The sequence below is a fragment of the Anopheles arabiensis genome, chromosome 2 (assembly GCF_016920715.1).
Source record: "Anopheles arabiensis isolate DONGOLA chromosome 2, AaraD3, whole genome shotgun sequence".
Lineage (NCBI taxonomy): Eukaryota > Metazoa > Arthropoda > Insecta > Diptera > Culicidae > Anopheles > Anopheles arabiensis.
The window spans coordinates 38,853,560-39,139,249 of record NC_053517.1 but is presented as its reverse complement, the minus strand read 5'-3'; the positions used below and the strand labels follow the sequence as shown (position 1 = coordinate 39,139,249).

The 285,690-nt window shown below is 43.1% G+C and overlaps 4 protein-coding genes across 12 annotated transcripts; 2 read left to right on the top strand and 2 right to left on the bottom strand.

Moving 5' to 3' along the window:
- Window positions 1–755: 755 nt before the first annotated feature.
- LOC120893402 (retinal homeobox protein Rx) lies at window positions 756–19,662 on the bottom strand. Of its 2 annotated transcripts, XM_040295252.1 has the most exons (5): window positions 18,408–19,662; window positions 17,906–18,332; window positions 13,358–13,493; window positions 12,768–13,255; window positions 756–7,577 (listed from the first exon to the last, which is right to left on the bottom strand). In XM_040295252.1, exons 1-5 carry the CDS (start codon window positions 18,862–18,864, stop codon window positions 7,259–7,261), a joined length of 1,827 nt encoding a protein of 608 aa, XP_040151186.1. In that variant the 5' UTR covers window positions 18,865–19,662; the 3' UTR covers window positions 756–7,258. The 2 variants fall into 2 exon arrangements, with proteins under 2 accessions (XP_040151186.1, XP_040151185.1); XM_040295251.1 differs by having other exon boundaries at window positions 17,906–19,662.
- A 40,317-nt stretch (window positions 19,663–59,979) lies between these two features.
- Window positions 59,980–86,917, top strand: LOC120894437 (mite allergen Der f 7-like). 2 transcript variants are annotated; one of them, XM_040297011.1, is made up of 5 exons: window positions 59,980–59,997; window positions 76,482–76,611; window positions 76,719–76,871; window positions 81,104–81,255; window positions 86,524–86,917. In XM_040297011.1, the coding sequence occupies exons 2-5, from the start codon at window positions 76,498–76,500 to the stop codon at window positions 86,756–86,758; spliced, it is 654 nt and encodes a 217-aa protein (XP_040152945.1). In that variant the 5' UTR covers window positions 59,980–59,997; window positions 76,482–76,497; the 3' UTR covers window positions 86,759–86,917. The 2 variants fall into 2 exon arrangements, with proteins under 2 accessions (XP_040152945.1, XP_040152944.1); XM_040297010.1 differs by lacking the exon at window positions 59,980–59,997 and adding an exon at window positions 74,970–75,153.
- A 725-nt stretch (window positions 86,918–87,642) lies between these two features.
- Window positions 87,643–181,403, bottom strand: LOC120894553 (protein eva-1-like). 4 transcript variants are annotated; one of them, XM_040297206.1, is made up of 12 exons: window positions 181,211–181,403; window positions 179,078–179,218; window positions 162,206–163,601; window positions 136,657–136,779; window positions 133,368–133,486; window positions 102,444–102,582; window positions 101,113–101,262; window positions 100,331–100,474; window positions 99,744–100,031; window positions 93,266–93,516; window positions 92,859–93,045; window positions 87,643–90,779 (listed from the first exon to the last, which is right to left on the bottom strand). In XM_040297206.1, the coding sequence occupies exons 3-12, from the start codon at window positions 162,402–162,404 to the stop codon at window positions 90,583–90,585; spliced, it is 1,797 nt and encodes a 598-aa protein (XP_040153140.1). In that variant the 5' UTR covers window positions 162,405–163,601; window positions 179,078–179,218; window positions 181,211–181,403; the 3' UTR covers window positions 87,643–90,582. The 4 variants fall into 4 exon arrangements, with proteins under 4 accessions (XP_040153140.1, XP_040153141.1, XP_040153142.1 ...); XM_040297207.1 differs by having other exon boundaries at window positions 179,078–179,180; XM_040297208.1 differs by lacking the exon at window positions 179,078–179,218 and having other exon boundaries at window positions 162,206–163,304; window positions 163,446–163,601.
- Window positions 181,404–234,156: 52,753 nt separating this feature from the next.
- Window positions 234,157–247,651, top strand: LOC120895951. 4 transcript variants are annotated; one of them, XM_040299709.1, is made up of 10 exons: window positions 234,157–234,295; window positions 235,336–235,569; window positions 242,036–242,155; window positions 242,327–242,556; window positions 242,796–242,934; window positions 243,166–243,315; window positions 243,489–243,632; window positions 243,776–244,006; window positions 244,163–244,452; window positions 245,888–247,651. In XM_040299709.1, the coding sequence occupies exons 2-10, from the start codon at window positions 235,497–235,499 to the stop codon at window positions 246,626–246,628; spliced, it is 2,118 nt and encodes a 705-aa protein (XP_040155643.1). In that variant the 5' UTR covers window positions 234,157–234,295; window positions 235,336–235,496; the 3' UTR covers window positions 246,629–247,651. The 4 variants fall into 4 exon arrangements, with proteins under 4 accessions (XP_040155643.1, XP_040155642.1, XP_040155641.1 ...); XM_040299708.1 differs by having other exon boundaries at window positions 235,302–235,569; XM_040299707.1 differs by having other exon boundaries at window positions 234,922–235,569.
- The last annotated feature ends 38,039 nt before the right edge of the window (window positions 247,652–285,690 follow it).

The window sequence follows — 285,690 nt, the reverse complement described above, 5'->3', positions numbered from 1 at the left end:
GCCTTAATCATAATAGATGCATCACTTAATAACATAATTAGGAATACATGAGTTTTTTAGTTCAGTGACTAAGAACTGTTATGCTTATTATATGAAACTGTTAACAAACACCCATAATATGAAACTATCGCGAAATAAGATCGATTTACCATACTGTGGTTAGTTGACGTGAACGATTGAATCGCGATTCACGCTCAGTTCATGTTAATGAAAGAACCGGTAAATTCACGTTCATGGTAATGAATCGAATTGCCCAACCCTACATACATCGCAGCGGAAAGCTATTTTGATAAATTGCTGCAAAGTTTGCAACGGCCACTGCCTGCCACCATAGCAATAGAAACGATTTCATAAAGACGAGTGTGTCGAGAGGTTTCGTGGAAAACAATGCGAAACTCGGTGTATGTTTCGCATGTAGGGTTGCTCCTAAAACCTACTCATAGTTAATATGATCCTTTTATTTCTTTGCAAACATGTAATGTGCGTAGGAGTGAATTTGGAGTACAGTGGTTCACGGAACTGGTGGCATAGCTACGTAAAATCATTTTTTCATCGATGCACTGTTTTTTTATAGGATTTGATCGATAAGTTGCTTGGAAATCGTATATGTGTTAAAAATAATACATAATGGGACTTTTTGGGATTCTATCCAGTTCTTGGTAGTAATCATTCCAACATTTCATATTTTCGGAAACAATCGATTCGCTTGTCCTATCCTTACAAACAATTAATTGTTGACGTTATTAATGTACAAATATTATGTAACGGTATTGAGTATTTTTATTTGCCTGTTCTTGCTTAACATACTTTTAAACCATACGCGAACATTTTTCTATAATGCAACTTGATAATATGTCTTACAATTCGCTACCTTAGCCCCTACCCTTAACACACTATCAGAACGTAATATAATGTTAAATCTAAACGTATGGCACGCACGCTTCCCTCCTTGCCAGGCTATGTACAATCGGCAAATCTACCTAATGGCACATGAAATCTTACAAAACACATTGACCGCCAAACTTTTGATTCTGTTGCTCGAAGCGCAGTGATTGAGCAAAGCTCCTGCAGCAGCAATGGAGCCGCAATGTTTCTGCTTTATTAAACCGACCCCGATCACACGATAATGGCTCGTTGCTCGTGCAAATGTGATAATTGTGGTGAAATGGAATGTAGCTGGAGCATGTTGAGCATGAAATCTGTTTTGAATTCCAACCAGCCTGCCTGCCTGCCGGCCTGCCTATCCACCGATCTCGATTGTAATTTAGCTATGGTACAGCTGTCGAAACAGCGTGGCAGGTTGTGGGCGGCTGCTCCTGGGAGTACGCCAACCGAGGCAGCACACGACACGTGTTGTGGCATTTATTTACATATAAACTAGATTTAAATAAGATTCGGGCAGATAGGCAGTCGGGCGGAAGACTGTGGGGAAGGAAGTAACGCTAGTTTTCCACCGCACAGTACTGGAAACTAGTAACGTTTGGCGGCGTTGCACGGGAGCGTTAGCGAATGGGAAGACTAGAAAGAAAAACAGCCCCTCCCAAGCTCGGAAAACCGGTGAGCTTTTCTTCTAGCGAATGCAAATGATTAGCACTCGCATGGGAGACTGCATGTCAGTTTAGTGTGTGTGTGTATGTGTTTTTTTTTTCCTGCTTTTTGCTATGTTACATCTCGATTTGCTCCACTGAACTGATGTTGCTGTTGCTATTTTGGGATGATCTTTTACTACCACCACACAACAAACTGTTCCATTCGTGTGCGAACAGGAAATTCAATTTACATTGCTTAAGACACTTCATTTTGACTGTTTTGTACTTGTTGGGTGTGTGTGTCATTGTGTTTTTGCTAATGGCTTCATTTTGCTTCTGCACAAAGATTGGAATGTTGTATCTTCTGGAACGTTCCTCAACGACTTGCCAAACAGCATTTACATTCAAATTACATCCTACACACTCGGAAGGCACTTATGGAGCGTTGGACGAAGCGTCTATGTACACGCAGTGGCACACCCTGTAATCGCTTCATGCTTGCGAGACGACACAACAAAAACTTTTCAATCGATCCTGTACAACCCGATCAACATACAGCAATGGCATTTGGTAAAGATTAACGAACTGAGCTCCGGTAACGAGCATCAGGAATCGTAACTACGAAACCTATCCACAACACGCTCCTCACAACTCGTCCTTTGCCACCTTTTTACGATGACTTGCTTTTGAAACTATGTCAACTATCAACACTTTAGAAGGGCCCAGAGCCCTGATTCCTTATGCCGCTGCCTGGAGCTGGAGTGTTATGCCGTTTGGGACACACACACAGCACAGTGTCTTACAGTGTGCCGAGCACTTTATCCCTGCCATTTGCCATTGGTGTAGCTTCCCTAACCAGTTGTGTTATTTTGGAGGGGCGAATGAGAGACATGCTTACGCTGGAAGAGCATTGTGATGTTTGCTGCTTAATAGTATTCAATAATCAACTGGGAACTACCATCACGGTTGACGGCAAACGGCACTACTTAATAGGAACTTAAGGATTAAGGATACACACGCAATGTTGCGCAATGCAATCGTTGCATCTGGAGCACTTTTGGTTTTCCCTTTTCACTCGTTTGCATACCCGATGGTGTGCATCGTTTTTCTTTTCTTTTTGTACATCAATTTATGATCGCTTGCCGTACGGGCGGTAGGAAAAAGGCGTGCGGGAATCGATTCTATCCATTTTTGAACTGCTCGAACAACTGCTTTCGCCGTGCGCTGGGATGCCTGAGCAGGGCGAGAGATCGTAGCATCTCATAGTTTCCATTTTCCTCTCCTGGCGGATCAATAAATATATCCTCATGCCCTACACACAGACACGTCTACCGTATCCGGTAGCAAATAAATATGGCTTACATATTACACACGCCGCGCGCACAGATCACGGATGTTCGCGAACGAAGGGTTTATCTATGCTACATACTACGCTGGTTTTGTTTTCCTTCCCTATCTTTCACTCATATCTCTTGTGTATTGATATTGCGTGCGTGGTTTTTTTTTCATTCTGTTTCGGGTGTATCGTATTGCTACGCTATGTTGCATTTTATGTGTTTTAATGATACAGAGAGCAAACAATAAGGGTTCACAACCATCGTTTTTTTTAGCGGACAAAAGGTAGATGATCTCAATGGAAGGAAAAAAGGAGGAATGGGGAGGAAAGAAGAGTTTTATGACGGGAGCGTTTTGCTGATGGACGGGCGTTAGTGGCCAACTAATCGGAGCAGCTTTGAAGCAGCTTTTATTTGCACTGCTTTTCCACCTACTTACACCGGAACTGAACTGAACAGGCAGCAAAAGCTTTCGATCGATACATGGTCTTCCACTGGTCAAAGTTTTGATATGTTTAGATTGTGTATATACCAATGTGTGTGTGTGTGTGTGTGTGTGTGTGTGTGTGTGTGTGTGTGTGGTTTTGGTTCGTCCCACTCTAGAAACTCTGGTCGAAATTTATTCTGCCTGCAAAAATCTGGCACCATTTTCCAATGCATCATGTGCTTCCGGGAGTTCGAACGAAAATGTCTTCGGGTGGTGGTCAGAAAACCGAACCGACAAGCAAATGGATGCTTTCTCACTGAAGTGACGCACGGGAGCGTAGGTACGCTTCGGTCCCGTTTGTCCATTAGCAGGGTCCCGCCTGTTGCTGCCAAGGTTGAAGTGTTTGTTGTCTTTTCGTTCCATTTGAGGCAGGGAAAACTTTGCCTCATAAACTTTGTTTACTTAACATTCACCAGGGCGGGAAAAGTTGAACCAGCGCACAAAACAACAAACAGTGCTACCCACGGGAAGGTTTTTTCTCTTCTTCTTCTTCCTTCCAGTGCATGGAAATTAGGGAAACGTCTTACACGGTTATTCAAATGCGTTGCTCATTTCCGTTCCATTTTCTCGATTGGTATAACCTTAAGTTCAAAGGTGGTCCTGAGGGTTTTTTTTTTAAATATTGTTTTTGTCACCATACCCCAAGGACGGATCCTGAAGAGAAGTTTCTATCAAATGGAATATTAATTACCGTGATGTGAACCTCTGCCACGAAGTGCAGGGCTGCAGACGTAGTCACAAGTGCTTTAGGCACTGTGAGTGTTATTTGGTTGCCAATTGACTTCCGCAACACCCAATTCCCAGGAAGCCTATGTGCCCTTTTACGTTAATGGAATAAGGTTTGAGCAACAGTTTGCTCGTGTACGTGTCGATTTGGTATACGAAAGTTACACTCTCACGTCGAAGAGTGCACCATCGTGCAGAATAAAAAAAAAAAAAACAAGTACAAAATCACCTAATGGACAACGTCACATAGATTGAAACGCTCGGCGAAACGTTCGTTGTTTGATGTTTTAAAATAAACATACGATCGATGAATTTCCGTGAAACAGACGGACAGGTTGGACGGGTTCCGGATCCCTGTCTTTCGCTCCACAACCCGTTCGATCAACCATCCATCCATCCGGAAGAAGATATGTCGGGTTTGAATTTTCATGCCGACTGAATGGCCCAAAACAAAAAAAGACTAAAAAGAAACGCCCCACTAAGAGATAAGGACGGCGTCAGCCGAACCGAAAGGCGAGCAAAGAAACGAAATGGGATACGACAAAAAAAAAACCCCAAAAACGGAACTCTCTGTGTGCGTACGATGTTATGCTGAAATGCGCTTCAATGGCACGACACGGACACGTACCACCGGATGGCCCCGAGCAACCATGAATAGAACGTCCAAAATCAGATGACCGGAAGATGGGAAGAGCAGGAGCCCTCGCCCCCATTTCGAACAAATAGACGGCCCAGGTGAAAAAGCCCTCTACCACCAACGCCACAGCAAACGCACTGTTTCGAGCTGGTTGATTGATTTGGGCAAGATTGAAAGCATGAAACGGGAATCGGTCGAACGCAACCGCACAATGCGAACATGCGATGGGGCAAATGAAAACTTTAGAGCATACACACAAAAGAGAACTACATGCCTTGTGAATCCAACACGGACCCAAAAAAACCAGGAAAGGCAACACGCGGGCACGAAGAGCTTTCGGCGTAGGTAATCTCATCCCAACCACGGGAAATGCCCGTTTGGTTTGCTTCGTGGCGTGGTTTCGCTTTAAACCATCCTTATCCTAAAACCCCCTGGATTGTTTCGATTTCTTTGCCGAACAAACCTTTGCCGGCACTGGCACCGTGGAAAGGGAGAAAAGTTGGACTTTCCGTGCTGTTATGTGCCCAGCTGGAGGGAACGTTTCCCCTTACCGTTGTGCGTATTTTTTCACCGTTCGCACTTTTTAACCAAATTTAATTTATTTCTATTTTTATTTGGCTCCCTTCCCCCAACACCTCCCCCACTGACTACTTCTACTTTTCCTTCAGGTATTTGTTCATTTTTTCATGCCCTTCCCGTAGGATAGCTCATCACCCTTATCAATCGGGGTGGGCCCCTGGCCCGAGATGTGGTCGTTTTATGTGGTCATGGACCGTTACCGAAATTATCGATCGACGGACGGGGAAGTGTTCGATCAAATCGAGCCGCGTGCGCACCCGTGTGTGTGTGTGTGTGTGTGTGTGGTGGGAAAAGGGACCGAACCAATGGTAGCCACGGTCTCCCAGAGGGTCCCCCGTCCTGTATGTGTGTGGTGGCCAAAGTTTGGTCAGGAAAAGTCAGAACCACGCGCGCGTGCACACACACACACCGGGTGGTGTCGATAAATCAGAACAGCAACACGGCGGGAGAGAAACTCGAACTCGGACACTGGGAACAGGGAAAGGCGGACGGTTCCCATTGGTTTATTTATTAGTCCAGTGGAGCGGAACCTAACGGAACGCAGTGAAAAACAACACCAGCACACAAAAAAAAAATAGCGTCAGTTGGGAGAAGCACTGTGGGAGCTTTCACTTTTTAGAGGCATTTTGGGTTTGGCGGTACCCTTCAACTGCCGTTCGATTGTGGCCATGATGCCAAGCACTTGTTGTACGGTGTGTTGCCTCCATACACACACACACATACACTTTTTGCACTACTACTGCTTTTTGAGGAAAAACTTGAAAAACGCCTTCAAAGTGTTTCCCCCCTGTTGCTGCTACACGCTTGCCTTAAGTTGGGTGCGAATCGTTTTAGCGGTCTTGATTTGATTAGCCTTCAGGAAAAACCGAATAAAGCGGTTTTCTTCCTTCTTCCCACCTCCAGAGCGTGGCTTTTCTTGCAAAATTAAACCAATCGGTTTGACCTTCCGGAATGCAACAGTTCGTGTTCGAGCGGTTGGGATATTGTTTATAGCAAAACGCCTTCAACGCCCTAACCCTTGGACATTCAAGCGCAAACGTCGAAACAGTTCCATATCGATTTCAAGCTTGATAGAAATGTGTTTGCATGTTTGTCTTGAACTAACCGTTTGCTTGCACTGTCTAATGGTACTTTGCCCGCTTGATATTTCCCACGATGTCAACAGTAAGCTCGGTAATGTGTGTTTCCCGACTTGGGTAGAGAAAGTTGTTTGTTGCGCTTCAAAAAAAACCAAACACAAACCGAAAGCAAAATAAAACGTTGGAAACTCAAAGGTAAATATACTGACACACACACGCACACCCATTTGAATACAAAAGTCAACCAGTTACTTTAGAGCTGCCGGTAAATGGGAAAAGTTTGTTTAGCACTTTGCATTGTTTAACACACAACTTCTCCCAGGAGCTCAAGGGTTTACCATGGGCATGGATTGGTAAAAGTATGTGTGTATGTGTCTGTGTGCACGTGTTTTAAAGTATTTTTGTTTTCGATTGTACCACTCGTCACCCTATTACAGGGATCTCGACAACGGCTCTCGAAACTCACCACTCAGCACTCAGCCCAAATGCTGAATAATGAATTAGAAACTGTGGTTACGATGTGTGTGTATGTGTGTTGGGCCATCAGCAAGGGGCTCCATCAGCAACAAAAAAAAAAAAAACCCCAAAGAACAGCACAAATTCTTGATTGCTGCTGAGGCTTCAGTGCGAACGATGAAACCAATCACAGTCCCAAAACGTCCTTCGATGATGAAGCAATCACGATCATCTGTGCTGGATGAAAACGGTGGCAGTAAGGAAATAAGGAACGGTAACGGGACGATAGCATCAAGATGATGGCCGAGAATACTATCCGAAATGATTGCGGAACTGTTCGTACCGGGTACGATGGTACGGCGGCTGTCTCGGCGGATTGGCGGACAGCAGTGCAGCCGATGACGTTTGCGAACCCTTTCTGATGCTCTCGATCAGGGCAAAAAAGATGGAAGTACATAGCTGTGGGTGACATTCTCCTCCGCCTTTACCATACCGAGCGAGTCGGGATCGTCCACACCGACCGGTTGACATTGGCCGGGTTGCGTTTGCTGCTGCTGCTGTTGCTGCTGCTGGGAAGACGGCGGTGGTTGCGTTTGCTGCGAAGGTTGCGGCGGTCCGTAGTGTGCTTTCATGGACGGATCGTCCAGCTGGTGGCAGTTGCCGTACTTGCCGGGATCCGTATCGGGATAGTGATGCACGTCGACACCGTGGATGTACTTCGTGTCGTCGACGTACTTTCCATTCGTGAGCCTAATTGGTGATGCCGAGAACGGCGGAAGCGGGAGAGAAAAGAAGGTGAAAAAGAAAGGGAAGTGATTTATTATGGTTTAGTAACGGTGTGGTAACATCAAACGGAAACGAGAAACGGTTGCAAACAGTGGTCGCGTTCGCAGCGATTGGCAAACACAGGAAAGGTGGAGCCGCCTGGTGGATGGTTGACTCGGGTGGAAATAAATTAAACCCGTTTCCACAAGGGGAAACGCATAGGACATGTGTGCCACGCTTCAAGGTTATTGGTTACTGTGTGTCTGTATTTCGCTCTAATTGTTAAGAAGGCATGACGAAGAAGGATGAAACTCTGAGTAATAAGGAAGACATTGGGCGTTGAAAACGACAGTATCTACCACCCAACCTGGCTGAACAACGATACTGTGACTTGTTTTTATATTCCTAATCATTGCTTTCCTGGCTAATCAATTCACCTTCGGGTTCAACTAACTAATTAATGCTATGGAATGGCTAATCTGTGGTTTATGTTTAAACATTATAAGTAGTTGTTACCTCTGCAATCTGTATACTGTTTCCCTACCATTTCAGCTAGACCCTATTAACTCCATCCCTTCTTCCTCCTCCTCTATTTCTTCGAAGTCGCAACTATGCTTATTAGGCTGTTTAATTACATTCATTATCATCCAAACACTCTCATTTCTGTGTATTACACCTTCCACATAATCAATTGCAAAAATAAAGATGGATGTTATACACACTCGAAAACAGTGTAAACTCTTCTATATTTTTTATTTCCACTAAAACACTTTAGTTCTGCGAATCAAAGAGCCTCTATCGGTTGTTTCTAGTTTCGTGGAAACAATCATATCATTTGCTTTATGAAACGTAATAAAATCCCACCGTTTTATTTATATCGTCAATCCGGTTCAATCGATGAGACCAAAATCGATTGAATCAATATTGGGTTATTGGATTTATTTCGAATTTAATTTTAGCAAACAACTGTCCATTCGTTTATCATTTCTGATTGCAATGGAAAAATCTTTCATACAGTAAAACGGAATCAATCCCTTTCAAAGATCATTTTTTTCCAGCAACAGTTTTATTCACTTTGAATTGTATGGGTTACAGATGATTAACCATTTTTAAAGTGGCTGCATCTGTGTGATACCTTTGTTTCTTTGTATTGCAGTTCATAAAACAAGAACAAAAAAAAATGATGCAGACATGTACATCCATTAAATTAATTATCACATTTTAGTTTATTTCCATGAAATCCTCATCCATTTCATAGATCATGCTTGTTAATCCAACGTACGTAACTCAGACAAGTTGATGAGTGTGATGTGTTAAATAATAACAAGTTGAACTCAGTGTTTGTAACTTTAAGGAATTTTACAGTACAGTTCTTTTAGTACCGCGAATGGTGGCATCCAAAGATCTAACTTTTCCTGATGCACTTGAATTGAATGGTTTCAATGTAATGTTTACTTCTTTCTTTCTCTGATTATTAAAATAAAAGAAAAAGAAGTGAACCATTAACTGACAAAAGCTCGGATGGAAATGGTTTCGAAGCGATAACTTTAACGATTTAATCAAAAAGTTACATTTTCATTCAATAGTTTGCTTTTGTTCATTTACAAGTGATAAAACTCGCAACGGCCACAGCACACTGTCTACCAATAGCGCATAAATCAACAAAACTTTCCAAAGCGTTAGTGATCGAAAAAGAAAGCTGTCAAGAGAGACCGTGGTACCGTTCACGTACAGCAACAGCTTGCCACTAGCCAGTCACCGCCAGGTAGTTGGGAGATCCATACCGGAAATGGTAGAACATTTTTAATTATCCTCCATCACGACTATTCCGCCACGACGCGATAAAATTACGCCCACTTCAGGGCCAAATAGTCAAGCCGCCAAACAGTCTGGCAGCAACTGGATGCATTTACAACCGAAACCTTACCCGTCCATGGGGTTAAGTGGGGATTCATTTGCTCGCAAACAGTGCGACACCACAGCGAAGGCGCAAGGTGTGGATGCAGCACTATCCCCTTGCCCCAACCACCCAAACCAATTCCCCTTTCCCCATTATTGCCGTGCTCATCGGAAGCGTGAACTTTGGAAATGGATCGTCGCTTTACAGCTCGTTTGCAGCAGAGTTTCCGTAACTCTATCAACGCGCGCGCGAGCAACAAATGCTGCGAAACAACTGGGAAGCCTGTGCCCGTGCACGTTTCCTCGTGGGCTCTCCTAGCACGTCGCTTTGCACACGTTTGCGTCAAGTTGCAGAAACTTGCAACTTTTGTGCAAAAGAAGTCCCCGACTCCATTGCACCCTTCATGCCGCTTCTGCGCGAGTTGCAGCTGGCAGGGCAGGGCGAAAGATCACGTGTAATAAAAACGAGACAACTGCCTCACACTGGATGGATGCAGCCGGGAACATCGGTGAGCTACGGCCCGTTCCACTCGCGCCCAGAAACGGAACGATGTTTGAAATGCAAACAAAGTTTCCAAGAGTTTCGAAGTGCTGTTGCCCAACGCTACCTTGAACAATCGAATGGGCAGTGAGGCGAGATGAGGCAAACAGTTTGTTGGGGCACTTGGGAGACCCGGTGTTTGGAAGAAAGAAATTTGCCCACCCATCATGTCCGCTTAGTTTTTCGGCTTCCGTGCAAATGCGTATCCAGCACGGGAGGGTTTTGTTTCCCAGACGGAACAAATGCCGGCGCTGGACGTTTCGAAGGGTTTGTGAGTTTGTGTGTATGGGTGTGCGACTCTGCTCGCCACTAGTTTTGGAGCACGTGAAATCGAAGTGCAAGATGGATGAGCATAACTTTAAGCGGAATGTGAAAGGTGGGCGCGGAAGCTTTTGAAGCGCGTCGGGAAAAGTCTTCAACAATTTATCGATAGCCTGCCCATCGACCATAGAAAGCACCGTTTGCCGGCAGTGTTGGTGTTGGAGGTGCTCGTGTAAAATGAGAAAATAAACTAGAAAACACACCAACTGGTAGCATGGTATCGATTATGGGGGAAAAGTTTTTGCACCCGCTGCACAACTGCTCACCAGCATCGAGTGCGGTGCGCGGTGTCTCAAGCAATATGGTGGAGTGGCTGGGACAAGTTCCCTGTACGCCACGTATAGTACGAACTACAAATACTTATGAGTTCGACAAGAGATAAATGGATGCAGTGAGTTTGGTGCGTTTTTATCTGCTTTTTGTTGTTGTTGTGGCTGCTTCCTTGCCTTCAAACTTTACTCTGAGTATATGTGTGCGTGTGTGTGTTTCTCAAAGAACCAAATTCCCTCGTAAAGTGTGTGTGTGTGTGTGTGTTTCGATCAGTTTTCGATTAAGTTTACATTTTGATTGTCTTTTGCTGCACTTTAGTGTAAACAATTTCTTCGCCTCGTTGGTCACTTTGAGGCGTTATGTGCAATCCTGGCGTTGTCCGGTGCAGGACGCCTCATAAACTCGCATGCTGGATGCACGGTACGAACCCAGCTGCAGGAACGTCAATTGCAATCATGGGACCATGTTGTATGTGTGTGCATGTGTATTTGTGTAAATAGGATCGAAAACGAACCAACGAGCGTCGATGTTTGAGGGCTGCGAGGAATGTGTGCAAAAGGATAGGAAGCGGACAACTTCAAAAGCGCTGTGTGCGTTTTGTAAAGGTTTTCGTACCTTTTTGTAATGTAGAATAGTTTTTATCGTACGGATCGTAAATTTGGATGGTTTGCATGCAATTTTGGCTTTGATGCTGGCTGTTCTGTGTTTGAACAGTTCAAAATATCTTTCAGCTACTCATTTTGGGCGTTGTGGGATTGCAATTATTTGAATTGGAATTCATTTTTCAAAGAATATAGAATTGCCATTAAAAAGTTCACATGTTCACATTCATTTTAATAATGCAGTTCCTGGTATTGTTTTATCTACAACGCACTGTTTTTGTGGTATAGGGTTTTTTTTACCCACAACATGAATGTTACATTTAATAAACAAATAGCATTTTCTATAAAATTAAATTCTCTTCGTGGTCCCAATTCCCGAAAATTGTACGAAAATAGCAGAGCAAAAATGCAAATTTAAGGGCAAAGTTAATGCAAAAGTGCATTAACTGAAGTAAATTCTTATGAAATAGCTACCATCGGAATTCAATCAATCAAAATCATCTCAGGGCCTATTAAGCTATACTTCGTATTTTATTCATACGGTAAAACTTGCCAATCAAACAAATTATAAAGATCACAACTCACTTCCATTCGCTCAGCAGAACTAGAATAGGCAAACGATTGAATTTTCCTTTCCAAGCTGTCGCTTATCACTGGCTTCACAAGCAGTAGTTAGTGAGTAGCATTGTGTTATTTAGATTTCATTTGATTTCATTTAGCGGTCAAACGTATCGGCTCGAAAATTCTACTTTACACATTGCGCAATAACCACAATCCGCACGAGCCCACTCGCTCGCTCGAACAATGCAGTTCGTAAATGCACTTTTCTGCTTACAATGTTTGTGAGGCTCAAGAACGGGGATGTTGCTAATGGTAATACAAAACGTATGTACGTGTACTCTACAATTTCTATTACAGTTTCTTTAAACATTTCCTAAACATTTGTGCATCTACATGAACATCGATGGGTGCCCGGGCTGCGTTTCATTGGGCGAACGAAGGGCCGTCTCGTATTTCCAGTAAAGTGCCCCGTTTGTGTGTGTGTGCGTGTGGAATTTCCATCAAACGGGTTAAAATACGGCGAAATTTGATTTGTTATATGAAAGTCAGCTTGTGGTAGGTTAGTTTTGTGCGATGCGCAAATACTCTCGGGCTGGCACTGGAGAATGCGAATGAAACCATTTCCGTGCCACAAACGCAAACTCCATTAGTCGCACAAATGCGTGCGCGTGGAAATGACACGACGCGGAGAGGAAACGGTGCCCGGCCCCGGTGCGCTCCATTGTGACCCATTTTCCGGGCATCAATTTCCCGCTCCCACTGGCACCCCTTCTGCTACGTCCGGAAGGAACTGCTCGAACCGAGTCACTCTCAATCGAACGCCTCGCAAACTTGATGGGTGGTCGCCCGTTTGCCGGCACTTCTGTCACACTGGATTGTCTCTAAACCTCCGTAAATAATCGCACGAATTGTTTCATTTCCGTCCCGTCACAATCCTCCGCGTTCCCCCTTTTTTCCCACCATGCCCCCTTGCGTACTTACCCGTCGGGCAGGCCGGCCGTACAGTGCGTCTCAAACTTATCGTCCATCGTCGTCGGCGCGTAGTGGTCCGCCGGTTTGTGATGGTTGTGGTGCGCATGGTGGTGATGATGGTGGCCACCGTGATGCTGTTGATGCTGATGGCCGCCCGACTCATCGCCCGGGTCGCCCGGTCGCGACGGGCTACCGTAGTCGTAGTGCTGCCGCACCGGGAACATGTGACTCTCGGGCATGTAAGTACCGTATTGGGTGCTGAACGACCCGTACGGGCTGACGGCCGGCGACAGCAGGTTGATGTGCGGCCCGAGCTCGTACGGTGCCTGGTAGGTGGACCAGCTGTCAACGCTCCCGGGTGGCGTCACGGTGGCGGTCTGCGGGAACTGGCTGAACGACGTCCCGATCGGGCCGTTCATCGGGGCCGACGGGCTGTTGTTGCCGAGGTAGGCCGACTTCCGGGGCGGTTCTCGTTTGCGCCATTTCGCTCGTCGATTCTGAACGGAGGGAGGGATGGGAAATGAGGCAGCATATGAGTGATAGCCTACTGAGACGCGGGTAATGTGGGTGGCCGGAATGGCCAGGTGGCCGACGATTACCTGAAACCAAACTTGCACGCGTGACTCGCTGAGGTTGAGCTTCAGGGCCAGTTCTTCTCGTGCGAACACATCCGGATAGGGCGCCCGCTCGAAGGCATGCTCCAGCTCCTCGAGCTGATACGCGGTGAAGGTCGTCCTGCAACAAGATACCGAGGTAGGGAAAGAGGGAGAAAAAGCTGTGAGAAGAAGATAATAGTAGCGCAACGGATGCACTATTGTGCTGTGGAGGTCAAAATAATGAAACGGCGAGTAGTCGATGTGTTCCTGTTTGGTTGAGCTGAAATGAAGAAACCCAGCATAATCCTGTACGCAATATAGTATGCCGTCTCGTTGGTCGGGTCTTTAGTAAAACTTTTCCCCCTTATACAGAGCCATAAGCTTTTCGATTGCAGCACTAGAACAACGGTCATGTTGTAGTGCCGTGTGTTTGTTGGACAATGGGTCTTCTCTGTCTGCATTGCCCTTGCACTCAATGTCCGATAGGGTACGAAACAGAGCTTAAAAGTGCTGCTCCTGGTACCAGTGAAGTCCTACGGAATGCAGTCGGTAGGATACTAATGGTTCTTCCCATTGTTTGGTGCCTGACAATGCACGCACGGTCGCATCAGAAATGATATTCAACTCCTTTCTAATTGCATTTCGGCCGCACCACAGTCTGTGTCCTCTGAGTTTTGTTCACCGCTAGTAGACCCTAGTATCGAAGAATATGGATTTTCGCCGAAAGAATATGTCTTTCTCCGGTGTGGGTCATTTGCGAAAGCACACATACACAAATGGGCAGTGCCATCCCTGCTGCTGTCTTCAGCAACTTTTGCTCTGAATTGCATTTGTTGCAACAATATCGTTGTATAGGACCCTCTCCTCCTGTCCTTTGCTCTTCCCTTTTCGACTGCTTGAGGAAGTTCCGGAACGGAAGGATTTTCCATTCCACTGTTCCCCACAACACCACTACCTACCACATCGGTACGGCTAATGAATACAAATGTTTTCGTACGTAAGACTTTGGGCAAAAGACGATGGTGGAATAGAAAACGGAGCAGATGGAGCAAAACGAATTCTGACTCAGAATTAGTGCTGTGTGAACGTTAATGGTGTGTTGGTGGTACTGGCGTCTCTTTTCTACCCGGACGCACGCACTGACCAAAACGAACGGCGTTTGTTTTATGTGGCCACTGCAGGGAACACGGATTTTGTGCCATTTTCTCCCGGTCCAGGTTCCAGGGGTTTGGTTAGCATTGCGGCGGCCGGAAGGTGTGTATGAAATTTTTATTGTCCAATGCACTACCCCAGCTCAACCGTAGTGGCCGTAGCTTGGCACGTCTCGCACACTTCTCCATGCTGCTTCGGTGATAGTGCTCCGGGGAGCTGGTAGGATGTCCAGTGCTGCACAGGGAGAATGCTTCTACTAATGCTACCTTTAATTAGATTGACCCCGGGTGTCTGATGTACGACCCTTTTCGGGGAAGTACGGGATGGCAGCTTAAGAGACTTGCTCGGCAGTGTGTTTAGCTCTTTACGAGTTGCCGCTGCCTCCTTGGGCCGGCCGAAAGCATCGCTCGCCAAGCAAGGCGTACTAGATCGGAGCAAGGAAAATTTCATAAACACTATTAGGATCGATTGTAGTGGCTTGATTTTGAGTCCATTGTTAATTGGAGGGATTGTTTGCCAGGCGATTCCATATGCTATCCAAGATCGTGAGTGTGTGTGTGTGTATGCGTGTGTGGTTTCGTATTGTGATACGACAGTTTGAAAATATGGTTCCTAAATTCTTGGAACGTTCTTTAGAGTTTTGAGCTCAATCTTCTATGGAGCTTTTTTGCGGACAATTACCTTTCATTAGCCCGCACGGAGAGGGATTACAAATTGGGCACTGGACAAAACAGCATAGCAATGGATCCTTTATTTGGATTCGATTAGTAACGTTGTGGTGCAGTTGCATCGGTTGCAATTGAGCTAACGACAACCGAGCGAATGTAATTCTTTCCCTTGATGTGTATTTATGGTGCACTTGCAAAGCCTGACTTACTGGATTATCTCAGAATTTGAGCATTGCAGCAGCGGTTTGAGGTTGGGAAATCCTACAAAACCCTTCGCCCTTTCTTTTATTCCTTCCCCGATCACAAACACACACAAAAAATCGTTTACCTTTGTGAACGTTTGTTTGCGTAGCAAATGCTTTCGGTGAACTTCCTTCGATCCCCGAAAAGCAACATGTTCAAACCGTGCTTGGGTGTACGAGATGGACTAGACGTACGACGAAACATGGGGATCGCTGCAAAGATTGATCAGAATAAATAAATCTGACCCTTCACCGGTGCGAGCACGCTTTTGCCATTGCCATCGTCGTCGTCGTTGTCGTCGTTGTCGTCGTCGTCATCGTCGTCATCATTCTTCGGCTTGAAGCTACAACATTCTTTCGCATATATCGAAAGGTGACTCGGGAAAGGTACGGGTTTTGATTCAAAGCACAGTGGAAATCCTCACCTTTCCCCCTTCTCGCATCCAACACACGTCCTGACATTCCAGCATTTTCGGGCAACCAACCCGAACGGATAAATAACTTACACTTAATCAAGGTTCAGCCAAATGTGGCAAGGTGTGCCGACGGGAGTGGTCCGCACCCTCTCTCCGACCGACCGGTTGTAAGGATGTTTTCCCCCGTTTTTCTTCTTTTCCGCAGCTTTTTTTTCGTTCCCGCACGGCCATGAGAAAGGTCATGCCTTGAAGCTGCGGAATTCGATCGGCAAAAACCGTCGAGCGGGTGGTGAGTAGGAAGAGAAAGCTAAACAAGGATGGGGTTACATTCTCGGGTAGTGTGTCTACATACAAACACACACACCGGTGTGCGGTAGTAGATGGTCCTTCGAGGGCCGAACGTAAATGGTTTAGCTTGCAGAAAAATGGGATATCGGACGAATTACTTCATTGTAAGATGATGATTACAAGGTTGTTGTACTGCGTTGGGTTGGGTTGGGAATACAATGCGATTCAGCTTTGGGGGGGGGGGGGGGTTCGATGGGTTTTGTGGGTTTTTTCGGGTCCAATCACACACACACAGACACACAAACAGCCACACAGTGTACACTCACAAGTGTATATTTAAAAGAGCGGTCAATTTAATCTGATAACAGTGAGAAAATAAAGAAAGGCTTACAATGGGGCGCTAACATGGGTCGTTGCGGTTAGAGGTGAGTGATGGGGTTCTAAAAATTGAAGCAAAGAGATTGTACAAATTTGTTACCTAGGATACCGATAGTGAAAGTGTCGGATGAGGGGTACGAAAAGGCATATCGTACGTTTGTTTTGTTAGTTGGCATCGTAACTTGGTAAAGAATACCATTTGTCTGCGTCTTGAATTTGCAGTAATGTCTATCATATCAACCGTAATTCCGATGGTATGTTGATGTAAGCAGCCATTTATTTCAATGACACTGGGAGGGAAAACTCTCTATAAATGACCGTTGCAGTGATCCTTTATGGCCAACAATTTAAATTTCATCCAAAAAAGCAAACCAAACAATCGGTTTCATCGATGCTATTAAAAAGCGACCAAGGGTTCACCAGCCTCAGAAAGGATCGCATATCATTGCATGTTAATGTGCAGAAATGATAAATCACAATGCGATGAGCGTGTTCGCTGTCCGGCTCAAAACCGGGGACGGAATCAGTGTAGCAAAATGGAAGGCGGCCATATACCATACCATACCGCTCCACTCGCAAAACAGTCGGTCTGCTGCTGTGCGTCAATACGGCCTGATGGAATGTCGGCTTGGTTCGATCCGACTCCCAGACTCCCGGATGGGGCTTTGTATCGAGTTTAAACAATTTGGCCTTGTTTTTGGGAGTTTGTTTTTTCGTCTTCTTTTTTGGTGGGATAAAAAAGAGCTTTACGCCCTTTTTGCGTACGAACCATTTTTCGAATTTATGAGCTTATTCACCCACGCACACACAGCCACAAACAGACACACACGTGAGCGAAAAACGAGATCCAAAATACACAAACAATGGGGTGCATTTGAATGATTTTTGCCCAGTCATTGAAAATCGTTTTAAGCCCGACGTCTGACGATGACGAATGTCGATAAACGTTGCCCGAGCATACCCCAAGGGTACATTTGCCGCTGGATGGGGTAATAGGGAGGCGCTTTTCTGTCTTTCGCCATTTTCCAAATTGATGTCCAGTGAAGGAAAGGATGGAGGGAATCAACTATAACCCCACTAATTGAGGTACATCGCAACAAATAAAAAAAAAAGACATACATTGAAATACAATATTCTGACAGTATTGTATTGAAATGTTGCTAACGGCCAAACTGCATGAAATATTTCCTGTATTTCCTGTCCGTGTATAGTATTTCAATCAAAGTTTTGCAAATATGTGTCGATCTTTTTCACCTTTTCATGCATATTAAAGGTGAATCGGTAGCAATGAAATACACGTTTACAATTAAACTTCCAAAGTGTTGGTGGTTGTCGTTTCGTCGTTTCGTCGTTTGTTCTAGCATTTGCTCCCAATTTCACCTGCCACACCGTGACCAATTTGCTTACCTTGTTTTCTTCTTCTTGATGCCATTCGGGTCCGTTTTCTTTTTATCATTTTTCTTCCCATTTCCCGCACCGTCCATTGGGGTGGTAGTGGTCGGTGTCGACGATCCGGATGCACCGTTCATGTCGTCGGCTTTCCGCGGCTTTCCCTGGCTTGCCATGCCGACGGGCATGCCGTTGGGCTGGCCGGTGTTGCTACTCATCATCGATGCGTCCACCATGCCGGACGAACCGGTGCCCGGTGGCGGTGGCCCACCCGACGGTCCCTGCTGCTGCTGCTGCTGCGGTGGTCCCGGGTGCTGGAACATCGCTATCGTGGTCTCGTAGTCGAGCTTCGCCCCGCTACCGCCACCGTAATCGATGGATTTCGGTCCGTTCGGCGAGGACGAGGAGGAGGTGGAATAGTCCAACCGGCCGTTACCGTTGTAATCTAGGGTTTTAACGAACTCTATTTTATTCAGATTATCGTGGGCGATGGGCAGGGCGGTGTAATATTCCAGCTTACAGTTGACGTATTCGAGCGACTTGTTGCCTCCCGGCACCGGGTGTCCACCGAGGCCGTGCTGTTGCTGCTGGTGCGTCCCGTTCGGGGGTGAGTAGGAGGGACCGTCCAGCTTGCCGTTCGCCAGATGGTGATACTCCACCTTGCTGAGGTTCGTGTAGTCGATGGTTTTGTAGCTCGGCGAACCGGACACGGCCAGGATGCTGTTCACCTCGGGCAGCCGTTGATGACCGCCGTTACCGTTGGCGCTTCCGCCTGCACTGCCTGCGCTGCCACCGCCATCGTGGGTCGGTGAGTGACCGATGCCCATCATCACCTGCAGATTACCGTGGCCGGACGCCGCAACGACCGAGCTCGGCGATGGTCCGGCATGGATCGGTTTGGTGGCGCCGGCAAGCGTACCGAGCGTGTCGCTCGTAAAGTCACCGAATATCTGGTCGTCGAAGGTAGACGGTTCCATGGTAGCCGACGGGATTGCTTCCCGGGAGCGGTGGAAAGCTACCGAGTGAAATATTGACGCTCGATTTCAATTAACCTCGCTCGCGGTCAGCGGGGATAGTAGATTGGATCACACTTCGCCACAGTCGCGTGGACTGCCAGCAGCAAGTCCATAAATAAACCGCAATGAATTGGATAAACTTGGCTCACCCGGGGCCACAACCGAACGGGGATGGCTTCGTGGCCGTCAAGTGGAAGGATTAAAGGAAACGCACTGATTTAATCAATACATACACACGTACACACACACACATCAACTCAAACCTACACAAGCGCCCGAACTTACACAAACACAGACATCCAAACACTGGAGAAAGTGTAACTGCACTTGATAAGTTGCACCGTAACTGTGTAACTGCACCGTTTAGGGCACTACGAGAGGTGTTGGCAATAGCATCACGAATTCACACGATTTCTCAAAACAGACCACAGATTCAATCAATCTAGTGCTAAAAGAGACCTTTGGGGTATCACACAGGATAGATCACACACGCACTGCGATCAATCGGGACACTCTGAGTTTTGTCAATATTATTTGAAGCACAGGAATAGCTCTTCTGTGTAACACTTCAGAGCCATATCTTCCCCTTTGCAACCACCTATATCCACACTGTGGGTGCCTTCGGTGGTCACCAGGATCACTCGTTTGTACCAGGCACGACGAGGCGAGTGTGGTTTCCTCCTGCTAACGATGCTGCAGAAGGACGAATGCTGGAGAAACGGCGCGGCCACGGCTACGCTGCGTGCGTGTATCGGCCGGGTCGGATGCAAAATTATCAATGAATTAAATATTGCGCTTCATCAGCTTTTTATACTCAATTAAGATCAATCAAGCAGACTCCGCCCTGCCGCATGACGTCCGATCGAGCGGCCATCTTTTCTTGCACCATTTCCACCCCGGTTTCTACAGAACGAAGCGCGCGCGCGTATGTATGCGTTGTGTTTGTTTTGATGCTGCACACTCTCCCTCTCGCTTCAGCGTGCGGATAACAGGGGCGGAGCTATACACGCACACACGCACACACACACATACACGCAGAGCACGCTGAAGTTGCTGCGCAAGATGCTGGTAGCGCTGAGTCACTTGCGTTTGTTGAGTCGTTGAGGATTAACAAAAAATCCGATACCCAAAACCAGAGAGGATAAGACCGCAGGACCCTTGGTGCACTCGATGCGGACGATGCAACAGCAGCACACATAAGGGTCACGTGTGCGTCCGTGTTGTTCAGAGGCAAAGGCGCGAAGAAAACCGTACAAGGGGGAAAATCCATCTCCCGGGGACGGTCTGCGAGAAGCTACGCACCGTTGAACATTCCGCCGTTTCCATGTGCCATGTGGTGTAATGTGTGTTTGACGCTCTTGCCGTGTAGGGCCGGGAACGGGCGTCTTGCGCGCCCTGCTTAGCCCCTGTTAATGCCGTTCCTGCCGAACCGGGACACGGCGCACGTACCGCGGTGTGTGAGCGCAAAAGATACGGGCCATCGTCAGCAGGCAGCGATGATGCCGGTAGGGAATGTGAACCCGCGCGTAAGGCACGCCGGGCTCGTGACCCAGCCGGGTGACTTATTGGGAACGGGACTGTGCAAAGGGTACCGATCCCTCCCTCGGTGGCTCGTGGTTGACTTTTCCCACAGACACGCGACGAGCGATCGAGTTGGGGTGGTTTTTTCTTCGCTTCTCTCGATCGCATTTTCCCGTGCGACCAAAGAAGCGGGATGTGCGATAAAGTGCGGGGCTCAGGTTTTCTTTGCCCGGCACGGAGGCTAGTTTTGCATTTTGTGCGGGTGAATTTAGTGCTGTAAGATTTTGGGTTCCGTGTCGAGCGGAGAAGGTGGGCATGTGGATGCAGTGAAGTGCCCGTGGGCCGGCAACAGGCTGACCGATGGTGGTGGTTTGTTGGACTGGGAGCGGTTTATTGACCGGAACCGCTAGAGTGTGAATAAACGAACCGTAAGCGGGAGCTAGATTCATTCATTCGGAAGTAATGATGCTGCTTGGAAGTATGTTGTATGTTTCGTTTGTGCGTGGCTTTTGATTTTTGGCTGCTTTGTTGAGATCAACAGGCGACAGCCTGGTCGCGTCGATTAGCTCGTTTTAAGATTCATTTTTAATTTCTCCTTAGCATCCAAGAGTGAGCTTCCGTTTCGTTGTTAGATGATATCCTATAACTAAGATGAAAACAGACTAGCTGAAATTGAGCTGCAGGTTTTTGCTTTTGTTTTCTATTTTTGCCTCATACCCTACGTTATTGCTTTGCGTGCAACGGATAAGTCCAATCTGGCATTTATAGCCTCCTCTTGAGCAAGGTGAGACTCCTTGGAAGAGACCAGCAACTAATATTTTGACAGTACTGACAATCCGGCAGCAGTCCAAAAAATCATCAAAAGGACAGGTGGCCGCGTCTTGAATTGGGAGGATAGAGCTACAAGCCAGACGGTCAAGTAGTATCTGGGCAATATGGATATCGTTTTCCAGAAGTGTCTGTTACCATCGCTCGTGTCGGAGCAGTGGACATTTTCCAAGAAAAAGCCACATTGGATAGTGTTGTAGAAAAAAAAACACGGTCTCATAGAAGCTGAACGCAGTGCTTCAGATAAATAAAAGTACCTACACAAGTCATCTATTGGACGCGCACGGTGTAGTTAACGTTCCAGGAATGCAGTGCAATAATTTCGCAATCAAAGTGATTGTGTAGCTTGCGACCAAGGCTACGCAAGAACTTGCAACTTGAAAAGAAAGCTATTTTCATCAACTTAAATCATTGAATTTTATGTAGACCTTTTTTGTGTTAAATCCGTTAATGCGGGATTTTGTAGTTTGTTCTGTCATTCGTCATTCTGTTTCGGTTAAATTAGATTTAATTTTAATGGTAAATTAAAAACTTTTTTAGTTTGGGTCTTTCTATTAAAAAGGGACGGTCTAAACGGTCCAGGTCGAAATAATAAATATTAAATTACATCCTGCTAGTCAACATTACGAAGAATAGAAAGCAAACTTTTTTGTGTTTTGCTCTTAACAGGTTGATTCACTTAGAGGGAAATGCAACGGATAACCAATCATTGAAGATCCAATGCAGATAAACGTGGCTGTTTGCGGTGTCTTGCTGTACTGCAAAAGCGAAATAGCAAACCTTTTTAATAACTGTGCTTCGTCCGCAGGTTCGTAATATCATGTTGGTGGGGTATCGATGTTCTGATTGGATAGCCTTACAATTGCAATTGACATAAATAATAAATAATAATGTTCAGATTTTACCCGCCAAATGTGAGTAGGTTGAAAGATAAAACAATCCCATGTCAGTTGAAATTGGTTTAGCTGGTTATGGATGCCTAGTTCACTAGCACGCAGCCAAAATATAAGATCAAATATAAGGATGGAGCCGTTTTTATAATCATTTTAACTTGTTACACCAGCGTCTAGTTTCAGAAGTTTTCGTTTGAATATCCTAGAAGATAGTCAACCCACGCGAAATGGATCAGACGCTTTTAACAATCCAAGCTTTCCGATGGGGTTTTCCGCAAAATCGTACGCTTAGCTTTAGCTGAGTGCCCCAAACTTGGTGTATTGTTTGTTCGCCCATATTTAAATAGACAGACGAACGTGTACTTCTGGGAAGTCGCTAAGAACGGCAGGTTTACGAGGGTTTAATTTTAGAGCTCATCCATGGCTGTGGCGCTTCCGCTCGATCACGGCGAAACATTAACCTTTTCCAGTTTGACAGGTAACTAATGTATGGAACCGTGTTTGCCGTGTTGTTTGTTTTGCAAAACTCTGCTCATTTCCCGTAAGCCCCCCGAAGAATGAGCTCGGTTTGTTTGGGTTTTTTGTTTCACTCGTATCACTCCCTATGCGTTTGCACTCAATTCTGTTCGAATCCATTCCATTCTGGGAAGGAAAGCTCATTACCCGAGCTTGAATGATTTACTGGCTCAAGGATTTATGTTCTCGACATGTGAAGCGCGCCCTATCACGTGGAAGCTGCTATGCAAAGAGATGGCACAAAATGATCGCACCTCTACGCAAGGAGCGCTGATAGCCTGGCGTTTCCCGCAGGTACCGGCGCGTGCATGTGTAAATTTGAGAAGATTTCGGTTTTGAGTGGTTTTTGTGAGGAAAAATAAACAATCGATTACCGAACGGTTCATTTGCTGTCGCCGCACCCGTTCGGGTGGTTTCGGGCGAAAGACGCGATGCCAAGACTGGTGGCATCACACGATAAAGTACAAACAATTATGTGGCTTACCAGAAGCCTTAAGGGGGCTTCTCTTATTGCTGCGCTGTGCAGGGCGTCAGTGTTTGTACGGGTGGTGGGAGTTGTGGATCGCGACACCCTAAACGTGCCTTTACTGATGGAAAGTGCATAAATTTCCCCTTCGCCAAGCTTGCCCGCGAGCGCGAGACCGCTTTTCTGCGTCCCTACCACCACCCCATCTGCGTTGGAACGGATGGGAGTGTACGTAAATTTTCGGTTTCGCTTGCGCCGGCATAAATTAAGGCACTGGTTTGCCCTGTTAGCTGTCACCTCACTCCCTCCCTCCCGCACACGGCCAGGATAGCCTCGCTTCTTGTGCCACCTCGAAAAGGATAGCCGTGGGGATGATAAACACTTTCCCGTACCGTACCGCTTCGGGGACCGGGAGTGGGGAGGTCTAACCCGGGAGAGAGTTGGATCCAATTCCGATCCAAGGATCAGCCCCCGGTCGGCGGGCCAAGCATTACGAGGAAAACAAAACAAAAAAGAGGCACATGAAAATCAATAAAACCGGCAATAAAATCAGACATATATTTATTTCCAAACCAAAGTGGGATTATTTGCTTGCCCGGGTGGATGATTTCGGGAGCTACTCGCGAATCCTGTGCACGAAAGCAATTTGTCCGTCCGTTCTAGGCTTGGTGGGCGGGCGGCATAGTGGCAAAAGGCAAAACACTGGCGGTGTGTATGGGAATATGGTTCTCGATTACTGTGAGCCGCGGATCCCTCCGGTTCGCTCGGTTCTGGGTCCTCTCCGGTTCGTCGTTTCTTTGCCAGCGTGCATTTCCCTGCGGGGATGCCATCGTCTTCCACCAACACCATCAACGGGGCCCCCTTCGGCTCCAGGGGAGGGGGGGTGCGAGGTCACGTGTGTCACTCTGGGGTGGTGTGCGAATTTAGCAGCTTGTACTAGGAGCAGCCGGCTTATGGCCGTGAGCTTCTCGGATGGTATCGTGCACCAAAAACCCCGGGCACAGAGATCATCATCAGCGCAGAATGATTTTCGACGAGGCGAAACGAAGCAGCACGATTTACTGCACTGCCCGTGGTGGGGAATAGCTGTTAAAGGAGTGTGCGCCCGCGCGCGTAGGCGAGCGGGATGATAAATACAATGTTATTGTTTGCTCGCACTGACAGTGCCGTTTGTTAGCTAAGTGCACGAGCGTGTTTCCCGGTATGTTTTGTACACACTAACAAACACACATACACATACGCTGGCACCGGGGCGATGCCAGAAGACGGAGCGTGACTTAATTGGTGCGGCGTGCGGGAGATTTTGGACCGGCAGTCTTTCGGGCCGATGGAGAACGGTCGGGTGAACTTCCGCCATCGGGATGGGAAGGATTATTGTACGGAGAATCAGTAGCAAGATTTAAACTCCAGCGCTTGATTTGTGCATGTTTGTTAGTTTACAAACATTTATGTTTTTTGTGTGTGGATGGATGGGTCATAGTTCAACTGGACGTACAGGAGGAGCAAATTAAATACTGTATTACATCTTATTCAGTCAGGGAGGTAGTCAGTCAGCGTTCCTTTAAAATGTAGTGAAATTCATTAGGGTTTTTCTTTTCATAAATAAGTGCGTGTTATTATTTTAGTAAAGTCTAGTAATTATCAGTGTTATTTTTACATAAGTTAAACGTTAAAACATACAATATTCGCGGATTTGATAGCCGTAGGTCGTGCTTAAACGGATCGTCACGGAATAGGGGTAGTTCGAAGAAGAGTACTGACCGTACGACTAATCACTTTTAAAAAGTTGTTCAATTTTCGGAGGTACTTTGGAAGTTTTAAGACCATACCGATGAGATGAGGGAATTTTGACGCTTCTTCAAATATCTAGAATAGTCTACCGACAGTGTTGTCAAGCATACGATAAGATGAACTGCACTGACTGACTGAATCTCAACTGACAGCTGACTGAAGTAATTCTGATTTTGGATTTCGTATGCTTGTCACTTTTTTAAACGGATATAACTGACGAAAAAGTATGTTATTTACTGGTCGTATAAATTACAGAGTTTTTTTTTTATTTTATTTCGCAAGCGTAGCAACATTTAACGCAACCGCAGCAATTGACAGGACAACGGCATCAGTTGTTTACGGAACGTCATCATGCTTAAAGCAACCTTCGCACTTGATATCACAAGCACAAGTACACAAGTGCACAAGTACACAAGTGCGGTAGTTTATTAAGCTTTGACAGAAAGATCTGTCTTATGATAATGGGACGTTTAATTATAAAAAAATAATTAGTACCCTTACAACATCCGTTCTAGATTTATTTTACATTGTAAGATGTACACACTCTTCAGCTCTTCTTCTTCTCTGGCTCAACAACTGATGTCGGTCAAGGCCTGCCACACTCTTCAGCTATGTTCATTAAAAAAATCAGACCGATATCTTGAAAACCCTTGGAAAACCAAGCATTAATGTAAGAAAAGGTATGAAATTAATGCGGTCCACCGGTCTTCGTTTGACGGTCTTCGTTTCATAACAAAATGACCACGTAGCGTTCCAATATTGACCAGTATGGTTCTGGATGCATTTGATATCAGTTTTTATTGATTAATAGACTATTTTTAGTGGTCAAATATGTATTACATAACCTAGATCAAGCCTTCTTCGGTCCGAATCAGTCAAATGAGTTATTTGGACAGGGTAATTTTATTATTAATCATTTTAAAGTTTTTAATTCTTTTACCAGCATCAGGAATGAAGTAGTGATGAAAATCAGTTTTCCGTTTTTAATTTGTTCTACATAATACCTTAATAAAAAAGTAAAAAAAGGAAACAATGAAATTAAAGGACATATAATTATGCGGTGTACATTTATTATTCGGCTTTTTATTCAAAAAGATTAAATGTTACTCCAATGAGTTCTAAACTAAAACTAAACTCTCACATTAATTCTACCTCGGTTGGCGGTGTATGTTTGTGGGAGCTGTCTGCGTCCGGCTGGTGTCCGATGTCGCGCGACCGTGCTGTCTGCGTTGTCGGCCCGGCTGGTGTCCGATGATGCGCGCCCGTGGGAACTAGAAGAGATGGAATGTGCCGCGCTGCAACATGGTAAAGCATTGTGTCGTGCCACGTGATGGTGTCCAATGCCACATAACTCCTCCAGGGGGTGAAAAAAAGCGTGTCCTCATGCGTTTAAACTGTCTTCAAGATTATTTTCTCTACGATGGTTTCGTGACGACTTCTGTGAGCGAGATTTCCTCTTTTCTATCTGATTTGATATGGCTGAGATGAAACGACTAAAGTAAAAATAGACAAATATGATAATGGCAATAGATACTGTAGTGGACACTCCCAGTCCAGTTAATAAGCTCCAATTCCAAGTAATATTTTTATATTGTTGCAAGTAGATGTGTTCGATGTGTTTGCGATTCGTCAATGTTCTATCATCCAGGGAGGCTAAAGGAGTTTCGACAACTTTTCGATGAATTGCGATGTTGAATACTGTCCCATATACAGCTGGACTCTTGACATGGATTTCTTCTGATGTGAAGCTTTTGTTTCTGAATTGTATGGTGCAATTAGAAAAAGTTAATAAGAAGTTTCCATTCAAATGTCGATCGTTCGGTCCACAATTGGATGTTACCAAATGATCTTTTGCGTTTTCAATAAGAAGTTGATTATCACCTATCATTTTAGCTGTTGTTTCGTTTTCCGGAACTACTACACAATGGCTCTCTTTCCCCATTACTAAAGGAGCGATGCAGTTATCAAAAAAATCCATGATATCAGAATACTTTTGTACGTATTTCTCTGGATTCTTTGTTGTATATAGTTTCTTTTCTGTTTCACGAGTTGCCTTGGATAGTCTTTGATTAACGAGTTATTGTGATTCAGTGCTAGTAGTTCTATTACTTTTGACTCCTCCTTTTGCAACTCTGGCACTTTAAGTATGTAGAGCAGTTTGTTGTTGTTGACTGCTATTTTAGGTGTGACATAAGAAATGATCTCGTCAGGAATATCGCTTTTAACTCCTTGGTCTTCTAATAGCTGTTGTATAATAGCAATTTCGCGTGGTGATAGAAGTTTGCTGCTTGTAATAGACATTTTGGATAACGATATCGCTTCTTGTATATCTTCTAATATCTTGTTAATTGTATCTATATTGATAATTGCCGTCAGCATGTCTAATTCATTAAGAAGAATGTCGTTTCTATTTTCAATCATCTGCTTCATTTCGTTGGTGAGGTTTTTAATTTTCATTCCAAGATTTTCATTTACTAGGAATTGCTGATTATTACTCTCTATCAAATCGTTCATTGTACTGTTGATGATTTGCAGGTCATGTGCATCCGGGCTTCCTCCAATCCATTTCCAAACCGAGCCTATAGCTTCTACGCTTCTTATCAAACGCTTCCTTGGTCTTATGAGATTAAAATTAGAATATAAGTTTCTAACCTTATGCTTCGCAATTATTGATAGAGAACTATTGGTTGGGCGAAAAGCTACTTGAGTTAATAGGTGCATTGTATTTTCAATTTCTGTTATGTTTACCTCATGTATTATATTGATATTACCGATTTGAATTTTGCAATTATGTTTCTCTAGAATTAAAATTGGTTGATCAATCAAACTAGTTATTTTTAATTCTTGGGCTTTAATATGAGCTATCATTAGAATGACCATCAACATAACTATTCTGACGACGTCTTGTCGTGCAGCAGAAAAAAATTTAAATTCAAAATTATTCATTTTTCAATTAATGATTTAATTTGCTATTTCCTGTGATTCCTTCGATGAGTCATACCACTGCGATCCTTTTTTTTTCTTCTTTAGTTTTTTTTTTTTTTGCTAAAAAGAGAATTAAAAAAATAAAAAATTGTGCTCAGCCAGTCGTCTGTTCTTTTTTTTCTTTTTTTCTTTTTTATGAGACGTCAAATCCTGTAAATATATAAAAAATATTAGTTTCATGTACAATTATGTTCTTATGCGTTTTATTTTATTTTTATTGCGTTTGACATTTCTTGGTCCAATTTGAATGGTTTTTTCATTATTAACCAAACATTTTGATTTTGAAAAGCGTGGATCTAGCTTTTTTCTAGTGTTTTTCTTTATATAAACATCATGTCCTTCATTTACAGCAGGTGCAATTTCTTTTTTGTCGTTATTTTTTTTCATTCTATTTGCAACTAGCTGAAGGTTCTTTTTTACATTTTTGAAAATTTTGTCGGCGTTATCGGCTATTTCTGGTGGGTTTATCGTATACCCTGGATTAAAAATAATTTCATTAGGGGTATAAGTGGTGACTGAATGAACAGTATCGTTGTACATTGAGTTCGCTATTTGCACTATTTCAGGAGATGAGTTATTGATGAATTTGTGTTTGTTAGTATTATAAATTTCAATGATAGTACTATGAGTTTTTTCTATTTGGCCATTTGACTCTGATGAGGAAGCGAATTCTATTACGGTTCCGAAATTAGCTAAAAAGTCTTGGAACTGAATGCTAGTAAAAGCTGCTTCATGGTCGCAAATGATTTTTCTTGGTGGTCTAAATGTTCTGAAATACTGTGAAAGGGCATTCCGTATATCTATCATGTTTCTAGATTTAATTTCTATAAGTTGAAGGTGCTTCGAAAATGCACAAATTAAAGAAAGGTAGTAGTGTCTATCCATGCCGAAAATATCCATATGGACTCTGTAAAAGGGACCATTTTCTATTGGCCTTGGTGAAATTTTTATATTATATGGTTTTCGTTCGTATTTGTGTTGAGTACAAATTGTACATGAATTAATTAATTGCCTGATTCGTTTGATCATGTTTGGGAAAAAGTAAGATCGTTTAATCTGACTTTCGACTTCGGTTATGCCTCTATGGGCTCTATCATGTTCTTTTCTTATGATAATGTCTTGCATTGTTTCGGAAGTTACGTCTTCAACCATATTTTGTGTAATAATGAAATGGCAGTTTGTGTTGCAGAAGCATTCTCTGTAAACTTCTTGAATTAAATTAAGTAAGCATTCTGGAGCTAACACAGCATTTTGCTTTCCATTCGAATGATCTTTCAAAAATGTTGTAACTTTTCTATTATCAAACGAAGTGGAGCAAATAGTTGTTCGCTTATAGTTTGGAAAAATTTGTTCCGTGATAACGGAGTCGGAGTCCGTTACTTTAAAAATGATTTGATTTCTGTAACTATTAATAGCTCTTTCTGTAAAATGCATATAATAGTCATCGGATGTGTTTGCTGAATGTGCTGTTTCGGAAGAAGATGAACTGATATTATTTTCCACAGATACTTGATCAACAGAAACAACATTTTCTAGTTGATTGTTGTTAACTTCGACTTTTCTACTAAGTGCGTCTGCCACAACATTTGTCTTTCCTGTCTTATAGATTACGTCGTAGTCGTAATTTTCTAAGTCTAATCGCCAACGTATCAATTTAGCGTTCTTATTTGAGTTTTTAATGTAAATAAGGGGTTTATGATCGGTAACCAAAGTGAATTTGTTACCATACAGGTACGGTTTAAACTTGGTTACTGCCCATATGATGGCTAGTGCCTCTTTTTCTGTTGTGGAGTAATTTGACTCTGTTTTGTTTAGAGTACGGCTTGCGAAAGCTATGGGTTTTTCTGTTTTATCGATTACTTGTGATAAAACGGCGCCTAGGGCATAATTGCTGGCGTCAGTTGTTAATATAAAAGGAAGTTCAAAGTCAGGATAAGATAAGATTTGATCTGAAACTATTATATTTTTTAAATGTTTAAAGGCTTCCTGATATTCTTGATCATTAAGGTTTACTTTTTCATCCTTCTGTAACAATTTGGTGAGGGGTTTTGTTAATTTTGAGTAATCTTTAATAAAACGTCTATAATACCCTACGAGTCCTAAGAACTGTTTTATTTCTTTTTGATTGGATGGAAGTTTCCATTCTTGAATTTTTCTTATTTTTTCTGGATCAGGTTTGATTCCGTCAGGGGCAATAATGTGTCCAAGAAATTCCGTTTCTCTGCGAAGAAATTCACATTTGTCTAATTGTATTTTAAGATTGAAATCACTTAACCTCTTAAGGATTTTTGAAACATTGTTGAGGTGATCTTGAAGATTATTACCAATTATAATTATATCATCAAGATACACATAGCAAATTGATCCAATATAGTTTGATAAAACATTATTCATCGCACGCTGGAATGTCGCTGGGGCATTTTTCAGGCCAAACGGCATTCTCGTAAATTCAAAATGCCCTAAAGCTGTTGAAAACGCTGTCTTTTTTTTGATCGTCGGGGTCCATTTCGATTTGATGAAAACCTGATTTTAAATCTAAGGTGGTAAAATATGCTGATTTGCCAAGGTTATCTAATATTTCTTCTATTTGTGGGATGGGAAATTTATCGTTAATAGTTTTGTCATTGATCTTACGATAGTCAATAACAACGCGCACTTTGCGTTTTCCTGATGCGTCTATCTTTTTTGGAACAACCCAAACTGGCGATGAGTAAGGGCTAATTGAATGTTGTATGATTCCGTTGTCGAACAGTTCCTTGATTTGCTCTTCCACATCTTTTTTAAAAACGTGTGGATACCTATATGATTTTGTGTAAACAGGGTTCTCGTCTGTTGTTAAGATTTTATGTTTTATTAAAGATGTAGATGTAAGTTTCTCTCCAGCCCTAAGTAAAACTGTTTTATTTGCAAGTATTGTTTTAAATAATTCATCCCTCTCTAGTATTGACAAATGATCTGTGCGGATTATTTCGCTAAGCACTTCATTTGTAACGCTACAATCTGGATGTAATGGGATTGGGGAAATTGTTTCAAAATTATTTACTATTATGTTTAATTTTCCTTTGACATCAGGTATTGTTTTTTCTGTGCTTAAAATTTTTGCTGTCGTTTTATTGTTATTAGCTCTATATAAACCTGGCTCAATAACAACTCCTTTACAAAGTTTTTGAAACGTTGGTACGAACCAATCGCCATTAACGGATGTTTCCATTTCTAAGTTGTGCGAATATAATTGTTTATCGGGAAAATATTTTTCATATTTGAGTTTCATGTTTCCGATTTCAAATGTTTCTTCTTTAAAATTTATTATTGCTTGGTTTTTAGCCATTAGTTCGGAACCAATGAGTGCGTCGAAAAAATTATGAAATTTTAACTCATAATAGGTTTGATTTGGAAAATTATCGCCGAGTAAATTAACACGTCCTTTCTCCGTAACGTGCTTACATCCAGCGGTGTTTTTTATTTTGGTTTCCTTTACCTTTCTTGTTTGTGGGAGAATGCCCGGCCGTATTATATTTTTATTTGCTCCAGTATCGATCAAAATGTTTGTGGGATAAGTTTGAGTATTTGATATAATATAAGGCAAGTAATTTATGTGTTTTTGTTTTCTGGATGAATTAAGCAAAAATTTATGTCTAATTCATCCTCAGACTCAGATTCTTCGTTATCGGAGGGTTTTGTTATTTCAGCATTAAACAGCTGTTTCTTATTTAAAGTAAGTCGACTTTTGGTAGAACCTATTTCCATCGGTTCGGGTGGCAGATTCGTGTCAACTGGCTTACGAGGTTTGTAATCCTGTTGCTGAGGCTGTGTGATTTTTGTATTGTTAAATTTCCTTTCTGTTTGTTTTTTATTATTTCCTTGCCCTGCGGTATGTGAGTTGCCTAAGTATTGTTTTGATTGTGTTAATTGAATATGGGTAAGGTTTCTGTTAGATTCATTTGATGTAAATTTACATATAAATGCATACGCATTTTCGATTGATTTGGGTTCAGCAGCTTGTACATACCCAAAATAGGGTTTCTGCAGCCCACTGACGTATGCAGCTAGACTATATTCGTCTATAAAGTCGTTTATGGCATCCCAATGAAGATTGTACTTAGGATTTTGTTTTGCCAACGATTTTATATTGTGAACCAGTTCCTTAGTTTTCTGATAATGCGTGTTTGCGTTACCATCCATTTTGTTATGCCAGAGTTGGCAGTTATACGTGGAAAGATCTTGTTTATCTCCTAGAGATGTTATCAAAATTTCTTTCACTTCACTGAACGTTTTTGGGTTGCCGTTTGTACAAATTACATCTTTAGCATGCCCCTCTATTTTGTTTATAACAGCTGTCACATAAATTTCAAATATTTGTGGTGACACGAGGTTTTCGAATAAACGAAGAGTTTTTTCTGCTGTTTCTATCCAACTTGCGAGTTGCTTTTTATTGCCATTAAATATGGGCAGCATTTTTATGGGATCAGGGATACGGAACGGATCACCTGATATTGTCACTTCACGAGGAATAGGATCACTTCGTTGGTGTGCTATTCCCTGGTTTCCATTTGTGCTTTGCCATTGCAACTCCTGCTGCGTTAATCTTGCACTTAGGTTTTCGATGGCTTGTATCATACGAGCCATCTGATCATTACCACTCTCTTGAGTAGTTTGAGCTTGAGGTTCCATGTTTAGGTGCTCAAGTGATAACTGCAAATTTGCAATTGGTATGTGCGAATATTCCTCAGATACCGTACTTTCTTCTGATTCGGAACTTGTTTCAGATGTAAAAATCCTTTCCTGAATCAGCTGTTGGGCCTTTTTGAAAGCGTTGTTCTTGATTTTTGGCATAAAGAAAGCCAATCCTAAAGCTCTATCTGGTAGTGGCTCTAGGTACGTGAATGAAAAGAAATTTATAAAACTAGTGTGATGCGTCTATCTGATAGTGCGCACTCACATTAATTTTAAATTCTTTCACCCCCGATTTCTTGTGTTATTATTTAGGTAGTTTTACTGAACACGATTTCACGCACAGAAACTCAACACTAAATACTCACACGGTTTATGTTGAAGTCGTGTTTGGGCGAAGGCCAAGAAAACAATGACGGTGCTCCGTGTGCGTCTTAGCGGGGGGATCCTCAACTCCTCAGCGACGTTGCCGTCCTTGGTGCTTGTGGATGCTCGATGCTCGTAGATCACGATGCACTTTGCGGGATCACTGTTGTACTGTGTTATTAGTTCAGTACTTTCCACTGTTTCTCACTATGACGTCACTTTTCTTTAGTGCCTACCCGGCTGCGCCAATTATGCGGTGTACATTTATTATTCGGCTTTTTATTCAAAAAGATTAAATGTTACTCCAATGAGTTCTAAACTAAAACTAAACTCTCACATTAATTCTACCTCGGTTGGCGGTGTATGTTTGTGGGAGCTGTCTGCGTCCGGCTGGTGTCCGATGTCGCGCGACCGTGCTGTCTGCGTTGTCGGCCCGGCTGGTGTCCGATGATGCGCGCCCGTGGGAACTAGAAGAGATGGAATGTGCCGCGCTGCAACATGGTAAAGCATTGTGTCGTGCCACGTGATGGTGTCCAATGCCACATAACTATATGTCAATAGAACATTATAGAGAAGTTTTCAAAACAATATTATTTTTTATTGTCAAATTATTATCAAAAAGATATCGGACTGATTTTTTGCATGAACATAGCTGAAGAGTGTGCTCAAAGACGTGTGAAGAAAGTTTTCTGATAAGTCGCCAAAAGAACTATCCAGTCAGCCTCAAATTCAGAAGATAGGTAAAAATTTGAGGTGTCCGACTTTAGGTGGCCGCTACTGTATAAAGCAAGTATAGCATGCTTGTTCAGAATAAAGACATCGCTCGATCAGTTCATCTCCTTCACTATACAGTAGATACTAGAATAATTTAACTTTTGTTGAAATCATTTGCGCTTCATGCATCGTATCCAGCTGTAAGAAAACTTAAATCTGGTAAAATTTCCAATTTAAAGTATCGTTCTATCTGCTAAAGCAAAGCCTACAGCCATCTGAAAAAAACTTTGAACAAGGTTGAAATTACAGTGGAGCGCCGTTTATCCGGGTACCTTTTATCCGGTTTTCCGTTTATCCGTGCTGTTGAGAAATGACAGTTCAATACAAAAGTGATATTGCGTTATGAGGAGGGTATTTGAAAAAGCGGTTATAAGAGCACATAGTCATAACAAAAAACACTATAATTAATGGCAAATTTTAAATATTCTCTTTGTAAAAACATGAAGTCAATTAAAACTGAGTTATTTTTATCAAAAAATAAGATAAATTTCCAAAACATAACCAAAAATTGGTGATAAAATACATCATTTGACTCATTATCCGTGATATTCGCTTATCCGGGCAAGGTCAAGTCCCGAGAAGCCCGGATAAACGGCGCTCCACTGTATTCAAACAAAACCTACGCGAAACGAAAAAAAAAAACACACGCAAAACTTTCTCAAAACCTATGAAATATTTTTCTATCATTACGCGCTTCCCTTTCCTCTTTCTTTAAAAGAGGAGAGAGAGCAAAAAAGTACCCAAACGATGAACGAAACGCTTTTTCTATATTTTTGTCGTTGTTGCAATTTCGGCATTTCGTACAAGTGGAACAAGTGGTTGCTTCGGTTGCCCCGACACGTTATCTTGGCAACGGAACTGTTGAAAGAGCAATTCAGCAGCAGCAGCAGCAAAGTGCCCGTTGGGAGTTTTTGTTATGTTTGATTGCTTCAAATCGAGCACCGGCGACGGACCACGACCGAGGACCGGACAACAATGGGACAGCACGCAGATAAGGAGTGCTGCCTTTCGCCCGATCCCCGTGCCGATGTTACCTGTGTTTGATCCTTTTGGCTTGTCAACCTGTCGGAATCAGACATTAGGTTAGATGGGCAGTTGAAACAGCGGAAATGGGAAAATAAATTAAGAGAAAAGCAACAGAAAACACAAGCGCGTGTGACGCCGGCAGGGGAAAAGTTTATTTTTTTTCCACCAGAATTATTGTCAACGTTAGTGTGTCGTTTTTTTCTATACTGCTTTTCTTTCTCATGTTGTCGTTATTGTCCTGGGCGACCATCAATGATGGTGAACAGTTCACAGTATACGATTTTGTGAATTTGGCAAACGGGCAAAAGTTGGGGAGTATTCTGAGAAATGGGAAATAATTTTTAGAATGCCCCGAACACGAGGTAAATTAATTGTTTAGCAGAAATCACATTAATTTGTCCGCAAACCGTATCTGTCGATCCGTACCTTTGCTGCTCGTCACTTTTATCAGCAAGTGTTGTGTCACGTGTTCTCGCAACTACGTAATAATGCGATCAAGAATGTTCATATCGATCATCACCGTCACCGCCATCGAGCGTGGGAAACCCATCATTTCATCACGTGCCAACATCTCGGATGATTAGTGAAATTGGCCACGATGGAATGTCCCTCGATTAGTTTGAAGAATGTGACGCTGCTGACGCGCCGTGCGAATAATAGTACTTCTGCCGGCGTTGAATTATGAACGCACTCAATCACGGGCGAAATTATTTGTCACGGGAAAATTACTCACCCATCGCCGGACCCCTCCGGCATCCCCATTCTTCCACTCCTCTCCTCCCCTAGCCAGCTTGCTCGGGGTGTCCGATCAGATAAGGCAGGCACACCACCGAACCGGATAAGGTGTTATTATTATTTCCTCACCTCGGTCTTTCGCGCCTTCGTTAACGGAAATTTGTGTGTGTGCGTATGTGTGATGAGGAGCAGGGAGAGGTTGAGCTTTTTTGTCTTCCCCACCAGTGTGCTTCGTGGCGTGCTTATATTGGATTTCTTTATTTGATTAATATGTGATATGTCTGCGCCACGGTTACAGCTTCTGCATCCGGAACGAATCGCCCGTTGCTGACGGACTGTGCCGTCGCACGGAAAGCTTTCGGCTGTTATTAATTGTTTTTCCCGCATACCCTAGCGTCCTGCAGCATGGGCGGTCGCTTTCCACCACACTTTCTCTCTCTCTCTCGTCTCGAATGTTGCTTTTCTTCGTAGTGAAGTCGTTTTCGGGCTTGCCAAAAGAGAGAATGTTCCGTGCTAGGTGCTAGGCGAGGGCAGAAAATGATATATCAACAAAATACCTACGGATTCCTTTAGGGCAGCGATGCTGATCCACGAATGCTCGTTCTTCATGTATCAGCCCCTGCGTGCGCTTTCCATCGTGTGGTAACGAGATATGTGGATTTATATTCGCCATCCTTGCATCGTTTACTCTTTACTCGAGAAAAATAAATGAAGCATTCCTCGCCGCAGGTCTGATGGAGTTTCCTAAGAACAATTGTTCTTCGTTTGGATTTGCGGAATGGATTTCGTTTTAAGTGAGAATGTTTAGTTTCTGTTTAATAGTTTACTCGATCGATGGAAAAGGTGGAGGTGTAAATACTCGTTTGTTATTGTGACTAAGAAAGCTCGAACTATTTGCTATTATCTATTTATTTTAATTTGATAATATGTATTATGAGCATTGTTGTACTAAATACCTTTTTTGGGGTTTCACCCGGATTTTATCGTTTTCGTTTTTCCCCGGTAAATATAGAGTATTTTAGTTTGAATGGAATTTTCAATTAATTTTTGTAGATTAAATGAAAAATCTGTTTAAAAAGTTTATTAAAAAAATGCATATATACGAAGTTTAGGCAAATACATAGTACCTATACCTACATTTACGTTTAATTCTATTTATAACGAGGCAATGAATCAACACCTTATTCTTCCAATTCTTCGTCCAATCAGATTTCGGTTTGTTCTCGATCTGTTCAATGTTTTCAAAAGGACGAACTGATTATTTATAAGGTTTTCAACATTTTCAATCATAAAGAGCACTTACTTACTTCTCAAATTGACAACTCTAAGATTTTTATGGGTTCTAAGGAAGTTGGTATCGTGGTACAGTCGTCAACTCGTACGACTTAACAGCATGCCCGTCATGGGTTCAAGCCCCAAAAAGATCTTGGCTCAAATTCCCGGGAAATACCGTTTTTACCGGTAAAATACTCGTGTTTTTTTCCCTTAATTGAAAATTCTCGTTTTGGTACATCCCTGATTATGAGTTCTTTTGTTCCATGTGTCAGGCTGTTGGTGCGAAGGACATAACGTAGTTGATAAAAGTAGCTGTTTAACGTATCTTGGAACATAAAGCTAAATTAGAATATACTTTATGCACCTAATGCTGGGATATTTTGACGACGTTTTTAGTAAGTAAAAACAAAATAATTGCTACCGATATTTAGAACGTGCCGATAAAATTACTAAACCAAGTCGCTAAAGACAAGCGACACAAGTATTGCTTAAGATGATGAATCGAGCCACACTTAACGGGATACAACTCGAACAAGATCGTACAAATCTCATCAAGAAAGCACTTGAAGCTAGCACTTTGTATTTGCCTTGATCTCAACAGATTTGCAATACGCTTGAATAATTCCTTCCTACCACACCGCGTCTATCTCTTGCCAGCGTTCCTGTAAGCTTCGCTGGAGGTTTTGTTTCCATGTCGCTCCAGAGCACATTAAACAAACCGGCCCGTACTTTGGAGGTGCATCGTGTGCAACCGTGTGGCTGACTGTCTGCCTACATTACACGCGTGTGGTTTTCTGCACCGGGACCAGCCCCAAAACAGCGTCGATGGTTTCGCATTTCCATCCGCTCGGCTGGGATTAATTCGTGATAGCGAGAGATAATTACTTCCTAGCGGTGCGGGACTTTCCAAAGGGGAAATGGAAAGACGTACCACCGAACGCAACCTGTGTCTGTGCGGAAACGGCACGGGTTTAGCGCGCTGGGCTGAATAGTGTGCACACGCCAAACACATCGCATCGGGTGCAGTGGATTAGATTTAACCAATAATTCGACCTCAATCGACTTCCCACGAGGAGTTGGGGGTTTGTCAAACACGATGTTTCGTATATTTGTGTTATTATCTCATCATCGTTAACAGCACCATCGTCATCATCATCAGCAGCATCATCATGCCTTGGCTCGTGATTACTACTAAGCCTGTTCTTTCGCTCTACAGGCTTCTACACTGTGGCAGCCGTCTTTGTCATCGCCTTCATTGGCATCTTCATTTGCAGGGCTCGTTAGGTCGGCATTAAAGAGCTACTAAGCCACCATAAAGTGTGTACAAAGCTGGCTGCTGTCAGGCAGAGCCGCTCTCTCGAACCACCACCACCACGGGCAGTGGAGTGGTAGCGAATGTAAAGATAGAAATTTAATAGTGCTAAAAGGTGAGTTTAAGAGGCGCCTGCACACCGGTGCTTCCGGCCCGCATCGAACCGTGTCCTCGTGCGGCGTTGGTAGCACCTTTTTAGAAGGGCGGGTTAACTAGTAAGCAATCGTTTTGAATGGAGGGAAGATATCGCATTCGCAAGTCCCACCGGAAGTGAAAGTAGATGCGGAAGTCAAACAAAATGAAGAGTGACGTAAACACTGTGCTTTTTTTGTGTTGCTTTCGAACGAAAAAAAAAGAAAAACCTCGCTCGCTCTGTATCCTTTTAGAGTGTGACTCCAATTCTGGGGCTTAGGGCACGGACGGGCTTGGTGCAGGTGAATGAGTGTGTATGATAAAATGTGAGTGTATGAAGTTGTGTACCTTGCAATCAGCACTGACGATGGTCGTGAAAGGGTAGCGGGAACAAGTACTGAAAACTGAAAGCAGAAGCATCAGCAGCAGCAGCAGCCGGGCTGCCGTAAATCGGACAGGAGCTTCCAGAACCATGTGCGTGGCGTCAGAAGCGAAAACGAAGCGAAACGAGCACGAACGAGCGAGGTGATTCTCGGGGCTGGTGCAAAAAGTTGTTTGTTGAGTAAATTTTCACAACTCTCAACGCCATTTTCATGCCACTCTCGTGACCCCCGCGCGCCCATCCTACGCCCGACTAAACCCGATCCCGTTTAGAGGGGCGATGAAGTCAATGGCAGTAGTAGCAGGGACTGTTGGCCATCTGGTGGCATCGAAAACCGTTCAACCATCGCCTCCCCAGCCAACGGACCGTGGATTCGTAGTGTGTTTGTTAAAGCTTTCCACCTACGATGGAAAGCGGAAGCCGGAAACGGTGTTCGGGAGTGCTGGCAGGAGCGGTTTTTTCGCTCTCACCCCCGGCTTTCTTTCTGTTTGCTGGTTGTCGTTGTTGTTGAGCTGCTCTTTTTTCTCCCCTATCCCGCTTGGAAGCTTTCGGCCGCTGTGGTCGCGGTTTTTGCGCGGACAGGGTGAAAAAAGCCAAGCGAAATAAAACTGCCAAACGGCATGAAATGGTGGCTTCGTGCAGTTTGTAGAGCGTGACAGGTTCTGCGCCGGCCTTCAGAATACAGAATTTTGGCTCCCCGTGTGACTCGCGCCTTTGCGCGCGGCGGGAGTGTTGTGGATGGGGCTCAGCTGTTTTTTTTTTATACTTTGCTGGTGGATTGGTCCATTACTTTTTTTTTTATCGACCACCTGAACGGTGGTGCCTGGCCGAGCTCGCTGATGAATTTGTCATGTTTATTGTGGTTGATTTTTGCGTGGCACATCATGACGCGATTAGGAGGAAAATGGTCCTGCAAGTGGTGGGGGTTTATGGTTTATGGGTGCGAACTGTTCGTTCCAGTAACAGCTATAACTAGCCTACCAATGGTTTCATGTTGGATCGAGGTACTGGCTACTGGTTGACCATAATAGGGCAAGGGAGGAAGTTTGTTTGGACGACAAATATTGTAAGCTTTACACTTGTTGTTTAGTGGAGAGATTTTCACTGCTTTTATTGCCAATATTGACATGCAAACATGAAGGACTACGGTATAGAGCCGATATCCGTAAATTGATTTTTTTTTACATAAATGTCAGACATGCAAAAGCTGAATTGAAATACTATACTCTAACCTGTCTTGCTGGATGAATAGATTTGACTGAAGGCATCGTAAGAAGTTGTTGTGGCATGTTATGAAATCCACCAGTCATCAACATATCTTCAACAAAGCAACATTGTAGCGTGTCGATGTAACAGGTAATAACTATCATGATCATTACATGGTTTTGGCTCAATGCTGTCAGTGCTCACTTTACCTGTTTGCTAACATGACACACGACGCTAAGCTATCGCTCGCTGTGTAATCAGATATATTCACATGGGAAAACTTTTACCGAACTAAACCAGACATAGACACCTTTCAATTTACCGACAAGCAAACGCTCCGCTGAAACTGGTTCAAACTTTTCAATAGCGTGATTTTTTTCCCTCAGTTTCGTATGTTCTAAAGCGAGCAAGCCTGGGAGATTATTTTGGCTCAGTTGGCGCTGGTTGCAGAACTGCAGAAAAAAAGAAAAAAGAAGCAAAAAGTACGAAAGCAGAAATTTGGAGAAAGGATTCATCAAACAGCTCACCAGATGGGGATCCAGACTTTGGAGAGGCAGGGTTTGTCCTACCCGAAAGTTTCGAAAATGTTTACGAAGAAAAACTCGATACCACTGTTGATCTTTTGTAGTAAGTTTAACGAACGCGCAGCTGAAATGACTGAAAACTTCAGGCAACAACCTACACCCCGCGAAGGAAAGTGTGTATCCGGGGCCGGATGTATGCTGGATTGGTGAATTACTTGTGTGTGGCACAGTTTATATTTCCGGCCAGTGCCATCAATTGGGAGCCTCTCCAGCCCTCAGCATCGCCATCTTGATTCCAAGATTTCCGTTGCCCTTGGCAAACTTCATCTTGCGCTTCTTGTTGAAACAAATTCGTCTTGGATGAGTGTAAATGCGCCGAGAATATGACTGTGCTTTTTCTTGTCAATTTTGCTGACATAAGAACGTGTGTGTGTTTTGTGAATATTCTGGGACCATGAGGACGGTTGGGTTCCGGCGTGGCAGTTCCGGTAGTGACGGCGGCTGACCTATCGTTGATTGGTGGCGCACTTTAGATTGATGTCCGTGGACGTGGATGGGCTCACCCTTTACGAGCTCATTTGCTTTCGGCCTGCACATATGTCAGTTTAATGAGTGTGTCTGCGTCGGTTTTCGGGTGTGAGCTCATCCTTCAAAACTGCTTCTCAGCGGAAGCGATGGGTTATGGATTGTCTGTTTTCAGCCCACTCCATACTTCCTTTGCAATTTCATCGTTTGCATGCTAGCGTCCTTTCTCCGCGCTCCGTGCTACCCGGATGTGGAAAGCAGATGTCGTACGTAACCCCTCTTTCCCTTTCGCACGTTCACACACACACACGTGGGCAGGAACTGTCCGTGGCGTCAGACATCGCGTGCTCACCAGCGGGTGTGTGTGTGCATGGGCCAAGATACGAGTGATGAAATTATACTCACCATGATTCATTCATGTGCCATCAATTAAATTACCGCTGGACGAGCCGTGCGGAAGGCGGCCACCACGACCACCAAGCAGACGGAATTTGCTCGCGGAAATGCTCCAACGCGCTGTCACCCTTCCACCCTCTCACCCTCTCTCTCTCGCCTGTAAAACCTTTCCAAAACCAAACCCGTTCTGTGTGGGCGGTATTGGGGGCAGCAATTTCACCCCGAGGATGCTTTCCTTGTGTAAATGAATGAGTGTGCGCCGCGTGTATGCGTTAATCGCTTGATTTAAATTTAATCTAAAACACGCGCACATCACACAGAACGCGTGTCTGTGTGTATGTGTGTGTGTGTGTGTGTGTGTGTAAGTTTGTATGTGCGGTCATTCGGGTTTTGTCAGCAATGTTACGCTGCCGGGAAAGGATGCGGATGGTTCCGGGATGCGCGATGACGGTGCTGGCAGCACCCTGCGGCGGTTAACGACCTTCAGTTATCCCTTTATCTTTACCGGAACGAGCCACCGTGCCCCGGGAAGTGTGGTATCATTAAAATATAATTAATAGTTTTGGAAGATTTACCGGCTAGCGAGGACAGCGCCCGCCGGCTTACCTGTGTGCGGGGAGCGTTTCGGGTTCTGTCCGGTAGGAGCACGCTCTGGCAGATTGTGCATGTGTGCGAAGATAATGAAATGGCGCAAAGTTAGGGGAAATATTGGGGCGGGGCAGGGCTTCAATGTACCAACGGTGGATCATTTTTAATTTCTATAGCTTCACGGTAGAGTTGACCTATTGAAAATGTTGGGCAAAGAATTTTGGTGTGTTTTAATTTATTACAGCTAATATTTATTGCACTTAAAGCCATGCGGGAATGACGATTATCTGCATTGTTTGTTTGAACAGCTTTAGCGAAGCTCGCAACGTTTAAATTTACTTAAATTCAGGTCATTATGTCTTTGCGTGATAGATTTGCCATTTACTCAACAGCTCGTGAGCTTAAGTATATTAACAAAACACGCAACAAACCTTGCCCAATCTTCGAATTGTTAACACTTTGTTGCCTATACGGCAAAACCATTTTCCCACTTCCGGCATGATTTGCAACACGTTTTCTTTCCTGCTAAACCACTCACTCATGTCGTGCAAAGATTTTTTTTGTATTTGTTTCCTACGATGGATCGACTTTTGCCCCCCGTACTAGCACAACCAAACCCTTACCAAAAGGTTAATGCAGCGCCACGAGAGCGAGAGAAAGTGAAGCAAAATAAAAATGCTGAGCCACCATACCAGCGGTCCTGCTAATGTCCTTCCGTTCTTCATGCCTTCACTGGGTGCAGCTTATGTGTGCCGGGCCGAGGTTGTCAGGGGCGGGTAATCAGTTAATTTGCTAATCATTTATTGAAGGTTCACACCATTTATAATGCCACCTTTGGGCTACACTCGTTCCACGTACGCACTGCCGGGGTCAAGCCCAATGTTCGGAGCGCTACAGCTGAGACACCCTGCTCTCTCCTTCCCTCCCGGTGTAACTAATGTTATCTGATCGATCTGGTACGGCGAGCGCTAGGGCCGGGGCATGGTGGTGATGCTCACGGTGAAGAAGTGTTTTATCGCTTCAGAACGATCTCCAGCAAACCGAGCAAAGGCAGTAGGGAGAATTTGGCAGACGGCAGCATACCAGTATGATGGTTCGGCTATCCCTCTCGCTCTCCCTGCTTTCACCGTACCGTGCTGCGTGATCTGTGATGCACAGTGAATGGAAAAGTCGAACATCAGTGCCTTCGAATGATTATGCTTCGGAACTCTAAGTAGCAAGATTAGACCTGCTCATGAGCTGGTGCTCATGGTGGTGGTGGTGGTGGATTTATTCACTTCATATTTCAAACTGTCTCCGTCGTACCGTCGGCAGATTTGCATGCTGTGCTACTCCGTCCCATGGTATCGCACTTTCCAACGGGAGGGCGTTGCTCGGGATTTGGCAATATTTTAGTCGGAAGCGCTCGTTCCATCAACGTTTGCAAGTGTTTTCATTTGCTGCGTGTAGTACGATACGGGAGGGGTTGGTTGAGGGAATGCAGGGGCCACTGAAGGCGTGCGGCATGCTGTGCCGCATCCTTAAACTGTTCGCGAAAGCATCGGGGATCGGTATCAAATTGGTCGTGCAAGAAGACGTGCGTGCAGTGTGAGCGAAGGGCAGAAGACATAAATTATTTGCTGACTCAATGACCGGGACCAGCATGGGAAAATGGTACACGGGCCCCGGGTATCGTTGAAAATGAACGTCGTGCCCAATGCGAGCAGAATGTTTGCTGTGAGAGGGATAAGGGGACGCTGGATTCTGTACGGGAAACATAGATTGTTTGCGTTCCAGTGCCATGCTGGTGGTAGGACCGTGCAGTGGGTTTAATTCTACGCACGATTATCGTTCTGCAGCTCTGGGAGAGCGTAGTTGTTAAATAGTTCGCCTCTAGTTTTGCTTTTTGGATGTTAGTTTGTTAAGAGATTTGGGTGAAAAATAAGAAAATAACGCACACCGTTAATTTGACCCGAGCAGAGTGTATGAGATGTCCGATAACTCCAATTTGCACACTTAAAAAATTGATCCAGAATACATAGCTGAACCTGAAGATGAATATATACATAGTAGTCTTGGGCATGATTCTGATCTTGTTCTAGTCTTGTGCCTGATCATGGATTCATTTTGGTCGTATAACTATTCTTGAACCAAATCTTGTGTTTGGAACTGAAACTGACTCTATACCGATCCTGAAACTAGTCGTAAACCATACTGGTCGTGGAATTGATTCTAAACCAAGACGTTTCTTGCTACTGTAATGGATAAATTCTGACTGTAGCATTACGTTCAAATGGAATGGAATGTCTTTCAATGAATAATTATCATTGTATCTTGCAAACGTTGCATGAGGCAAATGCAACCAATTACCTGGAAACCGTTACATATTTACAATAGCCTGTATCTATAACCATTCTCCGACGTATTAATCTGTTTGTACGCCACATCGAATCCACGCTTGCTTCGGGAATAAAACATGCATTGTTTGCGCTGTGCTTCCAAACCATTTATCTTTTTAACTCCCAACATCGAACGGGGCGATATTTTCGGCGTTAGTAATTAGAGCTTTCGACAGATAATTGCATGTGTTGCTAGCAGGCAACACGCCTACGCAGCACTTCGTATCGTGGTGCGTAAACGGTACCGGTTTCGTACCGGAGTATCGCCATTTCACCATGCAATTTAACCTTATTTACCAGGCGGGGGGGAGGTGATGCATGATATCGGTCTATAAATAGCACCGCCCTGGGAGCCTCTTTTATCCTTTAAAGGCAATTAATATTCCCTCACGGTTGCTGTTGCGTGGTGCGTAAGTACGTACCCGGTACATCGGACGCTCACCTATCTTTCCGATGCGTTAAACTTCATTAGAAGCCAGCCAGTTTGATGCATGCGCTGTGTTGTGGAAAATGGGTTCGGGTGGATACGTACAGTGGAGTTCTCTGTCCCTTTTGTTGCTTTGTTACCCCCACGATACTGTTTTGCGGCACTGGCTTTGGCGCACAGTGATGGTCAAAAATTTCTTATTAGTGTTTTCAATTAATTGCTTTGATTAATTTCATTAGCGCTCGGGCGCGTGCTCTCTTACTATATATATGTGTGTCTCTTTCCCGCAGTCTCTCATACACTCAGAGCCAGCCTTCTCGGACCGATCGGGAGCAATGGAGATGATACAATCTGTTCAATTTGTGTCTATTAATTCGATTCAGACTTATTTTACAATCTGTCTTAATAAAGGAAAAGGGGCGTGATTTTTTTTGCGCAACTAAGCTGCGGTGATTTGAGAAAGTTTTCGGTTTGTGCAGGACAAGTGCTATTAACTGTTTTTTTTTACAGTTTTTGGGCATAAGTGGTTTCCTTATACATTAGAATTGCAATTTAAGCTAGTTGGTAGATTGTTTATAGTTAATATATGTTGATTGCTGTTCAAAATGCAACTCTGTTTAGAAGAAAAAAAGTTATTTGCTTTAAACAATTACAACAAGTATTTATATTTTCACATTATGTACACCCACAGTGCCAGTTGCTAAAGCATAAGTAAATATGCTTGTTTGTATGTATCACCCCTCAAAGGATACCTTGCGTATTATTTTTGTGCTTGTAGTCAGCACAGCTTAAAAGCAGAACCCCTCTTGGCAGAAATCAAGCTCGTGCTCAGGTACTGGTAGCACTTAACCGGCAACCCTTCACCAACGCATGAGTTGCAACCGTATCTACTCGGCCGAATACAACGCTTACATTGGTGGAAGTTCTTGGGAACAGCAGGGAATCAGCAGCATTGCAGTTCCGTATTTCACGCTTACTGCTGAAGTACTGCATGCGTTGGTGATACTGAGGGCCGGCACTATAACACTACCCCGTACTAAAAGTGCGTTTGTTGCCAGGTGGGAAAGCTTCATCCTACCGATATAGTGCGTGTCGGCCCACTAGACACACACGGCAATGGCACACTAAAGCACGGAGTAAGCGAGCACAGCCCTTGCGTGTGGCGCTCATCCATCTCGAAAATTTACACCCTGCTTGTCTTGTGTTGTTTTTTCCCTCGACCAAATAAGGGAAAAGCCCGTTCAACCTCAAAAAGAGAGGGGATAATAGTTCAAAAGGTTTGTTGGAATTTGCATTTCGTTAGCATACTTTTGCACAGCTCGTTTGTATCGTTCTTACCCTTTTCTGTCCTGCGAATGCGATTCCCTTATGCTTTTGAGCAATATCTTGGCGCTGAAGCTGCAGAAAAAACTCGGTTCCTTTTGGAGCAAAATGCTGGTGAGGTGTGGATAGCTGGATACAAACGGGAAATAGAAGCATGAAGGAATGTTTTTTAAACGACGGTTCATTTCTGCATCGCTTCCAGCAGTTGCCACTACTGTATCCGGTTTCGTTATGAAGAATCGATACCGACGGGGAGTATGATGATGATCGACCGTACAAGCATTCATTATAGGTCTACATCTGAAAATAGCGACCGTGTTTGGTGAGGCTTGCCGAGGGGAAGTGGAATAACGTGTATCCTACCAGCACTATCAGCAGTTTGTAAACGTATTCGCTTATGTGTGAGTGTGTGTGTGTGATAGTATTCGGTATACAGAGCAATCGGAGCCTCAACAAACAACGTTTTTCCAATATGATGGAATCAGAAAGCAGATCATCTCTGGCCTACTGGTTTTGTGTTCAAGTGTGCGTTTATCCATATGTTTAGTGCTTCGGAATTTCCATGCGAGTTTCCATCGCTTTGTGTCTCGCTAAGGCAAATCCCCTTTTGGGAGACGTTTTTTGTGAAGAAAAAAAAAGGGTTAACTGGAGGTCGTACCGACCACCACTCGAGCTAAGAACGTCCGAAATGATGTCGAGCGGTATCTGTGATCAGAGTGGACAACATGCCGATCCCTTTTGTCGGTGGTAGTAACCCATTGATTTTGTCGGTGCAAAACGTCGCTTATTGACAGCGTGAGACGCAATGGGGCACGGGGGCAAGGAACTCAATTTTCATGCGGTCACTTGCCGGCACCGATGCGTTTACCGACTCCGGAAGCTCCTGAGAAGGCGTGTGCTTTGCTTGTTTTTTTTTTTTTGGCACTTCGGCAAGCTACCCCGGTTGGTATTGGTAGGTCAAATTTCAAAGGATACAGTATTGCATATTTTAGTAAAGTTTATCATTTCTTTCTTGTGTCGCTTCCCACACTTTGTTACACTTATGGAAATCTGATGCGTGTGATGGCACCCTTCGGGGACCCCGGGTTGGGCGATTATGTTTGTTTTTCGCATCAGCCCAAAGCCTTAGTTAACGAGTGTCCTGAGAATGATGGGTTTGGCACAGGCGGATGGGATGAGAATTTGCATGATTTTTTGCCGCCTTAAGCACAAGGGACTAGGCGTTTGTGCACATTAGTGTGTTTTTTCACCCTTCCTCAACTGGGTAATGCTTATTGGGTTACTGGTCCGATGACAGTTTAACGCTCACGCTTTGAGCCGATACGCAGAGTAAATATGTCCGGTGCGTTGCACGGCTCTTAGCCAATCCGAAGGTTCCGGGGGACCGTTTCGGGGAAGGCGTAATTAAAACCAAAGTGTACAAAAATCAAACCAACAAAACCGCAAAGCTGACCAAGCTAATAAGAGCACGGTGCCGAAGTTTATAATTGCTCGACGCTTGTCACGTTTTCAGGCACGGGAGGGTGAGACGGTTTGGTCAGTATACATCAGTTAGTTGGCTGCTGATGGCGATGGTCGAAATCGGTAAAAATGGGGTTTAAAAAAAAAAGGACTGCAAACAGTCTAAGTATTTTATTGAAGTATCTTGCATGGTGTTTACCTAGGATCAAGCTTAGAAGCTGCAGAAGGGTGTAGGATGATGCGGTGGTGTAGGGAAAGATAAAAGAGTTTGTAATTTATTGAGTTTGTTGAGGGCCGTCGAATGTTGAAGGGGTTTTTTGCTGAAAGGATATTAAAGCTGTATTAAAATGAGGGTAATGAGGAAATTGTAAACAGGCAAATGCGTTAATTGTTCTTTTCCGTTTTTGTGTTTTGCTGACGATGAAGACAATAAAAGAGATTGTAAAATTGTACAACAAATCTAATTTTACTTCAGTGCAAATTTCGATGAGCTGCGATATTTCATTCAGTTCTATGTAGAACTGGGCCCGCATGCACAGGCCATAGCAATTTAATCCAGCTTAAAAAGCTGTGGGATTTAAGTTTTGTTTGAATTGACTATAATATTATGTTCGGAATATGGCATCATTGTGTTTCAGAGAGGTCCAATTTTGCACGACAACGATGCTACAATTGGGCAGAAACACGCTCAAAAGAATCCTTGATGATTTATTGCTGTGCATTTGACATTTGTGCATTTGTTTTATTTTTCCCAAGTAGTTGGATCTGAAGCGTACACAAGGTAATAGGGCGTTCATAGAATTAGTTGTCTTTCTGATTATAAGTATCTATATAAGCATAGGCACAGATTTTGGCTTATGACACGTGTAGCTCGACATTTTCAGAAGCTTCTTGATTTGTTGAAAAATTTATTCAGGATCTTTTTCCTTGTAGGGGAAGGTAGGTTAAGGGAAATGGTAAAAATCTAGTGATTATTAAGTGCAACGACCATGAAAATGTGCATACATTATCTTACACTCATGTTTTATCAGAAAATGTGTTGAAATTTTTAAGTTTCCATCGATTTTTGCGTTTTTTTCATGAAAGAAAAACATGTTTTTTTTCGTGCAGTTTTGAAATGTTCGGGTAAGACGGACACCTGATATGGGAAAGATGGACACCATGAAGGGTAAGATGGACACCTGTAGAAAAGGTTAGAAAGTGAAGAGTTTTACAGTATTTTAACAAATTCTATCGCTTTCCACGTCCTGGTCCTGGTATAAACCAATTCTTGGCCTATTGCAACGGCGATTCATTCAGCCATGAATTTAGGAATTGTAAACGGCGCTTGTAATATATCGTAGAATGCAGCATCTAAAGCATTATTGACATATCGCGCAGCTAACGTTGCTCCAGCTTACAGAACAACAGTCTAGAACTTCCTTTTAGGAAATTACTCCGCAAAAAGTCCACGACCTCAGTATTCATGAGGAATTTGTTAATAGTTTAATCCATTTTCCACCATGGTAAAATTCAACATTTGATTTTTGAAATTCCATAGAATTTCTCATATATTCCTGAACAATGTCGTATAAATGCCTCATCTTTTTATTGTTTAAAGTTGTCCAAGTCGTGAGAAGATATTGGATTTCGTGAAGCGCCTCATTAGCGTCGAGCGAGTAATAGCATAACGAAGGGCTACTATTTTGACCGGTGTTTCATTTCTCACTTATTTCAATACTTTCTCTAATTGCTGATTGATTTATAGCTTCGGAATACCCGTATTCAAGGTATTTGAAGAAATCTATTCATCACCAATTGATATGAGAAGTAAAATAAATCAATAAATTCGGTGTCCATCTTTCCCTACGACAAAGTGTCCGTCTTTCCCGCTTTGGTGTCAGGATCTTTAAACCACCAGAAAACAAGATTTTGTGTTGCTTCCATTCTAGTTCTTTCGCCAGTTTTTTCATTAATGATCACGACAACCCATTCATGAAATAAAACTCCCGGAAATATAAACAATACAAGTTGTAGAGCTTAAGATCGGCAGTAGTCAAATTAGATCCACAAGGGTGCACATGATTGAAAATTTGTTTTGTTCGTGGATTTAACCAATTTTGCATATATTATGCCAAAAATGTTCTCAAATGTGTTGTTTTATGAGAAGTGTCCATCTTACCCGCAGTGTCCGTCTTTACCTACCTTCCCCTATAGACCGCTCACGATACAGTTATGCTGACATGGCCAGGAAGCAAAGCGTTCTCTAAGTTGATGCTCGGTTTTATCCTGGTGCTAATTGTGCTAAAATTGTGCTTGCTCGCAAACTGGATAGTTCAAATAGTTCGATAAATAAAACAATGATATGAATTGTTTGTTAGTTTTTGCAGTTTTGTTGACAGCAACAGTGCAGAAATACAACTTATAACAAAGTATTTGAGTTTTTTTTAAAATGTAAAACCGAAATAGTTCGTGCTACGTCTACACCTGCGGAGTGTGTAAACACTCCGATTTGAAAATGAATAATATTCGTCGGATGTGTAAACTTGTAAGTTCGTTCGGTAAGAAGGGACTACAATACATTTTATAAAAGACAAAAAAATTGAGCCTGGAAGCTTCAAGAACCTTGACGCTTCGACAAATAACATGCACGAGTCGTAGACATAGTTATCATCATAATATCTCAAATGACCTTTTGGATTTTAAATAAAGCATCGAACGTTTTGTATGAATACATGAAATAATGATCGTTTTTGATATATCTTGAAGCCAATTTTTTAAACACTGGAAGGCATACATCTAATTGTTTCCACTTTTTATATTGTTTTTATGACGACTTTAATTCGACTCGTTGCATCAACGCTGAAATCTAATTTTAATAAAGAACATTCTTCTTTGCAAACCATTTTCAAATTGCAGTCACCTTTTCCCCAATATTCTCGGTAAACTTTATATTATCAATTGTTTCCAATGTCACTCGTATTTTGGGAGTCGAACGAAAGAGTTTAGATTGCTGACGTTGTAACACAAACAGTATTGTAATTATCTAAAAGAAAATCAGATTTCCATGTGCTTACGTTGCATTTCAAACTATAAACAAATATATACTCATTTTCCGTGCGTCGTGCTGGATGTGCCACGTAGACCATAATTTAAGAATTAAAAGCATGAATCATTGAATCATTGTACCATGAACCATTGGCTTTAAATTTAATTGTATTCATGGAATTGTCTGTTGATGCTTCTCATTAATCTCTCCACACATTATTCAACAATTATCCGCACAACTATAACTGTGGCTAATTAGTCTCATTATTTTTAAAATATGTTCAATGATTTTCATCAGTATTTTACTTAGATTTGTTTGGTACGCCATTCTCATGCATTTTTAAAAAAGTAAATTCTTGTATTATTTGTTTCAGTAAATTCTTGAATTAATTAACATATGATTAAATTGCTCTGTATTAAGGCCAGTTGAAATATTTCTTATTAACAATAATTGTTGAACCGCTATTAAAATTAAAGTTTATTTCTCCACAAAAGTGTAATTTGTGTTATATGGATGCTTAAAAAATGTTTGTCATATGTAATGCTGTTGTACTTAAAACCCCGTTTTGGCAAGATTTTAATATCAGCTGTAAAATTGGCCCTACTTAAGAAAAAAATATCGTTATCCATTGTATCTGCTGCTTGCATGCACCCCCCCCCCCCCCAAAAAAAAAAACATCAAAAAGACGTATAAATTAATCCCGCACGGATCATGTCAGCCGGTGGTACCATAAATGAAGCCATGTTTCTACTTAATTAACGATCGCACAAAACCTTGTCGATTGCGCGTAAATTAAAACATATTCTTTGCTCCCAACTGGGGGCGGCAACGAGATGCAGCAATTTATTTATGCAAAAAGCACTACAGCCACGGGTGGAAAGTATGAAACGGGACGAGTTTTGGCGAGGAGTAAGTAACATGTAAACAAAACAAAAAAAAAAAATACCTGTGCCATATCAACTCGTCGCTTGCCTCGTTTTAATGCGACCAACGCTTACTTAGTTACGTGGCATACGAACGAGTCCTGGCAGCGGGCATGCTACGGGTGTTTGCGGTTCCAAGGCTCCTGGTAGCGCAAGTGCCGTTCCCGACGCATCTTTCTGGCACTCCCGTCACCCGTTGGACGGTTTTATTTCTTCATTCCATGGTGCACGGTGAAGCGAAATAGAACCGTAAAAAAGCTGTATTCGCTCGCGTCGTATGATGCCAACCCGTTTGACATTGGTCGATCGTAGAATCATAAACGATGATTGCAGACAAACAGCGCAACGTGTGAGCGAAGGACACACCGGCACAGTGCGAGCGGCACAGATAAACACATCAAGAATTAACAAACAACCAAAAAAAAAAGCAAACGCTCATGAGTTAACTGCACCGTCACAAAGACGGATGGCGGCGCACGACGGGTGTTGGGGATGTTGTTTTCTCACCATAATGCAGAGAAGCGGTAGCAGAGGAGATCGTTATTGTTTGCCAGCATATCCGCCAGCACCTTCGCCTACCAAACCCATCCTGCTTAGATCCCCAGCCACATCCCTTTGTCGAGAGTTGTTCGTTTATTTCCTGCTAAAAATACATAAATCCACCTAAATGCTGAACAAAAGCGTATGCAAAGCGCACCATCAACTGCGATGGCCGGGGCGAGCGTCGAGATCGGCATCAGAAATCGGACCAAATGACGCTAAAGGAAACAGAAAACCAAAACCATCAAAACATCAAACGAAGCAAGTGAGTGTGGCGGGAGTCGCTGGTGCGCGCGGGTAAGGCGCGAAGGGAAACGGAATACTTAAAACGCTGCTATGAGCCGTTCTTGCCGGCTTGAAAATATCCCACCACAAACCGGGCCCACCATCCCACAGGGCCACCGAAACGCAGGGCGGGAAAAAGTAGAAGCGTCACGCCGAATCGCGCACATGACGCGATCGCGGCAGCACAATGGAGGAATGGTATTATAATATTTCATCATTTATATATCATTATATATGTGCCCATCATCATAAAAAAGCGGGTTAGCGCTGTCCCCTTCACCACCCAACGGGCTGGGCGACACATAATGATATGCTGTGCTCCGCTCGGTGCTGTGCGCCGCGCCCGATCGTTCAACACGCGGCCATCTCCCGGCTACTACTCTCGTGCGCGCCAAATGGTGGCCATCTTAGCGACCCCGACAGGCCATGAGGTCAGCCTGCCCCATTGCCGTCGCCATGTTGTGGGGTGGTTTATGTGATTCCTCCATTTCCCTTCTCCAATGTTGGCTGCACCTTGCTGCTGCTGCAGCCGGTCCGACCCGGGTGCTTCAACCTGTCACTCAGTCACTGTTCCCGCTGCTGTCCGGGTTTGCTTGCATCAAAAACCGTAGCCATTTTGCCCCACCCGTCGGGAAGCGCGAGGGTGATTTATTTTCTTGCCGTTTCATCTCACCCCATTCAGTGGCATGTTTGTGTGTGTGTGTGTGTATGTAGAGTTTTTTTTTCGTTCGACGAACCACGCCTCGATCCAGTCGAAACTGCCGAACGTTGGACGGTACGGATCGAATCCGTTCGCTTGCGATCGCAGCACGGCCCTAGCGACGTGATGAACCGTTTGTGGGTCCCTCGTGTTTTAGCTTCATTTTCGTTTCTTTCGCTTCCCGTTTTTTTTTTGCTGCTAAGAAGCGTGTACTTTTCCGGCCCCCGCCGCACAAAGCAAGAGGAGGGCTCGAGCGAGGGTTTTTGTTGTTTGTCGACAGGCGTCGAGCACCGCCAGGGCCCGCTGTGTCCGAATGCCGAATTTGAGCGCGATGCGTTCCGATGGCGGGCAGCGACAACAATGCGCGACTGTCAACCGTAATGTCGCTGACATACCCGCAGTGGGCCTATTAAATAATTAAGCTCAATTGAAATCAATTAGGGAAGGCTTCGAGCGTCGTGTTCGTCGTTCGTCGTTCACTGTCACGCCGCAGGTTCCCGAAGTCCGACCGTGCCGACGCGCCGAAAACGGCGGGTGGGCCGCTCCGGCTCAGCGCTTGTTGTCCCCGCGCGTTGTTTTATGGCGTACGCCGCGTACGCAGTGGTTCTGGGCCCCCGAAGCGCTCGATGCCGAAACATCCTTCAGCGGCGTCGGTGGGATCACGTTGCGCACCGGCGGGGGCTAGGGGTGGGCGGCCGTTGGGACAAATAGTTTCACATGTCTTCGGAAACACACTGCGATGGTGAAACACGACAATGGTTACGGGTCAGCTGACTTTGGTGGAGATAGGTTTTTTTACCCTCTCTTGTTGGTGCCGGGGTGGATGCGGAAGTGCAGGGGCACTGGTGGAACGGGGTGAAAAGAATTACTCCTGTCAAGCGGTCGTGTTTCTGCGCGTGTGTGTGAATGGAGCGGTATGGTGTAAAGGGTGTAGTGAAATGGATGGACTCTTCAGAAGAGTTCAACGTTCAGCGCTAGTTCCATGGCTGGTTCCTGCTACAATCCGCTTGTGATGCTCCACGAGAGAATAAATCGGCACAGTTTGTGTAGGAAGGGTGAGGAAACTTATGCACTTGTTGTTGAAGGTTGAGTTTCGATGTGATTTGTATGTATTATAATGAAACAAGAAAATTCAATAAACTAAATAACAACATATGTGTTTTCAAATATAAACAAATTAATGTTGAAGTAAATTAATTATGAATGGTTTGCAAGTAAAGTGAATCATGGCGACCATAACACTAGCCATTATTACTTCTGTAGTAGATGGACTCATTAAGGCTATTAAAGAATAATGCAGTCACAATTCAAAGTGTCTAACTAAACATGGATTGTGGCCAACTGATTAATGTTGTTGTTTTAATTTTTGAGAATTTTTCAATATCTGATTTATTTCATTAAACACTTAGGGCATAGCTGAATTGTACATCAACTATCAAAAATTACCTAGAACGTGTTTCAACTATTGAAAAGTAAAGCATTCGGCTATTGTAGAGCAGAAATAAAAACATCAGAAGCAAATGAAGCCATCAGTCCGAGTCTTTATAAAATGATACAAGTTCTTTGAATTTAAATGTAATGAATTTGATTATAAATAACACATTTCGTCTTTACAGTCGATACGAAAAAGAGGTCATAGTCAGACTCTTAGTAAAATGCACAAAATACGGAAAACATTCTTTACTACAAAAAAAAAAAAAACAAAGTTTAGTTTATTGTTGACATATGCTACCTTTTAACTATAAATATTGTATCAATAAGGATGCTTTAAATTAGTGAGTATTAGGTTGTGCGTGCTCAAGTGGGCCCAAACTATGATATCTACAATTAAAATATATTATTTGTACAGTAGAATGAAGCTTCCATAACGTTCCGTCGTTTCTGCACGATTGTTACGCAATAGAAGGGGTGTTTGTGATAATACTAAACTTTATAGAATAAAATATAGCATCTCAATGTGTGAAATATATTCACTAAAGTGCTGGATTGTGATATTTGTTGAGTATAAATTTGATGAGAAGCGTGCACCTTAATCGCCGGTTTGCTTGCAACTGTTTATTCGTTTGTTCCATAGTTTATTACATAAATCACTACAAAGTTCATTCGTGTAGTTCGAGCAGTTCATGTCATGCAGTCCAAATTAGTCAAATAGTTGCTATATGCTGTAGTTTAGTTCCTTCTATTTCAGAGTGTTTTGTCATTTGAAATCACAATAGAAATATTAACTGTATAAACCCAAAATCCAACACAATGTTCCTATTCATATCAGATTTTATGTTGTGCAATTTGACAATTGGCGGTGCAATTCTCACTAACAAAGTAATAGCTCCGGAAGATGCATCTATCATTTGGCGCAAATGATTCAAGCTGATTTTTGATAAATGAATTTTTACTATATTAGTCATGAAGCTTATGTTAATTAAATGTAATGAAGAATTTGTATAAAGTGCTGAATTTCACTTAAATACATTTTTCGTTAAATCTTTGCAAATATAACAAAAGTCAAAGTTGAGTAAAATTATGCTATAACTACCTTGATAGTGAGTCCGTTGAGGTATCTATCAGAATGGCAAAGGCATACCTCTGTTATGTTGGTACATTTAATCCTTTTTGTGGAATTATAGATAGGTGATTACAGCGTGAGGCAATGCAGCTGAGCTTAGAATCTAATGAACCAACGTATTTGATCCTAATCTCTACTCTTGATAATATCTTCCTATCGTTTTGCATATGTTGTTTCAACTTGTTGTTTCTATAGCGTTGCATCTCAATCCTATTGGGGTTGTATTCTATGCTGTATTACTGTCGTCTGTCTTTTGTATTCGGCTGTCCAACTCCGATACAGTACATGGAACGGAGAAAAAAACGCAAACGGTAAACTTATAGAGCTTTGACGAATACGACAGGGCATATGAAGCATTCTGAGCTAATATCACGCCTCACCACATCTTTGCTCACTCCGACCGGTTGCAAAACGCCATTTTCTCTGGATATCCCATTGTGCGTCCATTACATTGGTTTCTTCCCAGGGACCGACCGACTGGAGTGTGCTACTTCACTGCTTGATGAACACAACACCCTATGACCATGATTGTAGGCTTACGTTTCGTTCACTGTCGCTCTATTGTGTCATTGCATTTTTAGACTACTAGCCGCTCGGGTCGCGGCATGTATTCGACTCTCCCACTGTATCTTTCAGCCGCTTCCACGCCGTGAAACGTCCATTCGGAATGGCCTGCATTACTGCTGCGGGCCGTTGTGGACCATTAAAATCTTCCATCATTCACAGTCGGTGTCCATGATTGCCCTACGCCGACGTCGCACAGGCCCGGTGCTTCGGTGGTAAGCGGCGAAGAAGCATTGCCAGTCCGTGTCCGGACGGACTAGATGGACGACATCTTACTTGCGTACTCGACCAACAGCGATCCATCGCTCCGGCTGAGGTGGAGGGAGCGGTGACGATTGAGCTCGGTATAATAGATCTTTCCAAATAAATTAGGAACATTTTCTCCATCGTCCAGGCGCACACCCGGTGGCTAGCACTGGAGTAGTCCTGCTGTGGCTAACAAAACGGCCCCCGGGTAGGCCCTTGCTGTCTCCCAGAGGTCGTCCAACATTTGGGGGAGAAAAAACAATCTGACCACACCGCTATTGTCTTCCCGGGCAAGTCGGCAGTTGGTTTATTTTTTTGTCTATTTCAGCCCTGCGAACTTCATCGCAGCTGTCGGTTTAGTGAGACTGGCAGTTCGACGGTTCCGAGGGCCCCGGACTCACTGGTGGGTAAATTTCTTTTTGATTTTATTTCACGGTTTTCGCTACCGCACTCACCAGCAGTCGAAACGATGTCCTGTGTGGGTGTGAGTTTGTGTGTGTATGTGTTCATCAGAAGCGGTGAAAGAAACACCGACAATTAGTAGTGCCTAGTTGCCAGCATGGATTGCCCATAAATATCGCATATTTCACTTCCTTCTCCCGGCGATGTCCCGGGCAACTAGCGCAGCGCAGCGAATGGAAAAATGTGTACGTACACACATATACTTACATACGACCGCAGGGAGATACAACGTTGACAGTAATGGATGTAATTCATCACATTACGCGCTCGAGGTAGCGTGCGAATGCTTCTATGAATTACGTACGTATGATGGTAGTATACATTTTAGTGACTGTATGGTATGGGAGTTAATTTTTGCTTGTTTTATATGGTAAGGAAAGTTCTATCAATTGCAAAAATTTTATTTTTAATGAGAAATGAAAAGTTTATCTGTGTTGAGCATATATTTATGTTGTGAATTTCATAATGCAGACATCTCGTTTTCCAATGTATTTTTTACAGATGTTAAATGAGATTATGTTTACATACGCTAGGTATACCATTATCTAGCATTGAAATTCTTTTCAGTTATCCCTTTCATGTATGAAATATATTTAAACAGTGAGATTTTATGCATGAATAGAAAATGCAATCAAACAGAAGTGAAACGCAAAACCGATATTTGATGGTACATAATGAATAAAGATCAACATTTTCAACTAAATCAATTTAGTTGTTTGTGAGCATGTTTTCAGTAAATCGAAAACCTCATGCTAATAGCTGGTCAGAGTCAGATGAAAACCGCAGCTCGCTCATAGTGGCAAACGTCAGGCCATGGTCAGCAACCATGGGGCTGTGGGCATTTCAATTGCAAAACGATTGCACGGGGTGACACGATGTGTACGCAATTAAATTCTTCCCTTTATTGGATTATGACGTGTTGCCGGGTTGCGGGTTGAGTTAATCAGCTCAAACAGAATAACAAAAACAAATCGGTTTCCATTCGGAACCGATCGGAAGCATGCACCGCCAAAACAAAACTAATAAAACGTTGCTAAAAGATCGCCATTTGGCACGGGCAGGAAAAGCGTTTGAGTGGTGCAACTAAAGAGCGGTGCGCCAGATGAAGCGGAACTCTGCTCCCTGTGCGAACCATTCGAAGGGAAGGAAACGTAAACTGAAAGCGCAACAACAGCGATTCATAAATATTGTTCCACCAATTGGCACTCATAAACATGTCCGCGGTTTGGTACAATTGAGCCTGATTCACCCGAAATGGATTTTCGAACTCGTAATTAAATAGCTGATTGCTCTTTGCATCGGGTGTTTCCCGGTGCATCGGCAGACGTGGACGCCACGATTGAGGCTAACCGCAAAAATCATCAACACCAAAAGGTGTGTGTGTGTGTGCGCGCTGTGGAAAGCTGTGTGTGAGGGTGTGTGGCAGTTTTATCCATTGTACGGCGACACAGTTAAGCCGAACGGTTGTCGATAAATACCAGCGACACGTCCGGGGGGTTTTGCGGGAGCTTGTGTAAAGCTGGCCACCGGTGCATAAAATATGTTGCTGCAGGACTAGGGCCGCCCTATCGTCATTGTTGTCCTGTTGCACGTTTGGGTTAAGCAAAACAAAGCGCAAACAACAACCGTAGCCGAGCGTGTCCGGTGCAGCAGTGTGGCGAATTGTTTGTTCGGTGATGCTACGGTTTTACTTTTGTACATTGCCAAATGTGCTGCTGACCCGTGGTCCATTTGGTGGCTGTGATTGCGTTTAGATGGGAGCAGGGCTGGGAGCGAGCGAAATGCCGGAAAATCGTGCAACCAAATCGAACCATAAAAGGGCTGCTCAAGCTCTTCAATCGAACGATGAATCGAAATAAATCGAGCTGAATGGTTTGGCATTATGATGATAATGGTAATAATGATAATGGTCAGGTTAGAGTTGATGACAATCCGTTGCTGGTGCGTGTGTGTGTGTTAGTGCTTGTGTGAATAAATGCGTGCAGTGAGTGTGTTTGCAAAACCTCCCTGTTTGTCACAAGTGGCGTTAGTTGCTTTTACATTTGAGCATAGAATTGAATTAATGCTGTATATACTGATGGGGAATGAAAACAATAGATCAATGGTGTGTATCGATGAATGAGGGAATTGTACAACATTCAATGATTGAGGATATGGGTGATGATGTCAGTTGTATGGTTTCATGTCACATATGACAATGGAACAAATATAATGGCATTATTTTCATGGTGACGTGATCTTTGCCTTACAAATTCATTTCAAAGAGATGTTGTTTGCTGATAATTATGATAAATGTTTCTAAAGCTAATTATGATTTTCGTTCTAAACTGCAAACATATTTTTCATTTGCTTTTTTGTAGTTTTCAATTGCTTCCAAAACTTTCTACCAATATATAGCTTCAAATGGTTGAAAATGATTATAATTTTATTAAAATCGAGAAATGTACCTATATTAAAATATATTTCCCTTTCTAGATAAGTTTTATTTGCTAACTGACTCCTTGATATTTATGTGAGTATTTGTAAGAATTAAAAAAAATCTGAATCACGATATATTCCTTTAATACTAGGGACATGTTTTACATTTTTGTTTGTTACTGTTTTAATTTCTTTTTGAAGTTGCTATAGGTTCCTTAACGCGACGGAAACTCTCTATTTGACTATGTGTCCCCAATAGCTTGATCTCTTCTTACGGACCATAGCTAATTGATTCCAGCTATCTGTTTTCACCACAGAAGGTTGAAAACGTATCAATATAAGTTGTTAAATTTTAATTCCATTCAATACGGATAGGAATTTGACATGTTCGTTTCTGAAGTTCAAACTAGTGATGTGTAATCAGAGCCGTCTCCGGCTCTGAAAAACTGAAGTTGACTCTAAATTAACAATTAGTAAGCAACTGAAGTTGATTCTAAATAATTTACAAGACATATGACTCTAGACTGTCGAAGTCTGTAAAAGAAAGAGTAAGCCTCTGAATATGCTGTTTCAAGTAAGTGTATGAACAACATAGGAGGATACATCCCCTCTCGTCAAATAGAAGAAGAAAAAGACTCTAAATTAAACCCGGATTTGACTACGCAATTTCAAACAAATCCGTACTAATCAGGACCAATATGAATGAAACTCCACTCCCCGGACTCCCTCGAAATTATCCGGACTTCCTTGAAGAACCCATACGACTCCGTTCGAGATTCCATTGGTCTGGGCTAACGAGCTGGATTTAACACAAATAACTTTTTTGAGTCGAAACTAGCTATGTGGCAGAAGTTAGTTTTTAAGGTAAGTTATTCAATACAGTTTAATTTTATAAGTATTATTAAAGTTCTAGCATCTTCCATGAAGCCGTTTCACCCGGAGCCTTTTGAATACAAATGTTCTCAATCGCAGGTATTCAGAGTTGTCGTTCGGAGTTATCTGGAATTATTCAGAGTTATCCAAAGTCGATCGAAGCAATTCAGATTCAGGTTCAGGTTCATTCAGATTCTGAATATTCTCGGAAACGTGTTAAAAAAAAACATAAAATTATGACAATAATGATCTCTTATGATTAAGATACAGCACTGTAAAAAGCATTGTTCAAATTAAAAACATTAATAGCATGTAAAATCTGAACAGTAACACTGTTGTGCACCTATTTTGCATCTTCATAAGTATACGTAGAAATCAATCTGATTCGATTTGAAACAACTTCTTTGATTGATCTAACACATAAACAAAGTGGTGAAATTGTCTTATCCAAATGATTGAGATTGAATCTGTCTTTGGGTAATACCTGATCAGCTGAAACCACAGTTGTCGTGCACAGCAGATTGCGCCCATGGCACACAGCGTCCATCTTTGAGATTGCGCTCGAAATGGGATTTTCCAAACACGGGCACACTGCACGAACTCGATGACGGTGCAACATTAGACAGTTATTTATCATGCTTCATGCTCCACGCCATCGCTTTATCTGCAAGCAATTTTCCTTAATCAACATTTCCTTCTCCACGGAATCGGAATCAGATGAAAGCCATGTTCTGCATTTTTGCAACCATTTTCAGCCACCGCACCAAGCTGGCCTGCACGTCTAGCTTGCCGTTCGTACAATCGTGCTTAAGCAGCACACTTTACCATCCCCCCCTACCCATCACAAAAGCACCAAGGTCACCGACCATACCTGACCGTATGGGAAGTGGCGTAGGGAGGATTGCCGTTTGTAATGGCAAGCCTGTTCGGGTGGCCTTCGCCCCAAAACAAAACTAAAACATTCACCTGGCAAAGGCAAAGCGGCAGCAGTGATGTTGTGGCGGCTGGGAAATAAATCTTTGAAGCAACGTATCAAAACGTGATACAAATAAATGATTTCCTTCTCATACCCGCCGGTACGGTTTTGCAGCACAGGAAGCACAGGAAACCGCTCCGGATGCCCTGGTGAGGTGTATCAGCCGGAGTAGTCGCACCGTAGTGCGGACAGCTTGCTGCCATCATCGTTTCCCGACTTTCCGTGTGTTTTCCCGGTGAATAAATGAACACAGAGCAGCACAAACGAGACGAACACATCTTGATTTCTTTCGATCGTTCGTTTCTCTTTTTCACCGGTCTGGTGGGGGTTTTGGTCGGTTCGGAGGGAAAGTTTTGCTTCGAGCAGGTTGCCTCACTTTGCTGTCGAGCCAGTCTGGTCGTCCGTTCGGGTGTCTTCCTGGGAAGATGTTCCCAGTCTGAGATATGGAAAATAGCAGGTGAGCTGCATCTTACCCCTTAGGAAGCATTCTTTGCGCACCGGGGTCGTATTTATACGCAGTGTCTTGCTTTTTCCCCTAGCTGCCGGAGCAGCACTGTGGGGCCACCATTCGTTGGCCGGACGATCCAACACAAAACAGTGCTCGGAAATGCAAAATGCATCGGAAATTGCAATTGAAGTTCAATGGTGCGTAGTCTGCCCCGGGAGCGCTAGAAGTTTATCATTTCTTATGATAAAGGACACCATTTCCGGTGGAGCAATCACGGTCCATACACACAATCCGAATGTCATCCCGAGCTTACCGTGCGCCAGCGAGCGACAGTGCTTTGTGCCGTTTGCACCAAACCGTTTGCAGCCAGCCTGCCACTAGCGCGCGGATGTGCGGTAGTGGCGGTTGTGTGAACCAATAGGGAAGAAAGTGATGGATTTTTTTGTTGTATTCCCGCTACTGTGGTGCTGTGCTGACGCTAACGAGGCTGCACTGAATGGATCGTCTTGTGTTCCGTGAACTTTGCAGCTATTTCAATAACTGCAGGCAGATTGCGAAGCTTCATCTTGTCTTATCGTGAAGTAAATGAACTTTCCGGGGGAAATACAGCCACTGATACACGCTGAGAGGATAATCGAGACCATTTCTCTTGCCTTTTTATAATGTCAGAGGAATGGAAATAAATGTGCTGTGCGTGGCACAAGCAGAAAACGTTTTAATAATGATTCATTTTGTTTAATTGTGGCAAACCATCACAGCAAAAAGCTTTATGGCAGCATTATCAATACCTTTATATACATTAAAATGTAGCGATAGTGAAACTTCAATTTTAAAAATTCCAGTAGACAAAGATGATCCACGAACAGATAACTCAATACGATACCATGGATCGAAATAATCAATCGTTTCGGCTGTGGGGCATTTTTCACCCCTCCGCCAACAAGGAAAACTTTTCTTTGATTCGAAACAAACCTCATCCATTCTTATAGCCTCTCGCTCGGACGGGCGAGGTAATAGAACGGTCAAGCAAATGAACCGTATCGTCGAGCGCTCGTCAGTTTCTTCTTTTCCTCCCGGATAGTTGAAGCGTTTGCTTGCGCAGCTAATGATGCTCAACAAAATTTCATCCATTCGCTGACTTTTCCCGCCCCACAATTTCTCATCCGCTTTCGCCTGCCCAAGCCAACGGGCCAAAGCTTTCGATCATCGCCTGCATCATCAGCATCATCATCATCATCAGCTTCGGCTTTCGGAGCATGGTCCAGAGGCGTGCTTTTAAGTTTTTCGTTTACCATCACTCTATCTTACTGGGAACCGTTGTACCGTGCTCCCCCGCTACACATTTCCGAAAGACTTTCATGTTGTGGGGGTAAAACTTTCTTCCATTCCCTGCTTCTATCGGGAAGATTTTACTGGCAGCACCGCTTACTAGCGGTGCGACTCCACTTCGCTGTGCCGCTGTGCGTTCCATCTTACCAATGATTTAACAAAGCACTAAATGCTCAAAGATGATGCTCTCCTTTTAGGCAAAAAAAGTCCCGGCAAAGGGGCGCAATGAGACGACCGAATGCCTTACCCGTAAGAATGAGAAGTTCCTTAGGGCTGGGCTATTTTTGCCAACGGCATCGTCGCGGTCGTCCTGTGCGCGGTCCGGTGCAAAGTTCGACGTAGTGCGATGAATCCTGCCGGCTGGAATTGTCTGTGAGAGACCTGTGGTGGGGTAAAAAATTGAAGAACTATTTTATGGCCGAAGTATCATGCTGTGGCACTGAGGAACGAGGTCACTATCACGCTCTTTAGCAGCAGCAGCAGCAGCAGTAGCGCATGAGTAGGGCAATCGCGAGCTGGGTGTAGAAATTGGCTCCATCCACCATCAACCGGCAGGACCAGGATTCGAGCTGTTCTGGTTGTGGTGGTGTAGCGTGTTTATATCTTACACTCGAGAGCTGGCATACAGTCTCGGTATGGTTAGCGATGGTGCAGCGAAACACGGGTGGATTCTGTTGGGGCAATTATAATAAAAGTGAAATATATACGTTGGTGCTGCGGGACGCTTGAATATGCTGGCTGAACCTCCCCCGACTGTGTACCAAAAATCAGTCGGAGCAGATCCTTTTTTTTACCTTCTTCTCCTCCAACTTACCAGCGTGTATGCGTCATGTTCGGTGTGGTGTGCTTGTAGATTGGAAGTTTTCAATTGCACTACGCTCTGATGCGTTCTCCGGGACTGCAGCGGTGCAATGAGATGCACATTCATCATAAAGTATTCATGTTTATCGAGCACTCTTTCGATGCTGTGTGAGTGGTTTTTTTCTTTCTTGTTTTTTGTGTGTGCTCTTTGCTTCATTTTTGACTCGTTTTTCGTAAGGATTTTCTACGCAAATTCACGCCCTCCTAAAATGAAGGCCAAGAAGTTGGTTCATAAATCAAACCGTGCACTGAAGATGAGAAGATTGCATTGGGTTGTGTTCGCTGTACCGCTGGACTGTGACACAGTTAGGAGGATGTACGTTTGCAAGTTTTGTCGGATAAATCATCACACGGCCGGATGGTTTGATGTAGGTTTTGGGACAACTGTGTGCCGCGACGAGTGCATCAGTCACAGGGTTAGTTTAGTTTAAGTTGCACCACTGTGCATCTGATACACATCGCATCAAGATAAGTTGACTTAGTTTACTCTGTCGACGATGGGAGTTAACGATGGAAGCTTTATGGTAAATACAAACATTACGCTTGAGAATAAATAGGAAAATTCGATGAACTTGTCCTTGCAAAAAAATCAAACTACTGTTTGAGCAAATTGAATAGCAAATGTAGTCAAGATTGAAACAAAAAACAAGCTTTACAGTTGAGTTGCTGTACGGGAAATGCAGAAAAGATACACAGCACGCTAGACAGCATAGATGTTTCTGATGTAAAAATGAATCATCATCATGGATGATGTATTCACGCTGAAGCTCAACCGCCATCACTGACAGATGCTACGCTGCAAATAATTTACACGCTAACGGATGTGCTGAAAAGTATTGATCGAGCTTCACTAGTGGCGTGTGGCGTTAAACTAATTAGTTTTACATAGTAACGAGTTCCGAAGCAAATAACACTGTGTATCGGTGTGTGTGTGTTGTAGCAAGTGTTCCCTTCGACTGCAGTGCAATGTTTTCTCTCTTTTCCTGCATTCGTTAGAACAGTGTGAATTATTATATTACACGGTTTCATCATGGAGTTATAATTGTTTCATAGCTTTTTACCGAAAATAAAACAATCTGTCGGTATGAGTTTTTGACTACAGTGCCAACAAGCAAAATAATCGCAGAAAATATTCATAAACAGTAAATATTCATCTTGACATTTGAAATATGTTTTTATTTAAGTTGTTTTTAAATCTTGTTGTCAGTTCAGAGTTCTCCTTGGGTTAATGGGCATAAAAGAAAGCGTAGAGTTAATTTTACTAAACAATATTCTGGAAATGTTCCCGAACTAGGGTCTATGGTTGGATAACCTCTATGTGGCCTACCCCCACACATCCATTCTTTTGAACATTGACTTAAGGAGCTATGGAATTCTCTGTGCAACGCAATGGGGGAAAAGCTGTAAAAGGTTGAAATAACTGTTCTCCTAGTTTCCAATCCTGAAGGATATGCTTTACAGGCTAATGGAATTGCATTCGTTTCTATATAGTCTAATATATTGTCTTTATTTATCTTTATTAAAACTATGTTTTGTGCATAATTTATATTTAGCCAGTTTTGAACATAATCTATTGTAGCTTGTTTGGCAATGGACGCATTACATTTTGGGAACGTAGGTTTAATTTAGCCAAATAATTAAATGTATAAACTATTTTAAAATTGTTCTTACACCTAATACAAAGCTCTGACGAAATGAAGCTGAGACGAGCTGCATCAACTATTCTCTTTTTAATATCGCAACCTGTTGTCTGCCTACGATGTTGCTGTTAGCCACATTTGCAACCATCAAGCAACCGAAACACAATTTAATGTGCTTGATATTACCTTAGCCATCCCAGCTCACCGTGCGCAGTGCATCCGTCTAAAGTCTAGACCGATTAATTATATTTTAATTATCGTCGGCAAATAGCCTCATGCCGAAAATGGCACCTCAGCACTGCCAAGATCTGCCCAAGGTTTCGCTTCCAGGTAAGCGAGAGGAAAACTTTGCCAAACCAGTTCGCAAACACTAACCTTGTTTGCCACCGACCAAACTCCAAAACCCAAAACCAAAGCAAACCAGCACAGTAAGGGAAGCGATGGGGAGCGATGGGGCGAGTGAAAAGTTGTGCGATATTTATTTTGATAATTTTCACGTTTTTGCAAGCGGTTTTCGCGCACTGGTTCGGTTGGCTAACTTCCCGGCTAGCCGACAAGCTCGGTATAATTAATGCACTGCGCTAGTCGAGTTATTGCTCGCGCGAATTTTGCGAGAAAGTCCAAGAAGCAGAAACTTTGCTGCAGCTCGCCAAGAAGCTCGCCCACTTGCTGCCGTGCCGTTCGTCTTTGTACCATGGTGACCGTAATTTTGTCATTAAATCTGCAGCGCTAGCTCCCTGGTCACGACATCGACGGATAAGTTCCTGTCGTCCTGTGTTCCGAACGATCGGGTACGTTCGGGGTTAGACTTCCCGCTCGTTCGACTAATGGGGTGTTGCTGCTGGTTTCCACGCAAAAGTCAAAATTGGCGAAGCGCTTTCGTCAGTGCTCGTCACTTGCCAGCCAGTCCATCTACCTGTTCCGGCTAAACCGAACCCAAAAGCAACCCAGAAAGCACCTGTCAGCACGTAAGCTTCGTTTCTGTTTCCGTGCTGTCGTGGGCTGGGCGCTGATTTGTCACCATACGTGTGTGTGTGTGTGTGCACGCGAGGGGCGTTTTTTGTCCACTTCCGGCACTGAACTGTCGCGTCCTTTTAGTCACGGCGAGGCAGTGATGGGATGCTGATGATGCTGATGGCAAGTCGATTCGGCGCCAACGATGATGCTGTCATGCATGCGACGATGCACCGGAGGCGATAGCGACGTACCGGAACGACGTATCTCCCGTGCTGCCAGGCTGCCGTGCTGGGTGCAAAGCGCTTCCCTGGCCCATGTGTGCATTTCCATAAATTTAAAGTTGTTGAATAAACCAAATCCGATGCACGTTCCAACGGAGCGCACCGGAACGGTCCGTGGCCTGGTTGTGTGTATGCAAAGTATCGTGAGTGTGTGTGTGTATGTATTTTTTTCTATCTCTCTTCTTCCCCCATTCGGCGCCATTTTGAGTACGGTTAGAAGTATTGTCGTGTTATCTAGCGAACGCGCGTGCACTCACATTCTGGAAGGCCACTGGGTGGCCAAGGACCCGGATAGTGGAAGACGCGGGGACAATCTGCAATCGCGCGAGGTAACTCCCGAATGGCGCGTTGGACATGGAACGTGGGAATAGAACTTCCCGCGACGCAGCACATATCAAAGCAATGTCGGCAAGCATGTGCCGGGTGGTGCTGGGCCGTGTGTGGATCCACACATCCGTGCGCGCATACACACACACACTCTCGAGTAATGATGCGATGATGGTAGCGAATGTATTGCCATCGGGTTGACGGTTGGATCCGCTGCTGGAAGGTGCCACTACGCCTCCGCCAGCACTGCTGCCGCTGATGATGATGATAGATGATATACGAGTTGATTTGTTTATTCGGTTCTGTGCTTTTTAGGGACGTTTCCTATTTCCCGTACGGGGTGGACTCAGTGGCACAGACATAACACACACACACACACACGCGGAAGCCAAACGGTTTTTCCAGCAACCTTGAGTATGGTGCACGTTACGGGTTTCGGCTAGCAGAGGGAAGAGTGAGGGCGGAAATCGGTGGGAGGGCTGTTTGCGTGTTGGCACACTGTTGATGCTTGTTGGCTTGCTAATGTTCTTTGCTTGCTTTGCTGTCTTCGGGCTGTCGGCTAACGCCTTCCCTTCTCGTTGACACTATCGTGGCAATATTTTTCGTTGGAAATTTCAGTAAGCTGAATGATTAGCGCCGAAGCGATGATGATTTACGGGACTGTCGCGATTGATGTTGTAACGCAGTTACATGTTTGCCAATGCTGCCGGGTAGGTTCAATGGCATGGAGTTTATCGCAATGAGTTTTTAAATTATTTCACTTACCTGTTTTGTGTATTATTATGTTTGCGATCAAGAGGTGGTTTGTGATGAAACATTTTAAATTAATTTAGCGTACCGTTGTGATTGAAATTGTAGTCACTTGAAGCATATTTTGCCTTTGATGTTATAGAATAAAATTATGTTAGCATGACAAATGAATTTACCAATAGAAACTTTGGAAAATAATGAGGTTGTTTAGAGTATAGAGTAAATTTGTAGAGTGTAGAGTAAATTTTGTCTATCGTTGAAATTTCGTCAACACGATTGACGATTGACATATTTTTTATTTTCAAATAATTTGTTTATAGTCTTTTTTCTAAAACGATAGCATGGTGAGCTTATCGTTTGTCGGGTTGCTACTGTTTCCTCTTGTTTTTCAATGTGCATTTTGGTAGGTAGTATCGTACTTCGGATCATTGATCCTCCCCGCTCGGTCATGAAAGCATTTTTCACTTCTTGCTTCAAATATCGTTGTTTTAAGTCATCACTATGTATCAATTTATGTGTTTATTATTATTATTTAATTAGGACGGCTCGGCTATATTATTGTAACAAACAGTTTTATTTAAATATGAAAACGTATTATATGAAAATTATGACTTTTTGTTTTTGGAATGTACAAGGTAAAATATTTGCTTGAAATTTCAGTCAAAATTACATGGGTGGTATTGTGTGAAAAGTTTAGTAGAATATTATACGTTTCACGTTGATAGATTTTTTTTGATTACATGTAACCTAATGTACCTATTCTGGATACAAGTGAGTTTATGATAAACTTTGATTGGAGTTGGTTTGTAGCTATAACTATGAGTGCCGCCGGTGGAGTACTGCCAAAATATTTTTAAATAATTTGGAATCTTGGAACAAGACAAATAAGACAATTGGCACTTCTATTCATTAAAGTTTACCAAGAAAATAATGATAATATTAACCAATAAAAATATCAGAATTTTAAGTTGTCTGTCATGCAAATCAGCACGGTACTAACGGTAATTTTCCCGAGAAATACAAATAATGCGTGGCGGTGACATTTTTAGCTTGAATTTTCGCGTACCTCGAATATCTCGTTTTTAGACACATATTATATGTGTTCTTTTATTATATTAAGTTGTTTTATGCACTTAATTACATGTTGAATTCAAATCGTACAGCGAATTCGATTATTTTTGTCGTTTTAGTAATTTAAAACATTCAACAATAATGTCTATTTTTTGCATTTTATTTACAAATTGCATATTAACTGGAAAATTAAAAATTCGTGTAACTCGAGTGCCATGTAACTGTTCTGCCGTGGGAACTGTAATTATTTGACTGTATTTTGAAGGATGCTTGTTATCAATTACAACAAATACACCAAACGAAGTTCGACTGTACCACACCATTCGTGTTCAAAAAGCTTGCCAGTTCTTCATTCCCCAATCGCTTTAATGTTTTTGTTAAGTTGAATTGAAACTCATCGCAAAAAAGCAGACATAAAATGAAGAGATACTTCCACGAATGCACACAACTATAAACTTATACTCAGTAAATCACTCTTGCATGCACTATCTGGAGTTATGAAGCGAAATGGAAGGATAAAGCTGCAACCGTACGAAGAATGGAGAACGCTACAGCAAAGTAATAAAATGAAATCGATGGTGCATGTTACACGTTGACCGCCATATTCCACTAAAAGCGTCTCAGTATTCCACCCCACCCCGTCGGGGTTTGCCGCTGAGTAAGGTGGATGATGTCGTGTTGAGATTGTCATGGTTTGTCGGTAGTAAAGTCCGTAGATCCGGGGAACAGGATGGGTCCGGTCCGGTAGGGTCAAACAGCAGTAAACAAAAACAGCTTCAAGAAAAACGATTTCGAAACCGATTCCTCTCCCACCCTTTCTTACCGCTCTTCATGAGGGACGTTTCTAGTGTTCCTGTGTGGATGTGTGTGTGTGCACCCGTCGCATCAGCCAAACGCTTGTATGACCACACATCCGCGTGTGTTTACGTAAGGGCCACTGTGTTGCTTCGGCCTGCGTACCCGCAAAGCATGCGGGACTTCAATTAATCTTAATCAATTTTAATTGATTGCATCTGTGTTGGTGAAGGCAACGGAGCACCGTGCACCGGGACAAGCACAGCGCGTGGTTTTGAATACCGGAGCGGTCGGGATTTTTTACGGTCATCGTTCAAACGGCCGGACGGACAACGTTCGCATCCGCTATTGTCGTGCTGTTGTTGCTGCTTCTGTTGATGCTGTTCTGCTCTTATGTCGTCTGCTTTGGACGACGAAGTTTGGACGATGGCTAACGGCCGACGGTTAAGGCTTGCAGTATTGTTTTTTCTGCTCCTCCGATTGCATCCATTACCTTACTCGGGAGTGAAAGGGTCCGTATAAAGTACCATCATATTTGAGCAGTACTCTGTAAAGTCTAGCATGGATGCAGCTACGAAACATGGAACAGTACAATGCAAGGAATGAAAGACACATCTTCTTGTGGTGCTATATTGACGTATATGCATTATACTTTCATCTCGATTTCGTATGGCATTGCTTAATGGGTCATGGTGTGAGGATGGACTTCTGGAAGGATTAGCTCTTTTATTTATCGTTTGTAGTTTTTCTATTTTGAAATCGTAAATCTGGTGACATAATTGAATAATAATTTAGTTGAGAATCGGTGTTATCATTAAATTGTGAATGAAATATTTAGATGCCGTCGGAAAAATGACATTTCTTGGTTTCAAATTCATTCACAAATTCATTTTCTTGGTCGGAAATGGTTTTTAAAATGCAACAAAATGTAATGGAATTTATCGTATGTAGAATTGTAATGCAAGTCGGTCTCATGGAACAGTCGTCAACTCGTACGACTTAACAACATGCCCACCATGGGTTCAAGCCCCAACTAGACCGTGCCGCCATATTGTAGGACTGTCTATTCTGCTATGGGGGGTAATGTAAAAGTCACTCAAAGCCAACCCCACAAGTCACACTTGACCGACAACGGTTGTTGAGCCAAAAGAAGAAAGAAGAAGAATTGTAATGCAGTACAGATTCAAAAAAAACCTTTAATAATCGAATGATCAATACAATAAAATAGCAATCCGACGGAGAAAAAAAGTATGTTTTCGATTTTGTATGCTGATTAATTATTTTTCATACATTTTCTCTAAAACGAGTTTTAGAAGACATTCCACATCATAATCATAAATTCAACAAAACTTGGTTATCACTATAATCAAACTCACCAAATCAAACCATGTCAAAGAAAACGAGTACGAACGATTAACTGCTTCTATTTGATTCAATGTAGAAGGTTATACAATTCAGTAAACATTGATAAAGGCACGTACAGCTTTTATAACATATTTTAAAAAGACTAGTGTTAATTATTATTAACGGTCGATTAGCTGGCACAGTGTTATATCTTGTGATTCCCGAAAGAGGACGACACAGACAGTGTTTAGTGTGCTCAACGTCTACCACTGATCGGGTTGAGCATTCCCGAAGGATCCTGATCTAGGCTAAGCGAAAGATGCAAGGTCACTCTTTCGTCAAAGCCCACGACAAGTGACGGATTTTTTAGCGTCTCTAACGAAACAATAAATAATAAGGCAGCTTAAAAAACGCTTCTTTTAACTTAAAAAATATTTACCAACTGGCGAAAGAATGAGTCCTGTTGTAGTGTGCAACATCTAGTCTATTTGTGTTTATATTTTTTGGGTAATAGTGTTTACAGAAAAATATTAACGATCGCATATGCTTACAAGCGTTTTGATTTAAGGAAAGGTTTGTTACGAAATCACTAGAAAAATACTCGATTCGATATATTTGGAATTTGCTTCGTGTTTTTTCCGTCTTTTTCACAATTTTTCGTAATGTTATACTGAAATATTACTCATCCTTTTAAAAGAATTTGTATATTAGCCCTTCTTATTATTACGAACCCCTTATCAAACACCTTCCGATAGATTACTTTCGCGAAAGTAATTGTGGCCGCTTTACTGAACATTAATTTAAGCACTGGCCGTTTTCAAGCCAACGCTAACCGTCTGTTTGAGGCTTTCCTTTCGCGTGCTCCTTGCGTTTTGAAGAAACGTTCGCGTACACTGGCGCCCGGCCCGGCAGTTATGGCAACCGTCAGCAAAACGGATCCCTCTCGTTTTCCGCTCCCCAAACCCTTGGTCGGCCGGACGGGTGAAGAATTATGATTATTATCACTTTGGGCAATGATTATAGAGTACAAAGTCGTATCGTAAAGCATCGATTTGCAGCCAATGCGCCATTAGGGGAAGCCTTTTATTTTAGCTCCATTAGCGAACAGGTTCGGGGCGAGGAAGTGGCTTTGATCTCGATAGCCATTTTCCGTGCGGAGGGTTTGGAAGAGAAAAAAAACCGGTACGGGGAGAACGGAATGGACAAGGGGCAAGAATTTTTGCCAAAAGGGTTCTCTGAACGGTAATCAAGCAGGATGTTAGACATACCGCCCAGGGGCACCACTCCCTAGCGTGTTCAGTGGGTTCACTATTCATCCATTCGTCGATGTTATTTTTTTGGAAAAAGCGAGAAAAAAAGCAAACGGAACACGTAAGGATAAAAATACACTACATTAGCTCGGACAGGTTTGCCGCCGGAGCTCCGGTCTAGGTTCATTGGCTCGGGACGAAATTTAATCACGGCTCGGTGGTAATTCTTTTTATTAATGCATTGCCCGTGCCCTTGGTCGTCGGAAGCCAAAGTTTCCGATCCAAACGATATGCAGACAATTTCGGTATCGTATCGACCAGCAACACGGACGGTACACGTTCGAGGGATCATGGGGGACCAAAAAACAAAAAAAAAAAACAGGAAAAAGTGGGAAAAACAAAAAAGTTGCCTACGTACGCTAGATCAAATCGCAGCGAGTATATGGCACCGGTGTTACTGAACATACAATTTACGTTCATTGAATTACGTTTGTGTGGGTCCTTGGTCAGGGCACTCGGAATGTATCGACGAAACCAAAAAGAAAACAGGCGAACCAAAGCGAAGCAGCATACGATCGTGTTTAAAATTTTGCATTTTGCACGGTTGACACAGTGCGGTGCAATATGCAGTGCTACAAAATACAAACCGTCGCCACATAAATACTCCAGCTCGAGAGTGACTCCACCAGCCAAACGGTGGCAAACTTTGTGTAGCTGCGTCGGACTGTTTCTTGCAACAGCAGCTCAGCCCAGTGTGCGGGCTGGCTGGAAGTGCCGCTCGAAAACTCCCACCATTAATAAAGATTAGAAAGTAAATTTATTATCATTTTTATCAGTTTACCTATATTAAATTCTCCGACCCGTGTCAACGGCTCTCGGTTGCTGCAGGCTTCTCCGTACGGCGTAACTACGGCGACGCAGCTGAGAGAGAGAGCGCTCCAGAAGAAGCTTCAGCCGCGAACCGAGAAGGTGGCCGAAATCCTTCGAGATGAGCCTTTGGCTGGTGGGAAGGACACTCTGTGCCGACGGTGCGCGGCATTGTACCGACCAGCCCATGGAGCCCATGAAAGTGGGTTAGTTTTAGGGACAAAAACTTTTCACCGGCACAAAAAAGCATACCATCGTTTGTAAGGCAAAAAAAGTAAAAGGCGAGGAAAAACTAATACAACTAACAACTTTCGTTTGGCGCGACGTCCTTCCAAAATGCCGTGGATATTGAACCTGACCTGTCCACCCTGCCGGCACTGCACCACTCACAATGAGGCGAGAAGCGGGATGTATATCCTCCATGTGTCTCCTGTGTACAGCTACAGCAGCCCTGCTGTAGAAGGATCATCGCCACCGTGTGCAAGCTGTGCTCGGGTGCACGAGATAGGTAAAGCTACCGATTTTATAATGACACACCGGCAAAGGAAGCTCGCGCGCGTCCTTGGGGAAGTTTAGCGAGATGCTGGCTTGGGAATTGTTAGGGTCGGTCGATGAAAAACCGGGTCAGAGCAGAGCAGACGGCTGAAGGTGAAATGGCGGGGACGGGTGTTATTTTTAATATTCATAATTTGTGTTAATGGCATCAGCGCGAAGGCCGGTCACGGAAAATATTGCTAAGCCAGGCTAGACACTGTTTGTCCCCCTGTATCTCTGTGTGTGTGTGTGTTGGTCTGTTTTGTCGCTTTTTTCCATGCTCTTATCATCATCAGTTCGTGTCGACATTGCTTTGAAGGACCTGGTAAGACTGGTCGCGTAACATTTAAGCTATCTGAATGGGAGTTTGGATGTTTCTCATTTAACCCACCCAACCCACGGAACCAGTTGGTACGCAAAAGTGAAGAGCAATTTCATAGCACGCCTTCAGGCCCGGGGGGGGGGAGGATTGGCGCACTATGACCACGGTGATGAAGTACTTACTCATAATGGATGCCCATTTTGCCCCTATCGCTCAATTGTGAGGTTTGGTTGGGAGAGCAACACCTTGGGACTTGGTTTTTTCCGTGCCTTGCCGAATCTTGCAGGACAATAAAACTTTTCCAATCACCACCGGCCAGTCAACCGGATTACCGGGGAGCACTCTCTTCATTGAGGGAACGGTCGGTAAGCGCGGTGTGAAAAGTTTTCCGGTCAACGATCGTTTCCGATGAAATTGCTTGAAAGTTTCTTTCGACCGGGCCAGGGAACGGCTTGCGACGACCGAATGAAAGATTGGCCCGCCGAGGTGGCTCGTGCGCGTTGTGACGCGCCAATGACAACCGACAACCGACCTATGCTTATCGGGACGGCTGGCAGGCAATCTAGTGAGCTTAGCCATCGATTAAGCAGACACGGTAGGTAGGCGTACGATCTTATCGCTCGCCGCTCAGACCGGCTGTAGGAACGGCACGGGCGGTAAACAGTATCTTCGATTCGAACGTGTCACGGTAGCAATATCGTCTAGCATAAAGTGTACAATTTATAATCTCGGAAGGCTCATGCCAGGGCGCTGCCTCCTACGACGGGCCCTCGCTCCAATTTCGACCCTGTGTTGTTTTGATTCGTACGCTTCACATGCTCAATCGCTAGTCTAATCACATATCATTCCGAGCGACGAGGCACTGTGGGCGTGCGGGAACGAAGGGAAGCATGGTAGGAAATTTGCCCCAAGCGGCCAATCGTTTTGCAAAACGATTCCAATGCCTAGACAACGGGCTAGAGCACACACTCATACACACACGCGTGAGCACACATGTTGGTATGTTGGAAGCATGGGGAATGGAGGGTTAATCTTATCGCCCATTTCTGCAACCAACTGAGGGTTACCGTTGTTTTGTGTTGTTTGTTTTCTTTCTTTTTGAAGCCTTATCATATTAATCGAACGTTCCTGTATTTTGTGCACCTGGTCGAATGGATTTGGGGGAAGGCGAAAAGATTTTCGGTATAAATAACAGGTCGAGCGTCTGGGAAGGGTTTCAGTAGTTTGACAAGAGTTTGTCCAGAGTGTGTTTGTGTGTGTGCGTTGATTCAAATTGAACTAGAAGGAGCAGAACGCCCAAAGCTTTAAAATGCGTATCCTTTCACTGGTGGCTTTCGGGCTCGTCTGTGCCCTAGCATCGGTTGGTGGTTACGAGACGGAGGTTGAAGATGAAGTGTAAGTGAAGCTGGTTGTGTGGTTTAAAAGTGATCAATTTAAAGGTTCTATCTCAATTCAGAATTAAAAAGTTATGCTTTTCGATAAAATTTCAATAATTTGAAATGGTGCTAGTTCACTATTTGAGAAAAATAAAATCAAATTGCTTCGTCTAATCGGCGCTAACTCATTCAGTGATTGGGCTGAGTGAAACTTGGGTAGGGTTTTTGTTCTCCGTTTCGATTCACTCGTCGCGCGAGGAGGGAGTTAATACAATAATAATATAACCTTTTTCACTTTATCTTTCGTTTAAAGTAGTAGTTTCCTAAATGGAAATGAATTTTGTTCTTTTGCTCACCTTTTGTCATTATTTCTTTATGGAGCTGTTTATTTTCTAAAAATTAAGAGATTGTCAAAGAATTGATACATAGTAATCATTGCATTTGATACTGATATTTTTCTACAATAAATTGCGTTTTTGTAAATTCAGTCTTTGATATTTGCATAAGCGTGTAGAATTGGGAAATAGTTTAGCATGAAAAAGCATGAATCCTCTATTTTAAGCCTTTGTTTTTAATCATGCAGCATTGAAACAACACTGGCGTTACACGTTTGACACGAGCCCATGGGTACCCTTTGAACGACGTACTTAGATAAATTAAAAGCGATAAGATTAGACCAACGATCCTTTGTTATGGGGATATCAGTTGGAATGGGAGCAGAGGATGGATTAAAATGTTCACACCTGGTTGAACGTAGGTGTAATAAGTAATGAATTTTCTGGTCCCCTTTTGGATGCAGCAAATGTGTAGCATTTCAATCGGGATTACAAGTTTTCAAAAGAGTTCGTAGATCCACACATGAATGAATGAGAAATTCTATTTTTACATGTCATTCATTCCGTAAATAATATCATTGAAAAGATTCACAATGGCTGCAATAATACATAAAAAATCAATATGAAAAAAATGTTTGAAACAATACTTTTTAGTTGCTTAAATATTATATAAAAAAACTACTAATTTGAAATAGTTGTGTACTTATGTCGTGCAACTTAATGGCATTATTTCATGAAAAATTAAGAGTAGTTATTTTTACAACAACTTATCAATTATGGAATATTTAATTTTAATTCACAAATGTTGTTGAAAGAAATGTTTGAAATCATAAAGGGTAGCTTTTATCGGTTTTTGTTACCTAAATAATAGCGAGATTATTTCAGAAATTTTCTCTTCAGAATTTCAGAATTCTCTTATCATTACCATACTGAGAATCCATCTTCCCGGGCTGCGAATGTATCTGAGCTAATGTTGCTGTCAGTATTATACGGTATTCCTCCTCGTTTCCAGGCAACGCAACACCGCTATGTCGGCGAACATGAACAACTACATCGACGTGGTGATGATTCAAGTTGGACCGTGGATGAACACGCATCTGGTTCCCATGGCGCTGCCCGATGTGGTCGAAGGATTTGAGCATGTACGTATAAATTGAAAAAGAATTGCCCTGTGCTTTAGTTTTGGCTGTTTCCGTGAATTTTTTTGCTTGCTGCTTCGATAACACGTTCACCTTCTGTTCCCGTGTAGCGCCCAATCCTGATCACCTACCATGGCGAGCTGGCACTTACAAACGGCGTGTTCCACACCATCCACAGTGTGGGCCGCAATGGAAATGCCATGATGCACTACGACCGTCAGTTGCTACGCGTCGCCGTCGGAGCCAACATTCGACAGCTCGGTGTAAGTATGGCGAGGAATGTGTACTGGTGGAATGTGCAACGAGGAAGAATTGTTCACCAGAATTTGGTTAACGTCTGGGTTGGTAGTTGGGTCCGCTTCTTGGAAAGTCGCTCGGTAGGGCGTTGAATCAGTACAAAGTACATGAGGGCTGAAGAAAAATGTGTATGGTTGTTTGAACCAGGCATGTAGCTCGGAAATAGTATGTGCACATGTATGTTAAATGCGTATGTGCTGACCAGGTTAGGTAAGTTACCATATTTAATTTTCTTGGTACACTTGTGCAAAACTAAGTTAAAAGTCAAATCGTTTATACTTTTTTGATTATCTGCTATTGATTACTACCTAACGAAGGGTCACGTAAATTATGTTTGAACTAGGTTTTTTTTGTCGAACATATTTTTGTTTCACTTCGGATTTTTTTTTTTTCACGAGGAGTATTTTTTTCCGTGCGACGTGAACAATAATTTTATCAATCACTCAACTCGCTCTGGCTGAAATGAAAAAAAAAACAGTTTTCACAGCATAACCGTATAATCATAATAACGATTCTGTGCGTAACGCAATGATTGATACATTTCTGAGAATGATTTTGATTGATAAAAATATGTTGAGTGATTGATAAAATATTGATGAAACAATGCATAACAATAGCAGTATACTTAATTCTGGAAGGGAAAAGTTTACTTGGCCTAGATTTTCCGTTCAACTGGATATGCAAATGTTGGATTCAAAAATATCTTAATTATTTTTTTAAGGAATGAACTGCTGATTTGCCAACCATGCCTATAACGTGCCTGTTTTTGTTTTGTTTTTTTGCTTTGTTTTTAATGATAATATGGTGATAAATACCAAAATATAGTTAAATAGGACTAAAATGCAATTACTCTAAGTATATCGTTCAAATTGAATAATATTTGTGTTAAAATGTCGTAATCAGTGATAGCGATAATAACGAATGGCTTATCTCATTAATCCTAAGGAATTCCGAAAGTTTGAACACATATCAGAAAATAATGGATTTGTTTTTGTCCAATTGAACTGCACCATTTAACGATCTTGAGTAAATCTATAGTAAAAATCTTAACAGGATAAACGTTTTTATTACTTCTAATTAGCGGTTTGAGACGTATTTTAGAGCACTTAAACCACTCTTGTCTACCAGCACTTTAAGGAAGTGTACTCTGTTATAAAACGAAACGAAACGGAAACAATAATTCGGCCAATTCCTATACATTTCAAACGAAAGTGATTTAAGTCGGGTTATGTCGGCCAAGACTCTTGTAGTCTTTACTTCTAATGGCCTTGGCTATTTGTGGCACAGCCGGTTTATTTATGTGACACTATTGGATCATCCCTATATCATTCATTGGAGTAGTCTTACTAAGTTGGGAAGGGCATGTTGTTTTGTCGCATGTTAAGTCATCTACCATGTTAAGACTCTCCCAGGGGTCGAAAGTTTAATGATTCATGGTTGAAGATGTTAAGATGAAATAATTTGATTAACGAATGATTAGATTTTTTTATAGATTTTTCATAAGCTAGCAGTTATTCTTTTATTCTTGCTAAAGTGTTCTCAGCAAGGTTTGATTGATGAATTGGAACGAATAGCAGAAAACCTTCAATCCCACTGCTTTGCAACGAAAATATTTGTATGATAATACTGCAAGTAATAGTATGATAATCTCACGTCAAACAATACAAACCACAGGCAACCGGTATTGCAGTGAGGCGTAAAATAAGATTCAATATCGTCAACTCGCCGCCGACGTGGTCGTCAAGATGTACCAACGGTGTGCCTCGTTAAACAGGTCCTCCCGTGGTGTGCTAGCGAAATGAATTATTCAAAAAGCAAGAAATTATTCTTAAGCCCCCAGAGGAGGCTAGTGCGGGTGTGCATTGACGACGCCACGCCACCAGGACCGCCCTAGACTATACCCAAGGTGGTGGAGCTTCCACTCATCCTCAATACCCGTCGTTTGGCAAGGGTTTTTGCAAGAGACTCCTGTGCGTGGCGAGGGTTAGTGCAAGATCTGGATCGGTAAAGCTTTTCGCTGTATGGAATAAATGGAAGCATCCACCGGAAGAAGGTGTATATGCGAGTGTGATTTATTCAACGAGTAGCAGCAGCACCAGCACCTAGCTCGCGGGAACATGGAACGAGTGACTCGTTAGAAGGGTACTCGCCTCGGGACTGAGAAATTGAGTCACCTGCACCGTGACACAACAGTTCGTCAAATGCGAATGAGACGAGACTTGCTATTTCCTTGTGCCAGATTCGTGGAAAATTCTTGCGGATAACGGGTTCGGGTCTTTATTGCTTGGCGATAGGAGCGAGCTTTTATGTTGAAGCTGCAACCATAGCACGGTACCACTCGCCCTCCCCGGTGTGTTTGTGTGTGGTTCGCCGGAAGAGGAAGCTGAAGAATTTATATGTTTTTCTTATTTTCTCTGCACCGAACTCGGGCTTTCCTACATGCGGCGTGTGCCGTGTCTGGTGGGAATTTCCCCACTACCTCGCGTTGGCTCCCACTGTGTTGCGTTGGCTGGAAAATGAATTTGTCTAAATTTATCATTCTAACGACTTTCCCACAAGACACAAACACATTGACGTGCGTGCGTTCAGGTGAGTATCGCAGATGTGGTGCGTGCTGATACCGTCCTCAAAGTACCTCCCGCTCCATGCTCTTCGGTGTCATGTCGGGGGAGGTGTAAAAGTGCGTTAAAGTACACCGCACGGAGGAAATTACGCACAGTGGGTTTGTTTTCCTTCTCTATTTTTTTAAATGAAAGTCCCCGTAAAGTGATGGCAAGTTTCCCCACACCGCGAAAAAGAGAAGGACCGAAAGCGGAGAACCTTACCGTGCCGAAGTTTCTCCGTGCCGAAAGCCTGCTACTACTAGACGCGGTACCGTTTTACCACATTCGTCGTCTTGTGATTAAACAATGCTTGAAAATTTATTACCTCGGATATGCGATACCGAGAAACGAGTCACATTTAATTTGCTTTTCATCGCACGCGTGTGTGAGTGTGACTTTTTTTTTTGGGTGTTGGCTGTTGTTGTTGCCGTTTCTTTGCCTTTGAGGAAAGCCTTCCATTGCCGCGACGGAACCGGTTGATGCGGTGGTGTGCTCCGGTATGGCCTACGGCGTTGTAAGAAAGCGGGGGGAAAATAGGGGATTGTAAAAGAAACAACAGTACGGGCAGAGAGAGAGAGAGATTGAGAGAGAGAGAGAGAGAGAGAGAGAGAGAGAGAGAGAGATAAAACACGAGGGAAAGATGTTGTAAAAGGTGTCGAAAGTTGAGCAAGTCGGCAGGTGGAGAACGCAAACCAAAACGCCATTAAAACCTGATCCGGGCAAAACTGGCTGATTGTGCTAGAGGGAGGTGGAATGTTGAGACACGTGTTGGGGCAAGGTGTACCCGAAATCTTCTCCATGCTCCTTGCCACTTTTTTGCTGGTAGGAGGTGTTTCTACACCCATGCCGAGGTGTTGGCGAAAGGTGAGTGGATTATATTTTTTCCGTAAAGATACGGTTGACGCCCCGGCCGAATGGACAGATGTGGTTACGCGCCTGGTGCCGAAGAGTGGCGCACCGACGTTGGCTTATGCCCTCCAACACTCCCCCTTGGTCGCTTATCCTCTGCGCATGCAAAGGGTGCCAGCTTTCCGTGTTTATTACGCCACAGGTTTTGAGAAGCAGCAACCGGACGACGGGGTAGGGCTTTCCTTCCCAACTTGTGCCAAACACTTTCAGGGCAATTATTGTTGTTGTTTGTGGGTTGGTGTTGTCGATTAAAGAGCGAATTGCAAGGTAAGGGTGGGGAAGTTTTGTTTATTCTTTCCCAAACGCCCACATTCTCCTTCGAGTGCGATGGCATGCAAGGGAAGAGCTGATTGTATGTGTGTGTATGTATGAGGGTGGGGGGAGATTGGAGGCAGGAATAACAAAAACGTGAATCCTACCAAGGTGTGTGCTCTTAACGCGAGTTTTTCTCCGATCGCTGCAAGTTTCGCCGAAAGGGAACGACCTGGGTTGACAGGGGAAAGGGAAAATCTTCTCGGTAGAGATTTGCTGGTGCTTCGGTGGAAGAAATTATTTTGCCCACTTTCGGAAAGTTTTGGACCACCATCTACCCTCGTGTGCACACCCAAACACCACCCATCGTATGCGACTACTTCATCTCCTTGCTTCTGCTTTGTTTTTCACTCCCCTCCCGTACTGGCTGCCAGTTCACCTACGACTACTCCGCACACATCATGGACCTGGGACCGACCGGTTTCGTCGACGTCGATGTAGCGACGATGACTTTCACCAGCGAGTTCATCATCGACTTGACGGATTTCTACATCTGGATGCAGGACTTCCGCCTAACCAACATGGGGTAAGTGTTCGCCCTGTTTGTTGTATCGTTTCTTTGGCTTTTTTTTTCGTTTTTTCCGCCCTTTCAGCACACTCATCTCTTTGATCACGTTTCACGTTTCTCATAACATTACGACGGGGGTTCCTTTCTCGTCTATCATCCTTTCCGTGGAATGGCTGTACCTTCGAGTCGAGAACGATCGGAGCGGTGTGTGAGTTATTTGATCGGCAAAGTTGCAGCAAAACATTTAATTATTAGCGGAGAAGTTTATTTTGAGTTACTTGGAAATGTATAAGTGTAGGTGTATGCGTCTATGTGAATGTGTGTTTTCTTCTTACATTTGTAAAGTGATTCACTCTGGAAACTTTTAAATTAACTGGCACTGAAACACGGCTGAACGAGTTACTTTTTATTTACAGTATGATTGAATAACATTGAGTGCTGTTTTATGGAAGCGATGATACTCGTAAAATTTAAATATGTGTATGTGGGCTTCTAGAACAGGCGTCTTACAACCTTCAGCCCAAGCAATCAATTTCACTCTAACTTTTATTTGCACCGATACATTTCATACATTTATTGTTTTCAATCGTGCGTTACACTGTTTGAGCCAATATCAATTTGTGAGTGAAATGAGTGTCTTGGTTTCCAATATTTGGCTCACCGGATATTGTCACCGTCACCGAATCAATAGTGCTCGTTCAACTTCGGCATGTGCGTGCGTGTGTGCCATGTGTGGCAAAAGCTCCCGGCAACGGGTTGTTCACGTTTCCATACAGTTTGATGGAAAGTGTCTCGAGTGCAATTTTGTTTTGCCTGTTGAAACTGTTAAGCTGTTTCTTACATCCAACGTACTCGCTCTTCCGTTTGCGTATTGAGTTTTGGTTCACGGGGAGGGAAGCGGGAGGAAAATGGGAGTGACAGAAAATGGATGTTTTTTAACGACGCAATCTAACGCGCCGGGTGAAATCCGGACGGTAGACTTGATTTGCCTCGAGCCAAACACTCAAGCCATACGATACGGGTGGTAGATTACCGAAGGAAACCCCCCCCCAGTTAGGACGGAGACGGCAGATGCTGTTACCGGGCTCCAGTAAAACCTGGACCTGGTTGTTCTACCATTACACTCATTGTCTTTTGGCTGAGCGTGAAAGAAAGGGAAACAAACATATCGTTCTCCGGAGCGGAAGCGATTTCTTTTCCCCAGAATCCCGGAATCGTGTGAATTTCATTTTCCCGAACAGCTAACGTAACAATCATCGTTTCCTCCTGATTGGACATCATTCAATCGTGAAATTGTCACTACGCTTTGCTGCTGCGTTGAAGCTAATTTCAAACAACGGCCGGATGGCCAGGGATGAGATGAAAGTAGCAGTAGCACATAACAGGGGGTCAGGTTTTTATTTGCCGATCCCTATCGGCTACTGATTCTTCCCGTGCAGCTCGGTAGTTCATTGCGCTAAAGCTCCACCCGGTGCTGCACGCTGGTGGTGGTGGTGGGAAAATAATTTAATATTAAAATTCGCCTGCTTTATTTACTGGGCGATCATTTAATCCCACTGGAAAAAGCGTCGAGTTAAAGTGGCAGCACAGAGCAGGGACCTCTGTGCCTGTTTGGCTGCGCATAATGGAACCTGCCAGCGTGTAGTATCGCCCCTTCCGATCGCTTCCGGGGCAGTGATTGTGTCACCAATGGGAAAACTTCCGGGAAACAGAATGAATAAACAAGCATAAAACTGTTAAGATAAGCAACGCAAATGTGCACAGAGCCACCCATTGGCGCGCGCACACACACACACACACGGGCTATATACAGAGCGATGACAGTGGAATCATGCGGAACCGTGGTTCCTAATGTTCGCTGTACACCGCGGTGCCTTTGTCGCCCTCGCGTGGCTTTGTGGGCTGCAATCGAATTAGTAAGATTTTTATTTCATCCACTTTTTGTGCTCGTTTGTGATATCAATCTCACTCCCGGGACGGGTCCGTGTGGTGTGGCCGTGGCCTTTTCAGCGCGAACAATAACACGCGCCCGTTCGCTGCATTGTTTGGTGCGAACGAGGAGCGCGAATCCTTTGGGCAAATAGACATTGGCAGGAATGGCCGCCGTAACCCCGAGCCGGTACATGTGTATGGGGGTCATTATCGGGAATGTTTTGTATGCATAGCATGGCTGCCATACAATTTTATTTCCTCCCTAGTTACCCGAGTGATGAGCGCCATTGCCACGTATGCTCAGCGTTTTAAATGCCAACAAATTGATTAATCCCCTACAATGCGTTCCATTGTGATTGCAACGCATTACGCTGCAGGGCAGATGGAAGGGGCAAGTTTTATGATTGAATTAATTGGCTACGTGGGTTGCCACCGGTTGAAACCAATTATTGTACTTTAATTACTTTGGCAACTCACAGGTGAGAACGTGCTGTGGCGAAATGGTTTCAAATCAAGTTGCTGATATAGATTAAAAGAGAAAAACTTAAAGAAGTGTTTAAACTATAATACTTAACAAAAAAGGGAGTGTTGACTCGAAAATTGTTAACTAATTATTTATGTTGTTTTAGAGCTTATAAAAGCTAATAACAGAATTATGTTAAAAGTAACATATTAATTTATGTAGTGCTCAGGCAATACAGTCAGTCATGCCAGTTGATCTGTTGATCTTCTATATGGGCCTAGATCTGTTTTTTGAATAATCACATTTTTACGTACGAAATATGAATAAGAAGTTTGTATTAATAGTTTTTTTATATGAGCTTTTTAGTATTTTCAACTTTAGCATAGTATGTCGAATAAGAAAACTTGCAACTGACAAATTGCGATTTTTTATTTTGTCTTTTACAAGATTCAATTTACATTACAAAAAAACATGATTTCAAATAGCCATTTAAAAAATCTTGTATAATGAACAAAAAATCAGGATTTTTGATCATCACATTAAATAATAAAAAAATATAGTCAAAACATAACAGCCTTAGAGAAAAAATGAGCATTGATGCCTTAAAAAAATAAAATATGAACTCAAAGACTGCTATCATTCGAAGAAGGTATAATAAGAAATTAGCTGTAAAAACTTTAGAACTTTAAAGATTATTTAGACTCTTTAGATAACATTCTGAATACATTCAGAGCATGAGTTAATGTTGCATATTTCGTGCATGCATGTTAATTGTATGCCATTTAACATCATGTTCAGCAATAAAGTGTTTTTTTTTTTCGATTTATTTATCTCGCATTTAAGAAAAACGCTTTTACCAAGAGCCGAACAAAGGCTCATGAACAAAACCACGCCATCGCATCGATCGCCCGACAGTGATGAGTGTAAACTTTGATTGTTTAATTTTGTTCGTACAACCGCATCCATAATTCACGCCCCTGTCAATAATGATCCCGGACCCGGGCTGCTGCCGGCTGATCCTGTGGCCAATTGCTTTGGACAGTCATTATGAGCGGCATCATAAAATATTAAGCGTGGGATAACATATTTATAGCGGCCACAGACAGCCACATATGTCACCGAGCTCGGTAAAAAGCGGTCAGTTGATCTGGTCCTGCCTGTTAAAGCCATCCAAGCTCGCTAACGAGAGGCCGCTTTAATCGCCGTACGAAAACCCCGGACCGGGCGTGTGAGGTGGAGGGATGCCGATGCTTGCAAATAATGTACGGACACAGACACAATGCGCCACACTTGACACTGGCAGTGCGGGCACAATCACACAAAGCCGAGTGGTTGTTGTGCTTCTGAACGGGCTTTAGCATGCTGTTAACCTGATTGAATGGGCATAATTGAAGTGAAACCCTCTTTTTTGTAGCACTTAAGTGATCGCACCGCAACGAGAATCGGAACAACATAAAGCAACTTTTCTAGACAAACCACTGCAATGGTTTCAAAACGTTATGTTTCATAAACTAACCGCTCAAGTGCGATCGTGTTTATTGCGTGTTAAATGGAGATTTATTTAAAGTGCGCTTAAACGTAGCTGGCACTTCCCCAGTCACGGTTCCCAGTGGAGGAACTGTTCCCATTTTGGTTATCTGTATGTGTGTGTGTGTGTGTTTTTTTGTCGCTCGCTTAACTGACGTTCAAGATCGAGATAAAAAAGTTTTCCAGCCAAAACTGCACCGTTCAGCACGTGTTAGTTTGGTAGCGGGAGAGACCGGAAGTTACTGCGTCCGAGCGCTGGAAGAGAGGGGGGGGGGAGGCTGCTGCTGGTTTGGGTGGCATAAAAAACTGTGCCCCCCAAAACTCGTTCGCCTTGCAAAAGTTTCCGTATTATCGACAGGCGGAATCTCGCAAGTGATGGAAGTGCCCATTGCTGGACAAACGTGATCTTTAGCCACTCCGGTCGGACTGGATATTATCGGGGAAGTTTATTTTATTGTTCGTTTTATTTACTTTTCATTGGCATCGGTGGAAGGTGGCAGGGAATACGGAAGTGAAGCTGCTTGTCGCTTTTAGTGTGGGAAAATATTCTACCGATCACGGAATGTGTTGTTCGATGTGTTGTGGTGGTAAAAATAATACCACTCACTCATACATACATACATACACGTATACAAACAAAAAACAAACACACACATACATGCATCTCTTATCCTCTTTTGCGAGCATGTACAACAGTACAAATACGGGCACGAAGTGATGTCGATTTTTTCGTCATAAATTTTTATCCTTTCCTCGCTGCGGGCCAGAAGTGCTGTGCTGTCGTACGTAGGGCAGATTGAAAAGCTCTGCTTGGTTGGAATTCGAGCAATTCGTTCGATAGTGTTCGTCTAGGGGCACGTCTGTCAATCAGTGGACGAGGAAGCATTCCGCGCGTACGGGGTTCGTTCCCAACGAGTGATAAAACTGCCGGGGCCAAATAGCAAATGGGTAGCATAAAGGACAAATCATCGTCGCAATCGCCATCGTCATCTTTTCGTCTTCACCTTTACCGCAGTACATCATTCGGGCCAGATCGGTCCGTCAAATTGCAAACGGTTTCGCCCAGCTTGTCGCCGTTGATCCCTGTTGAGGGCGTGTTTTGGCGGGCCTCGAGCTGTAGCGTTTCCGTTTGCTGTACCAAAAGCTTTCCAAAAGCTTGACGTTTGGATTAAAACAAAATGCTCCACAAATGGGTTGTCGCTGCCGTTGGTTCGCAGCTAGCTATTTCCAGCTCCATCCATTCATTCGTGTCACTGTTTCGACACTGACAGTGTGATTACTTCAGCTTGTCATCGATTATTGGGCGACCGACCTACCTGCCGAAAGGAGCTAACACTGTTCTGTTACGATGCGTTCCATTGCAGCAACCTAAACATTCGCTTCCGCGGTAACATTCTCGTCGACTGGATGGCCAACATTTTTGTCAACATCATCACGACCGTTTTCCGCAACACGATCACGAACGTGGTGTCGAACGGTATTCACGACTTTATTCAGGCAACGCTGGACGAGATGAATGGACGGCTGCGTGGTCGCGCAATGACCGAGCAGGAAGCGGCTGTGCTGATTGAAAATCTGAAGAAAATGCTTACCAACTAGAATCGTACCGGGGAGGGGAAAGGGAACGTGTCGCTTCTATGCACGTCAGTTGCTTCGTGGTACATTTCGGGTTGGTTAAATGAATGGTTGAGATGAATGTTTGTGTTTTTATTTTCTTGTTAATAAAATTGTTGCAGTAGTACTTATGCTTCCCCCGTACGTTGCCAATGTATAGTTTCCGTAGACATGTGAAAGGTAAGTATGGTTTATTTTTATTGGGGAGGTGTTATGAATTAAAAAAAAATTGTCTGAAGTTTTTATAATTAGACCAAATTTGAATCAGCTAGAAGGGCAGAGTTTGTGTTACACTTATTTCGTTTTAATAGCAAAGGCAGAGTTAGAGCCTTTGATGCCCTTTGCTAAGCGCCTAAAGGTATGCAAGATTGTGTTACTCATTTGTGTTTCCTTAACATTTGTTGTTCTAAAACCTTTGAAATATTCTAAAAATTGTAATGTTACAATGAATTGATTAAAAAAAAATGTATGGATACACCGCTTCGTCTCACGCTGCATACGCTAGAAACCGTTGTAATGATATGTACTGGAATCGTTTGGCACTCTTTTGAACATTAGACCGTTGGAAAATATCTCATAAGAATTTAAATATAGTTTGACAACGGATCACAATGTGCGTATACATTAAAATATTAACAAACACAGTGAATATGACAGTCAGAGCTTGTGCAAGTAATTCGAACGTATTGCCCCCTGGAGGTTATGCAATGCAGTGCTAGCTTTTGATAGATCTAAAGGTGCTGTTAGAACTGCATTGGATCCGTTTGGCAGACGATGTACCTTTCGAACTTACCTTTTCTGAAGCAAAACACGTCGTATTGATGATCATTGTTCTGTCATCTCATAGTAAGCTCACAGTGCAACGAACATTTATTATTAAAATACTTTATTTACAGGTTTGGTTTTGATTTTTCAGCTTCCCTCCGTAGGTGTAAGATGCAGTAATGTGGAAGGTGTTTGCTTTCCGGTTTATCGTCAATATTGTATAAAAAGGAAATAGAATATACTTTCGGTAAATAAATAAACTTAACTGCAATTTTTCTACCGTGACACTTTCATTCCGACCATGATTTCTTTTCATTTGCTCTCTTACTTACAAATGTTTTCCTAAGATTTGTTTTTTTTTTCTCTCTATTCATTTTTAAATTTAAATTTACGTTCCTATCTTCCCACCTGCTTTGTATTCGCAAATCCGAACTATAGTTTACAGGAAAATACATACAGACAGGCTATTCACGACACGTTCTGTTCGACAGTGCAATCAGCTCCTTAGAAATCTCTGCCATTTGTGTTTAGGACAAACGTTCTTGCGTAATAATGTTGGTACCTCATCTTTGGCAAAGGGAAACGGGTTCGAATTTACTGCTCAAGCGGCACTCTTTTGCTATCAATCCTTTCAGAACATAAAATTTGTGTACACTGTCATAAATGGAAAAGAAAATACGTCCACTTTACAAATGTTTTCCCCAACATGAGAGGTTTTGCTTTCCAATTTGCATGTTTCACGCGAGAAAGTGAAACCTTTCGATTGAAGTTTGTTGTTACGAGCAAAACGCGTTTCCCATCGCGCCGTTTGCGTGGTTTTCATTTTGCTTTACCCTGATTACCATTTCGAAATGGACCCATTTGCTGGATCAGCATTGCAACGAGGGCGTATCGGTTCGGTTTTTGCGTGACAGACAGCTGTCAGACGAGTCGTTTCGGGATTCACTTTTGGCAGGTTGGATGGCAAGAATGAGTTTGGCATGTGTGCCGCAACGATGCTCGCAACACTGTGTACCGCTCAGCCATGGTCCAATCGGTAGCAGTGCTGGAGTTGTCTCAACACAGTTGAAGTGGTCTGGACTGCTGGGTGCTTTTTTTTTGGTTGATCACGCAGTACAGATTACACTAATGATGATTTGACGCTACCTGTGATGTCAACCTATCTGTTACACTTACCTTACAGAATGTGTGCCAAAGGAGTAATAGTTTTTCAGCAAAAAATAAGGGTTTCAAAAACAAATCTCTTGGTAAACGTTTCCTGAATAACCTCCCCGACGGTGTCCACAAGCAAACCACCAGCTACCATTGGCTGCGAGTGCTCGATGAATTTTCCTACAAATTTCAACTACAACCCCTACACTCCTTCACGCTTCGCATCATTACTTGATTCACTTATCATACATAAATACACCCACCAATAGTCGCAACATTTATACAGTTCTGTCATTAAGATTCGTGCAGCAAACGGGCAACACACAACGGCTTGTTTGCTGACGAAGTGCCATCGACATCGTTCCACTTGGCTTCCTTGCCGCTGTCGAACCCTGTCGTCGCTTATTGGATTGAAATTAACAATTTCAAATTGCACACAAACGATTGTTTTCCTTACACGCACACACACACACAAACATTTACACGTTGTACGTGTCGCGTGCGTGTGTACTTCCTCTGGGTCACTGGTCACTTAAAACGGGTTTCAATTATTGCCTTCTGCTCGATGCACCAGGGGTCACCATTTGGCATGCTGACCATCGCACCTTTTTCCATTAGTGGTTTGTAAGAACTATTTTAATACATTTCCTTTCGCTCCTCCCCTCACACCGTCCACTGGATGGTTCGTTTCATTCGCGCTAATTACGTCCTACGAACTAGAGTTGTTTTTCCCTTTTTAGTTACAGTTTGGCTTACGATAAAATTCGAACAATGACAATACAACAAAACTGCACCACCGCACACTGTAACGCATGGCGCGGGCTCTGCAGTAGCATGTTGTGCTGTACCATCTTTAACCTACTCTAGTGGGAGGTGACCCCTCTGCCAACCTGTGAGACAAAAAAACAGACACACACGCGCGCGCACACACACACCCGCAGCTTATCCCACTAAAGCTTCCTCACGGTACAGCTTCCAAAGACCGCGCGGCTCATGATGACGCTTTCTTCACGCCGGGCGCCATGCCCCCCTTTCGCGCAGGTACGCAATGACCCGTCACATCTCGTGATGCAAACACACACACACACACACATACACCCACCAAACAGTGGAACCAGTCTTGTTTTGGACAAACGATAAGCTCCCGGTTGTTGACGGTTGCTCGCAAATGCTAAGCGTCATCCCCTGCAGGATCATGCCCCGCGCCAACCACCTAGCAATGTCTCACTCGTTAGATTGTGTTTGACTGTGGCGGACTGTGTTTTGCCGTGCCCGTCCACGGATTAGTCCGGCAATGTTCCGGTCGTGCGCGACACATTTCATTTGCGCTCGAAACGTGTGCCGCCGGTCAAGAAGGTTTTGCCGTTATTTTTTTTTTTCTTGTTTTGTGTGCTTGCTTGGTTGGTGCGAGCGAACGAAGTTTAATTAGCTTTCGCAAACTTGTCTCACAGATACACCAGATCTTTGTCCAGCGCGCTCGTCCCACCGACCGGTGGACGGTGGAGCGGTAGTGTGGCGGCGGCGGCGGCGGCGGTGGTAGTGGTGGTGGTGGTGGTGTGATGCTTCCTTAGCAGGATTATGCTGTAGTTCTAGAAACAGTACGTTCGATTCGGTGGACACATGACGATGGTGTCCTCCAGTTCGCTGATCGTTGGTTCCTTGTTTTTTAGGATGGATTGCGGGTGTGGTGGTGGTTGCTTATGATGCTGCTGCTGCTGCTGCTGCTGCTGCTGCTGCCCCGGATGGGTCGAGGAGGAGGAGCAGATTGAGGAGGCGGATGATAACTGCTGGGACGGGTGTTGCTGCTGTTGCGCGACGCCGTGGCTCTGCCCCGTGCCGGTTCCTGGCGGACCAGACGTGGCGATAAGCGCCGGCTGCGAAGGAACCGGATGTCATCCGTAGTAGTACTGCGCGTTGGTCGCTCCTCTACTGAGGCTGCGGGGTGTGTTCCCATCGTGATCGCTCGACAGGCGGCGTAGCGTTTGCGTGCCAATTACCGAGCCGCCGAGGAAGCCGGGCGGAAGCTGTTGCGATGGCTGGTGCGGCCTCGGCAGGGTCGTCATGGCTGCCAGTGGCGTCCTTATCGTACCTGTTTCCAGTGGAGAAAGGGGAATTTAGTTGCACTCGGGGGTAGAAACAGAAGGAAAGCAGAAGGAAACAAAAGCGAACAATCTCGTGAAGGTAAAAAAGGTACACATTATTTCCACCATCTTCAAAATCGATTGTTTCCCCATTTGTAGCCTGTCAGTGTGCTTAGCTCTTTAAACCCCGGTTTGCTTTTTGTGCACACCCTTTTGCGTCCTCCATTTTTTTTTATGGGGAATGTTTTATTTTGCAGCCAACATTCCAGCGTTTCCAAATTCCCAACCCTTTTTAAACCAACATTCTTCGGGAATTTCGGGAGACAGAAAATCCCCGAAGGCAAGGATGTGCTGGAGCCTGGAGCATGCTCGTAAACTGTCATACCTATTCACCTTTCGGGAAAGGCAGCCAGCCCGCTAATGCCAAGCCCTTGTGCATCGAGCATGAATTTTTAGCTAATTAAAGCATCACGCCCCAAACACCCGATGTTTGTTTCAGTGTTGTCACACACACAACAACAAAAAAACAGGAAAGGGAGCATTTTCCTCCAAAACGACTTCCACGTTGCTGATCTAATTAAACAGCTATGCTCGCTAAACAGGAAAAAAGTACGTCGCCAAAAGTGCTCGCAAAGAGTCGACAACACAAACACGGCACTGCAAAACAATGCTTAGCAGCTCCGCAGCCGCTCGAGGCGCACCGACGGGGTGAGAATGAATTAAAATATTATTCTAAGCGAGCGATGAAAAATTAAAGTCAAAGACAGCCCACCCGTCCAGGGCCACCGAAGAGCGGTCAAAAGTGGTGTGTCGGTGCGTGTGGGCGTGTATGTTTACCGGTAGCACACAGAAAAAAGGAAAGCAAGAAGGTAAAATTAGTATTACAAGCATCGTAACACCGGCAGCGAAGGTCTTTAAAGTATGTTTGAGTAGCGTGGGAGCGAGTTTTATTGTTGGCGTTGAAAGGTCGGTCCACACCGGTCGACCCAACCAAGAAAAGCTGGTTGGGCCAGGGTAAGCTTACTCAAGGCGGCTTTCGGTGCCCATTTTCCGGCCGTGTAGGTTAGCAAAATTGTTAAACACCACTTTTGGCTGTGCTCGAGTTAAAGTCGAACTTTGAAGGGTTGGAGGGTGCATTAAGTGTGCTTGTAGCAGAAAATGATGTACATAATTTATCGACAGCCGTAGGCAAATGCGTTACAACGTTGCGTTACACCGGTTGTGTAGTGGTTGTTGTGTTAGTTTTAATCGGATGAGCGGTGTAGTCGGATGTAACTTTGTTAAACATGGTCCAAGGTATAGTTGAGTATTGTGCGAGAATGTTGGCTTAGTGCTAGAGAGATGAACTAGCTCAATGCTTCTTAACACACCTGAGGGGTGGAAAAGGGCAGATCGACATCGATGTAACATGTCGATGTTTTAGAATCAATGAATGGTACCTTTTCTTCAAGCTTTACAATTTACACATTGATTGTTGGTTAGCTTTTTATTGGAAGTTAAAGATATATGCTCTTTTCAACAGTTCCGTACGGTTCGGTGATTAAATATGATATTTAAATTGTTTTGAAGAGAGATGCAAAGGATACATATTTTAATGATTTTTTTATTCAGGTGGAACGGCCGTAATGCTATATTTTAATGATAAAAGAAATGATAATCTTAGAAGAAGTGTAAACAAAAGTGATAGTAATGTAAAAGCATTCGAGTAAAATGTCTTGATTAGGCTCTAACCAAGGAAAAATACGCCTGTATGATTCAAATACGCCTCTTTTATGATTGCAATTCAATTAAAAATCATTTTCTAAGCATTCAAGCTTCACGTAATATTTGCCAGGATCTTCAGAAATGAACCATTTTGCTATTAAAACCGAATCAACGTGGATCGCATGTGTAAAAAGCAAAACCTTCAAACCATTTCCCCAACAAGCCCACCAACACAACCATCATCAAAGTAAATGAAATGCATGTCAATTGCTAAAACAAACCCACCCGCTGTAACCCACGCACATGCCCCCAGCAACCCAGCAATGGGGCAATGGGGCAATGCTGGAATGGTAAATGGCTATTGCCGGAACAAACGCACTCACCTATGCTGGAGCCCAGCTGTGACGGCATGATGTTGATGGGCCCGCCGAGATACCCGGGCGACTGGGAGGTGCTCATGATCGTGCCCATCGAGCACGGCGGCACCAGCATCGTGGTGGACGTGTGGGAAATGTTCGACGGTCCGAGATTGCCGTACGGGCCGGGCGACGGCGTGTACGGTCCGTAGCTCTGCCGGGTGGCAATGCAGTCGTTCCGTGTCCGTGTGGGCGCGTTGGTCGTCGGGCGGCAATCGTTGAACAGGCGGCCGGTACAGGCAGCCGGAAGCGTAAGCGCATGCAGCGAACATGTGAACGGTAGACAGGTTTGATTAGACTATGGCAACCTTGACGGTGCCACACAACAGCTGATTCGTAAAGTGTGGTGGCACCACGCACCACATCGTACTTACATCGCTTCGCGAAACGCTCGGCACCGGGAGCGGCGTCTGCAGATCGATATCGGCATCGATTTCCGATATGTCGTCGGTGAAACCGTTCGGCAGCGTCGTTTCGCCGGTGTTGGAAGTTTGGAATTTATCGTCCCCGTCCTTCGCTGTGCGGCGCCGCTGCACCACCAGCCGGCCGATCACGATCGACACGCAGAGCAGGATGGCGACGGTGACGGCCACGATAAGGTAAAGGTAGAATTTTTCCTGGTTTTCTGTTTTTCCGGCGTGCGGCGTGCGTTGCGGCGGATGCGGGTTGCGCCCGATTGTCGTCAATATTTTACGTCCCGAGCAAGCACAGATGCCACCCACCGCCACGGTGAAGTACAGCGGAACAAATGGTACCGATAGGAAAGGTGGAAAGAAATAAATAATACACAACAGTTAGTGTGAGTTTTCATGGAAGCCGCGGTAGCTGGAGAAAGTGGAAAAGTTGTTAATGGAACTGAAAAGGAACTTTTGGACTGAAATGTTTTCGAATGAGACATCTTCTAAATAGCTTAAATGTAAAATAAAATCAACCTTAGATGAATCTCACATCACGCGCACATCGAACATCAAAACGCTCCCTTTTTCCGATCAACTCTTACATTTCCATCGTCTGCTGATGGAAATAAATAGCAATAGAATGTTTATGACTGGTCGTATTTCCTTTTTGAAATCGTTTATCGTACGCACATGAACAGGCGGATGAAGCAAAGTTATCGCTAACGCACTCAACCATTTAATCAAATAAACTGCCCCAGCCGCCGCCATCGTTCGCTGGTTGCGCTGTTGTGTACAGGTGTTTTATTACAACGGTTGATTAATGTCGGGAAGCAGTGCAAAAGGGATGTTTCACGAGGTACGATTTTTCCACTACTTTCCCGCCGGAAATGTTTTCCATTTTCTGCAGTATAAATAGTGCTCCATAATGGCTTCTCGTTCCTTAATTAATTTTCAGCATCACAAGTCATACAAGTGCTTAGAGGTATGAGCTTCATTTTATCATATGTTTGTAGATTGAAGATTGAATCCCTTTGAACAACATTTAGCAAAACGAGTTTACATCCACATCTCCCATACGTTTAAAGGTTTAATTTTCTACAATTTTAAGAAAGCATTCGGAACTGTATCTGAAATGTGCTTTAAAGTCGTCACGAAATGATTCCGTGCACAAACACACCGTCGCTTGGCTGTAGAAATTCAATCTTATCAGCAAGTACTTACGCTCCACAAATAGACGAATCTCCCACCAAGCAAACAAAAGCGGATAATCGTTTCGATCGCTGTTGGACGGCTTCGGCTCAATGTGGCGTGGGCTATCGCCGTCGTCGGCCACACCAAAGCCTCCGTTGCTAGCCTCGTTTCGCTCGGCCACACCGGGATGCTGCCTGGCGCCCGGCAGCGTCCCCACAGGACCAGTGGACGAAGGCGACGATGGTGGTTTGGAAAAGACGACTAATTTCTTATCCGTTCGAACCCGAAACGTCGAACTCGGTTCATTATGTGTTTCGGGGAAAGCGATGGGATTTCGTTGATTGGCACGGTTTCGCCCCTGGTCAGCCGTCCCGTTGCTGGGAGCGACTTCGATCGATCGTCCTTCTTGCAGATGCATGCAGGGGATATGTTGATGTTACAAAATGGTAAGAAGGCTATAATTCTACCGTCAACATACGGGTGCGTGCGTGATTTTAGGTGTGTCCGTTCCATCGAGTGTGTGAGGATAGGTTTGATGAGCGAGCAAGCGCGCGCGAGCGCACGTATTTCATTTTCGCTGTGAATTGCGTGCCAGAGCATAATATAGTACGGTGAAACAAATAAGCAGCAGATTGTGTGTTTGTGTGTAAATGTGTGAGGTGCAGATTCAATTTACTACTGATTTCCCTCCATACTAGGAAATTCGGATGTACTTGCTGTTAGAAGCGACACTGCAGGAAGGTGTATAATATAAGCAAATGTTTACAACACGCCGTAGCAAATTCCCCGAATTGATCCCACTAAGGTGTTCAATCCGTTCAGTTTCAATGATCCAAAACGTGACGAGAATAAAAGTGAGCAGACTTTGTGAGAAAGTAGAACAATTTCACATTGATGCACACTCCTGGCGGGTGCGGTTGGCGAAAAACAAGTGAGGTGGAAATTTTTAATTAATCTCCTCGCCTTAATTGCATCATGCAACCGAACGAGTTTGTGAAACCGAGCTGCAAAAAAAAAAGTTGCCAAGCTGCCCCAACCTTCAGCCAACACCTCGTATATGCTGTGCTTTTTGTGTTGTATGTCTTTTTGCGCAAGCTCTTTCGCTGGCTGCTTCAAGACAGACTTCATTCCAGTGCGTTTCGTTGTTTCTTTCCCCCGGTTGTTTCCGGGAATAGGCAAAACGGAGAAACAACTTCACACCGTGGCTGATTATTTTCGGTGAAACTGGATCTCGAGCAAGCGCCAGGTACGGGCGTTGCTGTGGGCAGGCAAAACACTTAGTAGAATACATAACGGCATTACGTAACCTGTCACGTAGTACATCTTCAAATTAGCCTGGATTTTCCTCTCCGAAAGAAGATCCTCCCGGACGGCAGTGTGCGGTAGGGTCGAGCGCGCAACCGATGCCCGAGCACTAATTGGTTTATGCTCTCGCTGGGCACGGTCGGTTTTGGAAGCATGTTAATTTACTGCGACGGTATGCAGCCTGTCGGGGACGGGTTAAGTGAGCGGAAAAAGTACAAACACTGAAGAATACGGGACCGCGTTCGCGGTGCGAGTACGTGCGGAGCGGGAAGAGTGCCAGAGTGTGTTGGTTGGCCATCTGGTTGGAGTAGTAGTAACGGCCGCACGTGGTGAGGGTTCTTACTTCGAGGGCTCTTGATGCGAAGTTGACCGGCAGTATTGTTGCTGGTCAGCCGTAGTACGTGACTCAGTGCTGAATGAGTGTATAGAACGGGGCAAAGGTAGAAAAACGGCATTCCCAACAAGCTGGATCGGGCTTTTTGTTTTTTATCTATTTATTGCATACACGATTCAGTGAAACGATGTTTTGTGCACTATATATTCTAGATAAAGGAATGTAATATTATGGAATTGTTAAATATGTTGGATGGTCCCTGGCTGCCTCCCATCCATGTAGACACTCGATCTGCAGGTCTTGCTTCACCTGATCCAGCCATCGAGCTCGCTGTGCTTCACTGCGCCTTATGCTGAATTGGGGATCGTTGTCGAACATCTTCTTGGCGGGGCATGAGTCTGTCATCCTCATGGGATGCCTCAGACATCGTATCCTGTCAGGCTTAGAAAACCGTCAGGATGCTCAATTCGCTGTACAGCTTAGCAGGCTCATAGTTCATCTATTTCCTTCGAACTCCATGGTCGAACACACCCTCAAAGATGCTCAAACACTCCCAATTTGAGGCCAATTCCAACGTTTTCATCTTGGAATGTTCCAAGACTCGTGTCCATTAAAGCCCTCCGGGCGAATCAATGTGCGATATATCTCTCATTTCGTGCGGTCACGAAGACTTCTGCATCTTAGCCAAGTGAATATCAACATTTATTCACATATTACCATATTTGCTTTCAATGCTTCAATTTACCGCTGTATCTAATGTCTATCAAACAGCTTGTATCCATTGACATACATGATTGACGTTGCCGAGTGTTGTGCTAATGACATATAGCCTACAGCCAAACTAAGCTTTATGAACGGAAACAAAAAAATCTTATTGGTATCATACCGCACTTCTAGCTTAAGTGCTTTTCAAATAGTCAAATGATTGATTTGTTCTGGCAGTTGGACATTTTGCATCAGGTACCATAAATACCATGGTATTGATGTTTTATTGACGTAGTGGTTGGTAGCTTCCACTGTAAGATTTTCATTTCATAAACAGTTTTCATCATATATGTTCTGCAAAACATCAACCCTTATTGGTTTCTTATAGCTTTTATGTACTCAGTACTTCACTGCGCATGCTTCTTGTAATTTTAAGGAGCTTAATTGATTACTTCCGTCGACTGTTTTCCAACTGTCTTAAATTACTTTTTCATTGAACAGTGCAGCCTCTTTTCTTGTTCTGCTTCCCTGAGCAGTCATTAATCGTTTCACGGTGCCGCTGTGTAGCAAAGACACCTCTCCACCCCCCCAAGTAAAAGAAGCTATTAATCTCAGCTTTTTCCGGAGCAATTGAGCAGATGGTTTTACTAACAGCTTCACCACTGCTCGGATAATGTATGTATCATTAGCTCCATTTGCCGCTGTGGGAAGGTGACTTATGCTTTCGCCAATAGTACGCTTTCCAGCTTCCCAGTCGGCCGCAAAGAAGAAATGGCTGGCTGGCTCTTGCGCTTCAACTACACTCTCGGCTAGCAGTTGCACGGCCGGTGGGGAATTTTAAAGCAAATGTCAAACACCGGTCACTGGCATCATTGTCACACAGGCACACAGGATGGTGGTACGAGGGTAGTAGAGTTGATTGTACTGGGAATGGGCATTCGCTTACTTTCTCTCCCTTTCTCTCTCTCTCTCCGTCAGCCGTATGGTACATCCCGACAATGTGGCCAGCCGTTCCCTCTGGCTCATGTCGTTTTTTTTGTTGTTTTGTGCATCCCTAACAGTCGCCAGCATCAGCGGGTGCGGGAATTAAATACAAACTTGCCTACGAAAATGGCCGAGGACGAGAGCTCAATGAATGTGTGGGGGAGATAGCCACACTGGCCCATTGCAGGAAGCTGGCAGGATAAATGGTTTTCCGGCCGCCTGTTTTCAGTCCCAAACCAGCCCCGGCACTGCCGCTTTGGCCGGGGTCTACTGCATGCATTTTTTTCTTCTTCTGCTTGTTATTCTGTGCTTTGTTTGCCACCGGCAACACACACTGGTGCGGGGTGGCACAGGATGAGACAATTTATTTTGGCCACCGGCTACAGCAGCGGCAGCACCAGCGACTTTAACGGCTTGCTGGGGAATTTGCTGCACCTAGCGGAATGGTTATTTTTCAGCTGTATAATAGCCTGCCCGAACTGTTGTGGTTGTTGCTTGACAGTTGCTATGTGCATGTGTGTCTGTGTAGCGGCACTGTGCTTGTTTGGCCCATTTTCTAAGCTTCCTGTTTGGCGTCCCGAGCCGAGAACAACGTTCGCTCGTTTGCTTGCAGTGGACAGCATTAATGCAATCGGGCCAGCGGGTGGTGGGTTTCTGCCCGTTTCCCACGCCCCAGTCCAACTCAATCACTGTATTGTTGCTAGTATTGGCTTCACTCAAAGATCTACATTCGAGATTTCTTTGCCGTGGGCAATACAATGACGAAAGCGAACGGTGGAAACTGGAAGTAATTCAGAAGAAACACTTTCAAGAGGTGTTCTCCGCACGGCAACTATTCTAGCGAAGAAGTCGTGTAGCGTTTAGGGTGAAGTACAGTGGGAAAAACTATATTATCGTCAGCCAGGCTGGCTCGGTCACAGGCTTCGGGAATCACTGCAGTCTCTCAATTGAAAATGCAATTGCAGCCATGGTTCGTGGTGGGTGTTGGTCAACTACGGACGCTAACAGGCTAACCGGTGCAATTGTGCGGTGAGACCAATCCCTTTGCGAAATAAGCCACCCGTAATAAGGCCGTAATACAAGGCGCAAAAATTTAAATTTAATTCAAAAATAAGATTCCACAAATCAGGTTGCGTCTCTAACACAGATTTAGAATTATAACGAATGTATTCAAATGCTCATGGAGACGCCTGGTGTTTTGTGCGAAGCAAGTGGCGCTCACGTTTCATCTTCAGTGCAAGAAGCGATAATAGAATTTTACTTAAATAAAAGCGTGGAAAAAGCTTTACACCAATCTTATTAAGAAGCGTGATAAAATAATAAGTGTCAAATAAACTGCCATCTTCGAAGAATGCGATATATACAGGGAATGCAATTAGATTCCATAAAAAACATAGCGTTTCCGAGAATTGTTTACTTCAATGCGCACGTCATACGCGTTTCGAATCGCTTTTACGTCATTTGAAGAGTGGGTCTACTGCGAATGATTTTCCAGAGCTTGTTTTGTGAGTGCTGTAACGACAGCTGTGCCTCGAGAGATGAGTTTTATTTTTATCTTAGGCAAATGCAATAAATTTAACGTATTTTCTGTTTGAAATTGAATATCCTAAAACAAATGAAAAAACAATATTCTTTATTTAAATGACGAACTGGTCTCAACATCATCACTGCTTCCTCTAGAGGCTTTGATTGTAAGCTATTTAAATTCAAAATAAAATTGTACTTTCCGGAAATGTGTAGCGATTTTCGCCATAGTGTATTATACAATTTTATGCAAATGAGTAGAAACATAGCGTGAAATCACATTTCAGTGCAATGCACATTTTAAACACAGCAGTCGGTGGAACAGCCAATGGCTCCAATTCGTTCGACGATGGTACAAAACTCCACCGTCACCGTCAAAGCGCATCGACAGCCTAAACCCCTTCCACTTACCTCCGAACGAAAAGTCACTATCGTCCATAATGTCGTGGATGGAGCGGGGCGGTGAAGCGGGCGTACTGCTGCTGCTCGATGTGCCGACGTAGCCGGGCACATCGGAAACGCGACCATTCGTTGGGCCACCCTGCAGCTTCGGTGCCGGTCCGGGCGGTGCCGCGTCCGACTCGCGGAAAAACTGATCCTCATCGTACAGCTCGTCCTGGTCCTGCTCGAGGTCACTCTGCAGCGGTTCGTCCGGTTCCGGTGCAGCCTCGAAGCGATCCTTCAGCACCTTCCTAGGCACTGTGTATGCGGTACCGAGAATAAACGAACGATAAGTGCACCGTGCATGATCGTATGTCTGTGTGTGTGTGTGTGTGTGTGTGTGTGTGTGTGTGTGTGTGTGTGTGTGTGTGTGTGTGTGTTATGTTTCATTTAATCGTACTGTGCGATTGCAACTGCTCTCGGTTTTTGGCAGGGGAAACTGTATGAAGTTTCATCAGCTAGTTTTAGCACCATCATCCACCCTCACCCCCAATAAAACCGGAGCAGTGCAACGAATCAACCATCTGGTGCTGACCGTATCCAGTGTTAATACTAACCGCATGTGTAAACAACTTTTAAATACATCCTCGAGTCGGGCCGGCACGGTTTGCCGAATGTGGTACTGTCCGCCGAGAGTGTGCACTTCCGCCGTCCGTGACACTTTTGCATCACCGTTTCCGTGGCGTACGAGGCGAGACAATCTGCAGATAGGGAAGGGAACGAAAGCGTTAGGACAGACAGCGAGAAAGCGAACGATCGAGTTAAGGAAACGGTTGGCTAGGCCGCCATTTTATGGCTATTCCGCTGGGATGTGTTACCGCTACCCGAAACACAGTTGCACATTTATTGTATCGGATTGCGGGAAACCAGCTCGATGCGTCCCATGTACCTTCCACCACCATTTGGTTTCTATGTTTTTTTTTCTTCTGTTTCGCTCTTCTCGAAAGCAGATAACGATGGAAGTACCTGACCGGAGGCTATCGAGTACACGGTAGTGTCGGTGGCAGCAGTGTTTCGTTTCCGATTAGCTTTGGTGTGAAAACGGTCTCCAGGGGGAAAAGGTTTCCCAGAGTCTTGTTTTATACCGGTTTGAGCTTGGTTTGTGAAAAACAGGTTTGGGACCCTTTTTGGCTGTCGGCCGCTGTAATGCGGCTGCCTTTATCCGGGTGGCATCCGTTTTCGGGCGGCAAACCCCCCCCCACACACCTCGAACGCCGCCCACGCTAGATTAGTGTGCGGGAATCTTGCACAATGTTTCGACTTTTGAAATAGGACACCGGAAAAAGTGAGTTTCGTTGCTGGTGTCCAGAGTGCCCACCAGTGGTGAGGCGATACTTACTTTCCTCCTTTACACCCTGCGGCTGCGCGCACTGAAGACTCTCGTACTCGGTTCGGCCGTAGTTTGCGCTGTAGATTGCTATCCGGGAGTATGGGTTGCAAATTAATTGAATTACATCGTTTTCGCAAGCGATTTTGCTCCGGAACTCGTCTGTAATTGAAGACGTGAGGATGTGGTTAGCGTGTAGTGTGCGAACAGTGCAAACGCACCGAAAAAAAGAAGAGGAAAAGTACAATGGCGAAAGGTTCCCGTGGTGCGAGTGTGTGAGTATGAGCAAGCGAGTGAAGCACTAATTAGGTGGCAGCGCTTGGAGAATGATTTTCCATTGTGCACGGGAATTAATTAATTGATTCGTCAAATTTACGGTGCTGTGGGTTTTTCTGGGAAAAGTAGAATGTTTTTGTCCTAATGAGCAAGCTTTTGAATTCCTCAGAAATAGTGAACAGTAATTTAACTATGGTTGTAAATCAGATCGATATATATAGTTTTCGATACATCAGCTGGAAGCAATATATCGAAACACAATAATTAATTGTTCAGCTCGTTTAAATCACATGATGTTTGTGGTAGTGATAATAAACTTTAAGCTTTACTTTGGGCTAAAATGAGGCTTCCACTAATTATTTATTCACATGCTTCAGCATACAAGCTTCCATCTGCAATCCATCCAGACTATAATCCTATTACCACCGCACCATTCTTGGAGACATAGTTGCGGCCAAACGATGGACTACACGCTCCATTTTACAGTGGAGGTGTAATTATTTAAATTCTCAATGGGCCACGCCCCATGACTGGTGGTGACGGGCTTTCGCATGAATTTTGCATCAGCTGGCTGCAGCCCGACCCGTGGTGCGGTGAAGAAGGAACATCCCATTTCTGTGCCGGAGACATTTATGAGCCCGACCTGATGACAACTGATAAGAGCATCTTGCTCCAGTTTTGGAAGGAGTTCCAAACGTACGATGAACGGTCGCGGCAAAAGCAATTAATGGTGGCAAGTTCAGCGAAGCAAAAGGCGCACGACATATGAGCTGGTGACAAGTACCGAGCACCCAAGGTGGTCGGTGTTGATGTTGGTCAGCATAAATCTGATCGGCGTTCCATTGTGCTTGAGCAGTTTGTAACAGTGGTAAGATTGTGCCTGAAGGGCCAGCACGATTTGACCTAAATATCTGACTCCCGTTCTTACCCACACACACACAGACACACACACACACCGTGAACGGGGCGCGCCGTCATCCGGCATCATCCCCCTTTGGCATGCCGTCCAGATTTTATCGTGTGTGAAATTTATTGAGCAAACGATGGCGCAAAATAGGTGTACTTACACGGTCGGCACTTGTAGGCCACCTCGACGAACTTCCGCTGGCCCGGGCACGGATCGCCGCCGAACGTTTTGGGCGAGGCGAGAAACTTGCAGTGGCGCTTCTTTTGGCACGCTTCCACGACGGTCTGAAGCAGCGAGTACTGTAATGAGTGGAAAGGAAATAGAATTAATGTGGGACGAACGGCGCACTGTTTGTGTGAAAGCAAATGGAACGGTTGGTTCTTTTTTTTTCTTCGCATTTCTGGTATTGCGTTCAAGAGAGCACAATTCGGATGCATTAGTTGCAGCACGGCGCAACGCCAAACATGGTGCGAGCAGAAAGCAGCAACGACGCAGTACTAACGACTGCTACTCTCGTTGCGGTTATTTCGAAATTGAAATTTATGTCACATTAAATCTGCCATTGCTTATGAGGTTCCTTTTTCTGTGCGCTGCGCATCGGCGAAGTTACCTTTTCTTTCATTTTGAGTTATCGTTTCGGTTCACAGCACATTAGCCTGTGTTGCAAATTGTTTTAAAGCTGCAACGAGAAGTGAGGTCGAACTGGATCGGTCGAATCTCATAAAATACCCTCAGGTGATATTGTCATCCGGGTCATTGGGCTGGTCTGGTGGTACAGTCGTCAACTCGTACGACTTAACAGCATGCCCGTCATGGGTTCAAGCCTCGAATAGACCGTGCTCTCATACGTAGGACTGACTATCCTGCTATGGTAACAATAAGTCACTGAAAGCCAACCTCACGTCACTAGTGGGTACAAAGGCAGGCCTTGACCGACATCGGTTGTTGTGCCAAAGAAGAAGATGTTGTCATCGTTTGGTACATTATGCTAAATGCATTTCAGTTGAACGGATCGTAAGAAAGAAAAATCAAGTTGAATGAGCTGTATTTTATTTTTTATTTTTTTATTTTATGTTATTTTATTTATTTTATATATTTATTTCATAGGTTAACAAAATTGAAACGATCATAACTCTGACATCTTAATTACCAATGATGGCTGCCCTGTAAACAGCTCAGTCAGTTTTCTTTGGCGGGATATACAGTAGGTATATGATTAGCATCTGATCGCATAGCTCAGTTGCAAAGATTTGCCTCAATGATATCTTTACACAAAAAACAGCATCTGTCGCTGGAAGAACCAATCATTGTATAGCAGTTTTCGAGCAGCTATCTAAGTGGGTATAATATACAGGTGGGCTTATCGCAAGGTGTATGAATTTAGAAGGCTAGAATAATCTAGACTGAAAATTGCAGGCTAGTTTTATGTGTGATTTTGTATGGAGTGTTTAGATGATTTAAACCTCCAACTGTCAAACTCCATACAAAAAACTGACTAGAATCGTGAAAGGCCTCCACATTGGTTTTCTTATGTACACTGCTTAGCTGGTAAATTCAAAAGCGATTGAAGTTTTATCAGTCAAATATGCCACTAAGAGATTTAACTGAACATTCATTTGAGGGAACAATAGAATCGAATGTAGAAAGCATTGAAAACATGTTGATTGACCGCAGTCTGACCATCCTTGACTTAGTATGAGTTATATTACGAATTGTCTATTGAATCATACATTAACCTATCAAAACATATGTTTATAGTCTTTCTATCCATGTCTGAAAAAATAGACTTTCTCGAGTGCTGTTTTTTACAAAGACGCACATAGACCAAAAAACCGTTACAGATTGGAAAACTTCGTTGGTTCTGTTTTGTGTTTTTTTTTGTTGCTTTTTCTGATGAACTGATGTCCAAATGCTTTGCATGACTACATCTTCTTTCCATTCAGTACTAAGTGCAATATAAGATTTTGTTAATTTGTTTTGAGTGTATTAAAAAACAGTCAAAAATGGTGGTTAGGTTCCTTGATAAAAATGGGAAAATATTTTTTATCACTAACAAGAACTTTTGTTATGTTTTGTCAGGACCTTCTTGAAAAACTTGACATGAAATGGCTACGAAACAAGTATTTTGGACGCCTTTCTATTGTGAGCTAAATATAAATGTGTTAAAGAAAGTTCTTTTTTTCGTTTGACTAAACATGCTACTTACAAAGCTTTGCGTTGTTCAACACTGGAATGTTATTAACACTGCCTCGGCAATCAACCATTTTCGAAACTGGTATGCAACCTTATGTTCATCTTCGTACAGCATTGTTGTGGTGCGGAGCGTAATTTGGTCGCAGCTTTTGGTCGCACCTTGGGAGAGGGAGGCTCGCGCGACAACGATTTCACATGACACAATTTCCGTTGACTCACGTACAGCCCAAACAGCATGTTTTCGGTATGTTTTGTTTGCCAGTGCTTTGCCCGCCGCCATGGCTTTACGGTTTCGTCATTTGTCGCTACAATAAACCTCACACGATCACGTTTTCCGCCAACAACGCGGGCAATGCCGTGTGGCGGTGACGATGTTGTTTGCACCGGTTCTGGAGGGTTCCCCTCTGCCTTCCTGCCGGACGTGGTCGCTGCTGAAGCTAGTGTTTGGATTTGCAAATCACCCACACACCACTCGGTACATTCCGCAAGGTATATCCTGGAGCAAGTCGGCCCTACTTCTTTGGCATGCGAAAACGGTTTCTCTAGCAGCCTGCCGACACGGAAACAACCAAACGGCAATTTAAAGTAACATCTTGGGCTCTGAGCCTGCCCGACTTTGTGCGAAAAAGTAGAGCAACCAACAATTATTTGGCAATAAACAACATGGCCGTGTGTGCGGAGCGCAGTTGCTTTCAATCGCAACGGCAACTTAAGCGGGGAATGATGATGCGGCAGCACCGGCAGCACAGGGTCCTGTACGTTACGTTAGCGAATCGAGCGAACGCTGCCACCCCGAGCTGTTCCATTGCCACGGCGGATTATCCGTGCCACTTGCTGTGCTCTTTTCCGCCGACCATCGCCGACCCAGCTGTTGACAAGATAGTACTAATTGAGATAAATGTTTTCTCCAGGCGTTAAACGAAATGTTACGGTGTGCAGTCGGCGTGGTACGAATGAAACCATAATTCTACTAGACGCAACGGCCTAGGCCACCATTACAGCAAGCGTTTTGGTTTGGCCGGAATGCTGCAAGCTAATGTTCGGCCCGCTTTCTTTACTTGGTATCAACGGCGATACTAGCTATTGCGAGAGGAAATAATGCGAAAGGATAATAATGCTTTAGGATGAACTTTTCGCAGAATGTGCTACAACATTGGGCATGATGAAGGTTACTGGTATTGCCGACGAAAAAAAAAACATGCAGAGGATAAACTGTTTGCTGAATAGAACTGTATAATTAACTGTGACAGTCTCAATCTTCTTTGCATGATATACAGCTGATTTCGGAGAACAAACTTGACGAGCAACGATGTTGTACAACCATTAATCCAAACATGTCGTAATGAGTTATGTCCGGCACATGTTTCTTTATTTTAATTTAAACTGAGTAGCAAAACAAAGAGCAAAGTATTTGCCTATTGGCAGTAGCAATTTTCTTAAGTCTGTCTGTTGTTGTGATCCTGTTACGATTCCGACTTTAGCTCGACTCGGACTTCACAGGACACAACACACTGAGTCGTTCTAAGACCTACTCCACCGAGGCCTGGATGTTGTAGACCACTTGAACGGATTGCCACCTCCAGTGATACTTTCTGTCCGATCGATTCCATGGATTAATGATAATTCTCATGATCCTGAAGCAGTGACGATTCACTAGTCGTGTTGTTCATTTGATTAAAATTTTAAAAGACCATCCCTCGTAGTCTGATTAAGCTTTTACCGAAATAATCTTATATCTTGCTTGTGTAATGAAGCTAAAATGATACACTTGCTGCCAATTCATGGTGTCTACAAAGTAATAGTAAATTAACGAGTGTGCATAACTCAAATTTTGAACAGCAGTGCAAAGCTAACACTACAGATTATATGGCACTAACACAGCAATTATGATTTGTAATGTTTTCAACTGAAGCCGTGGACCACTATCTGAAATCAATGCTATTCTCACTTTTGGACTCCACTTTTGTATAAGACATTATTTCGACGACTTTTTACTTGTCAAGCCAGCTGTCAGACAGAACGGATTTGTCGAGGTTTTCCAACCGCGAGCCAAATGATGCTTTAGCTGATTGTGGTTGCAAAGAATCTACTGGATTACACACAAATTAGATGGATAAAAGTTGTGCCCGTACGTCGGTGAACAGTTGAAAAATTGTACTCAATTAATTCGTGCAAATGATTAATAATTTCTTTGAACAAAACAAATGAGCATAATGTTTTCAATGCCGAAACGAAGCGAATGTTTAACGATGTTTCGCGCGCTTCCCACTGGCAGCTTTAATGACTATGATGGAAAAAGATTATCGCTTACGTGTGGGTCGCGGCACGGCGCAGCAGTGGAATGGAAGCAAGCGTCTTTGCACCAGCCGCCTGCCATTTGCTAAAGAATGTGTGGCAAGCTTTCGCTACATTTGACTACGTTTCACCACATCAACACTCCGGTTCGGTGTTCTGTGTCGTGTGTTTGCTTTGTTTGATTTTGCTACAACAAAGTAGAAATGGTTTCGGAAGAAACCGGAAACCTGTTACGCTGGAGAGCGCTTCATAAATTAACGAAAATGACAAACGGGAGCAAAGCGAGCAGCATCCAGGAGGGGAGACGTTGGTGTCGCTCGGCTTTGAATGTGTTATGCAAACCGAAAAGCAGCTGGGGATGAGGAACGACTCTGCCAGCCAGCCAGCCAGCCATGTGCTGCAAGGAGAGAAGGAATCAAATTATGTTGGCACCACCGAGCGACCGACCGAATGCTTCAACTGGAGCGCAAGAATTGGAGCAGCGCCTCGCTAGTACAAACGACACAGCCTGGAGAATGGAAAGCCAAATTCCTAGAAGGGCGGTTGAATGAATGGCACACCACACTGTCTCATCTTCTCGCTCACCGGCGGCGTTCGCGTTGGGAACGCTCACACTTGCGCACGGTTCGGCAGATCGAAATTGTCCAATTTGGTATTCATCAAAGTCGAACATCACGACCCACTGTCCTGTCCGCAAGTGCCGGGAAAGTGGTTGATCGTATGTCTTCTTTTTTCGTCTCCCACTGTCCGTAGAAATCATCACCTAGCCGTGGCATCGTAGCCGAACATTTATCCGATTAAAATGCGCTTTCTCGAGTTTGTGCAGTGTGTGTGTGTGCGCGGTGTCCCATCCGTGCGATGCGAAGCTTTGCAAGTGAAAAGCAAAATTTGATGCAATGAAAACGAATACGGAGGAAATAAAAAACGAAAACAAAAAAAAAACAGATGAAAATAAAAAAAAGAACGCGATCGAACTGGGCTGCGATGACGCATGCGAGAGAAAAGTAAGCGACTGGTACATCGTTATACCGGCCCCGGAACGGGAAATGATGGCACAACTCGACGTGGCGGAGTGGAATTGGATGGTGTGAAGCACGGTTGGATTTTTCTTCCAGCATTCCCAGCGATGCAAGCTTCTCATATATCGCACAAAACTGCCAGCGCAACGGGAGTTTGGGGTGGTGCAAAACTGGGATCTAATGCGATGATTGTGAGTCAAACGAATCGGTCGCCGGCACGTCCGAAGAACACAATCTTGTCATAAATCGGACACTTCCGTTTCGCCGGCAACCGATCCGTCGGCGTGTGTGTGTGTGTGCACGCGATAGGACGGATTTTTTTACGAGACCCGGGTAAAACGAACACGATAATAAAATCCTTGCACCCTGTTTTTTTTTTTTTGGAGACCATATTGGACATAGCTTTTGCCAGAAAGCTTGCCCAGGATGCTCACGAAATCGTACCAAGTTGCTGAGGGAGCAAAGCGTTTCCACGAAGATCGTCAAATAAAAACGGAACGTGAGGGCGAGGAAAAAATTGAATAATTTCCATAGAATGCAATGATGCATCTGGTGTATGTGTGACTGTGTGTGTGCGTGGGTGAGCTTATCGTTCTTGATTCCTATTACACTCTCTCTGTTTCTCCCATACACTCTCTGTTTCTCCCTCTCTCTCTCTCTCTCTTTCTCTCTCTCATCACTCTTTCTCTCGCTCTCTCTGCTTCTTCTGATTCTATCTGAGCTTCCCAGGGGTGCCACTTGCGCGGATGGATAAATGCTGAATCGTGACGATAATTTGATTTGGATTATTGGATTGAAGTTGATTTAATAATATTATGTACGGATGACGCCATGGTGGATTCTCGCCCCCCCCCCCAGCCTCTTCCTTTCCTATCCTGCTTCGTATTCCTGCAGCAAGTGTGATATTTTGTGTGACGTGCTTAGAAGTTTTGTCTGTTCCATTTCACATCGGTGTTTTTTTGGGGAGCGCTCTGTCGGTTTGCGAAATAGCACGAGCTTTCGGACGGATAGAATTTTGCAACTAAATTCAATTCGATTCGACAGCTTGCCGCGCGCAATGTTTTTCGTGTGGACCTACACTCGTCGCTTGTTGATCTTTTCCACTCGAGGGGTGGGGGGAGGTGAGCTGAGGGTGTGATTCAACAATCTTGTACCGTTTGAATACTAGCCATGATTGGGTGACGATAGTTGATGCAAGTGTGCTTTCTTTGTGGACACAAATTGTGTGCCGCTTTATGCAGAAACACAACAAATCGATTGACGCGCTGGATGTTGAACACTGGAAGTTTGTTAATTATGGGCCTACTATCTGAATACGCTGTAGTTCAGGGAATCGTTAAGATTGAATGCAAAAGTATACTTCACATGAAAAACACTTTAGGGATGCTTTTCATGCTTCCCTGGATGCACGATCGAAACGCAATAGGGTCAAATTTGTGGCTACCGCAAGCAGCTTACAGCGCACACCTGGGAAAGCTCAGTATCGACGAAACCCATGGCAAGTTGTTTCTCGCTTCGATCGATTGTATCGCAAGTACCAAAGTCCGAAGTAGTTTTCCCGCAAAGCGTGCTGCACTTGGCCCCAAGTGTTGGCACAATTTCCTTCCCTCCGCGCTGCAACCTTGGTAGTGCCGCTTAGTAAAGCATTTTGCATGTGAAGCACAAAACTGTTACAGGATTGAGTCATAATCCCTCGTCCTAAATCTGCTTCCTGGTTGGATTACGATGCTTAGCAGTTACGAATTTATGTGCGCACTTTTCCATCGATATTTCACTGCCTGGCGTTTCCCCGGCAGCCGGTATACCGGTGTGTTAGTGTGTGTTTGTGTGAGTTAGTGTTTGTGATGGACCGCTGCAGGGGTATGGCGATGGGAAAAATAAATTGAAATATCGAAACTCTGCTTAGTATCACTGGCATCGCGGGCGCTGGATCTACCGGGCGTGTACCGTCGATCAATCGTAACCGATTGGGAGAAAATGGGTAAACTGAATTTACGCTCCAGCCCTCGCAGTGTGTGTGTGTGTAAGATGGATAGGAACTGATGCAGTGTGGAAGAACGGTTGATAAAAGTGTTGCATATTTATGGTTTACGGAGCTCGGGTATGGTTTTTTCTGTACCTCCCGTAACCGAAAGAAACGATTTTGATGTTGGTTGCCGCGACGGCTTGAATGCGTTACGCTTTTTTGACGGTTTCTTTGCAACCCAAGCACACACACCACACACACGCTCACCATGGGCAGCCAACAATCTCGACGGATTGGTGGTTGTGGCAGTGGCAAAACAGATATCCTGCACGGGTTTTATCCGCTTTTTGCAAACAGGATCAACATAAATTTTGTGCAAACCTAGAATCGGACCGTTTGCAGGCGCAGCTCGGTGCGCCGTGACGGTGGTACGCATGCAAAAATGTAAGATATTTGTTGAATTTGTTGAATGGGTACGGTACCGCTTTTCAGCGCCAGCTTCTTGGAAGAGTTGAACTGTGGCGAAGGATTTATATGAGGTCCGCGCGCGTGATCTGCTATAAAAGAAGCCTGTCTCGTAATAAATGTGTAAAGGGGGTGGAAAAAAAAGATGAATAAAGCTCCGTTCCATCGTTCGGTGAAGGCAGCATAGCGTTCTAGAAAGTGGCTCAATGTATTCGGTAAAAAGGTAACGATGTAATATATTGTAAATAGGTCATCATTTCGTCAGAAACAGTCGAGATGTGGAGGTTTTTTTGTTCTTTTTGTATCGGCCTTGTTATGATGTTTGGTAATCTTTTTTTGTTGTTTTACATTATGCATCTTTGAAAAATCTCTTTTGCGTAATCTAAATGATGCTGGGGAAAAACGTGCTTAAAGCTATACGCAATCACACAAAAAGTCTCACTTGTTGAGTGTGGCATGTTAGAATGTGTATTTAAAGTAAAAATAAATTTTATTTTCTACTCTATTTGTTTTTAATAATTATTATATTATCTTCAAAGCAGTATACATAATCAATTTGACGAAAATTACAAATTCAGCTTAAACATTCGAATAGACTATCATGAAACTGTTATTCCAGCAATGAACAAATTCTTTAAAAATACTATCATAAGTAAAAGCTCTTGTTAAATGTTAATAAATAAACATAGCTTATAAATGCTTATAGAAACTCATTCACAATATGTCCAAAAACGATGTCCTACTTTGAAATAAGTCTCCTGAACACATCAGTTCATGTAAACACATCGCAAAAACATTCAATAATTTAAACAAAATTCACACTTTCATCTTTTGTCTGGATATGCTTTAAATGCTTTCGACGCTATCTTGCAAAGACCATTTTCTCTTACCACCTACACCTGCCCAACCGTACACTACAACCACTTACTGCAAAGCTCCATATGCAGAGCACGTTGCGCCCATTAAAGGTGTGAGGTAGCTTCGTTTTAGTATACATATTTCGCTCATCCCGCGAAAACAACCGCGGCTGGTGGCTTTGAGCAAACGATGCGAATTGCATTAGCAAAACTAGCGCTGGAGAAGTACAAAAGCAAACGGCTTACGTTAGCAAATCCTTACCGAAATAAAGCATAAAATTTTAATACACAGATTTAGACGACCTTCTTCACGCCGGGTGGTTTGATTCGGTTTATCTGCTACAGCGTATGTTGTGTGTATGTGTGGCCATGTGGTTAAAAAATAAAGATTTTCAAAATGAAAATGGAAAGAGTTGCGCCTTGTCCGGGGATGGGCTTTAGTTAGTCTGGTAAGGACAATACGGTGTGATAACAGTTTGCTGCTAGTGCGTGCAATCTGTACCGAGATGTACGCGTGTGCAAAACTGCCAGCCGGTATCTTTCAATAGCTATATTTACTTTGCAGGTAACCACATTTCATGCACCGCGCAGAGATTTCACCAGAATCGTTCAAGCGCTGCAGCCCCTCCTGTGGTATTTTACGCAAGACCAGCACTGTGGGGTGTTTTCATCCCGGGGACGTTGCATTGTACGTAAACATTTCACAAACCCCTTAGCCCGGAAGGAAGGCGCTCGGTTTGTGCTTTTGGTTCGTGCGTTCGTGCCACCGGCGGGCATTCATCTTTGCGACGGAGCCGCCCTTTGGTGACGGTGAAGTAGCTGTGTCTGCGCTATTCTCTGTTACAGTTCAAGTCCAGCACCAACACAGTACGCCCACCGTGCGGATTCGCGAATGGAAGCTTTGTTACAGCACCGGAAGCGACTGGCTCAAACCCTTTCTGTCCAGGTAGCGCAGGCAAGCACAGCACAGCAAAGGCAAAGGAAGATAACATAAATAAAAAAAAAAACTGCCAGCCACTCCAGGACGGTTCTGGTGGTTGAAGCTGTCGTCTTTCGATTGTCAATACAGTTTGGCTACTGTAGCGTATGTTTGTGTGTATGTGCTAGCATCCCTGTGTTTAAAGGAAAACTGCTCCAACGCCGTAAGACGAACTCTTCTCGCCAGCGCTTTCATTCAGTTACTTTTTGCATTCGTTCTACTGGCCTGGGTTGTCCTGCAGTTGGACGGACTGTAATAAACAAATCGATAAGAGAAGGATGCTACCGAGCTAGACACAAGCCCTAGTCGAGCGATTGTGGAAAGGTCAACCAACAGTAGCAATAGTTCGTTTGAAGGGATGTCGCTCGAACCGAAAGGAAGCTGCAAAGCAGTTCAAACAGTTTGCCACGGTTTACCGTTGACCCCGGGCATGACAAGCACCGCTACCTCTACCGTCACCCTCACTTTGACACCAAACCACCACGCGACAAATCCGGTTCGCGGTGACTTTATCTAAACCTGCTTCCCGGGTAAAAAGTTATGACATTGCAACAAAGCTAGCTGGAAGAAAGAAAGAGAAAAAAAATCCGTCCAGCTACAGAAATGTGTTGCTAAGATGCCAGGAACGTGCACTTTGTATGGCATCCGTGCTGGCTTGTGTGTATGAGCTCGTTCCATTGCTGTGTTCCGGTACATGCACGGTACCGTACGGGGGAACCATTCACTTCCGGAACTGCAAGTGTTTCAATTCTCTACACGATGTAGTGTTCAACTGTAACTACACAGTTTCGTTTTATTTCTATTTCTTTCTCTTTCTCTCTCTCTCTGTCTCTCTCCCTCTCTCTCGCTCTCTCTATCTCACTCTCTATAGCATATACACACGCAAACACTTGTCTCCTCGTTTTCTGGTATATTTAAAAAGGACGACACACACACACACTTACCAAACACCGTCGTTGAAAATGGTTTCGAAAGGAATAAAAAGGATTTGAAACATTAGCTTTTATGCACCCGTACAGAGTCATTCAATTTTCCACCTCGGCTGCTTGGGTCCGGATGTGGTTAGTTGATTTCGGGACCATTTTCCTTTCCGCTTTCAATTTTGCATCGTACGGGGAAAGTGGTGTGCAGCCAGTAGGTAGTAATGTCGTCGAATGGCGATTATGTAAGGATAGTCACGGCGCACCACTCAAGACGTGGCAGGAAGCAAATGCCGGAGCGAAAAAGACAAACATGAAACTGCTAAGAAAATCGAAACCACCACTTAACCGGAGGCACACTACACAATTTGACCTTGCCATAAACAGCGCGTTGATGGAAAATAACAGTTTAGTTCAGCCCAAATTTACTGCTGCAACCGCTTACACAGTGGTGGTGGTTGACAGTTGAACGGCGCCCTTTTGTACCGCGTTGGAAATTCCAATTTTCCACCCGCCGCTATATGGTTAATTTTTCAATCAGCTGCTGATGAATAGACTATGCTTAAGCGAAGCAAATTATCCGACAGCATCCCGAACTCGGGTGAATGGTGGACGATTTATGCATACGAATTTCCATTAATTGCGCTACGATGTGCAGCGCCAAACGAGCATTATCATTAAGACGCGATACCGGGGATAGGACCGTGCTGTACCGAATGCAATTTCATTCAAAACACTCAACATTCGCGTAACCTCTATTAGAATCGCATTACGGATGCAAATTGAATTTTGTGCTGTAGGTGAGAGTAGTTTCCGTATCCGGAGGGAGGGAAAGGGAGTCGTTTGAATTCGTGCAAATTAGAAGAAACTCAATTGCGTTCGATAAGATGTTAATGTTCGTGTAAAGTAATTCCAGTCTGATATTTTTATTCATTGGATCTTTTGCTACATGATTGTAGTAGCAAAAGTGTAGAGGAAGTATTTGCCGTGGGTTCAAAATCATTTGATTTGTGAGACTTTCTATTTCTGGAACAGAACTTTTTGAAATACATATGGTTTTATGGTAACATATCTGGGTTATCAACGAAGCTGAACAATACATGAAGTAGTGTTTGTGGCATTTGTATTTCCTTAGTGATACTTTTAATTACGCAATTCCATTTTTCGGTATTTGATGTAGTATTCAGTTTATATCATGTTTATATCTCTTTCACTCATGGGTTTATATTGCCAGATACTAGATGTTTTGAACACACTTAGATACCTTATCAAATAAACCTAAAGATAAAAACTATATTTCTTTTACTCCCCGTTTCGGTCTAGCTCTTAACTCAAACTTGTTCGTCTCAGACACTCCAACTGTTACGATTGAATTTACACAACACTAGTGTCAAATAATACTTTATAATAAGAAGTATAACTTGCATATTGTGTAAGTTTCTTCTTTTACTATTTAATTTGGCCAGGTTACAGGGCAGCGTTAATAAATTTCAAAGATCCCCTTTACTTTTAAGAATACGCCAAAATTATTGCCCTCGAAACCTTATTAAAATTACATACTTATGACGATTTTTTAAGAGACCAAACATTAAAACAAAACCTATACTGGTCCTGACACCATACATTACATATTATGGATCAAGAACTGCACATGCCATAATGCTGGACCTGTATCTGATTCTGAATCTATACCGGACCTGGAACCGATTATAAACCCATAAAGGTCCTGGAACCAATACTGGTCAAAGCAATCCAACAACTGATCATGAACCCAAACCGACCATGGCTCTAATCTTGATCACATACCGGTCTTGTAATCAATCATGAACTCATACTGGTTCTGAAACCTATCATGAACACTCACCGGTCCTGGAACCAATCATGAACCCACAAACCTGGGTTGAAGTCCCCGGTCCTCAAACCTTTCATGAAGCCATACTTGTCCTTGAACCAGTCATGTACCCATATCGGTCCTGCAACCTGTAATGAACCCACATTTGTCATGGAACCTATCATAAACCCTTGAAGGTGCTCGAACCCGTCATGAACCCCTCCCGGTCATGGAACTGATGCTTAACCCATACCGAGCCCGGAACTTATACTAAACTCATACCTGACCTGAAACCGCTCATGAATCCATGCCGGTCCTGGAACTGATAGTAAACCCAAACTCGACCTGGAACTGATACTGAACCAATATCGGTCTTGTAACCGATCATGAAACCATACCGATCCAGAAAAAACTACAGATTTCATATATTTCCTTGAACAGTACTTATAACTGTTCCGTATTCGGATTCATAACTATATTTGAACCGATACAATTTCATTTTCAGTCGACAAACCAGACTCGGTAGTAAATGTGTAGCGTAAGAATAATTTAGGAACTACGGGTACGAAATAGCGTAGGAAATTTAGTAGAATTTGTATAGTGATTTGCCTTGAGTTCTAGAATGACCCACCAATATTTTCGTGGCATTTTCATTACAATGTGAATTATATTAAAGTATACGACAAGCTCATGAAACTATTTCAGTATGAAATAATATAGAATATAGTTCATACATGTAAAATTATCCTAAACTGTACCATAACCCCGATGTATCCAGCCCAATATGAGTATCGCCTACGCATGAAGCTTTATTGTAAACTTTCCGCAATTTTTCGCAATTGAACTGAATTGAGTTGGCACCAGGTCAAAAAAATTCTGCATTATTTCACACAAACTCACACGAGCAAAAGCCATTGTTGCGACAAGTTTCTCTCATAAACCCAATTTATTGTAAAACTCAAGCGTGTTATAAAATGAATTTAACTGTTTACTGGATGGTAGAGATGACGGAGTGTTTCATTCGTGCATCTGTCGGTAACCTTGTATTGTCAGTCAGCTTCAAGTGAGTGTGTGTGTATGTGTAGCGAGCGTTAAATCGAAACGTTCATCTTCTTCCACGTCAAGCTGCTGTGCCATGCTGTGGTGGGTTACAGTTTTCCCCTTTTTCCAGCCCGCCCCGGTTTTACTCGAGCAACTCGGGCTCGACGCGCACGGCGATGACGACACGTTGACGAAATTTAGTAATACTCTCTTAAGGCAGCGAAACCCGGCCCAGCTTCTTCGCCCGTCCATCATCGTCCGTCGGACCGATCCAACGGGCGGGCCGCCAACCGCCGAGGTTTGACAATCAGTCACCGGGAGTCGAAAGAAGGACGACCGCTCTCATGTGGCCCGTATCAAATTGTGCGAACCCGGTGCTTTGAAGTGAGACAAAAGGCAGCAGGACGGCACTCGACGGAGCAGGTAAGCGAAGCGAAGAGAGGTCCTTAAATTTAACAACCTTTCGAGATTCGCGATCCCTCCCGTCCGCTGGGCTGGGTCCTTTTTCTTTCGGGCGCAACCCGATTTGAGCCGCGTACGAGCACATTAATCTTCTTCAGCGTGGCCATCGTTACCGAGGAAAACAGGGGAGGGGGCTGCAGCAGCGTGTAGAGTATGTAGCTGACACAGGTTTCACTGCAATCCCTCGTTACATCGTGCATTCGGGTTGCCACGGGTCTCGGAGAAAAGCTACCTCCGCACCCATCAGCGTCACAGTTCTTGTGTTCCGTTTCAACGATCCTTGACTGATGTCCTTTTTTCAAGGGGTCCCAGTAGGGTCGGACGCCCGGTGACAGGCGGTGGGTGTAGGGAACGAAACCTGGCTGAGAGAAATGTAAAACTCGCATTCGGTGAAAGAAAAGCCCGGGTGCAAGTTAAGAAACAGGTCGCCTTTTAGTGGTGCCCGAAAAGTACCCCAAAAGGGAAAGATAAAAGTGTCACATTTGCTGATAGTTACATAATTCATGGCGTATGGTATGGGGGGTGGTCCTCGCCAAAGCTCACTTTTTAAGCATTTATATATGTGTGTGTACGTGCGTGTGTGTGTAAAGTTGTTAGTAAATCTCCGGAATTGGTTCAGTTGACATCGTCCCATTTCATTTCTTTCACATTTCGTTGCACGCCCATCATGCCTCGCTCGCTTCGTCAGGAGGTTGAAGGTTTCGTATCGATTTTGTGACAGTTCCAAGAAAGCCAATGCCAAATTGTACCTGCGAATGTTTCATTTCGGCCCACTATCTTTCTTGTCAAGCCACTTAGTAACGAAGAATTCGCAAGAAATGGGGATAAAATTGTTTAATAAGAAATAATGATTTGTTTGACAAAATTTCGAAGAAAATGTCACTCTCTTTAGTTATAAAATTTAACTTAATAAAACAAGTCATAATAAAAGACTATGGTAAGGGCTTGACCTATGATATTTGTGCCAAATAAGTACAAATTTGATATTTTCGTTTTGATGATATTTGTGCAATTGTAATTTATAATAATAAACGTCCGGTAGCTTGAAGCGTTGGATCGTTAGTAATCCAATGACCTTCAATTAACTCTGATTAAATAGCTGTATTATTTTCAATCATGACACTAAAATAAACGTTTTGCAGGATTGTTTTGAACAGTATTTCACTCAAAATATAATAAATTAGATGAACTAAGGACGCCATAGTGACTTATGTTCAGCAAGACTAAATGTCGCTCCGCAAAGCGCTACTACAAAGTGTGCTGATGCACTGGTAACACGTGTAACACGACCAAAACGTCTACCGGCAAATAGTATGCAGCACATTTTTCAAAATTACACCATTTTCAAGTTAACACTCTAACACCACTACTGTTGCCGGTGTAATCTGTGCATCGTAAATCTACAGCAGCATTTCAACGCCTTCTTGGAAGTCAAATGCTGGCAGACTTGGAAGTGGAACCGGAACCGGAAAAACAAAGTGACCGAGGGCAGAGAAAATATTTTGCCCAACTGTAGTCGACAAACTCGAGCGGCAGCCCGGATCCACACAATGCACCGGCACTGGACAAATGTGGAGTTTTATTGGTAGGAATACATTCATCTAACAAACCGCGCTCACTTCTTCTAGGTCGGCACAAGCGGCTGCCTGGGAAGCAAGCTGGCGTCATTCGCTACCCGTTGAGTGTGCACGTGTGTGTGTGTGTGTGTGTGTGTGTGTGTGAAAAACACTAAACAGTCATTTATATGCATGAAATATGTAGCATTGTCGTATAAAAATGTAGAAAAAATATCTTCACCATCGTAAAACCGCCTTCTCTGCAAGGCGATGTACTTGCTTACAAAGCCCTCATTCACAACCCACACACATACACACACATGCACACACTCACACACTTCATAGTACACATACATACGCTCACATAAATTGCATACAGCAGCAGCTCTACCATACGGAAAAGCCACTCCTCTTCCCTTACGCTTTGAAAACCGCGCAAGTGCCGTTGGAAAGGCTTTCCCTTCTAATATTGCTCTACTCCTGGTGGGACAATTTCCAGCGCCACCAACCAACGCGCTAGCAAAAGCCTCCCCAAAATACGCATGGAAATGAAGATGACATAAAATTGCACGTTAAGTTAGGGAGTGTGTATCTCACAACAGATCGACGAAACCAACAACATCCCCGGGTCCCCGTATGGAGAATCCGGCTGTGATGGGCGATGACGGCTCGAAAGTACCAAATTCTTCAGTCCTTCGGTAAAGGGTGTTTGGTTTATTTTCTCTTTTCGTTTTTTTCTTTCACTTGAACCGATCTTACTTTGCTGTACATTCTTTTTGCCCTCATCCTCCGTTCAGCCGGAGCTAGTTCATTAGATGTACCACCAATGCAGAGCGAATGGTTGGGCGCAAAACGAGGAAAGCTATTTGGCTGCACAATAAAATCGACATTAGAATAAACCGAAGCACAGCGGTGGTGCCAGCAGCAGCAGCTATAGAAAGCACTGCCTTTATGTATTACAATACGGGTGGTATTGCTATTTTTTGCGCAGGCTTTTCTTTCTGCCACTGCTGTGAATCGCATATGGCGAGGAACGCACAGCAAATGAAAAGAAGCTCGGTAAGAAACGCACACCATTCATGGCGCATGGGTCAGTTTTTTTTTTCTCGCATGTCTGTCCATCTCCGGTGCGAACAGTTGGCAGCCTTTCAAGCGTCACGTCACTTACAAGTGATATCGTTGGTCATTTTGAAATATCTTTTCAGCATTCATTATATTACGTTGCTTCTTGCTTGTTCGCCCCGATCTCGCCCCAGCATGAAGCCAAACAGCTCCCCAGCAGATAGGCAGCTAGGGGCATGATACAAACAAAAAGTGCCCCGTAATGCGGTGGTCAGTTTGAAGAGGGTACGCTGGGCCTGGGATATCGGGTTTGTGAGGCTCTAAAAACGGAAGAAGAAAAAAAAAGTACAACAACTTGACGCTGGGGAGCCGAGCCGTGGGTCAGTTTTATGGACTCTTCGACTGTATTATTTGCGCTTGAATAAAACATCGGCGTAAAGCTGCAGCGCTGCGGTAGTATTTTTGGCAGCGCTTACCGGGTGAATTGTTCAATCGAATTTCATTTCCGCCCAATTGGGATTGTATTGCGAAGAAGAATGGGACGGTATAATGATACGTCAAGTCAATGATGAGTTCCTTGTAAATATGACAACTTGAAGGGTGTAAATAAAGCGGAAGATTATGGGGAGGCTCTTACCGTTAGGTCCGGGGGCAGTGCACGTTAACCCATTAGAGCTCATGGTATGTTTCGTATAAAAAATCACTCAGTCTACAAATCTGAGTTCCTATCGCAGTAAAATGACATTTGATGAGTAGATATTTGATACGATATTATTTTAGAGTTAAATAATACTTCGATGTATTTTATGTTGTACATATTGTACAAAAGTATTTCGAGGTTATTGTGTTCAAACTTACATCCTCTCAGCGACTACAATGTAAACGGTAGGGCAGTCCTCTTACACTGTAGCTTTAAAATGTATCTAAAAAATATAAAAGTATCAGTGGTAAGAAAAGCTGCCCCAAACATTGTGAACGTTTTTTTTAAATCCTGCTCCACAAATCACCGATTACAAATCAACGGCAAAACTTGTTGATCGAAAAAAAATCAAACGACCATCTTCAAAATGAGACAACCCCAAATTTGAAGGCAATGCAAGAAAGTGTTTGGTATTTTTTCCGTCTAGCTACAAAACAGACAATAAAAGCTTACGATGGTTCATTGCTCCTGCTCAGCAAATATGCGTCCTACGGGGGCCCTTGCATCGTCTTTCCTCAAAAAAAGCTAACACAGGGGAGCGAATGAACGAGAAGAAGTAAAAATAAAACGCTCTGTCCGGTACACATGTACCGTGAGCGAATGGTCGAGGTGTGCAGTAGTTTGTTTGCGTTATTCAAAAAGCTGTTTGTTTGTCTGTTTGTTTGATTCTTTCTTTTTTTATTCACTCTTTGTGCTTTGGAAGGGCGAAAAGCTTTCGCCTTGAGTGCAATCAAGCGCTGCATGGAACGGCATGAAACCGAGTGCCCGAATGGAAACGGTACGATGAAAAATTCAATATTCTCACTTGCTTCACACGCCCAGCGGTCGCGTTATGCCACATCGGGTTTTGTTGAAGCTGACAGAGTGAGATATGCCGGCATGGTTCGGACAGGCGGAGGTGATTGTAATTTTCGTGTTGCGGTAGGGCTGGGTGAGCAGGAGAGAGCGGAATGGCAACGGCAACGGGAACAATATAATAATGTAAGTTTTTGCTGTGTGCTGTGTGGGGCCAGAAGTGAGGGAGTGAAAAGCGTGGGAAAAGCTTCCACGATGGTATAATATTGCTTCCGTTTGGAAGGAGTACCGAAAGAAGAAGAAGGAAAAAAACACACAGAAGGTTTATACATTTTTTGCATTTACATTTCTATTTCCGTCATCCCGGTGGTTGATATGTTGGTTAATGGTGATGACGGTTTTATTTTTAATTTCTGAAAAGTGAAGCTTGTTTTTTTGAAGCTTTAATCCTCAGGAGAACGCAAGGACGCAGATAATTACAATTGCAGCATAATTTTATATAATGTATTTGTTTTTGTTTGTGTGTTGGTAGTGAGCTGGACAAAAATGGTGTTGATTTGTTTTTTTTTTCTCTCACAAAAATAAAGAAAAAACTGTTATTATACAACACACCAGCAACACAAAGCATTCGACTTCACACATACAAACAGCAAGGGGGGCAAAACAACTGTTGTTTTACGTGCATTCCATTCACAAAGCTTCGGACAGAGCTAAAAACACCGACAGAGAATAGCGAACGCTGGTGAATGGGACGGTTTGTGCTTTTGTTAGCCAGTATCGTTCTACTTTTCACGTGTGTGGACGTGTTTTCACCCTGCTCGCTCCCTGCTTCCAAGGACGCACGATCGTCCGTCTTGCGATTCGTCAGCAATCAGTACGAATGAGATGTTGTTCTCCGATGCAGCGTGGTATGTGCGTTGCAAAGCCGGCATCGTCTGTAAAAACACGCTCCTATCGCAATGTGCAGCGTGCAATCATCTTACCCCGAACCACGCGAGATTAATCGAGATGCAAGATACAGCAGCAGAGGCCGGAAAAAATAAACTTTCATCCTCCCGCACTCGGTGGGCACGTGTAGAAAGTGAATGGTACGGTACACAACGCTTTCCCGACTTTGACATCCCAGGCGATACTTTTTAATGCACACAGAAGTAGAGAAGCACAGAAACCAACGAAACTGGCAGGCACAATATACTAGAAGGCACTACAGTCGTCAGGAAGCTTGCGTGCCTGCATACGGAAGCAGGCGTACGGGGACAGAATACGTAGAGCGTATTTGTGTGTCATCTGCGCTGGTTTGGTAATCGCTGGCACAGGAAGACCGCTCCAGGGAGATAGATTGTGCGATAGTGTGTAGGTTGGCGACACGGCAGCCTGCATCGGTTCGGCGGGGAAGTGGGCCGCTAGAGTGACAGCAGGGGTAGTTGAACGGTGGTGAAGCAAATTTAGAAATCGCTTCACTTTACCGACCGTCGAACGAACGAAGGATTCCTACACCCCCGGGGTTGGGTGGCCGGGGCGTTAATACCGAAAAGGATTCTAATTTAATCAGAGTAATGAATTCCATTTTTGTGCCGTGCCATTTTTCTAGCCCCGTGGTTGAAACCCACCCGACAACGACGACGACGACGATGCTCGGGCGCATAGTCGTGGAAGATAGCTCCCGGTGGTTTCTACCGGAGCTCGAGAGCACAAACGTTTAATTAACATTATTGCGCCCCGGTGTTATTTTCCGAACTGCGCGCAACGGAATGAGCTGTTTATACGGGAATGGATTTTCTATGAGTGGGAAGGGTGTGGCGCGTTGGCGGTGGGTGGACGGCCACACCGAGTGGATGCAATGGCTCGAACTAGTTTTGCCAAGTGTGCCGAGAGTGGAAAATGATGGTAAACGACGCTTTTGCCCCTCGGGAGAGCGAAGCGACAGAGTTAGAAAAGGAGAAGGAAAGAGAAGGAAAGAGAAAGATGCACGGGAGCGAACGGTTTGGGGCTGTCTTGCCTTTGATAGCTTGTGGCTTTTACCGGTATGTGAAGGCCGGATTTTCCGGGTGAAATTCCTTTGCGCGGGAGGACGGAGAATTTCCGCGCTTCTGTGGCCTACTTCGCTTCCCCGCGCCGGCGGCTGGTGGACTGCTACCTCCGGCTTATCGCTTGCACCGGTGGGATTGTGCTTTTACCGCTCCCGTTTTGTGCCAAAGTATTCCGGTGTTTGCGGATGAGTGTGAAGGTGAAATTAAAGCAAATGTGAAATAAAGACAGTGAGAAAGACAGAGAGGGCGAAAATAATCGCCTTTGCCAGCGTCCACAACTGAAATGAAAGTAATGCTCGGTGACGCAAAATGTGGAAGGTATGTGGAGGAAAAAAGTTTTCCCTGGTTGGCCTCGAGTTTCAATTCCACCGCGATCGGTGAATGCGGCCACCGGCACACGGCAACGCGGTCTTCTCGAGTGCGGTCAATTTTGCTCCGAGAGATGATAATCAATTTTCTAATTTACAATCAATAAACTGCCGAGCGTGGGCGCATGAAGTGGAGTTTAAATGAGCGTGCGGCTGCTGTTGCGGCGGCTGTCCGTGCAGGAAAGGGGCAGGAGCACTGTTATTAAATATTTTCGGCTCGGGGAAATAGCTAATTTCGTTAATCAGGTGAGCTTAGATTTGATCAGAGTTCATTATTAGATTGGGCAAAAATAGCACCGCCCGTGCAAGGGGTGCAGATGCTTTTGGTTTAATTACAGATATTGCACGAAGCTGCACCCGGCTATCTTACACAAACATACACAGCATAGATATAAGATATGATGTTTTATTTTGATCTTTTCAAAAATTTTTTTTCCGCAACTGTGAAAGTGATTCCCACTTTGAATGGTAAAGTACACTTGGTGCAGAACACAGGGAATCAAGTGGTCTTAGTTTCATTACGCGGGAAATTTGCGCACTCGCCAGATTGTCGATGAAGTGGTAGTTTGAAATATTAATTCCTCCTCCGATCCACCTTCACCCGGATCTAGCGTTTCTCAAGCACCACGTACCAGCGGGTGCAACACTTCAAAGTATCAATGATGGTTCCGAGCTTCGGTTCGCACACTTCAAAAAGAATAATCTCCACTTGTTCGTGCTTCTGCGTTTTTTGCCAACTGACACTTGACGAAGGTGCTTGGGTAGCGCAGCGCTCAATCTCACGAAAGCTCACGTTCAACGACCCGTTGGATTCGGATGGTGGGCACCATTCAGTCACGCAAATTTCGAACCGTTCGGCTACAAGTGACTTTAATGACTTTGGCTGGCGGGACTCATTAGGGGAAATAATTACTTTAATAGATTGAAAAGGTAATTGACTTAAAATTATCAGCCAGACACGCTCGATGTAAGCGAGCGTGTTTGAGGAGAGCGTACACTTGGTTACACTGTCACCCAGGGGGTGGTTATTTTGATGTTAGATATTGACGAGATATTGCAGAACTAATTTATATTTACTTTAAGTACCTCCTTGCTGTATTGCTTTTCTACATACAAGGAGTAGATTACGTTTTAAACGATGACCCTATATAGTTTATTTTTTTATTATTCAGAAAGAACGGCTTCGGCCGTATTGCTAACCCTATATAGTTTTATGTAAACAAACTCTTAATTAGTTGTCAAACAAAGTTAGTTACCATTAAACTACTGTTATTATTTAATCATTTTTGTATTAGTCATGGTTTTCATCTGATGCATCTTCCTGTTTTGAACGACTACAAAGCGCTAGGAGACAGGATGAGCAAGCAAAATAAATGGTACTCAACGGAGTAGCCCGCGGATGGGCTACTTGCTACAGTCATGAAATTATAGATCACATGGTCAGGTGCAAAATGATGTTCGCTTCGAAAGCGGACCGAAAAGGACGGCAAAACAGTATGTACACTGTTTTCTGGCTGTCATAAAATGCTTTCGATTTTATGTTGCCTTACCTGTTGCGTTGATGCGATTTCTAAATGTGTTAATCGTGAACGATTGTTGTGAATTCAGTGCAGTTTTTTGTAGAATATTAAATACATTACAAAAAAATATTAAGAAGCATTTTATTAGAACAAAACTTTATGATATATGCACACCTCGATGGAGCTTAATATGTTTTTTTCCAGTGCGTTTTGACAAGAAAGTTTAATATTTATCACCAATTTTTACTTGATCAACATTTTCATGTCGATAAATTTAGCAAAATTCCCTGCCTGTAGGTAAAAGTTTTGATGCATTACACCAAACGACCAATTTTTCATTTGAAAATTGTGCCGTCCTTCCGGTGACTTTTCGTTTCATCGGTCGAGTGGTGGTGCTGGTTCTAAACGTGCTTGGTCAGCAAGGGTCGCTGCTGGCGAGTGAGTGAGTGACTCGGCAAACGACAGGCTATAAATTTATTAATTGAATTGAGGTACCCGTTGTGGTTATTAATATTTTATAGTTCATTTAAAATGCTCTGCAGTATATTTCCAGCGCCAACCAAACCGCAACACGAGAGCTTATGAATTTTCGCCAGATGGGAGGGTCGGACGGGATTGGGACGGGGCTTGGAACAAGGTTACAGTTTGTGATGCTTGTCTAGGCGTAAGGGCGCTGTGTTTGACGCTGGGTGGAGCAATTACGCCACGACCAGTGAACAAGTTTAGTTTTGCTTAATTGAACAGCTGGTGGTACAATTTGTGTTAAATTTCGGTTGTTTTGTACAATGCAACAGGAGCTTCATTATTATTGCTTAATTTTATTGATTTAACAAATAATTTCTAAGGGATAATAATCATCAGAAGTGCGTATTTTCTATGAACAAACAATGGATCATGTGTGTATAACTGTATATGTATATGTGTGACTCCTTTTCTTACAACATTCGTCCGTCTTGAATGATATGCGTGATGAAACGTCTCGCAGCGATAATGTGGGCTGCATGTGCATGACTAACAACATGTCACTTTTTACAGCATTTTACGATGTGAAATGTCCTTTCGTTTATGAACCGACCTATCATGATGCGTCGTAAAAGGAGCGGTGCAAAACTTGATCAAAGTTTCAGTGACCCGGTGGGATGGTTGCGCATAAATGGTACGGCGGAGTGAGGGAATGAGAAACAGCGAAAGAGCGCGAGGGGAGCGAAAGAGAAGAACGCAACCGAGACAGAAAGGGTGTTGGAAAAGTGTTGGACGAGTCATATCGTCAAGGGTATAAGTAATTTAGGGAGATTTTTACTGATATTCTTGGGGATTGCGTGTGTAGCGAGTTCTACGCTCGTTTGTGACCCTTGCCTCGGGTATATGTGTTGTCATGTGTATGTGTGTGTTAGTTTGTGTGTGTTTCCATTTTGCCCGTTTTATGGCGTTGACTGTTGTTTGACGGAGGACGATAAACAAAACCATCTGGCTGTAAAACACTAAATGAAAATCTGTTCGGTGTGATTGCCAGAGATTATTTAATTTACCGTAGTGCAAAGGGGTGCGCGCGAAGGGACATGCAGTGGCACTGAAGAAATTATTCATTTTGATGGTGCTGAAAGCTTTAATGTAGAGCATTTAAATTTTCTCAAGACGTATTTTGAAGTAAATCATTAAAGCCATTCATTCAAAGCTACGTTCATCGTGGCGTATCTTTTGTTTAAGCCTTTTAAATCGATTTTATGATAAATTATGTTAAATTTTTATGTTTAATAATAAAATTATAATTCAAACGATTTCATGTCGAGTAAATTATTTGCTCCATCTTCAATGAGGAGGTTTACTTACGCAAACTTACTATATTTTCAAAATGCACGTAAAATATGAGTTCAATTTGTTTCATAGTACAGAGCCAATAATATGATTTAAGAACAATTGCTTTTGTAATAAAGCATACTCTCAGTAACATACGACACACATTGACCTATTCATTTTACATGGCAACGGAGCAGACTGGAATCATATTGAGGTAGCTACTGCTGGAGCATAAAAAAATGACTTTCACATCCATTTCTAGCGCACGCTGGCAGCCTGAGATGGCTAGGATGAAGAAATGAAAGAAATTTCCTCGATTAGACGCGCACTGCTGCTGACAGATGTTCTCAATTTCAGAAGTTATCACGGCTCGATCGATTTGCTAGCCGCTGGAACTGGAGAGAGAAAATAAATTGTCCTGGCACGACTGACACGTGGCAGCGCTGTCTCCTGGGACGGAGCAAAATTGCCTCAGTAGCGAACTTTAAACGTTTGTCGTTAAGCCAGTGTACGAAAATTATGTGGCTGAATTGAACTCATGCCATTGGCTATTTCTCATCGTCAAGCTAGCTGAATTGCTTTTTAGTGAAGGGATTTCATTCGGAAAATGTTCAACAGGAATCGTGTTGCCATTGTTGATGGAACCGTTGAAATGTTTGCAATTCAACATTATTTTTTTTAAATGAAAACCATAAAGCAAATATGTAATACCTTTAAGTAGATGAAACGGCTTTTATCTATTTCGATAGAACACTAGCTGACCCGACAAACTGAGTTATTCCGAAAAAACGAAAATATTCCATTATTGCTTTTTTACTCGGGATATTTGTATCGTGCCCGTATCCCCTTAGGATCCGATCATCGAGTGTAAACCCCCAGCCACCTTACACCAAGTGTCAAAGTGCTGTATACAACACAAAACAATCCTGCTCTTAGTATGGGAGTTAGAAAATCATTGTTAAAATAATTTTAGTGTAATATTTGAACGATTTTTAAGTCTTAAAACCTATTCTCATACCACCATAAGGTGTGTGCAAAGTTTCGTTGAAAATGATCCAGCCGTTTCGGAGGTTGCTCGCAACAAACACCGTGACACGAGATTTTTATATATATAGATTAAAACTGCAAGAATCGCTGACGTTTTTGAAAAAAAAAAAATACGAAAAATTCAAACCGCAACATCTATTTGCAACGTAATCGTTCTGTTTTGAGTAGATGAAAACTCAGAAAAACATACTTAATTTTTTTGTCCAGTTCGTTTATTCCACATTTGTGACAACGTTCGATTGTAGCAGCTGTACTCAGAACAGGAACACGAACGATTTTTTAGTTTTTGTCATACTTTCAAATGTCACGTAATAACTATTGCAAAAATGGTGAATGGAATAGAATAGAAAAAACAACTCGGTAAAAGTCATTTATCAAAGGCGTGGATGCAAAATGTTCATTCGTTCGGAATCAGCATACTTCATAAAAGAGGAGTGCTGAAATAAAAACTATTTTACTATACGAGTCGGTAAAAGGTTTGAATTCATGTTTCTTTTATGATGTGATTTTTTTTTTCAAATCGTTAGTCTTCATCTGTACGAATTGGTGACAGACTGGATCTATAGATAAAACATGCAGCTGATTTATTTTTCATGTTTCCGTTTTATGACTATTTGTTATCAAAACTTTGTATATGTTATAACTGTTGTTGTATGAGAACAGCTTTGTACTGATTCTGTGAGATTAAAAAAAAATTCAAGAACTTCAAGAACAAAAAAACTATTACTGTAATGGAGAAGCCTGGTGTTTCAACCGCAATTATTTGTATGGAGACGCCTAGTTATTTACATCATAACATAGATGTTTCTATACTTTTACAGTTTTAACAATCGCTGCGTCGCACATTTCCACAAGACGATAATTTTCTCACGCTTCGGTTTTGTATCTGTTACTCAGTGATTTACTGCAGAACGAATGAGGGAGTAAATAATGAACAAGAACGGTATATGGTACAGCGCTTGCTGTAATGAAACAAACGAGCAAAAACAATTGTCTTGTCGCCCGCTTGCTGCCTTTGTGCATACTCACTTATTGTACATCACACTGGGTTAAAAGTGTGACTAACTTATTTTAATTCGACTTTTTTTCTAATAATGAAAAAGTTTCATCATTGAATGGTTTCGATCAGATATAACAGATTTAACAGATATGACGAATTCGTTCCTTTATTTTTAAATTGCACGATGAACCTTTTAAATGGTGTAAAATTATTATATTAATTATTTAAAGGTAAGGTAGGAGGTTTGAAATAAATTCATGTTATTTAAAATCAGTAAAAACAATCTTGACACCTTTAACTGAATGCTCCAAAATATTATAAATAATGCAAATAGTACTTCTGAAGTACTTCCAATACTCAAGTTACAGTAATTTTCTTACTGTAAACTAAAAATTCAATATAATTGTAATGAAATATTTTATTAATTTTTACAAAATTCAACAATACAAGTACAAGCCAATATGATTTTGGTTTTTTTTATCATTTTTACATTTTGTATCAAATTAGGGACAATCTATTGAAATGCACTGAAAGTTGAGGCTTATGTTCAACAACACAAACGTAATAATAATACAACAAACACTGTAGACCTTATTGTGGCAAGGAAAATCCAATAGACTAATGAAATATTAAAGTAAAGTTTGTTATCTATGCTGATTACAATAACAGCAAGTATAATGTAGTTTGCTGATCTGCCCTCCCTTTTTCTACCGCATGATAAAATATTAATTTATGCAATGTCTGCTAGTTATTCACTTTGGCAATAAAACGCACCCCAACATAAGGAACACAGCATATTAATAATCTTCATCTCCAACTATATGCTCTACTAGACTTGCCGTGTCAAATACACACACTACCTGCTATGAGCCCCAAGAGAAGAAAACCTTCTTGCAACATTTTTGGGACTGGTGTGACGGTGGTAGTAAATTTTAGTGTCCATAGTAATAACCAGCTTCGGCAACAGTGGCAGCACAACACTACGCACCATAGCAAACATACTTTCCACACCTGTGAACCCAAATGCAAACCACTCGTAGCATCGTGTGTACAGGTGAAAATAATGCCTTCCATCCATAGCACGCGTTCTGGGCAGCGCATGACAGCAGTCATTCGTCATTGGCGGTCTGGCAAAAAGGGACGCAAACGATACTTAAGTATCTCATGGCCCTAATGAAATGATGAAAATTTGCGGCGAGCTAGCCACCATTGAGCATTGCGGTACGCTGGAAAAAAGGTCACCATAAACATGGGTGACACACCTGTTGTTTTGTTTTAATTTCCCGTAGCTTAAACGGAGAAATACTTAACAAAGTAGAAGCAAATGAAATTCTTCTATGCTGAAGCATCGGCGCAAGAAGAGCAGGACCGGAATAAATGTCATCTGGTTTTCCTGTTAGCTCCTTTCGCAAGTAAAAGCTTGCGAGGAGTAGTCGTGACGGCTCACTGTCACACGGTTGGTCACGCAGATTGTTATTACGTTTCGGATCCGGCGGTACTTTGCAGCTGAGATCCATTACACCGGTCCCGGGGTGGATCAGAAGTCCCGGTTCCGGTGACCGCACTTCTTGAGCTATAAAATCTAGCAAAGTTTATTTCAGGCGAAAAGTTTTGCTCTGGTTTGGACGACAGCGCCACTTCTAGTTGGCTATTATCGTCCGCACTGCCCTCGAGCGTAATAATAGGATTATACACAGCCCTGCAGACGCCATCAGCAAAAGCCAGGACGGGTATGACTCTCGCTTAGCAGAAGATGCGGATTTCACTGCTGTTTTCTTCCGTCTTTTGTGTGCCGTTCCTCAATGGGGACGGGTATGGCTGTTTGGAAGAAAGATTCCTTTCCTGCCGGAGTGAAGTACGGGAAAAACCACAAATCCGGACGCGGTATTGGGCGGATACACCGACGTCGACGACGACGTCGCCACTAGCAAGAGTGAGCTAATGTTTCAGAAAAGGATTATGACAGCTTTCGTCCACTTGGATGCCGCTTTGCAACCAGCACTTTACAGAGCATGTCTTGAGGTCCGAAGTGTCGATTCGTTGCTAGATGGCAGAGTCTTTTTGTAGCTCTTAGGATAGTACTATAATTCAGTAGGACACGGTACGGATATGAGGGAGTGTGAGAGACACGGAGAGATTGTTTCATATCGTTAGAGGCAGAGTTAAAGCATTGGATAGTCCATTTACGTATGTTTCTTTTGGATGATGAAGCTTTACATTTCTAGGATGAGAGTGGGTTATTTTATTAAAGCTAATTCTATATTGTGATAAAAACAGATCAGTAACAGACACTGCCAGCATCACTTAATGAATGAGTTGTACCAGTTTCGGGAATCAGTAATGCTCAAAGGAATTTACGCAAAATTATTGTCCGTCTCCAATTCATGAAATTAGCATACCATAGTTATTCCGATATGGATCTTTTAAGACTTTTGGAACGTGTTCGGAAGTATAAAAAATGCTACATCGCAAATGCAATCTCAGGGTACGAAAACAATGTCGGAAAACTAACAACTACGGACATGTTATGTTCGGGGTTAAAGCTCTTTCAAGCATGTTTCGGATAGTGCTTGCTCATTCATGGCCGTAGCTGTATTTTGGTACATGCACATAGAAGCAATGAAGAAAGTAGAGAATGCACTGTTAAAACACAAATTAGAATCACACTTGTTCGTCTAAAAGCAAACACACATAGCTGTGTGAGAACGATTGTCTACATTTAGGCGCAAAAGAATTTCTTGCAGCAAAACTTTCGTCCGCCTGTTGGCCTACTGCATGCAAAGTCTAGCGTCAACGTTGTATTGATGCATCCTTCTCAAGCGTTGCTAAAACTACACAAGCATGCGTCCGTGTGTATGTGTGTGTGTGTGTGTGTGTCCGGGTGTGCTAGTGTATGCTAGTGTGCTGGCGTACATGCTAACCATGTCGCCTCCAAACGACGTCGTCTAACGTAAGCACATTATCATGTACGCAGAGCAAGATGACGATGATGAATGCTGATAGAACGCTGTGAACACGCCAAAGCACTAATCCTCCCAGAGACATCCTTTTTGGGGCGGAGAAGGCTGCTGCCACTCCGCAGATAGTATCCAGTGGGGAAATCCCGCAGATAATGAAGCGACCGGTCGTAGGTGCGGCTGTGACAAAGATGCTTTATTTTATCATGCATTACCCAGGGTGATTAAAGCACAACATCCGGGCGCTGGTATGATGTATCAATCTGAGGGTGTTAGGCGTGCTATCTGCGAGAAGGATATTAGCCCCGAACATGGAAACCATTGCCACTAGCTTTTGGTTGGGGGAGGTCGAGAATCATCCTATTTCTCGGATCGTGTTGTAAGGTTGCAAGAGCTGATGTTTGATTAAGTACGAAATAAGAGCATGTTGTTGGTGTTGTCGCTAGTGTAGTTGCTTCTTTAACAACTTGAACAACATTACTCCAAAGCTTGGTAGTTTATGAATATTGTTGGCTAATGGAAATAAAGTCCCAAAAATGGATATCAATTTCGATAAAATATATTGAGCTCCCTTCTAATGTTCTGCTTGAATGGCTTTGTTTATTAAAAACAACAATAAAACATGATATTAGCTCACCGTAAAACAGCAAACTGGCGATATTAAAAAACACCCCCTACCCCTCCGGATCATAAAGTTTACATTTCATAAAAAAGCCATCGTCATAATTAATTCGCCGCAAACGCATCTAACCGTATCTTGGGTGCTTTTATTACTTCCTTAGTGAGCAATTCTTCGCCTCTGCCACTGGCCACCCAGCGCGTGCGCCAGTGATCAGCGCGCCGAAAAAAAAAAAAAAAAAAAAAAGACGATCCAACAAAGCGACCGGTTCGGGCCAACAGCTTCCATGTGCCGCAAACAGGAATAAAAGTTTGCCCGCGCCACACTCATTAAAAAACAATTCACTAAGAAGTGAAACCCATTATCGAATATTAGCGCAAAAGCAGTGGCAACATAATTCATTGCGCTCGCTGCGACAGATTGGCACAAAAAGTGAGCCCAATAATAAAAATGGGACCCGCGCGTATACAAAAAAAAAACTTGCACTTACAATCTTGCACAACAACCGGCCCCGGCACCGGGACAGAGAAAGCGAAGGCACGGCCGCTGCGGAACTTAACCACAGTTAGATGAGTTTGCCGTCTTTCTCCCCTCTGCGATTGGGAGGGCGCTGGCTTGAGGTGGAGATAAAAAAAAGAACTTGATCGCTCGGGGGGAAAGCAGAATGGGAATGTTTGTGTTTGCAAGAGCGAAGAGGAGCCTTTCTGTTCGCTTTACTTTTTACAGAGGTGATAGCAGCGCTGGTCCGTCCCGACGGAGTGGGAGTACGCTGCTGTCGCCAAGGTTCAACGAGGTCAAAATAAATTAAATTTCATCCGAAAAGTGCTTCTTGTTGCGGTATAATTTGCCAAACGCACGAAGATTGAAGAAGCAAAACGCAATTTGTCCATTATCTGCTCGTTCGGATCGGAAATGCTTATCATGGTGGAAAAATTCGCTCCCCTTAACCCGCAGCTTCGGCTTGGTTTGCGGCGCGTCAACAGGACGCCACACAGGACGCACCCACACATACGCGCGAATCCGTTTGCGGAACCTGGACCTGCAAAGCGCCCGAGCGCGGCAGTAGAATAAATTATGCATTCTGACATTGGCAGTGTTTGCTAATTAGCATAAATTATGATTTATCGCGCTCCGTGTTAATTGCCTTCATTTACGACGGATTGGTGCTGGGATTCTTTTTCCTGCGAGATTTCTGCATCCACGCCCGTGTTGTGGTCACCGGGCGCGGCAGTATAGAATGGGCGAGTGAATTTGTTTACTTGCTGAGGGAAGGCATCTGTTTGCATTTTTTTCTGTGTTCCGTTTTGTGAGTGTCTTTTTTTATTCTCACCAACAACAATTTGGTTTGAGAGCGGGAACAAACAATAGCGAAGGTGGCGCCAGTGTCGGTGGTTTTATTCATCTTTTCACTTACTAGCGGTCAAAGTTTTACCCTGACCACACCACACTGGACACCACTGTCCACTATTCCTGCGCAGTACGGTTTACGGGCACTGCTACAATGCTTTCATGTTTCATTTCTTTCACCTTACGCGTCGCCAGCATAATATGGTATGAATAGTATCAGCAGAGAAAAGTGTTTGAAAACAATCCGTTCCCACTTACCTGCAAGGCGTTTGGCCAGGTGCAGCTTTCCGGTGCCTTTATCTCTATTTCCGTCCCCGGTATGCTGATATCGAGCGCATCTTCCGTGCTTGCCGGGCACAAGTTTCGTTCGTTTGCATCTGTGAAAAAGGGCAGATGTTTAAATGTGTTAAAAGGAATCTTTTGAAGCTATTATCAATAGGTTTCTGTATTTGCATGTACGCTTTCAAACAGTGCATTATAAGGAGATGCATTTAAACACTACCCTCGATGCATCTCATTTACGCAACAAAAACGCGGTACGTGCGTACATCCATCAACCATCACCACCTGCCGATCATTTAAAAGCCCAACAAAAACCCGCACGATACACTGAAAGATAAACTGTACACTGTAATGAAACGCTCTGTCGAATTGAATTATTTACTAATTGGATTACACGAGCATAATATTTGCCTCGGGTTGAACAACAGCACACGGGGCATAACAGTGCGAGACAAAACAAACAATAACGAACGAGAACGGTGGCCCATTCGATACGAGAGGAGAGGCTGCGGCAGACTGAGGCCGATCGAAAAAACCACAAAATTTCCCCGAGCAATACCATAAAGCTGGGTAATATTTTATGTGCGTAGCCATGCAATATATGTGAGAATGTGAGCGTACGCGCGCTCGTGTGTGTGTGAGTAGAACCTGCTGGCTGTAGCGCTAAAAGAATCACGGAGCATTAAAAGAAAAAAAAAAGAATAAATAAAACACGCCAGCAAAAGCCATGCCAGCGCGTTTGCTTTCCGGACCGCTGCATCGTTGCTTTATGGCCATAATTTGTTAATGCTTCTCAATTAGTTTCCGCACGTACGGTTTCCGGATCGGTTTTCGATTCCGTGCCGTCGGCTGGGGCTTTGACGCTGATGCCGCCGCCGCCGCCAACGACGACGAACCGGCCGAAGGAAATCTACGGCCTCAAGGAGAAAAACACCACCGCCCGGATAGAGCAGTGCCCTAACCGCAACGGCAGGCATATAAATCAAAACCAGTAAATCCGATAACGAGCGCGTCTTGTGCTGGCCGGGCTAAGTTGAGGTTTTTTTTTTTTTGTGGCTGTGAGAGACGGCTTCGACCGAAAGCTCCTCCGCAAAGGACCACGCTCCTGGCACAACTCAAAACAACACGCCCCAGAGCGCTCGTCGAATCCGCACAAAAGCATTTGCTCGCCTTAATCAACCGAAAGCCCCGCCAGTGAAACACAATCCCATCGATACGTAAATGGTGATAAATGTTCCTTTAAAAAGATTGCAGCAAATTAATTTCCCACGTAGAGTCGATTTTCCGCTAGACTTTTCTTGCGAGCCGGTACGAAATTGGAGCACCATAACGAAAGAAACTAACAATGGCGGGGCAGTGCAAGCATCGAGAAGCAGCGCATGGCTGGTGGAGGAAAACTGACGAAACCAATCGCGAAGTGAAGACCAATAATTAGTAGGATTATTTAATTATTATATTACGCCCATTGGCTTCTGTGCACCGCGGCCAAACCGAGCAGCGAGAAGGGTTGGGAGAAAAATAGCACTTTTATGACTATTGTTTTTATGAAATCCTTCCCTCACTTTATGTGGGACAGATGTTGAGAGCTACTGAAAATGGCAGAAAATGTAACGCATTAATTCCGCAAGTTTAATGTGCGAATTAACAACTTTCCTGAGGTTTGATGGATGCTTTTCGATTATATTATTATATTCTTCGCAGACGTTATCTTTGAAATAGTAATATTTTATATGAGAAAACAAAACAAAATAATTAGAGTTAAAAACTGCCCAAGTACTGAATAAAGAAAAAATGAACATTTAAGGGAAAGTGTTTTCATCGACATCATGAGGTCCAAGCGCCAAATCATAATTAAGCAGCCAAAGCTCAAGAGAGTAATATAATTCAAATTAGCCAACATCAAAGTATCCTTAGTTCCTGCCGATTACTTATCAGCTTAAAATGAGTTTCCAGCCACCGCGACTCCTCCTTGATCATCAAAGCATTGAATTTTCGTCGAATCGTATCAAGTGAGTTGTTTTTCCCGAAATAGAAAACCCCGACAATCTTGCGATTGAAACACTCGAGCTCATAAAATCTTTCCCATTGCGAAAAAGTCGCTGTCCATGGCACACGCGGCACTGCTTGGAATCAAGAGGGCACCTAGCCCCGGTGACTGATTTATTGAAATGTCGATGAAAACACTTTCCCTGAAATCGAAAGCCACCAGCATTCGGGTGGAAAGATTCGCGGTGATGAACTGCCAGCCACGCCACGGGTAAGGCTTCCTTCGGCAGTGCGGTTACGCTTTGGTGATAATGACAATTCGACGAGCGGCACCCTGCTCGGAGGTCAACATGCTAAGCACTTTTATTTTAAGAGGCGCACAGAAGAAGAAGAAGATGAAGAAGAAGAAGCCGAGGCTGTAGCCGTTGAATAGCACTCCGCAAAGAGCGGTTCGTCGTTAGCAGTCATCGAACTTTGCTACTTTGCGCTCGAATAAGTTTTTAATTAATTTCCCATTATTCATTCAGTGTTTTGCGATTGTTTTTAAAGGCGTGGAAATTGGGAACGCTGCCCGTAACACCGGCACACCCACCGTGCACCGTGGGAGAGGTGCTGGCTGATTACATCGGGGTGGTTTTCAATTTCCACCATCACCACCGTCAGCGCTAGCTGAGGAAATTGAATGGGCTATCGAGCCTTAACGAGTTGCGGTACGGGTTTGGTGAAACAATAGAAGTATGTTTATGCTGACGGATTCTTTTTTGTGCCGTTGTGGAGCGATTGAAATGATGGAAACTAAACAATAACTAAGCCACTGAATAGGATTGGATGAAATTGATTGATTGCGCATGAGAAAACACGAAACTGGCCGATAACGTTACACTCAATGAGGCGTTATGTTTGCAACCCTTTTTGCTTTGCTTTCAACATTGTGTTTTTATGTACTACTTTGATTTATTTCGTATAGCTTCATTCATAGTAAAGTGAAAAAAAAGTGAAGGGCAGCAGTTAATTCAATGGTTGTGTGCCGATTAACGTACAAAGTAATAATGAATCGGAGCAATTGAAGGCAACACTTAAGCATTGATTGAAATTTAAATATTAAAATGAAACATTTGCAATGTTCTCTCCCCTTTTCTTTGTTTTTCCTGAAACACATAAAACATTTTCTTCCGTTACACCCACTATCCCACCAGAAAGGAAGAGAGAAGTACTAACATCATTATCAACACTGCACGACATTTGCCCAATTGCAATTTGTTAGATCATATCTACTTACCGCCGCTCCGCCCGTACTGCGCTATCTCGATCGAGATGCTCGTGCCGCGGGGACAACTTAATGTGACAAGCTCTCGATCACAGCCGGCCCGTTGATATGTGCGCAACGTTCCCGAAAGTAGCGCTGCAAATAGAGATAGCAAGAAAAAAAAAGATTGAGATGGAGAGAGAAGAGAAAAAAAAACATATGATGAAAAGACGGAACAATTGCACGAGGATGGAATAAATATCAAGATGTGACGCGGTCGGGAGCGATAGACCGATGATGTGGGAGAGAGTGAAACAGAGAGAGAGAGGGGGGGGGGGGAGAAAAAACAGTCCAAGGACAAAGGACTAGAATAAACTGCACGTTTGTCATCCCGTCGGAAGAGTGTAGTGTGAAAAGCGTCCCATATTGTACGCATCGTACAAAACCCACGGAACGTGAGAAAATAGTACGTGTTTCAGCCGGATGGGAGAAGAACGAACGAAAGCTTGACTACGTGTGCACTTTTTGTGATGGAAATCTTCATATTATCACATTAATTTGTCTGCTGACACTTTCGTTTCCCGAAGGTTGCTTAGGATGAGCCCAGTGACCATGGTTTTGATGTTGTAAATTTAAGTCAACCAAAACGAAGGGTGGTGTGTGTTATATATGAACTTACATAAATAGTCGAAAGATAAATATTTTGTTTAAATTATATTCACTAACTGTTTGGGAATGCATTAAAAATTGTAAAATCAATTGTTGTCATGCTCTACTTCACTGTATCACTGCTGAATGTTTTCAATCAAAACTTATTTCACTTGCAACGTTTAAATAAGCATAACTGAGACTTAACTGGAAACCCTCTAAAAATCCACTTTTGAAGTAACTTAAAAAGTGGATTTTTAGATTATGAATACAAAGGCCCTAACTACTTTGCTTGGCCATTCCTAAGCGTCAGCATGATATGCCATATTCTCAGGGTGAATGTGCTGCACATTCTCGAACCACAAATCCAGAACGAACGCACTGTACCGTATACAACTATGTCTATACTGAGCAGTTGCAAACAATGTTACATCTGGCCAGATGGAAAATCTGAATGCTGGGGAAATGTTTCCCGGAATACCTTCTCAATTGCATTCCTATTCGTTGCCTTTCTTTGTCCGGTGCAGTTGCACAGATCGTTACTTTCATTATGTCCGTTTGGTGTGCATATTTTACAGAAGCTTGGTCTAGCTTGGGCCATTTGCGCACGGTTGATTTCTAGCACAAACTTAAATGCTCATCATAGCAAGGAAAGTGGGCCACACATTACATTCCAAATATTTTGCGTCAGGGTTGTGCAGAATCCTGAAATGTTTGAATACGGTTGCCATGGAAGGCGTAATACTCGTCAAATAAATGATTTGCATCATAGCGTTACCCCGTTTGGGGCAGACAATATTTATTAAATTTTAATACAGCCGTTGCTTTAACTGCTATATATGTGTGCTAATAAAGACAAATTGAACACAATGAAAACAGTATTGCGTATTATAAAAAGTAAAACAATGCCGTACTTTGCAAACCATTGCTAAAGCTGCAGGAAATTATTTCCAGCACATCAAACTGTACCACTCACTGAAAATAATGAAGTATGGCTTAATTGCCGTCAAATGCTAGCAATAAGCTTCTTGCAACACCATCAATATTCAATCGACCGGTACGAAGGGCACTCAATTCAAAAAACGCTCATTGTCGAAACAAAAATTGTAAGCCGATTAAGGGCGTAACCGTAGCGCAAGCGAAAAAACACCTTCTTAACAAGCGATTTTGACTACGAGCTGCTAGAAAGGTTGCTAAATTTGGTTCACTTTTGGACAGCAATGGATGCGAAGGGATTTTAGTATTTTCCAAGTGTGCGTTAATTAGCTTTTATCATACTTCGGTCAGCGTTGCTGTGTTGTATCCAGTCTGTTTTTGGCAATGACGTCATTGAACAATGCCTGTGTGAATTGTTGAAACGAACCTTTTCGCAAAAGCTTACCGATGCTATCTAAAGCTCCCAGTCCCAGATGGTTTCGTTTCACCTTTTGCTACGAGAATCGCCGATATATTGCGCAGTTTGCTCGTGAAATTAAATTTTCTCGTTTGAACGCACTGACACTGCATGATAAACAGAAGTACGGTGCCAAAATACGGTACGATTTCGCTTACAACCTTGTAAGCGAAGAAGGAAGGCTATCAATGGGTCTGAAAAAGTACATCTTATTTCCTTCCATTCGTCTGTGTTGTTGTTTTTTTTTCGACCACTGTTCACTGCGTAAGTTTTCGCTTCAGCGCTGATAAATCACTGACAACGAGCCAGACGACGCTGTAAATTATATGCTCCATTTCGTGTAACTCCTATCGCCGCACTGCTGACCTGAGTGAAGTGTAGCGACGGTTTTTGCACGAGATGATGGCCAAGGTGCAAAACGTGATACATGCGTAAGGAGGAAGAAAAAATCCTCCCAGCCGAGAGCAGCCAAGCAGACACAGCAAGCGAGATGCAAAAACAACACAACAACAGCAGTAAAGAAAGCAGTGGATGACAAAAAGAAAAAGAAACACTAGCGATTTGACAAGTACATGGGCCGATGAAGAGGGGCGGGTGCACGTTCACTTGTTTCTACATTGCGGAAGGTTGCCGGGTTCCCCGAAAACCTGAATTGAAAGCGACGTTCAACGGAAAGGAAATGGGAAGGAAGGAAAATGCTTTAAAAATGGTGAAAAACTTCTGAAAGTCATCTCGGAACCTTTCTAAACAGTAATAGCTGTGTCATCTCGCCAAACGCGGCCAAACCAAACGCGGCCCCACCATAACGCTGGTGAGAAAATTCGCCACCTTTTTACCCAGCGCCATCGTTCCGGCCGCCGCTGCTTCGCCTTTCCCCTCCCCGGGGCGGTTGATTGGATGAAAAGAACGAAAAGTTGACCGAAGTATTCCAATATAAATTGTTTCGCAAACAGCACGGCACAGCAAAGGTAGCTCCAACCAACACTTTTGCTACCACTTGAAGGTTCCGTTTTTTCTCATGCGAGCCGGCTGGTGTTCGGTTGGTTGGTTGATTGGGTGTGAAAGTAAATTTATATACGATAATGCGTCCTTGTCCAGTGCTTGGGCAATTACTTTTACGAAACAGGGCTTGAAAGTTGTTATGGTAAATGGTATCTTTTTACCACCGCCCATTTTGGGCTGAATGTTATGTAGGCGCTGTGGTTGGCGTTTTGCATATCTTTCACAGAGTTTGGGAAGATTAGAAAAGGATTGCAGAAATTTGAAAGAATCACCATCTTAGATATATATCATGGAACTAATGCAGCTTTATACATTTTACGTTTACCGCAGAACATATGTAGACATTTTACTTCATTAATATACCAGAAAGCCAGAAAGGTAACATAGTATTTGCTGCTTTTGCAATAGTTGGCAGAGTAGTAAAATGGCATCTTAGCTGTGCTTAGGCTATCCTGTATTATTAACATAAAAGTCTTCATCTGAAAATCAGGATAAACATCTCTAAAGTTCTTCTTCTTCTTCTTCTTCTTCTTCTTCTTCTTCTTCTTCTTCTTCTTCTTTGGCACAACAACCGCTGCCGGTCAAGGCCTGCCTTTGTACCCAATAGTGAAGTGGGCTTGGTTTTCAGTAACTTTTTGTTACCGTAGCAGGATAGTCAGTCCTACATATGGGGACACGGTCTATTCGGGGTTTGAACCCATGACGGGCATGTTGTTAAGTTATACGATTTGATGACTGTCACCAGACCGACCATCTAAAGTATCTAAAGCTATGATTTTGAAATTAAATTTGAGCTCAATGGAATAGTATCAAACGACGTGTTATAGTTCCTGACGTTGATAAGATTATCTTACATACAGCTACAGATACAAAGCACAGTAGAACGAATTAAACAAACGAATCGTTTCCAGTTTACTTTATTTTTTACTTTGTATGATGTATAAGGATTATTTTTGGCAAGGTTCTTATAAAAGGCACGTTGTCTCCTGTAAAGCTTTTCAGCCCGGGCCGAGTCCGGTAACGTGATCAAATGAATTCTCGTCAGCCATAACTGAGTACATAGTTCACGGTAATTAGATCAAAGTATCAAAGTACTGATTATTCTTTCAAGAATTCCTTAGTGACGCATTTTGTGCGAAAAGATGTGTCAACTTACTGTAGCGTGTGGTTGCATACCGTTTACGGTATTCTCAGTTTCATATTACACAAGAATCGGCAAGCTATCACGTCTCAGTTTAAATGCCCAAAAGTAGCATCACCTGACATAGAGCCTGGTAAGTGTGCAAACTATTGCATGTAATTCCGATAAAAAAAAAACCAAAGTACCGACAAAACCCACAAATGCTTAAACATTGCTTAACACATTTCTCGTATTACTTGTTTCATCTCGTTAATTGGAAAACCATCTTCATTATACCTTCAAAGGAATCGGTGCTTGAGTACTTTTAGGAAACACGAACAACTGTGACCGTATCTCAACAGTTCTTTATTTATCCCCAGTTCTTATAACAGAATTCAAAAGAAAATTTGGTGTTTTATAAAGGAATCAACTTTTTTCTTTAATACGACCACACTAAGTCAATTGCAAAGCTAACGGCAAGTATAATATCGAACAAAGTGGTTAACAGTGGCCTGAACTCAAACAATTCCGTTCAAACTCCCTCGACACATCCAACACTCACGAGCAGCAACAAAAAACTTGAAAAACTATGAACTTAGCGATGGTGTCAATAATTTCAAAATATGTTTTCCGTTCCTTAGTAAATAATATTCTGCATGTGACACGATGTGTGAGCAGCACAATTTTGAATGTGCGAGTGCTCAGGAAGAAAAAACATAAACGATAACAGCGCACATAAAAACACTCGCCGCTAAGAGCGCATCAAATAAACGAATACCGGCAGTCTTAACAACTGGCGCAAAATGGAAAAGGAGATATTCCATTTCTGCATTCCACATGCCGCTAGCGGTAGGTGATAAAACAAATACTTTTTTGCTTAACGGTTGCGCTGCTGCTGGTGCTGCTTCTGCTGCTGCTACTCGGCCTTTTCTACCGCCTTCAACAAGCTACTTATTCATTCTCGTCCAACGGTGAGCGCACCGTCAGCTTGGAATAATATTGCTTGCTTAACAGCTGTTGCAGAAGTTCGCCCTGAACTTTGCTCACTTTTGTCTCACCGGCTGAAACGGCCCCGGAGAATGGTTGAGCAATCGTCTTTCGCAAAACGTCGTGCTTATTGCATTTCGACACTCACCGAAACTGTGCAGCTCTGCATCATATGGTTCGTTAATAATTGTTTAGCTTTTTAAAGGAAGGAAGGACGATCATTGCTGCAAGCAGTTAAACACACTTACGGATTTGATTTACAATCAATAAATTTGAACACTCTTCACAAACAGATAAATAACGGCGCGTGATAAGATGAATAATAAGCAAAGCATTTGCCAGACCGATACCTATACGATCGGAGTGCGTGTGTCTGTGTGTGGCACGGTAATTTTATATCCCACCCAAAAACGGTTGATTTATACGTTTTCCTTCGGCTTGGGCACGGTTTTTACGCATGTCGGAAGATTTGGTCGGAACTTTTTACGGATATGTATCAATTTAACAAACGTCTTTGCCGCCAAAAACATCCGCTTTTCGCAATTTGCACGTACAAAAAAACCGAACCCATTCCGATCGCGACAGGAGGATGTTCACGCGCTTCACGCGTATGCGAGGTGCCGATTATGCAATGGAAAAATGGTGAGAGAGATAGGGAGAGAGAGAGCAAGCGAGAGAGGAGTAAATTGAGGCATAAATCAAACATTGAAAAATCGCTGAAAACTCTGGCCAGCGATCGCAGCATGCCGATGGTCTACGGATGGGTGTAGCAATGGAAACGCTTCCTTCTCAAACTGTGTGCCGTACAGCGGAAAGCCCATTTCCGTTTGGCCCCTGTGTCGGTCCGTCGCGTCGGGTGCGGGTTCTTTGTTTTCTCAACGCACGCCCCTTTTGATTGGTGGGAACGAAAATCAGTGTGAAAAATCGGTTTCCGGGTTTCCGTTTCGTTTCTGGCGCCCAGGAAATGTTTGGCAACGTTGGTTCATTTGCTACGGATCGAGCAAATCCCATCCTTTCGGTCCGAGCTGTGGTTAGAAATATGTGTAGCATGTGTCTACCTTTTTGTTTTCATAGCATCGCCGGGCCCCTCTCGGGTGAACGGACGTGCATGTTAAAGAGGTTGAAATTTGGAACGTATCCCTAATCCGATCACTGCAATACGCTAAGCCGTCGTAAAAGACGGTTCGAACGTTCGACGCGTTCGACATGCGATTAGCATTAGCCGGATTGGGTGGCATATTGTGTCACTGAACCGAGCATAAACCGACCGGCTCACGGGTTGCGCTTATGTAAAGAGGCGTGACACAATTCCGGGTAAGATTTATGGATATTTGTTAAGTCTTCTGCTCCCTGCCATGCTTCACCCAATCACCAATCATCAAATTCTCAGTAATGTGAGCGATAATTTGGTTTCTCTTTCCCGAATGCCCGCATGATGGGCGAATTTTTTAGCAGCTTATTTGACGCTCAATGCGGTGCTTGTACGGCTCACATCACTCGATTTTCCTTTTAGCGGCTTAGTCACATTGACACTTTAAAAGACAAAGCAATGCTTCACAACTTTGCTTCAGTTCTGAAAGGTTCTGCGTTTTTTTTTTCTTATTCTTCTTTTGCTACCCTCTACATTCCTTTCTTTTTCCTTCGAATTGAAACCACAATTTCGGTGATGAATTCCTGCCCGGTATCGGCATCGGGGTATGAGAATGGAATTCGCAGCACGGAACCGAAACCCCGAACCGCTGCCCCATAACGCCTGGCAGCAATGGCGACGGCGGCAGCAGCGAAAGATAAATTTAAATCACTTTGATGCTTTTGTTCAACGAGCATAAACGTTGCCCTAGATTGTTACGTCTTCGATTTTCCCGGCGATGAAGCGAACGGAAGACAATTTCCCCTTCGACAGGGAGAGAGAGAGAGTGATACAGCAAGGGTGCAAACGGTGGTAGGGTGGTGCGTTTGGATGCTCCCGCTGACACGGTACATTGTTTTCCGTGGTACGATGCTCCAAACGGCATGCCAGCAGCATACGAAGCGTTGCTTGATGCGCGAAAATCATCAATTTTGTTTCGTCTCATTTTCACACGCATCCGTTCGCGTTCGTTTGCGCGTTCAAGACGCGAATGAACCCGACCCGGCCATGGATCATCCTGCAGACTTGGTACGAGAAGGTGTGGTGTGTTTGTGTGTCTTCACGGGCTTCCTTTTTGTTGGTCGTGTAAAAAACTATTACCAACCAACTTTTACGCGCGTTGCGCTCGGATGATCTAAATGCGTAACAAATCTGCTCATGAATCATTCATCCTGAAGTTGGCAAAACTATTACATGCTTCATTAATGGCTTCAATATCCGGCACGAAGCCCGGGCGTGCGCCGAACAGCTGTTAGAAGATGTTTTTCGCATGGCACAATTGTTCACCACCATCGACTTTGCTCAGCAGCAGTGCGCGCAGAACGCGGATTTTGAAGATCGAACACCCTGCCAGCTCCAAGAATCAATACAGCATCCCACTCAATTGAGTACAAATTAAATTTAACATTGTGCTGGATGAGCATGAAACGTCTAAAGACAACCCAGATTGATGCGTCTCAAAATGCTATTCACGTTTGAGTACGCTCGTTACGGGCTCCTTTCAGATGCATGAGCACACTCATTCACTTTAACTATTGTGCTGGCTACGTTAATAAAAATAAAATCACTGAATCGATCAAAATGAACCCGAAAATCCCTCGCAAAAATGCAGAGCGCACATCCAGCACAGTTTGAAGAAACCGTATGAAATGGAACGGAAAAGTTAGTTCAAATGAAGGATTCTTTCTCATTTTCCACACCACTATCATTTCTCTTCCAATCGTACTAACCCTCCGCTGGCCCCGCAGCCCACTCTTCACTACTTTGGTGTGGTTTTTGTCCCTCCCAGGCCAAACGCAAACCACTTTTGCGATGGAAAGTTTTGCGTTTCGGCTTGATTTTCCCATTTGTTGGGATTTCGATGTGAGCTGGTAGATTACAACCGATGACGAACCTTCGTTTAGTTCAGTGGTGGCATGATGTTGAACTTGGCCACACGAGGGGTGGGGTGGTCGAGAGCGGAAAGCCATTCTGGTTGGGTTTTCACAGTGCATTCAAATTTGAATGAAAGTTTTTAATTCAGTTATCGTCCCGTTTGACGAGGGTGAACATTGATCGGTAAATATTGTTCGTGAGCTGCTACGATACACATCAACACATACTAACGAAGGAGCGTGTCTTTCTTGTTGTTGTTATTATTGAATGTGCCGGATTGGTTGCCGTAATTTATTTCCTATTTTTGAAGAATATTTTATGGGACAAAAAGTTCTCTCTCGAACAAAAACCAAAAAAGTCCCAAATGACATTGTATGAAGGAAGCGTAAGCTTTTGCCATTCCGACCGCTATTTATGCTATTTAACACGTTTTCAACAATTCTAATGGAGGTCACAAAATCCTCTGACCCACTCACTTAGCTATGCAAAGCACATTCCCTGCGACGTCCTTCTCGCGCTAAATTACCTTTCAATCTTATGTAAGCTTTTGATCTCACGGCACACGAAGACTGTACTCCAGGTGGCTGCAGTGCTAAAACAGGGGGTTCGTCTTAAACGAGCATTCTGTTCCGTAACAAAGAATGTCCCTCTCTCTGGCAACAACCGATTCGATGCCGAAGTGCTGTTACGTATGCAGGACGCTAATCCAGCACGAATGAAGTGCTGAGTGTGTAGTGGTGAAAAATGCAATTGAAAAGTAGTACTACTGGGTGTGCGAGAATGTGTTACCAGGTTTTTTTTTGTTATCAGTATAGGATCTTCGAGCAAAAATCGAGCAGCAGAAGCAGCAGCAGCGCTACATGGTTCTATCTGAAGGCATCATACCGGCGCCAGGTAAAGTGGAATTTAATTTGGCAATCCGTCACCTCTGGTGGCGTCTCCGCTTCCCGATCCTCGATTCTCGCAAACCGTTCAATCGGTTTGGCTGTAAAACTGGAAATGACGGTATGAATTGTGCATCGCGCAGTGTGCCACTTCTACCTGCTCTTTGTGCTTGCTTTGCCGTGCTCGACGTTCCATTGCATCCCGGCTAGGGTCGGGCACTTGTTTGCCGAGCGAGTGCTGTTGATCATTTCGTGCAGGATTTTTCTTTCCCGTGGTGCGTTTGGAAACTTTGAAACCCCCCCGTCTCCCCGTCTCCCACCAACCAGCACGACAGTGACAATGGAAGCGCTTTTCATGCCAAACTGCTGCTGCTGCTGCTACTGTAATATAATGTGCAGCACGTGCGGCAAAGTGCAGAGTCTCTTTTTCCCAAGACAAGAACGCACCAGTTGAGACAGGGGGAAGCACCAGAGAAGCTATTACACCAGCTGCATTCTAGGGATGCAGGTTTTTTTGCTCACTTGGTCCTCCTCTTCGAGTGTGCCTATGCGCTTTGCTACTAAGACATGGCCCAAATGTACAGAGATTGTGCGAGCGGTAAAGCTGCCGCCGCTCGAGGATTTACGTGTGAAGCGTGTTTGGGAAAGCACAGGCAGCCCACGAAAGGTTATCGAGCACGAAACTCGTTGCAATGTGTTTCCACAGACAGCTTTGGGCTGAGAGTACGATTCAAAGTGGGATTTCTCTTCAACCTGCCAGCTGCAAAATGGGGAATACGCTCCCTGCGCAACGGCAAATGCATTCAATCGTTTCGACAGCACGGCTCGTTCAATGATTCTGTTGCCATGTGTTTGGGACACTCACACACACACACACACACAAACACAAACACACGCATACATAGAACCGGCTCACTTATCGATATCGGTACAAATTCGATAAGCAATAGTTTTTTCTTTGGTTTTCTTTTTTTCGGGTTACAAAATCCCACCCATAGACACAGCGATGAACTCTCGTCTGTCAAAGAGATTTTTTTTCACAGTTTTGCACGATGTGGAGGGGATTTTTTTCTCCTGCTCTTGTTTGTGCATATCTACGAGCTCGTAGCTCGTTATTGACAATTTTACATCTCCTGCAAAGCGAACGGGACAAACCCCGGGCGAAGAACGCTTGGCGCCACGGTGCACGGTGGAAGGCTGGAAGGGAAGTCATAAGATCCGCAGCAGCTAGAAGAGACGATGTACTTTCGAGCGGGCTTAAGTGTAAAGCACATAGGGTTATCTGCCGGCATCGGGATAAGTGGAAATAAATTATTCATTCGATTTTGCAGTAACACTTGTGCCGTTGGCGTACCCTGCCCTAGCCTAGAAAAGCTTGCGGTTAGTGCGGCAAAAAGGGAAGCGAGGGAGTGAATGCTTCACAGCTGGGGTGTGTGTGATAGATTTACGCTTAAAGCTCATATCACGAAAGCTGCCGGTGGATTGTCTTGTCGCATTCTAATGCATAAATAAATCGTAATGGTTGCATTGTATTAGACGTAACCACCGCTCTCATGCTGTGTCATGATTGCTACCCCTGATGCTGTTCGGTGACATTGGGTTGTGACGGGATCGGGCGAATAGGGGAACACCCGGCAGCGGAACAATTTGAATATTGATGGGTTTCATTACAATATTGAAAGAAAATGATAATTTTATGAGGAAGATGAAGAATCTATATGTTTGTTCTGCTCCTTCGTAGCCTAAAAACTTGATTTTTTGTTGCTTTGCATTTGTAGTAATTTGGATGTGCAACTGGAGCGATAATAAGGGTAAGGAGATGTTTATATACAAATCTCACTTTGTTTTATCAATGAGCTATTAAGAGATCTCTTAGGAGGCTTGATTGGAAGTGTATTGAAAATATTTTATTTAGAAGGAAAATAATTTAAAGCATTAGTCTCCAACTTGTGATCCGTGATATTAGCAAACGTGGTCCGCGAAAGAACTCATTTTTGCAAAAGAAAAGCTTATTGCATGTACATATCGTGAATGTTAATTTTTTTCCAAAATCACGATTACATTTCAACTCACATGTCTAGAATAAGATTTTAAAAAAAATTTATCAAAAACTTGTAGAGCTAACTCTACAAAATGTATGCCCTCAAAGGATGTTGGCTGCGACAAATGTATTTTCAAACTCAAGCATTTACATTTTTGATTAAAAGTATTTTAGGTCGACGATCCTAAAAAGGTTGGAGAGCACTGCCTTAAGGAATACGTTAAATCGCTTCTTAAAAAAGCGTCAGAATAGACTAACTCTATTAACCAAGCGCTTAACAGATTGAATGAGCTAAGAAAAAGCGCTTTTGCTAGTAGAGTTTAATAATTGTATTACCCAATCAATGCCTCATTCCAAGTAAAGAGCCAATCGATAACATTGATTGATCAACAAATTTGAGTTCGACGACAATAATCTTAACACGTCTCGGAATGTATTACGTCATGTTTTAAATTATCCTTCTATATAGTCTTAAGAGATTGAATATACCGTTTTCATTGGTTATATTTGTTTTATTTTAAAACATGTTTTCTTACAACCAAACCATAAATAAAGATACACTTTTTCATCTTCTCCATTTACATCTAACTCCACGGCACCCAAGAAATAAGAACTTCAAATAGGATCGTGACACAATAACCATTACGACCATCCCCCATAGCCTGGAAGCTAATAATAATGACACGCCTCATGACGACCACTTCCTCACAGCCAACCGGAAAGTTCTCCACATTTCCTCCGTCGGGTCCGTATTCCAGACAGACGGGAAGCGCCCACCCAAAACCCCACTCCAAGCCGAGGTGGCGAGGGAAAATATTTGTTTTCGAAATTGAAATAAATGTTCGTTATTTTTCTCACCACGCTACGTCGCCATTCATTACCATGACCATGACCATCGCCACCGCTGCTGGTTACGATTGCTTTGTGACTTTGCGGGAACGCTTACACACACACACACACACACACACACACACACACACACACACACACTAAGAAAAACAAAAAAAGAACTCCATGTTTACTCTACTTGCTCTCTTTACGGGTGATAATGTTTTTCTACCACATCCCAGACCGTGTGATACCCGCCCTGTTCTACCACGCCACTCTCCGTGCCGCTCAGCAGCAGAAGCAGTTTGGAAAATTTGCGAAATTACCACCGGATAACTTATGTGGTCATAAAATTGTCGGCTCAGTTATCTTCGAGCTTCCTTTCCTCTGCCCCTGTACAACTTTCCCTCCCCGGGGGGGAGATGGAGATCGATCCACCCAAGCTCCATTTCGGTTGGGTTTGCCGGTACGGAGGGGCTGGCGACGAGTGATTGGTACGCAAGTAATTATCGACGTTCATTTTCGGACGTCGGAGGAAAAAGTTTGTCTCTGGTGGCCTGCCGCTGCCCATCCTACCGCCACGCTCAAGGACGGCTTCACTCACACCCGCTGCGCTCTGTGCCAACAGCACGGTCAAAACTTTCACTTGCCACCACTTTGGTCAGCGCTTAACGGTAATGGTAAACATAATTTCTGCGATAGGGCGAGCCGGCGAGAAGTAATAAAAATTATTATCCCCGGCTGACTAGCGCCTTTTACCTTCCGCCTCGTGGCAGCGCCCTTGCTTTTGGCAATGGAGGAGCGCTGTGTACCTAGCGCTGTTTAACCAGCACCTAGCAAAGTGTGGTAGCTGATCGAGCAGTTGCTTTAGGCGTGCTTTTTATTAGCTTAATTGAACAGCTCACAGGGAGGAAATGATGCACTCCGTCTCTAATGGGTTGGAAAATGAACAGATTAGAACGGTACACGACGGTAGATGTGTTTGCGCAGAGTGATGGGAAAGAATGATTGTTTGCTATCATTAGTCTAGAAACAATTCCAAAATTTGGAGTGAAGATTGTTTATTCAAATTACGATCCTTTCCGACAGCATTTAGATAAAATGGATAATCATTGCATTGGTATCACTTTTGCTTTAACCGCTTGTTCAGCTTTAATATCGGTTATCGCTCAGAGAATAATGTTACCTTGTAAAAGAAGTCAAACAAAATGTGTTATAGTTTGAAGAGAAAAATCTTAAATTACAACCAAAAAGCTACGGAACAGCTACTGGTTCGCTTGATTGATGCATTAAGATTTGAAAATTTGTCAACACTGTGCTCGCGTCATTATTTTCTTTACAGCGTCATCAAATACTCGGTGGCGAGGGCAATGTACACTCACACCGTAATAAATACCACAGACACTGCAATATATTCTTCCTTGCAATCAATTCTCGATTCTGTTCATCATTAACTTCGATGTGTAAGCACTCCAATGAAAACCCATCGATCGAATGATTAATTTTCCATCCGACAAAGAAAAATGAAACGTTCGCTGATTGTTGGTGGTGTTAGGTGCAGGCACGATTATGAATAGAGTTTCTCGGACGGGCAAAACGGGGCGTTGCCTCAAAGTGGGAGTGGGAGTCCTGTTGTTGCAAAAATGGCTTTCAGAATCTAATGTGTTGGATGATTGTTTACCCAGCCAAGCTACCCAGGAAGAAATGCTCACTAATGGCATAGCAAGCGTCGTTACAGACAAAGAACCAGCGGACGCTAAAGTAAGATGAATAGTTGAAGTATCATTGAGCACTGTGCGAGTGGCGATGGCTAAACAATCAATCAATATCATTATTTTGCTACCGCTACGTTTGACGTTTAATTGTTCGGCCGCATTTCCGTCGCGCTCCGTGATTTTTCAATAACTCTCTTGTGTTTTCTGCGTCGCATCGCATTGTTGCCTTTTCTACGGACTATTAAACTGTTTAACATCATCGCTTCGTCTTGGCGAATTGTTTAGTTGCATCACAACTGTGGTTTCCTGCTGTTTTTTCCTGCTCGGCTTAGCAGTGTTGTGCTGTGATTACGCGTGATTTCGCGATGGCGGCTATTTGCTTCTCGTGTGCTGAACCGCTAGAGGCCACCGACTGCATCATCAGTTGTGCATATTGTGACGCTACGTTCCACCGCGGCTGTTGCAAATTGCCCCCCGAGCTGATTGACGCAGTATTGTCCAATGTCGACCTGCACTGGAGCTGCATTGGCTGCACTAACATGCTTAAAAATCCGCGCTGCCGTTCGGTAAAAGAAATAGGCGCCCAGGTCGGTTTCCAAGCCGCCCTCAACTCAGCTGTAGCAGCTATTGGCAAGCTCGTTGAGCCTATTGTCGCCGAAGTTCGCAGTGGTTTTACCCTCCTTCAAACTGCATCCACGCCTCACAATCGGAACTCTGATCCTCGACCAGCTACTGGTAGAAAGCGGAGGCGTATAATCGAGGATTCGGCATCTCCTGGTGTAAACAAAATTGTAAACAGTCGCGGCAACACCCTTTGTGCCGCGTCATCGCCAAACGCATACACCAACACCACGATTGCCGTCCAGCCGGCACCTACACAACCGCATGAACTGGTGGGAACCGATCCGTTATCATCACCGCTTCAAGCTGCACCTCGTGAGCCATTCACAGATAGGATCTGGATCCGCCTATCCCGCTTATCAACGGCCGTCACCGTGGAACAAGTGGTCGCTTCTGTAAAGCGTCGCTTAGCCACCGATGACGTTATAGCGTATTGCCTGCTGAGAAGAGGGGTTAGTGTGGACAGCATGAATTGGCTTTCATTCAAAGTGAGGGTACCGGCTATCCTTCGAGATGTGGCACTCACACCATCCACCTGGCCCGTCGGTATCGGTGTACGTGAGTTTTTTCAATCCCGTCAACACGACCACCAAACCTCATCTCCTATAGCCACCCGAAACCGCTTTACTACACGCACACCAGCTACTAGTACTGAACACCGCTACACCACACGCACACCAACAACGACTCACCGTTTAGCCGCACGCACGTCTACTCCACCTGATCCTGAAACAACATCATCACAACAGTGTCACCCCCCGGTGAATGATACCTTGGAAGCACCCAACTCAACACTTGTTTCTGGACCGCCCCAAAACCACCGTGCTTCATCTCCGCACCTACACCAGTCTACAATCGATCGCTTTTTTCTCAACTAGACGAAGTTCCGCTCATTGCACGCAACAAACACGCCAAGCCTCATGCTCTGACAACGCAGCTCAATTGACTTACCGTTTACCCGCTTTATCCAACCGCCACAATGACAACGCTACCGCTGAGTATTTAAGCTGCTATTATCAAAACGTTAGAGGTTTGCGTACTAAAACAAAAAGAATTTCACTTAGCTGTATCGGAGGCTGACTTCGATCTCATCGCACTCACGGAAACTTGGCTTGTTGACAACATTCCATCTGCTCTTCTCTTCAACAACAACTTCTCTGTTTACCGCTGTGATCGCTCTCTCAGCGGCTCTAGCTCTCGCGGTGGTGGTGTTTTGCTAGCCGTTTCTAACGCATACGAGTCGATAGAATTACCTTCCCGTGATCGTTCTCTCGAGTATATTTGTGTGCGCGTCGCCTGTAATAACGCACATCTGTACGTCATGGTAGTATACATTCCACCGCAGCTTAGCTCCGAGATATCGACTCTTCGCTCTCTACATGATTGTATCAGCAGCTTCACTCTCACACTGAAGCCTTCGGATCTGCTGTTTGTTATTGGCGATTTCAATCAGCCTAGCATAAGCTGGTCCACAGCTGATCCTTCGTCCTCGCCAGCATACTCATCAATCACGCACTATGAACCAACTGCGCGCTCACTGGCCAACAACACTTTTGTGGATGGATTTAAATTTAACGGATTAGTGCAACTTAATCACATCAATAATTCGCACGGACGCATGCTTGACCTGCTCTACGCTAACAATGCTGCAGCTAAATTGTGTTCGCCTGTCTTTCCAAGTGTTGTTCCGCTTGTACCTCTTGACTCCTACCATCCGGCGTTAGACTTCAATATACGTATTAACTCGTCGACCCGACGCAATTCGACGACTCGACAAAACTCGACGACAACCGCATTTTATCGTTATAACTTTGCTAAAGCTGACTATGTGAAACTGAACGACATGATATCAATGTTTAACAATAGCTTTCATTGTTCCAATTTTATTTCACTTGACGAAGCAGTATGTTCATTCTCGTCCTTCATGCTGCAAGCCTTTGTTGTATGCGTCCCAGTTCAGCGTCCTAAACCTAACCCCCCCTGGGCGGACCGCACACTCAAACGACTCAAACGTGTAAAAAGAGCTGCTTATCGTCACTACCAAACGCGCCGCTGCCAAAGATCCCGCTCGATCTACTTTGACACGCACTCTTTATACTGCAGCTATAACAGGTTTCGATATCGCAGATATTTGAGTAAAATTCAACGTAACCTCTGCAGGTGGCCTGACTCGTTTTGGCGCTTCTACAACAGCAAAACAAAATCCACGCATACACCGAAATCCATTACGTACAAAGGAGCAACAAGTGCCAACACTAATGAAATGTGCAATCTCTTCGCGGATCGCTTCGCAGATTGCTTTTCACCGGCCATGAATGATACCGATACCATTGATGCTGCTCTCGTCAACACTCCGGCTGGAGCAATTAACATGAGCACTCCTTTCATCGACAGTGAGATCGTTTTATCTGCCCTAGCGCAACTAAAGCCTTCCTTCGCTCCTGGACCCGACGGAATTCCTTCTACCGTGCTGAAACGCTGTCAAACGACAGTAGCACCTATCCTTGCAAAATTGTTCAATGCATCGCTAGCCAATGGCTACTTTCCCAAAGCATGGAGGAAATCTTGGATGGTTCCTATTTACAAAAGGGCGACAGGACAGATGCCATCAACTACCGGGGTATTACATCCTTGTGTGCCATTGCCAAGGTGTTCGAACTAGTGATATACAAAAATCTGCTACATGCATGCCGCAGCTACCTAAGTCCGTATCAACATGGATTCGTGCCAAAAAGTCGACTACCACGAACCTGGTTGAATTTGTAACCTATTGCACTAGTCAAATTGATGCCGGAGCTCAAGTCGATGCAATTTATACAGATCTAAAAGCAGCATTCGACTCTCTTCCGCACGCAATTCTTCTCGCTAAACTCGATAAGCTAGGAGTTCCCAGCCCGCTCGTACAGTGGCTTAAGTCGTACCTAATTAATCGCACATACATCGTGAAAATTGATAAGCACATGTCCAAAGAAATAGTCAGCAGCTCGGGTGTGCCACAAGGAAGCAACATTGGCCCGCTTCTCTTCATATTGTTTATCAACGATGTTACCCTCGCTTTACCTCCCGACAGTATCAGTCTGTTTGCCGACGACGCAAAAATTTTTGCGCCTATTAACAACACAGGTGATTGTACATTCCTGCAAGACTGCATCGAAATTTTCTGTTCGTGGTGCAAGCGTAATGGACTGACTATCTGCATCGAGAAATGCTACTGTGTGTCTTTTAGTCGATGCAGGAGCCCAGTGACTGGGACCTACTTCATGGACGGCACTGCAGTTAATCGACAGAATCATGCCAAAGACCTGGGCGTTCTGCTTGACTCTAGTTTGAACTTTAAACAGCATATCGATGACGTTGTAGCCAGAGGAAATCAATTACTTGGCGTGGTTATCCGGACAACTAATGAATTCCGCAACCCCATGTGCATCAAAGCTGTGTACAACTGTATCGTTCGTTCGGTTCTGGAATATTCGTGCGTAGTCTGGAGCCCAACTACCGCTTCTTCAATTGCTCGAATTGAGGCGATTCAACGTAAGCTCACGAGATATGCCCTACGCCTACTTCCCTGGCAGGATCGCAATAATCTTCCTCCGTATGCTGCGCGGTGCCGTCTTCTTGGCCTTGAACCTCTTTCGGTTAGAAGACGCAATGCACAGTGTTCTTTCATCGCTGGATTGCTAAATGGCTCTATCGACTCATCGCCATTGTTGCATCGAGTCGATATCTATGCACCATCCCGAACACTTAGGTCTAGAGAAACTCTACGGCTCGCTCAACCCCGTTCCAGTGCTGGTCGGTCAGACCCTATGTTCCGCATGTCGGCTGTCTTCAACACTGTCTCGGATTGCTTCGACTTCGACATCTCAACTCAGTGCTTCAAGGAACGTCTCCGGCTTTTGCCGTGGCCGCAGTGAATTGCGATGCAAATCTTGTTTTTGCTATGTATTTTTTTTATTGAACTGTTACATCTTAATTAGGCCATACGGCCCGTTGAAGATTAATAAATAATAATAATAATAATTATGAAGCTATAAAATGTGCTATTCCGCAACGAGCGGTTTAAATTTCTTTAGAAAAATGAGTTCGCATGGTAGGGAAGAGAGGAATCAGTGTGAAGCAAGTTTTGCAAACAAGCTCACATTACACCGCTCTGTTGCTTGTTTGCGAGATGGAAGAAGCATTGTTGAATAATGATGGACGTATTTATTTGATGTCGGTTGCAGAATAGTTTCAAATGGCTCGATATCGGGTATGAAGATATTAATGATGGTCGCGCAACACAAATGAAGAATTTGCACGGTGGTGAGAAACTATTTCAAAAATTATTACCACCTCCCAAAAGCAACTGTGTCACGTGTCCAAAACGATCGCAAATGATTGTTGAATGTGATGTTCGTAATGGGTCAGCCCATGCCGTCAGTGAATCGTGCCACAGGCCAAAGGAACCTTTGGCAGCAAATAGATTCTCGCTGGCATCTTTCAGGTGAAGGGTGTACACAGCAAAAGTGCGAAACAACTGGCAAAGGCACGGATTTAATCGAGTGAACTAAATAATGGTTGCGGGCTTAAAAATAGATCGCAAGGGCCGATGTCACATGAGAAGATGTAGGTGTTTACAGTGATGGGAAATGGGGGAGGGAGCAAGCTGTGGGAAAATGGTATTGAATGTACACAGTGGTGAGTGTAAGTTCGAGATTTAAACTCAAAATTTGCTCAATTACTTTGACTTCATCTTCAGAAAATGTTCAGGATTCTTGAACTAGCGAAGCATTGCATAAACTTTCAAGTTAGAAGCAGCTTCTTTCCCTAGGCAACGCTGACAACAATCAATTTCAACTTTGCAATTTCAAAAAACTAACTTCTTCTAATTCCCATTCCCAATTTCATTTCCAACTTGCATACACTCGCTGTTTACTTTACAACTTCATCCCACCACACACACACACGCCACCCATGGTCTGGTGGTGTTTACGTTTGTTTACGTTTCAGCATCATCACACTCCCGACGGAGCCGTGGAAGAAGAATGGAAAGAAACGTTGCCCTCACGCTATTTTCGTACTCGCCTGTCCGCTAACTCGTGTCACTTCGGTTCATGCTGTGCTATTTTCGGTACGACCGGCCAGCACCGTGCACACTGTGCCCGCTCTCATTGGTTGCCCGCTGTAAGTTATACGCTCGGGGAACACTTGGGTAATTTTGTGACGATGCGTCCCCGGTTCGGTGCTTCTAAACTGCAAGGCAAAAGGATAGGGCATCATCATCAGCAGCAGCAGTAGAAGCAGCATGTACGTCTGGTGACTAATGTTGAACTTGTTTTGAAAGCAGAATCATGCAAAGTCAAAGCAAACTCTTTTGGTAAAGGTAGGTCGAAGGGCGTGCGTAAGGAGGGGTTTGGGTTATTTTTTACATTTTTATCATCTGTTGCAAAATATCACATTTAGTTGATATGTTTTATGTCATTTTCAGAGGGAGATCCAAGCAGCATGAAACGTTTCAAGAGCAAAACAAGCCAAATATGTAGAGTGAGTGTTTTTTATTTGTTTGGTGTCATGTTTTCATTTATGATTTTATATGTGAATTAATATTTAAACAAAAACTCAAGTTATATTTAAACTTTAATATGTTACTGCCCTGAGTTTAAAAACATGCTTCTTGTTCCAAGACATCATGCAAGCAATTTGCTAAACGAAACAACTAAGCTCTCTCCATATAATTGTTATGACATAATTTATGAAATATGTTTGCCGAAATCCTTTATGCTTTTTTTAACGATAGCCAATTTGGGGCCGATATAAGTAGCGTAAACTGTGTCCTACCTTCGCTCCAGGCTCATACATCTAGCACGCTACTATGCAGTCAATGCGGCAGCACCACGCTATGATCGCTCTTAGCAGCCGCAAGACCAAGTTATGGGTCGTGAATTTTACGATAGGCAACACGTCGTTCGTTCTTGTGTCTTTTTTTTTCTTCTTATTCAATTCAATTTTGTTTTTTAAAGCATTATTCTCATTCCATTAAAGTGATTTTACATTTCCCGTGCCGCCGGTGCAGCGAAACAAAATTTATGATCACCTTCTATGAGGCTACCTTAAGTTTTTCCGTCACCGTGATGGTACGAGTACGTTTTAAGAGTGTTAGGTCGCTGGAGGGCGCTTACGAGGTGATTTAGAGCGTGTTTACCTTTGGTGCAAATCGTGCCACCATGCGAGTACAGGAGCTTTTTCTCCCACAGCTCTGCAGATTCATTAACACTGATGAGCCTGCATGAACGTCACGACACAACGAACGGCAGTAGGTAAAAGCTTTGCATTTCGGAATATAAATCTTGAGAATTGCAAAATAGATGAAAATTCTCCCGATTGGGGTCATAAATCCAGCCAATCATCCTAGTGGTTTGAAGAAGCTGACATTTATTGAAATTTAAGCTACATGTTTACATTTTAATGGCACCAGTTCATTAATTAAAAATATTTTAATAATAGTTTCATACCGCTAAACAAATAGCTTTCGATTGTATGTTTCATTAATGGAAGCAAAACATAAACAACAACAAAAGAAACTAAAATGACTCGAATGGCTCGCTGATACGTTTAACGGGACCTCTCCCAGCGACTTCCGGCGACAGATTGAAGCTGACTGGATGAACACACATTCCAATAAAAATAGCCGATAGTTCGTTGCGAACGGCAGATTTCATCCCACGCCTCGCCGTGCTAACGAGAAGCGACAGTTGTGCTATTCGGTGGAAAACTATTTCTGTGATTGTTTCCTTCGCCTTTTGTTTCCCTCCCCCCCCCCTGCTCCTTTGCCCACTTGGCCGGTGGCAGGGGCTTTGGGGTCGGAAATCGTCGGACAATTTTTGATATTTTTTGCCCGAATTGTTCCTCGAGCGTAAATGCCGAGGATTGTTTTTATGGTTCCACTTTCCACGAATTTCCATACACCACCAACCCACCACTTGGGATGGATGGAAGGGCTCGGATGGTTGCTGGATGCAAAAGTTTTTCCACCCTCGTCCCCACCCGGGCGCTTCCTGTATTTGAATGCACGGTTTAAGCCGTCATTCCCATTAGTGCATTCCTTTGCAATGTTTTTGCTACTTTTACGATCTGATTTCGGTAAAAGTATGCCGTTTATTATATGCCCTCTCTGGCCAGAAACGTTTCGGATTATGTTGCCCCCTCCCCCACCTGATGATGGAGAAGGTAGACATGAAACTTTAAGTAATGCCTCCTTCGTTTTGGGCCATGTTTTTGGTTGATGTTTGGAAAAACCAGAAAAAATACAAAGTTTCACTATTTATTGCCTTTCGTATGAATTCCAGTGGTTTTAGGAAGGTCTTAAAATAAAATTGAAAAAGATTTATAGGGTTGGAAAATAGTTTGAAAATACTATGGGATTTTCCTGCAGAGGTTTCGTTTGATTTATTAATCCTACATTACTTTTTTCGTTTTAGAATATTTTTTACCAATTTATTTATTCCTACCTATCTTATTGTCTTCGCTGGAACTTTGCCGAAAACAATAACGGTTGTTTTAAATGTGTCCCGGTATAAAGTCTACCAAAAGTTATCGGACGTGCGACACATTTTGTCGAATAAAATAATAATCTGTAATCCTATTGTTAGTCAGCGTAAGTCGCCGAAGCTTGTACGGTTGAATTATACGAACAGGATAATCCGGCGCCCGGTTTACGAGCCGCCACTTGACAGGGCTTAGAACCAATGTTTGCTCCTGGCAGCACTCACACCGCTTTAACGACCCCGGGGAAGACTCCGGGGGGCAAGAAAACTAGCAGCTAGCAGAATGTTCTACGAATCAGTCCGATGATGTTTCATTGGAGCTATTGCGACCGGTATTAGTAAGTTTCCATCGTTCCCTGTCTGCGCGGAACCTCCCGCCCCATTTCCCGCCTCGCTAGCATACGGTGCGGAAATAAAGCGCCATCGGTTCAGGGAATCTTCACTTCCTGCTTCACTTCAGCAACGGCTTTTTGCACGACGCTCCAAAATGAAACGTTCGGAGCCCCTGCGCTGAACGCTGGCACGACAACGGGAGCGAGAGTCCATTTACATAATTCAGTTACATGGTAAAATGTGTGGCGGCAGTAGATTTAATCCATAATCCTTTATCGGACGGAGTGCAGTGGGTGTTGCCGTTTTTGGAATGGCATCGTAAATTTAATCAATCCTCCACCACCCCACGTACTGTCCGGCCATCGAGTTTGGTTCACTGTTGAGACCGCTGGGATCACACCCAAAACTATACTTTTCATCGAGAGTGCTGCGAGCAGCTCCGTTCGCTCTTCTTTTGACTTCAAGAGGGGGATGATAGACAGAAAGAAAAAAATAAACGAAACCAGGAAAGGGGAAAGAAAAACTGATTGGGTTAGCTAGTTGTTTGGTGGGGCCTTGGAGAGAAGGACAAAATCTTGCTTCAGCTAGTTAAAAGCTTAAGGATTTGCTCCCCAAAAAAAAGGAGGGACAGTGGGGCCAGCATCTCTACTGTTTTATGGTTGCGTCCAGTTCAAACATAATAAAAAGTCATCTTTCGAATCCAGGCACATGGAAGACATATCATGCAGACATGGTGCAATCTTTCCACACGCTTTCCCACTGGAAAGTGTTTCCCCATGTACTGAGGATTCGTATGGTACCGCCAGTTTTAGAACCGAAAAAAGGACACCATCTGATCTAGTGCGATTGACGTTGGCCATGGCTAGAGTCCTAGAGTCGTTCTCTCGTCTCTACTCGGCAAAAAGGGTTGTACCATTGGTCACCGTTGGATGAGTAATGTTCCCATCGGCTCTTATACACCAAGACCGGAAAAGGGATTTTAACTGTTTCTGTGTTTTAAAGCATGGGAAGGTTTGTGCCTAAATTTGCCTACAAAAAAAGGGAATGTTATCCTAGCTTGGTTGTGCTGAGAACTTTGTTGAAAAAGCAACTTTTACGTACATTTTATTGAATTTAGAGCTAAGCATCATTTAAAACTGTGTATTAATTTGAGCATTTTTTTTTTCGATCGTTCCAGTTGATGTGTTTAGAAATTCAGAATGTTCATGATTCGTTAAACCCATATTTGATTATAAACTATATAAATATTCATACATCAAAGAAACGTCCGTTCAAATTGTACATATTTGATGATTACTTCGAAGTACGAAACGTTGCAACTTTTTACAAAACTGCTATTTGATGCGATGAATTTTGCATTATTTTGCACCAAAATTTCCCATTATCGGCCTACCATCACCATCAGTACAAACATAGATAAGCGCATCATATAGCCTCAGCAACACGCCCGGAGCCTTTAACAAGCTTCTCTATTTCGTGCCCTACGCAAACAAAGCCTCGGAGAAAGCGTCACAACACACGGAGGAACTTTTTATTTGTTGCTGTTTAAGCATATTTCCACAGTCAAAGCTCAAAGGATACACATGTTCGTGAAAGTGTGCCATGTTTGCACAGGAGCTCGGTCCGGCTCACATAATAGTTAGCAAACATTCTATGAAATTGAAAGCAGAGAGAACACAAATACACACACACAAACACACATACACTCATCAGTTCTCAAGTGCGTATGCGAAAAGAACGTTGTGATTCGTATCGGACCAAAAATCAGTCAAATTGAAGCAAATATTCGTTCGCATTTCGCAGGAATGACTGCTAAATGAATTAGATGTGAAGAAAAAGTTCCCTTTCCCGTTCAGTATCTATATTGGTTTTGGAAAAACAGCCGGCAAACACAAACACACATACACACACATACCAAAATATGCATTAGATCGGACCCAGTTTGCCGAGGCTCGGGTAAATGACTTTTTCATCCGTAAAACTTTTCTGCCCCTAAAAATTGGAAAGGATTTTGGTCAGTTTGTTGAAATAATTTTGCACACGCAGCAACAACAGCAACGGTCACCGTTTGTGTCCATGTTAGTTCCACACCCTACGCTTTCCCTTCTTCAGCGCTGAAATGAGAGTTTGTGTGTAAGTTTTACGACGCCGCCCTTTGAAAGTCCTGCTTCAACAAGTTACAGTCCTGCGGGGTTCGGGTTAGCCAAACTTGGTTAGTTTAGGATAGAAAGCATTGCTTTTATCATACACAGTGCCAGGGTGAGGGTGGAGCATCAAATTCCTTGCAATTTGCAGCGTGTCCAGTGGTGACCGATGGACAAAGCTGGCCAGATTGGGCGACGGTGTCTTTTTTGGTAGCGGCGAATGGGGACTCTCTATGCATAAAATTAAAGTCAATTTAAATCTTCCAACTTGTCGTCGGTAATTTCTTCAACGCTCTGACCACCGTAACCGATGGGTGTTTTGTGTCAGCTGTGAAAAATAATTAACCTCACTTAGGTAAAGTTCTCGATCCAATCTGGCAGTAAGCACTTAGTCCGAGTCCAACCGAATAAATGGCGCTGATTAAATGAATGAATATGCCAAAAAAGAGAAGGCATTTGAAATAATTATAAAGTTTGTCAGGTAAAACATTCGGTCTGAACAAAGTGCACATTCAAACACGGCAAACACAACGAACGAGTGACAAACAAATGCCACAAATAGTGTTTACAAATGGAAATTAAATGCTGTTCGTAATTACCATATACAACCAGTGAAATAGGTAGGATATTGTTGAGCAAACATCGCTTACAGTAAATGGGACGAGGCAATGAAATTCAATGTTTCCTTGTGTAGTTCGATCGCCTTATCTACTGCAGCAGCAGCCCGGCTGGTAAGCCGGCATATAATTGATAGGTATATAATGGATTGACGGCTCAAGGGATATGCGTCGGGTCAGGTTCGGGAACTGCGTGTGATGCTGGGTGTGCTCGGTGTGTTGGAACGACGCAACGCGTCATCAAATATAATGATGATAATGACGGTGATGTATCGTCCGATCCATCATTCATGTATTGATGTCGTAATAAATCATGCCCATTGCCTACGTCGTCGAACGTCATCGATTGTTGCATTCAACGGGCGATGGCGGCCCAATCGACCGCCGGACATTCGTTCTGAAGTTGTAGTCCACTTTGGGAAGGGCTTGCTGAGCTTGGGAGTAAATTCCAATCATGGTACCGAGTGCTTGCAAAATGGGTTAAAATTGCGTTACAATAAGGTGTGTCTGTGTGTAGCTGTATACGTTCAATGGGAAAGAACGAAGTGTTGTTGTGGGGAAACCATTTCTACAGCAATTGCCATTTCGTGGAAAATATTACAGTGGAAATTGAACTAGTCGATTGAATTCTGATTTTGCATGATGTTCTGTTTCTGACAAACAGTGCATCAGGTGACCATTTAATCAGAACAATGACTGAACGGGCATAAGGAAATATTTACCTAACGGGTCCACGCGGAATATTTGCGTATCGGGTTCGGCGCACAGCAATGATGGCGACGTGATGAGCATCATTAGCGTAATAATCCAGCTGCAGCAGTTTGCTGACAATGGTTTCACCTGTCTAAATTCCATTACGGCTTGTGTTTTGTGTGTATTTCGGTGGGACGAACAGTGTTGCGAACGTTGGTACACTTGCATTTCAATGCGGTTTTGAACTAATTTACAACAACGAAACGATTAACACTTTCCCAAACAAACCAACCAGCACGACCGATGCTGCACATCGCACTATCGAAAGTATAACACACGCAATGCACAAAGCCAAAGCGCACGGACACCATTTATTTATGCAACGGTTGGGCTGCACATCACAGAACGTGGCCAATTGCACTATTCACTTCCAATTATTACTTCCTACCGCTTCCACACGATCGGATGCTGTAGCAATACATCTTAGCCGGTGCACACTGGGGTACGGTTTTGCTTCCATCTCCAATCAACGCACGATTGTGTTGCACATTTCACACATTATGGTTTCCTCTGCACCTTTCGCACCACCGTTCAAGCACTGCACTTTAATCCTTTTTGACCGCAACAAAATTTGTTTTGCGCCGGTTAACTTTACCCTCAGATTACGGAGTGACACATCCACGCGGTGGGATTAAGATTATTTTTAAACGATCGACTTTCATTGTATTATGACAGCGTTCGTTCCAACGGCCCTTCAAGGTACGGTCACTGCACTGGCCTCCCTCATAGCCGGGTGCCGGGATCTCGTTTGCATACTACTTCACTCCAGCAAACCCGAACGGCATCGAATTAATTTCCCATTCGGTGAAATGGCACGCTGCCGCTGCCGTTAACAGTGGACACGCTCGGAGCGATGGGTTTTAATTTTCCGTTTTTAATGCATCTTGATCACTTCCACCACATTAAATGTCATTTTCAGCATTCAGCACCGTAACGAAATGGCATCTACGAGGCGCGAAATCGCATCAACTCTCCGGAACCGGGCGATGATTAAAAGTCCCAGGCGATGTTGCTGCTACTGCTCCTGCCTGACCGGCTTTGGACCGTCCGGAGCCTGGGAGCTGATTGCTGGAATTAACGGATTTTTGTGTGTCACAATTATCTATAATTACTTCTTCACCGTAATGGTAATGATTTGACATTTAATGATCGATTTTTATGCAACGAAATGATTCACTTTCATAAAATGGCTGGTGACGATTTCATTACCAGGCTGGGTGTGGCCCTGTGAAGTGCTTTAGGTTTCACTGTCAGTGTTTTAATGCTTTTGGAACGGCTTTATCTATATTTCATTTCTCAATGCACTAATTTCCACTAAACGAACTATTTAATGTTCCGTATATTGCCATTGAGTCATAACCATTCCTGAAAACAAAACAAAAAGAATTATTTGTAATTAGTTGCTGTTTGTGTTATACACTTAAATAAGATAAAATTTGTTTTTCTGCAATTCCATTAGTAATCGAACGTCATTAATGTTTCATTTGGAATTTAAATGATATTATATGACAAGATGGTTTATATGGCCGCATATTGCTTGAAAAAATGTAAATGTAAAAAAGTTTGCGTTCTAAAGTCATTTTTTTATTTTATTCATACTTTTCATTCGATGTGTTTAAAGCTTCCCAAATGCCTAACCCGTAAAAGCACTGAGGAGGCAAATTGATCACTTTCTTGTAACCATCGACAAGCCGGTTTGTTTTCTTACCGTAAAATGAAGATCATTAAAAGTTTGGCGTTGTTTGTGATGAAGGTTGAATTAGACGAAACAAAAAGATAAAAAGGTTGGCCTGCGAATACATCTCGCTTCATACTATGAACGTGAAGACAAAACAACCAACCGTCCTAGTGTTCGAGGGAAAACAATATTACCACATTCGATGATGGAAGATATTACGCAAAGGAAGCGCAAAGAAACGCGCCTAACGAATGGTCATTCCGGGTTCTCTTATTGTTTTTATCTAAGAACACAACTTGAGCAACATGAACACGAAAACCACCATAACAACCGAGATGATGGAGCGGTTAATGGTTTTCTGACTGCCAACACCTACAAGCTCTTGGTGTTTTGTTTGTTTGCGATATTGCGAGCACGGTGTACGAAGGGTCCTGGTTCAACCGGTAAATACAGGAGGAGCTTGACTAACCGAATTATTTGCCTATACCGTACACTCAAACAAGACAAGCACAATTCAAGCATGCTTACAAACAGAGCATGTGGCTTTTTGATTGATTTTCTACGTCTATTTGCTCAACGAAGTACGATCAACAGTAAACTTTATTGCTTTAATACCACAATCTATGTAAGAAACTCGTTTGCATAAAAAGTTGTCTAGTTTTGAGAAGATAGTTTTGTGATAGAGATGCTCATAAGTTCTGTTTCTTCTGACATTATTTGAAAAATATTCGCATCGGTAACAGTGATCAGAAAATTTTACTGTTTGAAACTTCTAACAAATCTTGCACTGTCAACGGTCGTCCACAGAGTCAGTACCAAAACACATTCGGCTTATTGTGCTCTACCCATCGCGTCTTATCAGAATACATCTGTACGCCCCCGAAACGTAAATGTCTTTTGCAAATTAGTTAATCCAAGAGGAAGAAAGCCACAAATTTGATAAAGAAGAAAACCACACCATGAATAAAAAAAGTGAATATAGCGAAACAGCAGAGCATGAGAGAAATGTGCATGTAAGGCGCCATGTTTTCAATTTTCTTATTATTACATTACTTCCCATGCGTTTGACCTTCAGCGCGCCAAGCCATCGTGCCCAGTTTGCGCATGTTGTACAGAGACTACAGCAAAACGCACAACACCAAAAATGTGCAAAAAACGGGCCGAGCCAAAAAGTTCATCGCACCCATGCTGCCCGCAAAAAGAGCGTATTTGTTCGTGTACGCTGTGGTGGGTGCTGAACGCGCTGCGTATGATGAATTAGTCTTTTGGGAGCTCATGAAGATATTCCCTGGATGCGTGGCAACCATATTCTTGCTCCAGTAGCGTGCCCATGCTCTACTCCAAGCTCGGCGCTCAGTGTGGGTGAGTCGGAATATTATTTTCGCACAAATGATAGCGAATTTACACACACACACATATAAAAAGCATGCGTATGTGCGTATGTGTAGCACTCAAGCATTTGCATGCCTAATGCCTGGATAGCAGCATATCAGCCGCTGCCTGTATCATGTCACAAATTTAGCATTGCTGATTTGATCATACATGAGCATGGCACACACAAAGAGCAAGCAGCATAGCATCGCTAGAACTTTTAGGAATAAAAGTATAATTCCTATTCCGTGTACGTTAATGTGTTTTTTTTTCTTCTCTCGACAGTCGCTGAACAACACATAGCAAGTGCTCGGATACAGCAAACAGCTACAAACGTTTGTAATCGCATGTTGGGATTCGTTTGACGTGGCGGGCACATCACTTGTCGTTCAGGGGCAGAATGTTCGTTGCAGTACGATTTTGTGCTGAGTTTCTCCAAAGCAGTTGGTGGTATTTTAACGTGACGTAAATCAACTATGCTGTCCCGTGATGACATTAGCGCTGTCAGAACGGTTGCTGGAAAGCCAATATGATTTCTGTTACATTTACCAAAGTTTATGATTTTGAATGTTCACGTGCAGCTTGCCAATATGAGTTGAGATTGATAAGAGCTAGAACGAATTAACAAATTCATGATTAACAGTAAAAATATCATGTTCGTATACTTACATACTTCTTTTACAATGTAGTTAAAGGTTTAAATTCATTGTAAGTTTGAGGCAATAGAAATCCATGCGTTCAATATCCTTCTTGTTAATTATCAGTTTTTCTTTTATATATCCTGGATGGATGCTATAAAATGCAAATAAAACATCACTTTCGGTGTTCCAATTCCAGCTTTCCCGAAAAACAATGTCAATCAGCGCATAGAGCTTTCCGGAAAAGCAATAAACTGATCATAGAAAACGCTATAGTTCTTTTTCGATCGTTTCCAATTAAAATCAAATCAAAGGAAACGAATAGCGTACTTTCAAATGGTGCATTAGTACGGGATGTAGCCAATATCATCAAACATCAAATGAAATTGGATTACCAATAATGTCACTAATCAGAAGCAAAATGAATCAATGCATACGAGGCAAGTACTGCGACCAATGTATTGTTCATTAATAGAAATTATAATTTAAAAAATTCCCTTCTGTATTGACTTGTTTTGCGTGAAAATTGAACAATAAGAACGTTGTGCACCGTTAGCTAATTGCATTGTCGTAGATCATGATGATATGATTGATAATCATTCAATATTTTTGCTTGTGGCGGTTTATGTTATTTTTACGAATAACAGTCTTTCATTGTTTTCTGCGCGAACAAAGAAATGATATGAAACAATATGGAAACCATGGAGCTTCAAAAAGGTTGCTGCTAAATGATAACAAGCTAACAGGCGTATTTACTTTTTATACAACATGTTTGTGGTTTGAAATCGTAACACTTTATTATAATAAATAATTACCACATACCAGCACACCGAGCTCAAGCTCTTTGCAAACCTACACCCATCCAGGCGCATACATCTAACCATAATACGCTACCAATCTGTGATGAATGTTTAATGAGTTACGCAGCGAGCTCTTTTTTGATGGCTGCTTATCATTTATTGATTGACATTAATTAACCTACCCGATGCGATTTCCGCCACGCCCTGACGATTCTAGTGGGAGGGTGCACTTTTCTAGTGCACTCCTCGAGCTTGTCACGGTACGGTACCATTCAGGAGGTAACAATACACAAAAACCTGTGTGTGGAGTTCCACCCATGAAACAAAGGCCCTTTTGCATTTGGTAGGTAGAGAGCATTCTTCACACAACCGGGTGGCAAATACTGTATTCAGATTTGAAATGTTAATGGCTGCAAATGACCAGCAGCAATGTGTAGCAGTGTAATTAAATTGTTATTAGTTTGTGAAGCGCCGCATGAGTCTGGCCTGGCCTGGTCGGCGGAATTGGCACGAGCGATGCATTTTACGAAACGGGTTTAGTCTTGTAAGCGGGCCTCCACACGTTACGGGCTAGCGTACCGTTCCGTTTCTTTTTGTATGGAGGGTTGGACAGTATGGTACGCTACACGACCCCGGTACGTGTGGACGCCATGTCATATGGTAATATACTTTACACTTTATCGCTTTATTTATCGCAACCTGAAATACATGTTTACTTAAATTTATTTTGCAAACAAAAAACATGAACATTTACAAAGGAGAAGAACTTTGTTTACACTTTTCGAAATAAAATAAAACAATATAGGACGGTACGGTATGAGAAGATGCTAGAGTCTGCCAGTCAGATGGAAAGTCAAAATTGACTCAGTTGAAAAAGATTATAGCGCGATCGCCCGCGACGTGTAGTTTTCAACTATTATTTAGTTAATTTTTTAAAGTTGTTTTTGTTGGAATAGTTTATAGAGGCTTTGGCTCCAACGGAGTTCTTTCGCCTCTTTGCATTTTTTTTAAAGCAATAAAACTAAATGGAACTGGATCATTAAATAGAATAAATTGCGCCGATAGTATAAACTAGTGTTAATTTTTATTTTTTATTTTTTATATTTCATTTTTTATGCATTTAATTCTTCGCACTGAAATGCTTCTCAAATCATGAAACTAACATCGTTTTTAATTTGGGAAAAAAGAAGAATAGTTTGCGTGTTAAAATTAATACTTTTAAATAAAGTGATGAAGAGTATAATAAAGCCAATTAGTGAAATAGCCGGTCTCGTAGTACAGTCGTCAACTCGTACGACTTAAAAACATGCCCGTCATGGGTTCAATCCTCAAATAGACCGCGCCGCCATACGTAGGAATGACTATCCTGCTATGGGGGGGAATAAATTAGTCACTGAAAGCCAAGCCCACAAGAGTGGCTACAGGCAGGCTTTGACCGACATCGGTTGTTGAGCCAAAGAAGAAAAAGTGAAATTGCATAAAACTAATAATATTTTTAACCGAAACGAACAAGGTAATATTATAAAATGGTGACTTTCTAGATTTAAGTTGGTACACTAGAGTACATATCAGTATTCTTGAACGGTCTCGTGGTACAGTCGCCAACTCACATGACTTAACAACATACGCATCATTGGCTCAAGCCCCGTATGGACCGTAATCAAGTTACAGATCGCCAAGCCAAGAGTGGTACAGGTATGCCTTGATCGGCAACGGATTCAGGCCAAAAAAGTTTGAATGATATGAAAATAATCATAGACCACGGCATTAATTTAATAGACAAGAAGTTTAGAAACGTCTGCATTATTGACCGAAATCCTTTAAAATAGATCTTTAAAACTTTTTAAATGTTTTTTCCTTTAAGAACCAATTATTCGAAATAAATAAAAAAAAGTATTTAAAGCTTTGATGAAACCAATAAAAAAGCTAAAAAAAAGCACCCTGCCGAGTTTCCGAGTTTACAGCAGTCGATTTTTGCGTTTCCTAATCCGCTCTTAGTGCCCCGTGGCTGAATCGAGCTTTCATCACAAATAAAGATAATGTGGTGATGAGAACCTGACGTAAAACCAAACGACTTTGCGTTGCGGCCGACAGTTTGAAGCCCGTCGGGCCAATCGGATCAGAACAAAAGGAGGGAAGAATTGCGTCCTGCTACAACCCTGATGTCCCTGCACGTGTTTTGCCTCGCTTCTTGCCCCATTTCGCTCATAATGATACCATCTCGCTTGCGTTGATACGACGCTTGCCTCATTTTAGCGTGAAATGAACGTGAAAATCGTGCGTGACTTTGATGGTAACGAGAAATGAGATGCTTGCGAGCGCTCCGCTCCCGAGTCGGCGTGGGTATTGGTTTTGAGCGCAGCGAAATTGGATAGTGAATCTTTGGCATTTCGGGGCTAAGCTTTGGCGCCGGCGAGCGTTTTGTTGCGAGCTGGTTGAGGATGTCGAAGCTTTGATAGCATCTGAAAGCTTAATGCGGTCTTGGGGGAAATATGTTATTCCTTTCACGAAGGCAAAACGGGCAGCAAATATCAGACGCGTGAGAATTCTGGCACTGAGACACGTATTGGAAAAACGGGTCAGCGAACTTTATAGTTGGTAAAGTTGAACTATGATATAAATAAAAGGAGGGTGGGGTACTAGCAGCCTTTCTGTCAGAGAATCAGTAAGTATTCATCCTCTGGAATGGGGTAAGAAAACTATAATATTCCTGAAACGTTGCAAAAATAGCTCAACAAGTTACAATCGATTAGTAATTGACGGTAATTGACATGCAAGGAGTAATTAAAAAGCGATACAATTTTCGATATCAAAACTCATTTTCTAACTCATTGTTTATGTATCTTCTAAAACAATGCACGTATATGTGAAACATTTTTATAAACTCTTTAAAAAACCTTTGTCCTAAAATAAATGCAATCATTGAATTGAGCAAATATGGAAACGAACCTCGTTCAATCGTGTACAAAACCAGCGCGTCTTTTCACAAGCCTTGCAAGTTTTTTATAAACTTTAATTTCATGAAAAGTGCTAGGAAAGAAATTTTGTACACAAACGAAAACAAATTGTCCAACAATTTCGAAATACAAAAACCGTAACCTCACCCAAACGCTTTGCCATTATTTCGTGGCCCATTGACAGTTAAGCATTATTTGAGGTTTACCGGAACTCTGTCAGAAAAGCGTGAACAATGAAAGGTCCACTGCCCAGCAGAGAAGCTCTTACTTCAATCAAATTAACGAACGGGAGACGATTTTAAAAGTTGATGAAAATTTGATTACTTTCAGAATTGATCATCGCCTCCGGGGGAGGTCGGCTCAAGATGGGAAGGTAATCCGTTTGCATTGTGGAAGATAAAATCCCCAGCTTATCTCTCCCGCGCTGGGAAGCACGGAATCACAGGAAACGATTGGAGGGAAAATTACCGCCTTTTTTTCTGTGTGGATAGTTGCCATCCATAGTGTAGCGAATTGTAGCGCCAGTTTGTGTTAGGATAAAAGATGACATTTATTATGTACATTACTGCTTATGGAGATATTCTCTGGGCCAAAGGGCCTTGAAACAATGACACTGAGCTGGGTGTCTGGGCAGCCCAGAAGTCAGTGGACAAACACTTCCCGCAGATCGCATAATTGCTCTTCGCCAACGGGAGCTTCATTACTTCCAGCATTGATCGCAGGACCCAGCTACAAACTCGTAATCCAACAAGACCCCGATTTGTGACCGTCGCGCAACCCGGACGGACCGCAAGCCCAGCCTAGCCGGTGACTAAGATAAAATGAAGTTCGAAGTCAGCCATGCTTCACTAATTAAGTTAATTACTGTTTTTCTCTCATTTTCGTGTCCTGTCCCGTTCGCGAAATGGTTTCTGCGCGATACGTTTCGAGGTTTTTGCCTAGTGTTCGTGTAAAGCGGACGGAAGTTTGGACCGTGCCGGATTCAATGATGTTTGTCGGTGGTTGCTGGTATCCTCACGATTCAAATCAAGGACACACGCTCACGTTCCCTAAACTGTCCCTGGGCTGTGAAGTTTCAACTTCAAACAAGTGCTACACGACACGGAAATGTAATTTTGGTAATAGGCGACATTTCTAGCGCTCGCTTCACTTTCTTCTGAATGGTGTCAGTGGGTCGAGTGCGGCATGGAAAACATACTTCAAACTTTCTCCCCTAATTGCATTTCGTTTCTTTTTTAAGTATAAGAAAAGTAGCGGGAATCGTTCTCATGGGAAATACATTTCAATTTTATTTTACATTGACTCTCGTGTTATAATAAATGTGTTATTTAATATAGTAGTCCCAATCCAAGCTTATCGAATATAAAATTAAATAAAAAAAACACTCTCCACAGAGCGTAGTATTTTTCACTTTGAAATAATTTTACGGATCAAATCTCGGAGCAATTACCAACAACGTTCATTATTTACTCAGTGTTATCTTGAATGTTAACCCCTGCACAGTAAACGATTCGCCCTCCCTCAAGATGATGGTCCATCCCATTACAAACCATTAACATTCTGCGTTACTAATCTCTTCCGCACGATTTATCTGTGTGTCGACCGGTTCACTTTCAAATCGTTTCAGCTGCCCTTCCAGCAGTTGCTGCAGGGAATAAATTGTTGTGCCAAACAGCACCAGACACTCACACACACACACACGCACACACAGCCACACAAACAGCAAACGAAACATTCCACAAAGACACACGAGAAAACACGCACGCACAACTAACCCTGAAGGCAAAAACGTGCACAGCAAGCAAAATTGGCCACAAATCCTCACAGCCCAGAACGAACGGATGAACCGGTTGGTGGCGTGTGCTTTCGCTCCCTCCCTCCCCCCTCTCTCCTCTCTAAATAGCACCACCGATCCTATCTCGCGAAGCTCTTCTCAGTTAATTTAAAAGGTTAATACTGAAGCAAGTGTCCTTTTTGACTTCTCTAACGAAACACCCGTCTGTCATCTTATTGTTTTGCTGTGCCACATCACCACCACAGCTTTTCGAAAGGCGACCCCCACCGCCGTATCGAACGGGCAAGCGGCGCCCGAATGTCTTGAGATGGTTTGGGGAAAAAGAAAAACACACACATACACAAACAAAGCACACTGTAGGGAGGGTTCGGAGCGGGTGAGGAGTGTTTTAATTTTGCACCACACGCTCGTGTTCACCTCTTTGCCGGTCCCGGTGAGTAAAGCAGCAGCACCACCATTATTCGGTGATGAGAAATGCGGCCCCCACCGCCCGTGTGACTTGTGTGTTTTGTGTGAATAGACGCGTCTGTCTTACTGTCCAGTGTCATTGATCCACCGGTTTTAAAGTTAATTAAAACAGTTTAATTTATTCGAGCAACGTCTTGCAGAAAACGGTCCGTAACCGCCGAAAAAGGATGAAAACCGTGCGCCCGTGAGCCGTTCCAGGGCGCATAAACTTCGTGAATGCGACCCCTTGACAACTCCGGTTCGTGCGCCAACCGAACGGACTAGCCCCTGTTTGCCTACCTACCTCCGCCCGCCTTTGACGGCGTGCTCGTTTTTTAACCTTCGTCACGTTTTCTGGCTGTGGGAAAAATTTGAATTTAAAAGTAGCAAAAGCCACACCGTCCCAGAATAAATGAATAGAACGGTTTCAAACCGGGTAGGACGAAAAGATAAAACAAAGAAAAATACCAGCAATATGTGCGTTGGGGAGGGGGGGAGGTTCGAATGGGTTGGTAGTGCTGTGTAGAGTAAACAGCGCGATGAATCAGCTGGTAGCTAAGAAGGCAAACCAAATAGGAAAGGCCGTTTGAACGACGCTTCAGGAAACCGGAACGAACAATTGGTTCTCTCTCTCTCTCTCTCTCTCTCTCTCTCTCCCTCTCTCTCTCTCTCTCTTTCTCTCTCTCTCTCTCTCCCTCTTTGTCTATCTTAAGAAAAAAGTTAGCGATCAAGATCGGTTGCACACAAAAAGGATGATTGTTTGTTGTTGTATTTTCCTTCTTATGCTGGGCTGGTGACTGTTCAACCCAAAGCATACTGCCGTTGTCAACGTAACTTTCTGGTTTATGTTTTCAGCTGGCAGTTTTTGCATAACTCATGCTCCACTAACCTAACGAAGCTAAGTTTGCTGCGGCATACAATGGCACCTTGGGTTAAGTTACTTATTTTCCCAGGTACATAGTTTCGATTCTGCTAATGGATTTAAAGATTTAGAATTACTGAATAAAAGATTAATTGTAGCAATGAGAGTATTAAATTTCGATTTATACGAAAAAAACTCCTACTTTCCTGCTCAGCGGTTCACCATGCAGTGCAATGAATCATCGTAAGCTTATGATTAAATTTAGTATATTTTAGTCGATACAGGTTGTGGTTCCAAATTAAAAATGAGAAGAAGAATTAATAAGTTTTGGTTTTGTCATTTGCTGAAATCTTCAACTCAGAAGCCTGATTTGTCTGCTGAGTCCTGTTTGGAATTGAATATGTTTATAGTTTATTTAGACACTTTCAGCCCAAGCCAGTGTACTAGTAAAACATAAATATTTTGTAAAAGTTCTAAAAACCAGAATGGAGTCCTGAAAACAAAACCGATTGGTAAGCAAAAGAAAATTCATAATTTGTCTACCATGACACCCCGGTCGCCTTTATCATCACAAACTCAACCCAATACAACCAGCCTGTCCACACTCCCCATTTCCCCCTCCCCTCTCACTCAACTCAAAGCGATCTGACACGAGATCCAAACCGAGGGAAAATAAATTGAGCACCGTGGATGCCGGATGCGGATGCTGATTTATTTTGCGTTCGTGACATTATGCCCGCCGGAAGTACAACAAAAGAGTGATTCGCGCAATTTTGACCGGTACCGGCGAGTATCGCGAAACGTGAGATGGGATGGCCACCAACCACCCGTGAAGAGCGCCTCCTATCTTTGCCTACAATAACCCTTGGACACCGAAGGGTCACCGTGCTGCAAGAGAAGGTGCTTGCAGGGTTTCGCTTCTGCCGATCTCGTCACCCACGGTTCGCGCGGCCTGGAGAGACGGCATGCTTGAGCACGTTATGGCACAAATTTATTCCCCGAACGTAGGCACTCTGCAATTCTAATGTTTTAAGCCATTAATGGGTCGGTCGTGCTTGTTGCCGGGGCCGGGGAATCCTGATCCGGAAAATGAATGGTGGCGAATATTTTCTGCGAATCGCCATCCGTCTTCGGGCGCGGTACGGTGTCGAGCGTCACGGTGTGTTCGAATTCATTAAAACTCGTCTCGATGTGCAATGGTTTAGTTTGAGAAATGGTTTGCTCTCTTTTTCAACGGTGAATTGTGAATTGCTGACGAGTGAGCTTAACAATGTATATTTTTTCTAAATGTGTCTAACGAAACTGTTTAGTTTGCCTCTTAGTGGTGAGAGGTTCGTGTTAATGAGCAAAGGTTTCGTAATAAGTTAGAAATATTATACTTAAGTACCGGCGTGTTGTTACAATCGTGTCAATTAGCAATGATGGAATAGCAAATAACGCAAAGCAAATTGATTGCAATCAGTTCATGTAAAGGCAGATAATTGATTAATTGACTAATTAACGTTAATTACGCTACGAAATGGATGTAAATATTGATCAGGCATAAATAACCAACACATAACACCCTTGATAATGTTGAATAATTACGGCATATGCTGGAGCTTGGTACAACTGACATAACGGCGTGCCAATGTTGATACCATCCGCGTAAGAAAGAAACATAAAATCGTTTCAGTGTGTCGCGATACCTTTCAATTTAGTTTGGAAGCCATGTTATAAAATTGTTATGAATGTCGTTGGAGAATTGGTTTCCGTTTACCACAATGAGACTACAATGCTTTACAGACAGACAATAGATAATCCCATTCCAACAAAGAGATCCTAAGCCTCGCCGATGATCTTAAACACGCAAACAAAAGACCATATGGCTGCTTGCAGACGAATTCCAAAACTCCCCACAAATGCGCTTATTCTATCATTCCCATTGGTAGCGCCGCTTTGTTTGCTCCGACAAACGGAAATAGCACCAGCGTGTATTTAACCTACCTTTAACTTAATCGTCAAGCGTGAAGAATTCGTCGCGTAGTTTTTTTTAACCCACTGGAAGCAGGCAGCGGAGCTTCTATTTTCATTTTGCTAACCGATTTGGGTTAAAACATGCTCCAATGTTCTCCAATGTCTAGCGTTACGGAACGACAAACGCCTGCCTGCCTGCCGACAAACGCCTGCTAGAATGCTGGTTTCAAAAACGATGATAAAAGAAAATAGCACCAACAAAATGGCGCCACCTGACAACTCGTCAGGGCAGGGGTGCTGCTTCCTGCTTCACCCTCATCATCGGGGCTCGCTCAGTCGTTCCGTAATAGACGATACGGTAGAACGCAAGAAACAGCGCTGAGCGCTTCGGTGTAGAAGACAGCCGTTTAGGCATTTATGTCACGGATAAGCCTCTATTGCCAAACAAGGAACATCAATCTAGCGCGTGGTGCCAGAAAGCTCGTGCGTTCACAATGCCGTCCGTACCGTGGGCCACCCTCAGCCCGATTTCTTCCGCCCCGTTACGGTGGTTCAAAGGCAAGACAACATAAAAATGAAAATCCTAAAGCCTACAACAACGCCAGCCTGGCTCGAGAGCGCTCTGGTCTCTATTCAAGTTGTGTGCATTTATGATGATTCCTCATATCTGGAACACTAACCTGGAAATCGCTTCCTGTCGCTCGATCGGAACCGCACCCCAGAACCTTCCCCGTAGCAGCTCTCGCCGTAGCCTATTTCTCTCCCCCCGGGGAATGAAGAGTGTCGGCTAGATCCTTTTGGTACTATCGAATAGCAAACGACTGCGGGGTGGATGGCTAGAATGGTTTCACTCAGTTGTGTCTATCGGCATCGGCGTCGGTAGCCGTTTGGGACATCAGGAGCACGACTGCTGGCGGACACCGTAACAACACCACCAACAACAAAAGAAACCCCTCGCTCCCCAGACGGGAGACGGTCCCGACAATAAGGAGCCGCTTCCAAGAAAGATGCGAAATGAAGCCGTTCTTAACTGATCGCCCGCTGGTCCTCGCCCTAACCTCGGACAAGCGTCGCACGGTGCGGGCCAGCCACCGGGAGCTCAATGGCAGGTTTATGATGCTTGTATGAATAAAGATTCTGCTCTCGTTTGAAGCACAATAAAAGTCATTATTATCTGTATTCATATCGTTCTCGAGAGACCGACCTGTCACGGGCCCCGACATGAGCCCAGCGGAGAGGAGGATCTATCAGCTCAATCGTTTTCAGTTTTCGGGAAGTCGACTGTTTGTGGTTCGGTTTCCTCTCCGTCCGGGACCGCTCGACCGACTGGACAAGCATCCAAGACGAACTTCTTGGCTGGGGCGAGCCTCTGCTGCTGCCATTGTGCAGTCCTTCTGCAACCGAACGAGACACCATTAACTCGGTGGCGATATCTTGTGTGCGATAGGGTGTCGGGAGAAATAAACCGACAGGAGAAGAAGTTTCAACCAATGGGGAGAGAGAAAAAAAGAAGTAAAAGACGTAGTGCAACTTTTGAACGGCCCTTTTCCTGTTCCTGCCAACCTCTTTTTTTCTGCTAACGATCCGAACGGATGCCTCTTAGCCACAGCAGGTCGTTTTCCTTCCGTAGCGGTTAATGTTTTGTGAAGGAGAGGTGCACACTTCTGAGGGCAGTAGTGAGAGAGAATCGATTCGCTTCGAACAATGCACTTATAGAGCCGTATCTTTCAACGATTTGTGCATCTGTTTAGGCCTTTCTCGAGTCGAAAGCGTTGTACAAAATCAACACAAACACACTGACACACACACACCAGTCTGCCAATTGATAGACTTCGACCCGGAAAGCACTGTGCACGATTTATCGCCAAATGGCTGTTCGTTCAGGCGGGCTGACAGCAACAACAACAAACATGGCCCGGGTTGTGCTTTAAACAGCTCGCAGCCACTGCGCCACCGTTGGATAGGAGAAACAAAACAAACAACTGATTTGCATGTTGGCTAGCTTTCCGCTCGACGAATGCGAACGCTGGTGCCCGGCATCAGCTTCTTCACTCCTTGCCAAAGCTGACGACGTGTGAGTTGACACAGCTCGCCGCTCCACAGCGTCTTCGTTGACTAGAAACATACAGCGTGCTTACGGAAGGGAAACCATACACAACGACCTAAGGCATGTTCAAGCTGTGGTTCTAGTGAAGATGTTGTTCGATTTGTTCGAAGCAAACGCTGACGGCTTTCAGTAACACATCGTGCACAGACGGATCAAATCTGCTTCAAAACCTCTATCACAGCCCGATGTGTCCACATCCAGCCCCGGAGGCACGGAGTGAATTTAATCTCGTCCAACTAAATAGATAATGCAGAACGTTTCGATTGAACAAAATCCGATCTGTTCCGGACTGGGCACAGACGCTGTTCAGTATCAGTGCCGGCTGGTATGCCTTAGAGCAGGCCGCCGGAATAGTACCTAGGCGGGAATCACTTCCTTGGAGGTTCAAAGTTTACCCTTCCCCCTGAGGGACTGTCTCAGCCATTTCCCCAGCGATGAATGTTTCGCTTTTCCCAGTTGGGTTGGTCAAGATTCAATGTAGCCCTCCAGGGGGGAAGAACTTGTTGTCGACGCTTCGAGCTGGCACACCGCAAACAGCTCCGAGAGCCGAGTACGCCGCCGGGATGGGTGTGGTACTAGGATGCTAAACCACACCGTCTTCAAGCGGACTTCTTCAACTCCATTACCGTTTCAATTAAAGTTTATGGTACGACCTACGGCTATCTTCAACAGTTGGTCCCCGTCTGGATGCTTTCCAGCGTTGGGCGAGCGGAAAGTTGTCTCATTTTATAATTGCACGTTTTGTTCCGGCACTGATGGACAACAGTATGCGGGATATATGAGCCGTCGTCTACCAAAGTGTGTGTGAGAAGGAATTGTAACGTTATCGGGTGTAACACACATGATATTTGCTATATTAAATCCTGGTAAAGTTATTTTTTATTATTCGTTAAATTCAATGTTTTGTTGTGGCCCTTTAATGCGTGTATGGCTTGTTGTTGTTGAACGACACCCTGATTTAATTGCATATGACTCTCCAAGGACTTTACATTCTGCATTTTGTGCTGCTAAAAAACTCATTCTTCAAAAACTTGAAGTGATACTCCATCTCATTTAAAATCGAACCAAGAAACATAAACATAACAAACGAACATTAATCGTATTCCGAGGGATCCAATCTTAAAGTGGTAAACTGTCTCAACATTTTCTCGAATTTCTCCGTGAACAAACCAACAAAGTTTATCTTGCCTCCTGCTCGAAACTTTGGCATTAATTTTCTTTTGATCCCTCAAGTTGCTCAAGGCGTGTGTTCATATTTAACTACATATAACCACAGACCGCGCGCGTGGTAAGTACCTGGGGCTTGGTACACGGTAGAGACGCCGAGTAACCCAGCAACTCGGGTGAAGAAAAATCATTTAAATCTCAACAAACCCGGCCCTGTCTAGACATCAAGTCAATCAAAGGAAATTTGTTTCAAGAGATCTGCCAACTGAACCGTATGTGTTCGTGTGCCCGCTCACGCTTGTGAGTGGGACGAGCCACCGAAATCCAAAAACTTGCTCGCAACATTTCTGGCTAGCGACTCGTGAGCACGCACGTGTACATTTGACACGGGGAAAAGTCTAGGCAGCAAGCTATCAAACGTCGGAATACGTACTGAGTAATTCGAACGGCTTTTCCTTTTTGCCCGCACATTCGCATTGATCCACATATTGGGCAAGGCTTGGCTCCTTACCGACGGGACCGCGTCGACTCCCTTGCCCTCATCGGCAGTAAAACTGCAAAATGAAACCCATTAGCTAAAGGGGATCCGCTACGGGTGTTGTGCGATGGGCGCCGTACAGTCTTGCAACTGTTTGCCTACGTGTCGCTCCGGCAGCAGCAGCAGCAGCATCAGCATCGTCATTATCATTCGCATCATGATCCTTCCACGTCATCAGCAAAACCCTCTAACCGCGTGTGTCGTGTTGCCGGTGGAAGCATTATTGCGCCATTACGGTTATCGTCGGCTTTACGAAACGCGTCCCTGAGCTTCCCACTCGATTTCTTCTCACCCCTGTCCCATAACCCTATCCACAGGTTGGATTTTCTTATCCTTCCGCTCCAAGCTGTCGGGTTTAGCCGGATAACCGTCGCAGCAAACCCTCGAGTAAAAAGGTAAACTCAATTTTTCAAACCTTATCCGGCTCGTTTAAGGGGATGGAATATAAATATGGAATGTTTTTTTAATTACATTTATAATCAACATACGCATCACCATCATCATCATCATCATCATGATCCTTACCTTGCGCAGAGTGGGATGAACGGGACGGGACGGTGAGTAGCATGGTTTTAGCCTAATACTACCATTAGTGGTACAGCAAGCGTACATGCGTTATCCCTTTGAGCTGTACGAGTCGGCAACGCATCGTGAGATAAGGTAAAGCTAATCAAAAAACGTCAATCTTATAATACACGATACACGCTGCTGCCAAACCGAGGTAGGGTTGTTTAAGAAGTAATTACGTTTTGATTAAACGCATGCTAGCGGGAAAACAGGGCTTGCGTAAAGCCGTACCAGCCCACAAGCGTGCGGGGAAACGGTTACAAAGAAATCAATTTCTCACCACAGCGGACAGGATTTCAGGGAAAACGTTCATTCCAGCGAATGTTCGTTAGAGCCAATCAATTTTGGGAATTTTTGCCAAATTTCCCAACCATCCGAAATTATGGCAAATGGAAATTCTGCTTAAAATGTTCAATTACTGACAAAAAACTCCTTCAAAACGCAGGGAGTGGATTTTTTTAAGAAGAACGTTATGCTCTTTTTAAATTTACCCTCCAAAGTCAACACCATGATACATTTCATCGAATCGATTTCCCTTCACTTGAAATTGTGAGAGAGAGATAGAGACAGAAAGAGAGAAGGAGAGAGAGAGAGAGAGAGATAAAAAGCGCAAAATGCAATTAAACGAATACACAAGCGAACTTAACTCCCGTACACAAACAATTGCATCTCGAACGAGCAAACATATCAAACGCACCAGAACATCAAAGGGATCGCGTGCGGGTAATGTTAGCGTGATTCGTCACTTTTATGTTACTTGTCAAAAGAAGCACACTGATAGAACCGTGTTGGTTTTAGCCTTAATTTAAACTGCATGCCGGTTACGAGTATTTAATCACACTGTTCTCACATTTTTTTTCTAAGAGATTGAAAGCTCTTTCTTTTAAAGGAATTCATTTCTTTACACACACTCGGACGTCTGTTTTCGCTTCATATTTCACCATTAACACTCAACGCTATCACACATTATCTTGTGTTAATCTATTGCTGCCGTTCGCGAAATTAATAATCCAATTTTGGGCGCTCGTTCTATTATTTGGTCGTTATCGGGGTTGTTTTTATTGATGCTGCCTGCACAGGCTGCGCTCCAACCATCTGTTTCCATACACCATTCAACACACACACTCACACTCACACATACATACATAGCACTCGGAAGTCCCACACATCCTGCAGGATGGAGAGTACGTTTCGATTCCGCCCTGGATCCGTTTGCGGTTTTTTGGCGTAGCTGGAACGCACCGAGCGCCCGCGGGCCTGCACACAATCAAACACAGCACCGGAAGCGAGCCACTGGAGTACCTTTTTCGCGGCAAGCACTACTAACAACCACCAGGGACCACCATGCTACAGGGTGCGCATGTATGTGTGTGTGTCCTGCTGCTGCTGTTGTTGTTGTGGTGAATAGACCCAATTTTGTTTACCACAAAACTCGGTGCCTCGCTTCCGGAAAAAAGGGATGGTTGATGAAAATTCACTTTTATTTTATTTTATTTTTGCACTCAGGGTTCGGGGCCGGCTGTGGCCCCTGCGGGTCAAGCCGAGCATACGGAGAGGGGATTGGCACGGCTGGCAAGACGCTGGCGGAATTCCTTCTGCTTCATTTATTTTTAGCACACAGTCCAATATTCACGCGACGCTGCGCGGTTGGCGGATGTGATCGTGGCTGAAGTTGCTGAGAGCACAGCTACAGCATTCCGTTTTTTTGTTGTTGTTGCTGTTGTTGTGTTATATGTTTTGTTTTTGCAAAACACGCACGCACGCACGCACGGAAGCATGAACATACTTATAGGGAGCATGTTTGAAAAATGCTCAAACATCACATACACACAATGAGAGGGGGAGGGGGGACAGGCAACAACTTTTACTTTACGCGTTTGCACTTTATCCCATTGGCACACTCGAATGTAGCGACAGATGGCTGCAGTACAGCATATTTCTTGACTCTTGACTCGTTATTATTTTTCAAACAACCGCACTCCACTCCTCCCTTCCACCTTGTTAATCTTCTTACCGAGCACCACCAAACCACTGCCCTATCCTTGACAGTGATATTTTCGTGTGCTATTTGCTATATTTCTTCCAACTTACGCGTTCGAACGTATGCACCAGACAGTAGTATCAGCCCATGATCAGCGTACGCGTACGATCATCTCGTGCCCACTCGCCCTAAGGCTCACTCTCACACACAAACACACAAAAACGCTTCGTCTAACCGAATCCACCGAATGTGCCGCGAACGTCCGCGAAATCGCGTTGCCGTCTTCGAGCCGAACCGTCGCACGTTCACAGCAAGACTGACGCCGGGTCGAGATTCCTTCGCTGGCAGAGCGATGCTCAAATCACAGCAACATTGCAATCTCCGTTACCATGCGTTACCTGCCATGCACACGGAGCACGAGCCAGCCAGCCAGCAGCATTGTGGGAGCACAACATTCCTGTCGCTCTTGGTGGAGGAAAATCGGGGTTTTTCCTTTCACGTGCCTCTCGCACTCTCTTTTTTCGCTCTCGGGCGCTCTCGCCTTGGATTGGCTGCTCCGTGCATATTTTCCCCATTTTCTCAAACGGTAGCTGTGTGTGTGTGTGTGCGCTGTACGGGTTTGTTGTGGGTCAGGATTCTCCCGCTTGGAACAGCTTGGGGTAGGAAATCGGCATCGCATTTGCTCTCCACTTTGGCTCTCGCACACCTTTCGCAGCAGGAACGATGCTGGCCATTTTCTGCCAGCATACTGACAGCATTTTGTTTTTTTTTCGGGAAAAACGCGCGCTCAATTTTTGCTCTCCCGTAGTTCGCACAGGTTGAGCACGCTTTTGCGACTACGCTCCAGCTGTCAGCGTTGCCTACAGGAATTGGGTGTAAGTGTGATTGTTTTCATTCGCTTTCACCGATTTCGATGGGCTGGCCGTAGGTGGTAAGGAGCGCACCCATTTCCGGTGTGCTCTCTTCCCCCGTCCAAAGGCAGGCGAAACAGGGACACAATCATTACAAATCCGGACGGGTTGATAGATGCACATGCATTTTTGAAAGCGAAATTTTCGCACCCACAGGGAATGATAAAGTTTATGATGATAAGCGGGATTGGATTTAAGCGTCCCACACCTTTTAGTGTTGTTGGTAGAGATTCCCCCATTGAGCCGGTGCAATGAATCGGCATACAAAAGCTCGTGTGTTGTTAATGGTATTCGCTACATTGTAATGCAGATGGGGTACTACACATAACAAATATAGGAAAAAACGGATGCTTATGGTTTTAATCGGATTTATTTAAAAACATTATTAGTGTGTATTTTATCCTACTATGACAATGACAATAGCAGCTTACAGATAAAATAAATTTATGATAAACAGTTGAAAAAAATTGCTTTATTTTAGGAACAAAAACTGAAAATCAAAAAACAAATCCACACTAATAGGTTCAATGCTCAGCACTAAAAACACACAAAGCAACTAAATAACGATCCTGTCGAACGAATTTAATAAGCAACCGAGGCAATGTTCATAAATCTATTTAAAACCCATCACAAACGCGCTACCAAATCAAAGACGCAGAGCCCGATTTTGAAACAAAATAATGAACCACGCTGAAAAACGAGTCATGCGTTCACTTACATCAGCCCACAAAAGCGGCTTTTACTCTCTCACCGCAACACCGCCTCCCACCCGTAGGCCAACGCTCTACGCGTTGACAGTGCGAGCGAAGATTTTACTGTTTTTCATTAATATTTATGTTCATCTTCCACTACGGCTATGCTGCCGTCGAAGATATGCTGACTGCAAAACATCATCCTTCCCAACACATGGTTCACACACGTCAAGCTGTCGCTCGGTGAACAAGAGCCTACAGCCGTCATCGTCATTGGCCGCAAAATCCTTTACACAGCCCAGCGCTCGCTCGTCGGCGCGGCCTTGACCGGCGCCAGCTTCAAGGAAAGCAATGAAAGAAGGAAGCAGGAAAAATTGGTTCTTTCTAAATTTCCGTTTCCCATGGGTATGGGAGATGGAATGTTTCTAAGCGCAGGGAGAACACAGCTTCCGTTGCGTGAGTGGTCCACTCAAGTGTACCCACCCAGGGTACGGAGTCCTTTCGGAGAAAATAAAAACACTGCTCGCCTAAATGTCCATCATAACAAGCACATTTCCATTCCGAAACGTTCCATGATTGTTCCACTGCTCTGCTCCCGTACGATGGCAGTTTGGTGCTGCCGGAGCTGCCGCTCAAAATCGGAACCCATTTGCAGCGCGTCATTTGCCAGCTTCGGGGAACGGGGTCTTTAGGAATAGTCGTGCATCGCCAGCACCACACAATATAAACCCTGCTTCTGCAGCAGCAGCAGCAGCACAATCGAAACACTCGACTGCAGCCACTTCCCTCAACAAAATGGTTACGATGTAGTTGCACGGTGCCGCAACTCTGTCTGCCGGGTGCAGTGCAAATGCAACAAATACCGCTACACCCACCAACAAAGGCAGACCGCCGGGAGAGGATCCTGCCGAGCGAAACAAATGGATCGCATAAATGTGCGTAACTGCATTCCAGCTCATGGTTCCGAGTGGGTGCGGGTGAATAAATGAATGTTACATTTTTACTGTTGTTGCACAGGACAAAACCTTAAAGACACAATTTGACACTGGAATGCAAGGGTTTCAATGGTATTACAATTGCAATTAACATCTGTAGGAGTCCGTGGAACAATGGTAAATCCATTGACATTCGAAAATGAGATCGAAATGGTTCTATCGAATTCCGAGAACATTGTATAGGCTAAATTCCAACTGCTCGTGGCTCTGATTATGCTACCGCCCGTGACACATGTCGTACACTTCAGACGCCGCATTATTCACACAAGCCCGTTCTTGCCTGCCCTATACCGCCCTACCGATGGTTCGTTCCGTTCGTCTCATCCACCGGTCCTTGAATGTATGCATCTCGTAAAGGGGTTTCGTTCCAGATGCATCACATGCATATCTCGCTCGCCCTTCTCCGACTTGCCCAAAGTGCATCAGACAATCACTCATCGCACAGGGCCAGTGCTTCAAAGCAACGATCCTACCATAACCACAATGTCTGGCAACGACCAACCTGTCCTCGGTGACTGTGTTCGCCTCCTCCAACCCCAAAAAAGGGAGTAAGCGATGCAGGCCGCGATAGCACGAAACACCACGAAGTGAATCAGAGATATCCGATTAATGTGCAACGGGTATGAAGCATCGTGTACGGGAGTGGGCATGCGTGTGTGTGTGTGTGTGGAATGCATGTTCGTTGCAGCGGGCAGAGACGCCACAGAGCTAGGCCATGCTTTGCACGCTGCACTTCGACAGAGCGGGTGAAACCCAAAACGACCGCGAGGTTACCATAGCACTCGAGGAACTTGGCAATGAACCTTCGACCCTCGGCTTGTCGAGGTCTTTCTCGCCCAACACGATACCGATGTGATGCGCTTCTCAGAAAGGAAGGACGTGAGAGCGTGGGACAGAGAGAGAGGAAGAGAGGTAAAGAAAAAAACAACAAACTAAACCATCAGCCACCGCCAAACATCGACGGGTGACGGGCAAAGTGATCCACTTCAACATCGGTGGTAACCCGAACCACCACGGTCACGGAACAGTGTGTTTGCGGAAGTGGCGCTGGCTGCGGGGAAAGTGCGCTCGAAAGTGTCACGCCGGCATCGTCGGGCCTTCGCGTCGGGAGCGTGATTTTCCAGCAAATCCAGTGCCCGGGAGTTTTACGAGCGCGAGCGAAAAGTTGTCCAGAAGCTGCCGACGATGACGGGCTGCCGGCAACGCAAGGGTTCCGTCCGTGGCGTGCAGCCCTAATGCCTGGGCCCATGGGCCCAGATGCCGCACACATGTGCTCTTAATCATTCGCAGACCGTACCACGGCTTTATGGCCTCGCCTCGATGCGTGTCTGCGGCAGCCGTGTGGTACCGGGTATGCAGCGCAAGAAAAGAATTGTTCTATTTTTAGACCCAGACCCGACCCGACCGCGACCGATTCCGCACTTAAGCAGCGGTACGGTTCGTGGGCGAATGTGTTCCGGAGGGGCGCCGCTGCTCGGGCCTACACGCTGGAAAAAGGGTCCCGCCACGGTGACGGTTCCTTTGAACGGTGCGCCTACGGAGGGCGCATGTAAAGAAGGCGGCCTGGACCCGGACCGGAATGTCGTTCTTGTCAAATAAGTAGTTTTATGGTCTGCTTACATCGGTTCAGCATTTAGCTTTAATAGATTTTTCATTGGCTCATTTTTCTTCCATTCACGGGCGGCAAGGAAGGAAGAAAAGCAGCTACCAAAAAAAAAACGAACGCGCCACCAAAGAATGTCACCCGAAATGACGCGGGAGGATCCGTTGAGCACGTTCTTAATAGACGCCAGATTGTCAGACATCGGAGCTGAAATGGCTTTGGTGAGCCTCGTAATTGGGCACGCTTCTCTAATTAGACGATGTTCTTGTGGCTTGCTCGTGTTCGCGAGGGCCGCCTCGAGTGCGGGACGCTCAGCTCGTTCGATCTCCCATCGAACGTGGGACGTGATTTCCGCAGCGATTGAAGGTGACGTATATGTCGATAGGGCAGATAAAATTCAAAGCATGCCCATTTCCATCGCCTCCTCCAAAAACGCTTTGCAGCAGCACGGGTTTAAAGTACGTCAACCTTCGCACGGGCCCCGAGTGGACGTCTCTAATTGCAGTGAAATACCCCGTTCAGCAGCTGCCGCTGCACGCTAGGCGCAGCAGTTCCTGAGTCAAGCATCTTGAACTGAGCTGCCTAATTGAAGGACACACTCTTCAGCACCAGCCGATCAAGCTGATGAAGATGGGGAAATTTTCGCTTTGTTGTCGGACATGTGTGAGGTGTCACTTTTATCAGATCGGTGGTACCGGAAATAGCTCTTCTTTCGACAGGGTGGCCAAGGTTTGATGTGAATTTTATTTTTGCACGTAAATTGCAGCTTATTTTAGAACCGTTTCATGGAAGGGCAGAGTGACCGTTGTCAGCAAGGGTAAATATTTGCAATGAGATATGCAGTCTTCGCTGGATCTAACACGATAGACATGATAATAATAGAGAGGAATTCCAGCAATAGATCAAGAGAAAACGTTTATAGAAAACGTTAATCGTTTCTAGTAGGTGTGAAATACGCAATGCGAGAATGGATTTGAGCAATTATTAGCTGGAAGCTGAATCTTCCAGATAGCCTGACCTTTTCTGTCTGTCTGCTCAAATGACATAGTATGACATAGCTAGCTGATTATACTAATACTAAGGTCATCAAACTAAATGTGTGCTTCATACGTGTTTTTTTTTAGTGATCGAATGAAAGTGATGTGAAATGTGTCTTGCTAGCATTATACATACTATTGCTCTTCTTATATATTCACGCTTTCAACGTTTAAATTGGTTTTTAGTCATTGTCATTGAATTCACGACCAAAATTTGAGTTCCAGTGGAGTATGACGAAAACATATGGCAAATGAAATAAAGCAACATATGTTTCAAATTGATTAACTAACACTCATTGGATGTAACCTGCTATTTTATCACGTCGTTGAGGTCAATTTCCCAAATATCCCAATAGCTGCCAAGCTAGTCGTAGTTTAATTTGTAGTTTAGGCCGTTAATTTGCGTAAGATTTTATTATTCGATTTAACCTATGAACAACCCTTGCGGTAAACATATTGTGAATGAATAAATATTAAATGTGAAGATGTGAAGTGAACATTTGAACTATATTTTGATGCGTTACCAAACGTGTATTTCGTTGTGTTGATGCCAAATACCTCAGAAATGACGGCATGATCATAATAGCACAATGTAACCGATAACGTGTATCGTTATTCTTATGGCTAGACAAGAAAACAAAGAGCCGTCCAGCATTAAACGGTAAACATATGCGTGAGATCGTGAACGGTTCCGAGAGTTTGAGCCGCATGCAAATACCGAATGTATCGTCAATTAAGTAAGTAAATTCATAATCACCATTCGCAAAGCTATTGTTAACATTTGGACAGCTCACTGATTGCTTGACATTTAAGTATAACCGATGCATTATCTAATTCACCACCAACTGCTCGTCTGTTAAACGTACAATAGGGCAGAAACAACGCGACATTCAGCCCTGGTTGCGTTACGCTGATATCCTCGGCACTCATTAATCGCGTGAATAAATGAACAAAAGATATACTACACCGGAATGAAGCTCGTGGTTTTTACAATTTAATTTACTTTTTATCATTTCATTTAGTATCTTTCATTCGAACAGTATTAATAATCATATCCCACCAGCTTCTCATAAGGATAAACTCTATTTAAAAGCATTATGCAAAAGCAATTCCACCCTAAAGCATTAGCCGGTTCGTACCGATTCGTTTTGTGGCGGAAAAGTTAAACCAACAATCTCCGATAGTTCCTGTAGCGAGGTGGAACAGTTTTTTTAAACCTTCCACCCTACTAGCTACTGGTACACACCCCACCGACACCTTCCGGAAATCCTTCCGGACTGGTTGAGAAAACGGACCAAACTGGGCAACGAGGGTGCAAACGATTCGCTGGGAGGCGAATGGCGCAAGCAACATACCACCCATCGTGACGTTCCGCCCAGGGAAAAACGGCGAAATCATTCATCCGTTCGATTCCCCGGGATCGGTTTTCCGGAAGCTCATGTTCAATTACGAAAACACACTCGTGAGGCGCGGAGGGAGGTAAATTCTAGCCCTCCGGAGCTCCGGTGAGAGAATGAAAAATACAAAAAAAAATATATGCGTCACACCACCCACACTGACGAAGTTGCTTGACCAACAAGCTTGCCAACATTTCGCTTGTTATCGGTTTCCGCGACCGGAGGAAGAAGCAGAAACAATGTTCCAGCGGCAGCGGTAGCAACAAAAAATGTTACGGACAGTGGCATAAAGGGAACCGATGAATGGTTTCTCCACAGATGGATGGGCCGGACGTTCCGCCAGGCCCAGCCAGGATCGGTCGGTTCCAGGTCAGTGGATGACTGACTTCTTTTTTATCACCTCCCACAGCCCTTTCCACCCTCGACCTTGCACAGCGTCCAAGTACCTTTGTACACTTTTCACGCGCACACACACATACACACGCTTACACAGGGTTCGTTTGCTTCAATACCCACCCAAGAACACTCACATAAACAGCGCGTGTTCCACTCACACTCAACACTTGCTCACTTTTTCGAATCCCTTCCTTCGCAACAGCGTCGAGTGTCCTTTGAAGTCTGTGTTCCGACCCTTTGGCTGCCCATGTTACACCCCTTGCTGCCAGCATCCTCGTCCCTAACAGCCATCCTCTGGCTGATTGTCGGATGAGAAAAATCGTCCAGTTTTAACGGTATCCCTTTCGTTCACAGCCACGCCAGCACGCCAGCCACGGCGCAGCAAAATCGTCCACCGAGAAACGCTAAAACATACGCTACATCGCTGGGCGTCAGTGTGATCCATCCCTGTACCGCCTCGCAGCCCGCTCTCCAAACGCAAGGGCGGAAAAGTATCGCTTCAACACAACGATTCTTTGTAATGGCCCATTATAGGGCTGTTGCGTGGGCCGTTTGTGGGTTTGTGGTGGGGTGTGACAGACGGCTCCACCCGGTGACAACGACCATGCCGAGCTGGACGCTGCAATGAACTTGCCTGCCCTCCAGTAGAGCCACCGTTCGCAGCAGAGGGCCCCGCACAGAGGGTTAATATTGTTTGGAATTGAGTTTCGTACGTTAACCTATTTGCATACCGGTGGTGTATACGGTGGCTGCGACCTGACGACCGTCGTCCGCACGGAGATGATACATCCTGACGGCTTCAAACGACAAATCCCCACCGGGGAACACACGTCCCGCTACCCTCGCACGCTGATGTAACGTAGAATGGGTCTAAATTAATCACGGAACGGTGGATCCCGCTCCGGTGCCACTGTTCGGTGGCCATCCATCGACAATCTCCCATCCCGGCCTGACTGGGCCGCGGGATGGACCATTGGGCAGAATCGTTAGCTTTGCATGGCTCGGCAAATTATCCCTTTTCCTGTACCGTGTCGGGCGGGAGGTCGAGTGATAGCGCTCCCGGGTACGGCAGATATGGCTGTGCCGACAGCAATACACAGACCGAGCCCTACATGAGCGTGGGCGCAAGGTGTACTTACTAAACACGGAAGAGATTTCACTCGGGTTGTTTATTAATTGCCTGCACTAGCGCACTCACACGCATACACGGACGCTCGTTCGTAGTTCAGCCTAGGCGGCCGTATGCAGCAACAAGGATGCCAGCGTCATCCAAGCTGACGCTAACTTTGCTGTCGGTTTTGCTAGTGATCTAGGCAAGCAGGAAAGTGGCCGGAAATTGGTAGTTGGGTGAAAAAACACGCACCGTACCGTACGCTGGTCCTGCCGCTGGCAACCGGAATTGCTTAATTTACGGTTAGTTTAAAGAGTGCGTTTGTTCGGGTGCAGAGATGAAACACGTCACACAGCATGGAACAGAGCTGGCAGCAGCAGTTCAGTGTGAAGCTAGCAACAATGTACGTGTCCGTCTGTCTGTAGTTCAAAGTAAACAAAACTTAATTTAGCCCTGGTAGGGCTGTCACTTATTACTTTCTTTTGGTTTTTAGCAGGAAGAGTAAACAAGTAATTTAAAAAATATAATACTCTACCGCGTTGTTTGGATAATTTGAGTAGCGTAAACTGGAAGTCCGGGAAAACACAACACGAAAATTGCTTGATTTTTAGTTTTGACATAAGTCTATTCTTGATAACATGCTATGTATCTCCTTTTCAAACCACCCAACTCCCATCTTGTTCTCTACCCTTTAGCCAAACATCCAAAATAACTTTTTATATCATTTGAAATGAAAACACAACGATGGAAAAACACGATGAAAAAACTGAGTTGCTACTCCAAAGCAGATGATACTCGAGCGCACGCTGATTCCCCGAAGCGCACCATTCGCGCTACTACCGAGGGCTATTTAATGGGCAAACACGAAACAAAAACCACATACATGCATTAAATCTCCATCGAATGGTGAGATGCTCGTGTAAATATAATACACCAACACGCGCCTGTCCCGCGCCGCAGAGCCCTTCAACAGGCATTACCATCCCCCTCCGGCCGGCAACCGTATCGATGCACTCAGCCCGGCCCGACCCGACCCCGGGGGCCGTTCTCGTCGGCATGCTATGATTGATTGTTTCGATGATTGATATCCCTGCTAGGGAAAAAAGGGAAGACACCGACTTTGCCGACTGGAACGGTTAGTATGGCCCCGGGGTTCTGCTCCAACAAGAACGATCGATTCTTGCTCGACGTTGCAGCTGAGATCAGTCGGTTTTGCTGTATGTATGTGTGTGTGTGTGCGTATTAGTTTTTTTATTTATTCACTTCTTACCCAAAAATCGTCATCTTTCATCCCATAGATGAAACATTACCTTTTAGGTCGTGTGTAAAACTGGGACCGGCTCAAGTCATCAAACCAATCTACGATGCGATGGTTTCGATGATATGGGAGATGCATGTTTATTTTTTCTGCCAGTAAACTGTCAACCAATGCCGATGACTGCATGAAACAACCTCTGGTGAGGAAACATTGGAGTCAAGGGTCTCGGTGTTTTGGGTTACCTTTAAGGGGAAGACATAGTAAATACGATGGTACATACGATGGTACAGATTTGAAAATGAAATTGTGTTTTGCAATAACGATTCAGTAGAAATGTATGAGGTTGTTATTGCTTCTAAAATGTACAGTCAATGCGCACGACTTAACCACATACCCGGCAGCAGTTCATGCTTCGTTTGGAGCCTGCTCTCCATAAAAAGCATTGACTATCCCGCTTATGATTAATCAGTAAGTCACTAATAGCCAAGTAGATTAGTGGTACAGCCAAGACTTGACCAACAACGGTTGTTATGCATATGAAGAAAAGGACATGTAATTATTTACATAAATGTATTTAAGTGTTTATTTAAATTAAAAGTTTGACTGGATGGTATTGTTAAGTGCTTCCTTCACCTTAAGAATAGCTCAGGATAGACAGGGCTAAGATTGAAATAAAATTGTGGAGAAAAGAGTGGAAACGGGAAGGTGTAAGGAAATTAAAAATCTGAGACATTTGAGAGACTTATCGAAATAATATTTCCGGTGACCGGTGTCAATGAAACATAATATATCATCTTCTACTTTTTCTTCTTGTTATTCTTTTTCTTCTTCTTCTTCTTTCTGTGTTTCTTTATCTATAGGCTTTATTCAGTACCACAGAGCCTGATAATCAGTCCTTGCTATGGGAGGACGGCTCATTCTAGGCTCGAGCCTAGGACGGGCATGTTATTGAATCGTACGAGTTGACGGCTGTACCACGGGATCTTCACTGACACTCTTCCTTTCCCACTAATTATCATAAGAAATGATGGGGCGGTCCAATTGTACAGTCGTCAACTCGAACGACTAAATAATATGCCCGTCATGGGTTCATGCCTAGAATGGACCCCTCGTAGCAAGGATGCGTCCCACCCGGCTGCGTGGTAATGAATTTAGTCTTGAAAGCCTTTAAAGGCCGGCATGTCCGCATAGGACGTTACGCCAAATAGAAGAAGAAGAAGAAGAAATGATAAAGTTACATTGAAAAAAATGTAAAGTGTAAGTAGACTTCATACTGTATCAAACTATCTTTAAAGTGTAAAAATGATATTCAATTTGTTGTTGATAGCTGTAAAGGAGAAGAACATTTGACCTGTATTAGGAAACATAAGATTATTAACGTGCAAACAATAAGTTTTCATGGTTTGTAAAGGTTTTCTGACAATTTTTAAAACCTTTAATTTTAAATTTAAGAACCTTTTTCACAGATTTTGGTGGTTTTTGGCCTCTAATATAATTGCCAGCCGAGGAACAAATTAATTTTAAACGCACAATCAATCACAAAATCATTCAAAGTCCTATAAACATACCTAATGTCCTTTCAATCTGTTATTCAGCTGCGCATCCCCCATTCAGAAGGATTGGTAAAATACACAATTTACATAGTCCCATCATATCCTCCTTCATAACAACATCGCTTTACATTAAAGCTACGAGACCATGGAATGAAACTCCTACAAAGATACATCAAACTGACACTGATTTTCAATGACCCAAAAGGGAAAGATTCCAATGTTCCGAATGGGTGGAAAAAAGGTGAAACGGTGAATAAAACCGCTGGTAGCTTAATCCACCCGGCCACGCCGTCCTGCAGGAGGCGCTTTCGCTCGCGCTCTTTCGTGAAAACAATTGGTCCCCTGCATGTGCGCAAAAATTTATAAACTTTCAATGTCCCATAACCAAATTGATCGCCGACCCAGGGGGCACATACTGTAAGCTGTAAGAAACTGGCAAGCACTGCCGGTCCGGATGCTGTGTTTTACGGTGTGCCAGGCCAGGCCGCTTCCGGAAGCCCATTCGGTCAGCGTAAACATATCGTTTGCAGACCGGTGGGTTGGAGTGGACCAGGATGAGGGCGAAAGGAGAATCTGAGCTTATAAATAAATTGGTCTGTACTTGTGAGTTGGACTTTTTTATGTTGTTTCCTGGGAGAGAAAAAACACTACAAAAAACCTAAAAAGAAACGCTCCATTATTTCATCCTCGGCACGGATTCGGCCCCGTGCGGTACGTTCTACTTTGCTTTTGACATGCTCCAGAGCATCCACCAGCAGTACCTTTCCGTCTGTTTTGTGTGTATGTGTGTGTGTGTTGTTTTCCGAGAACGGTTTTGAGACCCTCAGTGCGGCCGCTCGGAACCCTCGGTGCTGTCATCAATTATTCTCACTGGGTAAATTATACGGGATGGGTTTTTCTCGCCGCGAAACCGAATCCACAACCATCGCACTCCCAAGGTACCGGGCAGCGTGGAAGGGAAAAAGTTTCATTGAAGTGATTTTTCTTAACCCCTTCACCGAAGTGTGCTCGACGCGACTCGAAATCTTACTCTCGTTTTCTCAGCCATCCCGAGCCATCGCGACATTAAGGAACTGGCCTCAAACAGTACCACAGACTTTCCCCAAACAGCGGGGAATTGTTTAAACTTCCTCTCGCTCTCTTGGTTCGCCCTTTATCCCGACGGAGAACTTCCCGGCCCGTGCCGATCCGCTCGGTTGCCGTTCTTGGTTTGTTTAGTGAGAATGAAAAATAAACATTCAATCTCGAGTGTCTCGTGCTCGAAAATGAACTTGTAAGTCAGCCATTACCCCGCACGCCCAGGCTATCCCGGCGGATTGGTTCCTGGGCAGGAATCTCCAAATCTTCCAAAACCAGCCGCCTGTTCCCAGCAGTGGCGCACCAGAATCAGGCGACTGTTGATTCGGGCTTTGTGTCAGTTTTGACCCGTTCGCCAATCTGTTTCCCATTCTGTTTGCCCAACAATAGTTGGCAATGGGGGTTGTACTTGTGCATTGGAGAGTCTTATTTTACACACTTTTCGGAACTTCGCCAACGAGCTATCGTTAACAGTTCCCCAAAGGGGAAAATATGATCCTTTGTAAGAAAATCTACGTTAAAGAGAGTACATATAGCACTTTAGAGCATTAATTGATAATGTTACTCTTATCTTAAATTTCTTAAAACCAAGGTATTTTCCAATCAGTTTGTCGAAGTCGAAGCGACCTAAGAAAAATAACATTTTGAAACGTTGAGTATCTTATACAAAAAATTGTGTTACAAGAAGTATTTATTTCATTCATATTAAAATAGGAGAGTTCTGAAATGTAAAGTTTCGTTCGGTTTCGTTTCACTACACCAATTAAAAAAGCTTTCGGAGTTCTTCTTGATGATAGTACATAAGTGATCTGTTTACTTAATATATTCCACCTCCCTTCCATCTCTTAAATAACACATACCTTAACCATCAATTCCTACTACTCTGAGCTATAGAATTCCCGACCCGAACTACATCTCTGTTAGCTCACAGCCTATCCTTACACACATTACAAAATAATGGTTCAGAGAATGTATGATTTGGGAAACCCGTATTGCGTTTGTATATTCCACTCGAGTCTACGATTCTACGGTGAGTACCAAAACAGTATGTAGCATTCTACGGACGATTTGCATGAACAATGCTCGCCAGATTTTGTAAATTTAACTGCTAATGTTATTATTTTGTAGTACGTTTTGTATTGTCTGGTAGTTTTCAAACGAATCCGACGTCTAATTAATCTCTACCGGGTTTTTTAGTACACCCTTCGAAGTTCAGTTGAGTGCCAGTAGTATTTAGCATCCAGTTTCGAGTAACTTATAGCCTGATGGTTAATTTTTAATACTGCTCGCTCAAATCTGATTCTGGGGTATATGGTGGAACTCATTACCTTATCTGCAGATTTCTTTCGAATGTAACGACATGAGCCAAGGATCGGATAATATATTTAAATAATGTTTGAAGGAACTTAAGATTCAACGAGAAGAAATCCCTAAATTTAAACAGATTTTCTCTCTTCTCTTCATACATAAAAACATTTCAAAACAGCTTAAACATTTCCACTACCTTGCTTATTGGGCTATCATATCTGCCCAAACAAGCGGCACTGACCACAGTAAGCTAGTAATGGAAGGCAATTTGAGTGTCACCCAGCAGCACTCAAAAATACAAAATAACTCAATTACGCTCTCGGGCGCACCTACACATGACCGTCGAAAGGCTGCCGTTATTGTTGCGTTCCATTATCTCATCAAAATACCGGTGTCAGGACATGGAAAATGACGAGGCATCACCTGCACCTGGTGACATGTGCAGCGTATCGTAATTTATGACACTGTCAGATGGCCTCTCTTGAAATGATTGTTACTCAATGTTGCAGACAGGCCGGTATTAGAAGGATCATGGAGCGTATGGAGCGATATTTGAATCTCCATGTACCCTTGAAACTTTTTATTTGCTAATTCTGTGCTCTCCCCCTTTTTCTGGTTACTTTATACTGCTGCCCGATAGTCTTTAACACGTTCCTGGAAAAAGCAAAAAAAAAACAAGCGTTCACTCACGCAGCTGTTTGGCAGGACTATTTTTGCACGATAATTGCACATTTTCCCCATTCGTTTCCACCGGTTTCGGTGTGCGAGCACGATTGCGCCTGGTACGTCACGAAAGGTTGCCTTTCGCGCTGAGCGAGTTTTTGAGAGACTTTTGCCAGCGTTCGCTCGAAAAATGCCCCACTCCGGCAGGCGGTTCGGGCGGAAAAGCTGCGTTGCTCCGAGAGACAAAGGCATAGCAAAGTGATTAAAATGCTCGCTTTCGGCTCAAACACGCGGCTCGGTGGTAATGTAATGATGCTCATGCCGTCCCTTAATTTTTCATCCTTTCGCCAGGGCTCGGTGTCACGCCGTGTTAGCATGTTCCGGTGCGATGTTTATGTTTGCTAATGAAAGCAACCGTTAGTCCCCGGTCCCTCTCCAGTGTGTTCGCAGTCCGCATTGTGTGTAGCCTTTCACTCGGTGGCCCTTTTTTGTATCTGCCGGGGCGCAAATTGTTGTAAACGTAAGGATGGATGGTGGTAGTGTTAGATGGGTTTTTGAACAGGGTTAAGGATTCCGCCCGACAATGGACAGTGACAACTGTGTTTCGCTGATGATGTCCGTGAATGAGCAACGAGGGACGCTTTAACGGTGTTTTATTGCCCGTGTGGTGTGAGTCCTTTGGTCAGTTGGTGGTTCTTTTAGATTAGCGCCCATGTTGGCTTGAACCAATAGTATAGATCTTTGAGTGAGACGAGCAACATAGTACGCAAAAGTGGCAAAAATACGGGTTTTTTTGTTTTATGTTGAGCTATAAGCATGGTTTCATGATAAATTAGTTCTTACCAGAAAATAAAAAAAAGTGTGCCAGCATTTGCCGTTATGACTCACAGCAGTTTGACAGCATTTTCAAAATCCTTTTTGTGAAATATTTCATATCATGAAATGTTTCAACGAACTTTCAGTGAAATTTTAGATCGATTGCTATAAAGCATAACATTTATAGTATGCTATTATTAGAATTGTTCTAAACATCTACTAAACATTTAAAAGAGCATTTTTCCTCTAAAAGAAGGTATCATCAACGATAATTTTTTTTTTTTCGGAATTTCTGTTGGAGGCTCATTAATCTCATTATTCAACTTGACAATGTTTTAACACTTTTCTTTTAGTGGTTACCTTTATGGCAGTTATTACAATAGATGGAATAGAAGAAGTAGTAGAACAGATCAATGCTTAGGAAGATACCCGCTCCCACGAGCCAAGCTGAAGCTATACACTGATTGAAATGTGGAGCCCCAAAACAATTTCATCGTTGTATTGCTACTTTCAAATTGAAATTATCTCCACACTGACACCCACCACTCCGCATCATCGATACACTTCATTAATCCCAAGTCCCAACGCCACTGCAACACGCACAAAAAAGACAGAATGATGACGCACCACTCTAACCGCCCCACACTAGCTACGAAGCAGGACGGTGGACAACTTTTGAGTGCAAAACTTCTCCGATTCACTTTGCGGGGTTCTCCCTTTCATTGCTTGGCTTTGATAACCACAACCATTTAACTTGCATTTTATGTATTCCTCGTTTAGCAGTCCCACGAAGCTGTTTCCCCGAAGCAATAGCTACCAATTCCGCCCACCCAACCCCGGATGGGAAGGGAGAAACTTTTGCAACATTTCCGTATTACAAGCCTCCCTTTTTCAGTGAGCGCCCGCTTTTAGTAAGTGGAAAGTACTGCTCTGTTTACATCTCGGTTAGCTCTTGAGGCTGCACGTAATCATTAAGTTGCAGACAAATGTCTTTACCAAATGTCGGCACGGAAGAATCTTACGCGTACAAAAATAACAATGTCTGGTGCAGAAGAACACCATTCCGATCCAATCGTATTTGCATTAGCAATGGCTAGAAAACTATCACATTGCCCGCGGCCTTGTGCAGGCAAATGTCTTAGCGTTCGTCTCAGGTTCTTTCGGTCCGTTACTGGAGCATAGGAACAAACAACAATCGCTTGGGTGTCGCAGTATTCGTCTGCATCTTAATTGCTTGCGACACAGTCAACCTGCCCTCCAAACGTTCTCCTAATCCGCCTTGATATGTCGCCCAAACATAACGGATGCATTCTGCCTTTCTCCTCCAATCGTGCACTCGTGGGTCGACTTCAATCAGAACTGAACTGGGTGTAATTTACTGGAGGGATGACTTCTGCATCCCGTGGTAGTTGTGCGAAAATATCATCCATCTATGCACCCTTAAGAACAATAACAACAACGCGCAGGAAGCACTGTTTAATGTACAAACCCATTACTCAACGCTCCAATCCGGCAAATTCAAGTATGCAAAGTATGCAAAACAAGTGCTTTTGTTGCTGATAGGTTTCTTCACAGGTCGGGTAAAGCAAGATGAGACGGTTTAGAACTAGTAAAAAGGGGAAGTGTATGATGTATTTCAACAGCCGGTACGAGCTATCGTCACCAGACTCTCACCACAGGGGTGGAGTCGACAAAATGGAAGAAAAACAAACCACCAGAGACACACACACACACACACACGACGAACACACCAAGAATGGAACATCATCAAACGGGACTTGCGAAACGGCAAAAGCTTCTGCGGGTGGCTTCTGTGCCACTCTTCCACGCTTTCCTGTCATCGGTTGGGTCTTTACGCTTCTTGGGGAATTAGCCGGTCCCGGAGGACCCTGGTGGGTGCCCTAGGTGGAATCTTTTCAACCATTCCACTGTCTCGAACCATCGTTGAATGCAAACCGGTCACTTCCGGATACAGCAGACCATTGTGCAGGAGGCACCACTCCCGCTCGAGACAAATTTCAATACAGAGCGTCACAGGTTTCTTTTCTTCGCACCTTCTTCAGTCTGTGGTCCAAACCAGTATGTGTGTCGGTGTGTGGGTAATGATTCTCCTGTGTTTTGAGTCCTTCGGCCACAAGGAGAGCTTCCGCCAGCGGTGACCGGTCGTACTGTCGTCCTTGGGCCACAGCAAAAAGCTAGCCGTCCATTACCATTTTCCCTGCTTGCCGGGCAGCTCGAAATGGCCGCAGAGTTTGCAAGATGTTGCGGAGTGTACGTACGAGGGTACGTGTGTATGTATACGCAAGAAGAATATCACTTTCATCATTGTTCCACATCGCTCGACCCAGTTCGGAAGTAGCTTCAGGATGCTATTCAAAGTCAGTATGCTACTGTGTTTCTAAAACTGTGGACCAAGCTTTCCTTCTCTATCCCTTCTCCCACGCGTCCCGCGTTCATCCCACGCTGCTGAGCATACCCAGCATACTCAGCCATACCATTCCTAGGAAGGCGGAAGAAGCAGTGATTTCGCCAGCAAGTTCGACCATTTTTTGCTAATTACAAATACATTATACCGGATTTAACAAGATTTCTTTTTACACTTTTTTTTTGCCTGGCCCGGTGCCTCGTGTGGCGGCCCAACTTTTGGCTTTCTCGGGTGGTTTCCCCTTGCGTGTGTTCCCTGCGCTCCTCGCCACCAAACAGTGCCTAATGTTCCACTGTATAACACCCAGCAACGTTTAAGCACAACCTCAAAACTGTTTCGCAAACCAAAGCCAACGAGGAGAGAGAGAGACAGTGGGAGGGGGAAATCCCGACGGAAGGCAAATGCTGTCGAAGGGGGTTGGAAAGTGTATGTGTGTATGTGTGTTTATTTTTTCGTTTGTTTTTGCAAGAAACAGGAAGTTGAGGTCGGAGTTAAAGCTGGTAACAACAGAATCGGTAGAATCGGTAAAACGGGGCAACGATAGAAACGGGGCAACGATAGAAACGGGGGGAAAAGGTGGGCTGGCCGGATCCCGGTTGCTTGCTGTTGGTGCAAACCCACCGGAACGGGTACCGCCAGTATTTCCATCTTGTTCGGTGTAATTAATATAAATTGCTAAACTAAAGCAGTGCACACGTGGTGGAAAAGTGGGTTTCGGTGCATGGTAACGTGCACTCATACCACCGAGGAGCGGGAGGTAGCGGGATGGGTGAGCTACAAAGGGGCTACACATATTTCAAACCATTGTCGAGAGCGTGCCACAGTGTCGGTAGGGCGGCAAAGGGTGCCAGGGCGGAAACTTTCATTTCGGTAGCTTCGTCTTTTATGCACCACTCAAGTCGAACGACCTAATGTACATTTATTTCTCCCACTGTGCCACGGTACACGGTTACATATTACAGCAGATGAATCAGCTTCATCTGTTTTCGTGCTGCGCGTTTATCTAAATGTAGTGTTTGTAGCTATTTTTATTTTCTACTGCAAAACTTAACTCAGGCAGTGTGCCCGCAAAGGGTTTCCTTTCGTGGGAAGAGTGGAAATAAAAACCGGAAAACACCGACCGAACGAAAGCAGTTAAATATTCTTTAGGCTTCCGGAGCGACTGGAGCGAAAGCTTCGCTTCTCCCCTTTTTTTAGCAGGGAGCATTTTTACTGTATCGTAATTTTGTTGCCACTCTTTCCCCACACGCTTTTCCATGCCTGTCGCTCAGTCGCACGCTCCGATGTTGCAATTTTTTATCGTTTGCGGAAGCAGGTTATTAAAACTTTTCTTCCCACTTTCTTACCTTGGCAAACAGTGGAGGAGAACGGCTTGCGCGTTCTCTGCTTCAACTACAAGAACCACACCGGGCTCGGTGCGTCATTTTGTGTCGGGATTCTTGCCGCATCTACTTGTCCGTTGTGGTTTCCAGCCGAAGCGACGTTGCTCACGGCCCGTACAGTTCTCGACCAAACCGGGGGCCAGTCATTAGACAGACTTGCAGCATGTGCAAGTTGCTGTATCACCTTTGAAACTTTGTAACGGATACGTGGCATGTGTGGCAAATGTGTGATTAGAATTAGAAACTATAATTAATTTGCCATCTACTATGGGCTATGGTGGTGCTGTCGACAGCGAAACAGCTTTCTTGGCCAGCTGAACGATGGTGTGGGCAACCGTTAGGAGTTTGAACTTGTGCAGCGCTTGTACCGGCACAGCGGCTTTCTTGTGGCACTTTTTGTGCAATTTAATTATTTCTACTCTATAAACAACACTCTGTGCCATACTGTAAGAGCGTTTGTTACGGTATGAAAGTTGAATCGTCAGACCAGCTGCTAAGCACGAGCTTAACTCTCATCACTCTACCAGAAGTATGGCTTATAGGGACAATTTTGGCGGACTAAAGGCAACAGAACATTCAGCAAACAATTTTACCCACCGGTATAATCTTTATTAACAAGCAAACAACACTAACGAGGCGTAAATGGTGTGCTTAACACTACCTGTCGTTGTACAACACAAAAAGGTGGAAATAATGCTTAATATCCCTCCCACAGACACACACTCGCACACAATCTGTCTTCGCTTCATTCAGGCGCATTGATCGTTTGTTGTTCTTCATGAGCCGAGCCGAAAAAATAGCATCACCATTGTTCATTTACGAATCGGTTTAACTGCGTCCGATTTCGGTTTTTAATTTTTATGGTTTGTTGTTCGTGCAGGTAACGCATGGTCGATTATTGTTATTCTTGCCACATTTAAACTCAATCAGCCGGCGGTGGCATGTACGTGTGCATATTCCTCCCTCATGCGTTTCTCTTCCACCCCCTTTGCCGGTCTGACGTGCCAGGTGAAATGCATAAAATATGCACTCATTAAAATCGTAGCACCACACGCACATATATATGCACTCATACGCAGCACACCAACTGGGTTCGATTGTGATTAACGAAAATCGTGAATCGTTTTCATATGCGATGCTTTACTGTTGCTTTAGCGTTGTGGAGAGCTTAAACGCGTTGGAAAACGTATGTGCATGAAGCAGTGTATGTGCCAGGGGTTCAACGTTACCGGCACACAATTATCCGCATCTCCTATCCGGTGCTGGTCGGATAAATGGATTGCGAGTTTTATTTTGCATTTGAATTTAATATTCCCGATCCGATCCAGCCTAGTCTGGCCTAGTTTACTTTGGATTTGACGCTCATTGGCTGCACGGGTTTTTATTGTTTATTTTATCCAATTTTTTATATTTCTATGGTGAGCTACGAGGAGCAAAACGAGGAAGAGAATAATTATGTCAAACAAAACGAGAACAAATTATATAACGCAAAAAATCATGTTTCGATTTGTAACATAAATCCTTTCAATCTGTGTTTGAATTTGTGGGGACCTTTGTGGCGACTTGTTGACACAATAATTATTAAACTTGTATGGCAAAGAGCAAGTATAATTTTAATGATGTTTAGTTATCAATAATGCACAAAATAAAAGCCATGAAACATTGTCGTGTAGTCACAGTAGTGTTTTGTCAACTTACATGGTGCTCCTATATGTTTTCCCCGTCCCAGTCATCTTCAAAGCACGGTGAAGGAATAATAAACAAGTAGATTATACTAACTCTCATCTCAACTGATAACGAAAAGCATGCGAATGTACATGTGCACCATGTGCACTGCAAACATCATCGGTTCTATTTTCTGCATCCAATAGTTCAAAGAGGTACAATATTCATGCTAACAAGACAGAAGCAGAGTTGAAGCTTATCATGTTGTTGAGCTAGGAAAAGCTGCACGTAATTATGTTTGACTTCATCTCCAGCGCTGTGGGTTGTTCACTTTTTGTACGGGAAGAGAAGCGAAGAGCACAAAGAGTCGTATTCTTTATTTTTATTACAAATATTCATTCGACGGACAATGCAGCACAACTGTTTGTTTGCTTGTTTTGTTTTTCTCTTGATTTCTTCGATGCATTTCAGAACATACATTCGAATTGTGCCATTGTGTCATTTCTCTCAAGTTGCTATGACAGCTGAATGACTGCGAGGAAGAAAGATAAAGCGCATGACCTGGTTATATGGCCCCGCGCTGCTGCACCACGATGGGGTGGATGATTTTCTTCGAAAGCAAACGGGAATCATCATTTTGGCATTATGTCAAATCGGCGAATCAAGCGTTCTAGCATGCGTTTGGCTGTGTCCAACAAATAGCACCAGTTGTCCCGCTAACCGTGTATGCGGACAAGATAATGTTCTCCGGTTCCCTGTGCACAATCCATCATCTAGCTGCATCTAGTGCAATGGGAGTGGAAATACAATATTTGATAATTGTTAAAGGGCATATCAACTTCGTGGCTAATTAAAGCCATTCATTTTCATGAGTTTTTTTTCCATGATATCTATTATGGATGGATTTCTTGCAATCAACTTTTACCCCCGAATCAATTTCAATGACTATTGGGTTGCAGTGAGCCCTTCTTTATTCATTTTAATCATTCGCAACGTTTGAAAATTTCGTGAAGAATGCTTGCATTTTTTTAAATATTCTACACTGATTAAAAGTACTTGGTTTAATATATTTGCTAGAAAAATGACTTTGTTTAATTTTATTTGTTTTAAATTGGTTGTTTGAATCATCTCGTGCATAAACTATAATATTAAATTTAAAAAAAAAATCACACCAGATACTGTCTGGTTGAAACAATTGCGCACTGCAAAGCAGGATACATTGAGTATCATGCACTACGGATAATTGGTCTATTTATATTTTGATATACAGAATGGTAAACAGCTTTTTCTTCAATCCATTTAACTGCAATGAAAGGTGATAATTGATAATTATAAAATACTAAATTTGGCATCTCACGCAGCATTCATTCTATGGAAACTCATTCTCTATCTTGAAACGCAAGAGACTAAGATCAACAAAGAGAATGAGTTCCTTGAAGCTCTTAATCTCGAGAGCTTTGCGATTTCCAAGAAGTCGAATAATCTTCACACTCTAGTTGAGGCTTTAAACATCGACAAGAACTGAATGATTTCGGATGACGCAATTTAAGCTGTAAGAAAATGCCGAACTAGCTGCGACTCAATGTAATGAATAAATAAGTAAATATATGATTAATGATATAACCAACTAAGAAAAACAATAATAAGAAAGTGATAAAAACGATTAAAAAAAATTAATTAATATCTGGAGATAAGAAGCTGAATTCAAGATACCAAGAAGGTTATATTGTCCCAATCTTTGTTTTATTATTTGCTGCCTATCTTTAATTGACATTGTGTTCACAATTGCCATTAAAAAATCACACTCTACTGTTGAATTCTATGACCTACCATTTCTTTATTCATAAATGCCTCATGCACTGTACATCTAGAAACACATAAACACCTCATGCTTAAAACTACTGACGCCCTCTCGGCAGCTCATTGCAACCCAAGGCGTCACATTCTGGGAAGCATATTAACTATTTCAACACATGTTTGTGAAAAAAGTACTTAAAAACACACAAAACCACTCTCTCTCTATCTCTCTCTCTCTCTCTCTCTCTCTCTTTCTCTCTCTCTCTCTCTTTTGACTGTTTGCAACGTTTTATCCAGCAATACATGATTTATAAGACATGCACAACGTCGTTGACAAATTCCAGCTCGGCCCACGTTCACTTCTGAGGGCTCCGCATCTATGACTTCACATGAGGGGCCCTTTGTCGTTGCTACTTAATGAGGATCTAACGCTTTCCTGCACCGAAAAGAACGTCACCTTCTTTATCGTCCTTCCGGTGGGTTGGTGGGCCGTCCGTTCTCGTCATCACAACGGGAAGCGATTTTGTTAAAAAGCAGCTCAAAAGCCTTCCGTGTCGTCAAATGACCGACCGAATGTGAACGCTTTTAACTGGGAGCTGGGATGATGAAAGGGAATTTCCTCGTCTGGCCCTTTAATTAAAAGATGCTAGATAAGAACAAGAAACTGTTTGGCCGTGCGTTCTCGGTCGGTGGAGCATGAACATTGGACCAACGAGTCCTGAATTGGTCTGTCGTCTGGCTTGACGGTAGGGATATCATGTGTGTGTGTGTATGTGTTTCGACGGAAGCCAACCCGGCCATATACCATGTGAGCGTACAGGGATATCGCATTGACAGGAAGTGCGACGGTTGATGCTTGCTGTTGTTGTGCTGGGTGTTCGCTACAAAATCGTCACCCCTTCACATATGTCACCCATGGAGTGGAAATGAAAAATTTTAGAATCAAGGATTGCAAAGGTTCAACCGATTCGCTCCCGTCGACATCCGGTCCTACGGTGGTCGGTATTTGTGCACAGGAACCTCAACCTCTTGAGTGTGTAGGGGGCTGTTGGGGTTTTGTGGTTATGCTGTTCAAAGTGGTGCTTGGTTCCTTCATATGATTGCTGAGGTATCGTTTATGCATATTGTGCGTTGGAGGAGAATAAAGGAATGGCTGCAAGCACTCTTCAATTTCTTGTACATTTACACAAGAATGTCTATAAGTAAAGGCTCTCATTTTTCAGCTAATGCAGACGAACGAGAGAATACTTGCTTTAAGCTGCATAATTGAGGGGTTTTGAAGGATTCAGTTTGCGCATCTTTGAATTATTCAATTAAAAGCCTTGATAAAGTGGTGCTTTATGTTAAAGAAAGGCTACATATATTTTCCATTTTTGCCCAAGTATGCGAACGTACACATAAAACATAATGTAAACGATTGATGTTTTAGGAACGCTTTTTGCAGAAAATCAGCCGAATCTCGCTTTAGACATCTACCAATCTATTTGAATTTTGATACCAAAGGACGCAAATAACTTGTAGCCTTGAAACACACTTTTGTTTATGTTTCGTTTTTAACACAACTGTCCAAAAGTGTAAAGCTACTTCATTACCTTATTAGCTTTCGCACTGCAGTAAAAAGGTAATCTTTACGTTTGTTCAGAAATGGAAAAGAATGTCTCGTTCCCAAAACTTTCTGCTTATCGTACGCATAAATTACTTCTTTTTATCACCTGTTTCATCCTCCGCCCCTTCGCTCGGTCTGCGTGAAAGAATACCATGCTTTGGCATTGAGTTTTGTTTTCTGAAAGGGTTGGTGTTTAAAATTATAGCAATGATTTGTTGTGCCGAAACGTTATGCACCTCAAAGTTACGGGTTAGATAAGCCCATAAGATTCACGAATAAGGATGCAAACTTGATACTGAGAAAAACAATGTATTTGTGAGGAAGCAAACTATCCATGAAAATACAACTAGTATGAAAATGGAAACATTGTTTAACATTTAGAAATGATTTTCAGAGTAGTGTATTCATTCATTCAACTAAATGAATAAGAATAAAAAGGTAATAATGCAAAAGTTTAACCAAGAAATCACTATTTACACATAAACTACCTGGAATCGAATGGAAAACGAGTCGTTCATACCGAGTTTTTTATTCTTTCCGTAAAATAAAACCCCATGAAGCGAACACGGGTTTTCTGTGAAGGAAGAACTTCATAGTCGATCCGTTTTCATCAAAGCTTCAATGATTAATCAATCAATTAAATCAATCGTCCCTAGATGTCCGATAAACAAGAAGTGCAAATTGAAAGCCATATTTTGGAAGCAACGGTCGAAAAATGGGAAACCGGTTCGAGATAAAGGCAACTTCCCAGTATACTCTTTGTTGATTAACTTACATTCACCCTTAATGGGGAATAACTAAGCTGAAAAAAACGAGAAAAAGCTCAGAAAAGTGATATTGGATCGATACGATACGGAGAAATGCTGAACTGACTGTGCTTTAGCCACAGCAATAGCAGAAGCAACAACAACAACAACAAAACTCCAAATAACCCTATTGTTGTGGTCAAGCGGCGAAAACTTAAGGTTATCGGAAAAGGGCAGATTGTGTTAGTGAATAGATGATTACCCTCGCACAATGGTCGGAGCGTTTGTGTTTCTAGGTTCTGTTTTTATTCCACCCTGCCACCTCCGCTTCCGCTCAGCCCTCAAACGCCCCCAGAAGCGACCCCCGAGAGATGGGAAATGAAATTCGGATTGTCGTTTTTACAGCTCATCATAGCCCCATCCTTGTGGTTGGGATTGGAGTTTGATCCATTCGAAGCACGGCTTGATACCTTTTCGCTTTAAAATGGATTTCACTGAAAGGAACGAGGCTTGGAGTGATACTACTGATACGTTTGCGAACATTTTGGAACACAGTCCAACAGAAATGGAGCATAGCACACCCGCATTCAAGGCGCACATCTCACACTGTTCCGCAAATCAACCACATCTTCGTCGCTCTAATGAATGAATCCATTTACCTCCCCTCCCGCGGAATGAATGGTGTAGCAAGCTTTGAAGGATCGTTTGATGAAGGTTTTGCCAATGCTGGGAAACAAGCTGCTTTACGCAGAACCTGCGACCAGCAACGAAACTGAGACCACACCGGAACAGGAATCGGAGCCAACACAAATGGAGGAAAGTAACAATAAAAAAAGACTGAACGAACGAACGAACGAACAAATGCCGGAACAAACAAGGAATCAATTTGGGAAATGTTTGCCCCTCCCCAGGCCATACCAACATTCGTGATTGTGCTTAATTAAATCATGATTTCCTGCTGGCAGCTGGCAGCTTCGCCCTCCTTGGCACCGATCAAAAGGATTGCGTTGGAATGCAAACCACTCGCACACGCTGCGTTGGTCACTTACAGACCAGGTGGGAAGGTGTTGGATCGACTCGGATCGGTCGGTGCGGTTGAATGGTTCAATTTAATTTAGAATCACCACACCAACCACTACCTACAGGTATAGCACAAAAGACCAACGACAACAACTACAGCCACAAAAAAGCATCAACACAGAACCCCCAAAAGTGCTCGGTTGAGTGGTGTAGAATTAAGCTTCAACCCGAACCAAAACAAAATAAATAAAAGGGACGATAATTACCTTCCGCAAGCGAGTTGGTTTTGAAGTATCCTGTGGCCTTGGGTTCATTTTCTACACTTTTTGTGTTTTTGTGTCGGCAGGACCGGTTCAAGTTGTCATATTAAATTGGACGTTTTCATCATTTAAAAACGAGTTTCAGCGTGTAAGCGGCTTGTTGTCGTACCTTAATTGCCTTTACCTTTTTTTTATTCAAAAAGCAATTCTGTTTTGAGACAATAAAAAATATCAAATAGCTTTCTCGTGTATCCTTTTTTAGCCCTTGCTGCCATTAGCCGTATCGTATTGAATCATATTTTTTCCGGTTTTATTTAAAGTTGCAAATTCACATTTAATCAAAGACAAAACATTATCGCAGCCATTTTCATTTAACATTCGTTTTGAGAATTGTAGCACAGAATCGGTAACGGATCGGTTGTAACAACATAAACAGATAATGTAAACACTTTCCACTTAACTGCCGTCACCGGGAAGAGGAAACAAAAACAACAATAAATTGACAAGACACGAAGCGTGACGGATAGAACGTATGAACGAGCTGCGTTTCAAATTCCACTGAGCGCCCGTACCTTTGCAGTCACTTTCTTGGTAAACTTATTACAATTTAGACCTAAGAAAGTCAACTTTCACCCTTCGCCCTTGAAGCGGTAATCGCAGGGTAGTGAATGTGATGCCGCGCTGCAGTAAATGCTTGAAGCGAACGTCAATGGATTTCAATAATGGATGCCAAGGACCATTGTAGTAAGCAGCTTAATTTTCGCACAAATTTCCTAAGGACCAAACTTTGTAATTGAATTAGCGTGCGGTTGGCTGAGCACAATGTTCAATAATAGAAACGTGTTAATCAAATTGGAGTTCGATGTTTTTTGGGTCGCTCGCCAGTCCGGACGCTACGGCGAGGCTTAAGTGAGTTTAGAGCCATTCGATAAGTTTCACCATTTCGAGGGTCTTTAATTGCTGTTTGGTATATACTTCTGTCTTGAGGTTGTTTAGTGACAGCAGAGGACGTCGACTTAAGAATGAGTGTAAGGAAAATAGGTTTTGTTTTATTTTTAATTACGTTTGTGTGATTAGTGAAAAAACAAGCATTCCGATAGTTATGACATATATTCAGTTTCCTTTATTTGGTGTGATAATAGTGTAAAAAAAACAACATTATAATTCCTTAGGCGTCTTTTGTAATAGTAATTCACACAACTCGCGAAATGAGACCATAAATTGTTGCTGCTTTGTTTTCAACAAACATTACAGTTCTATGGAACAGTTTATGAGCAGGGTTAAAGGCATCGATTTAATTTATGTAAAAAACTGCACTTCCCCTGCTAATGTGTATATTATTTTCCACGGCATTCCAGCAACCCGTACCCGTGGGCAAAAAGTTGGCAAAGCCCGCGCGAACAGAAGGAAGTAATCTCCGATCGTCAGCAAACGGTACGCCATATATCTTCAGGGTTGGGAAGATTTATAACTACTACACTATGTCGGCCACACTATCCCGTGACTGGCAAAGCGGGGTCGCATCGGCCGCGTGTTCCGTTTTCCCACGATTTTCTACCTAATGGGAGTTTTATGGTACGGAGCGACAAACACGTTTGCCGTAGCGTTGCCACTCGTACAGCGCCGCGGTAGGATCAAGCCAGCATCTAACCCGTGTAGTACCTGTGCGACAAAACATCAGTAGCAACAGTGGTAGAAGAATGGAGAAAGTAAAGAAAAAACACACCTACGAAGAACTGGAGCTGAAAACTTCATATCCGCCAGGCGACGAGGGTCTGGAAAATAAAACCCACAGTGCTCAAATGAACCCGCAACGCGCGAAGCCGGAGATCCGGAGGTTTTACAACTGTAATACTCGTTGGAGCACAATCATTGTCTTGATTCAGCGGTGTAGCAATGAGCAAAAACAAACAGCAACAACAAAACTAGGAAGGAAAGTAAAAAACCACAAAACTCAAAATTGTACCAAATGGTAGGAAGTAATGGCGAGTGTCGTTGTGGTGGAAGCAAATAGCTTCCCTTCCTTACAAAGTCTTCGTCGAGAGCAACGGAAGCGAAATGGACAAAACCACTGAACACCATGAGTGACCACCAGTCCAGCCCGTCCAGGCTTGACAGGAGGCGAATGCTTTCACGAGCATTTCGTCACCATGGTACAGGTGTTTCCTTTGGTGAAGGAAGATGGATTATCGTCTCCTGTGGGCCGGGACGCCTTTTTGCCTTTAAATAAATAATTTTTCTTTCCAGTGCAGTGGATGTAACACAAAAAATGCTACGCTGGAATGGGATGGATGAAACAACGTCAACAAAACCACGAAAACATATTGCATTCTTCTGGCATTTGTAGTATTTTTGTTCAGTCGTGACCCTTTTTTATGATGCTCGTTTTGCTGCAATGTATGTTCTTGTAAAATACATTTGTACAGGTCTATTAATGCTAACTATCCGTATGTATAATTGGTTTTTTTAAGCTTCACAATGCTCCAAACACACTACGGACAATACAGCCGGTACTTACTGCCGTTCATTTCACGAACCATGCGGCTCAACTTTTCTGTCTTCAATTTAAAAACGAAAGCACACACTTTAAGCACATATTTCTTGCACAGCTTAAATTATCGAACCCTCCGTTGCTTTCTGAAATGTAGAACGGAAAAGTTTGCAAAAGATACTTTGGCTACGCACTGCCTCACGTATCCTGCCGCTTTACTGTCTTTAAGGATAGAAAGATTAGTCAGAAGAAGCAAACAAAAAAAACATTGCAAAGGGTAGTGATTGTACCATAAGTATTCCCTTGTCGACAGTTGGTGGTTCATTTGCGCATAAAACTGCACGAAACTTCTGCCGCGGTCGTAAGCTCTCGATGAGCTCGTAAATATAGCAATTAAATAATCCTCTCTAAACAGATTCCAGCTCACCCCGGCTGAAACCGTTGTGCTTAGGACTCAGACGCGCCACGTTTCTCCTCCCTGCCACTGCAGCACGGGCCAGAGAAGGAGAGGTGTTCCATCGAAACGGATCGGCACAAGTAGGTCCCGCTGCGATGCAGCATAAAGTTAAACTTCGTAATACAGGCTGTGGCTGTGGGTAAGGCAAACGGATATATAACGCGGTTAACCATCTGCCCAATAACGGGCATCGTACGCAGCGGACCTACCGTTAACTTGCTGATTATGGTCTAATTGAAGTATTTTTATCGGCTTAGAATTTTTATGAAACCAGCAAAAGGGACCTTGTTGTAAGGTTTTCGTCCACCGTTTAGGGTAAAATGTAAAGCGAATGTTTGTGAAGTTCGTTTTTAACTTCATTTAGTTTAAATCATTTACCATAAATAACAACACAACATAATTCCAGCTCGATGTTAAATATTTTTTACTAATTGATTATACGCGTATCCGTATCACATTTAATTTATTAAATTTCCAGTATATGTCAAAGAACTAAAAAACTTGGTAAGAAAAAAAAAGTAACACGTTATTTAATTAAACAGTTTTATTTTAAACAGCTTTTTAAACAGCGTCTCTACCAGGTCGCGTTTGGGGTTTATTTTTTGTCAAAATCGACTCAAAATTAAAAATAACTATTAGGCTTGTATAAAAAAAAGTTCAATGTCTGAAAACCTACGCTTTCAAATATTTCCCAAAAAAAGTCCCAACATTCAATCAAACTTTACGTTTTTGCTTCACTACAGTACAATATCAATTCTGTAACTTAATTTCGCAACGCTCTCCTAAATGAATGTCAAAATATGGTCATACTTGTTCCTGTTGAAGCTGTACGCAGCTCCATTGTTATTCCGTAAACTGATTTCGCTCCACAGCGTACGGGACATGAAACAACAGAAACCAATTTCAATAAAAACATACTTTTGCCTTGCCGGGGTCTCATACACATTCTTTGAAATTTGCTTACGCCTGGTACTTTTCCACGCAAGCCCTTAACTGGAACGACACAGTGAAGAATGGGTTTGGTGCTTGCTCCAACGTGGAAGGTTACTTACTCATTTATCAACAAAATACCTTAAGATCGTCAAACTGGGCGTACTTAGTTTTCGGTGGTTGCCAGCAGGCTCCCTGCATAAGATGAATTATTTAATATTTTTGAGCTAAGAAGCGGGCAAAATGGTTTGAAGTATGCAGACACTCAAAGATTTGGTAGAAACTTTCTCTTGAGGTTCGCTTCATAGTGAATGTGTATGCTGGAAAACTTGCCAAAAATCTACTTATAGACAACATTAAACTATTAAAATTAATCAAACAAATAGTTATCTTCTTAAGAAAAACAACGAAAAATAAAATTTACAATAATATATTGAAATTTTATTTAAACATACTATAAGTAACGCAATAAAAAACGCCGTACGAAAAGTGAACTACACATTTGACTAGTTATCAACAACAACAACATAAACCGACGAGACAGACGGTTTGTTTCGCAGTATAAATACATGCTCAGAAACCCCCTTATGTTTACTGTCCCAACCGTCATTACAGATTGCATCATTAAGGGTGTATGATTCTTAATAAATGGGACGATGTATTTTTTTTCTTGTGTCTCAAACCATTCACGGCGTACACTTTTAAGCGAATACGTCATGCGACAAAAAATGCAAACGAGATATAAAGCCAAAAAAATTACCCTTTGAGGGTAATGAGTCGGAATCGTAGACTGAATGGCGAACGCGCGAACGTTCACTGCGGTTGTAAGTTGTAACGTTACACCGGAGTGTAGAAAAGCATGAGCCGTATGGATCGGTTTGGGTCGTCAGTGTTTGAGCCGAGCAGCACCAGACCGGACCCTATTCAATGGTCTTCGCCAATTTCACCCATTCTATACCATTTTCTGTGATGACTGCCATATTTCCTTTGCCTAGATTTCCGGCGCACACACACTCACACACACACTATTTCCTTCGGTGGCCTATTTATGTAGTACTTGTTTTGTGCTTGTCTTTCGGTTTGGAGCCGACCTGATCCTGCCTCTCCAGCGCTAATTACAAATGCATTATACTGAACTGAAGTTGAGCATTTTGTTGCTTGCTTTGTTAGTCTCATCTAGTTTGCTCCTTGCGCGCTTCCCATTCCATGAGCAGTCAGGACACGGTAGCGGCTGCTGGTCAAAAGGTGATTGCTGAAATTAAAAGCAAATGGAAAAAGTTTCACTATGAAGAACTATTAATTTTCCTTACCGAACGTATAATTAAAAGAAATTGGAGAACCGTTCGCCTCGCCGTCCGCCTCGGAAGAAGTGCTGGCTTTGACAAAATACGCTTTAAGCTTGTCTGAAGTATATTTGATACTGATGATGGTAATGATGAGTTTTATATGTTTTCGTTTTATTTGGAAATATTATACAACAAATCACAGAAAACAAAGGTTTGATTTCCTGCAAACTAGAATGAAACGGGCTGAAATATTATTTCATTGGTTCGATTTTCCAAAACGCATAATTCTGTTCCCGATACTTTATGAATGACGATTTACGAATTATTGATCTCATTTAAACTCAATTCGACTGAGCAACTCTCGGTGCATTAGAAATGTAAATAAATGACCATTTTTCCTGTAAGTTATGAATAATTTCATCCATACCTAAGGGCAGAATATGAAATCATTGAAGCACCGTGTCGTCTCGTAACGCTCCTAGCTGGCAATGTTTTCCTTTCCAGCATTGTTTATAGGTTCAATTCTTCTGCACCCATGTTATCGTGCTCTGTCCAGCTTCTTCGACGCTGATAGACTAGCATCGGCACATTCAGTGGTCAACCAAAAGCCCACAAGAGTTCTAGCAAAAGTTGCAAATTAAACCACACAGCTCCTTCGCATGCTGTGCATTCAACCTTCGATCCAGATTTATGGTCTATCATGTGCTGCTGGGTGAAGTTATCATTCATATTCCCCCCAGGCCAGGCTTAGAGAGTCTTACCAAAAGGACGATGGTGTGCGAGTATGCGGATGTAAATGCTGGCGAGAGGGTGAATTTAACGTGAGGAGAATATTTCATCATGCAATCATTTGCGGTGTAAAATATTGCTAGACGTTTGTGTTCGAGATATGACCATGTTAGGATAACAATGATCGGTAAAGTAAAGAAGGGAAAAGGGATCGTCAACTCACTCAACCTAAGAAAGCTGTATATGGGTATGTGGGAAGAACTTTCTGAGATGCATCATCGTTCCTCCAGAAGTTCTTGACCGACAAAGGAGGATTAAAGCGCTGCAGAAGTTTGAGTTATTTCAACAATATTTATTGATGCGTTTTTGATGCTGTGGAACACGCCAAGCTGCGGGTGTAAAACACTAAAATTTATTTCCTTTTAATGGTTATGTTAATACAATGATTCTACATCATTTGAATAATGATAAATTATTTAAAGTGTGTTTAAACTCATCGTTTCACTGCGCTGAATCTATGCACTGAATTAACCTAAAACTCCTGGGGAAACTAAAACAAACTGAAAGCTTTACATCAAAAACATATCGGGTGGTGTAGTCGCGTTTTGGGCACCACCAAGCACACAAAGCCGATATCATTTGAAGCAAGCGAAAACTTGTTGTCATTACTCTCACAATTTTATATAAACAGCATCGTGCACGCGTTGTTTGTGCAATTGAGAATGAAATTAACCGAATGAAAATGAATACTCTTTTAATGAGTGAATAGTGGTTGGTTGTTGGCTTATCCACACTCAGCAGAACATAGAAAGCATTTTCATATATTCCTGTCCGTGTTATGAGCATACGGTTCAGGTGAGACATGTACACACGATGAGTATGTTGTAAAGTCGTGCGAGTTGACGACAGTACCGCGGGACAAAACCCGGCAAGCTATTTCTTACCATCTCTTATTAAACTGAGTTATTTTCTAACTCGAGATTTCCCCTTTTCTCTTCATTGAATTAGAAGAGGAATTTCAATCCTCACTGTGGAACGTATAATATATTGTTCATACATATAATTTTACACTCATTTCAATGATTAGTAAGGTATTGTGTTAGTTATCATTTGTATTTTTGTATTAATTATTTCAAACCAAATATTTATTTATCTTTTAAACAGCATAACACAGTTCAACTTGCAACATTGCAAATTGATACTCAATTATAATGTCGTATTTCGCACAAAAAAGCAGAAATGTCAAATGCCATACAAATGCCGTAACAAGCTCCACAAATCACACCACACAAAAAAAACAATTTAGCTTCCATAAAATACACTAAATACATTCGACTAATAACCACTAGATCGTTTGTCAGTACCTCATTCTGTCAGTAAACCATAACGCCATAAGCCGTACCAATGATAAATAATTATGTCAACCACATAATTTCACCGCAGTCGGTCGCCTTTTTTACCTCGTGCAAAATGCAGACTTTATGCATTAATAACATCAGCAAAGCAAAGCAAAACTGGCCGTTGCTCATGAAAAACAGAAAAAAAAACTCATCAGCCCGTAAACATATCGCTCTTATTAAGCATGACAAATGATTGGATGAATGACAGTACTCAACAACATTTTAAATTGTTACATTGGTTTAATTGGATTTTATGTGCTTATTATTAATAGAAAAGGTATAGTTTAAAGCATCACGGAGCGAAACATAAAGTTCACTACATGCGTGTTCAGTGATTCGCCCGTTTCTTGTAGTTTTCATGGTCTCAGGTGCTTTATGTTTGCGAATTTAAGCTATAAATAAAGCAAATAGTTTGCACTTTATGAAAATTTACAAACAGATGATAAATACTACTTATTAGTCTCAGGATCATCCAAATAAAGTTAACATACAAATTGATAGGATGTAAAATTCAACACAAGAAAAGAAAAATATACTATAAATGAAAAATCAAAAGCAAGCATGGCCATGACCGTGATTAATGAAAGAAAGCAAAATTATGTCAACGTCACAAACGTCTTGCGACCAAGGTTGACCGCGCGTTCCAGAACCCTAGGAAAATATCGAATGGAATGACCAAATAATGATGATTACGCTCGTACAGCCACCGATAATGATTATGATGATGCCGATGACGTGACGTACAGTGGAGCGTTTGGCATCCGACGGTGACAGAAAGCGGTTCACAGTGTGCCAATTCATCGTCAACCAACTAACCTTCTGGGTGTGATTTTCTGCATGATTAATTGCCTTAGTGAAAAATTTCCGCAGAATCCAATTGTCTTCAAGTCGGCGAACGATTTTACGACACTGCTGAAGCCGCACAGCCACCAGCAAACGAAAGACGGGCTGCCGAAGAAAACAACCAGCTTATGCTTACCCGTCCAAAGCTTTCTTCGCATCATGCTGGCCATTTTTGCGTAGCTCGAATTGCTTCATTCTTTTGCATTTCTAAACCATGTGATCAAGCACAGCAAACTTTCCGTAACATTTGTCTTCGGTCGAAAGAAGTTGGTTGGATGGAGACGATGGCCGCCGGTACGATTTGCTCGTTTTCTTTACATTAATCATTTGTCGGACGCAGCACCACCGTGGGTCCGTGGAGGGATAGCACAGCCGGGCATTAAATCAAGCAGGAACTTAAAAACACATTCAGTTATTCATAGTTTAACGTATGTTAAATTCATGTTTGGTGGTTAAATCATTCACTAGAATAGGGGGAAGCAAACATGCAGATCGATCGATAATGAAGCACAAATAGGTAGTGTACATACACATCCAAGGACATTGTAAAACGGAACAAACTAGTATGTAAATCACTTTCGTCTCATGCACTAATATTTTGACCTACATTGCTAACTACAATTAAAATCCTTCATGTTTGAAAAACCCTCGATAACAATTCAAACTAGTTTCAACCTATGAAAAAAAGGATTCATTTTTTATAAAAAATTTTTTTAAATCATTACCAAACGCATACATGAAGTGAAAACAGCACTGTTTGTACAAAAACGCGTATGTGTTTTGCGGTTACCTGTATAGCATTATTTACTCGTACGTACATTTAAATACACTCGCATGAGCCTTTATGAAATTGAACCGATGGGTCACAAATGGGACAGATGGGAATATGGGCTCTCTTTTTTCGAGGTACGGCTTGCGGAAACCTTTCACAAAAACGCGTTGTCTCACTTGCTGGGAGTTTCCGGTTTTTCTGCACAGATTTAAGCAGAGGTAAACCGATAAGCTAACCTATTTTTTATGACAGCTTTCATTCTATCTACATGTTCCATCGGACAAAACCTTCGTGATATCCGTGCTTAGGTGTCCTGCATGCGTAAACAGGGCAGGACTGTATCGTCCCAAATTATGCTTTGGCAGGTAGTCCGTTCGGGTACTTCGTTCTGTGCGTTAATTATGTAGTTTGCTTTAGTATTTTTTGTTTGTCGCAATCGGGCCAGGCATAACTAGGAAGTGGGTTTCGGGGCAGTAAAATTGAATTATAAAGAGAACCTACACAAGCGCAGGATTGTTTTCAATTAACAATTCAGGTGGCTGAAAAACGTAGCTAAAAATGTTGTTTTATATGCAAATTGTGTAGAAATCTCAGACTTTTTTCTAAAATCCTTGCCAATTTATTATCATACTAGTAACTTTTATTTCAAACACGCATATTCTCATCACAGATTGCCTGAAATATTGTGCTGAAACATCATATAGAATATTATACAGTATGTGACTAACTGAAGTCAGACAAACATGTTATTTAGACTAGTTTAGCAAACCGACATTTAAGAAAGTTATATAACTTTACTTACGGTAGTACAACGTGTTTTTAGATAAGTCATAAATGCAAATTCCTTACGTATCGCATGAACCTGCCATCCCTTTATAAATGATCCTACAATGGTAGGAAAAAAGAAAACCTCACAACAACCCCGTGACCGTATAGCAGTACACTCAGGGACAAAATTCTCCCGGGACCGATAAGCCACAATCGTAGCGAAGTGAAAAATCATCTTCTAAAGATCGACGGGCTCACTTCAAAGGCCAAAAAAGGGTTGAGAGTGCCGAAATGTGTTTCGGGGCGTGAACGCCAAAGTGGGAATTGATATTTCACCGAAGTCTTTCGCCGAAAAAAGGACTTGTGCTGTGCGAGCTAAAGTTTTGCGCGTAAGTACACCCATTCATAGGCAAATGTTTTGCAAAGACTGAAACCACTTTTCAAGCGGTTTTCACTAGCGGTATACAGTGCTTCCCAGAAGCCACTGGCTGACAAAGGAATATGAAGAAATTGTGCGGCACAAATGTGCCTAATGAAATGGGCACACTCACGCTAAAGAGATACTTTAATGCTGGCGAGCCACATTTATGCTGGTACGATTGGCGCGTCAGAGACGATGGGTAAACAAAGCGCTGGGCTATCTTTTCCTACACTCTCGATGTTGGTAGTGGATAAAGTGGTGTTTGGGAAGTATTTCAAGACTATCTTAACTCTCATTCAATTTAATCCTTCAAATTTTTTAACATTTCGTCAGCTGCAACACTGCTATCTGTTTGCTGTCAAGGCCTGTTGGCCTATTCCCAACATCGATATTATTTTGAAGCATCTTTCTTCGAATCTTTATGAACCATGTTTGGAAACTTTTGGGTCTTACTAAACTGCTCTGAGCTTGGATCAAAATGATGGACGGTTTTCTCAAAGCTTACTTGTTTTGACAGAATTTCAACTCAAATTAGCTCTAGTGGATGAAAGGTTTGACGCGAGTGAGTATTGTGTAATGATTACTTCAGATTTGTATCTTTTACGTGGGGTGAAATTGAAACTTTTGAATTTGAGCCTAGTTGAAGCAAAAGTGTCAGAAGCAAATGGCCATTATAATTTTGCGCAAGTTTACCGTAGGATAATCTAATGTAGCCACCAATAAGTAAACTTGACAACTGATGGAGTTGAAACAATAAAATTGATGAATAGCTATTTGTGGAAACGTGCACGATTGAAATTTTTAGTAAGAAGTTAAGTATTGTTAGTATTTAGTGTATTTCGAAAGTGTCGGTATTGCTTCAAGCGCTACTACAAACAGATGATGATTGTTTTGCTATTAAATTTGACTATAAAAAGATGATTTTAAAATATAATAAGATATGTGTTTTGATTGAATCCATGCTATAAAAATGCACAAAAACATAACTCTAGAATTGCAAAACATCTGAATGAATCTGTATTAAAATGCATATCAATAATTTTTATACATAAAATAACAAACATGTCAAAGTAATGCTGTTTTCATCACTTTTAGCACACTTTTCCACTTTTCCAATATTTCCACTTTTTCGTTTTTGTTCTTCTTCTTCTCATATGGCACCACAACCGTTGCCTTCACCACCAATGGGCTATGCTATCAGCGACTTATTGATTACACATAAGCAGCATAGTTAATGCTTTGTATGGAGGTGTACGGCCCATACGGGATATGAACTCCTGGCGGGCATGTGGTTTAGTTGGGAGAGTTGACGACTTTAGTGCTACAGATCGACTGTTTTTTTCGTATAACTGTATGAAAAGCCAGGAGCTGAAAGCATTTTTTTATCGAAAATAACGTTTATTTGAAACATAAAATCATTTTTGCTGTCATACATATTTCAATGGCTATAAGTGAAATATTACACAGAAACAAGCTGTGTTAGAGATTAAAAGCATCGTAACTTGTAAATAATTTGATCGAATTTTTCAACCATAAAACTTAAAGCATCCCACCCAACAACATGATGATGCTGTCAAGGTTTTAATCTTCACATACGCCATTTCCCAACCAGGCACACTGTGCCCATACTCAAATGATGATAATTTTTATGGCATGTTAATCCTGCAACCCCGGATGTGCTGTGAAATCAGGCAAACCAACCAACACATGCACACATACTCATATATATGTATAAATACTACGCATCTCCATCATTCACATTTGCGTAATGCGTGCAAAATGGAACGCCATGTACGTCGTAAAATAATTATCATCACGCAAACAAATTGATCTAATGCCCCGACAGAATTTCACACACACACACACACACACACACACACACACACACACTCGTGGTGGAGGAATAGCGGTAGTAAAATATTTAAGACATCACTTGCATGTCATTGTTTGTGCCGTAGTAATGCATGCTCACCGCAAAGCACCGATATCACATCGTACGCTGAAGCATCATGAAAACTCATGAAACTGGATTTAATCAAGCAGGAAGGATGGGTGGATTATCCTGTCAGCACTGTGTGTGTTTGTGTGGCATTGAGGGATCCGGCTTTTAGGGTGATATGATTGATGGGCCATTTTTAACAGCCAAAACATCATTCGTTAAGCGTTAATTTTTGCTTCCGGTGCTGCAATTAATGTGTGCCTCGCCTCGGTCGAGATTTATTGATAGCGACAGATGATAGCGTTTGGCAACATATTAACAACCATTCCCACCTACCATTGCTAGACTAGTATCGATCTATTATCAGCATTAAATGGTAAAGTAAGTGGTTGTTAAAATGATGGTGGGTTAGCCGCAAAATCAGAATCATGACTTAGCTATTTGTATTTGATCGGAGTTGATTGATCCTGGTTTCAGTTGGGGTGATTGTTTTGAAAGCGAAACTGTTAACATTTTGTCGTGGTTGGATTCAATGAAATCGCAATATGGCCATCCAGTCCCCGATAACTCAGTTTGTATTCATTTTCATCCCCTTGCCAAGAAGGCACTCATTCTCTTTCAAAGCTATATCGTCACTCACGAGAGTGTACTATAGCGTCGATTTTTACAACTGAATATCATTGGTTCCAAAGCATTTCTGGGTAAATCATGAACAAGTTTTTCGTGTTAAATATCATGTAAAAGGTAACAATCCAAATGACTCAAATAATAAAGAGCAATTACGCAGTATCGTTCTAATTTAGGTGTTTTTTTCGAATGCATTCTCACATTTGCTGTGACTTATCATTTTAAAGGATTTTTTGTCGCCTAAATTCCACACAAACCTACACGTAATCCAAACGCGTGCACATGCATTAGTATGTCGTTGAGCAAAAGCAGAACGATCGTTTCGAATCACTTTGATTTGGCCGGTCGGAGTTTGAGTATCTATCAATTAACTACCTCTGAACACATCCGCCTCCCTTAGCACCTCGAGCAATGCATTTGTGTGTCGGTGAAAGCGCTGCATGATAGAATTTAATTTAAACCATAATTATTTCATTTTCTGCTAATACCCCGTAGAGGAACAATGTCACTACCAATTAACGTCAATGACTAATGAAGTCTTGCCTGGCGGTAGAAGACCCGGCACACAATGGGTAGAGCAAGTAATATGGTTATGTCACCTGGAATTAACACGCTGAACCTTGCACTTACTAATGACTTTTCCACAACTTTTGCCCCACAAATGGACCGAGCGTATGGAGCGAGCAGTGCGATAGAAGCCGTGTGCGAAGCAGTTTGGTTTGTCGCCTTTGTACTACATGTTTTCCCTTTTCCATGTACGAGCGACGCCGCCGGTTCGAGAGGATGCTCCCCGTTTGGGAAATATCACTTTTAGGTGGAATGTGCACAAAGTTTACTCACAAAGATAAAGTTGCTAGGGTTGAATATGTGTCGATGGGAATGGCATTTTGGTGGTGCCTTGAGGGGAAGTGAAACTTTCCCGATAAGCTACTCGTATCGGCGTATCAGGAAAGAATGATCAAACATGTTTGTGGCTCGATTAATGCGAAATAATCAAAGCATTGGGCAGGAAAACTCGATTTCGTCGATGGTTTGGGCGATGAGCGTATTTAAAATGATAACGTTCGATGTAACCGTGCCCGGACAGTTTACTATCCAATATCAGTTAGTTTAATGATTCGACAATGCGATTACTTCATCACAGCTGACAGTTCATTTAATTACAAATTACTTATGCTACTCTCTATCTAGACTTACCTTCTGGTAAATCATCATTGTTCCCGTTACAACGCGTATCATGCGAGGTTATTAAGAATGCATTAACATTTCCACCCGAAATCAATTAAACGGGCTAGACATTCTCGTCCCCCACCATGTTTGTGAATATATACGTTTGTGTGTCTGTGTATGTAGGGTGTGTCGATAGACCTTTTAAACTCTAATTAGAACTGTGAATGCTCACCCGGGATTAACGAGGTCACGTAGCTCTGCATGCCCGTATTCCGGCACGTTTGGAGCGTGGCATGTGCCTCATTTCGCACAACCCCCTCCCCAACGACCCCGAATGATTGTCCTTCGGGGAATTCTTTGCTTTGTGTTGCTGTATTATGAATTACGACCATTAAACTACCCGCCCCGGCAAAAGGTGCTGTCACGATGTATGACATCTGTATTACCGCTGTAATGGTAAAGCTTGTCCCTTGCCCTCTCTATCTTTCGTTGTTGCTTTCTCTTTGGTGCACAACTTCATTCCGAGCATAATTAAATTATTCTTTGTCTGCAAACTTAAACGCCCGTGTCGAACAAGCGGCACCTCTCATTTGCTGTTTACGCAAACCGCACGTAAGACCATTCACTACGGTACGGTGGCTGTGTGTGGTTTTTTATCTTCGCTTGTTCCCCCCTCGTGGTAGGAGCTTTTGTAAGCAAAATGGCTTCGTAAAATCGGCCCCGTTTGCTCGATTGCCGCTGACTGAAGCTGACAGCTTTATGTGTGCTCTTTATTTTTGCTTTTCAGTATGATTAATTTTATTTCTTAAAGCTCTTGAGTCACTGCTGGCGAGCGGCCAGTCGTGCTGGCTGCAGCGTGGACCAGGATCGTGCCGAGACGGAAAGCTTGGTAAGGCAATTTGATTGCATGTTGAGGAGGGGGAGGGGTGCAAAAAGTGCACCGCCAGGCGAAAACACAAGTGCATGCCAAACTGTTTTGTAATCCTGTCCCTTTCCATGTTTGGTTCGGTTTTGGGATGCTGTGAGCTCTCCGCTACTTCCGGTTGACTGGATGGTCTTTAAAAGTCCTAAACTTTCTCTTCTTCGTAGATGCTGGACTGTGCTGGGCAATCGATAAGTTAGCATGATGCTGCCGGTTCGGCACAGTGTGCCTTTTTATGCGTTATCTTACGACGTTTGTTCGGTTGTTTTAAAATTAATATGCTCTAAGAGAATATGGGTTCGTGTGAGCGTGTTTAGCTACAGAAAGATGGCGTAGTGTGGCTACCATCGTTCAAAGGGGTATGCTTGTTTTGGCATGAGCATCCTCGTTTCGGGTCAGTGGCCAAACACAATGTGGTCAAATTTTGTACTGTTTGCAAAAAATCGGTGGCTTTATTTTCTCTCCCGCATGCCTGCAGCATGCACGATTGTTGAGTGCTTTTAAGATTCTAAAGTTATTAATTTGACCCCAGAAAGGCAAGGATGCGGAATAATTCCAAACGAAAATTTCTGGATTTCTTTCAAAAATAGGCTTACATTTTGTGTAAGCCCATGAGCTCATCTCTACACCTAAACCGGTCGCTGCTTCATACTAGAGTGGAGTAAAAAAAACCCTCCCGATAAGCTTGAAAAAGCGGATTAAACTTAAAGCGGAAATTAAAGCACGCTCCACATATCACCTACATGCAAAACACAACACATATTCCGCTTCGGAAGGCGTGCTTGCACGTGCTTGCGGGAGCATGTAGTGTGACAATGAAAAATTATGTTTATTTCTCCGTGTCGCTACAGCCCCGCGCGCATAATCGCTCCTCTCGCCATTTTTTTTCGCCCACCCCCGACACGCTGCTACACACAAAGAGTGTCCTGGAACGGCACTAACTAGCGCCGTCATGGAGTCTGCTTTTGTAAACGAGCTCATACCTCTGCCAAGACACGGGACCAGGAGTGTTATGATAATTCTATGGTCACGTGCTGCGTCAGTGTATTTGCATCAGCTTCATCGAGCGTTGGTCGGAGGACCATTGTGGATAGCAACTTTACTTTGCTCGATCGTTCACAAATACACACACACGCATTCCGATTCGCAAACATCTGCGGGACAATGAAATCTTCTAAGCTATGGAGAAGGACATTTCGTAAGCTAAGGTCGTGTTAATAATCCATAAGTTTGTGTGATAGTAAAAAAAATCAGAACCTATGAATTTTGTATTTCTACCGCTGCAGCAAAGTTGCAAGAAAGATTGAAATAAATTTAATTTAATATTATCTTATTTTAAATTTAAGACACTTTTGAAAAATATTTTAAATTTTACCACAAAAGTTTGTATGACATTCTCCATGTTTTTTAACTGTTTCCCAAATACTTGTGAATCTGTGCATCGGTCAAACTGAACCTTAAGTTATTGGACAATAGATAAAATTGACTTACTGCAAAATTTTTTTGGTTTGTCGAATTTCCTATGACATTCTGAAATACCCTTAAAATATGTCAATATATAAAAGCTTCGCGAATAAACACATTAGCTTTTACAAGACGGATTATATATTAGCTCAAAATATGCTATAACCAATATTAAAAGTTACTACATTATAAAAAGTTCTGATTACGTTATACGTAAGCACTGAAAATGGTTCGAATCTCATTTGTACTGAACTTTCATGTGCAACACAATTTGTCCCGATATGCGACTACATTGTTTAAAAAGAGTTTGACCATTTAAACGGCGATTCAGGAATCAATTACGTTGTTTTAACATTTATGACTTCAATTTTCATGCTTAATATTATTTGAAAAATTATTCATTTTTTATTACTAACATATGAAATTAAAGAAGGTTGGCATAGTTGAAACTCTGATATATTGACATTGTAAACCAAGGATAATTAAATGATAAAAGGTATACAATCTTCAAGTCAATGTAAGCATAAGTCGGCTTACATTTGTCTAGATTATTCCATGTAAAATAGATATTTTCAGATATTCTTTTGAATATATAAAACATTTAAGTAGATCCAATTTTGTATTGAAATGTATAAAAAATGTTTACCTATTAAGAGCATCGGAAAAGATATGTCCATTTTTATGTTTAACGCCATCACACTGTGGGCAGAAACAATGTCTTGAGTATGATGATGATGACACTAGGAATAAAAAAAAATCTAATAAAAAGCACTATCCAAATCTCTCATCGAACCAACTCAATCAACTCTCTCCATTTCAAGCAACAACGGACTATTGATCTCTTATTGGCACCGTGGCCGTCCCCGTCACCGTCTGCGTCTGTTGGAGCGTAACCTTCTCCGACGAGCCACTTACTCAAGCTCTGGACTCACTGTCCCCTCCGTATCATTGACTTTTTATCATGCAAAACTAAGGACTGCATTTGTCAACGTGAAAAAGGGTTCATCCTACTGTGCTCACCCCACGATGCTTCCCCCGCGGTCTTTCGAGCTGTAACTTAGCTGCCATGCTTCAAGGGTTCCAAGTGGCTGTCGATCCATGTCTTTGGACGCAGCCCTACAGCACGTACTCGTGACACAGGTGACCCGAGACTGCTTCACCAGCTTCTGCAGCTCGAGCTTTAGTCGATACTCGTCCATTCGGTTGCGTTTAAATGTTTGAATTGAATCCATAATAAAATATTGATCCTGTCCCTAATGTATCCTTCCCTGCTGAGGACGAGGTCGGTGGTTGGATGGCAACAATTCTTCTCTCTAGAGCATCATTTTCTTGTTGGAGTTGTATGCTTCTCAACCCAACTCGACCCAACTAGTAACAAGAAGAGGAACGTTCGAAAGCTTCAAACCATCGCCACTCACTACCACCGTTTCCCGTCTCATCTATCACTGCCTTGTCCAGGCTTCTAGAACGAGTGTGTCTGAACACTGTAAAGTGGCACGTATTTAGATTGGAGTTTTTATTACCATCATTCTGCATGTGCCTTAGCGCGGGCTAAATGAACTGAGAAAGAAGATAAATTTGCTTTCTGTTTTATCGACCCGCTAACGCTCGCTGCTGTGTTGCTTCAGCCGGAATGGCCAAAAAGACCAAACTGTAGCATTACTGTCGAGCCCAACTTCACCGATACATCAAATTGCCATAAGATTCGTCCCTCCGTACAGCGTTTCCCTTAGCTGTCCCGTGTGCGTGAGTGTTTTCCGAGACGAATCTTGTACCATAAGCTGCTTAGAGGAGAGCTGCTGATACCACTGCCGTTACACTTTCTGCCACTAAGACTGACGTTGCTGATGTTGCCTTTGCTTCTGGCACTGCCGCTGCTGCTGCTGCTTCTTCTACCACTGTTGGTGAGCAAAGTCATATTCGAAACGGTCAAACTTTCGTCATTCAGATTGTGTACCGTTTTCGGGAGACGATGGGAGATGGGCAGCTGAACCGATGCTGATCGTTGGGGTGTCCTTCCTTCATTTCGCTCGTAATGTTTGTTTCGTTACGGTAGGGCATTAGAGATTTGGGCAAGGGCAAGGTATTACCCGACCACGATTATTCCAGCTTGCAAAAGTTTGACATGCGGTTGGTGGCCTTTTCCAAGCGTTTCGGTAGTCGTAATCCGGTCGATCGAGGATGGTTGGAAAACCAGTGAGTAGGGCCGAGAGTTGCGGTGCCTCTTGCGCAATGCATAGTGCGTGTGTCCTGCGAGAAAGTTTCGCAAGCATCGGTCTGGGAATTACAATTCAGTTCGAACGCGCGTTCCTTTATCGGTCAATATTGTGGGCCAGAAATTTCTCAACTTTTCCGTTTCCTGGTGTATTGAAACTAATCTTTGACCGAGCTGCCATTATGCTTGGTTTTAAGCGCGTTATTCAACCTTTGCGGTCGTCTTGTTTATGATACTTTCTAATGAAAATCATTCAAGTGGCATAAAGAAACGTTTATTTTTAATAATCAACCATCATAACCTTACTGGCATTGGCTGAAGCTCTTAAAGGCTGTTCTCATAAGCAGACGATGGTGTAGGAATTAATGAATGTTATAAATACCGCTTTCATAAAGGATAGAATCAATTATTGGCAAACAGCACTACACTGTATGTGTGTGCGTTAAACTTGGTGAAAGTTTTCCCAACTTAGAATATCTCTGGACAATATTTAAATTAAGACTCTTATTAATCTTAATTATAGTGACAAGACACTTCACCGTTTTAAAAATCCTTCATAATAAATTGACAATAACCCAACAATGACATTTGGACTACTATAATCTTTTACATAAAACATCACACTGGAAACAAAAACGTCGATAAGACGAAGAACATTACATTGAAGAAATAGTTTTTAGATAAATTCTAGATGAGAACGGTAAACCAAATAACGGCCTTAAGGTTTCAGAGCTTGCTCTGAAATATCTTCAAGCAAAACTGCAAGCATTTTGAAACACATATGAAACCATAGACGTAACACACTTCGAAACTACTTCCCGGTCTGTTCTGTCGTCTTAGGGCAAACATCTGTTCATCGAACCGTTCGCCTAGTTTTGGATAATCACATTCTACCGGCAGAGCCCGATAATCCGAAAAGCGGCATAAGCTTGCGTGCAAAATTGTCGAAGTTGACCGATTATTGGTATTATCAGCACATTTCCGGTATCATAAATATTTATGAACGAATGCGCACTTCACCAGCTACCTTGCGAGGACGATCGCCGGCAACATCTTCGCAAGCTAGGCATGATTTAGGACATGACTAAAATACGATAAATGATAACCGAGGGCCAATCAAATCTGAAAGGTTGCCGGGCACATCGTTCGTCACGCGGTGGGAGAATGTCAAGCAGGCAAGTCGTTCGCAGCCAGATCCCTGCCGATACTAACCAGGCTATTGATTATTCAAATAGATGCAGCTTAACGGTTGGCGAAACTGATTGAATTGGTCCGTGAAGGTCGATGTTCACAAGAACCACCGCACCTCAGCAGTTTGTAAGGAATGCTAGCACAATGAAGACCAGTTGGTACATCGCGTTCCATTCAAACTCTCACTCGGCATTTGTGACGAGCCGGGCGTTCGTGCTGGCTTCTGGTAGGTAGTGCGTTAAATCTGAAACTAGCAACGTAATTTATCATCATTTAATGTTCCAGCGCTTGCGGTGGTTCGCTTGCCGTACCGGTCGCAGGTTGAAAGTGTATATTTGGAACCGGGGCGCGGTGGTCGTCCAGTCGTCCCAGGACAGAAGGAACAGTTGAAATCAATTTCGAACACTGCCATTGGAGACTGTCCTCGAACTTGAGATGAGTGATTGGAATCTCTTACCATTGAAGTGGATTTTCCATCGGTGTCACTCACCGAGGCTCGATACAGCAACGACCGATATGGCCGCGTTTGATCGATTCATTCCGCCCCGCCGGCTACGCCCAGGCACTCCCAGTCAGCGAATATTTAAGCACATGTCCTTTTATGAATTAATCCACTCTCAGCCATCTGCCGTACTGACCCCGGTACCCCGGACGAGCCCGCCGGTAGGGGAAATTGATTTTTCAACTGCCCCGCGTCACTCACCGCGACCAGCACCAAGTCAACGTTAATTGACATAAATGGCGTGCTTGAGCTGGCAGCGCTTGCCGGCGCACGGATGTGAAGTTGCGTTAAGCGCCCATCGGATCCCTTTTGCCGCACGCACTGGCAAAGCCGGTACAGTATAAGGCCATACATAAAATATGCTCCATTTTGGGCTTCAATTTTCATCGAACCGAACATAAACCGTGAAGATGCGAATGGAAATGCCACGATGCCAACGATGACTTTCTGGCGTTTTGGCTCGGTTGAATTGAACAACGCTGGCGGAAGGCGGAGGTCATGGCGAGGACGCCCCACCGCGTGAGAGGCATCGTCGCACTTGCAAACCATTGCCAACTGCCACAGCTCCGAGGGAAAATTTATTGACACCATTTCTCGATGGCATTCTACCGCCCGGGTCGTACATCAATTCCTGCCATCATTTGGAAACCAACGGCCACAAAAGCAGAGGAACGAGAACAAAATAGCGAATAAAACAGAACATTGTGACCATTTTTTCCCACTGTTTATTTGCTATTTATTTTTGGTAATTTTATGACTTTTCCATTTGACTCGACGACTCGTGCTTTTTATGAGTGCTCTGTGATCGATCAACGGTTTTAAGCAACGGTTGTGCGGGAACCATCTCGCTTGTACTACATACCGAGCTGTTACAAGAAGGACAGACACTCAAATCGTAAGATGGAAGAGCTGCTGTGTAATAAAACTGCGCATTCAATTATGGGGACATGCTGAAGAATGCAAAGCGATTGAGTATGTGTGCAATATGAAATCATGTGTAAGTGTTTGTGAGTGTTTGTGAGTGTGTGTTTTGAATCATCAGAACCATACACAAGGCTTTTTGGATGAGATTTTTATAATCAGATTTTCTATTGACGGTTTGTTAAACGAGTGGTGTGATTTAATATTAGCATTACGTTTCAAAACGGATGTAACAAAATGCATCATACTTTATTGTGAAGTACACTAATACTTTATAGATTTTGGATTATTTTTAAAACTGTACCTTTACAGTGAAACAAAAATAAGTTCCGTTTAAAAACCTCATTTTAATAGTGACATTTTCTGGTACGTTACATATCTGCAAAATAAGAAAAAAAATCTAACAAAAAAAATCATTTTTACCATATCTTAGCTTTACATGCAAATTTTATTATTCAAAAATTGCTCAATATTAAGTTTTTCTAAAAAAGTTACAATAACCCTCCATTGAAGCAACAATACAGGGGTTTTAAATTGAGTGAATTGCTGCACTTGTTTTCTACATTGAGTAATAGTTGTCGAAGTAGTATTAGAAGTAATAGTAGTACTGGTAGTAGTAGTAGTAGCAGAATTTTTACTACATCATGATGTTTTGCTTTTTTTATGTTTGCTCTTGGTACAGTCGTCAACTCTTAACAACTTAACAACAAGCCTGTTGGGGTCAAGCTCCCAATAAACCGTGCGCCATACGTGCCGCCATAGGACTGACTATCCTGCTACTGGTGATCAAAAAGTCACTGAAATCCACGCCTCTTAGTGGTACAGACAGGCCATGACTAACAACGGTTGTTGTGCCAAAGAAGAAGAAAACATAATTGAAACGTGTAAAAACTATAGCTTCTGATTTGTTTCCGTTCATTTTTATTTTTCACTTTTTGGTTTCTATTCCAAATCAACTGATTCTTAACGAATAAAGTAAACTTTGGATTAAACACAGTAAAATCTATAAAAAAACAGCAATTGTTATCACAAACTAATAGCAACTGATACTACTGTAAAATAAGTTTTATTCTTCAAAACTATTAAAATAATCAAAAAATACACAAGTGTTACTGATAAATTAATGTTTCAGTAACCTTTCAATATACGCGTACTATGAAAAAGGGCTTCGTACTATTTCATGGCCAATTTAAGGTTTTACAAATTATTTCCATTGCTCATTGTAGATTAAGCTTTTTAAAGCCTTTTCAGCTGTTAAATTTTTTCACATCTTTTTCTTACGCCCTCATATATCGCACCCTTCACAGTGCATATAAAACTCATTTTCATCATTTCTCTTTTGCATTGTATGTAGCGACAATAAGCACCTGCATGCACACGCTGACGCTAACGCTCATAAATGCGGCCACTGGCAGACCTTGCCCTTAATTCATAAAGGCATAGATCATAATTTTCAATCAGTTTTTAATTAATTTTAAGCAGAGAAGTTATTGAAACCGAGCGACAATCAAACCGATGTAAAAAAAAATAAAAGCACGGTGACATCAGCAGCTGCAGTTTGTGTGTTATGGTTGCGATGATAAAAAAAACTGTATGCTCACTCTCAGGCGACCAGCTGCAACCGATTAATTGAGGTGAATTCTGTCGCTGGTTAAATGAATTATGAGTGTATGTCACTTTTATTCAACGGCACACAATCAACGGTTTGATGAAGTTGCGCAATATTTATGCGATTGCCATTACCGGTTGAGACACCGGTGTGATGGAAGCTGACAGGTTCATCGTGTGTCTAATAACCGCTTGATGCATGTGCGTGTTTGTGTGTGTGTATGTTTTATCTCCACTACAGCACCAATTGGCACAAAACATTTGCAATCAAACCGCTCTGGTAAATCGAAGGGAGGTTAAATCGTTTGTATGTGGCTTTCGTGTCTTCGCCTTCGCAGTAATCATCTCTGCTTCTTCCATCGGCACCCTTTCTTAACCGTTGCCGATCAGTCAAACGATACCGACACTATTATTTCGTGCAGTAGATAGTCCTCCGCATATACACACGCTCTGCACCAGCACATATTATGTGGCGAAAGACGACACCAGGACTGCAGAGGTAGAGAACGGTTCGACGTATTTGGTTTCAATTAACATGAGATGAAAAATTAATACGCATTCAATGGCAGTTTGCCGACGTGTTTGCATATCTACCCTGGTTTCCTGTTGAGTGGTTGAAGCATCCCCAAGCACGTTCTAACCGAGCCAAGGTGTGTATGGTTGTCTTTCCCTCTGCACACTAGCCACCATCTTCTGCTATGCCACACCAGGGCTGGATCTGTAATTTAGGAACGGCTGCTGTAGTTAAATTCCAGCAAAGCTTACCCTCGAGAGCAGGACCTCCCAACTACATTAGACGGTATAGTGCGTCTGCTTTTCAAACACACTTACCACTTAACGTTACCCACATACACACACACACCAACACACACCCACACACATACACGCGCACGCTCGATGGTTGTAGCTTGTTTCGTGCTGGCGTTTCCCCACCGACACGACGGCAGCGAGGTTCGTTAGGCGAAAGATGCTTGGCTTGGTATAATTTCTGCCAGAGATTACATTAGCCCAACCAACCGTAAGCCGGCTTTTTCAATCACATTGTGGCATGCGGGATGTCCCCACCGACCCGGCTGGCAGTGATAGATCCTATCAGCTTCCGCCTGCCTGCCGGCTCAGCGTGAACGCATTGAATCGTGAGCGTGAAGCACGGGCAAAAATAAATCACATTCTCCGTCAACCGAACGCAAACCACTATCACCGCTCACCGCACCTGTGCACGCCAATTTTTAAAAAGCTTCCTAACTTTGGTCACTGATTTTCCACTGGCTTCAGCTGCCCTAATCGCGATCTGGCCCGGGTTAATCCCTGGACCCCACAGGGCGTTTGATGCTTTCGGTTGGGTTTATCGATTCATAAAACATTCACGCAAAGTTCGATACATGGCGGTAGTGTGTTCAAAGCACAATGTTGGTCTATTTTGCTGCAGGATTACATGCTTTGCACGTTTGCCAATAAGGATAAAACACTGTTAATCCTTTTGGGTGGCAGACCGATACGGTAATTAACTATGAACAATCGAAACGCGGATGCATTGCAATGTGAAAATTGCCTTATTTGTAGAACATTTTTACCCTATTTCAATTTATTGGATTTTTTACAGTTAGTTGTAGTTGACTGCTCATTGCCATTTGGCGTCATATTCCCCCCGGAACAGAATTTCCCTTCAGCAGGAGCACATTAAATCAAATTTAACATTCGCTGGTACTCATTAGCCGATTCCGCGAACGGCATGAGATGAGCGTTTGCATGATACGTGTAAGCATGTTTTCGAACCGCCACATCCACTTATCTACAGTCGCCAGTGAAGCTCAACAAGTATGCTTTCCCTTCCCGAATTCCAGCATCTAGCTAACTATGGGTGGAACATACCCAAGCGAGTATCGTGTGTCGAGTGCCTATTTGCGGTTTTGTGGTGACGAAGGGCACAACATTCTAGGCCTGACAGGCAAATGTTACGCGTGAAACAGCATCAAAGCGACTAAACAGTACACGAACCACCGATTCCAGTGTAAAAATAACCGCCGGCAGTAGGCCGGAAATCGAACCGACTCCATTTAATTTGGGCCCTTGTCTTAGAACGCAGGAAATGGAAAATCAATTACATTAAACCAAACTGTTGCTGATTCGCGCGTGCGGAAGGTGTGGGCTGAAATTGTAGAGGTCGAATTGTGTTAACCAGTAACCAGGGCACTACACGGTTTTCAATCAACACGGATATATTGAATTCCGAGGAGGTGAAATTTATCCCCAGCACAACTTGTTCTCCTTGTCCCCTCCCAGCACCCGAAGTTATACGCTCAATCTAACCGATTGATTTCGCTTCGACTTCAGTCAGCAAACCCGCTAGCCAGCAGGTAAATCTTGTCGAAACGGAGCGAGATTAGCTTGGCTCCGTGTCGCCGTATCGAGTTTTAAGTCCATCCTCCGTCACTATACCGCGGGATTGAATTGAAAATTCTAACACAGCCTGCGGGAACTAAAACAAAGCTTTCCCAACATGGGGTTACCAGATTCGGGTATCCGGTTGTCTTTTTTTGTGCCCCCGCAGGCAGGACTTTCAAAAATCTAATCTCACAGTTGCCGTAGTCGCACCTCCGTGGCCAACCAGCAATGTGGCAGAATGCGGCAAGCCCAAAAGATAGAAAAAAACACCTCAGACAGCAGGTAGCATAAATAATAGTCTCCGTCTTCAAGACTATTTGCACCATCGCCTTGGGACAGTGGCACGCGAACGCACCCGGAACCGCCGGAACGAGCGCTGGGGCGCAAGTACACACCCGAATTTCGGTGGTCGGTTCCAATTCCAAGTTTTGAGTTTTCGCTCTCTTTCTCTCGCTGGATGGTCGTTACTGCTTCTGCTACGGTAGCAATATTCATTTTCCCGTGATCACATCACGTAGTTGGCTTTAATGCTTCGCACGTTTGGCTTGAAACGGTGTCACACGTTGAATGTCGGTTGCTGCTTTTTTGCCGGTAGAGTTTAGTTCACTTCCTTCTGCCTTCCTTCGTACCCTTCCGGCGCGTCAAATCCTTTCCGATCCGGTATTATTGTATCCTGGGCATGGATTTACTGCTCGTCAGTTTATCCCACCTTTAGCGGGGCCCGCGGAAAAAAGAAGAAAAGCTTTCAGACGCTGGGTCGAGAGATTTGTGTGATCCTGCCACTGCCACTGCGTGTGATGTGCTGTACCTGAGTGAGTGTAACCTTTGTAGCCCACGGGGACACACACACACCGTCCGCATTAGCTGGGATGGCTCCCCTTTCCGCGCGTTTGATTGTAATTTAATGATGCAAACATAAAATATTGCTCCCGAATTCGGCACCCATCTATGGGGCTTAAGCGTTGCTGCTACTCGCACTCACACCGGCCAACGGTGGTACGTTAGAAGCATTCTGCAATGCGTTCTGTTCCCGCCCTTCCCCATGGGTATTCTTCGCTGGCGCGATTCGTTTGTGAATGCAAAATGGCTTATGCGATTGGATGCAGCCTGGAGCACCACGAAACGGTGCAAGGCGCAAGTGAGGTGTTAAACGTTATCCGGCGGACTGAATCGAGTCTGTCGAAAACTTCGGAACCCACCGTCGGGGAGTTACGGACTTTCCAGCTCATGCTGACACGTCGGAAAGCTTGTCGCGTAACTGCGCTTGCAACGCTCGAACCAGCACGATGTAATCCGATCCGGCAGCAATTACTCTGCGCCATTGCGATGCAACTGCAATTAACGAGCACGTAGTTTAATGTGCACGGGTACCTTGCCCACCAGCGCCCGCGTTCAATATTTGCTGGAATTTGATCGCTGCAGCAGGTACGCGTATGGGTTCTCGGTACGCGAGCGCATCCAGTGGCAGAATGGTTGCCTGCACAATTTGCCCTGCCATGCAACCGATACATAATTGTGGCGTTTTGATGTTTAACTATAACGATGCTAAATCAACATATTATCGAGCAGCGCAATAACGCGCCAAGGACTTTGCCGGCGCGCACGATTTGGTAAGCAATATTTTAGCGTTTTACATTTACGAACCGTTTACGTAGCGAGGGACCAACGACGTGGGAACGAGTGTCGATTTCACCGATGAAAATTGTGAGTCGTCGGTGAGCAATTGCGTACACCAGCTCTATCCAGTAATTAGTTATTGATCGGGCAAATGAAATGCAATGTTACAACTGTGGTAGACCGAGCGAAGGTTTGCTCGAGTTTTGTCGTCCCAAAATGTCTCTAAAGCAGTTGGTTTGTTTCGTTTGCTTTGCGTTTGACCTCAAAAGAGCTTACTTGTTTGTGAATGTGTGTGTGTGTGTGATGGATCTCGTGAAGGAATTCCCCACCGGGAAACAGAAAAGCTTTTAGTCCGTTTTTGTTTCGCCTTTTTTCTGAGTCTGTGTAACGTTCAGCAAATCACAAAGAAATAAATCAGCTCCACAATACACCACCACTCAACCTACTTTCGACCGAGCAACCTCCAACTGCAATTGCACCGGAAGCTGCAATTTGTTCATTTGCCGGCAGGTCCGAGTTCATTCCGGGCGCTCGGCATCGCCACTGAATCGCGCGAGAGAACATCTTCGCCCGAAATCTGCTCACCGCCCGAGAGTGAGTGACTCATGAGTGAGAGTCGGTGCGGCTCTGCTGGAGTGCTCCGCTCAAAGGACATCCGTACAGCCGCTGGTAGTCGTTCGGAGTGTTCGGTTGTGTGCGGTCGTATGTGCGGTTCCGGGTGTTGCCGGTAAACACAATTTCAAATTTAGGACACCCTTTAGGCACGGTGTCGCGTCGGATCGTGTCCTGGAACTGTGGTTGAATGTTGGGTGCGTCGGCGTAAGTTTGGTTGGGTCTATAAAAGGTGTAATAAAAGTTAATACCTACACACACACACACATGCACTAATGCGTGTTCGTGTTTTAGCAAATCTGGCAGTGTATCTCATGTGTGTGTTTGTGTGTCGGTGCTGTCCAGTGGGGAGCCGTTTCGACCGTATCTTTCACGTGCGTTTTTATGGTTCGAATCAACTGTTTTAACCTTTGCCAAATCCCTTAAGACCAATCCGGAAGGGGGGCGGCAGAACCGGGCGAGCTCCGAAGCGGCGCCAAGTGCACAACATTTCCGATCCGTGCGCCGAGTGATTGATGAGTTTTCAACTTCGCTACCATAAGGCGTCAAATTGTGCGGAAACTGTTCGGCAACGTGCGGACTCTCGGCAAAGGAAAGCGGGGCCAAAAGGCTTGGCTTGTGTTTCGCGCAGTAGCTTGAGCAGCTTCAGCATCCGCTGCCTTGGCCACACCGCGTGTGCCGAGTTATGGATGTAATGGATTATTCACGCTTCACATAGAACGTCTCCATCTTGCGACTTATGAAAATAAAACAGAATCGCTGTTTGTGGCAGAATCCCATCGCCAGTGGTGTTGCTGCTGCTGCTGCTGCCGTTTGTTGTTTTTATTTGTCAGCTTTCTAACGGCCTGAGTGCGACCATCATCGGAACGGTGCTGAAGCGTGCAAAAGGCGTAAGGTACCGGTGAAGGTGAAAGTATGGCGTTTGCTTCCCCGTGTGCGTATGTGTGTGGTTGTTTGTACGCTACGAAGGTAGAAAAGTTGGCGAATGGAGTGTCATAAATTAAAGTTAGCTTCACGCTTCGCCCATGTGAGCTACACGCCAGTGACTGGTATACCGTGTGTGATATGGTGCGCGTGTGTGTTAAATCATGATGTGATCGTCTGCCAGAACACACCACATGGTGTCAGGGTTAACGCGTGTAGCACGAAACAGGAGTGAACAAAGCAAAAAAAAAAGAAATGAAAGCCTTTTGCAACGATGTAATAATTCCAGTCACTTGGTGGTTGAAAAATTGCTATTGAAACAGGTGCGGGCCATTCGTATGGTTGCCGGTGATGAGCTTTGATAAGTGGTCGGTGGTTGGTTTTATGCGCTGTGCTCAAACAGACGAGTTGATGGTGAAGGGGAAGCGTCTAGGGTGAGCGGTGCAGATAACATGTAAACCGAGTATAATAGGAGGACACATTGATGGATAGCAAAATGTTGCACGTTATTATAGGATTTATCGTTATTGTTCAACAGGCTGCGGGAGATGACCTAGGTAAGATAACACAATTAACCCTGCTTGTTAGGCATTGTTTCAGGCGAACAGGGTACGGTCTATTCATATTCACTGCATAGATTGTAACCATCCTTGAACTCTATAGGTATTTTGAACATTTTGGATTGTAAATTAATTAAATTCTATGCAATGTAATTAGGATACTTGTACGTGGCTACATTTTCAACGATATTTTTGAACAAACAAAAAATAAACTAAATCATACCTCATATTACAGTCGTTGCCACCTAATTTTGGCTCTAAGGCACATATTTTTGACAGTGATAATCATTTTTTGCCTCTAAGGCATCTATTTTTGACTCTAACGCACCGATGTTTGCCTGTAAGTCATCAATTATTGACTCTTGTAGGAATCATGATATTTTTGCAAGGTATTTGAGTAGGTTGTTGACAATTGTAATTATAAATCACATGAACAATACAAAAAACGTCTAATTTGATTGAGCTTTTGAAGAAAAAAAAAGAAATATTATAATTTCTACAGCCTTTGTTTACACCTGATTATACATGTTAACTTTTTTCACTCCATTAAAACTACCAAAATTGGCATAAATATTGTTACATTTTAAATTCTATCTATAAAAAATATTCACTACTTAACTTAATTTCAATAGTTTCAGAACACACAGTTTCAGAAATTACGTCAAATTTTGTAAATAAATCGATTGACTAACTGTCAAAAATTGATGCCTTAGAGGCAAAAATAATGACACGTTGTCAAACTTTGGTGCCTTCGAGACAAAATAGGCGATTTCGAGTTAAAATTTAGCGGCAACGACTGTATTGTGATGTAATATTTTTAATGATAGCAGTTTAATAGATATTAAAATGATGTGATGCTTCGTTGAAACTATTATCTATTGCTTTATCTTGTAATTCACTTATATTAATTATGTTCATACTTAAGTAGCAGTTTGAGACGATTTAAAATTTGTTTTTTTCCCCATTTGGTTTATGATGGCACTTTTGAATGCTAAATGAATAGTTAATAGTGAATAGTTAATAAACACGTCGTAGCAAGTTAAGCTGACACTAACGGTCAGATCGTAGCTTGGAGCACCTATTTGAAACGGTTTATGTTACGGTTATGTTACACAATTGTATTCAACTTAATTAAATAAAATGATCAGTATGAACTAGACTAAATCGATTCAATAAAGTTGTGTTTTAAATACCAAACTTTATATTTATTCATGAATTATTTAAAATTAATCAAATTTATTATTTTCAGTTATTTTTTTATTATCAAATCGTTTGATCACCGTGGATCATTGTTCAACAAAAAACCTACCTAACTACATATTTGAAGTTTTGAAGGTTAGGAGAAGGTGTTTTCAGGGCTAAAAGGGTTAGTTAATTTAATTTTTTTATTGTGTGGTTAAGATGGACCAGATTTATATTTTTTATTTGGTTTTGTTTAATCCTAAAAATCTTACTGCGAATTAATTTGATTATTTTACCTCAACACACAAAAAAAAAACAAAAACAACCCCGATAATTCGTCCAAACCTGCCAAAGAGTTGATCGTTTGCATGGAAGAGGGGATTAAAAAGACAACAGTACGCTTCATATTTTAACAACCACGTTTCCGTGAAACGGTTCAACCTTACCGAGATAAGGAACGGACTATGCCAAATGCCAGCTGTGCGTTCGATTGATCATGGGCAAGCATATTGAAACATAGGACCCAGGAGCATTACATACTGCCAATGGTGCGTTTTCTAGGGATAGCCTCGTTAATCATGATATCGAACGACAGGAGCGGAATGCGAAATGGTATCGGAAATGAAAGATAGGATATCGTTTACCGAGCGCGCTCGTTTTGCGCCATTTCCTCTCCTTCGTTTCGCAGTCTCCGTTTGCTGCGCCAAATACTCGCTCTCCATGTTTTTTTTTTTCACTTTTTCCACGATCCTCATCGATCCCTCACGCACTCATCTACGCGTGCAACGAAGCATGATGGAGTGGTTTGATATTTTATCGCCACCACCTTCCCGCTGGCAGCGCCTACACTGTTTCACCCTATGAAATAATAACGGGCGGCAAAATGGGAGCCGCGGGAGGGAAATAGAGATGGAGAAATGGATTGAAAGATTGAATATTACACCGCAAACAGGCGCACGACTGTGTACGCGTGTTTGTGTGGGTGGATGTGTGGTAAAAGCTGTTTCCGGTACGGAAGCACGCTTCCACCCCGTAAGCTGTCACATTGGCCCGGCACAATTGCATTATTGATGATGTATTGAAGCTCGTTAGAACATTTTTCGAAACACTTACCGCGACGATAAGATATTTTTCTCCCGTCCTGCTCGCTCTTCCGCTTCATAAAACAACGTGTCCCGCGCCAGGGACACGCTGCCTTCGCAAGGTCATGTTTCCAACTGGTTTGGCGCCGGCATCGGGTGGCACGGCACGGTGGCGGTGTGTGCGGTCGTCTGTTTGCAGAAAGTGATGATGATAAGGAGCGATTAGCAGGTCAAACAATCGGTACATGGGTGTGGTGTGTGAGATGGAGTCTTTTCTTCTTCGCTTGTTTGTTTTGCCTCCTGCAGCATAGTTACCGTCGCCGAGATATGTTTATGGTACTAATGTTGCGTTTCCACAGCTGCAATATTCCACGTAACCCCCTCCAGCCGGGACAAACCGCTACATTTACTGGTTTGCCATTTGTGTAACGAGCGTATTTAGCTTGTTTATTTGTTTGCATCATTCTTCTGCGTCATGGTTTGTTAGTGAAGTTCGTCCCGGGAAAAATGTACGGCTTTCACCACAACCGCGATACGTGTACGGAGAATCGTATTCTTGCTACAGGGATGGCACAGTCCATACACGATGACATGAGCTGACACACATACATACACACACACACACACACACACACGCAACATCAACAGTGGTACAATAAAATGACGATCCAGTGTCATTGCCGGCGGTGGGATGGAGTGACCCCAAAGAGGCGGAAGACAATCGGGATGACGATGGCTCGTAAACATGATACGGCATAGGTAATGTTCCTGATGGTATCTCGTTTGTCCGCTGATGGATCGTGTTGACAAGGATCGTATCAAAATATCAATCAAAATGTAGCTACTCGCGCGAGCCGCAGCAAAACAAGGCAAAGCCCTGCCCTGATCGTATTACGCGGGACGCGTGGCGACGGTTTTTGTGATGAAATAAATTGGCCCACTCCAGGCCGCCGGCGGGCTGGGTTTTCGCGGAAGCGGGCCTAATTTTACAAGCCCTGGTAATTGAATGCGACACCGAATCTCGGCGGAGCGCCCAATTTGGCGAATTTCCTCTTTTCAATCACCGGATCCGGATCCCCGATCGAACGCACGCTCGCGTTCGTCTGGAGAGCGTTCCAGAATGTGGCAGGTTCCGGCTCAATGGGAGGCGGAAAAGATGCTGAATGGCCAGTAGCCTTACGGTCATTATTCAATTACCGTCGGTACCACACTATGACCGTATGACATCAATGTTGGTTCGTTTGAAAGCAGAAAAACATATTTTTCTCATTAGGAAGCCGATGCGTGCTATCTCGCATTCACCGCGCTTCAACACTCCATCCGCTGCGGGTAAGCTTCGGGTGAAAAGTAACAGTGACTTTTGTTCAACTTTTCAGTCCGTTCGCACACGGCTAGCGAATTGCTTTTGCCGGAAGCTGGAGCTCGCTCGCCCACTCCCCCTGTCTCATCAGTCCCTTGTTTCGCGCGGCCATAAATCATCTTCGCATTCGCAGTTGAGCATCGTCGCCTGTAGTGCGCTCGCCGCAGGCCTAATGTCATTTCCAGTGGTCTTGATTGCATAATAATAATATATTCATCTAACTTGTTCCCATCGGTTTAGTTGCGTTTTTGAGCGGGCAAGAGGGAACGCTTTTCGGTGTGGCAGTAAACAGGAACGAAAAAAGTGTAAATATTTGAAAAGTTTTCCCCGCACTTTGCACGATTGCACGACTTGCCCCTCTTGCCGGGCCAGCATTCCAATTCCACGTGCTGGGGTGGGGGAAGATTTTTGAGAAAGTTAGTACACCGGCACTAGACAGGCTCGACCGCAAGCTTGCCAGCGGGGGATAGGCTAGGGCGTAAAATAAATATAATATATTGCTCGTGCGAAGCTACAACGTCACCGTACCGTGCTTCCGGCGGCTTCGTGACCCGAAGACGCACTCCACTCCACTCCTAACGACAGTAAAATATGCGCACTCTCGGACGGCGAACAACTTAAAGTGGGATGAAAAATTCATAGACCACCATTTGCCAACATGCCCGGGATCGTTAGGGCAGGTTTTGATCGATTGGTAGCAGCGCTAGCAACGGCGACGGGCCAATCTGGATGCCGTTGCCGATCGTTATTTAACGATGGACGGAAAAGTTTTTCAATTGTCCACTGTTGAGGCGTGGGGTACGGGCCAATGAACGATTTGGAGTACACGGGCTTTTGATGTAAAGTTTTCTGGTATATGTGAGCCATCAATAAAGGTGATTTAATTGTATGCTGTGCAAGAAAGGAACAGCATCCTATTTACGGGTGTTTTGTAAACTGTTTAGTAAACATATTTAACAATGCGTGAAGCCTTCCATTTAGTTCCTGTGACATAATTGTATTTGTTGCTTTTGTAGTGTGGTGAACTAGTAAGCATGAATTGGCTTCTAAACTTAATCGATCGCCTCATTTTGTTTCAATAATTTTCTTTTTATTTTTTTAAAATCCTTTTTATTATTCTGTTAACTAGCGAGCTGGAAGTTCCAACCAGATGTTTTTCAATTTAGACAATATGATAGTTTATTGTTATCTATTACATTTATATTTGGTTAAACGTTTTATTTTAATACAGGCCATATTTCATATACACTGCTTCCAATGTTACACTTTTTATTATGATGCTCAACGATAACAACAAAAAAGGAAAAAATACTTCAATGAGATATTTTGCGCAATCAACTAATTTCAAACTGAAATTTTCAATTATTTTTTATTAGAGCAACAACCTTTGTTAGCCTCTATCACTAATAGGATTGGCTATCAGTGACATATTTGATTACAAATAGCAGGTTAGTTAGTACTACGTATGGCGAACGCGATACTTACGGAACTTGAAACCGAAAATTGATATTTGGCGTCTCAAATTTGACAAACCTTTATATGAAAACTACATATCGACATAACGAGAGTTTTCGAAACACATATGTTCATTCCTATGATAATGAAAAATTCCATACCATAAGGCATATGACAGTGATCTGAAAAGTACGGTTCTCTTTTTAAAACCATCAGGCATTTTCCAACAAATATGTTTGCTTAACTTATCAAGAAGGCTTCAAATGGAAGTAGCTTGGTATTTTCATAAAATGCAGCTCAGTATTCTGAAAAGTTTGCCAGAACCTTTGCGATAGGATAATAAATTGCATCGACTTATTCTACAACAAATGATACTAACTCCCTCATCAAATATGGCATCATTTTTTTAGCCTTCATTTGAAAGTTCAGTTGATACGTGTACATTTGAAATTATATTGCTTTTTCTTATTTTCTCAGAATTTTTTTTTATGTTTATAATTGCAATTACGTGCCTGGCCTTTTATGTACACCAAAAACATGAAAGTTATAGTTTAGTGTCAAAAAATACACAGGAAATGTTAAAATCTGAGAGGTTTTGGCGACAAGATACTTAAGAACATTTGGACTTTTCCAATGTCTTTATGTCATACTTAGTACATTGATATTTACTATAGCCCAAAGATCTGCAGGATCAATAAAGTTCATCAATATTTTTACCAGAATTACACTTGGATAATTACTGAATCGATATTTTTATTACTGAATTCTGAACATTAAGCACCGCGTGTGATACGGAGCATCGTACCAGGGCGTGTCTTTTAAAAGAAAGCGAGAATATTTTATTTGAACTGACTTATGCTTATTAACACAGACAGTATATAGATTATGAATAAGAGCACCTTATTATATAATAACACTCAAGTACAGAACAGACACTCTGTAAAAGCGAACATTTAATGTGTTGAAATTGTACATTTTCTAATAAAAACAGAGAAAAATTAATACAATTTCGCAGGTGAGAGCTTGAAATCAAATTGGATCAGAATTACTGAAAATACATTGCTATCACATGTTTAAAGTTAATTTTAAGTAATTTTAGTTAAGCCACTCTGTATACATTAAATATAAATTTACTTTTTGTATTCTTATTCTCAAATCAACCGTTTATTAATAATTATACTATTAAATCTCACTGATCTTCTTCACCTTTTGAAGTGTAAATTTTGCTCATAAATTTCAACCGTTTCAATGTAAAACATTGCTCATGAATGTTTGCTTTTATTTTTCATCGTTTCCATCATATTTCTAAAACTTCACCGTCACGCCAAAGACCATAAACATTATCCAATTTTATCTTCTATTCATGGTTGTGACTTCTTTGCAGGACTTCTGTCTAGCACGCTGCGTGCGTTCCGTACAATTTGTTGCGACGATGAGCTGCTCACTCTGTCGTGCCCGATCGGTACCAGCATTTCCGTGGAGCTCGTACAGTATGGAGCGAAAGGTAGGTGATCTGCACGCGTTACGTGTCTTATCGTGCAAATGGTAGACAAGAATATACCGTACATCAGGTGCATTCCAATCACGATAGGTGATCAACTTTAATCACTTTGTCGATGACTTTTTTTTTGTCCCTATCACTGAACGCAACGAATGCTCTGCTCTGTCCAACCAGAAAGCAACGATACGCTCCAGTGCGCGTACAGCGAGCTGGACAGCTCCTATTACGTGCCCGAGCCGACTCCACCCGCCCTAAGTACGATTGACTTCTCGGTACCGGTCCCAGTAAATGCAACGACCGTTACGCCCACGGCAACGATGGCAAGCACCGAGCTGGCTACGAACGATACGCTGACCACGGTGGAGCGTCCGAAAGACAAATGCACCCCCCTTTATGTACTGCAGGTATGTAATATGAACACTTTTCCTACCACTGCTTTGCCGTCAGCTTGCGGAAAATACCATCGACAACATACTAACCATCAATATCGGGTGAAAACACAGACCAGTACAGGCGGCAAAATGCTATCGAGAAACGAATCCACACACAAATGAAACACGCATCGAAAAAAGAACGCACCCCACACGGATGGACATTCTTCTTCATTGAACACGTGTTACCCCTTTTCTCCCTCTCCATGCAGTACTCGATCCTGCAGACGGTCGTCGAAGCGTGTCAGAAGAAACGACGCTGTCGGATACAGGCCACACCGAAGAACTTTGCCACCGCACCCTGCCCCGGCATCCATCGTATGGTGGAGGTCAATCACAAATGTCGTCCATGTAAGTGATCGGCCACGCGTACAGTACCATTGGCTGGGGCCGTTACGCTGCTCAGCATCCCGCCAATGCCAGTCGTCCGAGAAATGGCATCGGTTTCGCGTTTGAACTTTCTTCGGTCGTTTCGCATTTCATGTTACTGAAAAATAAACCTACTCTACTTTTCCTTCTCCCTTTCGCCCCATCCCCTTTTACGGTGAACGGAACATCGTCCGGACTTATCGGACTGGACAGTCGAATTTCGCAGCCTGGTATCGTGCGAAAAGGACATCGTGCGGTTGACGTGCGGTCAGTACACCCGCATAGCGATTTACAGCGCCACCTACGGTCGAACTGCGTACGAAAGCTCGCACTGCTCGCAAACGGCCGCCTCAAAGGAACAAAGTAAGTGATACAAAACTCTCAAACACACACACACACACACACACATAGGTTGAACTTTCGACAGAACCCTTATATCAATCAAACCTTTGACAGTCTACCCAATTTCAAACCATACCGATCCCATACTAAATGACCTCTTTTCACCATTACATACACTCACAAACTGTTGCCAGCCTGTCTGTCCGAGCACACGAGCCTGACGCTGACGGAGATCTGCCAAGGTCGGCGTAAGTGCACGGTGGCGGTGGAAAGCTCCACCTTCGGCAACCCATGTCCGGAGAATATCCGGGTCTACCTGAAAGTAATCTACGCCTGTGGTAAGTGTCCCTAGGTGAAGCCGTTTGAAATGTGAACCCGCCAGTGGTTTCTTTGTGCCCGAAACTGATTTCACAAAACTTTGTCATGGTTCGTGCTCTTCACGCGCGCCCCAACGCAAACAAAACTTCCAAAACTCCACCAGTGTCGAGGAACGTGTTCCGTGAGCGGTACATCACACCGCTGGAGGATGACGAACAGGACGAGCGGCCGTACGAGTCGAACGAGCTGTACGACGAGGAGCTGACGCCGGCACCGAACCAGATCGAGGGCTCGGCCATCGGCAAGGGTGTCGGCACCAACCACAACAAGTACGCCGGCAGCAGTGGCGAGTCGGCGGTCAAGGCGGAAAATATAGTCACATTCAACAAGGACGGTAAGTTGCGCACGATGAGCTTTTGCGGGCGGTACGGCGGCACACTGCCAAACCGTCTGAAGCGTGCTGCTGACTCACGCTCGTTACCATCACAAATTAACGCTCTGCCTTTGGTTTGCATGCGGTGCGGCCGGGCTGCTCCTTTATGTCCACCAGCCGGCACCGACAGCTCCGCTGGAAGTGACTACTCTTCGCTGCTCGATGACGGACACCTGCTGATTGTCAGTGTCGCGGTACTGTTCTTCTGCTGCATCTGCCTGTCGTTCGGGGCGTTGGTCGCGTACAAGATGAAGCTGTTCCAGTCGGGCAACAATCGGTGCATCAAGGCGTCCGAGTCTACGGACAGCCATTCGACACCGTCCAGCTACCGGGGACCGAGCGAGGACTTCGATCTGGTCGAATGCATGCCGGACACGATGGACGCCATGGCGGTGAAGGCGGCTGAGGTGAGCCTGATCAAATGTTTGTCTCGCTTGGGTGTATTGGGTGGATCGAGAACTCAAACTGTTGCCTGTGGGTAGGGTTTATTTTGCATAGGCAACTGTTGTGAAAGGCCCAGCAGTAGTAGTACTTGATTGTGTGCGTAATTGGTCATCTTCTTGGTAGAGTATAATGATATGCGAGCTGAAAGATACTTCACGTACGGCTGGAAGCATATTGATGTATTATATTAGAGGTATTTTTGATACTGTTTTGAGGAGCCGGTCTGGTGGTACAGTCGTCAACTCGTACGACATAACAACATGCCTGTCATGTGTTCAAGCCCCGAATAGACCGTGCTCCCATACGAAGGACTGACTATCCTGCTATGGTAACAATAAGTTACTGAAAGCCAAGCTCACTTCACTAGTGTGGGTACAAAGGCAGGCCTTGACCGACATCGGTTGTTGTGCCAAAGAAGAAGAAGAAGAGATTTTTATACTATTTTCGTCTAATATAACAGTAAAATCCTAGAGGTGCAATTGTAACCTGCCTATTTTAATGCATATACTGACATTTTGGTATTCTGAAAAATTAAGAACAACAAGGCAATTAAATTTAAAGTATTTGTAGTGAAAAAAAAACAATAAGTGCATAGTTTGAAAGTCACTAGTAGCGTTAAAAACATGAATTTCGTTGAAAAACAAGTTCAAACTGGATTTTTTTTGCAATTAGTTGCAAATTGGCATCCTTAAAGTAGAGTATCTATTCAATAGGGAAACAGTTTAATTTAAACGGCTTAAAGCGAGTATGTAAATGATAACAACCTTATCCCCAATGGACACCTAGATACCCTTCTTCTACTGAAAATCATTTTGTTATTCGAATGAATTTCGTATGCATTCCATCACTTGAAATTGCGTCCTAATCGTATTACAACATGTGCAAACTCAACCACATTCATTTGCATAGCGAACGTGTTATTTAAATACTTTAAGGACAGTTATACCTTCTATCGTGAAATATTCACCACTCATACGCTCGGGCCTATCTTTGCCCCGGCTTACGTTGGTGCTGTTGGCATAAATCAAGCTTACCGTATTTCCGAGCCTCTATCACACCGATCGTACATCATACCGGCCCGACAGTGCACACAATTCAATTGCACCTGGGACGTAGGCTGGCTCTCGCCGGGCAATCTTACTTTGCATCGGCCCCGTACGTTCGTCGCTGTCCTTTGTCCCATTTTTAGTCCGATTCATCGTCATTGCAGTATACTTTGTGCGTGTTCGGTTTGTTGGTAGAGCAAAAGAAATCGCCTTCGTTTCCGATTGGTTCTCCATCTTCCCTCTTCTCTCCTTCCCGAGCCTTATCGCTAATTCTACTGTTCCGCATGTGTACACGTGTGCCTGTGTGTGGGATTGTCATTTTTTTCTGTTTGATTTTTCTTTCGCACTGCAGCAACCGCCGCCACCGCAAACGTTCGTGCAACCGGTCGTCGCATCCGCACCGGTCGCTCACCATTCAACCATCCTGCCCGCGTTCAAGTTTGCCGAGCCGCGCGGCGGAAGTCTGTCGCAAATATCGACCACCATGTTCATCCTGCCGAACTACCTAATGGCGGGCCCGCTGCCCGGCACCCTGTCCAACCGGCGCCCCAAGGATGCCCAGGGCTCACCGCTGCAATCGGGTGACAATCTCACCATCACACTCGCCACCACCGACATCCCCGGCAGCAGCAGCAGCAACATCAACGGTAACACCCCGCCCATAACAAGCAAGATGGAGGCGCCCAGCCCGGTGTACTATTCGCAACATCTGCAGCCCCACCAGCACCACCAGCAGCAGCACGTGCCGTACGGTGTGAGCACCTCCTGTGGCCAGTGCACGACGCTCGGATGGCAGCCGGTATCCGGCGGTGTTATTGGTGGTGGCACAGCTGCCGGCCCGATCTATGGTGGAAAGCTGCTGCCGGTGGAAAACGCGCCCGGTGGCACCACGAGCAAAACGTCACACCCGTATCATCGCAATCAATCATTAAAATCGTCTGCCGGTGAGCCGGAAGGCCGTCCGGACGAAGGGCCAGCAGCTGACGGTGGCACCGGTGCGGCAGACGGTGGGCTGCGGCTGGTGGGACCGGGGACTACCCTAACACAGTCGCATCCTTTTTTATGGCTGGGCTTGAAAATCGGGCTGATGTAAAGCTGTAGGGTAAAGCTGTCAAGATCGACCTGTGCGATAGTTTATCGTGCAGCGTTTTAAACCTTATTGGCGGTGCCTCAAACGGTGGCACCCTGTCCCATTTTGCCTCGGTTTCGTCATCTTTCCGACCCGAACCCATTCGGTTTGGCCCACTCCCCTGAACCTCCGTTCATGCCGTTACACCCGGCACCACTGTAGATACTTTACAAACGTACCACTAAAAAGTAGATACCCCCATCCTTTGGGTTTTTTTGTATTGTTTTCTTTTCTCTCGCTTCCCCTTTTTTTACTAACGCCAGCTTGACAGCTTTACCCGTAAGCACGCCCGTAACAACTTTATCGGCGATTTGTCGCAATGAAACGTAACGAAGCCGGAATCGAATCTTGGTTTCGCCCAACACAGCCTAGGGATTGCTAGGTAAATGGAACGGAAGACAGAGATAGAAACCGAAGAGAGAAGAAGAGAAGGCAAGTCAAACGAAACCAAATAACGTAACACTAGAGACATAGTAACAAATTGTGAATTTTACCGAGGCGCTTGTACAAATTGCTAACCCTCCTCCGGTCCCCGTGGAAGTACCGAGGCTTCGTTCGACGGAATTTTTAGATTGTGAAAAGCGTTGTGAAACTGTGCCGCTGGCATGAGAGGAGCGCTACGTACAGCGCGCGCAAGCTGTGGATGGAACCAGTTGACGTGCAGCCTGATTAGTTATCGGCAATACAATTTCGCAGCATACGTGGGCTCATGGCTCTATCATATAGAGCAATCAGCAATCTGAAATGCCCGACATTTGTGGAGATTTGTTCGTTTCTTTAATTTCGTTTGAATGCAGAGTTGTTGAGTGAAAAACTGCTCTTCCGTAAAGTTGATTTAGGTATTCCCAGAGCGTCGAAATGTAAAAAGAATGGCCCACGAAAAACTCATTTTATATTATTTGTTCCTAGTCTAGTGAAGTCGTAAATGTAAAAGAAAACGTGAGCACATCTAGTGTAAATATACAACTTACATCACTGTTCAACGAACTGGCGCATGTTTTGCTTTCTTGTAAATGGCATTTTAACTTTCCTTTCCAATTAGCTACCCTACGGCGCTGTGGTAAGTACGGCCAATAGGAAACATTGTATTAAACAGTTTAACTTTTTTTTATACCTTTCCACGGACACTGTAGTTAAGGCCGCTCTAGCGACACTATCGTCAGTTGCTGTGGCTCTTGATGAGCTGTTGGTACTTTTTGCCTTTTCCATTCCTGCTGCAGCAAAATAGTTCATTAAGCCAAAGTGCTTTTAAGCGAATGACCTAATTAATACGGCACACGGCAAAACACGATGGTGTCATAATGATGCTGCATTCAATTACGGGAGATGTAGAATGTAACATTGCAGTTTCTTAAGCATCCAACGAAGTTGAAATAAAAATTGCAAACTTGCGTAATTAATTGGACTTAATCAAACGAAGCCGCTTACCGAACATTCATATCAAGCGTTCCCTAGCGGCATGCTTTCAAATACCTCATCCAGCTCATCGTTGCAATCATTCAGTGTTCAGTGTCCTGTGTCCTTTCTGTCAAATGCCGTACCTAACCGTACTAGATAACACTTCAACAGCACTGCCAGCTGGAAACAACATTACGTGTAGAGCTGCAGACTATTTTTCCTGTTTCACATTTCAACAATGCCGGTGCCACCGTCACCCTATCGCATTCTTCACAGGAAAAAAGGTTGTTTTGCACCCTTCTGTCATCGCTGGTATGTAAGAGCCAGACCAGCAACTAACCAGCTGCACGCGTCCAGTTTGTCGTTGCGTGGAGCATCAAAGCTGCTTACATTTTAGCTGTCGTATCGCGCGTACATTCACGTGCTCGATGGGCGCCAGTGTGGCTTTACAGCATGTGGCGAAGTGTGTGATGATTTTTTTTGTATACATACTACTATTGTACAATGGCGCAATGGGATAAAAAAGCGCCCTGAGTGATTGTATTTTTGCAATCATGAAACTTCATCAACAGGATAGGTTGGTAGCTACGATACGGCGTTTCTGAACACAGGCGGGTTTTGAACACAGAAGTTGTCTCGTAGAAACGTTCTCTGTGGTTTTATGAGTATGTCAGTTTTTAAATGGCTTTGAAACGTTGGCCGTCTATTAGGGGTTTCAAAACATTCGTTTCGTAGCACTGTAGATTTTACTGCAGCTGTACATTTTGTTCATCATACTGCATGTACTGTAAAGGAGAAAAAAAATAGATTTATAGTATCGTGTTTTAAAACAACTTCACAGAAAAAGGATTATTTCCCGGGATTAAAAAGTAAAGTTCATGCGGATAAAATATTTTCACAGGTGAGATGAAAGCATACCTTCGTATACAACTAGGCCGATGAATGATGGAAGTATTTCTGCGTACTTCAAACAAATTACATTTTACAAAATCCATACCAAAACCACCCATAGCTTGTTTCAAACTTCTATATTGCTTAATAAGCTATTTTGAAGGAGCAGAAAACATATGAACACATATCATCAAATAGCATGCATTATACATCTATAAAAATTTAATTTGATCATTTATTTGATGAATAATTTAGGTTTACTGTAAAACTTAACATTTTTCAAATAGTTAAATAAATGATTTTTTTTAAATATTCCAATGAAAAATAAAGATACACTGAAAACGTAACCGAAAACAGACTTAGGGCTGCAACTGCCTGTTCAACTATTTGTTTTAAGCTCTCTTCTAATGATATCCTCAGATATGAAGCCTAATGCATCGCTCACTTTACCAAATCGCTCTCCAAAACCATCAAAGATAAAAATGGCGCTCTCCCTACGTGCTTTCAACCAGCTTCGGATGGGGAAGTAAACAATACCACTGCTAATGGAACTTCATTCTTTCGTCAAACATTTCGCATCCTCCAGCATCCTTCCCTTCCATCAATATGGCACGCGGTGCCAGCAGTATGTACGCGACAGAGTAAATGTTGTGTGTCTAAAAGCTGAAGTGTCGCCACAAACACATGTCCCCGCAAGGATTAGTGCCGGATGTGTGACTAGCCAAGCGCAAAGCCCATCAGAAAAACAAAACACAAAACATAAAAAAACCAACCCAAGTCACGTTGTCTCCCAATGCGCTGGTGGGTGATTTCACTGCCCAGCGGCCAACCTAGCTATGGTGGGGTTATTTAGACAACATCCATTTGGCTCTTGGGTCCCGGGCTCGTAACGGCTCTCCAAAACGCCGGCTTCGGTAGGACACCCACCGAGCACAAGGACACATTATGAGTGTGTTTAATTCTTCCTCGCTTCCATTACAGCAAATCAACGTCCGGCATAAATGGACGCGGCACATGAACGGGCCAGCAAACTTCCGCTATCTGCTGAACAAATAGCAAGCGCCTCACACTGAACGAGCATTAGCAGGAGCGCAATGAGCATTGCTGGCTATTGTCTTCGATTTCTAGTGTGCTTTCTGCTTGGTGCGCCTTTAAAGTGGCACCCTCACAGACGGCAAATTGATAAGCTGGTGGTGGTTAAAGTTGGTTTAGCTGAAAAATGGAATTATTTCCATCGTGTATGCTGTTCGATGAATGAGACAGCGAGAGAGAGAAAGAGAGAGAGAGAGAGAGAGAGAGAGAGAGAGAGGAAGCGCGAGAATGGTAGCGCCAAAGAAGTCTTTTGATCCAAAACAAACAGAAAAGGGCGATGAAAGGGACAGCATGCAGGTAATTTCCTGTCATTAGACAAATCCGGCACAACGTAATCAGTAGCAGTAGCAGTTCCTGTTCAGCCTTTGGGCGCTTATCGGCTACATCCGTTTTGGGGTTTCGGTAAAATCCTTTCCCTGAAGGCTTGCGGAGAAAACCGGCCTGTAGCCAGTCTGCACTCGACTCGTTTCATTACTTGCTCTGCGTGTGTTTGTGCACATGCTAATGTGTGTGTGTGTATGGAGGAGTGAGCTAACGCACTAAGACAGAATAGCCAGAAATGTACATCGGATTTGGTCTTGTTAATTACGTGCTGATAATCGCATTAACTGGAACTTGCGTCGTTGTTCGAACAAATCAACGAAAGTTAGGCACGGTTTTCGAAAGATATTCCAAGAATTTTGCGTTATTAGAATTTTGATGGTTGATGATTCATTCATTTAATACAACAAAAATCATGCTGGTGGTGAAATAAGGGTGTTAGCTTTGCCCGACTTCATTTGATTGTTCAGGAATAATGGCAAAGTCGTATCGTTCCAATCAGAAAATGATACTTAAAAATGAAAAAATTAAACCCTTTTTCTACATTTTTAGTTGTTATATTTGCACAGATGAACGTTACTGGAACGCTACAGATAGCTTTAACAGTATAAAGCAGCTATGTAGTTTTTATATAATATTATATGGTACAAAAATCGATTCGTTGGCAGTTCCTTTAATTTCATATTAAGATACCGGTTACGTAACATCTCTAAAAACTGTAAAAACTGTAATGCAAAGATAATTTTATTAAATCTAAGTATCGTATTACTAAAGGACGTTTGCAGGAAATTATTTTTAATTTAGCCATATGCCTCATATATTTTTAAAATTTGCACCAGGTAACAAGATTTACTACGCAAAACAATGACAATAACTTGCAATGATTATGTAAGTTGTTTATTCATGGCAGATTAGGAAATTTCATGCTGATATTGATGTGATTTTAATTACCAATATTTTTGAACTGGTATTGATTATGAACAGCTTTAACGTACGCTACAAATTTTCTTCCTATTAATCTCCATAGAAATCCTTTTTTTTATTATAGTGACCAAAAATCAGAGCTTTAAGATTACTTGTAGTTTATCTAGACACCTTGGTACTTACAGCACATGGAAAGCTTGAATTCGTTTGAAACATCTAGTCAAAAGTAAGACGTGTTTACGTTGACGTCTGATTTCAGCTGATTTGTAAACGTTTTGCAGAAATTTACTATTCCAAGCTGCAACCGTGACTAAAGAGAGGTTCGATCTGACACCTTCTCTAAACAATTGGAAGGGATTGTTGTGAAATACATTCATTATTTTTCATTATTTTTCTAATCACTTTACAAAATAACAACAATGTGTTTGCGAAATTGAATGCTCAATTTAAAAAAATACGCATTTCTGTGTTTTCTATAACTCGAACAGTTGTTTTAATTTTTATCCTTTTTTTTTGTAAAAGTGCATATAAAGATGGTAGAGGAAAACGATCACCAGGATTATGGCGACGGATGGTCTAACAATTACTAAACTTTTTTTTTCTTTTTTAATAGAGACTTTGTAGCGGTCGTGTGTTACATTTTGCCTGTGGGCCAACAGTTTGACAGCTCTGGTATAACGCTTAAGGTCATTGAAATAAAAATATGTTTTATAACACATAATAAGTTTCGTTAAAATCATAAAATTTTGGGACTTCACGACTTCGGATACTCATCTCAGTGCAAGTGATTGCTTTGCGCAAATAATGACCATAATGTTTGATGCATATGGATTTCATTGCGATTCATTTTTCTCTCTCTTCTCACATAACCTCTTAAAGTTTTGCACACATGGCATGCACTAAGGGTAGCTTCTCGCATATTACTTCACGCTCCCCAATCACAAAGCAACACAGAAAGGGCGTAACCAATGAAAAGGAGCAGCATTCGCTAGGCAAGTGTGGCTCGGGGCTAAAGCTTAATTTTAATTGCTTTTCCGTCAGTGATGCTGAAGTGTGTTAATTTATTAGCACAGTTTGTTTGGCAGCAGATTATTCTTTGCTTCAAGGTGCCCCCCGCTCGATGTCATGCTGCGCAGGTGTGATTCGGTACGGTGTGACGGCGTTCGCAGCAACCGAGTCGGGTGAGCGGGTAAACTGAAACGATGATGCCTTTACACATGAAGTGTTTGGATAGAAAGGTACGGTAGATGGAAAGGTACAGGCTGGTTTGCTCGTATCTTACAAACTGGTGCTGCTGATTACGTTGCATGACTTCATTTCGAGAGCGGCTGTGAGTGGTGTTATGAGCCTGACTGCAAGTGCTTTTGTTTTGGGAAGTACTCTTAAATTTGCGAAATACTTCAAGTCAACAAGGTTGGTAATGAAAAGAATAGCAGCAACGAAACAAAAACCTGTTTCATCTGTATTTATAGCTTTACCAAATGTTTACATCAAACCAAGAAAGCGAAATGATTTAAAAAATATCGCAATATTTCTGGCTTTTCGTTTGTTAACTTTAATTCACAGCCGGGATGAAGTGTGACCTTCACCGTCTTTCACATATGTAAGTAATCCATCATGATTGTTTAAGACAGCACGTACTTTTAACAATCAACATCTTGAAATAATGTTTTATTATCATTTTTTATTATCAAATCATATTATAATATCGACTTGATATCTACTATTGTATTTTAACACATAGCACCTTTTCAAACAAAGACAAAATGACAACTTGTTTGCAAATGTTTACGGAGCAAAATCTATTACAAAATCTTTTGCTGATTGCATAAAACAACCCAATATCACTTTTGAAGATATCTGTTTTTGACGCAGAAATGTACGATTTTGTAACACAAGTAAAACCCAACCATGCTTTACGAAACGTTTTCTCTTTTATTGTCTCAAAGCATCATCGAGAAAGTATTGCGTACTCAACAGAAACATCTCAGCACTTTGCCTTTGTGCGGCACGCTAGGCAGTTGACGTTTTGAAAATCCAGCCCGCTCCTTTTCGGCCGGTTATGGCATACAATTATGATAGGATAGAATTCAATTTCCTACCACTGATGTTATCCATTTGCGAGCCGTCTCATATTCCGGCTCGTTCGACAGCGCCCAGAAGCTTCCTGTACAGGCAATACCGCAGCAACATACATTTCTGCTCACCGTTCGGCTTATGAAACCGCTGGTACGATCTTGCTACAAGCAAAAAGTATGCGAAAACATTCTTGGGCAGGTTTTTCTTAAAAATATAAATTCCTCAGGAAATGGCTTTTTCGTTGTAGCCATCGGCACAACACCCTCACCCAGCCTCCCGTGTGAGGGTAAAGTTGCTCTCGCCATGCTCAATTTTGGGATACCAGCCGACGCAGAACGGGACAAAAAGAAAAACTACACCACAAAAATCCTACAGCCAAACAAAGCGGCACAGCCGATGGTGGTGTGTGTGAGTGTGTGTTAGTGTTGTTTGTAGCAAAACCGCCATACGTGTTACTGGATGCGGTGTTTGTGTGCGCTTTGTGTTTGTCTGTTTGGAAACGTAATCAAGAAACAATTGTACAGTGGCCAACTTTGATCAACAGTGCCGACCGACTGGGGAGGGGCCAGCTGCACTGTGGCAAAACACACACACACGTGTATATAATGTTACAGCAACATACATGCGTACGCACACTTTTCGGTCACTTAGCAACTAGACGGTGGGATCTTCAATTTATATGCAAATACGCGCGGTCCTGGTGCTGGTAGTTCTTGCTAGGGTTCTACATGTTCTGCCAGTTTTGTGAACATGAATCGTGTTCCACACTGGAGCAAACAATGAATATTGAACTTTTAAAGCAAAATACACGGGAAACGATATCAGCGCTCATATGTATACACCGCATACATGCACAACATGGCATAATGCTCACAAAACTGGAACATGATCGATCAGTTATTAAAATGTATTTATCGCAAATAATATAAATCACACAATTATGCGCCTTAGACCTTATCGACATGCATTCATTTATTGGTTTATTCCATTTTGTGTGTACATTTTAGTTAGATCATTTTGAGTCCCAAACCTTTCCTTTCCTTGAAAACAAATGGCCTTGCAACAGTCGATACAATAAGCAAAGAGTGTTACAAAATCAAACCCGTGAATCATTATTTATACTACTCAGAAAATGTGCTCAAAGTTTTCAAACACATCTGTCCATCATGAACGTCAAAGCTTCATTTAGGATCATTGTTTGGTGTTTAATTTAAAAACAAACTTCGTCGAAAAACTCGCCACATTTTTCCTTCCAGCCAGCTGCCGACTACCTTCGGTGTGCGCGTGGTGACAAATTCAGTCAATTAGAACGATAATTCATTCGCTTCATTAAAACTTGTAATTTCATCCGGAATGAATTCATTTCAAATTAATAATATCCTCACGAGGACATTTTGTGACAGTTGATGAGCCACGGTTTCGTGCCCGCCATTGCTTTCATTCACTGTCGCTTCAGCTCCTATCGCACCGGCAAGATCTAGCACGCCCGCAAAGGACTGCCCATAAAGGAGAATAAAAGGAAACCTTACTCGCAACCTTCCACCCGTTTGCCCGGGTGAGATGAAGGAAACAAGTTAAAAGAGTGCCGAGAGAAAAAGGAATAATGCTGAAAAGGAAAAGAACACACAGAATGGACCTTCAGTCCGAAACAAATGACAAATGGGGGTAGATATATCAGTGATGGAAAAGATTCACGTAAAATATTCCATTCCGAGCCATTCCATCTTTACCGGGCGGCTGTTAGCGTTTGCAAAAAAAAAAAGAAAGAAATGGCCCTGTAACGACTACAATGACCTAAGCATGGGACGCTTAATATCGCCCGTCATTTGAATGTTCTTAAAACGGTTCGGAACGCAATGGCGAAAAGAGTGAAGCCTTCGAATAAGCTCCCGAAACGACGGACCAGCCCGCTCCAGTCACTTAGTTTTGTGGTGGCAGGTTTAAAAAATCTTTATACAACACCACCACAACGCCCGGCCAAGTGGGAAGGGACGAATGTCAACGTAAGCGAAACGCCGATCCTGCGACCGGTGGGAGTTGTGAGGGCGAAAAAGGTTGTAAAAAAGGATGATGAAACATTTTACGACCACATACTTAACGCGCACCGTCAAAATGGACAACTCGTTCGTGACCCTAACTCTGGGGTCTCGTTCCAGCGACGCCGGAAATCCCGCGACACCCCAAACGAATAGCAAACACTTGCACCTTTCGTGAGATGAGGGCTGTGAGTGACGGGTATGGTTCATAATTAAATTATACAAACACTTGCACCCTCCCACGGCTCGTCGTGTAAAGTGTTTCAAAAGCTAAGAGATATTTGAGGCATTTTCTTTCCGTGCTCTTCTTGCTCATTTTGCTGCGGGCTCGTAGTGACGAGGTTCAAATTTTATGATTCCAAGATGACTTGACAAAATGGGCAAACAAAGTGTCAAAGGCAACATAATGAAGGAAAATTGGCTAAAAGCTAGTTTGCTGGACATGTATGTAACGTTGTACGGGTGGAATTTCAGCTGCATTTTACTTGTGGCGTGTTGTTCTGTTTGTATTGTAGATAAAAATTAAGTCGAATTGTTTTCCTGTGACAAATTTTGTTTGATGTACTCTCCTAAGAACTTTTGTTGATTTCAGAGTTATATTTTTTTGTTGGGAATAATGCCAAACTGTTACTACTGCTACTGTTGCTGTAGCTATAATAAGCATAATTTTAAGTCAACGAAAGCACGTTAACATTATTAAGTTTATTGGAGACTTTAAAAATATTCAACCAGTTCAAATAATATGAATCCAAACAGCTTACGAAGATCACGAAATGAACTATCTGTTTCTTGAAGGCCTTAAAACTCTTCAAGTAAGATACAGCACTTCAAAAATAGCACACGTTTGCTCGGAGCGTAAATAAATAAAGATAATACGGTCAAGATACAAATAGAACCGAACCACACCCCAATAACATAAAAATGTATTGACTTTTCGTGTGTGTGTGTGTTAAGGTTGCCATTTCTGGCTTTCCATCTGATCAAACATTGTTCTAGAGACAGGAAGTGAATTCACAATTTTGAACTGCACAGCAAACCCTCCCGTAGGCTAATTTATTCCACCATTGATAGCCATGAAACGGCAGGAACAAATCGTAAACAGAGCTGTTTGCTTATATTTGCCATTCCTATTACCCGGAGGACAATAAGGTCGTGGCATCATTGCTACTGCAAAGCCCGCTTTTTTTTAAATATAAAACTGGAGATCATGAAACGGTCCTGTGAAAACTGAGGTCCGAAAGCTTAAATCAATATTCACTAGAAAAGCAAATCCTTTTAAAAAAATTAATGTAATAAACGAAAGCTAAAACTAAATTTTTTTACAAAAAACAACGTGCTTCTTTCATTCGGTGTGTATTCTTTACATCAAATATATTTGAAACCTAAATTTAATAACAATCCCTTGATTTCCCCACTGAAATCTTCTACATGAAATAAAAGAAATTTCACAGCACCACAACATGGAAAAGTTATAGTTGCACAAACCATACAATATCCTCCGGGACCGATACAGTTCATAAGAATAATGTGGTGGGAAATCAAAGACGGGTTAGCACAACAGTTATCTCACCATCGATGGATTAATGATGAACCAGTTGACTGATGATCCTTTCCGTCAAAAGCTCACCAAAGGCGTATTCGTATCAGTTGCCGGCGGTTGGTTGAGTGAGTGATTGATGAAGCGCTGTGGAACAAAAGGGGAAAATCCCATGACAGAAATTCAATACACCTAGCCTTAATTGTACCAGTGCATTTATTTCACATTGAGGAAGAACTTTGCTGTTGATATGTTTTCTTTACTATTGAAAGTTAGAATATAAAATTATTGTTTCTGCTAGTAAGTTTCATTTCATTGTAAATAAACTCCCCCTTTTACAAGCAAAACTGCATAACATAACAGCTTAACACTACGTAATTAAGTGTGATAAATGAAAATGAGGCAACGTGTAGCGTCTACTTCGTGCAGCAAATATGTTGCTGCTTAATTTGCTGTTATGGTAATGAACAATACACAGGTGAAGCTGCCGGCACCTTTGCCTCACCTGTGATGATATTCAACATATTTGCACTTTTGCCGCAGTTGCTGGGGCACGGTAAACATTTCAAGCGCATGGCACCTTTTGTGGCTAGTACTAAGCGTGAAGCTATTTTTTATACGGCAAACGAACACCACAAAGAACAACAACTGGGACCCGCACTGCTGACATTTCTCTTGTTTTCCTAGAAACAAATGCGCGTGTGAAGATTGCATTCTTTTCCCGGTATGAAAGGCATTAAATTACAACCGTGTAGTGCTGCTGCCACGCTAGCAGGAAAATGAGCCAGGAACGGTTGAACCTTTTACCCGTGTAGGGCTACGAGTAAACGCGTGTATAATAGAAACAAGCGTGTTGGCTTCAAGTTTTTCAACCCATTATTTGAAACACGTATAAGGGTTTTATAAAATAGACTCTTATATAAAACTGTACAAACATCATCAAATGAAGACAAACATATTCTTTTCCGGGGGAATATAATCAAAAGGCGTAAAGTATTTCTCAATAGAAAATTCTTCACATTAAACCATGTTTGAAATGAAAAAATATACACACACTTGACACTCGTTCATCGTTCACAAGTATTGCTGCCAGCGTTGCAAAAGGAAAGCTTTGCCCTTGTTCCTGCATTCTTCCTCGTTCAACATAAATTTCCAACTCTACCGCTGACGTCTACGGGGCTGAACTTTTTATTATTATTTTTCTTGCGGTAAACACCCGTCTAGCCCAAAGGATTACCGGATTGCTGCATTACACTTGATTACATTCCATCCATTATTACCATGGTGCCTGCTGGCGCCCCATTTCCAGTGCTACCGCAAGCCAGCGGTTAGGTCTTTCCCCAGCATTCGATGGTAGATCAGTTTCGTAATTGACAATAGGTCCGCTTACAGCTAGAAGACTCTCTGCTCGCTAGCAAAGCGCTCGAGCCCGTTGCTCTTTGCCTTTTCTTTCAAGACAGTTCAAGAGTGGCCACTCACTGGACGGGCTTCAACGGTTTTGCGTGCTTTGGCATGAAAGGTGCGGTGCTTTCTTATTCCATCCCGGGCATGCCCAATATAGCGCCGGAAGCAATATGCGAGACGAAAAATTTGTTGCTCCATCAGTGCACGACCGCCCTTACTACGGCCTGTCCCTGTACGCCAACCCCCCCCCCACGGTGTACGGTGAGGGTAATGATAATATCCATGAGAGTAATACTTACAATCGCGGTTGTGATCCGCACCACAAACACGTACATACACACATATACACACACACCCACACAAACGTCCATACTATCCACACTTATATGATATCCACGTCAGCAATGTTGGGGTCGCAATGCTCGTGGCCAATCTGACAATCTGTGCAAAAGATCAGATCCCTCCGGACGTGTTATAAGTGATGATGATCGAGAAATGATGGCTTTCCAGCGATGGTGTGATTGTGTGATTCGACGAGAAGACAAAGAACAGTGAAGCAACATTTATTAAAGTTGGTTTGTGTATGAACGCTTCTGGGGGATGGAAAAACCACAATAAAGTCCTGTGCGACTATTCCTTAAATCAGCGCTCATGTTCCACATTTAAATAAAAAATTCTCTTTTCACAGCGCTGATGGTCAATTTTAAATGTAAAACGATCTAAAATTCAAGCAAATAAAAAAGTCAGAGCCAACCTTACGGCACTGAAGATGAAACATGCCATAGAAAGAAAGCAAACTGCATTGTTCGTCTTTTGTTTCCACGCTTCGGGCAGACGTACATAATGAGCAGCAATTTGTAAAAAGGTCGAATGACGTAGCGTTGCGGATAACTCAAGATTTGCCCAGCATCGTACTGACGCTTGTCGATAGTTTTCTTTCATATTTTCCTTTCCCGCTGCCAACTTCTAACAGTTTCAGCTCGTTGAGCGCAGCTGCTCGCCGCGTTACCTTTCACTGCCGGGAGCCTTTTGGCAGTGTGCATTTTGTGGAAATTTAATTCAATATTGCCAACCATGCGCCGTCAAACACCTGGTGCCTTGGGAATGGCCTAGCCAAGAGTGAAGTGTAGCGCAAAGGATGGATTTGGTTTTCCTGCCGTTCTTTTTTTTTTAATCATAAGCTCTTCACTACTACACACAGCATATGCCGCTGGAAGGGTTGTGTAATTATGAGTTTTTTTAATAACAGGCTGTACTTTAATGTGCAGTGCTTGATAATACCATAAGCTCTGTGCGTTTTGCAGCACAATCTACACAGTAATGTCCGGATTCCCAAGCTTGCTACACTTTACAAACCTAGTCAGAGCTTCTAGGGATATGGTCAGGAAAGGAAACGAAATAAGTTTATTTTTGTAAGCGTAAATCTACCTTCAAGCTGAATAATCTACATCTTTTTAGTGTAATGAACTACGGCATCAAGCCAGCCATAATCAAGTTGTCAGTTCATGCTTCGCAGAGACGACCAGGCTAGGAATCTAATTAAGTTTGATTTGGTTCGAGTATAAGTGTCTATCAAATTGGTTAACATCCCACAATGATTTCATATTTTAACTTTGTTAAAAGTGTTCATCGGACAATAATGACATGATCAACTAAATGAACAAAGGTTTATACACCGTTCGTGATATTGCTAAAAATTGACGCACTAAAACCTCACGGAACGTGGCCTGGAATATACTTAATTCATATCAATTGTACACTTGGCTGAAGACGACTCCCATCACAATGCAAATAACCGAAGTAGATGCGATAATATGACACTCGGATTTTTTAGTCAGGCCTTAAAAATCCTGGACGGGGCAGATCAGTTTACAGTATTGAGTAGTTCAGGTGCGCCAATCGCTACAGTAATTGAACATATAACGAAAATACATTCATCGTTCGTTCGTATCGATGGGGGCGGCTGGAGATCTAACAAAAGGTATCGAATGGCATTATCTAAATGCATGGCACTATATCACCATGGAAAGAATCTAGTAGCAAATAGCGTTGCTGAAGGACACAATACAATACAAGTATATTCCAAGTTACCCAAAGTTCTAAGTTCTAAGTTCTAAGTTCCCAAAGTTACCCGTTCTGGAAAGAAAAGCGTTTATTGTGCTGCGCCTGCCTAATAAATGACCCTGAAACAAATTTCTAGCATTCGATAGCTGGGCTTAAATAAGCCGGATTCAAAATAGTTTTTTTACATTAAACAAAACCAAAAAACATTTCACGACTACAATATTACACGTCAGAAGGTGTGCGTTTTGATGAATGTTGGCATTATTTGTTATCAAAACAGTAAAAAACGCAAAGTTTTTAAAAGATTTCTGAAGGACTTATAAACAAATATTTCAAGTGCCAGCTCAAAAATCTTCACTATATTTTTTTTTTCAAATCGTGTGGATGTATTTTAAAAGTGATTTGAAAAAAAATCTACAAATTACTTTATAATTAATCAATTATTGAATGCTTCCATGCTGCTTGTGCTAATTCATGTGAAATAAAAATAGCTACATCGAACTCTTAACTACGCAAAATAATCCATCCATTTTCGAGTGAAATTCACTGTTCTGTCAAATATTGGTTCATTGCAATCATTCACATGGATCTAATGAATAAAAAAAACACTTGCACTGGAGCGCTTCAAATCGAAACTATCTGAGTTTGGCACGATCCATCAGCGAAGATTGCACTTGGTTTCGGCAGGTATATTGGAAACTGACAACTGAACCGTACGGAATGCTATTTCGCTCGTCCCGATCGCATGCCTGTAGTAGTTTAGTCTAGTTTCACCCTAGGGAACGAAAATCCTGGTAAAACAAAAAAAAACCTTGAATGGGTAAATTCATTCATCGAGCGGCGATACTCGTGGCGTTGGCAGATTCAAGCACCTAGCTGGCAATCAAATTCGTCAAATAGCGTTGCAAGTATCCCGAAAGCAATCGGAAACCCTGGTTACCGTAGTGGTGGCGTTATCTGGCATCAACTTCATGCCCGAAAGCTCCCGGTCCTCTCCGGGGCAGAAGGATGCACTGGGTTTGTTGATTTTTTCGCCAAAATTGAAGCTCCGCTGTTTTGAAAATAGGGCTGACGGCGGCTAAAAATTGCACTACAACAAACGATCCGTAGCAGCAGCAGCGGTTGGTGGTACCGCTATCAGCATTGTTTTTCAGCAGAATAGAGCGCTTGTTGATTAAACAAACAGATCAAATGGCCTAAAACTATTCGCAATTGGTGTCTGGTAACAGGAAGGGACGTGCTTGACGCTACGTTTGAGAAGCGTTGAATGGACACGCTTCATATGTGGTTGAACGTATTGGTAGAGGTTGTATAAAATGGTGTTAACGAATTGAAATGTGTCGTAAAATTTGATAACCTATGTTTTACTACTAAAGTTCAATACACATTCTGCAAGCTTTTAAAGGTACTGGCACAAAGTTTGCTATTTCATTCATTCACTTATTCAGTACCAAATCACTTCAATGTGTGTCATCAATTGAAGGGCAAAAATATAACACTGTCAGCTGTTGAAGCTCCGCTCTGCAAGGAATAATGCACAAACATAATACCATAAAAGCCCTCCGTCTGTCTAGCAGCTCAGCTAGGTGTCAGCCAGTCACCCAAGCCATCCGGCTTAGGTGTAGTGTCTTTGCCTTCCGGGAAGACAAACATGAAGCTGAGTAGTTCAACCTTACTAACGGATAGACGATTCATAAGTGATGAAATCTTAAGATGATTGCCGTCTTCTTGCCGTGCGATGATGAGTTGGCACAAAATGCTGGCAAATGATAGTGACGCTTTCACCAGCGACTGGGCGAAAGCAGGCAAGAATCGCGAACGTGCTGCAGAGGCAGGCGAAACGTCTAAGCGGGATAGAAGCCTTATCGTACCGTTCAAACTTACCAATCTCAGCAGCAAACAGACAGTGGACCGTACTGTATCGCCAGGAGTGGTGAGAGCGCAAGGAAGGAGAAAATACATTTCTACAACAAAACGTAGTCTTTTCCTTGGAGACATAAATCTGCGCTCGAGATCCTAGCGAGCTACGAAAGCTTAGAAGAATAATTTTAGGTTGATGTCGTGGAAAGATTGCTAGCTTCGTATTTGATATATTTATTTCTTACCACTAGCAGCATGGAACAAACGCTTATAAGTTTTGTATGAGAAATTCTAACATTTTTGTTTTGTTTAAAATATATTCAAAAAAATGGAGAATATTTCACTCATTTAAAGAATTAATAATCCGATTTTAACTCGTACAAGCATTTTTTAGCTATTGTGATATGAATCATTTAATAAAAACACAACAAACTACAAATTCTCAATAACAATGAATAAAATAAAAATTCCTTAACGTCGTGAAATCGCCAATCGTAAAATAAATACCATGCTACAGTGTTCGTGACTGCTAAAACCAATGCCACTCCGCATTTCAATTAACACAGTGACGTTCAATTTGCGATAAAAGCTGGACATTTTGCATCTTGGATTTGAAGGAGCAGTGGAAACAAGCGGCACGCGATTATGGTTAAAGAAAGAAATGCTGTCCAAAAAACCTGCAGAACGGAAAAACTCAATTAAAATTCATAACACAATTTTCGACTTGTTCGCCTTACCACAGCGTTGACAGAGAACGCCAGAAACCTGACTCAATTAATTTGTGAAGTTGAGTTGTGCGTATTTTTCTTCGGAATTTTGGGTTTGTTGGTACGATCTCAAAGCAATTTAATTCATTTCCTTAGTGTTTCAGCCATTTTGTCATTTATGGGACATATCGTTTGGGATGAATCTCATGCTGGGAGAAAATTGGGATGAAATTATTAGGGTTCTAATGACAAATTTGAAGTACGATTAACATTACTATTTAAAAAATTATGATGGTATCACTTACACGTTATTTATTTAGATTCATACCTATCTTAATGTTACGGATTCTCATGTATTGGTATGCTTGATATTTTAAACTGATTCGCAATGGAAATAATTGAAGAAAATGTATCCATTCATGTGATTTTGTTGATTAATTACATTTATTACAATTTATGTAATTGCTTTCATTTATGCAAGTGTAGGTTGGGTACTATGTTTAAGATGCACCCAAATCTGCTATCTTAATGCTTGGTGACTCACAAACCCGCCGAGCATTTAAACTTCAAAGCAATGTTCTAATTTAAGCTGTTCCAAAAGTCTACCGTTCCACGGAAACATTCTCTCCAACACCACCACACGATGCTGTCCGCTTTCTTTTCTTTCCAGCACCAAAGCTAACGGCTTACACAGAACAAAAAAAAAGTGTCGTCCATCTCCATTCCAGTCTCCGGTTTTGGTTTCGTGCCACCCTGGGATCAAGTTTTCGTTTGTATATTTTGCGTACTTATACCATTCATCGGAAATCCGAGCAAAAGTAATCAAACAAAGTGCAGCCACTGTTGCCCGGAAAAGCTTGTTGCAAACTTGAGCGGCCAAAATTGAAACTCCGCCGAGTATGGTCCCGGTGCTGCACGGTCGGTGCTGCACGGACGAGAAAACACAACGGTGGCCACATTGGCGCGCGCGCTCCGGACGCTGGCGAACCGTCAAAGTGCTTTGGACGGTTTATGTAGGCTCGATAGGGAATTTGTTTCGGTCTAATAGGATTAACTCTTCGAAGCGCACTCACCCGCATCCCGGTAGGCTTTTGTTGCGTGTCAGAAATTTATGTTTTCCACATATCAAACAGACCCGTCTGGAGAGCGGAGCTTCAGCAGCAGCTCATGTGTGGGTGTGTGCATGTATGGGTGTGTGTGTGTGTGTGTTTGAATGTATGTGAAGCTGAAAGGATAATGCGACTTCAATCATTTGCGCCAATAGTATATTTTTCAAAGCTTAAGCTAGGCACAATGTACAGGCACAAGAGTTACGTGACATAAAGAAAATGAGCTGTTACACGTTGAGCGATATCGGCTCTACAAAACGTTCCGTTATTATGTTTCTCTATTACAGTATGGTTGACTGTGAATCGCAGAAACGCAAGAAAAAAATCTATAAACCAATGCTAGACTCTGCTCCGAAAGAAGAGCTTCCTTCTTTATAACAACGACCACAAATGTCATGTTGAATCGTATCACCTATTTACCACGATCGCATGCGGAGCAGAAGCTGATGGAAATCAGATTTCAATCTACCACACTGCCAACACTCTTTCCAATTCATCAACCCGGACCGGATGGTCTAGCTGCATATCGCTGGCTCCGAAATTCCGAGTTTCCGGATGCCGCTTGACTCCACAAAGCACAACATAATACCGACCCCCGTGCCCAGGGTGATATACCGTACCCAGCAAAAGGACCTGTTGATGTGTCCGGGTGCACCCAACTGAGGTGTTGATAGGTGCCAGGCAAAAGCGATAAGCAACAACGGATGGGACGACGGAAACCGCTCACCGTTCGAAAATCGAATCTACCTCAATTCGGTGCACAACTATAAAAACCCACCCTCTAGGATGCTTCACTGCTGCTCCAGTACATCCGGAATAGGTGCGGAGGATCTGCCGCTTTGCTCGGAAGCTACGGGATTTTATCGCATTTGGTCTAAATCATACCATTTTGATTACACAGAAATCTCATCAATATTGTACGAGAGCGAGAAAAGATTGAGCACACACACACACACACACACAATAGGGGGCGGGGGTAGCTAAAAAGGTAGCTTGCGTTTTGTCACAGCCATCAGCCGATGGGGATGAACATATTAAATAATTCCGATCACTTCTCGCCCCGAAATGTGACGCTTCCAGCGGTAGGAAAGCTCTTCAAACCGTATGTTATTTCCTCGCGCTGGTGGAAGTAAGGAGATTAAGGTGAGATTTGTTTGTTGCTGCACGTCACTGTGGAGTGGTTAAAAGGAAATGCGAAATTTTAATCAACGGAGCCTTCATTCACTATCGCCGGGTGACATCAAACGGAGCACTGTTACGCATACGAATACATTAGAATAATTAAAATTTGACTGATTGATAGACGAACGGCTAGCTCTGACACAGGTATGTATCAATCACATGAGGTTTCTGATGAAATGAACCATTTTTTTTTTTTGCTTCTATTTCCAGCACCATCAGCAATCGATAATCGAAGAAACGATATGTAAAGCACATCATCAACAAATAGTTGCCGGCTGATTCACGTGCTGATTTCACCATTAGGAGCACTGTTACGCTTTTCCCATGATGCCAGAAGCCAAAGCGTACCCAATGTGGTTCTGCAACGTGCAAAGCGAAGTAGAGAAACGAAGCACGAAGCGAAGGCGGAAAAATATGCGCCATTTTTTGACATCACAATCAGCGCCTGTCGCAGCATTCGTCGTGGCATTGATTTTTCCTTCATTCCACTTTTAAACCGGCGCACCTGTAAATGTGTGTAACTGCGCACAACGTCACTGTGCCGGGCCCATCATCGCCGCCCGTGCCTGTGTTAACTTTATTATGATAATAATAATTTTCCCTCATAAAACATGCAAACGTCGTTTGGGAAAGCGACACTTTTGGGGTGAACACGGTAAAAAATATATTTATTGCTGTAATACAGCGAAACACACACACACATACACAAAACCGGGGGCTTCATCATCTGCGACGTTATGTAGGATGACGGCATGAAATACACATTTACCATCCCCTGTAAACAATGGTATGTTGCTGTGTCCCGATTGTGTAGCAGCATTTTGCATACAGTCGTGTTTGTTTTTGTTTGCTTGCTGTTGTGGCGTTATTTTTTTGGGTTTTGTTGCTCTTCCTGCTCATCCTGCTCACATACACACAAACGTTTAACGGGGCCTACTCTGTGGAATGCACATACACCACTGTGATGCATCCACTGGCTGCAGTGGACGGTACGGTCCTAATAGTAGGGCCAGCCTTGTGGACGCGCGAGTTCGAGTTTGGGTTTATTTCTGCGCCTGATGGTTACCTAGCCCGCGTCGGTCGGTGTGTCTGGTGATTATTTATGGACTCCCATTTAATCCTGTCCAGTCGGTTGGCACCGATTCGGTACGTTCGCGTCCCATCCACCCCACGTGCGGACGCTTTTGTATGCGGATGGTTTTCTTCCCACTTTCTTCTACTTTTTTTTTTCGTTTGCAGCTCATAGCATAGTGCTGCAATTAATGACGCGTTTCTCCAGCAACGTTTAATTTCTTTGCATACCACTCGGGCAAGGGAATGAAGCAATGGATAAAGCGCGCTTGAAAAGCTTTATTGTGTACCATGCAGCGCAGGATGAGGAAGGAAAGAAAGTGCAAACGAGACTCACAAGCTGAAAGCACTGTGTAACTGTTGCAGATGAGTTATTGAGTTGAACAACATTATTCAATCGCATTTTTAATGTATCGTTTACCTAATGGATTTTAGCCCGTCTTATCATAACATAGGAAATGTGTGTACATTTTTAAACAATCTATTTATGAAAATTTTCAAAAATAAAGAGAACATTTTATTGCAAAATATAACTTACACATTAACTTTCTAAGTGCCCGAAGCTATGAAGTAATGCATTTTTGCTAGTTTTGAAAACTCAAAAGCGAACATCGAGTCATGCAAAAAAAAAATGAAACAAATGAAAAACTGAAAACTGTTCAACTGTTAAACTTCGTTTCGTGGAAAAAGGCCAGTAATAGTTTTACAGCATCGCATGTACGGCGACAAGCCTGAGCAGGTATTTTGAAAACGGTATGAAAAGTAATATTTAAACATAAACATCAAACGATACACTAGATTTTACTTCCATACCGGGAAAATGGGAAACGCAATCTCAAGCCACACTATCTAACTATCTCTCCAACTTATCATAACTCCACAACCGGCACAGCAAATGAAATACAAGTTCGGGGAAAACTGCTTGACCTGCCCTATTGCAATGAGTAATTCATGCTTGAATACATTCACTCTTGACCATTTCGAATTAACGTACGCTACAAGCTCACAAGTACAGCAAAAAAAAAAACGGATAACCTGGATCACGTTTCGGGACGAACGAGTTGCAATGACCCAATCCCAGTCGGCTACAGCACGTCCGAGAAACGGAGGCAATAAGGTTGAACGCAGCTTCTACAATTGCACAAAATAATGAAAGCTTAGGTACGCAAAGTATGAAACGCCACACCGCCTGCTTGGATGGCTTCGGTTGCATTTTCACTTTTCTCATCACTTTCTTCATTTAATTTCCCTCGCTCGCCAATCAGACCGTTGCTGCCCTGTGGCTGACCTCCGGGTACTTGTGGAACACCAGCTGTCCCTACAGCTATATAGCATCAGCGTTAGAACTTTACGCCGAGCTTTCAATGCACTTTCTTTTTTTTTTTCTTGTTCCACCCTTCTTCTGTTGGCCGTTTCAAGTTGCTGCTTCTAATTCGATACACCGTACACCACTAAATGGCCTCAAAGTTTTTGCACAAGAAAACATCGTACCAGCATGCTTCAGGCTTCCGCCGGACACATGGGTCAGATCGGGGAACAGGTGTTCCGGTGCCGTTAACGAATCCTGAACAAGCAAAGTGTGTATTGTAGCGTAGCGAGAAGATTGTTACCATCATTTCAGGCTGAGCGTTGAAGAGTTTGGTTTGGTTACTGGACGTTTGTGGTGGTAGCGGTTTGTAAGGGAACAAAAACTACAGCTTTAAAACAGTTGCTTATGAATGTACAAACCTCTAAAAACCTTTCAAGCGGCTGAAGCTAAAGCTTTACAGCGATGCTCAAAGCTGACTTTGATTTGCAAACCAAACGATTGATACGGTTTTGAAGTTCTTTGTTCAAAACACAATTTATTTAAACTACACCAACTCAACGCTCCTTTAACACATCAAATAAAGTTATGCAGGTGTAGCAAAGTTTATGCAATTTCCTTCACCTATCACGTGCACGTTCTATTACATCGAAAAGCGAACAAAGGCAATAGTGTTCCATAGAAATCTCCATGCACAAAAGTTTAATTGTAATGTGGTGAAGAACTGTTCTGGAAGCGATGAGTGTAACACAATTCAACGCAACGTACAACAACCCAGTCAAACGACATCGTTTCCCCAGCCAATCGAATGCTTACTATGACCTGTTACAAGCTCTGCAGAAATCAAACAAAAGTTTCCCCAGCAAAGCAAAGCGAAAATGAGAACAGTAAAAAAAAAACAAAGTTTAGCATAGTACTGCTTGCATTAACATCCATGCTGTTGTGAGGACTGTAGTTACAATGAAGGTAAGTTTTCCGGTTTCCCTGCCATTCTGTACCACATCAGCTGTATCATGTTTCTACAGAAAACTGGCAATTGTTTGCTTTGCTCCCGTTGTGTGACTGCCATTCCCTAGCTGCTGCTGCAATCTTCAACCTGAAATGAATGATTGAAATAAGCTACAATAGGAAACTGTTGCTTAATGTACGCAGCATAATCAGTACGTATCGTTTATCGTGCCAAACGAAATCAATAACTACCGTGTGATTTTAAAAACAACAATCGAGAAATGGACAAAAAATTACTGAGCACCGTGCTGCCACCGATCCGGTGTCCGGTGTCACGGTGACACGGTAAAGAGCGTAGAGCGGGCCAGAGAGTGGGCCTTGTTGGGTGGGGCAACCGTCAACTCGTTAGTGTTGACAAAATACCTATAATTATCGTACCGATGTTTGATGCAAACGACATCAGCCAGCCTCGGTATAAGCGGAATGATTAATGATGGCTGCTCACAGAAAAGCAGCAGGATGGCCCATTCAAAAGCGAAACATTCATCAACATGGTTTGCTGGCGTTGGTTAGGAAATGATTGCCCCGACGCTATTTACACAAACATAATACGTCTCGAAATAACGCAACGAATAAACAAACGTATGTTTTTTTTATCTTTTCTAAACCAAAAAGGTTCGATTTTGTTTTGCAAATTTAAAGCGATAAACAATTTTATTTCATAAATTCGTAGCATGCTGAACATGGGCAACGCAGAGAAGGTATTCAATTTAACGTTATTACCGAACGTTATAAATGTGTGCAAATTCAAGCGTAACACAAATTAATGCAAGCACTTTAGATTGATAACGGTTCACGTGTAAGTACCCTTGTCCCATCTGATTCTAGTATCCGGCCGACCGTTTTAAGGATGCTTGTACCCGATGGGTCACCAGTACCAGCACTTGAAGGTAGGTAGACTCGTACACCCATTGTACGCTCATTTGCATTTATATTGAATCGATTTACTAGCCTGCGTATCTCAAGCGCTCCATGCATGTTCATGATGATCGTCCTGCATGTTTTACTAGCCATTTTTGTCAACAGATAGTTTAGCGTATGCTGCAGCGGGCTGATCACCAGTAGCCGTTCACACAGCATACGGACTGTAATGAGGGTCTAAGGTCCTCACTCAGATGTGTCATGGTTTGTAATGTGTATGCGAAAATATGCAAAGTGTTGCTGTTACACAGTGTTACGAATTAATATTTTCCTGAAAAGATCATGTATTGAAATTAAGAAAAAAAATCTAATAATTGAGCTTCAGCACATAAATTTTCAACCAATTTCCCATAGTAGGCGAGTTTCAAAGAGGCATTACTGTCAAACAGGCACATAAATCATGAATGGCCTTCTGGTGAAGAATGTACATCGAGCTAGGCTTTTGAAAGAGAGAGAGAGAGATAAAAACACTATTAAGATATTTTCCAACGCTACAGTACCCACCGACGAGAGGGTCGCTCTATTCTGAACGTTAAAAGGTTTGAAATGCCTTTGAAATAAGCAAACCCCTCCAGAACGGTAAGCTCGCTCATCAAAGATTTATCATCGGCGTAAAGGGATTCCTTCCTTCCCATTTTTTGATCGAGGTTTGGGAAGCACCAATCCCATGATGAAATGCCGGTGGTAGAAAAACGGGGTGGATCTTAACAAAAATGCAATCACGATAACACTATTTCCCCAAGATCAATCGATACAGCAGTTGCTGAAGTGGATAGAACGCTGTACAGAAAAATCCTTTGATACAATAATAGCCGCTTCGTTCGGGCGGCTCGCAATCGGTGTTTCTTTTTTTACATTTTGTGCTGACTAATCTTTCTCGGAAGGATTCGAAAACGTTTCGCACTGTGAGCATACGCATACAAACTAATACGTAGTGTAATGTGAAATTGTGATGGCTCGTCAAACACAAATTAGGGTTAAAAATTGACAAACAGGTAGGATGGGGAACTAGTTGTGTTCATTTCGATCGTTTACGGTTGCTTTTGTGCTTTGCAAGCATAATGTATTGTGATTTGAGTAGCTTTACAGTACACTTTGTTGACAGTACACTCAGCCGGCCTTGCTTGGCTATTAACTAGCAAAACTTTACAGTGATACTACGTTATATCAGGTTTATTATCTGCTATGATGATAACTGATGAAAACTCATGTTTATCTCAACTAAGAACATGGTGCATGCGTCGTTGTCCAGCCGTTTCAGCCCACATAAACCACCACCACCACCACAACTCCCAGCACATAAACACAGCCTTATCGGCCATGCTCGTTAAGATATAACGAGTGACCATAACTGGCATGGCCGGTGGCTTGGCTTTATGAATGTTGGTATCCCTTTTTCGGACAGTACCAGCGCTTGCAGCACTGTACCCGGTCGAGTGAGTGCCTGCTCCCCCAAGCGAAAACCCCGTACGACAGCACACGTGTGTTAATCTAAATATATTCAAAACCATTACCCCCATCAACGGTAACGATGCCTGTTCCGGTGCATGTGAGCGTACCTGGTTCTTCCGGTGGAGTGCCCAGGTGTGCCATAACATCCCTGCCAAAGGCCAAAAAAGCCGGTCCCTGGTGCTAGCTAGAGGTTTGTTAAACCAGTCCGACCATCACACCTCCCATCCTCTGTCCGCCTATGTCCGCCACTCGTGCACCATGGTAAAACGTGCCAAATACCCGTACACCGGTACGGGCAAGAATCTTCCACCATACGTGCCGTGGTCGGTGAGAAAGTGGCTGAAAAATAGGCATCATTATCCCCGGTACGGAGGCTGGCTACGACGACTCACCAGGCCCACCAGGCTAACACGTACGTGTCCTTAAATCCTTCATCTGGGCAATTCCTCATCGGTCGGGGGATTGTTCAATTTAGCTTTATGATGCATGTACATGGTCGCGAGGGCAGGCCAGACCGCTCCCGGACCCTGGTTTCCCGGAACCTGGAAGGCTAATGTTTAAGATTCTGCTCTTGTTACACTGATCCTGCTGCTTCTTCAAGTCGTTGTTGGTGGTGTTGCTGTTTTCGTTGAGTGAATATATCTCATTCTCGAATCGCGAGCTGACGGATTGGACACAGGAGACACGGTTTCCCCGAAAAGTACACACACACACATATCAAAACTGATACCATCAATTGAATCGACAGTCTTGATTTTATGAGCGACATTAAAGCAAAACAAGAGAACTCAACTCGCACCGGGACGGGTGCTGCCTTTGAGTCGCTCGGCAAACAGATTATATTTCTAGCTGAATGGATTCAATTTTGATCTATTTTCCGCACGCTTGCAGCGTGTAAAACTAACGAAAAAGCTGTGCCCGGCGATTTTCACAGGAACGAGCATTAAAAGAAAAACATTAAAAATCAATCCCGCCCGCGGACGGCTTATCGGGGGAGATTAAACGCGATTGAAATCGCAAAATTGAAAAAGGATGTAATATAGATTCTTTGCCTGAGCTTATAAACCATCAAACCCCCGGGCGAGGGTATTTTTTGGTTTTGTTTTCTCTCTCATCTCTCTGCGATCCGTTGTGCGCTGCGTGGCGATCGTATTTCGAACTCTCGCTGCAAGGCATCATTTCGCCGACAGCGGCACTTTGCACTGGACTTTACCGAAGCAACAAAAGAAGAGTAAATACGCAACGAAATAATGAGCAGTTTTTAGGTTTTTTTTCCTTCTTCTTGTGTTCTCCGTTTGCATCGTTTCACTTAGCAAACTGACGAGCGCAAGATGTTAATAAACATTTGCCTAAAAATGCAAATGGAAAAATGATGCTTGCGCTGTTCTGGAACGAATACTGATGAGACGCTGGATAAATTCAATTACACTGTGTCCCTGCCAATCGAACGGTATTTGAACAACTGATCCATGTTTTATGAGCGTCAATCGTGACGGAAGCGATGATCGAACGTTATTAGCATCCTCGGCCACTGTCACTCGGAGCTGTGACAAAATGAAGCAAAAAAAAAACACAGAAGCCATTCTCGAAAGGAGAAATCACTAGCGCGTGCGTGTCGCTAGCGAACTGTCAAGACGTGACGAACGATTATTACCTCGATGAATATTATATCGTAAACTTCTGCTCCCTAATCTGACTGGGTGTGATGTGTTTGCCAATCCGGGCGCACAACTTTCACGGCCAAACTGTCGTCCGTCCGTTCGTGTGCACCTGGGGCTCTTGGGCTGTAAACGTAGCAAGCGATGCTCGGTCTGCTCGTTTGTCGTCGTTCCACATAAATACCGGTCCGATTAATTCAGCTCAGACAGAAAACATGGATACATGAGAACCGGATATCAATGGGAAAACTTTCCCCATAAGCATGCTTTGATTTATTTATTCTGTTATTCAAACTTGAAGCAATGGTTAAAGATGTTTAAGTAGTTTATTAAAATTTTATAGTATGATTTAATAGATAATAAAAGGATCTTTTTTCATGTTTTAGTCAAACTAGCTATTTCTGAGATACGCTGTGCCTTAACTAATGTAAAATACTCGAATCAGAATAAGAGCTAAGTTATTTAAACTTCAACTACGTACGATTCTTAGAAAACTTTATACCAAGGCATAAAATAGCATCACCAACAAATAAACCGTCCATAGACGGTAGCTAAACCCGTAAAACAAAACTGCGATCGTCCGTTCTTTAAGCATCCTTCAGTTTGGGGTGTGAACACCAACAGTATCGGTGGTTCGCGCTGCAAAAGAACGTAATTTAAAATTCATATTTTTCACTATCCACTTCTTTTCGATCGTCTTTCGTACACACACACACACACATAGAAACACGCTGCGCTAGACATTGCTCGACATTCCGCACAGTAATCCTATTAGTTTCAAAAACAGCACTGCACCGCTCACAGGCGGCAACGGCTGCGAGCAGATGAAACTGGAGCAAAACCTCGAACAACATACCAACTTCTACCGAACACACAAATATGCATGTTTTCAGTTTCGGTAAAATCTGGCCAAGTGCTATGCGCGTTTTGGTATGAAATACACAGCTTTCCACCAGCGCTGCGAACGATTTCGAAGCTGCATCCTGCGGCGCGAGCCGTACACGCGAGAAGAGAGACTTCCGACGCCGACAAACGTGGTACGGTGACGGTCACATATGGTAGCAAGTGCTACTAGTCAAACTTTCACCACAGTTTTGCAACGAGTTCCCCACACTGCCAAATCAAACACTAATGTACAGTGCAGTATGGGCTGGGTTCGAAAATGGAAAGAAAAAAAAAGGAAACAAAAAGGATAAAGAACCGCATTAAAAAAAACGTGTATCTGACGGGTTTTGAAGCCTCTTTATTGTAGCGTATAAAGCGAACAAGAAGTTTTTTTAACCATTTTGTTTCACTGTGCCCTGCTGTTGGGGAGCAAAATTATTTGAAGCACGTACACGTTTTTTGTGTGCTCTCCTAACATTACGCGGTGATTCAACAATCAAAACTCAACTGCATCGAACACCTCCATGATTGATGTGGTAAATGGGGAATAAAATTGGTTCAATCGCTACCGCAAGGAATGTTCCGACGGGCTGCAACAAGACCTCCGCTACCCACGCTTTGATCGCTTGAACGGCGGGACAGAAATTGAGAGCGTTTCCGTTTCCGGTTCCCCATCGCGCAACGACGCACACGCCCGGCCGACCGTCCGCCACCGACACGGGCTGTGTGGTTTAGTTTCGGTTTGCTATCGAGCAACCACATCCTTCATCATGAATGCAACGTTGTGTTTAAAGATTGAATTAATTATTTTATGCATGTATAACGACTTGTTTCATCCACAAGTTGGCTCTTCGCGCTCGCTGCCACTGCACACTTTACCGTGTATCGCATCGTGCTTCGTTCGTTGTTAATAATGCCATGAGCAGAAAAGCAAACAGTAGCTCGAAGAAACTGCTGCTACACTTTCCATACCACCCAAGCGCAGTGACGAATGCTAATATCGATAATACACCATCGACCTTATGCTAAACTTGACCTGAATGTCTAATGACAACAGTTCCCCAGCGCAGGGTGCAAACGCTTCTCACCGCCCTGCCACGGGTGCTAATGGTGCCATTAGCCGTCGCGGTCCAGCAGTGATCCTGCCGCCGCTGAAAGCCAACGTCACAATCGGACGACTTTGCAGTGCGATGAATTTATGATTACCACTGTCGGGTGCAAGATTTACTAGACTCCGTCCCCTTCCCCTTATCCATGGTGCGAGAACAAAGCCTGAAAAGTGTCAGAATAAACAACTGTCATCTTTTGTCCGGTGCAGGTTTGTGGACGCTTCGGTTCCAACGCTTTCGTGCTGGGACGTGCCTTTACTACGCTGACGTACAATTGGGTCGTACCATTGGGTCACAACTCTCCCCGCTTAGCTTCAGGGTTAGCCAGTCACGAAGCAATGAGTGAACATGAGTAATACCAGCAAAGAGCATATGTTATCCCAGCTACGATCTGACGCTTCGATGTCATAATTTACTTATTGGTTGTTTATAACTCAACCGTATCGCAATGCCGGCAGTGTAGCGTCTTTGCCTCCCCCGGTTGGCTTAACCGCATGACAAGCTCTTGATGTGAGACTGGCAATGGGCTGGCAGCCAATGAAACGGGGCAGCTTTTTCGATAGAATAGGGGCTGGAGAGGAAAACCTCTAAATCCGAAGTGTAATTGAGTTTGCTTGTTTTGTCGGTGCTGGGCCGTGTGGTATTACGTGCGCAAAGAGCCATTCCCGAGCGGACCAGATTTGGTTTGAGATGGATAAGGGACAGGACAGGGCGCACGGAAAGGTGCTTGTGCCTTCGTGTGCGTCGATCGATTTGCAAAAATACGTTCCCGCAAAGATGGCAAAGTTTGAAAGATCAACAGTATGATTCTGGGCTGTGATATGTGACAGTTAAGTTAATTTTTTTTTCGATCTAGGAAAGATTATCATATAATTGGAAATAACAGTCCTGATTATGTTAATTTTGTTAATATGTTAATTTGGAAATAACAGTCCTGATAATGTTAATTTTTTATGATTGCAGATTGTGAACGCTTGCATACATATTAATATAGAGCAAAGTAGAGGTGTACGTTTTCCGTGTTTGGATGAATGTAACATGTCGGAAAAGAACTCAACGCTGTACTGTATTTGCAGAACAAATGTAGCTCAATGAAATGATGCAGTAAATTTTGTCAATTTGTGTTTAAGTTTTGGTGAGCTTATTGTTCAATTTTGTACTATTGAACGCTACAGACTATATGCTTTAAAATTAATTGATTACTTCATAGAGGTATTACAAGCATCGTACAATAGCTGTCATTCTTTTCTGGTATAAAAGTCAATTATAAAGTGTTGTATATTGCTGTACAACACTCATCGCGAATTTTCTTCGAATAAACCAACAGTGCTTTTTACATGGGTTTTTTACACTTGCCATGTTTCATTTAAACTGATATGCGGGGTGAAACAGGTTACTGGGGTGATATGAACCTTGCTATATGCACCATGATTTGCTATCAAAAATGCGTTTTTTCGAAAAAAGTACAACCTGAACTCACTGCTTGAAGCATAAGAACCGGGGCTTTCGTACAAACAAAAAAACTTTTTAAATTAAACTGTCAGCCAACTATTCAGTGTTCAAGCAAACAGTATGCCAATTGAAAAGCGTTCAACTATTGTATTCTGATTTTTGTCGAGAGAAAAGTAAAATATAATCATTCTAAAATGTATATAACTCTACATGCACAGAAACGTAACATGTGGAATACAAGCATAGAAAACAACAAAAGCTCAATCGGTTCGGACAGATTTCGATGTAATTTTGCTTACCGCACCGCTAAAGGTTATCCTTAATTATTATTATTTATATTAGAAATTATTAGTCTAGAAATGATATATTGAAGGGGTTTTTTTAACCAAAATGGCAATGATTGCTTGACACATTACTATATAGCAGCTTAAACAACCATTCTAATTTAACACATCAAAAATTGTTGTCAAATTACATTACAAATTAACAAATTTCATTAAGTGAAGCGTATCTCTATGAACTCCTACAGTTTTTCCAGAGATTGTTGTTACGCACCGTAGTTTAAAGTAAAAAGTTAGAGCTTGTATAGATAAATTAACTTATTCCAAAACTATGCCATGGATTTTGTTCAGACTCAGTCCAGCCACTCGATCGTGTTATTAAGTTTTTATGAGATTTTTTTTTAAGCTGAGCTTGGAGCGTTTGGCTAGATCGATAAGTTGATAAGCAGACGCAGAATCCGTGAACAACAGCTGGCAAACAGAAAAGTGATATCGAAAGGCAGAAAATTAATCATCCCGAATAAAAATATAGCTTAACTTCTTAAGATGTCATTAAATAAAAAAGGACGATTTGGTACAGTCCCGTGATCCGGTGGTCAACTGGATCAACTTAGCAAGCCTTATTCAAGCCACATATGGACCGTCCTCGCGTAGCAAGAATTTACTATGCGGCTGTGTCATGCTTAAAAAGACTCAAAAGCCTTTATAAGCTAGTATGACCGCTTTATAGGTGATCAACGGCAAGAAGAAAAAGAAACCCATTTTCGTCTCACTTATTATTTGTACATAATTTTTGAGATTTTATTGAATTTCCTACATTATTTTAAAGCACTAAATCCACTTAAATTCCCTTTTGAATAAAAAAAATGTACTTAAACTGTGTAGTATATTTTTGTTTCTCCGTTCGAATCTCGTGCCATTTGTATCAAATTGTGTGCCGCTTACTTCGAATCACATGCCACTACGATCAAATGCGTGCCACTATGGTTGAATCGCATGCCTCAAGTACTGGAATGTTGAAAGTTTGACTCTTATGTATGTTGTTATGTTTTATACCAAAACGGTATGTCATTAATTCATTAGTTATTTCCTCTATAACCTCACTAAAAAAAACATTTTTTACGAAAATAATTACTGATAAATTAATAATTTCATATTGTTCATCCACAAAATGTTGCCTTAATAGACTTTATTTAGAAGCTTTTCTTCTACTTATGTGTTGTTAATTTTGTCTGAATAGTTCAAATGAGTGCTATAGAAATAGTCAAACCAATCATCCTGTCCCCTTTCTAGTTTTCATGCGTCCTTTCAGAAAACAGCCCTTCTACTTCCAAACCGTTCCTAGTGCGCTTATACCAATTAGCGAGTACGACAATCATTTTATTACGAAACTGCAACTGCACTTCCTGATGAGCTGGAGATCAAATCATTCAATCAATCAATCAATCAAATCGTTAAATTGAGCACTGGCACACAAAAAACCTCGATTTCGTCACACGCCCCAGGGCTCCCACTAGGGATTTGTTGGTCTTTTCCGCCTGATTTGCTAAATGTAGCTAGCTGCACGGGAAAGGCTTATCCAGTGACAGGCAGGAACGCTGCCAATGAAACCAACATCTGTAGCCTAGTTTTTGGTGGGGGAGTTGGGCACACCAGAAACACCCTGTTTGCATTTCGGACGGGGATGGGATGCTGTCCCAAATTGGCCCGTTGTTTCTTGCACCCTAGAAATAGGCTAAAACTTTGGCAACATGCAGACAGGGCCGGGGAACGGTGCTAGGGCCAGCAACAAATTGATTCTGCTCGCTTGGTTCATTAGGCAGTGCTCTCACGGCCGGCGAACGTGTGTGAGGCGTGCTGTTATTTACGAGCTGCTTGTTCCATTGCTTAGTGTGCCCTCGCCAAGTTGCTTCAGATTATGAGTTTGTGTGTGTGTGCGTGGCGTGGAGAGATTGTGTTTGTTAAGATTGAAATCTTACTTTGGAAATGAACCAGCACCAATGTTTCAGTTGGCAGAATCTTCGATACGAACGAAGCTTACCAGTTAGTGTACGGGCCAACCAGCGTACCTGCAAGCTTATAGCAAAACGAATCAATCTTTACGCACATAAGACGCTGTGTAGCGAAACAGCGTATAGAATTCGCTTCACAAACGAGCCTAGCAAGTTGCCGTATAAAAGGCCTCGATGGACGCAAGAAAGCAATCCTGAGTGAGTTGGAATGCGATACACATCCGATGAACAGCGAGTTAATCAATAAAATGAAACCCAATGGAATGAACGTCTCCGTAGCAGACCGAGCAGACCGACGCGAGGCACACGCAAGTCCACGGATCGTAAAGATCAACCGTCCGGCGATGAGTGCGCTCAACAAGCCCGGCAATGAAAGTTGTGAAACAGTAATCGAGTAATACGACCAGTGCCGAGATAGAAACGTCCGAAATCAGGTACGCTTTGCACATAAAACTGGTACACATTGGCCTACAAAAGCATTCGAGCGTATTTATGAAAGAAAGAAGCAACTCAGAACAGCATGATGGTCACTGTATGGTCTACCATGCCGTAGGGCTAAATGCCAACTCTAATCGGCAGCCATCGTGAAAGACGGCAACCATCGTCTAGCTGCATTGTATACTAGTGACTTCGGGCCAGGAATACACACACATCCACTCATGCCAACAGCATGTCTACGTAAAATTAGTACCTCTACCTGTCCTAAACGCACCAGTTGCGTACTGGCAGCAAGGCTCAATAGTCCCAACGTCTGCTAACCGTAACCGTTCCGCAGTCGATTGTTTGAGTGCCAATTGTTGATGATTGTTTGCCCATGATCGGCTAACAATACACATTCAAACATCCACCAGCCTCGTAACGAAGCGTTTCGGAGCACCGTTTGCTTTAATGATTAGACGCTAGTTAATGCTACGACTCGTATCCGCCCACTCCTGGTCGTGACCGGGTGCCCGATCGACTATCGTTCTTTTTCATTATTATTGCAGACGATTATCGCAATTCATTATGCTGGAGCAGACAATGAGCATTTAGCACCGGGCGGGCAGACACATAAAGCCGCACCGGTCGAGCGTTGATCATCCCGTGCGCTCTATCAACGATAAGATTGTGTAAGAATTAATACCCCTTGTGTGGCGTGTGTCGAAGTGTTCGTTTTTTGTATGTCGTCCACAAGCACGCACCGAAAGCATTGCATAGCTGAAGCAGTGTAAGATGGAGCAATGAAATTATTGATTTGCTTCTTGATTTCGCATCCTAGCAAAGATTGAGGCACCAAAACGTGGTTAGTTTCGTCTGGCAGAGACGGGCAAAGCGATAGAAAAGCTGTTTTTACGGTTAATTAATTTGCCCTGATTGATAAATGGCGTTCGTGGGCGATAAAAGAACCAGCTGTACAAACTTTCCGATCTGCAAAGCAAAACATCATCGTTACACAGGATTTATGTAGCCCGGAAGGTTGTACGCTTTGGCCGCGGGCGAGCAATTTAAAACATCATTATTCATCACAGTGTTGATGCGCTGCAGTTTGGTGCCAAGTGTGTGGCGAATGAAGAAGAAAACAAAAAGAATACATACACACAGCGTATTTGACGTCGATCGATTTCGATGCTTCTCAGTAATCCTATCAATTAATTATCCGGGTTCTGTTTTGTATCAGTCGAGTCTTAAATCAATATTTATGTTTCTTAGAAGTGCAGTGCTATCAAATGGAGAATTGCTATTTACATTGCATTCATATTGCGGACACATATAAATTGCGGGAATATACAATGAAACGTTGCCCAACTTGATTAAAGTCGGTGTAAAATTAAAAAAAAAACAAATATGATTGAAATTTGCAGCTGGAGAACGCCTGGGGCATTTATCCTGTTCATCGCTTGTTTCACATTGTGCGTACCATTATCGAATGTTACCGTATTCAATAAGAATTGTGTTCATTGTACAGTTATTTGCTACATGCATGCTTTAACCACTCTTTCTAAAACATGTACACAGTGGGAAAATGTTTGAAAAAACCTGGACATTCCATTTTTCGCATTATATGAGAGATCAACTTTTTCTATTGTACAACCATGGGTGCTTCCGCTAAAATCAATTTCTCTTTTACTCAGAGGAAGAGCTTTTCGATGTATTTTTATTATTATTTTCGGCATTAACGTAATATTACTGGGTTTTGCAAATCATCGTTGGACACTTTTCTGATTCGTCGGCGTTGACGATACCCTGGACTGCGGAATTTGGGCCCATGACTGCAGCATACTTAGTATTGATGAAACAAAACGCAGTTGTAGAACAAACAGATTTTCATCCCGAAAAGCCTATGTCCTTTACCTACTGTCGCACTACCGTTGGGTAAAGACAATCAAATTAAACTTTTTGATCCATTTACAGCAATTTGGTGTGAAATAAAAGCCATGACAATTACGGTAAAGAATGGAGCGCCGACTAAAACCAGTTGCCAGTAATGAACGATTGCAAAAAGATGCAAACAACCTTGTTGTTCTTAAAACACAAGCGGTATCATTATAATTGTGCAACCGATGAATCAATCCAACAATAACGAGATGCAAAACGAAAAGAAAAGGAGAACTACAAAGAATCTCGTTACATCTGTACTGTATCAATCAGATAAAATTGCTCTACCATAACAAAAAAGAAGCCAGTTTTGGTAACACATTTTTCTTGTTACGTAAACTACGTCAATAACGATATTTTGTTCATTTATTTATCAAAAAAATCCTCGCAACAATCGCAACAAAGGACTTATATGTTAAAAATGGCAAAAACGGCAGTTATAATCAGCAGGAAGGCACAAACTTCCATTCTCGCGACACCCAATTAAAAGTTTATCCAGCTAAACGTTCTTCACTGGAAGAGAGAGAGAGACCGTTTTCATCGACACGACGAACTAAGTGTAACTTCAACTTGCTAAATGTAAATCCATCTCGATACCTCATTGTACCAAACAACGATACTAAATGAAGAGCGAAAAGCAGCTTAAAACTTTGTCACTGTCCTTCACCTAAGTTCACCGTTTGCTCTGTTTATATTCTTCGTTTCTCTATCCTTCCATCTGAATGACCGATTGGTTTCAACCATACACTTGCACAGCGATGCATTCTTATTTTAACTACTTTGTAAGCCATAACGAACAAAGAAAGTGCTTTGATTGGATACTGATGGTTATCATTGTTTTCGGATACGGAATGGTTTTGCAAAAAAAAAATTGATCGACGAAGATAAATCCAAACAATTGATTTCTCAAAACAACACAAACAACCATAACGACACAATTGAAACGTTCGAAAACTTGGAGACAGTATTTTGTGTACGTGCATTTTTTTTCGCTCACCCCCGGTAAGGCAAAGTTTTGCAATCTATTGTACGTCCTCCATTTTATAGTGTGTTGAAATCATCGTTCTGTGTCCTCCCAATCTATTGCCACTCGTCATATTCTGTTGGATAATTTTTACGTGATAGCTCGTTTGTTTGAAAGAATAAACCGAAAAAAAGGAGCAGCAAGAGATCCTTTTAAACGCACAAAGAGAGAAGGAAAAACTTTTACCAATTCTACCCATGCTCGCGCGATCGAAAAGAAGCAAACAAACAGGCATCGACGGTAAGAGTTGCCAAACCCAGGCACAATAAACATCAGCAAACGTGGCGACCTGCGGAGAAACGGAGAAAAGAATGAGAAAGTGCGGCAAGAGGAAGGTTCGTCGCAACAACTTTTGGAACGGATTTGGTGAGGGGGCAAACTTTGCCCGTTTGAGATATTATGCGACGGCTTCCCGAAAGGATCACATTATTCAGCAGCTTTGCTCGGCAGTGGTACAAACGCTGGGCTGGCTCACACTATTTAGCGAAGCGAAGCGTGAAGGTAGCCTTAGTTAGTGCACCGTTCTGAAGCCAACGGCAAATATGCCAACAACAAACAGTGGGGGAAGGCAGAAAAAACAAGATCGCGAGCAAAGCTACAACTTTGAAACAAAAAGAACACAAAACTTGACACACACACACAACCATACATACTATTACCTGTGCAACTGTGAAAGTGTACAGCATGGTGTGAAGTTTGTGTGCAGCTGGAGAAAGTTTCTCCCTCCGGTAGGGACGAAAGGCTGGTATCGCTTTCCCGCCATCCTCACGCGGTTCAAACGCACACTGGATACAACGCACACAAATAACGAAATGGGTGGGAAAAGGAACAACTTCCACACCCAGTGGCATGTGCCAACGGGTACGTTCGTCTAGCACACTTGCTAGTTAGTTATGATTGCGGTCGGAGGGGATGAGCTTCCCCACAGGTAACACATTTGTTTGCACCACACGCTATAATCTTAACTTTGCAGACGTGCCCAGTGACGTGGTGTGTGGTGTGTTTGTATGTGTGCCGTCTATTTTATCAAGCCACCTAAGCGACAGTTTGCACCTCAATTATGGCGAGCTTCTTTACGCTTTCGGCCACAGTTGGCATCCGACTCTTGCGCGCTACATTTGTTGGCAGTAAACGATGATTTGTTTGTCATTTCATATTTCAACCCTCATTGCGGAAGGTGTCATTCTGAAGCGAGGGTTTATTTGTGTAAGGCTAAAGTTTCGTAACCCATTTTTACATAATCATGCTCATCACCGGCTCGGTGGAGTCGCCCAGTACCACCACCACAGGCAAACATTTTCCAGCACCAAACTTGTAGCGGAAATCAATGCACTGTAATTAGCCTGCCAAACAATTCCAGTGCGTGTTGATTACAAATAACACCGTACCGTCAACAGCGCAGTTAATTAAAAACAATTAGCCGGAATGGAGCTGCCGGGTAAATACAATACAATGGAAATGTGCCCCTAACCGGCAGCTCCGAGAACCGAGAACGATGAGTTGGGTGTCGGTTCATCCTTGACACGCGTCAACGTTCGTTTTCGGTTCGGGGCTAAAACAATCGTTTGGTCGAGCAACGCCCAATATATTGATTAGTGGAATTTAAGGCAACCGTTTGAAGTTGCTAATTAAGCGCGCTCGGTAGTTAATCGTCTTAACGTAGGCGTTTCAATGGCCCCCACGGTCCCTGAAGGAGCCTTTTAATTGTGAGCAAACTGCCTCTATCCATTGTTTCTAAAATTTGAAAAGGAAACCATACACCAATTAGATAATGTTCGGTGTACCCTATTGAAATGATGATATTTTTAGGTGTGTTTTCAAAAGTTTTCCAATGAGTTAAATAAGGTACAATTTTTTTTTATTCAGACCTTTTTTATTTGTTTTCGTTTTGACAGAAAATTATTTGTTGGATACTGTCGTTGGAGGTTTTTTAATCCTACGCGAAACTTAACGTTCATCCCGAAAGAAAATATGTAATATTCTTTGTGCAATGGAAATCCAGTAAAAACATGTTATTCTTTTTAATTATTTCTATAAACATATACATTTCTATTGCATTTCTATTCTTTATTTTTTATATACTCAATATATTATATATTTTTTTATATTTTTTAATTATCTCTTGTTCCATTCTAAATACTGTATTTTAAATGCAAATAATTGGCTTTTAGTTTCTTACCCACTTGTGGACTTAAGTGACTATTGATAAGTTATATTGAACCCATGACGGGCATGTTGTAAAGTCGCTGTGAATTGATTATATAACACTACTTATTTCGTTATTGATATAAAAAAAATATTACTTTACTAGTTGCCTCATAGTTTTGACATCATTTTATTTTGTTTGTTATCTTCATTTTTGAAGCATTGAACGAAACTTTTTTGTGTTAAATATTATTATTTTTTGTTACATCGTGTTAGTACTAGAAAAAAAAGGTTCCAGTAAAATTGAATTTAAATCTTTACCTGAGCAAATGTCGCTCGAAATTATTTTTTCATATCCGCTCGATTAGTACTCGATACGCCTGAAATTGTGGATTTGTGTGTGATCAAATGTGTTGATTTGGTGTCTTTGTAAATTAGACTTTCTTCTATCGATGGACGATGCCCTCGAGCTCATTTTACATTCATAGCTTTGGTTTTTGATGAAAAATAATGGCTGATTTTGTGTGACATTATTTTATAAAAAAGTTGTATAATTTAAGCATTAAATGAGTACATGACTAACTATAACGACATGAAACGTCATTTCCGAGCGAATCTAGAAGAAAGCAACGAGAAAGCCGCATCTCAGTTGATTTTAGAGGACTTTTTCTAAATTCCCTTAAACTGGTGGATTTTTAATGCCCGAAAATGTAAATTGGGTAGTTTTTCACCAAGGGTTTAATTTTCATCAAGGAGACGCCACACATGTTTTAGATATTTTAATCAAAGTAGTATGAAACGATAGACAATTACAATCCTATAAGAAAGTATAATTGGAATCATTTAATTCATCTTCAAAAATCAATGTTTGAAATTACCCTTCTGGATTATTGTTAGGGAATGAACATTTTTAGTCCCATGTTTTACTGATCCGATGGAGGCGCCCGGTCCGTTGTACCCAGAAACCCAATAGCTGTTCAATGCAGCAATCCCTACCTACAACAATAACTAATTCGTTGCTCTTGTTTAATACAATTCGCATTAACGTCCAGTTGTATTAAAACTGTGGAAAAGCAATCTTTTTTTCAGCGTCGAACGTAGAAAAACGCCCTACCTTACCCACCAACACAAACCGTACAAAAATTAAGCTCTCATCGAACAGCGCTCATGTACCACAGTGATCGTGTAGCTTACATGTACGCGTTCGCCCCATGTAACCATCCGTAACAAGTTTAAGGTGGAACGGTTTTAGTGGTGCTATCGTTATAAATTATCCCTCTGACCCGAGCGCTCGTTCGCTACGGGTTGTAGAATGCAAAATTGTTGCTCACAAACGGCGCTAGTTTTACTCATACACACACACACACACACACACACACACACGCACACTCATATTCGCGAAGCTAGAGTTAGCAGTCGTACCGCACCGAGGAAGCAACTATTTCAAATCGTTCGATGCTCGTGTTGATTGCAATGCGCGACCGTTACACTCAGGTAGAAAAAGGGAGCAGCAGAAAATGAGCGTGATGGGTAATGCCTTCTAAACCGGTTAGAGCCCGCGGTCGGGTACGCGAAAAGGGAAGCATTTTAAAATTTATGGTTGCACCGTGTATGAGCTCGTTGATTCGCAATCAAATCCCTGGTTGAGTTCTCGGTCGCATGTAGCGGGTGCGGTGGGATGGCAACCATACCAGGGCACGGTTCGCAGGCTCCCACTTTCGAGGTACAACCATTCGTGCATAC

Bases quoted from the DNA above. Each gene is read 5' to 3' on its own strand.
- LOC120893402 (XM_040295251.1), bottom strand. From the start codon at position 18,864: ATGGAACCGTCTACCTTCGACGACCAGATATTCGGTGACTTTACGAGC. The intron at 13,494-17,905 runs GTAAGCAAATTG...ATCTTGTTGCAG, and splicing joins ATCAAGAAGAAGAAAACAAG to GACGACCTTCACCGCGTATC. The intron at 13,256-13,357 runs GTAATCGTCGGC...CCCTCCGTTCAG, and splicing joins GCGTGCAAGTTTGGTTTCAG to AATCGACGAGCGAAATGGCG.
- LOC120894437 (XM_040297010.1), top strand. From the start codon at position 75,068: ATGCGTATCCTTTCACTGGTGGCTTTCGGGCTCGTCTGTGCCCTAGCA. The intron at 76,872-81,103 runs GTAAGTATGGCG...ACTGGCTGCCAG, and splicing joins CCAACATTCGACAGCTCGGT to TTCACCTACGACTACTCCGC. The intron at 81,256-86,523 runs GTAAGTGTTCGC...GTTCCATTGCAG, and splicing joins TTCCGCCTAACCAACATGGG to CAACCTAAACATTCGCTTCC.
- LOC120894553 (XM_040297206.1), bottom strand. From the start codon at position 162,404: ATGCAAGTGTACCAACGTTCGCAACACTGTTCGTCCCACCGAAATACA. The intron at 133,487-136,656 runs GTAAGTAGATAT...CCTTTTTCACAG, and splicing joins GCAGTACGGGCGGAGCGGCG to ATGCAAACGAACGAAACTTG. The intron at 93,046-93,265 runs GTAAGTACGATG...GCCACCCGGCAG, and splicing joins CGAGCGTTTCGCGAAGCGAT to AGCTACGGACCGTACACGCC.
- LOC120895951 (XM_040299709.1), top strand. From the start codon at position 235,497: ATGGATAGCAAAATGTTGCACGTTATTATAGGATTTATCGTTATTGTT. The intron at 242,935-243,165 runs GTAAGTGATCGG...CGGACTGGACAG, and splicing joins CAATCACAAATGTCGTCCAT to TCGAATTTCGCAGCCTGGTA. The intron at 244,453-245,887 runs GTGAGCCTGATC...TTCGCACTGCAG, and splicing joins TGGCGGTGAAGGCGGCTGAG to CAACCGCCGCCACCGCAAAC.